This window comes from Molothrus ater, chromosome 1 (genome assembly GCF_012460135.2).
Source record: "Molothrus ater isolate BHLD 08-10-18 breed brown headed cowbird chromosome 1, BPBGC_Mater_1.1, whole genome shotgun sequence".
In the NCBI taxonomy this organism is placed as follows: Eukaryota; Metazoa; Chordata; class Aves; order Passeriformes; family Icteridae; genus Molothrus; species Molothrus ater.
In genome coordinates this window covers 13,606,311-13,894,668 of record NC_050478.2, presented here as the reverse complement: position 1 = coordinate 13,894,668, position 288,358 = coordinate 13,606,311, and the positions used below count along the sequence as shown (strand labels likewise).

At 39.4% G+C, this 288,358-nt stretch overlaps 4 protein-coding genes and 1 long non-coding RNA gene across 16 annotated transcripts; 3 read left to right on the top strand and 2 right to left on the bottom strand.

The window, feature by feature from the left end:
• Positions 1-20,571: 20,571 nt before the first annotated feature.
• Positions 20,572-62,209, bottom strand: CUL2 (cullin 2). Of its 3 annotated transcripts, none has more exons than XM_036406355.2 (21): positions 62,194-62,209; positions 58,833-58,971; positions 52,816-52,918; positions 50,872-50,966; positions 48,068-48,173; positions 45,110-45,192; positions 39,402-39,498; positions 39,199-39,309; positions 37,795-37,957; positions 36,481-36,605; positions 34,831-34,938; positions 32,757-32,816; positions 32,251-32,379; positions 32,056-32,142; positions 31,406-31,558; positions 30,940-31,017; positions 29,115-29,181; positions 27,847-28,049; positions 25,288-25,389; positions 24,460-24,576; positions 20,572-21,368 (listed from the first exon to the last, which is right to left on the bottom strand). In XM_036406355.2, the coding sequence occupies exons 2-21, from the start codon at positions 58,949-58,951 to the stop codon at positions 21,237-21,239; spliced, it is 2,238 nt and encodes a 745-aa protein (XP_036262248.1). In that variant the 5' UTR covers positions 58,952-58,971; positions 62,194-62,209; the 3' UTR covers positions 20,572-21,236. The 3 variants fall into 3 exon arrangements, with proteins under 3 accessions (XP_036262248.1, XP_036262247.1, XP_036262246.1); XM_036406354.2 differs by lacking the exon at positions 62,194-62,209 and adding an exon at positions 61,851-61,962; XM_036406353.2 differs by lacking the exon at positions 62,194-62,209 and adding an exon at positions 61,642-61,739.
• A 10,806-nt stretch (positions 62,210-73,015) lies between these two features.
• CREM (cAMP responsive element modulator) lies at positions 73,016-108,337 on the top strand. 8 transcript variants are annotated; one of them, XM_036399607.2, is made up of 8 exons: positions 73,016-73,156; positions 78,345-78,462; positions 85,750-85,896; positions 90,919-91,010; positions 91,153-91,298; positions 96,905-97,048; positions 104,933-105,089; positions 106,764-107,384. In XM_036399607.2, exons 2-8 carry the CDS (start codon positions 78,349-78,351, stop codon positions 106,906-106,908), a joined length of 945 nt encoding a protein of 314 aa, XP_036255500.1. In that variant the 5' UTR covers positions 73,016-73,156; positions 78,345-78,348; the 3' UTR covers positions 106,909-107,384. The 8 variants fall into 8 exon arrangements, with proteins under 8 accessions (XP_036255500.1, XP_036255509.1, XP_036255527.1 ...); XM_036399616.2 differs by having other exon boundaries at positions 73,017-73,156; positions 107,165-108,337; XM_036399625.2 differs by having other exon boundaries at positions 73,037-73,156; positions 91,153-91,241.
• Positions 108,338-126,915: 18,578 nt separating this feature from the next.
• Positions 126,916-132,571, bottom strand: LOC118694274 (uncharacterized). The gene is made up of 4 exons (XR_004981401.1): positions 132,272-132,571; positions 130,915-131,010; positions 128,981-129,552; positions 126,916-128,735 (listed from the first exon to the last, which is right to left on the bottom strand). It is a non-coding gene; the product is annotated as an uncharacterized LOC118694274 (long non-coding RNA).
• Positions 132,572-133,409: 838 nt separating this feature from the next.
• CCNY (cyclin Y) lies at positions 133,410-254,412 on the top strand. Of its 3 annotated transcripts, none has more exons than XM_036401002.2 (10): positions 133,410-133,944; positions 207,143-207,217; positions 212,877-212,911; positions 223,427-223,527; positions 226,537-226,572; positions 230,828-230,885; positions 230,989-231,108; positions 242,108-242,274; positions 245,542-245,704; positions 251,413-254,412. In XM_036401002.2, the coding sequence occupies exons 1-10, from the start codon at positions 133,791-133,793 to the stop codon at positions 251,527-251,529; spliced, it is 1,026 nt and encodes a 341-aa protein (XP_036256895.1). In that variant the 5' UTR covers positions 133,410-133,790; the 3' UTR covers positions 251,530-254,412. The 3 variants fall into 3 exon arrangements, with proteins under 3 accessions (XP_036256895.1, XP_054370359.1, XP_036256902.2); XM_054514384.1 differs by lacking the exon at positions 133,410-133,944 and adding an exon at positions 212,014-212,101 and having other exon boundaries at positions 207,200-207,217; XM_036401009.2 differs by lacking the exons at positions 133,410-133,944; positions 207,143-207,217 and adding an exon at positions 207,231-211,722.
• Positions 254,413-268,829: 14,417 nt separating this feature from the next.
• GJD4 (gap junction protein delta 4) lies at positions 268,830-272,803 on the top strand. The gene is made up of 2 exons (XM_036378892.1): positions 268,830-268,893; positions 271,617-272,803. Exons 1-2 carry the CDS (start codon positions 268,830-268,832, stop codon positions 272,801-272,803), a joined length of 1,251 nt encoding a protein of 416 aa, XP_036234785.1.
• Positions 272,804-288,358: the final 15,555 nt, after the last annotated feature.

Genomic DNA, 288,358 nt, shown 5'->3' with positions numbered 1-288,358 from the left:
TAAATAATCATTACTCTCCTTACCCATCTAAACCATAAAAAGTAGCTTAATTCATTTGTCCTACATTATGGTTATTAATTATTTTCATACAAATATGCATATTTTGGGGGGAGGGTTTTCATCTTGCTGATGAGTTGGGGAAGGGATCTTTGCACATACAGGCAAAAATGAAACAAATGTGTGTGCATATACATGCATACAAATGTCTCTGTATTAAAAAAAAAAGGCAAGGGTGGACCATGAAGGTATCGTTGATAAAATGAAGGTTATGGGGTAGGGCAGGAGAAGATAACAGAGAGGAGCAGAACTCTGAAGGCATTTGAGGAGAAGACAAATAGCTTAAACTTTGTATGCTGAAACGAGAAAGAAACATTGAGAAGGAACGTGCCCAAAGTGACAGGCAAGGAGACAACCTTGGAAACCACACACCATGAGGACTGTGCAGGGCCTCCATCAGGCGGTGGAGGCTGAAGGTAAAGCCCAAAGCAGAGCTCTGGCTGGGCTCGTAATCCTCAGCCTGAAAACATTCTTCCTCTTTGCACATTCTCATTCCTTGCTGCTGCCCCTGCTTTGCCTTGGCTCCAGGGCTTGCTGGACCCCATGGTCAGAATATTCAACTCCCTAAAGAGGCAGAAAGCCAATCCAGCAACAAGCAGTAAAGAGCTTTCTGCCAGGCTGAACCCAGGCTCTGGCAGGGGGCAGAATGGGTCAAGGAAAGGGAAGGAATCAGGGTGGGAGCAGGCAGGAGGAAAACTTCCCCATTTTGGTACTGGAGAGATGTACTTAGCAGTCAGACATAAACCCCATCCTGGGGGGAGAAAGGTTACAGGACTTTAGACAAGTGCTCAGATAAAGATTTTGGTAGTTTAGGCACAAAGAACAGAAGGAAATTTGTAGATATCCACCAAATTAATTGATGATTGATTGATTGATGTGTACCTTCAAGAACAGCAAGAAAACAAAGATCACACCTAGTTTTAGACTCCTGAAACAAAGTTGACAGCAGAGATACCAACAGCAGCAGCTTAGTTTTGACTCTCAAATTTCAGTAATAGTAAGAGATTATGAAGAGAAGCCAGAGGGACAACTTGGGGTGACTGATAAAAGGATGATTAGTGAAAGTCTGATTAGCATAGGGAAAAGAAAGATGATAATGAGGCAATCAGGAACTGGTTTTTCTGACTGCTTTTACATTGTCTGTTGTTCCAACACCTCAGCTGGAAACCAGAGGAGAGCTGAAACCACTACGGACAAGATTCCTACTTCCATGGGTTGCAGCACCACACTGAAGTGGGTGGATTTTAAAAATATGAACCATGTATATATCAGCTGAAGGTATTGCAATAACTGTAGGTAATTTGGAGCAAAGGAGGTGTGCACCTGGATATTTGTTCACTACTGGTTCTGAGGTGTGAGTGCCCCAGTGTATTATTACCAGAATTATTAACTCTGTTACCCTTGATCAACCAGAGCAGGCTGTGCTGAGCTCAAGCCCCCAGCCACCTGCAGCAACACCTTGCTGCTGTTTGCTCTTGTCCTGCCAGGCAGCACCAAGCACCCAATGCTGGGTGGCCCTTGGATTTAAACAGAAAACTTCAGCTACCAAGTGTAGCTCCAAGAGTCTCCCTAGAGAAGTCCAGTTCCAAAAGCCTTCCCTTGATTTATACCCTGCACACAGCAACTGGTGAACCCCAGGTCTCAGGTACCCTCACACAGGCAGACCTGGAACAAATGACAGTCTAGAGAGAGAATGATACAAAGTACATGAAAATAAATGATCTGGCTGACAAAATGCTTACCTCCAAACTAATCACATATCTATATTTGAATATTTGGAATGAATGTTTTCAGCATATCAGGATCATCAGATGAGCTGAATAGCAGCTTCAGGGTCTCTGCTGAGGAATCCCAGACTATCTGATGGAGCATGACTGCAGGGGGCAGCAGGTGAATTACAGCACCCTCTGCTTTCCATTTGTATTTGATAGATCTTTTTATGACTTCTGAACTGACACTGAGACTTCAGTGTTGCATAAGCAAAATGACACCAGCAGAGAGAATTCAAAAACCAAATATTTTTGAGTAATCACTGAACCTGTACTGCCTAACTGCAGACAGGTTTTATGGTTTATTTGTTTGTGTGACTCTATCCAAAAGGTCTCATCTCCCACTAGAAGGTTGCCCTACTACACCTTATCTGCTGTAATTTTTTCTTGTTTGCTTACTGTAGTGCTTTCAGGGGTTGTTTTGGCGGTTTTTTTTTGTTTTTCGAACACAGAGAACATCTTGATTTGCCTTTGAATACAGTTCACTTTCCTTTGCACAAAACCAGACAACATTGACCTTTCCCAAGGAATGGACTATCACACACTGCTAATCTGAATTCCCTCTGAAGGGTCAGTCCCAGATGCTCCTGGTGCCAACCTTGTGCTGGTGAGGAGTCTGTGCTTCCCTGGCAGTGAGCAGGATGCACTCCAGATAGAAATACTTCTGACAGCAAGATATGGATCTGAGAGCCAATGTTCTCCACCAGATTGCATCACTTCAGCCTTAAGTAAAACCCCATAGCTCAGTGACAATCCTACTGAGATTGTGGGGGCCTGCTTAAGCAGGTTTGTGAGCACTTTTAGCAATGTCCAACCCATTTGGTTTTTTGGTTTTTTTTGTTTTTTCTTCTTAATTATTTGGACTAAGCATGAGCCTCAGCCTGTGGCTGTGCAGCAAAACAAGAAAATAAGGCAAAGAGTAGCAGGTGGATGGTGAGGAGGAATTAAAGCAATGGTTCAGTGGACTGAGCAATCTCATTTCTTGGCCTTAAATCTGTTTTTGTTATGTCAACTTGTCTGATGTAATTGTATGAAGAATAACAAAGTCTGTGAGAAAGTAAGAGCTCTGCAGGGTACACAAAAGTCTCACAAGGTGATTGATCATGGCATCTGTTCAATCTCTGGCAGCAAGTCCATGTGCTTTCCATGAGCCTCAGAGGAGAAGAGTATGGAGTGGAGACTGTACTATACATGGCATCCACAACAGTCTCACTGATTGCTACTTCAAAACCAGGAAAAACAGCAGTCCAAAAACTATGAAGATGAATAGAAATTTTTACCATATTGATTCAAACTGCTGTTACTAGAGAATCAATTTGAAAAAAAAGGGTAATTTTCTTACTCATCTTCAAAAATTTGGAATAATTCTAATCCTTTCAGTAATACATTCAGCTGACTTGAAAACTATGCATCATGTCTATTTTTGACAGCCAAAAAGACAAGCCAGACCTTTTCAAAAGTTATTTTCAGGAATTTATAGTTAACTGGCCCAGTACTCCCAAACTAAATAAAGTGCAAGGGCAAATAACACAAATGGGAGCCTCGAACACAGAGATTTGAAGTTCAATCTGCATGAATGTCTCACCCTGCAGCACCTGGGGGTTTGCATTCCTGCAGGGAGGACACAGGAGGAGCAGCAGTGCTGGGAGCAGCTCCTGCATCTCACACCAGCACAGCACTGCAGGGACCAACCTCGATTTTCACCCTGGCTTTCTGCTCTCACACCAAAGGCATTTCCCTCTGGAGATTGGTCAGCTCACCCTACACATTCCCTGCTCATTTTGGCATCCACTGACCAGGCAGAAAGAGCTCTCCACCAGGAAAAGGAGAAATGAACATTTGCTTTCCAGGACAGTAGTTGGTCTTTACTTCTCCTTGTCTGATTTCCAGAGTGAGTAAAGTAACACTGCCCGTGGGAGGGAGTGCTGAGGAGTGCCAGCAGCTTGTGACAACAGCTCAGGGCACACACTGTGCTGGAGCCTTCCTCACACAGCTCAGGGCACACACTCTGCTGGAGCCTTCCTCACACAGCTCAGGGCACACACTGTGCTGGAGCCTTCCTCACACAGCTCAGGGCACACACTCTGCTGGAGCCTTCCTCACACAGCTCAGGGCACACACTGTGCTGGAGCCTTCCTCACACAGCTCAGGGCATGCACTGTGCCAGAGCCTTCCTCACACAGCTCAGGGCACCCACTCTGCTGGAGCCTTCCTCACACAGCTCAGGGCACACACTGTGCCAAAGCCTTCCTCACACAGCTCAGGGCACACACTGTGCCAGAGCCTTCCTCACACAGCACAGGGCACACACTCTGCTGGAGCCTTCCTCACACAGCTCAGGGCACGCACTGTGCCAGAGCCTTCCTCAGGGCACACACTGTGCTGGAGCCTTCCTCACACAGCTCAGGGCACACACTGTGCCAGAGCCTTCCTCAGGGCACACACTGTGCCGGGGCCTTCCTCACACAGCTCAGGGCACACACTGTGCCAGAGCCTTCCTCACACAGCTCAGGGCACACACTGTGCCAAAGCCTTCCTCACACAGCTCAGGGCACACACTGTGCTGGGGCCTTCCTCACACAGCACAGGGCACACACTGTGCTGGAGCCTTCCTCAGGGCACACACTGTGCCAGAGCCTTCCTCACACAGCTCAGGGCACACACTGTGCTGGGGCCTTCCTCACACAGCACAGGGCACACACTGTGCCAGAGCCTTCCTCACACAGCTCAGGGCACACACTGTGCCAGAGCCTTCCTCACACAGCTCAGGGCACGCACTGTGCCAGAGCCTTCCTCACACAGGGCCATTTTTCCAGGTATCAGTCACCACTGGTATGTTATTACCTGCTGCCACCAAGGACAAAAGCTCACTGCACTCTTTGAGGATAGCTTTTAATTCATGGCAAGTCTAGGTTTGGTTTGGCTTCTTGTGGTTTATTTCTTTCTGGCTTGGGTGTACTCACACTGCCTGTGCATTTATCCAGCTCCCCTTACTGCTAAAATCAATTCCTTTCCATTTCAGCAGTATGAGCACCATCACTCCCATAAGAGTGTCATTTTCAATCCCTGAAGGCCTCACTGAGAAAAGCCCTCTGTGTCTCCTTGCCCATGGGAAGGACAGTGCCTTTCTCAAGACACCATGTCCAAATGCCTGTACAATGTTCCTTACTGAAAGGCGGCAGAGGGAATAAAATGTAACTGTGCTGTCACAAAAAAAGGACAAATGCAGGTAGAACTGAGACTGACAACCACATGGTGATCATGTCACAGGACTCCTGAGGCAGCAAATCCTGATTATCTCACTCAAGAGACATTCACTGCAGAGTCCCAAGCCCTCCATACACTGCATTAGGTGCCTTTGCATCAGGCATGGTATTAGCCAATCATTTATAAAAACTTAGTGAATATTGGCTTTTCTTCTCAATCACCCTGAGCTGAGCAGATAACATTTCCCATTTCTCAGTGAGTCTGTGAAGCAGAGGATGACAAAGGCCAAAACTGCTGAGAATATGCTGATTCTTGGATTCCCAACCAGAAATTCAAAGAGCTCAATGCCAGTGAATTTTGCACTTTGTAGAGGATTTGCCCATCCAAAACAGACATCCCAGGGACTGTAGTGCTTTGTGTGAGTACCCAGCATCTCTTTTACAAGGTTTCAAACCGGAACATTCAGAAACAGCCTCATTTTGAGACAATTGCCTGGGATTTTACAATTGTAGTTGCATAACAACAATTACACACCATATTCAAAATATTAAAAACAGATCTTCCAACTCAGCTCTTCCCACCATGCAAACAGATTAATGATACAGATTTGACAGATTCTCCCCTCATCCTGGGCACTGTGCTGTAGCCATGCTATCAGCCCTCCCTTCCCATGAATTTATGTCCATCTCTGCACTCTCCCACCCTGTTTTCCCCATGGAGATGGCAGTAGGAGCCCCAGCAGGCAGGGCAGAAAGCTGAAGGCTGTCAATGCACACATTGCTTTGTAACAATAATGTAAACAGCTCTTTGTAGCTTATTTTGGAAAACAAGATGAAAGTCTGACCTCAGCGAGTTAAATTTACTTTTGCATCTTCTAAAGTACAAAAACAGATCTCCCAGAAGTGCTTTGGCATGAATAAGTTTTTTTTAATGAGTTTTGTTCCCCTGAGATGAATATCTCATTTTAAAAATAAATATAAGTAAAGCCAGCAAAACAAATAATTATTATAACATGACAGGAAAAGAAAACATGGCTCTATGGGATAAAGCACATGCAAAGTTGCTCTGGAAAAAAAGTTACCAACTTAAATGATTTTCTGAAGGTGAGAGAACACTTAAGGGTGGTTGCACAAGCCAGCACCAAGGTCTCTCTATAACCCAGTACCTTCACTCCTTAAGCACCAGCCCAGATGGGAGTGTGAGAATTTGTACTTCTGCCAGTATTGGCCCTGTCTCCAGGCCTTTTCAGGGATTTCTTGGCTAGATGTGCTTCTTGGGTATTAGTAGCCCTTCACAGAGTTCCATAAATTGTCCAGTCTCCTCCTGAGCCACAAGAACTTTCAGCAGTCCCAACATTCTTTAGGCAAAGTGTCTAACCACTCAATTACCCATCCTATGAAAATCCACTTTATTATCTATTGCTTTTAGCCTGGCTCCTGCTAGCTTCATTTGGTGTCCCATAGCTTTTGTTGAAAAGACCTTAATCCCTGCCCATCATTCCACACCATTCACAGCCATGACCTTTGTGAAGGTCTCCTCTGCTCCCACCTCTTCCCTGATTCCTGTCCCCAGATCTGTCCTTGCCAGCCCAGCTGCACCATGGTGTCCCTCTGGCACAGCAAGGCCTGGTCAGGCAGGTTCTGTACCTGGCATGGCAGGGGCTTCTCTTGGGCTTCTTTTCATTACCAACCAGCCCTTTAAAGGATAAGAGTTTATGAGCAGTGCCTTGTCCTAATTGCATTATTCCATTAGCTCAAAGAGCAGAGCTTTATCTCCCAGTAATGGAGGAGCAGCAGCAGCCTGAGCTTCATGAGGGATTACTGCCTTGAGCCCTGGGAGGAGCAGGCTCAGTCTGTCAGCTCAGTCCTCTTCTCCATGTCCAACCCCCACAACCAAAGCCAATCACAATAAGCCCCCTCTTCTAACAGCATCCTGATAATTGATTTCCCACAGCTGCTCGTGGGTCTTGTTCCGTCCTTAAACATTCCCAAATGCTCAGAGAAATTGCAAGGTCCTTTCCAGGTTTTGGGCCCAGCCTTGTTTTTGCCCTCACAGCATTCCCATGGCCAAGCTTCCAGCACATAAATGTAGGTGTCTGTGAGTAACCCATTCATCCAGCACTACTCTCACCATGGGAGAGATCCACTCAGGAGCATCTCCAGAGCATTTATGCTCTGAAAGGAGCCAGAACAGCTCAGAGGAAACCACAAAGTACCTAGTTTTTCCTATTGACTATACAAGAATAGAGGATGAGTAACTCAGGTGCAAACCTTTACACTCCAGACATCTGAAGTTAGACACCTCTTGACATCAAAAAAAGGATTATACATGCTGCTAAAATAATGGATTCTTTTTTCTAGATAAAAGGTTATATTAATTCAACAAACACAAATTTTAACAATTCCTACACATTGAGTTTCAAAGTTTGTTGTTAAATGCAAAACTGCTTATGATTATAAACTGTCTACTCAATAAAACAGAACTTAAATAATTAAAGGAGAGGCTTTTGCTTTCAATAGAGATTTAGAAAATAATTGAATTCTCTAAATAGCTGCAACTATTCTGCAGCCCATTTAGAAAGACACAAACAAGGGTAATTTTATTTAAGACAATGAATTTAATTTCTTTTTGATCTTGCATGTAATATCTGCAAAGGACAAAGAATAAAGCTTCTCAGAGCTCTGTGGATGTTCTCCAGCAGCATCTCAGTCAAAATATATTAGAAATGGTAGAGATCTAGTTCAGTGAACTCTGCTAAATGCCTCTCTTGAGTTGTCTTCTTACTGTTTGTTACATTCTAGGTCTAAGCATCCAAAATGCTGGAGTGCTCTTGCACAGTTAGAAATCATGGTAAGGAAGGTTTTCCTCATGTTCAGCTTGAAATTTTTTTTCAGTTCACCCAACCATCCCTTATTGTAGCTTTTTTATGTCCCCAGATTGTTTATATGTTGTTTATGCTCCACCCCTCCTCCTTCTTCATATTTATCCCTCAAATATTTTTAAATCAAAGTACATCCCTCAAAACCCTGAGGTGCTCTACAGTCCTACAGCCCTTCTGCCAAGCAGGTCAGAGCTCAGGACCAGCCTCTCATGTTCTTGTGGCTGACAGTCACAGCAGCAGAGCCACAAGGAGCTCCTCCTGGCAAGGCTGCACCAAAGGAGAAATCCAACACCCAGCTAAGGCAGGGAGAGAGCTTTGGCTCACATTAATGGCATGTTAGCAGTGGTTCCAAAGCCAGGATAGGCTCAGGGATCACCATGGACTCTTCATCCACAGGAAGAATCAACAGACTCATTGCCTGGGCTTTGTGCAGGCTGGCAGCAGATCCAAGAGGCCCAGCCTGAGTCATTGCCACCTTCTCCAGCTGGGCAGCCACCATGGCTTCCTTCTGCTCCTGGAAACATCCAGAGGAGTAAAGACACTTGGGGATTGCCACCATGCTCCAAGCAACCAGCAGGTATGTGGCAGAGCAAGGTCATTCATTATTGCAGCACCTGATAGATGTTTCTTATCAAATCTTCATGATTTGCCTAACAAGTTTCTGATTAAAGCCTGGAGGCCAAATTCTCTCCTCTACCTATCCATTTCCCTTTGGGAAAGGGAATGCATATGAACCTGGCCTAGCAAACCTAATGGTATTCATTCTGCCATACAGCTTCATCCTCTCTATTTTCCCTTTAGCTCCTCTCACCTAGGATTTCATATTCTCATGCAATTTTGCATGCTCATTACATTACATTGTATTTCATCTTCTGAGTATAATCACTGGCCTCAGCCCCATAAACTAGATGCAATTTCCACAAAATTAAAGTAATTCCTCACCTGTAAGGTTCCATACAGCACAGTGGAGAGCAGCATTGATGGGAACAGCCCAAAATGTAAACTGTGCAGTCCCATCCCACCATGTGTTCTCAGACAGCTTCACACAACTCCAGCAACCCAGTCTCCCACTGTGGAACCTACTGTTATTAATCCCACCATTCTTGTTGAAAAGGGATGCAGGTGCCTTTGAACAGCTGCTAAAGAAAGGAGCCAGAAAATAAGGTTGTACTCCTTATTTTTTAATCTATTTCTAAAAGTCTGCAGTAATGCCAGCTGGACTCTGGTGAAGATGCACATACTGATGTCTCTTGGTAGTGCTAAAAGGGCGTGTGCACAGAAGGCCAGTGCAAGCAAGCAAGATGCCCCAGAGAGAATGTTGATCCTGTGGAATCCACAGATATGGGTGCAGCTGGAGATGACAATGGATATTTGTGTGGAAAGGCTGAGAAATTCACCTCATGAGGGTTAGGAACCTGAAGGGAAAGAAGAGGGAAGGTGTGACTAGAGAGGGGTAGTGCTGAGAGCTGGAAGGTAGCTGGGATCAACCATGGAAGGAGAAAGGGGCCAATGGACTCATGGTCAGCTCCTCCACAGAGAGCTGCAAGCAGCCCTGGGATATTTGCTTTGTTTCAGCTTCCATCTAATATCAAACAAAGCATCCAACTAGAACAGGCTGTTCTCTTGCCACTTCCCTGTGGCACCCCAGTCTAAGACTTTGCTAGTTTCATGTGTGTGTGTGTGTTTTTGTTTTAATAATCATATAAGAGGATTTCAGATATTTTTCCCCTGGTGCTTTCACTCCATTTAGCATTGTGAAAATCTCCTCTGCTTTGTAGTTTAGCTCTGCCTAGGGTTTGTGTTTTGCACGCTCTGATTGAATGAGGGCACTAATCCAACAATGGGGTTGCCCATTAAAATATGTTCAACCTTTGCTTCAAGTTATAAAAGAAAAAAAAAATCCCTGCTTCTCACAGAGATGGAGATTGACTTTATTAGGTCAAGGTTTATTCAAAATTAAAATACTGAACCATATTATCAAGCTAAACCCAGTAGTGACAAAAACTGTGACCCTGAAATTTCACACAGAGACGCATCTCACTTTTGATTTCCAGACGTTCTGGATAGCTGATGTCTCACTCTGTGCATGCCCAGAGCTGCCTCAGCCTCAGCAGGGCCCAACAGCTCAGCACTGCAGCCTGAGCAGGCTCCAGAGCCCAATGTCCCCTAAGGGGCTCTGTCTGAAGGGTGTTTTCAGAACACACAACAAGATTAGGCGCCCCATGAAGTGCACTGATGGCAGATACTTCCTTCTAAAACAGAGCCAAGGGAAGCCAGCAACCTTCTCACCTATCCCTTCTATTTAATAGCCTGGGGGTGAGAGCACACACCCAGGAAGAAGACCCAGGCTCAGTTCCCTACACTGAGCCCAAAGTAATCCAAAGCAGCCTCTTAGGGGCACCTTGCTAAGGTTCATCTGAGACCAAGCCCTCTCCAACCCTGCTACTGAAACTGCCAAACACAAGGGAACTGAGGACCCACCAGGACAGACTGAAAGCACACACTCATGTCCTGGATGCCTGGGGCAAATTTTGGCTTCTGCTCCCAGATGAGTCCTCACATTTCCTCAGACCCATAGCACCACCTACCACGGTGATGAATCAACAAAGACAAGTATTCCGTAATATAAAAGGTTAAAATATCTAAATCTTATTACTATGGGGTTGCCCTGTCTATTCCAACCAGATTACTATATCCAAGCATCTAAAAATCCTTTCTTAATATTTGTTTCTGCCACAAAAAAATAGGAAAAAACCACAAACCCATAAAGACTTTGAGGAGAAAAAAAAAAAAAAAGCAAACAGCTTTCAGACAGAAAATCTCAAAACAAGTAAGAAGGCATTAAGTGGTGCAGGACCAGCCTTCAAATAACAGGATTTATTATACCCATTTTCACACCTCCCCCTTCCCCAATTAGCTGCAGCCTGTTTCAAATGCTAAGACAAGTATAGATTTCTGGCTCCATTCCAAATCCATTTCTCTGCTTCAGGGCTTCTCCCATTCTCTCCTGCTCACTTGGAACTCACATAACAACATTGCTCAGCCATTTCAAAAGGCTAGGAAAGAAAGTTGGGTATCTGCACCTGTAACTCTCATTGCTTTCACTATTTCCAACTTCTTCCTTAAGCCAAGTTTAGATCCCCCATTTAACTGACACGCAACATCCTCAGAGGAGGAGCCCTTTATTTTCAACAAGGCTTCAGAGAGTCACACCATCAGATAACCCACATAGAACTCAAAGAAAGAAGGTTTGGGATTGAGATTGCAGCTAACAGGAACACGAGGAATGAGGATATTAAGAGAGGAGTAAATGATGGAGAATCAGACATGAAGCTTCTAATTGGTTACTACTTGTGCTTAGAAACTACCCAGCTGATGAACTGTAGGTTTGGGATTTTTCCTGCCTGAGAAAAAATTATGCACCACACATCAAAGCACACAACATATTCCTGCACTGCTATCTCTGCATCTGCCTATTCCTCCATTCCATACACCCTTAAACCCCAAAACTATATATTTCCCCACCTTTCTAGGGCCCTTCTACTCTGATTTGTCTGTGAACAGCTTCACACCTATCTTGTTTCTTAGCCCTTCTCTCTCTCTCAGGTCTTGGCAAGAGGATGGTCAGTACCTTTCAAAACCTGCAGTACTCCCTCTTCCTACAACAACAAATGGTTACCTCCAGCCAGGATTCCAGTGGAAAAGCAAAGTACATTTTTCTTCGAGATGTGTTGTCCTTGCATAGAGAAGACACTTGATTAAGATGCAAAGCTCCTTCCCCTTTTTCCTCTCCTACCCAAATTTGCTAAAAGGTTGCAGCTGTCTCAGCAGAAATACACCACAGCCAGTCCTAATACTCATTAGGAACACTGAAATCCCAGAATATCCTGAGCTGGAAGGGCCTCACAAGCATTACTGAAGTCCAGTTCCCGGCCCTGCACAGGACAGTCCATGAATACCAACCCCATTACCCAAAATCTTAAAGCATGGCAGCAGCAGGAGTTTGTCTTTTCAGCTTCCAAGCGTGTGTGCACAAGTTTCACTCTGTTCGTGCCCTGAACCCTCCAAGATCTCCTTGCTGGGTCCCGGGCAGCTCCCCTTGCTGCAGCAGCTGCTAAATCCGGGGTCCACGATGGAGAGGGTTCCCTCTCCTGGAGCACAGTCGGGAAGAGCCGCCTGGGACCCAGCTCAGCAGCCGCAGCAACCTCTGCTGGCAGGAGGCTGCAGCGGGGCCCCTGCTCCAGCGACAGCCTCGGGCACCTCGAACCTCTCAACCTGACCAGGGAGGAGCAATTCAATTCCATTTCTGCATATCTGTCTTCCCAGCATTCGACCTTTCCAGCAGAATGTATGGCCACACTGGTCCCCCACCCTGGTCGCTAGGGGTGGGAAGTCCTTAAACCAGCAGAGATCCTGCGGTAACACTTCGAGGAAAGCACCCACGTTTCCCACAGCCACAATGAATCCTGCTGCTCGCAGCCAGCAGGGGAATCACACTGCAGTCGTGGCTCCAGGGAAGATGAGCACTGTAAAAGCAGGTTTGATAGCTTTCTGCCACCTTCCCCAAATTTTCGCAATCAGCCAATGTCCCTGTTGGGTAAAGAACAATCTCATTGTGCAAAACCAGAACACTGGAAGGATATTTCCCCCTCCATGCTGCAACATAACCTAAAAATATTGATTTTAGAGCAGTTGTCACCAAATGTAACTGCTCTAAAATTTCTGAAAGCCTTTGTAGCCTCCAGCAGAGTCTGAATACAGAGATGTTCTGTCACAGTTGTTTCCTCCATTATCACAGGTGATAGCTTGAAAAGGAGCTTGCATTTATGCTGTTTGTACTTTAACTAGCACTTAGCTAAGTGGAAGTTTTCACAAGCATTTTATACACTCAAAAATGAACAATATATCCCACAAAGGATTTCTAAAGACAACAAAAACTTTATTCAAAATACTACTCTCTAGCACATAAAGCACTAAATGCTGGTTTTCAGTGCTCTGTACCAAAACTTTGGTCTTTATGGACAGGGTTTAATGGGATTTTTAGTTTCATAATTAAAAAACCAGACACAACCATAGCAAACTCCTGAAGAAAACCTGGTTTAAGTATCCAAGAGCTCACTTGAGCACAACAGTAATAAAACCACATTCTAAGGAAGGCCAGGCCAAACCACTTGCTACAGAAGGAGACAGAGGAGTAGAAGCTTGTGACATACCTTTATGGGCACAGATTTTAAAGAAGTGTTAAGGTGCTAAGTACAATTCACATGTACAAAATGTGCTATGCAGGCGCTAGAGCCTAGAAGGTATGGCATGAAAGGAGCTGGTCACAGTGAGGAGGTGGATGCAGCAAGAACAGCCCCTGCAAAGAGAAACAACTTTCCCTTGTCTGGAGCTCAGGCAGCCAAGCACTGCTGCAGAGGTCATTGCACAATGGCCATTTCAGGCAGTGTGGACGGGAATTCTGAAGGATGCAAAGCCCAGAGTGCACATCAACAGGAATGTGGGTTAAATATTCCACAAAAACCTTTCAAAACAAACTTCTTGAAGATCTTTTCAAAAGCCTGTATTTATTTTACAAAAGGATTTATAAACCAACAACCAAAAAAAAAAAAAGTAAAAAAGTGAAAGGCAAATCCGAGCATAAACCAGCTATTTTACCTGTCATATTTTCATCTTTGTCATTGCAGATGCCCCACATAACCTACAGTTTCCTGAGCCACCTCAGTTAATACACGATTAAGAAGTTTATCCCATGCTTCCTGGCGTTTTTATGCACAGTTTCTGATCTTTGTCCCTATATTAAAATGAAGTCCACACAGATCACAGCCTCCTCTGCCACCTGCGAATACCCAGGGCTGTGTCCCTGCACCTTCCCCCTGCCCAAAGGGTGACAGCGCTCCCGCTCTCCCTAGGCTCTGCTGCCAAAGCCAGGCTTGTCCCTGTGCCTTCCCCTGCCCAAAGGGTGACAGCGCTCCCGCTCTCCCTAGGCTCTGCTGCCAAAGCCAGGCTTGTCCTGACACGCAGCCCTTAGCGCACAGGAACCCTACCAGGAAGGCAAGGAGCAGATATTCCAGCTCTGCCTGTCAAGTCTGCTTTTCAAAGGTTGTGCCTGGGTGTGGGAAAGAATAAAGAGGGTCTGCCAGTCCACATGCAAAACTCCATGCTCTGCTGCCCCAGCTGCCACTCAGGGCTAGAGCACGTCCCCACCCGTCCCTCCCCACTACGCTAATACCAGGCGTGCTCAGTGGCACAAGCTCTGCTTCTTTCCCATCTTATCTGCCAAACTACACATGTCCTTTAAAACACATATTGTAAAAAGCTGAATGCCCAGTTCTCTGAAAGAGAGAGGGCATCCAAAACAGCCAAGGCTACTGCCTTGAGGAAAGAGGGTTGAGGAGCAGCTAGTGGAGTTTCTCAATTATGTCACTCAAAAATAACAGAATGGTTTTGGTTGGAGAAGACCTTAAAGATCACCTAGTTCCAATCCCACTGCCACGGGCAGGGACACCTTCCACTATACCAGGCTGCTCAGAGCCCCATCCAGTATATCCTTGAACCCTTCCAGGATGGATGACAGGTATTAATTTGTGGGGTCTTCTCCATGGATAGAGGTTTTTTAATGCTAGAGCCTATTTTCATGCAGATGGACTGTTTCCTTAGCTCAAAATGAGACTACTGCTGTTCCCAAGAGGAATGTTACATCTTCCCAAATCTCTCTCACCAGCTGCAACGGGCACATCTCTGAATCAGCCATGACTCAGATTTTAAGCAGGGAATGTTTTGTGGGTGTACATCTATTCTCCTCAATTTGTGGCTGCAGTAAGGCTTAGATACACCATTACCAGCACACTAAAACATGTGCTAGCAGACACCCACATGGGGGAAGGGAGAATTTCACTTGGAATCACTGAGACAAGGCTACAGCTGAGGTTCACGTGACTCCTTTTCATGGCTTCAGATGGCAGTCAGGCAGAACGTACGGGCAAACCCGTAAGCATCATTTTGAAAGCCCAATTTCCAAGTCTTTTTGAGTTGCCAGATGGTGAGATGACCCCTAAATGTAAATGTTCAAATATTCATTACTGCTATCTAGATCACTAGCTATCACTTAAGTCTATTATGAACATCAACCAGCACAGAGGATGCAGATTGCATACAGAATTCTGGCCACTGCCACTTTCCTACTGCACTGAGAAGCAGATGGCTCTTCAGTTAGCAATCCACTGATGGAAACCCACACCCACAGCCCCAGCTCCCACAGGAACATATTAATGACTAAATTACACGTCCCTTGTCTAAATTATTGTTTTCTAGCCCCTTGAATATTGCAATGAAAAATACACAAAAAGCCATGGGAAAGAGGTAAGAGCTCACCCTTTTGGATTTACGTTCAAGCCAGTTTAAGTTTGTACACACCCAGGAGAGGTGACAGGCCTTGCTTGCCTTATTAAGACTGGGCACTCTTCTGGTCAAGGGAAGAATGAGAACAGACTCAAAAAGGCCAAGTGTCATGTTTCTTAAATGCCCACAAGCATGACCACTTGTGCTTCTCTTTAAAAGAGACCAAACCCTGAGGAGAGCATGTGATGTGCTGGATTCTGTCTACTACATCAGCTTCCAAAGCACAAGGATCAGAGGATCATGCATATCCTCCCACTGACAGGCTCCTCTTGATCAGCTTCAGGCAGCACCTCACTCCATGTATCTCACCACTCTGAAGGAGCCAAATGCCTGGCATTTCTTCAAACAAATCTCATAAAACATCCTGAACTGGCTTCAAATATACAGATGAGTACACAGTATCATGAGTTTCAGGTTTTTTTCTTTTATTCTCTCAAACTCAGGTTTTGAAGATCACAAATTCTATTAAGCTGGTGACTGGAAAGAAGAAATGAAAATGGACTCATGAATAGTTTTTTAAAAACAGACCACGTACATCTTATGAAACTCAACTGCAACTGTTCAATATAATGTGAAATACTACCAGAGAGGTACTGCACTTTTAATCATATATACCAAGTAGGTTATAGATTATATAACCAACATTAAAAGACAGGCAACAGCAATCTGCCAAGTTTCAAGACTGCCCTCAAATCACTCCTCTTTACTGACTGTTGACAGCAACAGTGCTACTGTTCTCAGCTGCTGGAAAAGCTAGTTTGACACACATCAGAATTACCAGCTTCCACCAAAAGGTGATAATTACAGTGTTTGCCATTCAGTGATTATGGTAAGAACAAGGCCTCTTTCAGATGAGAACATGCCAAACAATCTCCATTGCTCCTGTAAACACCAATATATCGAATGTTTGGTTGGTAAGAGTCAGATTGAAAGAACTGATGCTTTGGCTGTACAGACATTGGCAAGTATTTTGTCCTAGATTACTTTCTGTAGTCCTAAAATATCTAATTTTCTCTTCATGGTATACAACTGCATCAAAGTTTTGGAGAGCAAATTTTACAGAACACCAGCGTGTGGTTTTATTTATCTCAGTGGAAGAGTGGAGGGAAGGACACACCAAGCTAGTATAGCCCTTCTCTGTAAAATATCAGAGATTTGCAGCTAGTCCAGAAGCTCTGGAAAAGGGTTTACACACACCAAGTTTTTCAGTGCTTCAAGTGTACTTTGTACCTGATACTGTAATAGAACACATGCACCCAGCACTGCACCCCAGCTGAGGAGGAGGAACTTAGGATGGTGTTAATGCCAGCTGCTTGTTACTCCAGCCAAAACAACCAAACAAGTGAGTATTTCAGTTTTGCTTAAATCACCACTCAGCTTTCAGTCACAGGGATCCTAAAGAGTGTAGAAATGAATGGTGGAAGTAATTCCCTAAATTACTAGACTCTTTTAGATGTGACCAACAATAGCTTTAGGCTTGCGCTGTACCACTGAGGCTTAGTCCTTCACTTCCCAGATGCAAATGCAAGGCTGGGCTTACTGGGGAGACTAAGGGAGCTTTCATGGCTTGTGCTGTACTCCTGGGAGAGCTGATGGGAGCAGCACCAACACAACTGCCAGATGCCAACCAGCCAGCTTCTTATCTCCCTCTCTGCTGCCTGTTATGTTCTTCCTTATTGATGCAATTGTGAATGCCACAGAATGGAGATAAGAACAAACGGACATCCGAGCATCTACACGGATAGGGATTTGTTTGGTTACTTTTCATTTTATTCACCCCCCTGTTGGAAAATCCCAGTTCTACAGAGATGGGGCACCTGAGAGGCCTTTTAAAGATTTTATTCTGTTATCAGTCTCATAGAAGGGTGAGACATAGGAGATGTAAAACTCATTGCCATTCTATTAGAAGACAACTTATTTCCTGGTTACAATACCTTATAAATGTTTTGCAGCCTATTAGCTTTTGCCACACAGTGCTGCTAATACTTTTAACACCAATCACCTATTATTTTACCTCATGTAGACTTGCTACAATGCATCTTTCACAGCTCTAATACACCAAAATATCCAATTTTTGCAAAGCCATCGTTTGAAACTTGTTTCTAGTTCAAACTCCCTCTCAACAATGTAATTTCTATTCCACAGCCTTTCCAAGTCAGCACATCTTATCTCAGTTTACATACAGATGTACAAGACTGTGTGAGCTTTCAGTCAGGTTCTAAGAATCCTTTACAAATCTATTTCTCATATCCCTCCTTTTTAAAACCATGCACACATATTTATCAAAGTCTTGCATTGTTTTAAACTTATTATACTCAAACACTTTTTTGACCCTTCCTCTTCTTTTCCCTGACAAAATTGAAAAATGTCATTTTCTTATCAGCTCAGAAGCACAGTACAACTTACCATAAACAAGTAAAGACAAATTCAGATTTTTAATAAGAGAAAATAATCAGTGTAGTAACAAGTGTTTCTGGAGAATATGCTTTCATACATCATGATATCTTATATTAATTAACTCTAAGTACTTACCATATTTGTAAAGCATGGACAGTCCTAAAATATCTGTCCTAGGGTACAAAGAATTTATATTTATTATTGCAATTTGCTTGATATCAATACTATGTTGCAGTGATTGTTTGAAAATTATCTCTTTTAAGGATAAGAAATGTCTTTCTAAGCATAACTGAAAGAAATCAGTTCATAAAATTTATTTCTCCACTGACCAATTTCTGTACTCTGCTTATTTGGAAAGATGATGTACTCATTGAAAGTAATGATACTAACTACTTTGCAAACAGTTTATGTTATGGTGATTAAATATCTTTCATAGCTCTGGTTGCCTTGTGTGTATGAACACACTAAAATGCAGGTACACTTTTCTTTCTAGAACCAGACAATCAGTCTCAAGACAAATTAGAACATCAGGGAAACACCTTTTCAGTTAGTGTAGTAATGATCAGTAATACTCAATACCAGAGGTAAAATGCACTTTGATATTAGGCATATATGGGATGTATGAAACCATTGTGTTTCCACTCAGCTGTATGGCTTCCTATACACTAGCAGGTCATACATGTCAATAGGCATACAACAAACCAACAGAAAAAGCAGTACAGTTATACCAGTTTCTTCTAGTAAATAATTAAAACTGTATGGCATTTTTGGCTATCTTCTCTTTCTTACAATTTGCCCCTCCTGTTAATACCCATTAGCACTTAATATTTTGAACCTACACTTGCCAAAGGTATTGGTTGCCAGGCTGAAGCTCCAACTATAAACTGCATCCCTGTGTGCCAGCAATGATTTCAGTGACATAACCCAGCTACAGGGGTCTGAATTTTGCACTACTTTTTTCCTGAGGGGGAAGGTGTGATTTATAAAGTAGAATTCAAAATGTTTCCCAGCTATAACAACATTTCCTAAGAGCCACTGAAAAGACTGAGTTTGTGTGCAATTATGAAACACATCATCTGGGGATGCCAACTGTACTGAAATAGATGAATGTTTTTAACTCACTAAACATGTCTCAACTCAGCAGCATGCTTACCTAAAACCCAAAATGATGGTTTAGGTATGCAAAAATCGAGAGATAAGGTAATGTTAAAACCTTGCACGTTTGGGCTAGAGCAGTGAAGTTCTTGTGCTGCCTATGAAATTATTCTGAAAATAAATTGGTCAAGCCTTCTTCAAACTCAGCCTTAAAAATTTGCTACTGGAATCTATATTTAAATAAAGCTTTTATTAACCCTTTAATGAACAAGCTTAAAATGTGTTGACTCAAATACAAGTTACAAGATAAACCACATTTGTTTCCAGAAACTTTGGTGTCAGTGTTAGTTTGTTTTCTGGAAAAAGCATGTGCTAATTCAGCATTCAGGAAATATTTTTTTTTCTTTTTTTTGTGTTATGTAATAGAATATTGCCCCTATTTTTTGTCCTTACATGTAATGAATAATTTTTTTTATAAAGCACAGAAATGCTTCACACTGAAATAGATTAGAAGTCATTCCAGTCAAAATCTATGCTGCTTTTGTATCTCCTGTTTACTACAGCTGGTGACAGAATAAGCACCTGTGCTGCCTCCCACCACACAGAGACAACTCTAAACTAACACTTTAGACAATGATCTACAGCACCATATAACAGTTGGTTAAAAAACCTCACTTCTTGAAGACATAAATCCACGTAAAAAATTTAGATCTTAGCATAGTGGGATAAAACACCATCAATATGGAAGGAATGTTTATTGCACTTGATTGTTTATTGCCCTTTATTCATCCTTAGCAAAATCCACACCAGAAAAACATAGCACCACTTCTTGATGCATTTCCTAGTTAACCATAGAAAGTTTCCTGTACCCTCTAGATAGTATGTGAATGCAATACTGTTTAAGAAATAAGAGACAGCAACAATCTAAGAGTTGAAGAGAAGCCTTTCATACAGTGAAGAACTAGAAAAAGAAAAAAAAGAGTAAAAAGCTCCCTCTAAAGGTTTGCTTTCTTTAAAATTAGTTCTTGATGTGTGGATTTTTAGTAGGTGATACTACACAATCTAAAAAAATACTGCAAATAGTTTATATCTACATATGTATTTTATATGCAGGCAAATAAATCTGGCAAAAATAGAACATTTAAACTTAATATTTATCCTGTCAATCATAATTGCAGGCATAGCCATGAGAAAACTCTTCTGCAGCAGGCATTCAGTGTGCTCAAACTCTCAGTGCTCTTAAATTCCATTCATTTCCAGTGGTAGAGTTGGTACCTTTTAAAATTATAGTTTGTTTGTTTAAGAGTGAACAGTCACCATGCCAACCCTGATGAACAACACAGGACATGAAATAGCCTGTGGATTTGTCTCACCCTAACAGCTGGAAATCTAACTGGGGCAGAGGAAAACAAAACATGATAAAAACAACCATAGGAGTCAGGAGGGAAAACAAGAAACAAGCAGTATGAGTTTATATGGAAACAAACATAGACACCTATCCATGTAGTGTTTCAACCCAATACATTAGAAGAAAAACCATTTTTCAGTTACCAGCCTGCTATATGCTTTCCCAAGCCACTGAACTCTATCTTTGATGTTCATGATAATTATTCCTAAGTGTTTGTGAACTACACCATTTAAATCCCCTCAAAAATCAGTTTATTTTCCCTTGTAACATATTCCTACAGTGTGGGATTATCAGACACAGCAGAGGCCTTCAGGCACCGAGAATATAAATGAGCCTAATCTCAAGAAAACAAGATGTGCACTTAACCATAAATATTTTTTATAATCACATTAAACATGACATACCTGGTATTCAGTTTTACATAAATTAGTTGTTATGTCAGACCTACTTCTGAGGTTATCCAAAACCCAAACACGTAACATTATTTCTACTCTTCAGGCCTGAATAATATTTACAGACATTAATGCTATATCCAGCTCTACAATCATTCGAGACACATTATATAACTTTATTTTTTTATTTGACAAGCAGCAGTATCATGTTCGTCATTTTTTTTACATTTTAATGTAGATACAATTATTAGGTTATCTGTCATATTACAATATTTAGGTTTTTTGTGTGATTTTTTTTTACTTTGTCTTAAGATACATTAAAAAACATCAACTGCAAACGTGAAAGGGGAGGGGAAAAAAAAAGCATGGTACCCAACCAATTCTCCACATTTCAGCAATACTTCACTCATTCTTTTAGTAAAGTTTTAAGAAATGTCATAATGACATGAGCTTGAAATATCTATAGGCATTTTCATTGACGCTCATGACATGGCACTGGTGATGTTGTAAACAGCAGAAAAACAGGGGCTGCCAAGTGACCAAGAGGCACAGGCCTGCCTCTTCCCACAGGAACACACCAAACAGTGACAGCAATGATCTCCTTACAATCATACCTGCAGGACAGCACATCATGCTACATAACTGTACTCGTCTGCAGAGGCCTGGCTTCGCTCTATGTACTGTTTGTCTATCAGGACTTCAATACACTTCTTAATCATGCTGATACTTGGGTTAAACCTAGCTCTTGATTGGCTAATTACCTGCAAAAGAAAGACACAATTTTGGTGTTATTTTTATTTTTCACAATTAAAAATGTCATCTAAATATTTGCTAAAGGCTTTAAGGCAAATTCATTTCTTTTAAAGACAGGATTAAATAACCCTGGAATAGTTAATTTATAACAAACAAGAAAGTATCTCTACGTATAAGTGTCAGGACACTGAAACTGACTGGTCAGCTCACTGGTTACTTTGGCCACATGTTCCCCAGATCTCCTCATTCCTCTTGCTTACTTCATTTATCACAGTACAAATGAAGACAAATATCCATGTTAAAAATTAATCTAATATTAACACATTTCTTCACTACTATCACAGTGGAGTTCCCCTACCATTACCCTCCTTTCCTACACAATTGGAGAAAATCAGAATCAACTTCTCTTTCCTTAGTCACTGAAGACAGACCTACAATTTAGTGAGTTCCATCTGGCTATGCTGGAACTTTTTAATACATGCAGTAAGAAGTTATTTATTGTAAAAACAAATCTTTATTTACATTGTGGAAGAAATTGCCACTCAGGCAAAAACTTTAGATGTCTCTTAGAAGTTCTCAGTCTTGCCCATTCTCTTGTAGAGAAAGGGAAGAAATGGTCTGCACCAACAGAATGTGCAAATTGCTAAGTAAAATTATTCAGATAGAAAATCAAACAGAAGATCTTACTACTCAAGTATCACAATATATTTTGCCTGTAGTTTCTTATTTCGTCTGTAAAGAAAATTATTTTTATTTCAGCTGAATTTTCAGTTTTCTTTACAACTTCTCATGGCTGGCTTTGTCCCAGCTCTAGAGTTTGCTGGGGCTCTCTGTTAGCCAACAGAACTCACCAGGTGGAACTCACCCAGCAAAGCAAACAAAAGCCTCAAAAGAGTGAGTTTTGTTGGGCTAACAGCCAAGGGTCTGGTATGTTCCACAGCAGCACAAGTGAGGAGAAACTGGGTGCTAACAAGCTGATAGATCTGCTCAGATTTCACCAAACTTAGCCCTCCAGTGAAGCTGATTGTCATCACCACATTTCACGTATTTACTTCAGACAGAGAAAGCAAAAAAGAGAATTTTGTATTGGTGTGGATTTTCTTATTGTTGTTGGTTTTTTTAATCAAAGATAGTACAAGTAAGAAGGATAGACAGAAATACCTGATGGTCAGAATAAAAATTTTCTGGGAATGATTGTTCTGACATCTCCCTCCACTACTCTTCCAGTCTTACTCATTTTATAGGAAAAGCTACCTTGCCCTGCAGGGGGCTGCAACACTGAGGTAGAATTGAAATTATCAGGGTGCATCTAACAATTAACAATTCCACAAAGACCACATGCTGACATATACAGGTCTACCATGGGCCTGGATTATTTTCTTGGACACCTCAACCTAAATGAAATGTGTGGTGCTGTAGTGCTAGAATCAGAGCTAACTACATTAGGGTTAGGAGTCTCTCAAGTACCTTTCTAACAGTATAATCCTGCCCTTATAGCTAAGAAAAAATACTAATGGGGTGAGAAAATATTAACTATTCATAGTAAACAGACTTCTTGCAGAAATATTAGTTCTTACTCAAGAAGTCAAACAGCACATTTTAACTCATACATTATATATAAGAATATTAACAGCATGATAAAAATAACAGTGGCACCAGAATTAGTAACAATATCACAACTATACTCTCTACCTAGTTTTTAACTGAGTAACCATGAAAATATCCACCTTCTTTGCAAAGCTGATGAAAAAGGTTGGAATGTTACTATTCTGCAAGAGCCCTGCAAGAGCAAAAAACAGCAGGGGTATGTAAGTGGCCCTTCCATTACACAATGGAAGAAGCACCCGGAAAGGATTTGTGTCCAAAACACAGCAATTTGTAATCTATTTCATGATTATAAACTGGTGTCAGGCCAAGTACATTTCAAGAATTTTTTCTAATAATTTGACAATGGGCAGAAAAATGTATTCTCAAAGATTAAAGGGCTTGCCTATCATTTTCTAGTTTTAATTGCAAATTCTTATACAATTTCATCATAATTGCACAGATGTTTTAAATAATGGGAAACCAAAAAAACAAAGATTCTGAGAAAAATCAGGACCTATACTGCCTCATCTTCTAGATATTCAAAATCAGATTTCTCAAATTAAGCTTGCTTTCAGACCTGTGTAAAAACACTTCTTCAATATCCAAAATCTTTAAGAGGTCTCACACTGCATCATCTGGGCTTACAAACTCCCTGCTGCTGCTAGGTTTTTTTTCAGAAATAAAAATTAAGGAGTGGGTGTGGTAAACTGTTTCCTCCATCACCACAAATTACTCCATGTTTCTACACCTCTATGCTCAAAATCGTTGAATAAAACAGGAATCTCAGTTCCCCCTCCCACCAGTCTTCTCTGAGGCCATCCAGCAAGGCTCAGAGATGCAAGAATGAATTATACTGAAGAAAGAGCTTTGGAAGGCTGAGAAAAGTAAAACTGGCAATTGGTTGGAAGGAGCAAATGTTAGGCTGGAATGAGAAATACTATTAGGCAGGCAACGAGCAGATGGGAAAGTGGGAAAAAAACTAATGAAATAGCACTTCCTTCCAAGCCAGGCTGTGACAGTTCACAGGTCATTAATCTGGAATCTAAAACATCTAGAGAACTGGACCGCTTTGTGGAGAAGGGAGATTAAAAAGTGCATGTCTCCATACTCAGACAACTTTTAAAATTTAAACCATGAGTTATAATAAAATAATGATTAGAGCACAGAATTGGCTAAGTGCTTCTGTGGAAATTCCATACTAGAATATCCCTATTCAGGTTTTCAACTGAACTCATAGCTCTGGCAATGATTTTTATAGGATACAACATCTCTTGGCACAGAACCAGCTAACAGGAAAGAGCAAGAACTTAATGCTTTGGTGCTAAGACACATTTATGAGATTGAGGGATCCCAGCTTGTGCTCCAGTACTGCAGTTCAAAATAGACTCCAGGGAAATTCTCACTAATTTCACTGGAGTACTGGTTTCCACACAGGTTGAGTTTTGTAGTCTGATGTTGTACCCTACTATCCTGAAGATTTTAACAAAATCAAGCTCAAGGACTTTCTCTCACCTCCTGAATAAGAGCATTATGTCGCAGCACTTTACGTGCCTTCATGATACGGACTATAGCAGCTTGAAGATACATTTTCCTGTCTTCATCCACAGCACTTCGGGTCTGCTCCATCTCCTGCCACACAGGAACAACAGTCATGCTCAAAACACAGTAAGACCAATAAAGACTGCATAAAAGTATCTTGAATCTCTTTTTACTTTACTAAAAGTGGTGAACTAATACAAAAAAGAATGCAGGTGTAGTTCTATTCCAGTAAAAGTATGTCCATAAATTAAGGATATCAGGTTTCATGAAAGTCAGTAGGAAGGTAGGAGACAGGCATCTAAACCAATGTTTTTGCTAGAGAGAAAAGCAATCATAACTGACTATAATGTATTGAGTTTGGCAGCACATACCTATCTTGTACAAAATCCTGTGTCATAGGAGATACACTGAGAACATGGATTAACAACACAGGAGTTGATTTTAGTTGCCAAAGGACACAAAACTATAGGAAAATAGTTGTTGATTCTGCTGTTCTTGCAGTAAGTTCCTTTATAAACATCAGCAACCAAAAAGTCTCATAACATAGACTAAACATCAATACCATTTGGTATTACCATTTTGTTTATCTTTTTCTTCTACTTCTTGTTCCCTATTCCACCTTCTCTTGCCTATATTTCAAGTACAAAAGAATTGCATCGCTTAAGCTTTAAACCTACAAAATTTCTTTTGCAAATCTTATGGAATCTGATATCTGCTTCCACCAAACTAACACAGTAAAATCCATTTTAGAAAAATAAGCTTTCTAAGCTATTCAGGCTAGAAACACCGAAGAATACTTGCCTGTGGTGTGTCTTTCTGCATTGATGTGGTAATTTTAAACTTTGTTCGTTTACTGCTGAAGTTCATATTTAATGAAAACATAGACTCTGTCTCTATGTCTTCCTGCAACACAGAATCAGTTTTAAAAATCAGGAATGGAACCAGAAAATAGTAACAATTTACTTTGAAAAGTCACAGTTAGAGTCTTACATACACAGAAAAAAAATCAGATTTGTAGCTGGAAATTCTAAAATGCTGCTTGAACTGGGGCAATTTTTAAAGCTAGTTTAACTGACGCAGAAATCAAATCTATTTCAGAAAGCACTATTGAAGCACTCTGCCATACAAGAATTTCGTTAGGAAGCAATTTCTCTTTTAATATTTTGATAGCTTATCTTAGTTGTAAGCACTTCATTTAAAATCATTTTTTCCCTGCAATGAAAGTAGGATTTGCATTTATCTATGACAGGACCTCAAAAGGGAGCTGATGCTTTCATAATTTTTACAAAAGTTGTCTTCCAGAATTTAAGGAAAAGCGTCTAAACATTTTGATATGTTATAGCAGAAACAGCTGACAGACTGCAACTTCTACAGTGCACATCTACCTGCAGATTTCAAATTTTTTTTTCCTGTCAGAATCTCGATTCTTTTCCACATATATATGTGCATATCTTTATTATTATCATTATTTCAATTTTTTTCCTACAATAAAAAACACCTTTACATTCAACACAGCATGACTGGACAGAGCTCTGCAGTTTCCAGGCAAAAGTCTGTACAAGTATCACCAATTTCCAGTAGAATAAAGTTACTGGGATTCTGAGACCTTGGAATCTGGCCAAACTGTCTAAAGCACTAATATTTTAGTAAACACAGAAAATATTTATCTAAATATACATTCAAACCAATATTAATTCTAATTTCGTATCTTGCAACAAATAGCCTTTGTTACAGTATACATAAAAATCAGGATACCAGGCATAGTATAGAAAATACAACATGAAATGGGAAAGACCTTGAAAAATAATAAGCTAACAGAAAAATAGGCTAACATTATCTTCAAGCATTATTCTGCTGACATGGTTGAATATAAACAAAAATCAATTGTGTATTGAGCATGAACTCAAAAAGCATGATTCGAATGAACCAATGAAGATTTTGAGATGAAGCTGCACATGCTCTTTCCCCCACACCCGTTCACAAAATGAACAAACAAGCAAAAGCAAACTACAACATTTACTGCACTGTACTTTTCTGTTTGGCTCAGATACAGGTAAAGAGAAGTTTGTGTATTGAATTCCACTGCTTAAACCACTAAAGCTCACTTGTTTATTTAATAAGTAAGCTGATAGACTGTCTACAGATCTGCTATCACATTGCTGGATGGAGTGCAAAGAAAACAGAAATAGTAAAGACACTTGAATACAGTAGTCTGGAAGGCAAAGAAGTGGAAAATGCAGCAGTAAACATTAAAAAGTAAAAGGGTTGGAAAGCTGTATTATTCCTTCTTCTATGACATAAGCTTTAAGAAACTGGGTGAACCTCATACAATGGACATAAATAAATGTAAATCCTTTAAATAACAGGCAACGTTTTAAGATTGTTAAAGGTCTCACTGCTTCCTGTAATAGCTCCCAGTGTTTTATTTGACCCACGGTTTAACAGACATCTTCTCAGCAATTGTTCCAACCTGAGCTCATTTCTAGATATTAGAAGCATGTCCTATGCTTCAGCCAAGCACCAGATCTTCCTTGTGATCTCACTTTCCATTTTCTAAAATTTTCCTGGTTAAAAACAAAAGCAGCTGTCAGAGCAGCTTTGGATTTCTTCCTCTAAGTGAATTGAACAGCTTATCTCAGTTCCTTCTGTCTGATTCTGTCTGCATAGTGGGCTTTCTGGGTGAGCTGGAAGCACATGCTCTGTCTGTATGGGATGCACAGGCTCTTCTGCAGTAATTCTTACTTAACAGAGTAAAGTCTGTGCCCCTTGCTGTACTGGAAAAAAGATTTCACAGAGGCTATACAGAAGGATGAGAGGGTCAGAAAAAGAAGTATCAACCATTGCCTGAATCACAAACAAAGCTCAGATATTACTGGAATTTCAAGAAACTCATGGAATGATAAGTCTGGCAAACTGCAGCAAAAATCCTCTCACAGAAGTCCTCCTTGCTCTCTTTGTGGCTCCTGTAATCTGTCCACAAGGAAGAACATGGTTGCTCTTTTTTTCAGTCTCTTAATCCCACAAATATTCTTTTAGGATCACTGTAAATTCTGGTTTACTACTCAGGCTCCTTCCAGTGATTCAGTACAACGTTGAAAGCAAGGCAACAGAAACAATAAAGAATCCCTGCATTATTACCTTTCATGCTGCTATAGACATAGAAAGCCTGAATGACAGGCACTCTACCTCCTCCTCCTCCTGTCTCCTTCCTTAAAAGTAGAGATTTACAATTTTTCACAAGGGTCAAAAATAAAGCTTAGAAAAATAAAAGTAAACAATGGATATTTTAAAAAAGTCCTCAACAAATATCAGAATGACAAGACTGAAAACATTAAACTTTTTAATATCATAATGGCATACCTTTTCTGAGTCATGGTTGATCATTTTGACATCAAGCAAAGATTTGATGGTTTTTGTCAGCTCCTTCTCATTCATTTGTGTACTGTCCTGAAGCTCCTTGTAAGTGACAGTCTCACTGTTGTTGAAGGCAAGCAACACTGCCATTTGGTATGTTGTGACCATGGCTACGTAAGGTTTGCACAAATAATTCATTTTTACTTCACCTGTAATGATACAAGTGGCATTTATAAACAGATGAAAGGTGCTGAAAAGTCATCTGAAGCCTAACTATCAGAGCTCCTCATACATTTCCAGACATTCAACCCAAGTCTGTATTTAACACTTGAAATGGAACAATGACAACTGATGCTGTGAATTTACACATATACAGTGGGGCCTGCAACAACTGCCCCACCCTGATTAACTATGCATACTAGACAAATAGTGTAATATATAATAATAATAAAAAAATAAATTCCAAGTAGCCTCAACACATCGCAATGCATAAACTTCAATTAACAGCTTACACAGAATCTCAGAATACTGATTAATGAGGAAGTAGATTAAAGGAAAAATTTAAAAACAAAGCAAAATACTTATCCATCAAAAATTTTTCATATTCTTACATTTTTCAAATTCCCATGAAAAACAAAAAGCACTGAAGAAATCTACTTGAAAGCAGATTTAGATTTTCTGTGTGAAGGTGAGTGTGAGTTAAGAGCAACCTCCTGTTACCAGAACTAGATTTTCATTATATTACATTGTTGTGGGCTATGGTTTTCATCTCCATGTGGTATGTGGCAGTCCTCAGTTGTTAAAGCCTGAGACTGAAAGCACTTAAAATAAAACATGATTAACTGACACTTACTAAAATAAACACTTGACAATAATAAATAATAAATACTTAAAATTAAGTACTTATGTAGATACTCACATACCTGAGTAAAATAGTATAATATGCATTCTTAAAATTATTTAGTATTTATGTAGGGAACATCTATACTACAGAAACAATTCCAGGGCAATTGTCATTAGCTCAGCAGTTCTGCAGTGCTTTTCTGCAGTTAAGAACATACAACTCTAGTTTTACTTGGATTTAGTAAATCACAAGTTTACGAGACATGGATTTTGGAAATTCTAAGTACTAAATATTAATTTATAACACAAAATACATCCATTGACTTTATATGCAAAATAATGCTCCAACTCCCCATGTTTTTGTCATTTGAAAAGAACTTTTAGCAAGTAACTGTTAGATCATAAGTTTGTAGCAAAGCACTTATTTTTACCTGTACAAAGATAATGTAACCAAGTAAGCTTCCTTCCACTAAAATGCTGACTGTAAAATAATTCAAACTGCAAAACAAAATGAACATCAGTTAGTCACACATATAACTACTCATGAAAGTTTATCATCACCCTACCACCCTAATGAAGAAATACTGGTTTTATGTCCATCACACTGGATGAAAACATTGCAGATCCATTTGTGACAGCATTTTCCTTTAGAAGATGAGTGATGACTGAATCTTAATTTAAGGTCTACCTCTGGTAATGAGAAGAACTTCAGCAGATTCAAAAAATCTTTCCCTAAAATGAGATCAAACTCCCTAAACCCCACAATGCCAACCCTGTGTACACACACCTGTGTGTGTCTTATTCTGTTTTGGTCTGGAAACTGATTAACACTGAAGGAGAACATAAAATCAGCGAATTTTGATCTTTTTAGGAATTAGGTGTTTCTCCACCCACAAGCTTGCACAGTATGAAAACCAGTATTTGTACACCACTCAGATAAATATATATTCACAGGAAGCTTCCTCAGTCTCAGAAAAAGCTGCTGAAGAGGTTGGCCAGCTACACACGTACTCTCATACTTTGGAGTGCAACTGCAATACTTTTTTTTTCTTTCTAAATCCTTGCCAGAATCCTAAGAGAACTCTCTCCATGGGTCAAATCATCAAATTGGACAGTAAATAAAGACATTGTCAGACAATTTTCAAAGACTCCCTCCTCAGGGTCATGTTCTGATTCTTTAGGGAATTCTAATCCAAAGCACTGATCTCTACCTAGGTCACACATGAATAAGTTTGCTCCTTTAAAATGGCAAAATGGTGAAATGAGGCAAGCAACCCAGACTCTGAGCTGCTTCTGACACACAATTCTGCACCAATTTTCCAACTGAGGCACAACTGACAATACTCCTACTTTAACCCACAGACAGCAAAATCTCGTCACACCTGGTGATCCTGTAGTCTGGGTCAGAAGCTATTATACTGCCAAAACCAAGTGCCACTTAAGTGAAAATTAAAGCTGAATAAGTAGTCCTAATATTCAGCAGTAATACAAGAAAAAGACCCTTCACCACAGAAAAAAGACATTTGCCATTGTAACTTACATCAAATAGCAAGGTAAGGTGTAAAAATAGCTATAAAAATCTGTTATGTCCAATAATACAAAATGTGTATTACCTAAATTGTACTTCACCATCAAATACACCTTAGCAAAGATCAACACAAATATTTTGTTTTTCAACAAGCATGGTATAGGTAACATTTAGAATACAATAATATAATCAAAAGCAACACAATACCTCTACAAAGCAGAAATAATCACATAAGAAGAAAATATTTGGCTAAAGCAAAACCTTAACTGCTTTGAGAAATCATAAAATGAGCTTTAGAGAAGTTTGCATGAAGTCTGACTTTGAACAGTTTCTATGAAACAGGGAACAAGAAACCTGTATTTGCATCTTAATCTGCTATTAAGACCGTTCAGATTTAATATTAGAAACAGAATCTTCTTTTATCTAAATATTAAGAGTTGGTTTTGAAGCAAAGAACCAACATAGTTCATTTGATTGCATTTATTAGCATACCTTTTGGCAATCACAAACTATAGAAGAGAGATGTGAAAAAGCTACACAAATACATACAGAAATTTAGTAACGTATTTGGCTGACCCTTCAACATTGCATATGGACTGGAAACATGATAGACATAATTTACAATCAAGGTAAAGCAGCTCAAGTTTTTCTCTGTTAGACTGATGATTTTTCATTTGGAGTTATTTTACATTTTCCACATGTTTACAGGAAGCCTCCTACTAACCTACCATCTGTACACTTTTTTCCAGTTCCTGAGGAATTGCAAATGTAGAAGAAGGAGCCTGAGTTAGAGGCCATGCACCAGCCTGAAAGTATTGGGAAAAACAGAAGCATTAACATTTTCACACAACATATATATTAAGAAAAAATAGCACTCTTAAGTGGATGTATAGTGTGCATTATGTCATAAGAAAATCAATTAACTCAGGAAGTTTTACTGATCATTTTTTAGAGCACCTTCTGCACACCCCACTGAGGTATTAATTAAGACTGAAATTTTATATCACTACTGTTTAGGGACCTGGTGGGTTGATTTTACAAAGAAACACTAGGAAAATAAGTAATTCTACAATGATCACAGGCCATCAGTTCCCATATAAAGTAGTATTCATAATTAGAAAAAATTGTATGTTTGTTATCAGAACATAGAAAATAAATACAAATAACTCAGCAGCAATAAACATACATTAGTACCTGTAGAACATATATCTGAAAACTAATTCCCAAATCAATGATTGTGTCCTGGTTTTTGATAAAGTTGTTGAATTTGTTGTTGAGATCAGCACTAACACTCATGTCTGTATACATTCGATGGAGCTTGCTGGTAAATTCATAACCACAGGCTTGCTGTGAAGAAATATTGTAACAGGTTTCAAAGTGAAAACAGTACTCATCATATTTATTAGTGAGGGAACATAATTTATATGAAAATCTAGTCAGCAGAAGTGTTATATTTACAGAAAACACTAGTTATGATAAAAATCAAACACTGTAAAATAAAATTATATTTATCTTAGTTTCACCTTACATACACTAACCTATTTGAAAAATATTGTTTTATAAAACCAAAAGATAGACATGTTTATGGAAGTCCTTGGTATTTTTTTAATGTTAACATGAATGACTTGAACACAGCTAAAAAAATTATCCAAAACCTCATTAGAATCTCAAATGCCTAGGTGATACTCAGCCTTTTATCTTTCACAGACTACCAAAACACTAGCTTTTGCTGTCAGCTATTGGAAACAGATTTACCAATTGCTAAGTTACCTCTGGCACCCTCTGCTGCTCCCTCTCAACACGACACACTCCTATTATTCTGTGTTAGAAGAATATTACCTTACCTTTAGTTTGTTTATCATCGCTTCTTCAGAATCCATAGACATAGACAAACCATGAATTAATCTTTTTGCCAACATTCTGGCATAGAACTGCATTAAAAAAAAAACAGAGACAAGGATTTTAAGAAGCATAACCACATTCTTCAAGTAGACTTTAAATGTGACATTTAAACCATTATTGAATAGGAAAAAAGTTACCTTTTGGAATACATCTTTGTCATCAATGTATTTGAAAACAGTAATGAAACTCGTAAGCTTGTCTTCTACTTCATTCTCTGTCATTCCTTTTGCTGATTTCTTTAACAAGTTGTCACAGTATTTGGCCAGCTCAAATTAAAAAAAGAAAAATCAAACCTAAAACTACTTGTCAAGCTTGAGAACAAATGTATGCCAAGGTATTTCCAAATTTATACAATAGTTCAAACATGAAGTAAGTCACACTCTACAGTCTCACATTGAATACAAGGGCTGCATTCATGGGTAAATGATACATTCTACAGCCATAAAAAACACAGTCTATACCAAAAATTAGAACCATAGCAACTTTGCCCACTCACAAAAGGTGTGTGCAGTTGAAGCTGTTACTATTAAAACACACACCTGAGTGTGACCCAGTGTGAGAGCTGGGTATGCATGTGAAGGACCCTATGGCAACTCCTTTGATGGTTTTATACAAGAATTATTACTTTGTGTGCATCACTTACCAACTCAGGTGCTTTGCAGATCGACTTGGGCTCCCGATAGTTAACTACTGATGTCAAAGCCTACATAAAACATGGAGCAAAGAGCAAAATTGTCAATGACTTAAACCTTTTCCTTTTATGAAATTTGAAGAAATCAAAAAAATCCTCAGGGCAAAGACCATCCGAGATCCTATAAAGCTGAACTACACAAAAGGGGATAAAAGTGAAACAACTCATAAAAAGGCTAAATTACTGCTCTATGAGAATTTGGTTGTTAAACATTTTCAAGTTGAGAATTAAGTAAAAGTAGAAAGAGTAGAAGAAGAAAAATAATTACAGAAAACCAAAGAACAAATTAAGTTCTGATAAGAAACTTCACAAAAGTATTATGATTGGTATACAGCAATAATATAGTCCAAAAGAATGGATGGAAAGAAACTAAGGAATAAGTGCAGATAGAGTAGATTTGAGCAGCAGCACATCAACAGCATGTATGTTGAGCTGAAAAACTTATATGAAGTGTTCACAACAGTAAGAAACAAAAGTACTTTTGGTTGTTGGATTTGTTCACACACTAAAAAGGAGAAAAACACATTGTTGAAAGTGGAAATTTGGAGTAGTAGAGTACAAACAACATGATGGCTGAAGAAAACCTGAATATGACAAAAAAGGAAAGAGATAATGGCAGTTCAGAAATGAAAAATAGATTATCAGAATAACAGAGTTTCTGAACTACATGTCACATTTAAATTAGTGTTGTAAACTAACAGTGAATCAAAAATACTGCATGACCATAGTTCCCAGGAATTATAGTTCCTCTGTAGAAGGTAAATATTGTTGTTATTATTATAAAGACAAACTGACAAGGAATTCTTCTGTACAATACCTCAAGATTGCAAAATTTGCTAATAGGTCCCTAGAATTCCTCTGAGAAAAGAATGCATGACTTGACAAGAAATAGGAAACTCTTTAAAGCTTGGAGCAATCTTTTGCAATAATACTGGAGGCAGCAATAGTGATTTTGATAGTCACCATCAAAAATTAACAGCAAATTAATATTTTAAGTATTTACTGTAAGAAAGATCAATTAAATCAAGAACTGATGTATTTAGAAAAGCCTATGTGCCAGCAAATGAAGTTCTCAGTCTTGTGTTACTCCACCTTCTGGTACATGACATTAATTGCAATGGAGAGAGAAATGTATTTGGAATTGAAATATTTGTTTTAAAATGCCAAATAATTATTTTATCAATGTCACAAATACAGATGGGTAACTACTATTGGTGCCATCACTGGTACCTTCTCCATTATGTCTCTTCAGGTTAACCTTGACTGATAATTGTCAAAGCTTAGACTCTGACATTGCACAAACTGCAACTACTGCACACACCACAAAAGAGCAATGAACTGTATGTTTGCATCCTGTGAGAGGAAATTAAAGAAAGAAAATATATTTATTCATTATAATTAATAATGATTAATATTAAAATTCATGATAATTAGAAGTGTTATCTTGAATACATGCATGGCTATGCATTTCAAATAAAAGAGCAGCAAGCCTCTTTCCCTTTATTTGTTATTTAAATTCAAGTGCAGCTCTCTCCTGGAAAAAGTTACCTATTGTGGCAGTGATTGAAGTAATGTAAGTTTCCAGATATCCTTGGCAATCAACTTGAAAAATCTAAGCAAAGATTCTGTGGGAGTAATACCAAGAGCATTCAGAGATAAAGATTATCTCAGCAAGCAAATTCAAGTTCAAATGCATGCAAGAATTACCAAACCTCCCAAACCTCACCAGTTGCCTATTTATCATCTGCACTTATATTTGCACTGAATGGATCAGCACTATTTTTGTGTTTTGAAATATGATGAAAAGAAAGGTCTTTCTTTCAGAAAACGAGTATTAAAATGGTCTCCTTTAATTTATCTTTTCCTTTACACTGTATTGTCTTCTGCTCCATTGCATTTCTAAACTAGAAAGACTGCATATGAACTATAATTGACCATGTGTTGATGCTATGAAGAGTTTTGGTGAGCCTGAATCAGGGTCTTGGATTTTGTTTTCCAATGCTTTGTTTACTTAAGTAAAAATTACCTTGTCAAGGGCACTCATAAAGTGTTGATCACCATTCAAAACAGTGTTGATCAGTTGAACAAATTTACTATGTACTTCCAAAACTGACTCCACAAACTGAGTTGGCATCTAAAGAGGGCAGATAAAACAGAAGGTAAGTTAGTGAGGAAAGTAGTAGTATCTAACAAACATATCTACATTAGTTGTAGATTGTTTACTGATTACTCTTTTTTGAGAAAGTTAATACTACAGTGAATTTTGAGAGGATGGATTCTGCTGTACTGTCACACTATGATGCTAGAGCATGTTTTGGAAATAAAAAGTCTAGGCTACATTTACAGTCCTGCTATCCAATCTAGATTTGAGTCTATACTGTTCTCATGCCATCTATTTTTTTCCCTAAAATCCATTATTAGCTCAAAAACTATTAATGTACAGCTATCAAGCAACTGATATAATAAAGTGCTGCTTCTCCTACACAGCAACCTTAGAGAGAAAATCTGGATGATCCCTTTAGATTTTCCTACATAGGGCAGTTACCAATTGAATTTCATGCACCACATTCCAGCATCATATTCTGCATAGAAATGACTGACAGGAGCTGGAGGAGTCCCTACACAGACAAGCTGGCAGGCACAAGAACAACAGAGAGAAAGGCACTGGCTCTGTAGCATAACTCCCCAAGTACATTCTCAGGTCACACATTTAAAATGTTTCCAAGTACGTAATTTATACAATAGGACGAGTATTTCACACTGAAATTATCTACATAAGGCTGTGACTTGTCACCACCCTCATGGGTCTGTATTTATTTCTGTGAGTAGACACTACTAGTTTGAAAGAGTAAGTTCAACAAACCTAAAAATAACTGGACAGCAAACTATACTACTAAAGACTGCAGTATGCACACTGAAGTTACAGTGGAGGCACAGAATAGCAAGCATTCCTGTGCAGTCAGTAACAGAGTGAATGTACAACAGCTTCTGTTTATGCATTATTATAGACAGAAACACAGGATAGCTGAAGTCACCATCCCAAAGTGAGCACAGATCTAGACAGCAAGATGCACACATGCACAAACACAATGTCAAACAAAAGCTTGTAGTTTGTCTCTGAACAGCAATGCTGGAGAAACAAAAATGGAATTGAGTAATTTAAATAGACATAAATGGAAAAAAAGTTTAACACATTTTAGTAAAATATGTAAGATAATAATATTTTCAGAAATTACATGACAATATAAAGCAAAATTACTACAAAGCTATAGTGAAAACCAGCAGATTGAAATCAGGACAGGATGTCAAGTCTTTACAAAATGGAATCACTGGCTTCTAACATACCAGAACAGCAAATGCCACTGACTTAAGAGAAATTCAGGAGAAAAAAAAAAAAAACCATACATGGAACAAAAGGACCTACTTGCCCTGGTAGTATTAAGCAAACAACAATGAGAAATATCTAGCTGCAGTTGTTTCTGGTTAGATCACAACAATTACAACAATCAGCTCTCAGGTTAGATAATGGGGCACAGCTAACCATGCTGATGAGAAGTTACAACTTATCCATCACGTTCCAAACCAATTTTATGCAGGCAAAATTAAAAAAAAAAAACAACAAAGAGGATCAAGAATATTAATCAAACAGTCAGTTCAGTTGCCTGAGGAAACTCACATTTTCCTGAGAAAGATTGCTGGTTGCTCTAAGGCCCTCATCATGGATATGGTTTTGTAGTTCCTGAATCATATGAGGTAAACCACTTGACACCGCACGAAGCAGAGTATACATATTTGCCATGTCTGTAACAGAGATACATTTTTATAGAGTACACACTTAGAAACACCAAAAATTAACACTTAATATAGTACCATAATTTCAAACAGAACTTTCTAAAGACTGAAACAAGACCAACTGTTTTGAAAGAAAAAAAAATTAACATACACTAGATCACTGAGAAAAGAAAAAAGGAAAGAGTAGGCCTATTATCAGTGTTTTCTGAGTCCTGCCATTGTGACTACCTCACCCTCCCAATACAGCTTCTTTAGGAGAGACTCTAAGAAGAGAGAGGTGGGCTAGTGTGGAGCAAGAGTGCGCCAGTTTATTTTAAACCCTGGCCTTTCTTAATACCCCTTGGCAGCAGCTGACTAAAATCAGTTTAGGTATTTTCTTGACTTTTTATTTGCCTCCAGTGGTAGCTTGAAATTTTTCTCAGGTGAAAAAGGCTCTAAACAAGCAACTGCTATTTTTATTATATTTTGCCTCTCTGCACCCCCAAAAAAGAAACCAAACAAAATAGATGGAAACTCTGATCAAGCTTGAAAAATTCCCTGGAAATTGAACCATTATTAGATACAATTTGAGTTTGACTGTGAAAAATAATTTGTTTCACATAAGAGATACCATCTCTCATGCAAGAATAAGCATTCTTTCAAAGGTAAGAGGCATGTAGTCATGGGGAAGCATGTTGTTTTAGTCAGGCAGGGAATACAACTACAAGAGCATCTCCTTCTGTAAAAAAGATTTGGGATGAGAGGTCACAAAAGATTCAGGACAATAAAAAGTGGCTACGAAAAGATGCCAAAATATTTTATAAGCCTGACCTGTTAAGTGATGATGAAGAAATCTGTTAAGACAGAGCCATTGGTTTACAAAGGAAAACACAAGCATAAAATATTATCATTTATACAGGACACAGGACTTCAGTGTGTTTTTAAGATGACTAAGACAAGGAAAGAGAAAGAGCATTAGCTGAAAGAAGGATTGTTAACAGTAAAAAAAAAGGTTTTGATTATATACTTGGAGGAATAAAAATTAGTTGCATGCTAAAAGAAAAATGTTATTCAGGGTTTAATGGGGATTTCTAAATAAGTAACATTAGTTGAAAATGCTTATATGCACAGAAGGTCATTGGAAAAAGATAGGAAATTGCAATGCTAAGTGAATAAAACAAAAAACCATTTCAGCCTTTTTGTGACAAGTGAGACTTACCACTTCTTTTCTCTTGTCTGATAATATTGTGACATTCTGCATGTAGAAACTGCAAGTGATCAGCTACCATCCTCTGCTGGCATTCATGAGTCACTTTGCCATATGAGCTGGGATTCAAGTACTTCCGACACCGCATTTCTTCATCTTTTAATCTACCTAAAACCTACACAGAAGATTTAAACTGCAAGCTGAAGAAATGCTGACAACCTACGTAGCACCAGAATATACAAGAGTGTATGTATGTAGAATGGGAAACAACAGTAAGTAATAAGAGCTACAAAAGAACTTGTGTGGGATGAAAAATTTAATTTGTTCTTCTGAATCAACAATTACTGAATGAACATAATCTAGTCTGAGTACTAAGTAGGCTTGGTCACTACTAGATGTCTACCAGCATTCCATAGTTTTCATCTTGAAATTTCTTGCTCCCTTTAACTTTGTGACTAGTCTTCCCCAATTTCTCTTACCATACTTCTTATTCCTTCCAAGAAAATTTTACCACTATACCTAACAAAAAGAGAACTCCAAGAATCACTTTACTGTTCCAAGTCCATCTGCTTGTATGTAAACATCTGCTCAATAGGTACAGGAGTACATCTGAGCTATTAATAAAAGCTCTTTTTATAACTCAGTGAAGGAAATAGGCTTAATCATAAGATAAGTCATATGAATACTGCCATAAAAGCACTTACACTGTGAATATTAGGGGGTTCTAGGAAGAGGAGTGCAGCTGCAGACTGCCAGTGATATGCAAAACTGCTTTTGGTTTAGTTAAAGTCTTAGCCTGTCCCTGAATTTCAACACAGGTGTGTAACCATTAGCTTAAAAGCAATTCCATAGCCCTTTTCTCAACTCTTCTATCTTGGTAGTGCAGACAGTATAGGACCAAGAACTGACTCCTAGTGTTGTATTAATCTTTGTTTTCTCAAAATAGGTATAAGAATTACAAGTAATTTAACCACAACATAACTTCATACACCACAAAGCAAAATGAAAGTAAATCCACCTCAGAGTATGTAATTTTTAACAGTGTTTTATAACAACTAAGTTAAGAGTCTTTTTTAACCACATATTGCTAAAACTCTAATGTTACCCTACTCCAAACTGAAAGAAAATAAGGAAGTGAGGAAGTAATACTAATCAACCTGATGTGTTTTATTTTTCTGACTTTTTTTTCCACTTTTCATGCCATTGAGTCATCATTTATTTTGAAATATTTTGATACTGACTGTCCACTCATAGCAAGGTTTGTAGTCTATGTTCAGATTAACCATGTCACTAAAAAGTACCATTTCAATTACATGAAAGCATAACATGAAGAACAACTATGAGAACTGTAGAGGACCACAAGTATCATCAGTAAAATGATTTTAATTATTGCATGTGTATTCAAGAATCTCTTACCTTCTCCATGTACTGTGAGCAATTTGACTCTTGCAATAAGTTCGAAGCTTCTTGTTTATAATACTCCCCTGTTTCATTCAGAAAAGGACACTCAAAAATTTCCTGATAAAACTAGAAGAGAGAATTTTTTTTAAAGGACAAATAATGTATATACTAGACTGACATTCTAAATTAAAAATACATAATCAGAAATGTGTATCTACCTTTAGGGGGAATTTTTTCTTATACTGTTCAACATGAACAAAGGAGTTAATAACCCCATGGATTACTTTCTGGTTTGGGTCTTCTCCACAGCGATCACTGAAATAGACAAAGAAGTATTTATAAGAATGCAGGTATCTGGTGTAACTCATCTACAGGCAAATGAAATAAAACTGGATGAAAACATGTTCCAGTAAACTCCCCTGCTCAAATTGGCAAAATTTAAGAAGATTCATCTTAAAATAAAAAATGGACTTTTTTCTCTCATATACATTTAAATTGTTGAGATAGTTATTCATAAACATCCAAAAGCATTTAAAGGTCATGAAATCTCCAAGTATTTGCTAAGGATCTTAAGTATTCCAAATTATATACTCTATGTAAGTAGTTTAAAAGCTACAGTAATTTCCATCTCTTATTTGTAGCCTTTATTACATAGACTACCTTCACACTCTTGCCCCTTCCAAAAAATCCATCCTTTTTACCAGCACCACAGCAAGGAGCGTGCTGTTTTCTTTTCTGAATATTTACTAATCAACATATAGATTTCAAGTAGAATAAATAACACACCTAGCCCATTATGTCACAATATTTAATCATACATCATACAGAAAAGGAAAACTTTACATCTTCCAGTCAAGTTCTAAGCTTCAAATGAAGGAACTGAAGTGCAGAAAATGTTGTCTTTAGTTCCATTCAGGTGAAAATAGAAGTAATTAAAATGAGTGTTTTGCATGCTAAAAAGACTAGTGCTCAGTCCTTTGCAAAGACTGGGAAATAACCAGCATTCAAAACAGCACAGACTTCCTCTTAAAACACACGAAAAGTTCTTTAAAAATTCCACTGTTCATATGTACTTTACAACTAAGTAAAAAATATTCTCTAACTCCTAAGGTGTTAAATAGGACTAAAATATGATTGACAAAAGTGTATTTACGATTAAGCATCGAAGACAAACATTACCATATACCCATATAGGTAGAGATGAAATGGGAGAGAAGTAATTTTGCTAATGTCATTTATTTTGGTTTGTAATCAGGAAAAACTCCAGAGGATGCCTGTGAGCTGTGGAGGTTTACCAGGACAGCCACACCAGCAGTCATTGTATTATGCACACCAGACCATCCTCATGTATTCACAACTGTTAATCACTGATATTGCTTTCAAACACTACTGCTTTCTCTGTTCTGAAAACCTAAGCTTAGGATAGGTGTAAAGAATTAGCTCTCTTAACAGATAATGAACAGTCACTGTATGGCTTTTGCAGCTTTATCATCCATTACAGATGAACTGAACTGATGAGTTCCAGCAGGGATGGTCTGATTTTTATTATCCATTACAAATGAACAGAACTGATGGGTTCCAGCAGGGATGGTCTGATTTTTTCACACAGGGAACAGGAAGATTTCCTCTGGTTGTGGGAGCCAAACAATGGCATAAAACTGGGTTTGGGTACACGTAATGGCATCCTTGCCAACATCTCTCTGCAGGGTCTGGTTTATGATGGCAGAGGCAGCAGCACAGAATCACAGAAGGGAGAAGTCCCACATACCCTGGGCCTGCACCTCCAGCCCAGAGGGGCCCAGGAGCACAGAGAGCTGCAGGGTGCATGCAGCCCGAACACAGGGCTAGGCCATGGAGCCCAGGAAGGCACAGAACTAAAAGCTGAGGATATTATACAAATATACAAATGGGGCTCTGGCAAGAGACAGCCCAGCCCAGCTGTCACATGCAGGGCTCTAGACCTGGTACACAAACACAAGCAGCATCACTGGAGGAACAGCTCAAGCCCCAGCTTCCCTCTGCTCAGTTCACAGGCCAGTTCAGACCTTAGCCCATACCTGTGTGGGAGGGGAGGGGGAAGTCATGGCCAGACCCAAAGGGAGACTCAAAGGAACATTAGGAAAGAGCTGTATGAGTACAGGAGACATGCTCCATGGAAAAGATGGATGGAAGGAAACAAGCTTTTGAAGCAGAGGTCAGATGGCTCAAAGGTAATAAATGAAAACAAACCCAGCACAGAACAGGCCTTGCCTGCTCTGGCAGCCATTTCAGGTTTTTATTTACACCAATGGCACTCTGCTCCCAGGAATGTGTAGGGCAAATGTCAAAAAAATTTGACAGAAGTTTTAAGGATGACTTTCACAAAAGCTGTAGTAGTAAGAACAACTGCCACACTAAAATGGAATTGGTGACCCTGCAAAGGTAGAAGTCTATGAAACATTTATTTTCCTTCTTGGCAGCACTCAGCAAGCAATACAGATGCATAAAGCTACAGAGCAACTGCAACACAGGTTGAAGCAGGGATTTCATAGGATATCTTGGGTACAGGAAAGGAATTTGGATAAAAAGATTAAGTGCTAGAAACACAAATTCCACTAATTCAGGTGGTGACAAGTTATTTTTTTCTGAAAGAAATGGAGAAAGCTACAAAACACATACACAAGAAAGTTGTGCTGGTTTATATTAACTCCATCTTGTTCCTATCTTCAGGCTCAAGCTAACATGGATGTTCAACATGCATTGTACAGTGTATTACTACAGCCCCAAAGAAGAACATTTTTAAAGTTTCAGGTACAATAATTAGATATCAAATTCATTAAAACAAGATTCCATCACTCAAAAGTGCTCTGCTGTGTCAGACCAAGGGTCTTTCAAGGCCTATTACCTACAGAATTCATTGTCAACTAGATGAGACTGTTCCAAACATTTTAAAAAAGAACTTCCAATAGCTTTAATTTCAATCAAATGGTACAGATAATGTATCAGCTTAGACAGGAATAGGTCCAGTTAGTCAGAAAGAGTTAGTTATTGTTAGTAGAGAAGTTAGTTAGTCTCTCAGTTAGTCTGTACTAATCACACTGTCATTTAAGATAGCACTTGAGACATTTCCAAATTATTTCTGTTTAAGAATTTCATAGATTAATTTTCTCACAATTCAAGACCTTGTCAGCTTCCTGTTGTGTTGAAATAAGATGCTTAAGTTAATATTCAGCTCACCTTGTAGGAGGAGTGCTTGGGCTAGAGGAAGGGGGATGAAGTCTTACACTCAGAACTCTGTATTAGGAGTGCAGTCAGACAAGACAGGCTTAAGTGACTTAAGAATTCTCTGCTGTTCAAGGGGGCTAATCCTGTTCCCTTTTGCTCAGTCACAGCCCTCCATCTCTCTTCCTTTGCTTTGGCACTCATCTAATGCTTGCTGAATTGATTTGTGCCAGCCTGGTGAAACATTAGCCAAGATGGTTTTCTGTCACATTAGCAGTTCAGCTGGGTCACTAATGAACTAGGTGAGCACCAAATTCAGCACATGAAAAGTAGAAGAGCACACAGCCTGCTCCTTTTTGGTGTCAGTAAACTCTTAGATCAGTTAAGCCATCTTGTTCTGCTGAGCCAGAAGCCACTACTTGTATTTCTTTATTTTCATGTATAAAAAAAAGTTTATTGTCAGTTTTAATGCATAATGTATTGCACAAGCTCATAGCTTCTAAAAAGTTGGTGTGCTCAAGGCTGTAGTCAGAAATCTTCTTAAAAATCCAGTTAAATACACTGATAAAGTAACATTTGAAAGAAGAATTTGTGGCTCTGCTTCCAGATCTTTTCCACTACAGTAAGAAAGCTACTTTTATATGCAATAATTGACTATAGTCTTGGTTATCAACTCCATATACTGTTCTATGCTACACAAACTTCCTGCCTAGAAGTAGTTCAGCTACATTAATTTAATTTTTTTAAGCATTGAACCATGCACAAACAACTACTATGAGGAAGGTGTAGATAGAGGAGTTTTTAAGCATATCCATGTATTATCAATTTTATTAAAACTTTTAAGTTATATTATTCCCATGCATATTCTTACATGTCTGACAGATATAACTTATGATATGCACCTTGTTTAATCCCTGAATTACTGAACTCAATACTAAAAGACATTTAGATCACTTGCAGCAGCATCTTTAAAACTGCCTCTTAAAAACTGTACTGACCACAGAAATTACAGCAAAGAAAAGCAACAAGCCTATTGTTACATGCAAAGGCCATCCTCAGAATCCCCACAGGAAGCACTGCATTTCATGACAGCAGGAACAAAAAACAGCTACAAGAAATAGTTCTCTCATATGTAATTAATTAAATGATATGCAGATCACAAAGTGGCTAGAAGAAACTTAATATCAATTACTGGATGTATATTTTGAGAAGCAGAACTAAATTAACTTCTCTGAGATCACACAAAAGACTCCCTAATAAAGAATGGAGAAAAATCCGAATCCAACCATTAGAGACAAGGACCAAAGCTTTATTTCAAAGTTTCCAAATAGTTTAGTAACAAATTATTTCAAGTTGTTACAGTCTCAAGATCTAACACCTCCAAAAGCCAGTGAGAGCCTTGATCTAAATGCCCTGGGGAGGGCTGCAATCAGCTTCAAGCCAAATACAGACCATTATTTTAAGGGGCATCAGATATCTGTTGAAAAAGGTTTTCACACACATTTCCACTCCCACCCACCAGTGAAGTACATACATTAAGTAAGACAAGTCTCCAGCATCATTGTGCTTGATGTAACAAAGGAGAATGTTCTTCACCATGAATTAGGGAATCTCCATTTAGTAAAAATAGTTGAAGTAAAAATGGATAAAGCACTATTAATCCTGGTTACAAAGGAACCATGATTCAACAAGTGAAAGCAAAGAAATACTTCCTGGCTTCAGAAATGCCATCCAAAAGAGACATCATATCCATTTCTTTGTTGTCAAATATTTTATTCAGGATGAAAAATACAAATTTTTTTTTAAACTATTAAAATTAGGGTTTTCAGTGCCTTATAGATTTTTTTCTGACCCAAGTGCATGTTCAAGGAACCTCAATCTGTCAAAATACCTGTCCCCCTCAGTTTACCTACATCAGTCTGATCACCTGAGTAATCACCTTAGAAACCCCAATCATTAGACAACTCCAGAGTATTGTATCCTAAACAGTGGTAGGAGAGCAGAAACTGATGAAACTTGCAACTATGCACAAGATCTGCAATAGATCCAGAATTTCTGTTTATTCATAAATTAGCTTCTTTAGAAGTTAAATAAAAATTTTAAATCAAAGCTTTATGAGTCCCAAGCTCTTTGGCTTTGTTTAGTAGTATTAAAACAAAAAAGATATTCAGAAAGAAAATAATAACGTTCCTTCAAACTACAAAAATTAATTATCTTCATTTTAGTGAAACACCAAAAATGTTAAGTGAAGGTACTGATCTGAAAAACAGAAACCCAGAAGCTTTGTCACTTGCAAGAATTGTTCTGGGTTCCATGCAAACACAGCTTCACTGGCTTTGGCAAATCTTTGCCCAAGGCCTGGTCCTTAACTTGACTGACAGCACAAAAGCTAAAGGCAGATAGCATCAGGTGGAGAAAAAGGCAAAAGGCATCCTATGGGAGCTGGACATTTATTCCAACTCCTCTCCTATCCCATTGATAAGAAGGGTTGCTGAAACAGAAGGATCACTGCTCTGTGGTTACAGGGAATTCACTGCCTTTTTCTACACATGAAAGCCACAAATACACAGCTACAACAAGAAAAGCTGATAGACCATCACCATCAGAAAAGAAGTTACCTTAGAAGAACCAAAACAGTTCTGTCAAAGTCCACAGATTTTCCAAGTAAATCAAAAAGTGCAATAGCCCCACATTATGTTAAAGCAAGAAACAATCAAACACTCACTTTTTTATTTCTCGGAGGAGCATCCGAATAAGGATGGCCTGCAGTGGCTCAATCATTAATTTTCTCCACATATCAAGAGCTAGCTGTCAGGACACAACACAAGTTTACATCAATAAAAAGTACATTTAAAAAAAACCCTAAAAACCACCACATCAAACTCACAACAGTACCAAAGATGACACAATTCCCATTCAGGATTTTAAAATTTTCAGGATTTTAAAAATCCAGTTGTTATGTAAGCTCTTCTTTCCCTAGTCAGGCAGTATGTGAATGTTGGCTTCCCAGCCTGCATTCTTCCTACACATCTCATAGACCTGATTCATTCCTTGGTTCTACTCCAAGTATTCTCAAATGCATGTAAGGACTCCAAACAAGGAGTTGGTTACAAGGGCAGATTTTGAGACTACACATAAACAAAACACCTGCACAGTAATAGGTAAGTAACATACCTTTCTAACCAAAGGGTCTGAATGTGTACAAACACCAGTATTTCTAGCAATGATTGCAAAATAAGCCTCAGCCAACAAAAGGGAATTTCTCTTGGCCATTCTGTCAGAGGTCACAGTCAAAGATACAGAATCCCTTCATCCAACACACAAAGAACACCTCCAAACTAAGATACTTACATCTTAAGCAAAGTCACTGGCAAGCTAACATTTGGCTTCAAATGGAATTCAAATCAATTCCAGAATTCATCAGTTCTTATGGGTGAAGCCATTGCTCCCAAGATATACCATTTTAAAAAACACAGTTGCAATAGTTCAAATGAGCTTTTGCACTTGAATCAAAGTCAGATTTAAAGCCCAAAAGGGATAATGTGATCCATCATATACAGAGAATAACTGCACATAGGAGACCTCCAAAAACACCTGCCAGGAAGTAGCAGACTGGGAAAAAATAAAACTGCACAGTTCAGGAAGGACAGAGGGAATACTGCTTCTAAGAAAGCTTTGATACAACTAACAGGTCATTAGATTTAAAAATTAAACTATCCATCAGGTATGTCTTAACTGAAAGCAGGCACATAGCTATCAACTGCCAATTTGACTCTGTGAAATAAATTTCCTTTTTAAAATGCAGACAAATCAACTTGTTCCAACTGTCACAGCTATTCAGCACCCACGCTGCAATACAGAAAGTAAACCTGACACAACTGCACCATAAGAGGCTACAGGAGAGGTAAAGGTTTGCTTATAAATCCAAACACAGATCATGTTTTGAAACCAAAGTTGTCTTAGGAGTGATTTGCACTGTCTTATCTTGTGGAGAGTAGCTGGAGAACATTTAAGACAACAGGAACTCATCCAGTACAGAATGAAAGAAGCCAGCTGAAAGAAGCCAGCTCTGCAGAGACAGAAGAAAGGAGGGAAAAAAAATGGAAAAGAACTGACACATTTTGTGACTATGAGGTGAAGAGAAACAACCTCAGGTAGATCAATTCTGCAATGTGGTGTCTAGCATGGTCCTTCTGACATATGAGCTACCAGTGGGAAGCAAAGTAAATCACCTATTGGAATTCTCTTGTCAAATAAACTATAGACAGATCAATCCAGCAACTTGATGTATTAGTTCAAGACAGTTTCTCCCACTTCAGAATAGGGACTCATCTTACTTCTCCATCTAGACTGGCAATACTGAACGTGGCAGTTTTCTCCATTTTCCAGAACCTATTTCTGGAGGGAAAAAGCCCAGAAAGCACATCTTAAATATCTTCTAGCTCAGGGCTCCCACAGAGCCATTGAAAACTCAGGAGTTTGAAATCAGTGATAGGAACTCAACTCAGAAAAGCAGTGTCCTTCATCATGCATTCATAACATACAGAGAAGAAAAAAGCAAGCACTTGCAAGCACTGGCATACTATTTTCATTAACTTATCTCATCCTGTATATTTCCTAGTACAATTACTGAACGTCTGGAACACTTGGGGGAAGAAGAACTGTTTGAAGCTGTGCCCACACCTCACACACACAGCTCTGCTCCCATGTACAGACCTACTGTTACACCCCTCAGAAGAACTGAGCAAGAATGGACTTGTTTAAGATTACTGAAAAGCTCCCAAAGTTTTGTTACCACACAAGAGTTGTGTTGAGACCGAAACTTCAGAACAGAGAGTGCAGTTCTGCTTCTAAAAATACTGGGCATTATTTCTGTAACTTCATGCTGAGACTGAAGAGAACTATACATAAAATAAACATGTTTGCCCTTGGGTAGATAAAGGCCAGATCATTTCAGTCATCTAAAATGGCATAAACAGTAATTTCCATCTAAAGTGATGAACAACAAATAATTTGACTTCTGCTAGAGCCCTTGTACAATCCAAAGAATAAAAGATAGAATCCTACAGGAACCATAATGAAAGAGTGAATGCTTTCCAAACAAAGACTTGACAATCTTGCCAAGTGCCTTGTAGGTCAAGAAATGGAGCAATGAATTCACCAAAATAGTGCTGTAATTTAATACATGAATGTAGGACTTAAGTCTCCACTACTTTTCAGGACAAAGGAGTGACTGCTATAAACCTAATCCTATACCAGTTGTGAACAGATATTAACTTTACTGCCTTAAGATTCTCAAGAAAAGCTTTTATATTTTATCACATCAAGAAATAGAAGCCTAAAAACTAACATTTCAAGGGCTTCCAAAACCAGAAGTATACTGTTGCTTCAATATGTTTTCTAGATAGCAGTATCACTTAAGAATCTAAAGTTTCTTTGCAAAGTGTTTCTATTATCACATTTTAAACCCAAGTTTTCCAACAGTTTTTGTATTTGCTTCTTTTCCCTGCCAGGTCACTCTTATTTTTCTGCACCAAAACTGTAATCTCATTTTACAAGTGGAACAGTGCTCACATCTACAATATTTCTGTGACATAAAAAAGTGAAAATTTTCAAGGACAAAGCTGATCTCATAGCATTCTGAATACTGTTTATAGCTAACTCCACTTTCAGAGATACCTACCTCTCCAATTTCCATCAAAGGTTCATTCATATCCACCCCTCCATAACCATACTGAAGATCAGCTTCAGTCAATTTGTTCTTCTTAATAAACTGTGTGTTGAGGTACCTATAGAAATAAGGATATCCTCATCAAAACAGGCAAAAATAAAAGGCTTTTTAAATTAAGTTCAGAATTATGGAATGTCTTTCACATCACAAAATATATCATCTCCTTAAACCAATGCCATTGCTATTTGTAGAAAAATGTTACAATCCAAATGACATTGAAAGAATTTCCATCACATTAGAACAGTAGTGTTGGTAACAGATCAAACAGGAACCTGAAATATCGCTGTCAGCATTTTCTTGGTGAGCAATATATTTGTGTAAGAATCCAACCTTTCAACATGCACTGCTTATACATACATACATACATACATGTGTTACTCATACATACATATATGTGCAAAATAACTCCTAAACTCATTGATTAGTATTAGAGTGCTAATAGTTTATTTTAATGATAGAAAAATATGCCTACTATTGTATATATTTAAGTTAAAAGTATTTCCTTCTACCTGTACTGTTTATTCTTCTATGTTTCTCCCAGACTGAAATGCAGAAGTACTGCTCATTTTAACAGGGCAAACTTTTGTCTGTTACGATATCTTGCTCAGGTCATGGTAACTAGCTAACAGTCAGATTACAAATTTTAAAGAGAAGAATTTTCAGAAATTATTTTAAGTAACAGCTATAAAGAAGAAATGCTATAAATGCTATTTTGAAATTTAGTATTCACTACTGTATGCATAGTTTTTATACAGAACACGAAATGGATTCTGTGCAAGACCTGCTAAAACATCCCTCTTGACTCTCAGTATTCCCACATAACAAATATTGTAACATTTTTAAATGGAACCATTCTTTCCTTTCCCAGATAACTGGGAAAAAATTAGAATATATTTCCCAACGACACTTACAATATTTCTTGTATTAGAAATGTTTAAATGATGCAACTGAGACAGTTTTTTAAATTTCTGATCTAACCAGGAGTTTTGAGATGCTCAGTTTCAGACAGTGAGAAGAGCAAAATTACTGAAGCACTTTTAAGAGATTCAGGCTTCAGAGGCTGCACCAGATCAGAAATGTCTGAACACTCTTGACATGAAGGCAAAAGCCAAGCAAAGGAGAAAAGGATGAACACACTGTGAAATCCTGTGAACTTGAAAGAATTTAGGACACCACAGGGTCCAAAGAAGGAAGACTTGTCAAAGTGCAGTGCTGACAAACTGGAGTTCAGCAGCCACTTTCAGAGCTACTTTCAGACTCTTACAGAGTCCTGTAACCTGTGCTACCATGGACACCAACCAGGAACTGTAAATGCAGGGCTCTCTAGAAGGCTCCAGGCCTCCATGTCATATAAAACCTGGGAGGACATTAGGAACACCTCAAACACCAGCCTTAAGCAGGCTCCTTGCTGGCATTTTCCCATCTTCCCCCATGTGAACAGAGCCAACAGCTGCCAATCTGCTTTTTCTTGTTAAACTTGCTAAGAAGGAAAGTCCTGCACTCCCCTCACTTACTCTGTCTTCCATCAGCACGTACAAAGTAGCATGTACAACTAAAAATTGCTATACCATGATACGCTGGTATTATTATAAATATTTTAAAGACAAAATGGAACAAAGCAAAAGCTGCACCATGTGTGTTTAGTTTTCAGGATTTTATTATGAAAAATTATAACACTTGGGGTTTGTTGTGGGGTTTTTTTTTTGGTTTTTTTTTGTTTTTTTTTGTTTTTTTTTAATGACTTAATTTCAATTTACTGGATAAGGAAACTTTCCCAATCACTTGAAATTAAAGTACACAGACTGGATTCTTTTAAAGTACCTGTGAAACCAGTTACAGCACCAAGACACTGGTAAGGCCTGTCCAGCAATGGTTTTATCTATTATTTATTTATTTATTATTATTTATTTATCTGAAGAAGTTTCTTTCAGTGTTCCTTATTCCATCAGTTTTATCACCTTGGTTTAGTCAAGCACATGTGAGATTTTCATTTTCAAACTGAATCCAGATTTGTTTTCCTAGCAAAATGCACCAAGGAGGATAGGTAAAATAAACCAAAATCAACACTGAAGAAAAGATTCAACTGATTTTCCAATTACATGACTGATCTCACATTTTAGGAATTTTGCTCAAAAGTGTCTCACATCTGAGTAGTGTTTCAAATATTGACTATCAGGTTAGAAGCAGAGATGCAAGCCTAATTAAATTTTAAGGGAATCTATTTGAAAATAATTTTCAGATTACCACCTGTAGATATTAATCAGTTTTCATTGCTGGAAGAATTATACAAACTAGAAGCTGGGATACAACAGAGTCAACTAAATTATGGTACTTGTTTCAGAGCAGGCATGCAATAAGAAAAGAACTCCAACTGATTCATAAAAAGTAGAATATCCCAAAGCTTTGACTCAAACCATGCTGGTTCAACTGCAAACTGCAGTACAGTGTCATCCCTGTAGAACTCATAGGATTATGAGCTTATACACTGCAGGGTTGATTAGCACCAACATAATTGGCACTGCAACATCAAGCAGAATATATTAGTAATGAAAGAATTTTAGGAACTGTCTTGGATACTTACCTGTTGAGGCATTATTCCTTTTTGCTCATGTTCTGCTACCATAACTATATTCTCTCCAAAATTAACCTGAGGCATATTCATCTATTTCTCTCTCAACACTCTTCAACTTAACCTGCAGATCATGTTAAATTTCATGTTAATTTCAAAGGTTTAACAATTCTTTTGCAAAGCTTACCTGTATAAACAGTCCATATAGTCTGCCCCTTTGCTATACTCTTCCCAGTATCTGTGATACATAACCAGTACTTGTTCTTCAGCTTCCAGAACTCTCTGTGAAGGCACACACACCCCACAAACCAGAATTAGTATGAAAATAGCACACATACTTAGGAAGTTATCATGGGATTACAATTTTGGAATAGTATTTGCATATTCAGAATTGTGGCAATGACCAAAAAGCTAACACACCTTAATACTACCAAGTTTTGGTAAGCCAGCTAGAACACCTGGACTTGCTTTATTTTGCATTTAAAAATAGCTATCTCTCTACCGAATTATTTTCTATTGATCTTTTCAGAAATACTTGCTTGAATAAGCCTGGTTCATATTCTCACATCAAACTGGTGAGATAACTCACAGAACCATTCTCTCACTGACACAGATCAGTTTTATATTCACCCAGCCACATGCACTGCACACTGGAAGAATTGCCCAACTATAACCATTTAAAACCACTATGTCTTACTGGAGAGACAAGTCCTCACACTTACCAAGAATCACAGAATAAAACAAGATTAACAAAGCACAGATACATGTAAATGAAAAAAAAAAGCATTAAACTTTTTCAAATCTAGGCCCAAATCTTTTGAAATTTAAGCAAATCATCATCTAAAAAGCTAGTGAACTTATCAAAATAGATTCATACTTCAGGGAAGTTCAACAATTTAAACTAATTAGTATGACTGGTGATGGGGGACAAGATCCTAGGAATTCAACTTGAATTCTCTCTAGAATTTATAATTTTAAAATCTGGCTCAAGCAGCAAAGGAGCCCATGCAAAAAATGCAAAAAAGGGTAAAAAAATTATGAAATATGAAAGCTGGTAGATAAAACAGAATTGAGAATGCTTTACTCTGCTGCATGCATTTTGCAAAGGTTTTCCAACGTTATCTCAGAGACAAGTAGTGGATAGTCAATTTAAAAACCTGATGTATGCTTTCTGCTACTTCCCAAAGCTTCCACTATGCTGGCACCTGCCTGATTATCCTAAGTGAGCTCATTCAGCTCACTAAATAAATGAGGAAGAAATTATTTGGCAGAGTTCTCTGCTAGTTTAGTGAATTGATTTAGTCTATAGAGTGCCAGAATTATCCTCTCTGTAACCAGTGGAACTGCCCATTAAGACACCCAGTCTATCTTGTCAAATACTTGGTACCTAAGCATGAGGCCATTTAGCAGCACTCTGCAGAATTTGCAATGCTTTGCTCCCTATAAAGACACTAAAGATACCTATAAGCATCTTAGTTAAATCTACTTCTCTTTTTACTGATATAGATGGAGGCACCATTCATCTGTCCTATCTACTAAACATGATGAATCATAATTCTAATGAAATTTGCTGTCTTAGCTGATGAAACAGAAGTTAACTCACAGTTATACAGACATACAAATATTGTTGTCATAATAAATGATTTGCCATTATTTCCTCTCCTCCCAAGTGTTTGTGTTATCTCTCACATCTTTCAGAAGGTTTTGTTTATTTTTTAAGAGTATATACAATCAGTTTCCAAGACACTAGAGCAGATACATTTCTGTTGAAACAGAAGGCTAATGACAAACTACAGAACATTTGCAAAATGAAGATGTTTCTCTAACTTGTTTGATTATAATCATTCAATGTAAAAGAAAGAACTTGCTTTTCAAGCCAATGAATATATTGCATAAACCATAACTGTTGGCTTAGAAAGAAAATTATTTCTTTTGTGTTGCATATCAATAGGTATCTATAATACCTGCCTACATTTGTGTACATGTTGTGACATGTGTTACATATTTCATATACACAAGTATTGTGTCTCTGCAACTCTGTCATCTGTGATTTAGTCTCATATAAGGCCTACAAAAAGTCAAAAAAAGGATGAAGAACACCTACACGGACATCAGGAACTGTACAGGTTACCTTGTGCAAATGGCGTACATGATTCTCCAAAAAAATTTTAGTCTCAGTATAAAGTCTCTCTCCAAGAGGTTCAGGATAAGCCACACACAAAGCATAAATGTCTCTGGGCTCAAAGTCAAGGTTTGTAATAAAGTGTGAGAATATATCAACAAAGTTTATGATTTAAAGAACCCTTTCTTCTCCACACATGCAGTTTAGGTTTTGGAGATTTTTTTACATCAAGCAAAAAAGATAAAATGGATAATTTTCTGAAATTAATATAACTATTGGCTTGTGCAAAATCCAAGTTTACAGCATTGATAATAAATTTTAAATAGTGAATGCTGAGGCAATGTTAGAGCTAAGATCTTGAAACTTCTGATAGCCCCATACTGATGTGGCTCCTACCCTTTATTTGCCATGTATAATATACAATAATCTCAAGGTGAAAAGCAGCTTTCATGTACCATTCTTCTGCATTTGCAGCCAACATGAACTGAAACTCTTCTCATATAATGGAAAGAAGCACTAATTAGATTAAGAACATGATTAGTCAAGTACAGAGCAGAGCAAACACGTGGTGAAGCTGACTTCAAGTTTTCCTTCCTGGAGTCCAAAATAACTTACTGTCCCTGCATTTTGCCCTCACCTCCACAGGTAAAACAATTTCAGGGGACACTGAAAATTAAATAATCACAATGGTCGTGTGGATAAAACGAAGTATGTATTCTTTTTAACCATTATTATAATTTTGGTAATCCTGTTTGGATCACAGCCACAAAAAACAGTTGTACTTGATAATTTAAACAGGCAGCAGTAACCTGTTAAGCCATCCTGAAGGTGGTTTTGTCCCTAAACTACCTTGCAGAGCTACACTTTTGGTTTTATCAAGTTTTAAGAGTAATTTGAGGAAGATAAGTTATGACTGAGATCTTTGCTTTCAGAAAAGTCAAGCAAAGATTAGGTCAAGTTTCACATGAACAACTGTGAGAAATAAAGAGATTGTGCAAGAATTACTTTCAAACATGGCTTAAGCACTAAGCCTAGGCACTTTATAAAGCAAGCCATGGTAGAAATCAATAATTTAGTATATCACTTCAATCAAGGGAAGACACAAGATCTTTCCTCTAGTCTACCCTAAAAAAGCACATGCCTGTGTGAAAGGAGGTAGAAGACAGACAGTTGAAGAGTCACCTGCTAATCTACAGAACAGTGTCAAGCTCTCCTCACACAGCTTGTCCAAATGCATGTTTCATTTTTTATATAGAATTACTACTCAAAACAAAGAAGATTCTGATGCAGGAGAACTAATTAGGAAAAAACCCTTTATCTGGCAACTGGAATCTGAGACCCCAACCAGAATCTAAATTAGAGTACATTATTTCACTCGTATAGATCATCTTTGCTAGAATTCTCCTCAGAACAGCAAAAAGTGTTAAATGGAAACACTGTGAAACATAATGGGCAACATCCACTGCTTTGTAACAGCAGCTACCATTGCACTACACCAGCTTGCAAAGTAATGACCAGTAAAATATCAAAAACTTAAATAGTGAAGAATGAAATATTCTATTAAAGAGATTGAAAAGAATAATTGGTTTTTACACTTTCCCCTCTCCAACAAATTTTCTCAGTCTAAGGATGGTGCGTAGCCAAATGCATCCTCAATATAATTCGAGCCACAAGCCTCTTCATTATGCAAAGATTATTTTTGAGAAATTAATCTCAGAATTAGAAATCTTAATAATTTGCTCACAAGCAAAGGGGATGACTTTTTTCTCTTTTGATCCACAACTACACTACCTGAATCACCACAAACTACAGATCTCTACAACAAGAACAACTTACAAATTCAGAGGAAAGAGCCAGTCTTCACCACACCAGCACAAGAATATAGCAAAGGCAGTTTATTTGATGAAAGCACCAAACAAATATCTCTGATTTTATCTTGTGAACAAGTTTCTCAGTTTTAATAATCCTAATTAAGAATGAAAATGGTATCTCTACTCCTTCATGAAAATGCACATCGTCCAAACATGCCTTTCCTAGTTCTAGAGAACAAACTTTCTTACAAATGAAGAAAGCTGAATCTAGTACTCTTTCTTGACATTTGCCACTGTGTTTAATATCAGCAGATAGACAAACTAAGAGCTTAATCACAGAAGCACTTGAACAGGCACCTAATCCTCCTGTATAAACCAAATACTACTTGCTGGATATCAAGTTTCTCTGGAATTATACAAAAGAAAAGTTATCATGAGACTGGAATATATCTGACTGAAGCAAAACTGTTCTTTCTTGCTCAATTTGTACTTGTTTCTTTATGCATTTTATCTCTGAGTCCTGAATCCAAATTTAAGTGTCATCTTCAAAGTGTTCTGACTCTCTTAACAAAAAAAAAATCTCTGAAAAAAATCTCACTAATCATCACTGTTATTTTACTCCATAAACTTAAAGCATATTTTTCCTGTACTGTTGTCCCATAGAACAACAGGAAGAAGACTTTACTGTTCAATAATTTATCTTTAATGGTGAAAGCCATCTGTTCTTCCAGTTCAGCATGCAGTTTTGCAGGGTGAGAAAGGCCAGAGGAAGCTGCAGCCAAACTGCTGCCTAGGGGCCTTCACTCAGTATTGAGAACAAGAACATCAAAACCTTTCTGTGACCCTTAAGTGCTTTGGTAGTTGCTATTTGAGGGGTATTACCCAGCAATGGGAAACTGAAGCACTTCCAAACTAAGAAGGAACAACAACAAAATTACTATCAACAAGAAAATACTATATCCAAGGCTATAAAAACTCACAAATATTGTCATTGGAGTTAAAAAAAGCACCTAGTTAAGACTTCTCTGGGCAACCAGTGTAGAGCTTTGCAAAAATTTCTATTTATCAATCTTCTGTAACAGAACCAAAATTTGTAGAGATTTTCAGGACTTAGTCGGAAAGAATCACGACCATACGAACTTCATTTACTCTTCCTTCTCGGCCAGTTTTTTTTAAAGATAAATGTTTAAGTTTCTGGTTCATCATAGGGTCCTTGCAAAACAGTTCATCAGAGGAGGGAGAACAAATTTGGAGAAAAAATGGTGAAAAAAAGCAGATGGCCATGCTGCATACTTTTAAAATAATTCTGTTTGAAGAACAGCTGTCTCTGGGAAACTGTTGATTTTATGTTAACTTATTGGGGTAGAAATCCCAAGACAAAAATAGGAAGAGCTTGATGTTCTACCTGTTCAAAAAAGTTCTAGTTAAAAGGCAGTTACCAAAGTACAGAGGAACTATCTACCACTCCAACTAAGCCTTAACTTAAAAAGCACTCCTATGCCCACTGAGCACTCTTGAAAGTGATACCATGTATTCACAATAACACCTCAAACAGAGACATAACTGTCACTCATTTACCAGACAATGAAACAAGTTCATACACATTTCTTTCTGCAGAGAATCTTAAAAGGAAATCTGAAGGTCAAAGGTGGATCAGGATGACTCACATTTTAAATAAAGTGACATATGGTCTTTCAGGTGATCTTTTCCAGAAGATTTTAACTCTTACAACATTGTGGTTCCCAGCTCATTGCCATTCTAGCATTTCAAATATGAGGTAAAATGTTTATTTAAAGATAAGCCACGTTTAACAATAAAATTACCATAAGTTACAAAGGAAACACTATGTTAAGACAAACAAGTTCTGGGGAACTAGTGGGGCAAAAATTAGTTCTAGAAGTGGAATATGTGCAGTACAAGCCTGTCATCCCTAAAATACTGTCAGCTTCCATACTCCACTGGATCTCAGCTGCCCCAAACAGCACAAGGAAAAGCTAACACTTCTTAGAATACACTGATGCAGATTGAAACAGTGATTGCTTGCTGTATCTTATCCTTTGTTTCCACATCACTGTGTTGACTATCCAGTACAAAGATCAACTGATACTATAATCAATGAAATAACCTGTATGGGTTTTACTGAAAAAAATAATGGGTTTTATTGAAATAATTTGCCATCTTTCTATTGTGCTGATTAAGCAATAAGAAAGAGTTAATAGAACATTTCCTTTAGAATTGCTGTAGATGTTTAGAAACACTACTCCAATTAAATTTAAGAGAGAATAAAAAGTTAACAAGGAACAAGATGACGTATTTTCTAAATACCAATTTTAAAAAAAATATCCTTAAAGTCTTCTTTATGTATAAAACCTAGAAAAAGCTTTTATTCCAGCTGCATAGAACTACCAGTTCCACCAAGTTGTTAAGCACGCATTGAGCAGCTTGTGTTAAAACACCAAGTTTGGTTATAGGAAGCAGAAATACTAAACAACCAACACTCAAGCTGGAAGTTACACAAACTCCTTGGGCCATTCAGCCACAGACAATAAGCCAAAAGGCTCATGCCTGTGCCAAATCAGGCACTAATAGTGCCACTTTCCAAGGAAAGTAATTAAGAGATGATACTAAGTAAGGTCTTAAGAGTTACATGCCAAATGATTATTCCAAGACTGCTCCTGAGTCTGCTATTCATAAGCAATCCTTTTCTGATGTTCAATCAACTGGACTAAATCCCAAAAGAGGATCAACAGCAAACTCGTGTGCAAGGTCTCCACATAAGAAGTTGTAAGCAAAACAGTGTGATGAGGAATCAATACAACATCTCCTGCAACAATTCTTATTTTATATTCAAATCTGTTTTAGATACCCTTGTTTAAATGTTTAAAGTTTTAAGCTGCAGAATTTAACCACCTATAAAGACTGAATTATGCAATCCTCAAAAACTGCTTGGAAAGAATGACTGCAGAACAACTTCTCAGCATGTAAGTACCCACCTAATTAGTTCAATTTTTTTTTTTAATTCTGGAGTCACTTGAAGTTGACTTTGGTACAAGGTGGCACATCATGCTCCCAGAAATTAATTACAAAATTTTTAAATGAAAGAGCTCTTTAAGATTATTACACCACAAAACATCACAAGAACTAGGAGCTATGTACATATACACATACACATGCTCAAAACACAGGCACATGGGAAAGCAATTCTGAGAAACAGTTAACATGTTCAGAATGAGATGAGACTTTGGAGTCAAGCCTCCATCCACAGAATAAGCTTATCTGGTAAAAACTTATGTCTGAGGATCTTCTCAGGTGCTTCTGTTTTCACCCACAAGAATTAACATATCAATAAATATATCTAAACTATTCTTCCCCCTTGCAATTAAACCCAACTGTGACCAATCCCTGCAGAAGAGGTGCAAAGCCTCCTAAAATTCTCCAATTACTCACCACGATGTAATGGCTAATGAATATAAAGACACAAGGCACAGTATAACTGGTTAGAAACATTATACTTCTTTTAAAAGAAGTTCACTGAAACTTAAATATTGCAAAATATTACAGGTCCATTTTACATGTAAAACACAAACCTTTCCTCTGCAACAATGTATGTACAGCTGTGACTTGAACAGCAGTATCATACAAATGCAGAAAGAGTAGTTATTCTTAAATATAGCTTAACTTTCATGAGTAATAAGGCAGTAATAGTGGAGGGAAAGGAAGAAAGGTTTTTAATAAATCCTTGCTGTGGAAATGTCTAGTATGGTAGTTATCAGTACAGTTAGAAATGCAAAGAAGAGGGAGAAATCTTTACACAGAACAACCTCATCATCCCCCACATCCCAATTTTAAAGATGTGCTCTCTGTCTTGGGTATTTCCTCGGCTACACACAAACACTTAAACATACAAGAAAACCTCATTGTCAGAATAGGGGACCTTCAATACCTGTAAGAACAGCTTTAGCATAAGCTAAGTATTAGAGCTTCCAAAAGTGACTAAAACTGAGACCAGTTTACTTTTTATCAGCATGGTGATTTGCACATAGATTACTTCCCAAATATGCAGAATTTCCCATCCCTTTCAACTTATTCACAGTCCTAATAACAGGTGCAGCCTAACAACAAGCTGCTCAAGATCACTGTTACATAACACAGGTTTACTCTGTGCTAAACACATCACACAAACACATTAAGTCAGATTTTTCACTTAAAGGATACGAGAAGCGATCGTTCCACGTTGCTCTTTCAACATAATCCAACATCACAACAGCTTTAATCGTTGTTAGAAGTTTGTTCCATGTTTCATCAAAGTCTACTACTCGTGGTTTCAAGGACATTGTGGGGCTTTAGTGTTAATCTGTAGAAGAATTAAACATGTCAGAAAACATTGCACAACCATTAAAAAAAAATACACTTCCTTTGAATTTTCAATTTAAACTTTGTACACCATTGCACCACTATGAGTGAGTGACACAAAGAACACCCACCCCCTCCAAAATGAAGCTCACAATCCCTCATTTTTAATGCTTTGGAATGGAACATTATTGTTCCATAGGCATGAGTAGCCTATAACAAAACACCAACTAATCTAACAGCATCATGCTTTGTAAAGTTCATTATCTCACCAAACTATTCATTTAAGAGTGTCACATGAAGAAAACAACTTTCCTGTAAATTTTGATTTGTTCACTTTTATCACTTTTATTCAAAGACTGTTTCAACTGCATGTAAGAAAATTTGGGGTAAGAACAAACTAAACTATTACCAGAGTATCTGAAATTCCTACTGTCAGTTTGTAGCCTATGTTCACCTCAGGCTTTCATGAGACATTTTTGGTGTTACATTTGAAAAGCCACAAAACCCAAAAGAGCTTTGATTGGGATGAAAAAAAGAAAAACACAGGGCAATATGCAGAGCTTGTGCAGCTTACTGCACTGTGCAGTAGGACAGTGACATCTTTCAAGTAAAACATGGCTTGAAGATACAGAAGCTCTGCTAGTAATATCCTAGCAAAAACAGCAGAAGAGATTTATTGCAAAAAAAAAAAAAACAAACACACTCAACATCAAATTATCTAAATAAAACTAGGGGAAAAATATGGCGATTTTAAAAAGATACAACTGTGAAGGCCTCATTTCCACTAATCTAGAAAGGACCTGATGTGTGACATTCCATGCACAAAGCAAGTCTAGCTCCTGCTCAGAAACACGACATTGTAAGACTACAATAAAAAGTGGAAAGAATACTTCTATTTCCATTTCAAACAGATGAACGAGTGACTCGTCTTTCCAAAATTTCAAGGTCAGAAGGGAAAGTAGAAAGCTAGTGACAGACTTTGAGCCCAAGAGGCAGACCTCATTAAGGGAAAGAATCAAATGTCATGCTAAAAAACTGCTTAGCAACCAGCTTACTACCTTAACCACTACCATCTCTCACAGGATATATCACTTCTCAATTTAAGAAAAAAGCAATAAAATCCGATGCAACTTTTAGCATGCATACAACCCACCCCTCTAACTAAGCTCCTCAACTGCAGTATATGTTGTGATATTTGTAACATGGTTATTAATTCAATCCATATATGTCAGCAGGAGCTTACACAGAAAAATGAGTGAGAAGTGACAAAGCAAAGATCCACCAAAGAAAGTAAGCTGAAAAACACACTGATGTATGTCTCATAGAAATGTGAACCTCAGCAAAGGCAGACCACGTTCACTTCCAGGACGGGAGAGGGGGAAGTGGTAATCTTGAAAAAGGCCTAATACCCCTCTTATGGAAAACTCGAGAGCATTTCCAGCTGGCCCCAAGAAAAAATAATCATGGTCCACAAAAGACATTAAAAATCTTAATAAGTGCTTGTGGTAACGAAGCTGTACTTGAGCTACATTAGAAGTTGCTGTCTTGGAAACACACGTGGTACATCCAAGGTAAAAGAGCCCTTTTTTCAAAGACAAGCAAAACCAAGGGGAAGAAGGAGGGGAGAAGAAAACGTTCTCCCTACAGTATATCCCAGTGTGATACCAACATGGTGATCCCAATCAGTATCACCATGTTCAGGATGATTAAAACCTAATGCTGTGTAAAGCATCCACATGGTCATCCAAGTATTCTGGAGTTAAATAGTTTAAGACAACTGTTACTTGGCATTCTCCTACAACTTTCATGGAAATATAAACTTAAATGTGTTTTACAGACATTTTAACAAGTAGGGTGTAACTTTTACTGTAAGACACTGGGTTTTTTGGGATATGCTGTGTTCCAGTGTCAGCAATGCACAAGCCCACCAACTTCAATTATTAAATGTCTTGTATTGATCATGGTAAGAACTGTAGTATGGCAGAATATCTACCCTAGGGTTTAGACTATTAGAGCATGGGAAGCCATACCTGTTTGATAAGCCCTAAGGTAAACAGATGTTATTGAAACATATTTACTCGGCACGATAATGAAAGGATGCTGCTTCCATCGCCTCATTCTTTAAAACACAACACTGTCATACTGTACATATTTGTTTACACAAATAAACATAGCATTCTATTCAGCATCAAAGAACGCCCCAAATTTCCAAGCTGTTTAACCACCTCGATAAGCAGCATCGCAAGCCCGTGGCGGATACGCAGCCACAGGCAGGAGCACTGGCGTCAAACAGGTGACCAGTGCTGCCCGCCCCCGCCCTGTGCCCCGCTCCCACCTTCTCCTCCACCAAAACAAAAGCGAAACTGGCGGAGGGGGCAGCCAGCGGATAATGAGCGGCCCCGCCGGAGAGGCCGCACCGCGCCCTCGCCGCGGGGCAAGGGCAGGACCCGGGGCAGGACGCGGCGGGCGGGCGCTGCCGCACAGGCATGGCCGGGGGATGGGGGCCCGGGGCGGGGGCCAGCGGCGGCTCCGGGGCCGGACGGGGGCAGGGCCCGATGGCCCCCGCGCACACCCGGCGGGGTCGGGACCGCCACCTCCCCGCGAGCGCCGCGCTCCCTCCCCCCAGCGCTGCGGGCGGGCCGGGCCGGGCCGGGCCGGGCGAGGGCGTTACCTGGCGGCCCGGGGCCCGAGTCAGTGACCCCCGCCCGGCCTCCCTCGCTCCTGCCCTCGGCCGCGGTCGCTGCCCCGTTCCGTCCTCACAGCGCTGCCATTACCCAAAGCCGCTCGCACCCCGCCCCTCCGCCGGCGCCGCCACTGCCGGGGTCGGGCCGCGGCCCCGCGGCCCCGCTCGGTGCTGTCGCCGCCGCGCCGCCGCCTCACCCGCGGCGCCGCCGCCCCCGGGTTCTCTCCGCCGGGCTCTCCCCGCCGGCCGCAGGATGAGCTGGGGCCGACGGGTCCCGGCGCTCCGTGACTTTCCGATCGCAGCCTCCCCCGCCGGAGCAGCGGGGTTTGGTACAGCCTGCACTGTACGGCGAGCGCGGGCGGTCGCATTTCCCAGCGGCGGGGCGGTCGCCGCGCACGCGTCACTCCGCCTCCATGGCGGGACCGTTCTCGTCCCGCGCCTTCCCGACATGGAGTCGCGGGGCACGGGGGCTGGAACGGGCACGGGGCCTCTCCCGCGGGCGCGGCGTTCCCGGGCTTCGTGTCAGCAGGTCGCCGTTACCTCAGAAGGAGGAAGTGTCCCCGTCCCACCGCCGGCCCCAGCAGGGAATTTCTCCAGCTTCCAGCGCCCTGCTCCGGTGCGGGACGCCCCGGGCAGCGGCCGGCCCCGGCTGCGTCGGCAGAGCGCCCGCCGTCCCCGTGGGCGCCCCGGCGGAAAGAAAGGGGCAACACAAAGTTGTTGGGTGGGAGTAACAAAGTAGAGTCGCTGTGGAGACCAAGTAGCCGGGCGTGCTCACGTGCCCCGGGCGCACGTGCGCGCTGTGGGAGCCGCGGGCATCGCGGACACCGCGCCGGGCCCGGGAGATCGCAACTGAGCGGAGCAGCTCTGAAAGGGATTCATTTAGAGCACTCAGTGCAGCCCTCCGTAGGAGACAACAGTCCTCTGGAAACCAGACATTTATTTCTGAAAATTCTCTATTGTTCAAACGACTCAAAACTCACGTCAAAATAATTGCCTTCCCTGTTTTCAAATCAAGCCCTTGCCCATTTAATTTCCAGTACTTGCATCTTTAAGCCTTAATGCTTTCCTTTGTGTTCTCTTTTAAGTGTGTTTTTATTATCTCCTTCTAGACATTTTAAAGAGCACTTCAACTTCCTCTGTTTTCACCCTAAACCCCTTTATTTTTCTATTCTGCTACTTTAACAGAAACTAGCAGAGTTTAAAGCTCTCCTATTTGCTGGTGGGGAGGTAGGTTGTAACTTTAAGCTTTTGGGTGCTTGTTATTTTCTGCAAGTGTTGGATTGTATCTGCCGCACTTTCTCATTTTTTAAGGACTGAAGGCTCTTTTTTAGTGGTAGTGTTAGTCACAAGCTTGTGAGTTAAACTCTTAGAAGTTCAAATAGATGCTGGCACAATTTAGTAATGCTATTTAACCATGCTGTGTGAATGTATTAATTGTACAAGTTCAGATATCACAAGTTAGATGGCCATTAATGAAAAACATCCTTATCTCTACACTACCCAAACATTACACTGTACATATTTTATAAATTTCTGTTATATGAGGAAGTTTAGTCCTGAGTTAACTGTTATAAACTGGAAACAGATACAGGAAAGGAGGTATTTTTCAAAACTAATAATTTGGGTTGTTCAGCGTGGAAGAATCATGGGACAATTTCCTGAAATTATGAATATTCACAATAAGCACAGACTTTAATTAGGTACCAAATCCGCAACTATTCTGCACACTCTGTTCTACAAGGCTGCAGTTGAGGAAGCACAATTAGGGAGTCACAATTCAGAGGAAGAACATGAACATTCATTACTGCTTTTATGTAAGGTATTTAAAAACTTGGATTTAAATGTATTTAGGAAATAACAGAGAATTATTTAGGAATTCCAGAGAATTACCACCTGAAAACACAGAACGGGGTATTGCAGGAGTCAGATGAGCAAGCTGAGAGCATTACTCTGTGTGTTGCTAAGGTCATCTCTTAGTGCTGCCTGTGCTTCCAAAAGAACAAAGGTTCTCATACAGTCTATTAAGAAATAATGATAATGTATCTGCCAAGAGCAAGACTAAAACTTGTGTGTATGCACCGATGCTTTATGTGAGTGGATACATGATTTATGAATCAGTGAGTTCAGTTCAGTGCTAGCTCTGTGGTGGGGCTGTTCCTACCTGCTGAAGCCCAGATGTTGGTAATCTGAATTAACCTGCTGTGCAGATGTGCCCCAAACAGCCAGCAATGAAAGTTGCCATTTGGCAAAGCATGACCAAGTAACAGTGGCACCCTCAGCTACCTCAGTCATGTCTTGATGCATTTCTTGATGACAGCAGATGTACAGACTACTCTATTATCCTGTTTGACCAAGGCTTAGTGTTGTCTTTCAGCAGTTGTAGATAGAAAAGACACAGATAGGGGAGAGATGGAAATTCTGGAAGTTTTTGCAGGATAGTCCTATGGAGAAGTCAACTTCTTCCCAGTAAATTCTTACCAGTTCTTTATATATTGTTGATAACAGTAGTGAGTGACATAGGTTATTTTCTACTACATGCATATGCCATCTTACATCTTTGCCACCAAATATAAAATTTATGTTTATTTGATTACATCTGCTATCAAGTCTGCTCCCTGTCCTAACCAGCATTGCAGTATGTCCTGAGTTCCCCTGTTGTTTATATGCATTTGTTTTCTCTTATCTGATACTTCTGCATCTCTGTCTGTTTGCATTAACTTGTTTTCTTTTTTCTTATGTAATTATTTCCTTTGGAAGGAGCTCTCAATTTTGTTTATGTTGATGCTACATCTAACACTGTATTATTCTGGTACAGAACTAGGAATCCCACAGTCCTATGGTAATACAAACAGTGTATTAAATGTGCCACTATACCACCTACTGCTTTATTTAAAAGCTGGTTTAGACTGCAGTCTGAACTGATACTGAGTATCCACATTCCCCACCACCACCATGTCATTTTCAAATGCCTTTCATGTTACTATCTGCTCTTCTTGTCTTTGATTTAAAATCCTATTTTTAGAGTAACATATTCATTAGCCTTTTTCAAGTAGAAAATGAGAATATTGACTGGATTATTTATGTTATATTCATGTTCAATTTTTATTAGATGAGTTAGTCTGCATTATTGATGCAGATAATAATACAAAATTTGTTAAAAATAATATTTTCCTTCTGAAAACAAGATAAATGAAAGCAAGAATGGACCTTTATTTCATTATAGCAATTTTAATCTAGGCTTTTATTGTGGATATTTGTTTTTCATGTGGTAACGTACAAAATATATGTATAAACTGAACAAATATTTTGTGATTATAAAAATATGCAGTAATTAAGTATTATTCTTGTATATTTTTTAAAGTTTATGAAGAATTTAAAATGAATGATTATTTAATCTGCTTTAACCCCTGTAATTTTCATTAAGAAGCAGACGCTCGCTGCCACAAGATGGCAGCACGGAATAGATACAAAATAGCAGTTCGAGAGTTTGAGCTTGCTCAACCTACAACAAAACTAACAAAACCCACACCTTTTTGTCCATGAAATAGGAAAATTAACAAAAGTTGAACTCTCCCAAAGAAAATTTATTAGTTAGCCATCAAGTGTTTAGTTCAACTCCCAGATTTATTCTATCCTTCCCCAGGATTGCTTGGAAAAAATTTGCAAATGTAATTTTTTTCCATCTATTATTAAAAAGGGGCCCCAATTTATTTTCATGTCATTGTACCTAAGAAGTTAAATTATCTGTCGGAGCAAATCTAGTTAGTTTTTCTTTTCTTTTTTTTTTTCCAAAAAAAATTGCTGAAAAAATATTCTGCAACATTATTGACAAGCAAAATTGTGTATTTAGAACTTGCATTTAGAGATCAATGAGCTGCCAAGACTTTATGATACAGTTACTGGGCCTAAATGATTCTACTTAGGGGAATTTTCAGACATTAAACTGCTTTAAATATGAGGTATCAAAAGACTAAAAGATTTTGGAGCTTTTGTGTGTTCAGTTACAAGGTTGTAAATCCTTTCTGTTCAGTAAGTGCATCAGATGCCAATGGCTCAGGTACTTGCTATGGGCTGGGTGAACCAGATACAACAATTTCCCAACAAACAAGCAACCTGGCATATAAGAGGTTTCAGTGTTCCTATTTATCATATTGTTTATCTAAGCATTTGGGGAAAGAATGCAAAAAGCTTCTAAAGAAGCTGTTAGGTGGCTTTATTTTCTGAATTGTTAAAAATGAAGGAGTCCTGGCTGAGACATCATCTGACTGGGTTTGAGTTAATTACTGGGATTGTGCTTTCAGGTTTAATTTGAATATGAAACTACCCCTGAAATCTACTCTAGTAAATAAGCTGCTTTGTAGTTTTCATGCTTTAGGTTATATGCACAAAATTCCAAAGCTAGCACAAGTTAGGGAAACGTGGTGACACAGCTGAGGACATGGAACTGTTCAAACATCATCACTTACCCCTGCTGGTGGAAATGAGAGAGAGAGAGAGAGAGGGACAGAGCCATGAGAGGATGCTGCACACAAGGGAAGGGAAGCTGCAGGTTCCAAGGAAGTTCTGTTACATCTACCAGGTCATGAGCTGGGAATATATTTGCTTATAGTACCGGCAGTGAACCAAACAATCTTATTCTAAATGTCTCTCCTTCCCTTTTGATTCAGAAATTATGCAATTGTTTTCAGAAAGTTGTTCAAGTCCCTTTTTAGCAGTGCCTTTTTATAAAAGGCTCATAGACCATGTGCACCACTGTACAATCATTTTTTAAAATCATAGTGAAATAATTCTTTCGTGGAGATGCCACAACACAGTGAAAAGACACTGCTCAATACCTTGAGTCCTTTGTCCAGTTCTGGGCCTGCCACTTCAAGAAAGACATTGAGGTGCTGGACCGTGTCTGGAGAAGGGGAATGAAGCTGGTGAAGTGTACAGAAAATGTCATATGAGGATGCAGCTGGGGCAGCTGGGGTGTTTGGCTTTGAGGAGTCTCAGGGGAGACCTTATTTCTCTCTACAACTCCTTGAAAGGAGATTGTAGCCAGGTGGGGGTCAACCTCTTTCCCAGGCAACCAGACAGGAGGAGAGGAAGTGGCCTCGAGCTGTGATTGGAGATGTTCAGGCTGGACATTTGGAAGAATTTCTTCACTGGAAGGGTTGTCAGCCATTGGAATGGGCTGCCCAGGGAGGTGGTGCAATCAAGAAACAACTGGATGTGGCCCTTAGTGCTGCGGTTTATTTGACAAGGGGGTGTTCAGCCATAGGTTGGACTCCATCACCTTGGAGGACTTCTCCAACCTCAATGATTTTATAATCCTATGATTTAATGAGCAGATACTGTGAAAAGAAGGCAGCTGCTAGGCACAATGTTTTGAAGAAAATAGTCATATAAATCTTGAGTGGTTCTATCACCATACTAAAAATGGTAGCATACAGCTCTATGGCATCCGTGTGCAGTACATATATATATATATACACACAGATGGAAGAAAAACACCTGAACTTGGCGACTGCAGAACCCCTAGTGATGATGACTCTTAGGCAACATAACTTAATGTTGAGACAAGGTTGAATTTGCAGAGCTGTTATTTCCAGAAAAAGAAAAAAAGGAAAAAGAACAAATGTATCTGTCTCTACTAAAATGTGATAAATGGGACATGTCTAGTGTCCATTTCTAACATGTCATTTTCCAAATTAAACTTGGCATCATTCCATTTCCTTGGGTTTTCTTGAGAAATTATTTTATAAAAGTATTTGTCTTTCAAATGATCCAGTAAAAAGCATATTTCATACTTAATGGAGATGGAAACCTCCTGTAATGTGCAAAAGTACTAGACAGATAGAATGACAAAAAAAAGCTCATAAATAAACCAGCTGGCAAAATAGCATCATCAAAGAGATAAATTAGTTGAGCTAGCATTTGATAAAAGATATATCCTTTTCAGAAAAATATGGTTTTTTAGCCATTTATCTGCATCACTGGTAGATTAAGAACTAACAATTCTTGACATGAAAGAAATACAGAAGCTCTCTCACATAAACACATTGCAAATAGCCTGACAATCTTCTGTTATACAGAATACTCTTCCATTTAGTTATTTTTCACTTGTACCTCTTCCCTTTATAGCTCCCAGACACCTTTACCTTGCTCCATTTATTCAGCAGCTTTTGCTTTTTATTTTATATTCTTCATTCTTGCTCTTCACTGTCATTTACAACCATTTACCACCACCAAAACAATCTGCTCCCCCATCAAAAACAACCTACAGTTGCTAGAAAATCTAGTCTACAGCCATTGTGTTAACTAAATGCAAATGCTTTTTTAATATATATTTTCATTGAATATATTTAATTAATATGAACTCTTTGTATGTGTTTAGCTTTTACTGCATTATCTGAATGTTTGATGTCATTCACCTTTGTGTGAGGTAGTTCCTCAATGTCCTATTAGTGCTGGCCACATTCCTGCACTGCCTTACTGTGCCTTTCAGGATACATCTTTTCCAAGGTACAAGTGTATGCCAACTGTTTGGGATATCCATATTCCTGTGGCACAGTGTATTCACATTCAACTGCAAACTGTGCTTCTTTGAACACAGCCTGTTCAGAAAACTTTTAATAGTAAAGTTTTATGTATTGCAGCTATGTAAGCAGTTATTTGGAAATTTAATATGCTATAAGTACAAAACAATGCTTTATACAAATCTGGTGCTTTTTCTGGTACTACACCTGAAAAGTCAAAGATCTCTACAAACAGCAATAAATTGTAAATGGTTATGAATACTGTGAACTACATGTTATATTCATGTTATGAGGAAGGTGTTATATAAGTAAAGTTCATTGTTCAGCACAGGAAATGAAAATTTCATGTAGTAGATCTAAGTTACCTTTTTTTTTTTTCTGCTGCAACAGAAATATCGTTATGTGTATGTCTTGAAGTCACCAGTCAATTCTTTTAACATTTCAGATGCCTTACATTGTTTCCTAGTCAGAATATTATTTTCCCATTATAATAATTTCTCTCATGAAATGAATGTACAACAAATCAGTATGCAGAAATTTATACAATGCCAAGTTATTTGTCAGCCTATAGGTTTCTCCATTGTTTTGTTTGTTCTGGCTCTAGCACTGGGGAGACAACAGTGCTGGAGACCTGACCTAGGACCAGTAGATTAGGAAACAGTCTGAATCCTGTCAGTTCTCCTCATGACTTACAAACACCATGCCAGGTATCTAACTACACATTCACAAATCATTTTAGCCATTTGTGTGGTTGTTCAAGCAGTGATTAATAAAGTGATCACAGTTTAGCTGCTAGTGTACTCTGATTTGCTTTGCTATGTTTTGGTGCTTCAGTAAGGAACTCCTTTCAAACTGCAGTTCATACCAGACAGTAGCATATGACTTGGGATACCTGTTTTGTGTTTATAAATTTCAATTTCTTATTACAAATCCTAAAAAAGTAAAAAAAAAAAAAAAAATCAAACAAAATGAACCAAACAAACCACATTACAACATTGTATTTCATCTTTGGAGTGTAAAATATTGTAACATTACTGCAACTTATTATCCAAAATCAAATCATTACAAACCCAAGAAAATGAAAGTAATAATAATTTTAAAAATGGACCTAGAATAGAACTTGATACCCTCTTCACCAATAATAACATCCAACCCTTCCAAATAAAGAAAGCCTATTGTTTACATGACACAAGGCCAAGTAGAGCTAGCTGAGGTACTGCAAAGCCTCACAGCTGTTAGGCCAGGCTGCTCACTAAGCCAGACCTGGGACTCCTCAAGGCTATTCCTTCCTGTGCTTCTGGCTTATGCAACCCACAAAAGTCAAGGTGGTGCCGTAGCACAGCACTAATTTAGACAGTATTGATTTTCAGATGTTTCAGTGATGGCAGTAGAAAATAATAAGAATAAAAAGGATCATCAATTTGCTCCTGTACTACTCATACTACTCAGTTTTATTTCCAACTTGACACAGTTTAGAGAAGGAGAGATCACAAAATATTAATAATATTTCAAATGTGTAACTATTAAAAAAAAACTATCTACATTAAAAAATATTTACAAAGATTTTACCTTTTACAATATTCTTCAATGTTTGCCTTTCTAAGGGTGTGCCATTTCTGTTTCTATTTGTGAGCCAATGGAAATTCATATTTTTCTTGCATTGCTAGGAATTTAGAAAAGAATAGGTAAAAAAAATATTAGTCTTATATTTTATATTCATTAAAGTGTACCTCTTGCCTAATCTGTTCTCTGTTTCAGACTGATCAGGATTCTGTTGCAGCATGCAGATATTGGCTATTTCTGACTTTCATCAAATTCACAAAACAAATTGTGAAAACAGTGGCTGTGTGTTGACTGCACGTTCCTGTGACCACGCTGCAAGTTCTGCACTTGTCCCTCTATTTCCTTGCAGGCAATGAAAGAGCAGAGGTAGGGTTATTCAACAATCAGCTGAAATTGGAGTGGTCCATGAGGAGGCCTATAGTGAAATTATTAATCAGTAAGTATCACTATTATTTCCAATAGGATACCAGTCTATTTTCCTGTCAGTTATACATGTATTATCTTCAGATGTCTGGATTCTAATTAAAGAGAAATTGACAACTAAGCTAGGTAGCATATCCATTTTGCTGTCATTGCTTATGCCAAGACAAACCATGAATTTTTACAAGAAAACTAAATAGGTGTTTCATAAGACTAGAACTGAAATGCTCAAAATTCTTTCAATCCCCTTAAAAAGTTGATTTAAAAGATAGCTGTGAGATCCATATGTAGAATCAGTTGTCTGAAAATTGCACAGATAGCACTCCTACTGATGTAATGTGCATTGGTGAAATATTTAAGTTCTCTGCAAAGAGCACTGTGTTTCTTTTTGGTGCCAAATCAAGTTTCTCCAACTCCCTTTTCATCTATTACCCTCCCTGGTTAAGGTTGTATTTCTCTCTGTGTGATGGTGCAGTGGATCAGACTTAAGAATTGATCCAGGTTGAAAGAAACTTAAAAAAAAACAATGGACATTTTGAGATAGAAAGAAAAGGTGACTCAGGCAGTCATTCTGACAGCAGCAAAGAGCCTGGATTTCAAGTTTACGTTCTTCCATAAATGATGAAAATCACAACAAATCCTGGCTTGTGTGGCTTTCTTATGGATTGCTTTTGGTCTCAGCATTTGAAATTAAATGGGTTCACATCAGGCATTGATCCCAATTTAAAGAGAATGTTTTTAGCCAAAGTGAGCACTGTTGTGGCACAGGTTGGTCTGGCCTTAGGTACCCCAGCCCTGCTGCAGTAAGAACACAACACAAGGCCCTTGTCATTCCCTTCCCCTTCTAGCCCCCCAGCTTCAGACAGCTGCATCAAGAGCCAAATTTGGTTAGTCATCTTTGTATCACCAAGGTCTAAGGCCCTCTGGCTCTTATGCCTCTGATACACTTCATTACAAGAGAAGTGGTATAAATACTAATAAATTCTTAGCTAAACATTTCAAAGCATTTATGGCTTACTTGAAAACTAATAAAAAATAACTGTTTGTCCAAATCCAGGCCCTAAGAGTTCATGGAAATTGTCAGTTTGTTTACAGGTAACTCACTCCAGTGGTTTCCATTATTTAACACTCTCATTTGAAATTTCTTCCTGTTTGTACTAAGACTTCTACCTTCAAAAATATTTTTGAGGTGCTGCTAATATCCTAAGAGCCATTTTTGTCTTTTTGAGTATACAAGGCAAAACTGGAATTTCTTCCAAAGGTTTCAGCAGAGTAATTCTCAGTAGTTTAACACTTGCCTGTTCATTTGATTATGTCACTATTCCAACAAATATTTTTAATTGACAAGAGAAACATATCTTTAATGAATGAGCATAACAACAGTGTACGTAATGGGTGAGATCTTAAAGCAGAATTAATTAAGGGAAGAGAAACTCCTATTTAAAAATCCAGAACAGACACATTATATATATGCAACAAACAAAGGGAGGGAAACAGAACTCAAAACAGGAAGTGGGTGTTCGATATTTCAACAAATGAAATGTAGAATGAAAACAGAAAACTTGCACAAGCAATAGTGATAATTGAAGATTCTGTATTTTTTTCCACTAGATTGCTATTTAGATAGCTGTGTGAAGTAAGTCTTGTGAAGCAAATTAAAGAACTAAACGCTTAAAGGCAAAACCTTTGCAAATAAATATGAGTCATCTCTTATGAAGTCAGAGATAAGAGTTATTTGTTTTTTTAAAAAACACAGGAAATCAATACGCAGGTTTTCTCCATGCCATGAATAAGACTGAGTGTTTGACCTGTGTGGACCTATCACCAATCCTGACACACACATCCTCCAATTCTTCAATCACAATGAGTTATGTGAAATTAACTTAGGTTTTTCATGTTTATTTAGCACACTGAGTAGATTCTCACAAGAAGAAAAAAAAAATCCTAAACCATAAAAATGGGTAAATACATTACGTAACTTGAGAATGTATGTGTAGTGATGTATACACATCCATTTTAAAATTTACTGCAGTATAATCCCTTATAACATTACTTTGTAAAATACTGAGCAGTAATAAGACACACGATGTTCAAACACCCATAGTAACAAAGTTTATGGCTTACGCGTTTATTGTATTTTAACATTATTAACCCTGAGCCGACGGGCCCTGCGCTTCCGGCAAAGGACGCGCTCACACCTAGAGCACAAACCCAGCATGACTCAGGATATCTGCACGTAATCCCGTGGAAGCCAGCGGGGAAACAAGCACGTCGCTCCCGCTTGTCACCTCCTGGCAATTTCTGATTTACTTAGCCGAATAAATGTAAAATACTATGTCATACCATGAGTGACTGATGTAAGGAACGTGCTTTTACTAAGCAGAATTACACAACAACCTGCGGGCAGCACCACAGCGGGGCGGCCTCTGGGCAGGTTTCCGCGTCCCTCAGGGCTCCGGCACCGCCCAGGGGACAACCAGGGGTTGTGCCGCGTCCCTTGCCTAGGTCAGTGCGGAGACAGCCGGGGCTGGACCCTGCGGGAGAGCCCAGCCAACCGCCCTTATCGGCGGGGTCCGGCCGGCGCGGCGAGCGGCCGGCACCGCCCCGCTATCGCACGCCCGGAGCGCGGCGTAGGGAGCGCGGCGGCCCCGCGGCCGCCCCGGCTGTTACCGGCCGCGCCCGCCCCCGGCAGCGCGGGGCCGCCCCGCCCGCACCGCGGCGCGTCCCGCCCCGGCCAATGGGCGGCGCCGGCGGGGGCCCGCGGCGGCGGTTGGTCAGCGCCGCGGCCGTTGCGCCCCGCGGCCGCCCGGTACCGCCGCCCGCGCGCGGCTCCGCCTCCCGCCGCGGCCGCTGGCGCTGGGAGGCCCCACAGACGCCATTTCCTCGGCGCCCCCGCGGCGGCGCGGCTGCATCAGCGCTGACGTGAGGACGACGTGCGGCTCCGCCCGACCCGGTCCCCCCCACCCCCTGTGACGGGGGCAGCACGTACAGGGCGGCGGGTGAGTGCGGGAGGGGGCGGGGACACGTGTGCGCGCAGCCCGACCCCCCGCGGGCCGGGAGCGGGGCAGCGCGGAGGGCAGCGGGCGGCGCGGCGGGCACGGCAGGCACGGGCAGGGCAGGCGGGGGGCGCTGTGCTGCGCTTGGCTCAGCCGCGCCGCGGGAGCGCGCGGGAGGCGGCGGGGGCGCGCCCCCGCCGGCGGCCGGGAGCGCGCCGCGCTCAGGGACGGCCGCGCAGAGCCCGCACGGTGCTGTGGGGCGGCCCCGAGGCGGCTGCGCATCCCGGGAATTCCGGAGGGGCTGCGCGGAGCGCCGGCTCCGCTGCCGCCCGGGAGCCACGGCGTTCGCCGGGCTCCGGCAGGCGGTGGCTTCAGCGTTTGCTCGGGCCACCGGCTCGGCTCGCCCGGCGTTGCGGCTCGGAGCGGGGCAGCGCCTGCCCGCTGCGGCAGAGCGCCCCGGACGGCCCGTCCTGGGGTCTCCGCATGGCTGCCCCGGCCAAGGGGAGCGGGGGTGCCCGGTGGCGTTTGCCCCTCAGTCCGTTACTCCCGGTTATAACCTTGCCCACAGGGCTTTCGGAGCTGGGTCAGAACAAGTGGGGAGGGATCACAGTGCGCTTCGTGGGTGTTCGGGGAAGAAAATAGGGAAATAAGAGCGTAGGAGACACGAGAACCTTAGTGATGAAACTTCTGGTGATAATGAAAACTGAAAGTTTACACTTCAAAATTGGGTCTGTTTTACTGTTGCACATTTTACTTTACTTCTGTGATCACCTTATCAGCTGGTGGCCTTCATGCCACCAGGGTGGTAAAACAGTTATTACAGAGCTGATACAAAACACGGTGTCTGAAACAAGTGTATTCTGAGAGTTTCCACATTCACTGTGGGGGTCACATCAATAAATGCAAAACAGTGTTTGTAAATTCACATTCTTGCTTTCTAGTAACTCCCCTGTGAATAAAGGCCTTCAAAGAGATTTGGAGCAAGGGCTGAAACATAATTTTAGCTCCTTACAATTTATTTCCTTTGTATCAAACCACATTTGTAAGCGGTCCCTAATGTATAAAGGATGGTTGAAATAAAATGTTGTTTTTAAAAATGCCTCTGGGTATTTATTTGGACAGTCACACACTTCCAGTTATGCAAAATACTGTAGCAGTCTGCTTTTGCAGTATAATTTCACCAATAGACATTAAATATTATGTTGATATGCAGACAAACAGCAGTACTGGAGGAGTTAAAGGATTTCTTGTGCTCTTTATTGCAAAAGAATGTGTCTTCCAGGGATGCTATCCTTCATCTCTTATCTATGAGCAAAAATATAAAGAATTCACACCTTTAGCTGTAAATTGCTTCAAATTTTCTAGGAAAAACTTTCTGTTTTCCTCTACCTGCTTCCATCTGTCAGATTTCTCCTGTCAGGGGTTATTAATCTGATCGCAGTTGAAGAAGCTTTTGATGTACACTGTATCCATCATCCTAATCAGTGTTTATCTGATTAGTAATCAGTATTCTTAATCAGTATCTATCAGTACTACTGACCACTCACCTGCTGTCCATTAGTCTCAGTGACTACAGTAAACATGTGCTTATATATATTGAAATGTTGCTAGTTTGGTAAGAGTTAAACTTCCTGCCAGATCCTGAAGATGTCTTTGTAATGTTGTAGAAAGAAGCAGGTATCTTTGCTTCATTATGGAAAACCATTTTTGTCCCGTTTTTATGTATGTGCAGAGGTGTAACTTGTTTATTAATTTAAAAATCCAGAGTAGTATTTAAAATTATTGTTCAGTCTTTGTAAGTAACTAAGATAAAAAATATAAGAAAAAGATGTATTAATAATGAGTATAAGAGTAAAACTTGCATATAGTCATACAATGAAGAAAAACATAATGTAATTTTAAACAGGACCCAAGACCACTTACTTTGAACTATTTGCTCACTTCTCCTTTAAAAACAGAAGGAAGGTTATGTAAACTTTTAAGTGTGATGTGTACTCCTACTGATAGACTTTTATAAAGTATTTTAAGGGCTTGGCGGAAAATTCTGTTTTTCTTTCTTGGAAACGTAATAACAATGAATATGTTGGAATTTGCTTGCAATGCAGACTGATTGAGTGTGATATGTGTGGAAACTGTTTTCTGAATTGGATTAGTAACAGTTTGCCACAGTCTGCATTGCTGATGTTTTAGAAAAGCATAATTTATCGTATTGCCCAGTATTTTTTCTTTGTATGTATTAAAAAGTTTGATGTATTCATGTAGTACAGGAAATAAAAACCCATTACAATTCAGGTTATAAGAGTGCTCTGAAGACAGTGACATCCTGAAGTCCAGGAGTTCCTTGGCGTGCCGGGTCTCGAGCTGTGTACAAGCGCACGTGAAGTGGCAGAGCTCAGTGTGACTGTGCCACCGCTGACCCTGTGGGCTCAAATGACTGCAGCTGACCTGCTCCTGCCAGCTCAGTGACCCCATGGTTGTGTCTCTCACTCCTCATCTTGTAACATGTCTGAATTGTGATACTAATGTGCTAGTTTGTCTAAAGTCATTGTTCTCACTGAAGTTTTATGCCGAGATAGCTCGTGTATCTTTTAAAATTACTCATATACTTCATTCTTTTTGTTTTGTTTTGTTTTTTTTTTTTTTTTTTTAGGCTGTGAGTGGATCTTTATATTTGGAGGTTGTTTTAAATCAAGTCACTATTTGGTCACAGAGATTGTCAAAAGCAGGTTTGAGCTTATCTAGGAAAAGTATTTTACTGTGTTTCAGAGTAGTGATTGCGTTTTATGGCAGTCAAATTTTCAGACTTTGCTCCACCCTACTAAATATTTCAATTAAGCAATCATTTATATTGAGAGTCAGAATATACACAATTATAGATGGAAAATCTATATAAATTCTAGAGTTTTCCAAGTAAATAAAAATAGTAAATAAATCTTAATTATGTTTGTCACTCCACTGACACGTATCTTTTTTGCTGTTGTTTTTCTAATTAAAGATAAATAATCAAAAAATACACCCATTTCTCTGTACTGCATTTTGCAAAATATAAGGAATAACTTTGTTAGATTTCCTGCTGCACTGATGCTCTTTTTGCTAACATAGTGCAGCACTGCAAATGAAAGGTCCTGGGGAGAAAAATCCTGATAAAGTAGTAGAAGTAAATACATTTTTATACTGTTCTGCAATCAGTGAGAAGTTAAGCTAAAAATCAGGAAGTAAATTTTTTCCAAGATGAAAAATTACACTTTCTGGGTAAAATTTCTATGAAATGCATTCAGTGGGAATAAAAGTACTTGGATTTTTTGTTGTTTGGTTTTGGTTTTTTGTGGTTTTTTTCAACAATAGTTTTTCTGTGACAGATGGCTCTGGATACAAAAATACTTCAGGGCCTTCATAAAGTGAATTAATTCTGACTATATTCCCATCTTTAGGAAGGGATTACAATGAGTATGTTGCCAGTACCTAGGCATTATCTATTCTTCCTTGGTGTGTGAGCTATTCTGAAGCTTATTCTTACATGAACCACGTAAACCTTTCATATTTGAGACTTTATGGGTGGCCCTAGTTTACAAAGGAAGAACTTCTTTCCCTGCTTTATTATTATTATTATTATATTGCACATATATAAAACCATAATATTTTAATTCGGTAACATCTTCTTATAGAAAATTATGGTGACAAGTTTGGTGAAAATATTTTCCCCAGAGTTGTTAGACTTTGGTAAATTTCAGTAGGTATTTAATTAGATTGTATCTAAACAAAAAGATAATTAGTTGTAACTAGCAAGAGAAAAATGTAGAAATATTTTAGTTGTAAAATAGCTTCCTATGATTCTAATCTGAATTGATACTGGCATAGGATATGTAACTTCTCTGAGCAAAAATACTCATATTAACCCATAAAATGTTAAATTGTTTTGCAGCTTCACTACCATTAGCTGTAGTACTGTTAAATCTGGTCAGTAGAGTACCATTTGAGGCATATGAGCAAGAAATATGCTTCTCTGCGTCATTTGACTGGGTATCTTTTCATATTTTCATGCCTTTATTTTGGGCAAAATTTTGATATTTAAAAAGCTAATAAAAATTCTCTTCAAAGATGGTGGAATGTTCTGTAAAATAGTGCCACAAAAGGAGTTTGGTTTACATTTAATTTGATTTAATGTAACAGGGACTAAATTCCAGAGTCTCAGAGTCAGGTGGGTAGCAGTCCTTGCCTGCCTCTTGCATCTCTCAGTCTAAGTCCTGAGAAGAAACCAAAGTAACTATCAGAAATAATTGAACTTTGGCCTCAGGCTTGTCATCCCCTAGTCACAGAAACTGAACCTGGGGAACCGAGATTTGCTGCCTCTTAAATCTCTCACCTAATATCATGTCTTCCTTTTGAGGCTGTCCGTGGTTGTGTAAGTAGGGTGTAGGTGGGAGCGTGCCTGCAGGGCGCCCTGCCTGCCTCTGCCTGACCCTATCCTGTCTCTGTTCTGTTTGTAAACTGACCTGTTGCCATGGCAATGTTTGACATCACCTGTTCAATGTTGCACCTTCAGTGCAGGGTTTGGTAGGAGAGAAAGGGAGCCGAAGAGATCCAAGCTCTTGTTTTAAAACTCACACCTTCCGTTATGACTAAGTGTGCCAAGAAATATCGAAAAGGAGCTGTCAGGTAATTGCATTTTTATATAGCAGATATGTAGCAGACTTGGAGGTTTTCTCTACAAAGTTTAAACTTAGTTTAAATTGAGGGTCAGCAAGTTCTTAGTTTTCAATAAAATCTATCCTACTTTTAAGTCTGAAAAGTGAGAAGAATTGTTGTGGCTCCTGAGCCATGAGTAGTTTACAGACAATTCAAGTGTAGATGCCAGCAGGGAATAGGTTCAAGAGGGCTGTAGCAGCCCATGAGGCTGAAGGGACCTTCTGTGGGCAGCACTGCCAGTCCTGCATGGGACCCTGGCACTCTGCTTGTCCCTCCATCTCCAGAACTGCCTCTCCCTGCAACTTTCCAAAACACTTGTTTTAGAGCTCCTGGCTATATGAGTGAATATTTTAATATGGGGGAATGAAGAAAGGATTTCATTTTGACAGAAATATATTTATTTTCTGTCTGCTCCACATATAAAATAGTTTGGAATTATTCTCCCTAGCTGCCTGATATACCTCCCTGTATTGAGTTATTTAAATATGTATGTACTTACTTTTAGACTGATGACCATGGAAATGGTTGAACAGGATGACAATGCAGTGGATTCTCTGACAGAGAGAAGTGCTGGTCACCTTCAGAATCAGCCAGGCCAGAATCAGATTTCCTCAGGATCTGAGGTAAGTTGAAGTGTGGAAAGATGAGAAGAATCAATGAGGTGATATTCAGAGCTGCTACGATTTTTAAACAATCAATTTTTATGGTATTCTCATGTTTTATGTGTCTTGGTATTAGATAGGAAAAATATAGCAAAGATATACTGGAAAATATGCCTTCAGTAGTTAACAAAGGATTAATATAACATCAGGTCTGTTAAAAGGTGGCATTTTTGGAAGCCCTTTCAGACAAGAGTGATCAGTAGACAAAGAAGTTTTTTTCTTTCACAAGGTGATTGTCATAGAGATGGGATACAGTCTTAAGGAATTGAGGTGGCTACAAGATCAAACATATCTAAACCATTGGTGTATCTTGAAGATGTGTTGTATAACAAAAATGGAAACATGAACAAAAATAGCCATGGTTCTCTCCTAGTTCCAGTTTTTGTACAGAATGTATTTAATCTAATTACAAGTACATTTTTAATGTGTGCTTGTTTTGTTTCATCCCTGTCTATCCAATGACAGTGTCTGGACTTTTAAAGCATACATTACATGTTTTCTATGGATTATTGTTTGGTTGTTAATGGATAGAAGATTATATAGTAACAATTCTCAAACATTAAAAATCTGTACTGTAATATTCAATACTTGAGAGAAATAGTGTTCCTGACAGTACTAAGATTTATAGCTTCAGAAAAGTGTATAGATCACTTAAAAGGATTTTAAAAAGCCCTTTGTTAAATAAAAGAACTGATTTTTAAAAAAGTCTTACCGAATTTTTTCATCATTGGAAGTTTGAAGTTATTTGCTAAGATTTGATGCCATGTGTTTGTTATGTTAGATACTTGATTTATATTATAGATACATTTTTAAAACTGAAAGCAGCTGCTTTTTTTGTCAGATCTCCAGGCACAAACTAGACTGCAAAATATTTATCAACCTTTTTTTGTTGGTTTTGATGCATGCAGCATTGGGAATATTGCTTGTTCAGTTTTTTCTTTTTTTTCTTTAAGAATTTTATTTGGTTTGCTCTGTTGATGTCATCCCCTCATTTCTTCTTTAGTAGTTCTGTTCAAATTTTCATAGGATGGTTGATATGTAAAATTAATTGGCTGATGCAGTAGTCTCTGGAGAAGACAGCTGTGAATTCTGTCACTTGGGATTTTTAGTGTTGATCCAAAGGTATCACTAATGCTGTAGGAGAGAGGAGAATCTTTGCACTCCTATATTGTGCAACATATAACACTTTTTGTATTTGTCTGCACTTAATGCTTGAATACTGTATGTGAAGGTTCACCTGTATGGGGTATGTGTCTCATACCTTCCAGTTAAAATGAGTAACTCTGAAATATTGATGAATCTCCTTCAATTAACACTGAACCAAAATTTATACCTCAGTTTGAAGGCTGGGTGTAACAGTCTGGAGTGGAGTCCCTGGTTTTGGTCGGATGGCTCAGAGGGCTGTCCTGGAGCTGGCAGAGCTGCTTGGCACAGGTGGCTGGAGCTGCTGTCCCTCTGCTGGGTTTGGGCTCCCAGACAAGCGGGGTTGGTGCTGCTGCTGTCCCTCTCAGGCTCCCAGACAAGCAGGGTTGGTGCTGCTGTCCCTCTGCTGGGTTTGGGCTCCCAGACAGGCAGGGTTGGTGCTGCTGCTGTCCCTCTCAGGCTCCCAGACAAGCAGGGTTGGTGCTGCCATCCCTCTCCGAGGGCCCTGGGCCTGTGCCCATCTCCTCAGCCGCTGGCTCCTGGGGCCTGCAGCCCTCACACGCCCTCAGTGCCTTCAGGCTGCTGTGCCCCAGCATTTGTTGTGGTGAAGCTGCCCAGACAGAGCACTTATTGCTGCCAGGCCTTTTGAGGCACTCCTTTGGTTTAAGATGAGTAGGATTTTCTTAACCTGTGTTCCTACCTGGCTGGCTTGGAAGGTGAGGCGCTTTGCCATGGAGAGCTGGGCCTGGGTGTTGAGGGGTAAAAGCCCACTGGAGGCCCCTGTATGAGACTGGTTTTGTGCTGGTCCAGGTGGGAAATTTGTGTGTTTCTGAGGAATTCATAGCTGTGCCTGTGTATTTTGACTATTACAGAGGAGCACAGACCTCTTCTCCCTCTTTGGCCTGTGTAGGAATGTTGTTAAGAGATGTCAGCTACTGCAGGTGACTGAAGCATCTTGTGGCCAACTTCAGTCATCCCTCCTACTAATTTTTGTTGCAAATATGCAGAAATAGTAGAAAAGAATTACTTGATTTTTACTGAGAGTGAAAATGCCTGGTCACTGAAACTGAGGGCTCCTTTTCAAATATCTCGAAGACAGTAGGGAGATGGCAGCTTTGTTTGTGTTTTTTCTTACAAAATATTTGTTCAACCTTGGTTTTGGTCAGTCAGAAGTAAAACATTTTAATACACTGTCTTTTAATTTGTGATTTTCTGTGTATTATCAAAGAATTAATTGTAGAAGGGTCAAGCTTGGGAGGAACCTTTTAAGATTATCTAGTCTGACCTGCCTGTGCAAGTAGTGTCAGCTAGAACTGTGTCTGCCTGGGATGTAAATGTCTCCAAGGATGGAGTCTCTAGAACCCCTCTGGGCAGCTGTCCCAGCAGGTGACTGCCCTTCCAGTAAAACAGGTGGAGTTTTTATGTACAGATGGAATGTAATGGTTTTTAATGTGCTTGATATTTAATTGAATTATGGCTTTGGCCAGGGAGTGACTTGTAAAGTGCTGAGGGATACAACTACATAGGAGGTGAACACCTTTTTTTTTCTTCTTCTTGGGGGGGCAGCTGACTTATTTTCCCCTCCTCTATAGGCTTTTTAAAGAAATACCTGCCATTTAGTTTTAAAAGGATGGACCACGTACTTCAGAAGATGATAATCTTTAGAGGACAGAGATTGTTTTGTGCTGAAGCATTTTTAATGTCTTCCCTGTTGGGAGAGAGAGGAGACTTTAAGAATGAGGGGGCTGGAGCACTATGGTGTGATGGGATGGCCTCCAATGCTACAAAGGACCTACTATACATTATTTGTAGAGGAAAAAATAGTGTTTGCATTTTTTTTTCACTTGTGTCATAGTTACTGCTGTATTCTCCTGCGATTTTTTGCTGCTGGAAGTAAAGTTACTTTTTCTACTAAAGCAAAAATGAATAAATTTGAAACTAACAAAGATGAGATACACTTTTTGTCCATTAAATGATTGTTTTCAAAATAAAATGTTGTACTGTAGAATCAGTTTATAGTTGCATTTTTTGCATCTGTCACTTTTAGCCAGTTGATTAATTGACATGGTAATATTTTTCTGATCCAGCTACCAGAATTAATAGGTAAGAAAGTAAAATTATTGGTGGCTGTCTTTAGAAGCTGTTGACGATGTGCCGCACACCTGTACAAAAGCTTGATGTCTTTGAGGGAAGAGCAGAGGTGTGAGATGGAAAATTTCTCAACCTGTTTTGAGATGAGCTCCATGGGTGTCTCACATGCACAGATCATCTGTTGCTATATATAGAGCTGTACTTACAAGGAAGTAAACTTGTATTGGAATATTCTGATAGTGTTGATGGTAGTCAAAATTACTTCTTGGAAGATTTAAATCTGCAATGGTGTTCAAAGAGAAATTAGATGTTCCCTTTGCAGGATTTCTAGAAGCCATTCTGTGTTGCTGTGTGCTCAGCTACACTAAATATAACTATAACAATGTAAGGTCAATGTACTTTAGCCCTTTTCAGGTTTGATAAAAACACTTTCAGTTGTGGGGTTTTTTTTTCTTTAATCCTACATCTTGATGGGTTCCTCTTTGATTCACTTTTTGTTAACCTTGTCATGTTGTCTATCAGTAGAGCTGTCTTCTGACCTTGTCTGAGATACCATCTGTTGACCTCTTGGTGCTGGCCCTGAATTAGACATATGTCAGGATTTACAATGTGAGAGCTGCTGTCAGTGAGCATAGGGAGAGTTTCAGGGAGGTTTTCAGAGCCTGGACTGAGTAACTATTGCAGGCTGGGACCGTTCAAGTTCAGCACTTTGGGAGGTTGTCCTCGTGGGCTCTTTACACATCAAACAGTGTTAAATCTTACTCCCTAGAGATTGAGACCTATGGGAGTTTGCTAGGCTGTTGTAAGTAAGGCTATAAAACCAGCCTGCCAAATGCAAATGCGGGCCATTTAGCAAAGCTGATGTTAGAGGATTATAAACATGCAGCTATTTCACCATTTTGTGCTTCCTTGAAGCATATGGTGACCAAATGTCTGGAGTCACCCTAACCTTATTTTCCTTAAAAGTAGGTGCTGCTATTTTGGCAGTAGTTTTGGAATTGATCAAAACATCTGTCTCCAGCTTTTCCTCATAGACGGTACTTGGTGCCCAAATGTGGCAGGTCCTTTGTTCTTTTGTTAAATCCAGTGTGGATTTGCCTTGGCTTTTCCTTTTCCAGAATTGCTTTTCACTTGACTTCTAAAGTCCTTGTAGTACTTGGAGTCTGCAGCAGGGGCAGAAATCAGATGGGCCTGTGTCCTGAGTTCTACATTTGGCAGTGTTGAAGGTATGAGGGGTTGAATGTGAAGGTAACCTCTCCAGTACTTAGCAGGGAAAGGATATCTGACATTCACAGGATATCCAGGATAACTGTTCAGATGGACCATGTATCTTGAAGTGAGATAAATGATGGGCAGCCTCTTTGTCTGCAAGAGTGTGTGCCTCAGTAGGCAGGTAGTACCTGGTCATTCTTGCTGGCTACTTTTCTCTCCTCACGTAGAAGAGGGAGCACTTACATTTCCAAATACATGAAATATGGGACCATACTGCTATTATGGGTTGCATGGTTGATGTTTATTGAAGCTATTGGACATGAGTATTTCATGCCTGGGAGCACAGAACCCATAGAATGTGTTAAGCTGCCCCTCAGCCTCTGTGTCCCTGACTTGCCTCTGTGGATTGTTTTCAGTTGCTGTGCCAGACAGTCCTTGAAGTAATGATGTTAAAGGTAGCATTGCTCATCACTGATGTCAGAAAGAAATTTCTTTGCCAAGTCTGTTTCAGTCAGGATTTACGCATGACAGCATGAAAATGTTCTAGTATGTCAGTGGACGCAGGAATATTCAGCTTGAAAACTGTAAAGGGAAATCTGAATCAAAATTCTAATAATAATTTCCAATATCTATAAAAGAGATGCAGAATATGAACCTTGAAAATTTTATAATACTACCATCTCCTCTTCCCTTAGCACTTAAACACTTTCATTTAATCTCTTATCTGAATTAATGGAAACAAAACAATTTCTCCTTTAAACTTTAGTCCAAAAGAGTATTAGCTGAATGAAGTTGTCTTTTTTTTTTCCCCTGTGGGGTTATACTGAATAAGGAGCTTTAAAATGAATGTAGTTTCTTAATCTCAAGTACTGGATTATTTCCTGATTATGTGTGACAGACCCATTGTGTACCAAAAAGAAACTTTTAAACTGTTCACCTTTTACTGTTTTATGGCTGTACTCAGAAAGTTCTTTCTGATCCACTGAGCATTGTATCAAATGACAATTCTCACAAAGAGAACAGTAAATGGAAAGGTTTGGTGAAATAGCTTTTATAATGGTTTGAAAAGTTAGCATGCTGTGTAAACATTCAGACTGCTCTGTGATGGCTGCTTGAAGCTTGGCTTTAGGATGTAAGCTTTGCCACAAAATAGATCATAGTTTTCAGATCTTTGAGACTTTCTGGAGCTTAATCTCAGATATCCATTTCTGATAAATTTCTCGTAATATTAATATTCGTTGAATAGGTTGGGAAGACGGTTTGTATGTCCTATTTCCCTGTTACTATTTCATGCCATTTAAGGAATGATTTAAGGAACCCATTTCAGGGTTAAAAATGCCCTCAATTGTTCTGTTTTCTGAAAAGTGCTTCAGTTTCCTACAACATTGAACAATTGCATAGTGAATGTTGACAAAATCCTGTCTTTGTTTCCTAGAAACATTATTTCTTCAAGGTAATTTGAACCAACATCAGGACTTTTTGATAGCAGTGCATCTTAATAGCAGTTAATTTTTTTTACTTTATTCAAGAAGGGGATTATTTCCTAGACAAGCAGTATCTTATGGATCAGAAATGAAAACTGCTTTTATATTTGGATTAAAAAAACACCTCAGTGTAAATATGTAAAAATTACAAAAGTTTCTTTAACTGTTTTTTTTTAATATTCAGCATTCTTCATATTTTTCTTCTTACTCTCATCTCATTTTATGTTTACTGCTCATAGCAGATACCTTTGGAGCTGTGAACAAAGCTAGGAAGGGAATAATAACAGTTTTATATTTGAGTCTGATTTTATTGTTGAATATACAGAATATAGAAATAAGACTTTTCAGTGCAGTTTAATTGAAAAACACAGCATTTCTTTTTCTTATATAGTTTATGTTTGGCATTGTTTTCCTTTTCCGAGTTTAGAGATGTTTCATTACATAAAATAGAGATCAATCACAGTATTTTCCCTTTGCATCACTGCTTGTTTCTTTAATAGATTTAACAGTAACAGCACAAATATTGAACTATTTCTTAGTTCATAGGTGTTAAGCTGTTTCTCAGCCCATTAGTCCTCAGCACTGAGGGCTGAGAGTCACAGGCTGGGGAAAGCTGTTCTATGGCTGTGCTAGGCCTAGAAAAGATTCAGCTGTTCTTTATTTTTGCTGTTGTTTGAAGCACTGATGCACTCCAGCTCTCTTTTTCTTGATACATAAAATTTTATATATAACAGGAGTCTGTTAAACTAAATGAGTTTACAAATCCTTGTATGGCTTTATTTAACAGGGTGGTTTTTCACTATCTGAAGAATTCTCATGTCTCCTGAGACATCCATCCAAAAAGCACAACTTCTTACCTAATAAGCAAAGCAAAACTAAAGCAGTTCTAAATAGTTTTTTTCCTAAGTCTGCCCTTTATGTTATTGCAGTGACATTCCACTCCAGTGAATATGCGTGGGTTTTGTTACATTTCTGGAGGTTCTTCCTAACCTTCATGCTGGCAACAGCAGATCTGGTGTGTGATGGCTGAGGATTGGGGTTTTTTGATTGAAAGGAAAATACAAAGTCTCTGGAGAAAAAAACCCAAATAATTGCAGTTTCTTAGAGTACAGTTTTAAGCTTTCCAGACCATTTGGAAAGATACATGCCTTTGGTACTTTTACTAGTAAAATAATTTATTTTTGTGTGTGATAATTATATACATCTGAGATTTTTTAGATGTGGCAACAAAATCAGTCTGTTTTAGCTATCACTGCTAAAAGCATTTACTGAAGTCTTAAGGCATCTTACTTAAACATGATGATTGTAATTTTTGCAGGTTTCTGTAGCTGCTTCCAGTGCTGGAAGAGGATCTCCAGCTGTAACTCTAGTGCAGTTGCCTTCTGGTCAAACTGTTCATGTCCAGGGTGTCATTCAAGCCACACAGCCCTCAGTCATTCAGTCACCACACATGCAAGCTGTTCAGGTTAGCTTTTTTATTGTTACATTTTCATGAATATTTGGTACCTCATAATTCTTTTCCCAGCCCATCTTCAGTTTCTCTTCATTCCAACCAGTGCTGCAAGATTTACTCAGATGGCACAGGAAACAGCAGGGGAAAAGGTGGCAAACATCCAACCAGGAGCAGCTCTACAAGCATTGTGTAGCAATTCCTTAATGCTTCCTGTTTATCTTATAAGAAATTGTCTTGGAACTTGGGTCTGAACTTACGCAATAGCAAATTTGTGTCATAACACGGCCTTACTTCAGCGTACCCTGCAGTTTTTAATTTCTGTTAAATTCTATGAACATAGTGTTTCTAATGAGACTATGAACTCATAAATATTGAAGTATCTCCTATTTTATTATTGGAAAGGGTCTGGGCATATTGTATCAAGTGGTTCCTTGTTTGGAGCCCCTATCAGACCCTCATAGAGCATCTTGTATTGCTTTTTGTGGATGTGGATACCAAAAATACCAGCAGCCTCAAAACACACATTTATGTGGCAAATGTTCACGTGTTGAAAGTTGCAGGAACTAGAAAACAGGAATTGGTGCAAAACGTGTAAGACTTTTCAGAGTTTTTAAAAAGTAGAAAAGGCAAGAGTGAATGAATTTGCAGTGTTTTGAAAGTTTCTTGGCCTCCCATTGGTGGTTTTTTTGTAGCTGGGAAGGCTTCTGCTCTAGTTTTATTAAAATCTGTTAGAGAAATGTCAGCTGAATTGCTTTTTGCAGATACAATTGCTATTTCTGGTAAGAGAGGTGATACACCTCTCCCTATTAGGAGGGAAGGGTTTTGCCTGTGGCCATAGCAACTTTTTTTAAGGAAAAGCCATGTGTTGTCGATCTTGAGAAGCCATCTTTAATGTTAGAGGCTTCTTAATAAATTTCCAGTATAATAAACAAAAAGACATGTATAAGTAGGATTTATATTTGAGAAAAATAATAAAACTGTGATCAGATAATGAATATTTTATTGTTTAGCAGTAGGTGTAGATGATGGGACCTCAAGGTTTTGAAATCCTAGATCACTATGGAAAGAGGTGTGGTAGGTGCCAATATTTGATCAAACTTGAAGTCAGAACAGAGTATTCAAAGTAAATACTTTTTTTCCATTGGAATTCTTTCTAACCGTAATTTTACTGAGTAACCTTTATTCAATAAGCACATTTGTAATTCCCAGTTTCTGTTCCTTTAGTCAGTGTAGTCAGGACATGCATGCAAAGATAGATGACTTTTTTCAAAGCTCAGAAGGAGAAATTTCTCAGGAATCTCTTCCAGCTGCTGCTGTGTCATTTTAGGGGAGTGGAAGTCAACTATTTGTTGTAGTGAACTCTGGCTGTCCGCTCTTTCCCAAAGGAGTAGAAACAAGAAAGTTTTGTCCCAATTAATGCTGACTAGTTAGTTCCAGGATTTTGCTTTGGTTTCATCTGGATAAGAAAGGGCCTTGAAGATGCTGTAGAAGAATCCATTATAGAGGGTGTTCAGCCCTTCTGTGATCTTTTCCAGTACACTATCCTGCCACCTGGAATTTCCTCCAGATCATTTGGCTTTAACTTCTACCTTGTCTCTGCCAGACAGTGGGGAACTTGGGAAATTATATCAGTTTAAAAAAGAAAGAAGTATGCTGAAGGTTGGTGTTGAAGCTTGCATGACCTCTCCCTCAAACATCTGCCTTTTCAACTGAAAGTGCTCAGAAGTTTTTCTCATAATGCTGTTGTTTTTTAGATGAAAAAATATGTTTATAGCATTCCTTATTGTTTTGTTAAATGTTGTTTTATTTATAGGAAGATTTAAATTGTTATTTGACTTATTGCTTGCTCCCTCTTGTAGTGTATCAGGTCTTGGAAAGACTTAACATGAGTTTGAAGTTAAATTTGTTCAAATGCAGATGAAGCTGAAGTAGGTGAAGTCGAAATCTGAACAATGTCCAGGAAAAAATTACAATGGTTTGTTTATTAACAGTATGCACATGGTTGTTTGCCGTTAGAGTGATTCTGAAGTGTTCATTTCTCTCTTTGTCATGATGAAAATTAAAGCTTTTGAAATTTCTTCTAGAAAATGTCCTCTTCTACATTGTGGTGGTTTGACACTGGCCAAAATTCCAGGCCCTCATTAAAGTTGTTCACTCACCTCCCCTGCTACAGCTGGGCAGAGGAGAGAAAATTTAACAAAGGGTTTCATGAGTTGAGATAAGGACCAGGAGAGAACATTCCAATGGCAAAACAGGCTCAACTTAAAGATACAAAGTGAAGTTATAACTAACAAAATCAGAGCAGGATAATGAGAAGTAAAAGAAGCGCTTTTTCCTTCCTTCCTAAAATAAGACACCTTTTTTCTTCCAGCCCCTGCCTCCTTCCCACTGACAGTGCAGGGAGACAAAGTGTGGGGGTTTTGGCCAGTTTGTCACCCAAGGTTTTCCGCTGCTGCACAGGGAGAGAAGTTGTTCCCCAGTGAAACAGTCTGGTCTCTCCCATGGGAGACAATTCTCCATTCACTTCTCCAGCATGGCTCCAATCTCTTGAGCAGCAGTCCTCCCAAAACTGCTGCAATGTGAGCCCCTCCCACGGGCAGACCATGCTCCCAGAACTGCTGTGGCATGGGTCTCTCTTCCATGGGGTGCAGTCCTCCAAGGACAGGCTGGTCCAACTTGGGAGCAAGACCTGTCTCTCCATGGGTTTACTGCTGGACCACAACCTCCTCCAGGCATCCACCTGCTCTGGTGTGGGCACCTCCCCCACGGGCTTTGGGGGATCTCTGCATCCCCCATGGATCCCCGTGGGCTGTGGAGGGATCTCTGCATCTCCCATGGATCCCCATGGGCTGTGGAGGGATCTCTGCATCTCCCACGGATCCCCATGGGCTGTGGAGGGATCTCTGCATCCCCCATGGATCCCCGTGGGCTGTGGAGGGATCTCTGCATCTCCCATGGATCCCCATGGGCTGTGGAGGGATCTCTGCATCTCCCATGGATCCCCATGGGCTGTGGGTGAAGAACAGCTGCTTCACCATGGTCTCACCACAGCCTGCAGAGGAATCCCAGCTCCAGCATCTAGAGGACCTCCTCCTCCACTGACCTTGGTGTCTCCATGTTGTTTCCCTCACATATTCTTACCTCCTCCTCTTTTCTGGCTAGAATTGAAACTGTGCCCCCAACCTTTGTTTTCATTTCTTCCTAGATGTGTTAACACAGAGGTGTTATCACCATCCCTAACTGGCCCGGGCTTGGTCAGTGGTACATCCATCTGCAGAGCCGTCAGGGATTGGCTCTGCTGGACATCATGGAAGCTTCTAGCAGCTTCTCACAGAAGCCACCTCTGCATCCCCTCTGGTACCAAACACTATGCTCTGCAAAACCAATACACACATTAAAATGCTTAAATCATCTTGTAATTATCCTTACTTTCTTCCTAAAGTATGACTGCTCCCAACTTCTTCAGCCATCTTCACAAACTAGGGGGCCTAGTTGGTAGCTGTTAGGGCAATGTGGCAATTTAAAGACAATTGAGGTCTTGTTTTGACCTATTTGTCCTGGGACAAATAGATAATTTATTAACCCCCAGGCCCCAGCAGAATGAAAATTCTGTTTTGAGTTAGAATGCCCAGGCTCTTTCTTGGCTGGGCAATAGAATCTTACTTCTGACAGATTATGCCAGAGGCTTGAAGGTCGATCCTTGAGGAGATTGCTGAAGGCACATTGGGAGAGAAGTGTCTTTCAGGATCTCTCTCTGCTGCTCAGCATTGGTCTCTCCTGCAGAAGGAGGAATACAGATTTCTTGAAGCACCTGTATCTCTGCAGTCAGCTCTGATGTCTGGTTTGGAGCTGTGCATCTGTACACATGCAGAAGTAACTCGCACTGCCTAGGTGGCAGACATAGAGTTCTAATGATGTTTGTTACATATTACCCAGCCAAATGAGGCTACATTAAATATTTTTACACGGAAATGTAATGTAATAAAATTAACAAGTGAAGAGATAATTTTGTTCTGCAATTACCTGCAGTTCCTTCAAGGGGGAGTTCTAAAGGTTTGAGTTGAGGTGACCCAGGCCTATAAATTTCCAGAACCTTCCAGACAGTCGTTTTCTATTGAGGTCAGGCTTTGTTTCAAGTGCCAAACATTGAGGACTGGCAGATGCATTAATTCCAGAGCTCTTCCTTGTATTCCCTGAGCTTCCACTGCAGCTGGTTCAAACACTTGACGTCTTCTAGTCCCTTACATCATGTTTGTTCAGTGTTAGTTTAACAAAGTGCTTAATCTGAAACTGTGGTCTGGTCTGTCTTCATGTGAAAAGATTTTCACACTATTTTAATTTGGAGATCTCAGCACAGCAATAGTTCTGAGTAGTTAAAAGAATCCAAGAAAATAAAGCCTTTTCCTTGTTCAATAATGACTTTCCGTTCTGTGAGGTAAGATAGATGCTGGTCAAGAGTGTGATTCAGCCCAAGGCCTTAATGTTGTCTGGAGTAATTTTAAGAGAAAAAGAATATATGAAAATACTAAAGGTCTGAGAAAGTGAGATATTGTGAATTTCTCAGGCACTTCCAAAACTCATACAGCATTGCTAAACAATGCTTTTGCATTTATGAATATGTTAGTATGTCTAATGAAGATACTTTTAATATTGTGTACTATCATTTAAGGCACATTAGTGCAGGATTCTGTATTTTAGGTATTTGATTTCACTTTAAGAGCTAATGAAATTGTATAATATTTTTATATTTAAAGAAATCTGTTTCCAGTATGTTTTCTAAGTGTCATTCACAAAAAAGTAACCTGGACTTTATTGACTTTTTCCTTTTTCAAATGGAAGATGTTATCTGAGTGGCTGTCTGGGTAACTTCAGAATTTGCAATTTGCATTGGAAAAAGTAGTCCAAAATCACATGATTAGTGATAAATAAGTCAACAAACTTCCCATATGTAAACATGGAAGGAATTTAAAAAAAATTACTCTGCTGCTAATTTTTTTAATGAAGTTATGAATTTCAGGAACTTTGCTATTACAGGTAGCATCGATTGCAGATGAAGCTGCACAATCAGAAGTGATAATTGATTCTCAAAAACGTAGGGAAATACTTTCAAGAAGGCCTTCATACCGGTAAGGACTTTTAATTTTGGTTTTGCTGGTTTTAAAGGCAGCTTATTCATTACAGCAAAACTGTCTGATAAAAGTCAGTTCTTTGATTTTCTTATGGGTATGGTTCTTCAAGTACATAAAATTACTTACATTCTCTTTTTAGAAAAATTTTGAATGAGCTCTCCTCAGATGCACCTGCAATAGCGAAGATTGAAGAAGAAGAGAAGTCAGAAGATGAAGGAACGCCTTCTGGTATTTCTGCAGTGGCCATGCCAACCAGCCTGTATCATACTAACACAGGGCAATACCGTATGTGTGCAATGTACTATGTGATGATGCAGAGCATAGCATAGCTTTGTCTCTAGGAGTTAACTAATGCAGTAGGCATGTTTGATTTTCATGAAGAAGAATAAGAGATTCTGTATTTTTAAGTAATTATTATTAATTTTTTCTAACATGGGGATTATAGACTTTTAGTCTTGTAGTATTTGTTGGCTGCTAAATTTAATCATTCTAGAGCTTCTGTGCATTAAAATGTGGAAGTGAGGCTCAGCTGAAAGGAAAAACTTGACACTTTTATGTGAATGTTTAATGATACAAATCATTGCAGTTTCAAATTCTTGTGATTTGTTATGTATTAGTGCTATTCATTGTATGAAATGGCAAGTAGAGTTTTTTGAAATGTAAGTTTGGACTATGAAATTACTTGATAAGTTCCAATTTCCTTTCTTAAAAGAATTATGTCTTTTTGTCACCAGTTTTTAAGTATCTACACTTTCACCACAGAACTAATGTAAATCATGGTTTCCAGCATTTGATACATCATCCAAATGCAAGTTAAAAGTTATGTTCACAGTTCTCTATAGATTTGCTTTTGGATATTTTTATTCCTGTATTTATCGTAGCAGTGTTGCATAACTTGCACTCTGTGGCTTCTTTGGACATAATCAGTTATCAGTTTGGATAACTTTGTAATAACAACTCTTTTTAAAATCATGTATTTTATAAAGCTACACTCCTACAGTTTGTAGGGGTTTTTCATGTCTTTTCATAAGTAGACACGCTAAAGTGCAGGTGTTTTTCCTGTGATATAATGACAGGAAGATTGCATAAGAAATGTTGTGGAGTTTATTTCCTGAAATGAGAAAACAGAGGAAGTCTATTAAAACACTGCAGTGGCATATAAAAGAGGATAGAATGGCTCTAGTAGTGTTCTACTCACCCATAGAATTCTTCAGTTATTTTTAATTTAGGCAACTAACTAATTATTAATGATGTGAATACAGAATTTGCCTATGCGATCTGTCTTTTCAGCATAGAAAGTAATTTTGCTTGTGCCCCTAGGCTGCTTTTCTTACCCTTTCTGTAAGCTTTAGACATAAATAAATGTTTGCTGTGTGATGTCCAGCATCTGATGTGTTCTTTTCTGTGGAAAAGAATACCATCATCCTAAATTACAACTATTCAGTGCAGAATCCAGCATGTATTAATGTATTCTTGTATTCTAAGAAAAATTAAATATTTTTCTTCCATTTTTGAATTGTATTTTTGATTTTGCTTAGATTTGATTAAGATTATATATATTTGCCATTTCAAGGCTTAAAAAAAAAGTGTAATAATGTCTGTGTATTACTTAGTGAGCCTGTAGACCTGTAGGATTTCTAAGAAATTTTAGAGCTTAGGTTTAATCGTGCCTTTCTCTGGGAAGCCAAAGTTGTACTTTGACCATAATGTCTTGCAGGAGGTGATTCTTAGGGGAATATATTTTCATTTAAACACACCTATAAACAATAGTGACAGGGAAGTGTTTCACTGAATAACAAAATTCACAGGTTTTTGTTTCTTGTCCAATCAGACATTTACTTCTGAAAATTAAGCAACAGGGAGCATCACTGACAATGTGAGAACAGAATCCACAAAAATTTAATTAAATCTCATGTGTTTTAATTTAAACTTGGCTATAAGCCAAGCTTGGGAGATTTCTCTTCTTTGCTGCTTTTTCTTTGACTAAGTTATAGTTGTAGCATAAAACATGTGCTGTATAATTAAGGTTCTCATTATAATGGAGCATTGCTTCAAAATGCAATGTCAGCCTTCATGGACTCTCTTGGTTTTGGCTCAAAAACTTTGTTTTGAGAGCTTTTTCTTTTTGGAAATAGTTTTTTTTTTTGCTGAATTTAAGAGTTCATTAATTAGATTTTTTTTTAAGTTCACTTTTGTAAGTTAAAATACACTTTTGTAAGTTAAAATACTTTGCCTCAGCAAAGTCTGTGTATTTTAATTAGGCCAGGTGGTAGCAGGGATGGTCATTGCCCTGTAATAAAAGGGGTCTTAATTTGGAACCTGCTGAAGAGAGCTTGACTGTTGATCCCTAGTATTTACATATATGAAGCATGGATCTGAAGCATCTCTGAGCCATCCTGTTGGTTGCCTGTAATCCTCAGGAACTAAAACCAGGAACACTGGGTGGGAAGGTAGCAAATCTGGATCTGATGCAGAGGGTCACTCCATGTACCTCCCTCATCTTTGTGCCTCCTGTCAGTAGCTCTGTGCTTCTGCCTGTTGTTCCTGTGCCTGAGGACTCCTCTGTCCCTGGCCAGCATGGGCTGCCCAGGTTCTGCTGTGCAGGCACCCAGGAGTTTGTGCATTAATTTTGTGCAGTGTCCGTGGCGGTGAAGAGCTGGCCTTGTGGTGTCATCATCTGTACTGTGCCCTGCTTTAAAAGAGGTGTTATGTTATTACATTTGCTGGTTCCTTTTCTCTCTGCTGTTCTCTCTATTCCTGTAAAGGAAGGGCAATTTGAAAAGATCATTTTGACTGTGTGTTTATGTCTGGATGTCTGGGATGACTCTTTTTGGAAGAACTTTATAAGTAAATAGTTCTGGAAAACAAATGTATTTTTGTCTAATAACAGCATTGGTGGCTGTTCTCTACTTACTTTTCACCAGGCAAAATGATATGTTGCCATGGTTTCCCAATACCTTTTTCCTTGGAGCTTCTTGGCTTTGGCTTTGGAAGCAGACAGACTGACATGACAGGATAAAATGTAATCTTTACCAGCTACCTCCATCAACATACATGTGATCTTTTTGCCAGGCAAATGGGTAGTTTTGCACAAGGTGCTCTCTTGTGTAGGAGCCTTGTATTCTTATCTGACTACACACCTACTCTGTTGGCTGTAGTTCTGTCATGTTGGTTATTTAATACTGAAAAAAATTACTTCCCTCACCTGTGGTAGTGGTCTAATGTGTAAGAGTTGTTCGTTCAGTTGGAGTGTGTGAATCAGTCTCCCCATCCCCCTGCCTGCTTGTGAATATCATGATCTGCATGAAAAAATGCAGGGGGAATGAAAATTATTAAATCTTAATCTGTTTGAGTTACTTGCTGTCTTAGAACAAACTTTTAACAATTGGAGAATTAAGAAATCTTTTGGGAAAGACTTAACTTCAGTTCCATTTCCAGTTTTGGAAGGGAAAAAGATCTGGGTTTTTTTTCTGGATTAGAGCTGATGATCATACTCAGAGGGTGGTATTAGTACTGTCCTCACTCCTAGTTGGAAGAGAAGATGCCGGTTGCATCCATCCACCTGCATGACATTCAGCTATAGGGACTGTCCAGGAAAGTCCTGTACTCACCATAAAAGTCTCAGTTTTCAGTAGAGCTCCAGCACAACAAATGTGTGCAGTGGTTGAGATCAGGACAGTGGATGGGGGACAGGCAGTATGTTGTTCTGGGAATATGGCAGGAATCAGTCCTGTAAGGGAGGCAGCTACTGGAGTTAATTCACTTTTGTTTATAAAGTACTGGGTTGGGATCTGAATGAATAATTGCTGGACAGCTGCGATATAATTGCTTACCCAGGTTCACTGTGGAGCTAAGAGCTTTTTATCAATCTGTGCTGATGTTTTACTGCTTAGGAAGCCAGACTGTCTGGGTTTTATGTGGTAGGGTTCTGTGGGGGTGTAGATGCACCACCATTCCTGGTGCTAACTCTGAGAGGCAGAATTTGGCTCTTTTTAACTTGTCTGGAAGGTAGTGTTGAAACAAAACAAAAATCTTGTTGCTATTGTCCTGGACTTTGTGAAGAGTAGGGGATACAATGCTTTACTTTTGTTGCTTCTCTCTGTTTTGTCTTGCCTTAAAATGGGGCACTTTCTGCTTTGGATGCCAGACTGAAACATCTTGCACTCTACCCCTTGCCACACTCTTCCCCTTCTCCTCAATGCCTTATGGAGCCTGCGTGCAGCACCCAACCTACTGTTGCCAAAACAGAACATTTGAACTCAGCAATCTCTAAAATTCATATAGATATCTAACAAATCCTGTATTGAGATAAGCAGAGCTGAACCTTCAAGAATGGCATCAAATACTGTAATCTGACAGTGAATTCAGAGAAGTTGGCAAGTCTCTATCTTTTTTTACGTCTGACTTTTATAGCATAGTTTAAATATCTTCTAGGGGAGAAAAGATTTTTTACTCTTTGGGCATTGGGTTCTCAGCTGAAAGTTTCAGGATTGCTTTAATTAACACAGGACATGTGGATTTGGCTGGTGAATCACTTGGTAGATAAGGAGTTGGCTCCAAGAGCTCCAGTCAATAGCTTGATGCTCAGGTGGAGGCCAGCGATGAGTGGTGTCCTTCAGAGATCTGGGACCAGTATTATTTTGTATCTTTGGTTGGAGATGTAGAATCTTTGTGGAGATGCACCTTCAGAAAGTTTGCAGGTGACAGCAGGCTGAATGATGCAGTTGATACTCAAAGCTCAGTAGAGAGAAGGGATCCCATCCAAAGGGACTGTGACAGAGTAGAGAGGTGGACCCATGCAAACTTCATGATAAGGCCAATGCCCATCATCAATACACAGCATCCTGTGTACGGGTTTTGGGAATCCTAAATGTGGATATAGGCTGGGCAATGAGTGGATTGAGGACCTGGATGTGCTGGTGGCTGAAACACTGACTATGAGCTGGCAATGTGTGCTTGCAGCCTAGAAAGCCCAGCCAGATCTTAGGCTGCATCCAAAGCAGGGTGGGCAGCAGATCAAGGGATGCAATTCTGCCCCTCCACTCTGGTGAGACCCCACCTGGAGTGCTGCATCCAGCTCTGAGTTTCCAGCACGAGACAGACATGGACGTGCTTGAACAGATCCAGAGTTAGAGTTAGATGATCTTGAAGGTCCTTTCCAACTCAAGCCATTCTGTGCTTCAATGATATTTCTGTGTTTAACAAAGGCAATGCTAATTTCAAAAGGAATATACAATTAATGATGTCTCTAGGGAATTGCATTTTGATAAATACTTGATTATGGCAAGAAGGCAGTATGATTTTTATTAATGGGGAAAGTATATTTGTTTTTTTTTATATTGCTATTACATTGAGGGAAGAACCCTACTTTGTTCTGTTTCATTTTTTACATGAGTATTGGGCTCTGTACAACTGTGTACAACCTGGTTAAAAGTTTGCTAAACTTTTTCTTACACTAAGGAAAAGATTATTAGTCTTTTCCTTTGTCTTGATGTCCTGGATTTTGTTTTCTGAGAGTCAATAAATGGCTTTTTTAAGATTTTTTTTTTAAATAACTCCTATGTTAGTATTTAAAACATCACTTTTATATGGCTAGGAGCTATGATTTTTCCCCACATATTTAAACTATTTTAGTAGAGTTACTATTTCTGGAAACATAGACATAAAATGTGTCGAACACGGCTTTTTATCTGTTATATGTATGGTATATACTACACAACAGACTTTATATTTGTGGAAATCAGTATTAATATTATCTAAGTTTTGTCATACAATTGATCCTTAAGCAAGGAGAGGACCAGGAGTCCGTAAGACAGTGTTTATTGCATGTTTTTTAGCATGTGTTATGTCTTTCTGTTGCCTAACTTCTCTTTTTTTTTTTTCCTGTTTAGTTACCATATCTCAAGGTGGTACAATTCAGACTGTGACAAATTCGGGAGCTCCTCAGCCAGGTGCTACCATTGTGCAATATGCAGCGCAGTCATCTGATGGCACACAACAGTTTTTTCTTCCTGGAAGCCAAGTTGTTGTTCAAGGTATATTTTAATAGTCTAGTTTGTTTTCATTTTTCATATTAAACAATTTTTCTTAAAGCTTTTCTTATTTTGTGTTGACATTATTGCACCATTAAGTAAAATACTCATAGCAAGATAGAAGAGTCTTAGGAAGGGATTCAGGTTCTCTGCTTAGTAAGGCTGCTACCGTGTTTGGTTAAAAAGAGTGAAATAGCAGTATAACATCACTTTCTGCTTTGGATTGTCCTTTGCAGATTTTGAGACATGTTTAATTGGAATAAAGGTACTCCTACAGATTGAAGTGAGATGCTGAAGGTGCACATCATTTAATATATGAAACTAATTTGTTTTTTTCAGCAGTTAATGTTAATAAAACACAAATTCTGAAGATTCTGGGATATGTTTAGGGCAGAATTTCCTTTCAACTTATGGCTCTTGCAGTTACTAGAAAGCAGATCCTTTAATGAAGCTAGTTTTCTCATAGAGGAATGCTTTGAAGGTCCTATAAAGTGCACACATGACGTGATGAAAACCTTTGAAAATGGGAGATAGATTTCTCTATGGAGACACTAAATTAATAGCTATGGAGAAAATACAGATTTAAAAAAAATATTTTATTGACAGAGAGAAGTAGCGGGGAGGGCTGTATGAATACTTTCTTAAGCCAAAACAGCTATCTCAAATAAGCCATGAGAAGAGCTAGGAAGGATTTAGGTATGTATTCATGGAGTGGATGAGGATCATCAAATAAATGTCAAAATACATTGTTGTCCCAAGACTTTTCCAGAAGCATTTCAAGTGCTTTAAGACTATAAAATGAAAACACCTTAGCCAAATGTTAAGTTTTTTTTGTTCAGAGAGTATTGTTACAACTTCCTAAAATGTTATTATGAATACATACTTAACAAAGCCTTAAGACCCAAATTTGGCTGTCCCCCAAACCAATTTCCCACTCTAGTACTGCATGTTGTTCTGAGTATGAGTCTAATATGTTTTCTGTGTGTGTGCCTATACATCCCTTAAATAATCAGAGGCCACCTCCATCTCTCCAGGTTCACTGTAGTATTTTATAGGTACTGCTTTGATTCTTCAGAGCTTTGGTGTCAGGGCAGAAAGAATAACTCCTCAGCTGCTTCTTAAACTTCCCATCTGTGAAGAAGCACAGCATTTGAGGATTTTGTCTGGCAGCATTTCAGTCCTTGGGAATTCCATTTGACTGACTTTTCCTTTACAGACTCTCCATTACAGAGCTGTTCTCTGACAGGGCTGCTCAGTCTCAGCAAAGGGCTCCACAAGATGGAATTGCCCTTTAAGTGTTTTGCCTGTGATGGAAACTTTCAAAATGGATTCAGAGACAGTAACTGAATACCTTCTACATCATGTTTCTGGAAACATCTTGATACTTTTAACTAAATTGATTTGTTCTCTGTCCATGCTCAGAGAACTTTATTTCCTGGAATTCTCTATTCCTTTGATTCAAAGTCCAGTGCTTTACTGAGCCTCATAGCTCGGTAAAAAATGTGACATAACATACAGGGAAAAGTACAAAGCAAACAGTAAATGAGCATGAACTTGGAGATGATGAGAAGATAAAAGGCTTCAACTTATTCTACATGCTATTGATATTGGAAAATCTTTAGGAAAAAACAAAACATCTACAGTAAAATAAAAAGATGTATAAAAACATTGTGAAAATGTTTACAGTAATACAATTGTATGAAGGCAGCAAACCTGAGTTAATTACAATGGAGTGAGACAATGGAATAAGTTGAATATACAAGTGTCTGAAATGTCCTTATTACAGCTCGTCTTGCCTATGCCAGAAAGTCTGTTGGCATACAGGTTATGAACATTTGTCATTTATGTACACTTTGTAGTTGACTGTTCACCTAATATTGTGATAACATAGATTATAATAGAAAAATTATTCTGCTTAATAATCCTACCACTTACATATGTATTTTTATAATAATTTTGGGTAGGCAGCATATAATATATTTTCTTTATCATAGTAGAAGAAAAGACTATAACAAATAGCTGGAAACAGAAAAGATCTGTTTCAGATTCTGTTTCAGAATCTTTCAGATAGCATATGTATTGATTTTTTTTCTAAAGTACTTGTTAATGAATCTCATGTAATAATGGATAAGATCACATAAACCCTGTGTTTGGTATTTTCTGATAACCTGTGGTGTGGAAAAATACTAGGATAAAAGTGCCAAATATATTGATCCGATTGAGTGACATGGTATTTGCTACAAGTTTACATTTGTAGGCAAAAGAAGAGGGAGTTCTAGTGTCTGGGCAGTTTCCTAACACATTAAGGGTTAAGGATTTTTTTGCTAGCTGAAGAAGGAAGTGTTTTGATTATTAGTGAAAGTGAGTGTAGAAAAATTATATAAAAATAATTCTGTTGGGATCTATTTGTATTTACGTTACATTGTTAGTGATATTTGAAATCTGTGGCTTGAACTTCTTGTGCTTTAGTTCTGATCTTCTGTACATATGATCCTGAAGTGCTCCTGTAATCACAGAACACTCCTGTAAACACAGGATGTAAAACACAGAACATCAATGCAAACACTGCTGCCATCCAGCACATTTTCACAGTTGATAAATTACCACTCTGAATTAGTTTAGTACAAAGACCTTAGAAGTTTGCTGTGCACTACATACAAACCAGTGCTTGGACTCTTTGTCTGAAACTATTTCATTTGTGTTGAACTGAATGTATTTCATTTGTATTGAAATGTATTTGTAAATAAGGAGTAACTCTCTTACAGCTGAGTTGTTGTTCTTTTTAATTTATATTTTAAAGCAGAGTCAAACAGATCTCTTGGACATATTTTGAAAAAGGAGGGAAGGGGGAAGAGGTAGCCTTTACCCAGAGTTACTGTTCTGCTTGTTACAGCATCTGAAACCACTGGCTTTAGGTTGACTTACTTCGTTGGAGTGTTCCTTAATAATTTCTGAAGCTTTTAACTGAAATTAAATGAGTGGGTTGTGGGTTTTCCTGCAAAGCAAGGAGCTCTAGCCTTTCATTTACCTATTTGTTACAGCTTATTAAGCTTTCCTGTCTTGCATGCCTGTCCAACAGAGTTCTCTGCCTTTTAGTGGAACTGTTCCAATGAAAACAACTGCATGTCTGTTTTAAATTTCCTTATTTTCTATCCAGTCATGACTTTATCATTTGGATTCATTCATGAATGCTAGAGCCACGTTTTCATTTCTGTCAGTCAGTGCTGTGAATTTTCAGGTCTTTCTTAACAGCCTGCTTTGTGGTGAGTGCTTTCTGTAGCTTTATGAATAATTCAGGGGAAAAGAACAAAGCTAGGATTATAGCAATATGGAAGAGGAAAAAAAAAACAGGTTTACTGGAAAAGGAATTCTTTGGGCTGCAGTTTCAGTGAGCTGTTCCAGTGATGGAGCACGTTAATGACAGCGGTAAGCAAGTGAGGTCATTGTGATGTCAGTGCTCTTGCTTGTAATCCTGCACATGCTTGGTAGTTTGGAACAGTTCATGCTGAGCTCTGGTAGAGGAGCAGCAGAATCGTGTGTGCAGAAGTTGATCATGGCTGTAACAGGAGATGAAACAGGTAAAAATTTTGTTAGCCTTTGACATGGTATTTTTGTATGTCTGTGCAGTGTTTAGTTAATATTTGTGGCATTTTCTTTTGAACCTGTTGCTGTAATTCTTTCATCTCTCTAAAGTCATGCAAATAGCTTCTAATTCTCTCTACTTAGTGTAGGACTCCAGGGCAATTTTAACAGTTTTGTTTGTGGGGGAAAAACTAAAAATCACTGTTAGTGCATGAGTTTTTGCACAGATTGATTCAGTAACTGTTCTTTATTACTTGATGCAAGATTTTGCTGAAAACAATCCACCAGTCTACTTTTGCATTTTTCTTTATTGTGGTGATAGTCATATGTGTTGCTGTGTTTATAATTGCTTTTGGTTTTGTAAAAATGACAACTGCCTTTTTTATTGAGCAATAGACGCTACAAATTTGATAGCCATGGGCTTCAACCTAGCGTGTAAATCAACCCTATGCTCCGAGTATTAAAAAACACTGAATGGAAACAGATTTGAGGGCAATAATTGAAGTACTGTAACGCCTGCTTGTTTTCTCCTCCACTGTTAAAATGGTCTGTTCCTCAGCTAATTGAGTTCAAAAGGCTGACGTCATTAGATTTCCTGGAATCGTGTTGCAGTAGGGAACTGGAAAAGTTAAACTCCAAACAAGATACACATTGACGTCAGCTCCAAGTCATGCTGCGATTTAGTCAGTTCCTTTCTGCCTCGTCAATTGCCTCCGGCAGCTCGGTAACATTAACTGCTTCCCTGCCGGCTCCTACGTGCTGCTGCTCACTGCTGCCGCACGTTGTTTCATTAATCCAAAGATAAATATCTTCTCAGGGTCGATGTATTTAATGCTCAAAGGGATAATGATTCATGCCTTGTGTAGCCAGTTTAGTGGTGAAGTTAAAAACCCCTTGATAATCAAGTCCCACCATTATGACTCACAGAGGGGGAGAATAGGCATCCAAATACATGGGGCGTTTTTTCTCCTGGATAGTCACTGAAAGAACTGAGTGCAGGGATGCTCTCTAGTGTTCAGCAAGTTACTTTTTCCAAGAGGTGATTGCTTTTTTATTTTAATTTTTTTTTTAATGCATGTTTGGTTTTTTTTCACTAGTTGTCTTTTGGCTTTCTTAATTTCCTTTATGTAAGTCTCAACTAAAAGCTTCAGGTTTTCAGTGACTTTTAATCCCTTGCATTTTAAGGGGTAAAAAAAAAAAAATTACCCAGGGCAATGCATTAGGGAAATGCACCAACTCGAGGTTTGTTGCTTTGTTAACACTCTCAGTTCTGTTTCTGGTACCTTAGGAATTACATTAGACCTTGGTGAAGTGTCATTAGAAACAGCCAAAGAAGTTTGGCAGTCTGGATGAAGTGTGTGAGACATTTGTCTCAGATGCTGAAATGGAAGGTATTCTTCACTGTAATATAGATACATAATTAGGCTTAAAATAACTTTGAAAAAAATTAAATTTATCCCACTATGTTTAGAACCTGTTTCATCTTTCCAAAGGTCTTTTTCTAGGGAAGTCAGTTACATTGTAATTTCTTGAGCTAATACACAAAACATTTTTCAATCTTCAAAATATATTTTTGCAATGATATATCAGAAAATATATATTATTGCACAGCTAAAAGATACTTTGTCAGGGCTATGCTATGCTTTTTTCTTGTTTCTAAACAGTGGTGTCTGGATTGGCAAGGTCAGTACCACCAGAATAACTATTTATCTGTGTTCCTGTGCTGGCAGGTTTCTAATTGAGACAACTGTCAGGCAGAGACTGCCACTACTGGGACCTGCTCAGACTAGAACATTTACCAGTGGTGTTTGCTGATCCCAGCTGAGATAGGGACTTGCTTTTGTTAAGTCTTGCTGAAGGTACATGATCACTCTGAGTCCTCTGCACAAAAGCTGCAGTAAGTTCTGTTTGCTGCCATCTGAGCTTAAGTCAAACACAGACAACAAATTAGTTGGTCTTGCCAGGCTGAGGTGGTCTGGGTTGTGGAGCTTTCCCACCATGACTTCATCTACAGAATGGTTTGCTTGGATTTCTAATTCATTGTAGCTAAGGCAAATTAAGGTAACATCTCTTTAATAATACCTAGTGATGAGATAGGAAAAGATAGTTCTTACCATAGAGTCTGTAAGATGTATGTAATGTGGGCAGCATAAAGGTGAGCCTGAAGAGTTGCTAAAATTCCACTTTTATAGTTAGTGAGCTGAGGTACCATTCCATTGACATGACTGGGACTGCTAGGAAATGTGGAGGATTTGAAGGGTTAAGCAATTCCCCTGTAGATGTACAAGATGACCAAGCCCTGTGCTCAGGGCAGCTGCCTGTCATTGCTCACAGGGCTGTTCTGAGCTGATTTCCCCCTCCCTCTCTCCCTCCCACATCCCCGGGGGATTATCCAGGTCAGTTCACTGGTCCAGTTCATCTTGTAATTCCACAAACACTTTTACCCACAGGACTGAGGAGGGGGGGAGGTGCATGGGGTTTAAGCTGATAATGATTTCAGGACATGGCTGTGGAATTGTAATCTAAGCACAACTTGATTCTATTTTTTTGTTTGTTTTGAACTAGTGAAGCACTTACATTAATATAGTAAGAATAATAGTATATTTTTATTAGATTTATTTTTCCCCCCTATAGTTAACTGCTCAATCTGTCAGCCTCCCCAAGATGTTTTTGTCTACCTTTTATTTTTCCAAGTTGACCTGGTGTCAGTTGGGATAGAGTAAATTTTCTTCCAATTAGCTGGTACAGTGCTGTTTTTTGGTTTTAGGATGAGAGAGGTGTTGATAGCTCACTCATGGTTTGGTTGTTGCTCAGCAGTAGTTGCACTAAGTCAGGGACTTTCCAGCCTCTCATAGTCTGTCAGTGAGTAGGCTGGGGGTGCACTCAGAGCTGTGGGGGATCACATCCAGAGCAGCTGACCCCAGATAGCCAGAGGGATATTCCATACCTAAGGCATCATGCTCAGCATATAAACTGGAGGGAAAGCTGGCCTGGGGCCTGCTGCTCAGCAACAGGCTGGCCATCAGTTGGTGAGTGGTAAACAATTGCTTCTAATTTGCATTAATTATTTTTCTTGGGTTTATTTCTCTTTCTTTTTGTTATTTTCCTTTTCATTTTATTTTATTTCCATCAAACTGTTCCCTTCTCAACCTATGAGTTTGCTCTACCTCATCCAGCTGGGGAGCTGTGTGGGTGGAGTGAACAAGTGACTGACTGTGTGGTGCTTAGTTGCAGGCTGGGGTTAAACTGTGAGACACGTTTTTCCATTAGTTGAATAATGCTTTGGAGAATTAAAGTATAAAATAAGTGTAACAATAGCCTCTGAAACATCAACTATATACAGTTGCTTTAATGACAAAATTTGAATTTTTGTTCTATCATAATATAAAATATTTATGGAAGGAAATAGGTAAATACTTGCTCAGAATGTAAAGTGGAGTATGTTTTTTGTTTGGTTTTGTTTTCTGTCAGACAAGACACAAGTACTTAGGACTTCCCCAGTGTTTTTAAGTTGAGGTACATCACGTAGGGACAAGTACATCTGAAACAAAGAAATGACGTGAGACTGTAAGAAAGGTGTTGGTTTCCAGTCATATCAGATCAGCATTTGGCTTGGGGAGGGCACAAAACTGCTAAGCTGGAGCTGAATCTGAACTTTTGCCCTCTGATTTACTGTGCAGCTACACTCCTTTCTGTGCAACTGCCACTGCTTCCTGTTGCTGCTAATGCTGCAGCATCCCATGTGTGGTCCTCTTGCCCAGGGAACAAATGCCTGAATATCCTGAGCACTTGTCTGTTTCTTTTCATTGTAGCAACAGCAGCTCTCACTCCTTATCCAAGGGTTGCCAAACTATTTTGTAAGAAGAGGAGAGGCTGTAAAGCTGGTACTGTTGCTATCACAAGGAAGGACGAGAAAGTTGTCTTCTGAAGCAAATTGAATCCTGTGCAGGGAGAACAGGGTAGCATATAAACCTCAGTTTAGATGCAGGGCCTTCTTTTTGTGGGATTGTGCAAACAGAAGTGTCACTGCCAGAACTGTTTCTCAGACTGCTTTCCCCTTGTTGTAGGAAGAGAGCCATGTGGAAGCATGTCCAGCTGGCTACTGGGGCCACGTGCTAGAGCAATTCAGACACTTGACAGTATGGAAATAAATGCTATTAAGATAAAAAATACAGTTGTGTCATGACAGACGTGTGAAATAATTTATGTATCTGGGATCCTGGATAAATCATGTCAGAAATCTGTTATTTTCAGATATACTTCTTTTTTTTGCCATAGATTTTAAAATATGTTTCTTTTATACAGCTGCCACTGGAGACATGCCAGCTTACCAGATCCGAACTCCCACTACTACCTTACCTCAGGGAGTGGTTATGGCAGCCTCGCCAGGGACTCTGCACAGCCCTCAGCAAATGGCAGAAGAGGCCACACGCAAGAGAGAGCTGAGACTTTTGAAAAATAGGTAAGACTATACAATAATTCATGGTCAGTGTTGGAAACTACCTCCCCCACCCCCCCAAACATTATAACAAAGTGTTCTTCTTAAGGTCATAAGCACTGCCTGTAATTGATGAAGGGAAGGCAGGAAATTCTTTTCAGTCATCCCATGTCCTTCTAGCATAGAGTATTGGTTGTTAACTCTGTCCTTATAGCCATGGATTTTTAGTTTGAAAATATTAGGTGATTCAGAAATCAATATCAGATAATTTTTGTGATGATCCAGAGTTACACTTTTTGTTGCATTTTACTTCCTGTCCTCTCCCACTACTGACAGTAAAATGACCAGTAGGGCCTCTTTCATTTTAAAGCATCCCCACAAAGAATTGTTTAGGAAAATAGCTGAGGATCTCATTAGCAGCTGTCCATTAATGATGCTGTGAAGAGGACTTATTCAAAGATGGAATGATAATTATAGACTTTGCCAAATACTTGGCTGCTGGGATAAGATACTTGGCAGTGCCCCTGTCATTTTGTGAGGCCCATTGTGTGAAGTTGCTGTATATTTTTTAATTAGTTGTCATGGACTTGACTGAGTGTTGTAAATGTCAGTCTTTCTCTGTGCAGTCTTCTTGCTATTCCTTGGGGAGTCTGTCTTTTTAAAATGTGTAGCCACCTCTGTCATTGGCAGATTAATAGTAGAAATAGTCTGCAGATCTCTAATACACTGCTTAGCCACTTGTCTTATAATTGAATTAATGGTATTGCTTTGCTCTCATGCCTGTCCTTTATTTTAAATTACTTACAAGAATCACTGCATTGTTGTGCCTCCTTTTTGTTTCTTCTTCCTTCAGTTTTAAAACTAATGCCTATGCTATAGCTCGTAACTTGCTGGAATGTTAGCCTCTCACAATTTGGTAGTTTGTCATGTTCCAAGGTAGTAAAGGAGGACTCCCAGTACTTCTAATATTTCTTCTGGAATTGAATGCTTGTTTAGTCACTTGCTTCTGAGCACACTAGCCAAAGCGTTTAGCTCAAATATTAGAGACTTTTGAGCAGAACTACAAAAATGGCTTCAGGCTATCATTTGCCAGCAACAAAAACTACAGACTCGTGTGGCTGTAATGTGCTCAGGCAGCCAGTTCTGAAATGCTAATAAATTGTATTTGTTTGGATTAAATTGTATTGTACATTGTTACAACATGCTGTGAGTTTTTATCTACATGTAAGCTTGGCATCTAGTTTTTATCTGAAGAGAGTAGTGTTATGTTTGTGTTTTTCTGAAAGTATATTCTCTGGGTTTGGTTTTAAGATTTTGATGGCAGAAGACAATGCTCCCGATAAACAGACAAAGTAGAATGTGGCTGGAAGAAGAAATGCTGCTTTCCATCCTAATGTTTAGTGCAACTCAAGTCAATACATGATCAATTACTCCCTGTTTTTCTCGATTCTTCTGTGTATTGGTTCCATCTTTGTATTTGGTGATGCTGGATGCGTTTCAAGTTCTAGATGCTTTGGATTATATTTTAACTATGTTACTGCTTTTGGATGTTATCCGATGTTCTGTTTGTGCAATCCAGCAGTTGGTGGTGGTGGTTGTTGTTATTGTGGAACCACAGGGTTTGCAGGTAATTGCATTTATCCAGTCTTTGCCATATTGTGGCTGTTCCTGTAGTCATTTGCCTTGTATTGGTTCCAGGGAAGCTGCCAGAGAATGTCGCAGAAAGAAGAAAGAATATGTCAAATGTCTTGAAAATCGTGTGGCTGTGCTTGAAAACCAAAACAAGACTCTCATTGAGGAACTCAAGGCCCTCAAAGATCTTTATTGTCATAAAGCAGAATAACTGTCTTTCATTTGGACCTCCTTTATTATGAACTTTAATCAAGGCATGAGAGGAAGCAATTCTACAGATTGCCATATGAACTTGAGAAAGAGACACTTGAGGCCCTTGTGGAACCCAGTTTTGCTTAGTGTTTTCAGACTGATTTGGGAGATATTCCAAAATTTGGAATTCTGTCATAGTCTCCATACTCTGCTGAGCTTTCTAATGGCATGCAAATGGCTTTTTTGTTTGCACTTTTTACTTCTGCTTTTTGCAGGGAAGCTGCTAAAGAATGTCGACGTCGGAAGAAAGAATACATAAAATGTCTGGAGAGTCGTGTTGCAGTGCTAGAAGTTCAGAACAAGAAACTTATACAGGAGCTTGAAACCCTAAAAGACATTTGCTCTTCCAAAACAGATTAGTAAAAATATTTATTATACTGTGAACTAAGATATGTCCAGTTGCTTTGTAAGACAATACATAGCCAACATGACTTACGGCTTTCTCTTTGTGTCATTTATAATATATTCCAACTCCTAACATTCCTGAATGCTTTCCTGCTTTTTATCAATTCATAGCTCTAATTTCAGGTTTTTCATGCACCATCCTTCTGTCTCCCAAGGAGCCAAATGTTAAAAAATATAACAAAGTAAAAAAGTGCATAATTTCTAAGAGCTGTTTCTTTGCCATGTATTTACAAATTACTTTTACATGTTACTGAGTGTCCTGCACATTCAAAATATTTTGCAATTGTTTTAGATGAATCATAAAGATAATGCATCCAGTAATACAAGAAAATCAAACAACCCAAGGTATCTCAGGAAAGAGTTTATAAAAGAATGTTATGATTATATGTATGTACTAGCATACTAGTCTACAGATGATTTTATGGCATATTTTTATATTAGTTGCTTTGTGGAAAAAAGTATTGTATTGCTGTCACTGAGTGCCATGGTTAAAGATAGTTTTTAATAGAACCATGTTGTTTAACCTGTGTAGTGTCTGATTTCCTTTAAAAACCTGGTTGAGATGCTTTAAAATCCATGAGTATTTGAAAGAAGACAAAGGGAAAAAAGCACACCTAAGCTCATGACGTGATGCTAAATATATTGTAAATACCTGTAAGATGCTCTCTGTTATATGGCTGCTATTTACTTAAATTTTCTGTATTCTGCAGAATATTTGATTCAATGGAGGTCTATATATTAAAATTTAAATGTTCATCCTGAATACTTCACATTCTAGATCCTGAACACCTGTAGATAGTTGCCTGTAGTGAAGATTGATGGTGCAGTTCTTTTCACAATTTCAGCAAACTACTGAATGGTGGTCAAGGTGTCCTAAGGAAGAGAGCTTTCCAATAAGTAACTATTTGCTGATTCACTGAGTTCTGGAGTAGCCTACAGATGAGAGCTGAAGATTTTTAAAATAAACCCATGTTTAAACCAGATTACAGCTCTCGTAAATGCAGTATGTGCCAACTTTCCATTGTGCTTTGAAAAAACTAGTGTATATGCAAAGCTGCTTCTGGGTACTTTTTAAATTCAGGAGTGATCTAATTGCTTGGCCAGTACAGTCTATGAGCAGAGTATTTGGGAACTTTGCTGGAACTAATGGCCTTACTGATGTGGTAGGAGGAGAGGCCTGTTTCCTACTTAATTGGCTTTACTGAGGGTGTGTGTGAGAGAGTGTGAGTGTATGGAAGGGGAGGAGGGGTGGAATCATACTGAAGTCATTGAGACTTCCTAATTTAATTTAAACTCAATTTGCATTTAACCCTCTTCACTCTGACCCTGTTGGGGTGGGTTGGTTTATGTATATGATTTTTTTATTCTTTCCTAAATTACTTGAAATACACAGGATAATTTGCTTGACTATTTTGAAAATCCCGCTAGGTACCTAAGTTGACACCATTTGTAAGAGGTATTCTCTCTCACTTCCTGCAGCCACATCAGTTGGTTTAAGGAGGTAACAAGATACCTCTGACCTCTAAGGCTCTGATGCAGGTTTGGAACAAAAGTAAAGTAAACTTTGAAATATCTTCTTTGCTGTGAAAATACATCCGAAGTGCTAAGGTCAGCAAAAGTCAAAGGTTCTGTTCAGGTTGGACAGGATGAATGCAACCTGCAGATCCATTTTGCAGCCTCTGTAGTGCAACAAGTGAGTTGTTTGTTGTGGCTCTGTCTGTTTTCTCTTACAGGTAGGCATTGCTCCTGACTCACAAGGGATTTGGAAACTTAAATAGAGAAAAACTTGTGTGTGTGGTAGATATGTCTCCAGTAAAAATTCCCCTTTATCTTCACGATAGTGTCTGGTTCTAACTACAGTCTGGTACTAAACTACAGTTAGAAATTTGATGGGAGGAATCCTTGTCTATTCCACATCTGTGTACTTGGTACTCATTTCTTTACTAGTAGAATCATAGAATGGTTTGGGTTGGAAGGAACCTTAAAGATCATTTAGTTCTAAACCCCCATGCCATGGGCAGGGATGCCACTCACTGCTAAATCACGTTGCTTAGAGCTCCATCCAGCCTGGCCTTGAACACTTCCAGAGATGGGGCAACCACATCTTTACTGAGACTCTTGTTGAGTGCTAATCTCTGAGTAAAGAATTCATTCCTAATATCTAATGTGAATCTCTCCTCTTTTCTTTATAACCACTGCCCCTTGTCCTGTCATTGTCTCCCTGTGTAAAAAATTCTCTTGCTCTCTCCTGTAAGCCTCCTGTAAGTACTGAAAGGCTCAGTGAGGTCTCTCTGGAGCTTTCTTTCTCCAGGATGAAATAGCCCAGTCATCTCAGGCAGTTTCCATTGGAGAGCTGCTCCTACCCTGTGATTGTTTGTGGTGCTCCCCCAAACTGGCTCTAACAGGTCCATGGCTTTCCTGTGCTGGGGCCCCCAGAGCTGGAGCAGAGTGAAGGGGCAGAATCCTCTCCCTCCTGCTGCCCACCCTGCTTTGGGAGCAGCCAGGATGGGCTCAGCCTTTGGGACAGCAGGCACACACTGAAGCACCGATGGATGTGGTGCAGGAAAAAGGCCTTTTCAATACAATAGTATTCTTTATATAGAAACATCAAGTGAATCTGAGTTGGTTTATTAAAAGAGAATTTGAGCACTGCCCAAGCTTTGATTTGGCAGAACCAAGAATTTTGTTTTTTCATTATCATGAAAAAAGGCCAAACAAATTGTGGTTTTTTCCTTCCTGTTAGAAAACTGCATTTCTATGGTCTGAAACTCCTTTCTTGCTGAAACCACACACAACTGCAAATTTCTTTAAGAGAGACAGCTAGAGGATTGGCCTTTGACGGAATGTGTGTGTACACAAGCCTGCATGGATTTTCATTTTTTTTTTCAAAATAGATTTTCATGTAGCTCAGGTAACATAATCTCTTGTAAAATGTCTTGAGCTTCCTAGACTTGTGGGTGATGAGGAATGTAATAGTCAGCTTACTCTTAAGGTACAGATTTGAGTCATAACTGTTTCCCTCTTTAAGCAGATGTGCAAAGAGAAATCTCTATAGACTATCCAGACAGATCTCTCTTGACTCTCTAAAACAGCCTCAGCTGTTTTGGCCAGTGAAGAAAGGGATTAAAATAAGTATATTATGTGAGTACGTGTGGATTTTGTTTCTTTGGGAGGACTTTTTGATTGTTATTCCCACAGATTTTGCTGTTTGCAAGAATAATTGCAGATATTTTTTTTGGCTGTACTGATACAGTCCTGAGGAGTGCAAGTTGTCTGCTGCTTGGTTTTCCTTCTGTTCTTGTCACATGTAATTGCTGATCTGTACTGCTACCCTGCAGACATCAGTGTAATAGCTAAATTCAGTGTGATCTTTTTCTGAATTAAATATCACTTCAAAGAAAACTAAGGGGTCTGCTCAGATTCTGGTTTGGATTGACTCATTTTGCCCACAGTTTTTTCCTGTTTCATCCCTTGGTATTTAGTGTGTGGGTGTGTACAAGGCAAGACTGTATTGAGTGCTGAGCTGTTAAGCAGCTGACAGAAGTAACTGCCTTTTGCTTGTCAGCCTTTCTGTAGAAAATATTGTCATGTGGGGAGGGGGTCTAGTTTTTTTGGAGACTTTTTTAAGGCACTATGAGGCCCTTGTGGATGAGAATAACAGTGATCTCATTATTCCAGCAAAAGTGTTCTAGTATTTGCTTGATTTAATAACTGAGGAAAATAATTTAGGTAAATTCTAGAGCAATTTGATAGTCTGTCATGCCAACTGGAAATGGTGGGTAGCAAAAATCAATTTATTCTTCTTTGTCTAATTAATTTTTAGTCTATTTTCACAGGTTTCTCTTTTTTTTTAATTCTGAGTTAGAACTTCCTTCTTGCAACAGGCTTGTTCAATAGAGTATGGAGCAAAAGCTGTGTATTTGCACAAAGTCTGAGAATGAGTAAGGTGTGAGTTGAGTGTGCTGCATGTAGACTAAGGAAAAAAAACTTCATTGTATTCTGTGTGACTTGAATGGAAAAAACTGTGAAGGAAGTGTCTTTGTTATGGTAACTGCTGAGCTTTTTCCTCTCTTTTAAGAGCCTTTGTCAGTGAAATCAGGTGTGATTAATCCATCTTGTGAATGGAATTATGGCTATAAAAATGTCACAATTCAGAAATCTGGTTATCTAGCCAAGTCATTGTTTTTGTTTTGCGGCTTCAAAAATACGATTTCCAAACAACCTTGAATGAGGCTGTTAATATTCTCACTTTTCATGCTTCTCCCCTCCAGCCCTTCCCAATGTAGTTCTACTCACCCCAGGTAAAAGCTGCTGCGGAGTTCTTTAACAAGCTCAGTCTGGACCAAGGATGTTGTTTTTTCTAAAATAGTTCTCTTAAGGATTTTTTCCCCCTAAGCAAAGTATTTATCCCATTTCTAGCTTCCATTAATTCTTACAGAACTGCAAAACCTGCAAACACATTTTTAAGTTTAATGCATACTGAGGTGTTTTGCTTGATGAAGTTGATTCTGAAGAAGTAGGTTCTCCAAGATCCTGGTTGTGTGACCTAAAAGCTTTCTGAAGTTTGTCAGCTGGCAAACAAACAAAAGAATACTGAAATCCTTGACACCCCTGCATTTTTACCAGTGAAGTTGTCAGTTACTTCAAAGATCCAGACATGGGCCTGGAGCTGCAGCTTTCATGACAACTGAGTGGCCCAGATCTGTTGAGATCTTCAAAGCAGACATTGTTCCTTTTCTCTCATTTGAGGCCTGATCTAATTAGCTTTTCTGAAGTGTACCTATTGGAAATGGTCCTAAATAAAATACAGCCACAGAAAACCAGGAAAAGTTAGGTAGATTGAACACAGTGTTTGAAAACAGTGCTGTTACAGGGTATAACACAAGCAGGTAAGTTTGGATGTGAGACTGTTTATTTTTTAATTTCTGTATTTTTTGTGCAAAAGCCCCATTGGTCTCTGTAGGGATCAGAACTCTGCAGTATTGAGCACAGCATGGAAAGTGTCAACGTTTCAAAATCTGTTCCACTTTCTTTTGTTGTATCTTATGTAAATTTTTACCTTCAGCTCCTTCCCTCACATTATCAGACCTGTTCCATACATTCTTTGTTCTTTTTCATTGATGATTTTAATTTTCCTGAAATACTAATGTTGTTTCCTGTGAAATGACAGTTGCTCATGTTTGTATTGCATCTCTTCTAGTGTGTTTTGAACCTGGTGGTCTACAGCAATTAAAGTTCATAGATGTGTCAAAGATCTCTCAAAAGTTCATGGAAAGAGGTAGTTAGCAATGAAGGAATGGACTTACTACAGGAGAAGTTGGAATGTAGGTTTTTTTAGATTCAAGAAAACTTTCTGGGAATTCTCTCTATTAGATTCCAGAGGATTCATTCACTGATTGCCCACAAACCATAGAAAGTGAGGTTTTGTTGCTGACAAGTATTTGTATTTTTTTGGAGGATATTTGAATGTCTATAGATCATAATATATTTGTTTAAAACGATAATTTGTTTATAGACAAAATGTATTTTATTAAAAAGCTTGGATACCTTGCAGACCTAAGCTGTTGGGTCTGATGTTGTTTTCTGTGTCTTCAACGAGCCAGTGGTAGTTGAATAAAGGACAGTGCAATGTATCCTGATAAAATACTTGCTGGATGCTCCCCCAAACTGAAACAGTTACTGATACTGACACACTTTCTTTTTTTCTTTTCTTTTTCCCACACTTCAACTAGGCAAATATGTTTAAAAGAGACTAGTTTTGAAATACACTATTTACCAGAAAAATACCCACTGCCTATACTCTTACATTGTAGTAGCTCTGAGTAGAATCTCATAATTCAGGCTTAAATTTGAAATGCTGTTAATTTCTGACCTTCTGGGTAAAGTTCAGAGCAAAAAAGACACCTTTTTTTTCCAGCTGTTTTAGAGTGACACCTTGTGGAGTATAAATGTCTGCACTTTATTTTCAAACTGGTAAAGCAGCCAAAAGACGTTCCAAAAGTAGGCAATTTCTTGTATCCTATGGGGGAGATTTGGGGGGTGGGGTGTTCTGTGGGTGTTGAGGACAGAAACTCATTTTTCCTGCTGTTCTTGTGTTAATATGTATTTAGAAATAAATTATTTTAAATTTTATAGCCTTTCAAGAGGAAAAAATTATATTGACAGTGTTTCAATTTATAGTCTTTCTTACCAATAGTTCCATTTAATGAAAGACAAAATGGGAATTATTTAATTTTGATTTATAATAATAATATTTATCTAAATGCTATTTTAAATACTGCTATTGAAGCACAGCCATTGTTAGTTCTAGATCACTGAAATTAAATACAATGAAAAACTTAAGTATCTTCTGAGATCTAAGGATGTGAAGGGAAAATGAAATAATGTGGCTTTAATCCTGGCAAATGGAAATACCATTCTGGAAATGGAAGGGGGAGGTAAAAAGGGGGAATGCAGAACAAAGGAAAAGGTAAAGACAAAATCATGAAGAAAAGCATTCTTCAGGATAGGTAGATTCCACTTTTCTAATAAATTGCACAGTTCTGCATTACAGCCATGACTATATAGCGTTCTGTCCCCCACAGATGCTCTGCAAGTGACCATGTGGATAGTTCATACGTGTGTTTTTCCACAGCACCTGTGAAGTGGGTGAACTGAGCACCTAAACAGAATTTTTTTTACTCTTTCTCAGAGAATTAGCCAAATACATGAGATGTGATGTCAAGATCTAGAGCAACAAATGCATTTGCATATGGTAAGTTTATAGGCCTATTCTATGAAAAATGAAATATATGTGGTTTGGGAACTGTTGTTATTAAGAGATTAAATTAAGTATTTATATAATTTGACAATTAAACCAGTTACAAATGCCATGCAAAATTTTTCCCAGTCCAGAATATTAACTTGGTCACAGTTAAGCTTGTGTTGTAACAGAGACAGTCTGAAGAGGGTCAGTATCCACTTTCATTGTAGTGTATGACTGCAAAGCTGATTTGCTGTCCCAGCTGGTTCAGTATAGCTGTTTTGGCCAGTGTTAGATCTGGTTGTGTGTCTCTTCCCCAGACTAGAGCATCCCTGAGGTGACAAACATTATGCTCAAACAACATGTAATATTAGCTCATGCTGTTGGAGTAGATCAGTTGGTTTCACAAAGTCCTTCTGCTTCCAGTTTATACACACCCTCACACCACCCCACTTTCAAGAATGAGACCAATAAATGTTACATTTCTTTAGCCAGTATTTTAGCCCTGGAAATCCTTAGGTGTTCTGTTTGGTCTCCCACTTTGCCATTAGCTCCCTAAGGATCAGAAATGGATTTGCTCTCATAACCCAGCTGCACATCTGTATGAACAGCAGAGGTCTCGTTGAGCATTGGAAAGGTGTGAGATGAGAACAGAAACAACTCATGCAAGTGTGCACAGCAGCAAACATGCACTCATGCAGATGTGCACACCTGCAGGCCTCAGGTCAGGAGGCATCTCTGGAGATACATTTCTACCAGATCTCCTTTGTAAATGACTGACAACAGAACTCTGCTTTCTGCTGCTCATTTGCCCAAAGCCCAAAAGAGAACTTGCCCAAGTTATTAATATTTCTGGAAGTATTACTTTTTATTGGCTCCTTTTAGTTTGTTTTTCAAAGTTTTTTTTTCTCAGACTGATGACTCTTCTAGCAGAGCCTAGCTGCCTCTGGGTAACAAAATTCAAGTTTGAATTTTTCTCTAGCAAGATGGTCAGCTTCCACCTGTGGCAAGGGAACTTGTTATTCTTTTTAATGCAACTTAACATGAAGGGAACAGCTACAGCAATGTCCAAGAGCTTTTTCAAGTGTACCAAGGAAAAATAAAGGCATATGCTCAAACTTGAAGGAAGGAAAAGCTTCCTTCAAGCATGAAGAGGGCACTCGCACAATAAAATTATCAAAGCTCTACTCTGAAGTTTCATAACAAATTTTAGGCATTTCCTCACATACTCCTCTGCCCCCTGCAAAGGTATTGAAAATACAAAGTATAGCTGTCCAGCCAGTCTAAAGAATCTGAAAGAATCAGTTTACAGCAGATTATGTAACAAATCTGATTCTGATGTCTGCCTCTGCTGAAATTGTAAGTAAATAAACCTAGTGCTTTCATGGCTTCATTGTGCACTGCAGAAAGACTATATTTAGGACAAAGGAAACCATGATTAACAATGTCCACATAAACTTAAATTTTGATTAGGATATGGGGTAGTCTTGTCTGTCTGAATTACTCTTGGAAAAATCCTCATAAATAAAAAAATTACTAAAGTACAAGGATTTATGCAATTGCATGAGAGAAATTGTGTATAGATCAAACAGAAAATATGAGTCAATTAGTGTCACTTATGAACGGGACAATGGTTAAGTATGTAGGTCACTTTTTAGAGATTAGTTATCTGGGATCTTGGACAGATGCCCAGCAAAATGAAACACACAAAATGGAATTCCTGATATAAAATAATCCTATTAAAATATAACATTAACTTTGCAATAATGTCGAGAAGTGGTGTCAGGACAGCAGCTTTGTTTTAAAATACAGACTTGATAAGGAAATGAGCCTGTCAAATGAATAGAATCATAAGCACAGTGGCTAAATAGATGATAAATGTAGTTAAAGATTTTATTCCTAATGAATTCATCTGCTTTGTTGCTTTAGCAACATAAAGTAGGATGCAAGATATCAAAAATACAGAGAATGTAGCTGATATGCCATCAGGTATGAACTTTAGGCCAAATCAGCAGGTTTTGTTTGCTCAAGTCAGTCAATAATTGTAGCAGAAAGCATAGCTAGACCTTGTAGCATATAAGCTGAAAAAAAAAACCAACAAACCACCAAAAAACAAAACAAAACAAAAAAACAACACCCAAAACCGAAAACCCAAAAAAAACCCAACCATCCCAGCAGAAAACAGGCAAAATTAAGAAAATTAAGGAATATACTGCCAGAAGGGGGCTGGAAAAAATAGTTGTGCCTACTGTCTTAGCTCAGTACTCAGTAGGAGTGGTACAAAATGAGTTGGTTCTCCTTCAGCATTTGTGAAGCTGAGTATGTCCAGTGATGAGAGAGGCAGACCTGCCTGAAGGGCAGAGCTGGTGCACAGCCAGAACTTGGCCTGCAGATTTACTTGTGCCTCATCACTGCAGAAGTGGTGAAAGGGTGAAAACCTTGAAGAGCATCCCACACTGATGGTACCCAGGAGAACTGCAATGGCATTTGTGAACCTGCTATGGGAAATAGCCCTATCTTAAGGTCCAGATACTAAATGGTCCAGTAAATTGTTGCATGTCTAAACTTCAGATATCTGGTCCCAAATCTGGTAATTGGATCTCTCAGTGTGTACAAACTCTCTACATAATACATGACTGCTTACATTAAAGTTCAGAGAAGTTCATAGGAGTAGGTATAGAAAGTCCATTTCCTTTCTTCTGATTCCTGGATAAATTAACTCTTAATTGCTTGAAGTGATACTTGTCTTACCTAACAGTGAAAATCTAAACTCTAGGTATTTCTCTGTAGACTAGTTCTGTATTTCAGTGAGATGGCAGGCAGTGTTTCTGTAGTGCAGTCCATAACTCTGAGGGTGGAGTTATTTGCTCTTGCTGAAGTCCCTCTCCTTCTACTAAACAAACAAACGGTTCAGAGGGGAGCTAGGAACAGACAGCTGGCTCTTTTGATTGCAGTTAAGCAAGATACACCCAACCCCAATGTTACAAATTCCTGATCCTTCCCAAGACAGATTAACTTTAATCTTGAAGAAAAAGTCCTCCGATAAGCAGCTGTGGTAAGGAAGGGGAGATGGCATTATCAGAATAATGGTGTACAGGCAGCAGACCCTGACCAGCATGGTAGCTGAAGACTTGCCAAGAGAGGTGAGATAGAAAGTTCTTTGGCAAGGGAGGAATTGGATACATCCTACACATCTGGGACAGTGATCCTGATTCTGTGCCATAGAAGATGTGCCATGAACATCCCAGGCATGGATTATGTAATTTTAAAGGGTAGTAATAGTTTTGTTGGCTTCATATGTCAAGCTTGATCTGAAGGTATGAAGTAGGTTTTGCAACTTTGAGGCTAAGTGAAAACCCTGATGGTATCAGGTTGTGTTAGACATTCAGGTTGGGTTGAGTGTAAGCAGCAGCCCTGTCAGCACTGAAAAAATTGTAGCTGTTAACAGTAGCAAAATTGTAGCCATTGTAGTCAGGAGCTCTTAAGACCAAGATATCCAAGTTCATTCACATCCCATTTTAAACAGCAAAACCTTGACTTTGGCAAAATCTGGCCTTGTTGCAGTATGCTTAGGCAAATATCATGTTCTCCTTAATATTTCTGTTTTGGTGAATTTGGATATAATTAAGCTTGAAGTACAGAGATATCCATGACCATGAAATACTAGATAAGGATTTTTTAGTTTCTCTTTACTCTTCCTTATCAGCTAGCATATTTTAACTTATTTAGCATTAAGTAAAAAATTATTTCTGAATAGTTCCTAACCTTTTGAATGTATTGTAGAAATATTTTATGGATATTTACAGAGCTGAACAATTGCATAAGAATACAAGAAGGGCTTAAGCTAATATGTGCCTCTGCATCTCTTGGGAATGAGTCAGCTATTCATTTGGAATTGAAAATACACAATCCCAGGAGGACATTATAAAGTGTTGTGGAGCTATTTCGTTAAAATTTGTTGGATTTTTGTCAATAGCTAATTTTCAGCATTGTTATGTAAATGAGAATTCACTGTTACCTGTGAAACAGTCTCAGATTAAAAACTCGAAATTCTTCACAAGACTTGTTTTTCTCTTTTCTTTGTTAGGGAGGTTTAAATTTGAACATTGTACAAATTGTATATTGCAATAAAGTTCCCTGACCCAAATTTCTAGTCTAACCTAGATAGTTATTTAGTTTATGTGGGTTCCCGATGTCAACTTCAAAAGTTGTGTTATTCAGATGAACAACATAAATTAATAATCAGTGCATATCTGAAAATGTTTGAAGATATTTTTGTCTTCAATTGCAGCTCCATGTGTCACTGGTGCTGACAGCTTTAGGACATGTGTGATTAGTTCTCTGTGCAGACAGAAACCTATTTTTTGTCCTGTATTTATGCTTTCAGTCTTACCAGCACTTCACCAAAAAATCCTGATTTACAGAATTGTTATGGATCTTGCTTCTCTAGTTCTCTCTACCTGACCCATTCAATCCCATCTGGAAACCAGTGTTTGCCTTAAGCTCTTGCAGTTTCTGTGCACCTCACCTTCTCTTTATGTAATTTGATTTGCATTATGAGGTAGGATAGCAAAGGCTTTTAATTTTAATTCAACAGCTCAGTTTGTTGAAATAGGACTGTTAAAATAGTTATCCCTAAAAATGTGTGGGTTTTTTGGTCCATATAGTTAAATTGCATATGTAATAGGGTTCCAACGCATATGTGCAGTAACTATAGACTTCAGGATACTCAGATCAATGGTGAATATAACATGGCATAAAGAGTTGCAAAACTGAGATCCTTATTTGCCAAAAAAGAGATGGAGATGTATATTCCTTTCTCAGAAAATCTCACAGATACTGAGTTAGTCTCTTCTGGCAACCCATCAGGACCTCAATACTTTCTTTAGCAGTGTTTTTCCCTTTATTATATAAAGGAAATTGATTAGTGATGAAGGCACTTGCCTCCTGCTATGGCTGGCTAAAAAGACTTGGTTTGCACTGGAGTAATGTTTCATATCTTTTCTCATAGTAAAAAAAACCAAAACAACCCTAAACTCAAATCAAACATAAAAGGTCAGTGAAGGCTTCTTTCTTCACAGCCCAGGAGTGTGAAACCCCAGAAGGAGAGAAAAACATTGAAGTTCCCTGTGATATGTTCCACTGTGGGATCTCAGCACATCGTTCCTGATGTCCAGAGTTGCCAGGAGAACCCTTGGGGGTCTCGGAAATCCTGGAATGTTGCCAAGAGTGTTTGGTGGCTTGATTTTGATCCATCCACAGAAGTAACAAGAGTTTGAGGACATGAGAATCACTTTAGAGTGAAGGGTGTAAAAGGGACACATTTAGAGGGTGAAATATAAACTTTAAGGTTTTTGGTACAGGGGGGTTATGGAGACAAGATGGAGGGATCAGGGCGTGTCTCGTCCTTCTTCTTTCTTCTTCTTGTCCTCCATCTCCTTTGGTGATGTTGGCACTTGGGGATTGGTTTATGGTGAAGGTGCACTTGCCAACATGGGTGAAAAGTATTGGAAAATAAAGGTAAATATCATGTACGTAAATTTTAGTATAAAAAGACATGACCGCCTCGTGGGTGGTCAGAGTGCCTTTGGCTGCCTTGCAGGTCAGACCTCTGTTGGGCAGACAGAAAATTTTGTAGATAAGAAACAATAAACAATCTGAAGACCGAAAAGCTGAAGAGTCCAGACTCGTGCTTTGAAACGCGTGCCACCCAAGAACCACCCTACCCGTGTCGGGGCAGAGACAGACAGCCGGACCCGACATTCCACTGATCTCTTCTGATCTGAACAGACCAGTGGGTGTGATGAAAATGCCATCTGTTTATGGCTTTTCATAAAATGAGCTCTGGAAAGTAGGAAATGAGGTGAGCATGATACCCTTTTGTTGGAACCTGCTCTGATACCACAAATATCATTTAACTTATATCCACGATGCCCATAATGCAAGAGAAGGTGCTCCTGTGTGGTAATTCCTATACTCCCCATGGATATGTGATGAAGGAACAGGACTTAGCAATTAAAATGGATTTCAAAATAAGAGAATGAGCAGAACAGAATATCTCATGTGCACTTCTCTGTGCAACATACATTAAATGCTGGGAGCTTAGAGTAAATGTGTATTTGGTAATGCTTAGTTAATGGCATAATGCATCTCTCATTGTGATGTTTACTTCTGTGACTTCAGAATCTCAAATCTTTGAACCTGTGACCTAATTCCTATTTCTACTACAGCCAACAAGGAATAAGGATAAGGAAGAAGGTCTAACTACTACACCAGTAATAAAATCCTGATACTTCAGTCTGTTGCCTAAGCTTCCTGTCCAGTGCTTGGGGATGATAGTCTTGCAAAGGAAACTCTGTAAATCACATTGGAGTTCTGCTGAGTTGGGTGGTTATTGAAGATAGCACAGCTTTATTGTGCAGATGTTCGAGCTGAAAACAGCATTAGTTCCAGATCTTGTGTAGAGATACAATCTGAAAAAATGGAATCCCAGTTGTGCAACGTTTCTGTTTCAAGCCTCATTGGAGAACTGGGTTTTGTGTTTATTCAGGCTTAGTGTTTTAATCCACTTGTTCTACAGTCAGATAAGGTCTTGTACCACTGGGGCCTGAAGGTTTGCATTCTATTTGTTATTTGTAAAAAATGCATTTTTACTTTGTAGGAGTGACTTACTTTCTTTGACTTTGTGCTGGTTTTGGCTGGGGTAGAGTTAATTTTCTTCACAGTAACTGGTATGTGGCTGTGCCTCAGGCTTGTGCTGAGAGCAGTGCTGATAACACAGAGATGTCTGGGCTATTGCTGAGCAGTGCTGATACAGCATTGAGGCCTTTTCTGCTTCTTGTGAGGAGGCTGGGGTGGCACAAGAGGCTGACCCCAGCTGACTGAAGGCATTTCCACATGCTGATACCATGACTCCACAGGGTGCCATTCTCTGCATATAAAGCTGGGGGAAGAAGGAGGGGGTTCAGAGCAATGGTGTTTGTCTTTCCAAGTCACCATCACGTGTGATGGAGCCCTGCTGTCCTGGGGATGGCTGAAAAGCTGCCTCCCCATGGGAAGTGATGAATGAATTCCTTGGCTGCTTTGCTTGCATGCACAGCTTTGGCTTTACCTGTTAAACTGTATTTATCTCAACCCATGAGGTTTTTTCACTTTTACTCTTCCAATTTGTCCTGTATCCCAACATGAGGAGAGTGAGGCTGCATGGAGCTGAGCTGCTGGTTGGGCTGAAACCATGACAGGCTTGTTAGCTAAGTACAGAAATGAGGCAAAGTTCACTTTAAGTGTGTATTCCCCAGAGAGCTGCCCTAAAAACGGGATGAAGACTGGAGATACTGGACTCCCATGCATACAGGAAAGGATTGGGATATGCCTGAGTTGGGATTTATGCCCCAGGATTTATGCCAAACCTTTGCCTTATGCAGATTCCAAGTTCTGCAGCAGAAGCTTGACAGTGGAGGTAGGAATTGTTTCTCTATTAAGTTACATTTATAGACACTCCAAAATTACACTTGCAAATGAACAATTTTTTTTCTTGAGTATACAGGGTACAATAACCAAGACAGCCACTACTCATCACCGTATGTATTGCTTCAAAGATGTAAATGATGCTCAAATGCATAAAATAGAGGTACTAAAAAGGACCTGTGACCCTCCTTTGAATGAAAAGAGTCCCTGAAATGCCTTGACAGAGAAAAGAAAGTAGGATTTCCTAGATTTCAGGGGCAAGAAAAAGCAAGAATACTTGGTATACACAGCTGTGAATATACAATGCTGTAAACTTTTCAGGAAATGTGAAAAATCAATGTACATAGGTGACAGCCAGATGACATGGCCAATGCATTAGTCCAATAAGAACATATCTGGGTCTAGAAATCGCGGACACAATCTGAAAAACTTTGGCCTCTGCCTATAAAAATATTTCTAGCTCAAGTCCCAGATGTGTACAGTAAAAGGTAAAAGAAATATTTTTGTAAATAAAAGTATTAATGAGATACGTGGAACAATACACAAGTACCTTTATCTCAAGAATGCTCAGAACTAAAGCTGTCCATTCTTAACCTAGACTTCAAGAATGAAGGAATAATTTTTCTCTTATTTCAGGTAGAATTCAGTAAACTTTGAGAGAGTCACAGGGAAGCTAAGATTTAATTCTTCCAGGCTATGCTTGTTCTCCAAACGTGTGAAAATAAGTTTTCTAGGAGTCTCATGCCAGTGCTTCACATACAAATAGTACTCTATAATCACAAAGGAAGTTAGGAACAACTGAGAGAGCCTTGCATTTGTAGGTCCCTCCTCAAAGGGTAAATCACCCAAATTTATTATAATTTGCTAGATTCTGATGTAACATACTTTTGTTGGTTTTGTGAAGGTAACAGCCAGATAAAATCCTTCTCAATCTTCTCTATTAGCTCCTCTTATGTTAAAGTAAATTGCTAGAAGTTAAGATTAGCATGACATTACAACTTTGGAAGTAGAATCAGGTAGCTTGCAATTTTCACATGTCTAACTAATAGTAAGTTGGAATGGGTGAGTGTTTGTGCAATAGCTGTTAATATTTTTTTTTGAGAAGTGACATGAAGAGAGATTAAATTTCACTTGGCTATATAGCATCTTATTTCCATGAACATTGCAATTCTAATTTTCCTTTGGTATAGCAGAAAACTTTGCATCAAGTTCAAGTATTGCACCAGCAGAGATCCAGCAACTTGTGCTTGTGAAATGACGTAATTCAAAATTATTATTTCCAACATGATAGATAAATATGACAGAGTAATAAAAAGCCAGTGCTGGTTTTAGCATCTGTATTACATATTTCTGGTTCTTGGTCTGTGCTCAGCAATGCTGTCTGATGTTCTAGGCTCTTGAAGTGGAAGCAAATGATATAACCAAAACAAAGAGCTCAGCACAGTGGAAGATTTCAGATAAACTGCTGAAGCTACAGTTGTCTGGCACTAGTCAAATTCACATGATTAAAAATCCTCTCCTGCTTTTATTTCAGCATCGTAGAAAAAACATTGACATGTCCTGCAAAAGCAACTGGCAATATAGGAGTAGTGATAGGGAGGATTCATGAGAATACATTTGCTCTTGGAGCTGATTCCCAAATTTAGGCTGCTGTCTCAGTCACTTAAGCCCCTTGAGTGAGACTGTGACCCAGAAAAACAGCCCTATCTTTCCCCAGTCACGTATTGCCACTGCTTCTCCTGAGCCAGTAATAATGTTAGCACAATTCCATGGTAAGCTGGGTTAGAGACTAGCTGAAAACTTAGCCTAATTTACCTTCAAGCAGAACAGACTGATTGAGCTTCCTGTATGGCCAGACAAATAATAATGTGGGCAAGGGAGAACAGACATGATCCTGCATGTGGGAGATCAGGACAGCTGGTTTTATAAGAGTGAACACATGATTTAGAGTGAGTGTCAGTATATCTTGTGTTTTTGAGGAGATGAATATAAAAATTGGGAAACTATCATCAGGGGCAGCAAAAGTTCCCAACTCATGTGCATAGAGAAGGAATTGCAGACAAGGATTTTCCTTTCTCTGGTTATGTCCTGGTCCCATGGAAAGGAAAGGGGGACAGTTTTGTGTCTTTCAGTGTTGGCCGTTTTGAAATACTTTGTGTACCATTAGTAGGATCTGGAAGACATTCTGCATATTGGATGCATCTGTAGTAAACTGAGATTTTCAGTGGTGTAAGTGAAAATTAGGCTGCTGGATCTTGTTTACTTTCACTGGAAAGGAGACCTTTACCTCCAAAACTCAGAGTTGCAAGAATCCCTTCTGAAATGATCCTCATACATTTGTTCAAGTGTTGCAGCCATTGGGCCAGGGTGATTTGACTCTTCTAGGGACAGACTCTACTATGCAGTTTTTAGTGATGCACTATTCTACAAGGGCCCCTTGACACATTGACTTCTTTGATGGCACCTGTAAAATTGTACATTAAGTTTAAGCACATCTAAAAGCAGGATGGATATCTTGGAGAGTGAACACTTGCAGTGAGACAGTTAACTCAGTGGTTGTATTTCTGCTTCTCCCAGTCAATGTTCTGGGAAGTTTTGCTCTGCAAAGCTGGTTTAGGTTTTTTGTTTTGTTTTTGGAACTTTTAAAAATTCTTATCAATGGGATTATGCATGATTAAGGGTATAGATCTTACTCAAAGGGTCTGTCAGTCCTAATGCTCTAGATGAATGATAAAAAAATTATTTTGCATGACATAATGTATAATTTTTTCTCCTTTTGTTTGCTGCACTGTGGCCAGCAGCATGATTTATCCTGAACCTAAACGCTTTGCCAACACATATTTGATTAGAAATATTAGCCATTACCAAGACACATATTTTAGCTATGTGGGCAATCCCATACCAGCTGTGAATTCTTAAAATAACTCAGTCTGAACAACTGGGAAAATCATGAAACCAATTAACAAACTCAGACAAAATACCGTTTTATGCTTATGAATAATCCACCATATTAAACAGTGAAATGTATCTTTGGCAACTTTATTTTAGACAAAGACAACTAAGGTTGAGGTTAGAGACTTTGTAAGCTTGAATATATAATTTAGAGTCCAAAGATTTGGATTCTAAATTTCACTGGTCTCCAGACTTTAAGGGACAGCTGCAAATATCTGACCTGAATTGCCTAAGAACTCCAAAGAAGGGAGTTTGCTTTGCAATCTTGTACCAAATTTTATAGTTCATGTAACTCACCCAGTATTTGAAATTATTTTAACTGAGCGATTACAGAAACAAACAAGTATTTTTTGATGTGTTTTTGCTATTTATTGGAAAGGTCGTTCTGCAATTTTAGGAGTTTTACTACAAAATTTGAAGAAAATGGGCATACGCTTATAGACAGATATTCTGTCCTGTGTTACACAAGATATTTTTCTGGTTTTCAAAATGAATTTGAGGAGGCCTTTCTTTTCTGTTTGGAGCTAAGCTTATCTAGAGGGCTACAACTTATAGTCATATCTTGTTATATGCTTTTATATATTCTTTAGACCTTAATTGTCAAATTATGTGACAGTTCAAAGTTCCTGGAATGTAAAAATCTGGTGTCTCTAAATCATTTCTAGTTAAGTAGCTTTAAAGTAAAGAGACACTCATCACTGAATTAATTGGTGTTACAGAAGCGTCACATGCATGAGCACAACAGAAGTATGGTGCAATAAACCTGGGGATGCACTGAGCTGGACCTAAGAAAATCCCTGTTTCAATGCACTCATTTTATTTCCTGAATAAATTTCCTTAGCACTCCCTAAGGGGCATTTTTTGAGTGACAGCAGAGGACACTTGGGTGAAGTGTTAGCTGAAGAGTTCCAGCAGTGAAGGGTAGCATTAACTTTGAATGAAAAACAGCAAGCTAGTTCCTCACTTGAGATAAAAATGTCTTCATTAATTATGTTCTCTTTAATTTGCAGTATAATTCAAATTGACTAGATTCTTCCCAATGTTAGTCAGCAGTTTCCTACAGAAATGGCTGTGCTGAGTTCCCTGTTTAACCACACATTGCCAGATGCAACTGCAGGTCATGGGGCCTGCTGGCTGGTCAGCTGCTGAAATTCCAGAGCTGCCACAAGGACTGCAGGACACTGAAACATATTATAATTATTTCCTCATTAAGAGTTTAAACAGTATGGCTCATTTTACCTTTTGACTATTTACAATACTTGCACAATAGTATAATTGTATTTTTATTAGTTGCACTTGGTTTTATTTTCATGTTTGTTAGGACACTTTATTTCACCATAAAGTCCTGCTTCTTAGCTACTTTAATTCTTGTCACTTTTAACTGTGTGAAATGGATTCCCAGACAGCCAACAGGAAGTGTTTTTGGGTCAGCAGCTAATTTTCCCAGGCCCATTTTGCAGACTCTTGTGATTTATACCAACTCTATTTATGGAGGAAAGACTTTTTTTAACCTATGAACTTGCTATCCTCATGTTGGCATTTTTTCTATGACATTGTGTGACAGTGCTCTTGTTGATGTGATGATGTGTTAATAATAAGTATAATAGATTAGTTGAAATTATAATTTATATAAATTGATAATATTATAGTAGATGTTAGGTTCACTGCATTGATCTAGAGTAATTGTATTGTGTTGTATGTCAGAAGCTACCATGGGAGTGAAGACTTTGTAGTAATTGTTTATTATGATTGTTGTCATTTTTATTTTACATGTGATTGTTTTGTATAAAATATTATTGTTTTAATAATTTATAAATAAGTTTATGATAGTATTATATGAATGATTATTATTTGATGATATTTCTGAGTATATGTGAAGTTAAAGTGTTTATGTTGAGTAAGAAAATTAAATAATGAATTGTGATGTGTAAGAGATTGGTATTATTATAAAATTATAAAAAATTTATATGTCTGTAGTAAATTGAAGTTTGAATTATGTTAAAAATATGATTTGATTAATTTGGTGAATTATTTAAATTTCTGTAAGTTAATTATCCTGTTTTATAGATGTTTAATTGGTGTTTGCTGTGGTTCTTCTTCACATGGACATTTTTTTCAAATTCTTGCATCTGCAATAGAGCATGAATTTGGCCGACTGTCAAATCTCATTTCATCATTAGTCCTGTCTTGAAGTAGTTGTGATAACAAATGTTTCACTGACAGGAAAAAATTTCTTCTTTCCCCAACAGAAACTTAATCTAAGGATCATGCCAGGTTTTGCTGTACTTGAGGGGAAATTTTTAAATGTTGACATGGAAGCCTCAATTTCATTTCTGTAGGCTTGCTTATGTCCTGGACACTTTTTCATTGAGAGGGAAAGAACTCTGGAATACAAAGAAATAATGTTTTTATTACTTTTATTGATTTTGTAGCCTTTCTACTCAAAGAACATTGATATCAATGACCACTGATGGTGGACAGAATTCACAAGAAAAGCTTTTGGCCTTTTTTCATGTATCATTTTCAGTCTTATATTGTTTTTCAAAGGAAAATGTCCTGCCTAATCCCACATAGGACCTGAGGAAGTGGAACAAAATCTGTAAGAAATACACACTCAAAATTACATATCTGTTGATCATTCATTAAGTACATGAATTAATTTTTGGTTCTTTACCTTTAAGATACATATTTCCATTTTCTGTATTTTCTAGACATATACATGGAGGTTTTTGGCCTCTCTACAGTTCCAATTGAGTTCCTACAGATATTCACTCACAATTGTAGTACCCTGCTAAAAATCAAAAAGGCTCATGCCTGGACACTTTTCTGTTGAAAACTTGGATGCTTCAATTTAATTTTCATACTGAGAATTTTCTCACTTTTTAATTTCACCTCTTGATTTGAAAATTAACTGATGAAAGTCTCTTTTCACTCAAGACAGATGTTAATACTTAGGGGAACTTAGCTTGAGAATGTGTTTCACAGGAATAATTCTTGAGATTCATCTGTACAGCTCACCATATTTAGCTTGATTCCCTGTCTTTGAAACCTATAACTTTTCTTCAGATCTATCCTTCAAACAAGACACTTTTTTTATTCTACTTTAAAAGGATGGTCTTCTGGGGAGCTGTAAGATAAAGCAATAAATTTCCCTCATATTCTTCATACAGAGAGTTCAGCCTGACACATGATAGACACATGATCTTCTGGTGAGCCATATTTCAAAAGACTTCAATCATTTGCATATTACCCTTTATTAGCTCATATTACAGGACTTTTAAGCTCATACTACACAAAAATGTTTTTAACTGTGAGCTGCCATAACTGATACTCAAAATTACGAGGTATTGACAGTTGGTAAAAGTAGGGGATGTTATTTTCTCAAGATGAATCTGACAGAAGATGGCTTTGTATGAACATGCTGTCCCAAATTGCTGGGCCTGGTTCAGTTCTCATTCTTGGTGGAGATTAGGCACAGCTTCATTGAAACGAAAGATGTATTTGCCTAGACTTGTATGAAATAAGAGACTAACACATACCCCTTTATAGAATGGGATCATTCACAGGCAAGACAGACTAAAACACAGTAGGCTCTTATTCATACTCCATGTAGACTCTCTAGCTAGCAAAGTGCTTTGTGGCAGCACTGCCTGGTTTTACACATTTTGTTTTGTTTAGTTAGGCTTTTCTCTACAAGGGGTTTTATTGTTCAAGAAGGGGCACTCCCACCCTTGCTCATAGTCAAGTCATGGAGTAATTACTGCTCTTTACATGCCAAGATCTCAGACCAAGAAAAGGCAGCCAATCCTGATACAGGAAGACACACACTGGCACAAAAAAACTAACTAGGGAGACAATGAAGAGAGGAAAACACAGAGTGAGCCTGTATGGGATTGTGCTCTATCGGCCTGTGACAGTAGCATCAGGGGCAATGTTGTTTTTCCCCAGTAGCTTTCCAATATAGTCACTCCATTCACTGATGAATTGAGAGTATGTGAAACTGTGCCAAAGCTAATCAAATCAAATTCCACCCAGCTGGTTAAATCCAATTGCCTGTGCCTTCCTCCACAATGCAAGGGCATCCATGGTACACTGTGCTGACCTGCCTCCTCCCTCCCAAAGCTCACTGCACGTCTGTGCACTGTGGGTGATCTTCCCCCATAAGCGTAACGCGTGGGTTTCTGGCTTCTTCTGAGTGCAGATCTTATCTTGTTCAATCCCTGGAGAAACAATAAAATAAAAAAGAACAGTTACATATATATATGTGTGTGTGTGTGTGTGTGTGTGTGTATACATATATATATATAAAATAATTTAGCCCAGTTGCTCTTCAAGTGTTTCCCCTAAAACAATGAACAGTCATCCCTGACTTGTGGGGAAACTGCCTCTTTCTGCATTGATTTCAAGCTGGTGAGAAACATGGCATTAATAAAGAAGATTGTAATATAAGATAATGTGCACTTACCTGGGCTATGTATGTTTCAGGCAGTACTCCAACACTCGCTCTCTGGTGTATCACCTTCCTTCTTGAAGCAATTGTTTCCTCCTGTACAGTAAGTGGCAATAGGCAGAGTCCTCTGGTTGCCACACTTCAGAGTAGGAGTGTGACTTAGGGCTTTGCATTGTTGCCTAGAACAGTACCCCTTCATGGGCTAGCATGAGACTAATAGCCCAATATATGCACTCAAGTTGAATACATTAATCAAATAGCCCCAGTTTCTGCCTTGATCTTCAAAAGAAATCTTTATTTACTCTTTCTCCATTTCTCACTGATTCCAGTAGGGCACTTGATTCCTGAGAAACAAATGTGCTATTGACCAGAGGAATAACTCCACTGATAACATTTGTGTGTTTTTAAACCAGGTCCCATCTCTTACATACTCCTTGTTAGGTCTGGGTGTCTTTCCTGTGGACAGTAGCTGCAGCTATCTGCCATGTATAGAACCCTCCACCTCTCTCTGGTGATGGCTCAGGGGTTGGGGCTGGCAGATAACTTGTGTCAGGCTGATAGGATGTCTTTGGGCAGGCACTGGATTTCTACCTCCAAGAAAGAGAATACTGTCTTAGCCCTGGAAGAATCAACACCTTCAGCAAAGGGGAAATCTGCCATAGGAACAGTCTATGCAAATACTTGTGGGAGGGAATCTAAGACATGATCCATGAATGCATTCCCTTGAGGAGCAGCACAGTAAAAGGCTTTGCCAGACAGCCTGGGTCAGAATCAAGAGTCATGCATTCTGAACTTGCCTTCAGGAAGGAAGTCTGCTAATACTACTGAATTCAGACTTGTAACAATAAATGCAAATATTAACAATAACAAAAATTAACAATTGTCAGAGGGATAATAACATTCCTCAGGTGTGTTCATAACTGGTTTTAACTGATTTGGAATTTATTACTATCGTCAAAAAAATCTAGCTATTATAATCAACAAAGTCTAGGGTATGATTCAGTTGACCAGGCTGAACATTTGGACACGGGAATGTTAATTTTAAGCTTTTGCTTAAACTCCAGACAATGATTAGCTCTGTGAGAAAACTGACACAATGGCATTTGAGAGTGGTTGTACACCCAGCCTGCGAGTACAACTCCAACTAAACATCAGATGGCAGTGTGGGGAAGGCATTGTGTGACATGAATTTCTCAGGCTCTATTTGAAAGATGAGCAGAACCAAAAGATCTGGTTATCACCACTCATCTATCTTAAGGTTTTGGGTTTGTTTGTTGGTTTGTTTTTTTTTTTTTTTAACTGTGCTTCACAAGTCATTTGGTTTGTGAGCAGGAAATACTTTTGGATTAAATAATACTTCTAATTTTAATCTGCTCAAAATAGATAAAAAGCTTATATAAGCAAAACACTGACCTATATCTGCTGGTTTGAAACACACTTTTGGGCAACATTCCAGGAAGATTTCAAGCACAAAATTTAATGGGTCACATAATTAATTTTAGCCTATTAAAATCCATTGTCTTTTCTACACTGGAGTGTCTTCTGTGCAGTGGAGATGCTACAGATTTAAAATATTTTTTGTGCAGGAATAGGCACTTTTTAAACAAAGGTATGTCAGCACTGACCAATCGTGAAAGCCTTGGCCTTAATTTAGGGAGCTTTATGGTGTTCCTCAGCTGATGCAGTTGCTCCAGAGGGCAAACTCATTAAAATACATAAATCATCAATCTCAAGAACAGAATAATCTCTAATCAAAGAAGGACATACACTGATTTCTAAGCATGTCAGTAAGGTACAGTGAGCTGTTCCTGCTTTACTGGATGAATATTTATCAAATAATGCAGTTATATTTGCATCATGCACTTCAGATAGCTGAAATAAATAATCATAATCAAACCCCAAATATATTTTCATGGTATATATTTCACCTTTTCTCAGCTCTTACATACCAGCAGGAGACCATTACCCTAGAGCAGCATCCCTTTTCTTTGATTTGAAATATGTATTGTAGCACCTTTGTCATTATAATGTACTTCAGCAAGCTCCTAGAGTGAAAAGAGGAGGAATAAAGGTAAAAATTTAGAATGAAAGACTGTGAGTAAGAAAATAGGTAGCTATACAGAATAATAGAACTATGGATAGAATATAGAATGGTTTGGGTTGGAAGGGACCTTAAAGGGCATCCACCTAGTGACCACATAGTCACATCTAGTGATTACATCTAGTGACTACATGGTCACAGCCAGTGATCACAAATTTTAAATACATTAAATGACAATGTTTAGTTTTATAATATTAGTTTTAAATAAAACACAAAGTTTAAATCAATCCTTTCTAATAAAGAAAACATGTCTTTTTAAGCTCTACTTAAACATTTAGAGAAGCAAACTTCATAACCCATCTCCATCATTATGTGGCCTGTTTTGTTTCAAAGCTTGTGAAAATTGCAGAATAAGTATAAACTGCAAGTTTTGTCTAAGATTTTACTACAATAGATTTACAATTGTTACAAGTTTCTAAATAAGTAGGGGTTATGAAATGTTTATGAAAAAATGTGGTGGGATTGATAGTGCAAGGCAACAGTTGCCCAGTTAGCATTACCCAAAAAGTACTTCAAAGACAATGGCACTGGTGGCCTAGGAGCAGTCACACAGGTTGAAAAGGCCACAAATGAGCACATGTCCCTGATTGCTACAGGAAGGTGGAATTTAACAGGGCAGCTCAGGCAAGTCTTCTGCAGAGATCTCACTAGCTTGAGGTCCTTTTGTAAGATGTGGGAAGCCAAGTGCTTCAGTAACATCTGACTGTTCTGTTGTGTATATACTGAGATGATTGGATTCTTTAAAAATTGTGTTGAGATTTTCTGATTGTTGCTTATGCGCGTTTCACATTTAACCTCCCCTGCTGCCAGGTTAAGGTCAGGCCTGCTCTGAGCAGGCTCAGGCTCAGCTGGAGAGCAGGTGAGCTCCAGAGGAGGGGCTGAGGTGCCCTCAGCAAGTGATGACACGGTGCTGGAAGGCACTAGTTAGCATGACATCCTCCTAGACAGCATTTCTAAACCAGAGCTCAGCTAAGACTTTCCTTTTGTCTGGATGCAAACTACTGAATACACTAATACAAAAAGATGCTAAACCTATCCTTAATTTATCTTGACTTACTCAAACACATAGGGACGATGCAACTCCAAACACATCTACTGATGTAACTCCAAATCTACTGCCCATCCATGTTTGGAGAGGGGGGGAGTGTCCCAAAACTAGTTACAGAAGACATCCCCAAAACAGTTTGATTTTGAAAAAAACTCACATTATTTTTCTTTCTCCTTAATTCTTTATATCCCACTGGAGTACATTTGCATCAATAAACATTCAAAAGGCTGTTGAAAATTAAAAATTTGATTTTCTTTGCAATGTGTGATCTGAAAAAAAAAATAGGATAAGAACTTAGAAGTCTTTCATGTAATCATCTGACTTGAGCAGATCTTGTGAAAACATCAGATATCATGGGATGCCTGATAGATTAAGTCATGGCTCCCTGGACACCGGGCTGTAAGTCAAAGCATCTTTTATAAACATAGAAAAGTGCTTTTCTCTTGTCAAATTATCAGTGTATCCATTCAACTACCATGACTCAGACCTCCAGCAGTCAAAAGATTTGCTTAGATTACAACGATTTAAAGAAGAAAAAAAAAAAAAAAAACACAACAAAAAAGACTAATGAAAGCCATGCACCATCCCCATCTTTTACATTACTTTGAATAGGGCAAAAGTGGATTTTTGACTGGGAAAGCCCTAAACACAGGGAAGGTGGTACAAAGGGGCACTTAACACCCTCTCATTTCTCTGTGGCCTGTTATCCTTGGAACAGTCAGTACACAGGAGAGTTTAACAAGTTCTCAAAGAATTCGTGCAGTCCCTACAAATCTCTGGGACAACCAGTGACTCTGGTTGGATGCGGGTCCTCACGGCCGGGCAGGCTCGGGGCCAGCCGGGCTCAGGCTCCGGCCTGGATCCGGGCAGCCGCGGGGTCCCCGCTGTGGACAGGAGCTCGGGGGGTTCCCTCGGAGCCCTCGGGCCAGCGGGGCGGCCTCGGCCCGGCCGGGCCCCTGAGGGGAGGGGAGGGGAGCGAGGGGCACCTGCGGGCAGCGCCTGCCGCGCCCGCTCCCTCCGGCAGCAGCGCGCGGAGCCCCGGGCTGTGGGAGAGCGTCCGCGCCCGCGTGCGGGACGCTCGAGTGAGGAGGGCCGGGGACCCAAGAGCCAGCGCGCCGGGAGCCCCGCGGCCGCGGCTCGGGGGGGCTCCATCGGTGGCTGCCGGGGCGGCCCTTCGGCCGAGCCGGGCTCCGCCGCCGCCTCTCCCGCAGCCCGCCCGGCGGGAGGCGTCTCCGCCCGCTTGAACCGGAACCGGTTCGCGGGGGCCGCCCGGGGCGGCTGCTGCTGCTGCCGCCGCCGCTGCTGCTGCGGTGTCGCTGCCGCGGAGGCTGCGACGCTGCCGCGTGGGTGCGTGCGCGGAGCGGGCCCGGCGGCTGCGCGGGGGCGGGGGAGGATGGGGCTGTGCCCCGGCGGGCCCCGCGCTGCCCGCCCGCGGAGGAGGGCGGCTTAGCTGCCGCAGCCCACGCCGGCGGGCCGCGCTGCGGGGCCGCCTCCGCGGATGAGCCGCCGGGGGGAACCGCCGGCGAGTGCAGCCGCAGGGCACCGCAGCCGCCGCCTCCTCCCCCGCCGCCGCTCCCTCTTGTCGCCGCTGCCGCCCATGGCTTCCCGCCACCCCCGCTGACCGGCCGCCCCTCGCCTCCTCCCGAGCCGGGCCGGGCCGGGGCCGGGTAGAGAAGATGGGGAACACCACGTCCTGCTGCGTCTCCTCCAGCCCCAAGCTGCGGCGGAATGCCCACTCTCGGCTGGAGTCCTACCGCCCCGAGGCCGAGCTGAGCCGGGAGGACACGGGCTGCAACCTGCAGCACATCAGCGACCGGGAGAACATCGACGGTGAGCGCGGGCGGGCGCCCGGGGAGCCCCCGCAGCCCTTCCCCTCCCCTCCGCTCCCTGCGGCGGGCTCGGCTCTGCCCCGGCCGCTCCCCCGCGGGTGGGGCCGGGCCGGGCGGTCCCGCTGTCCCGGCACCGTGTCCCTCCGGTGCTGGTCCCCGCGCCCGCCGGGCTCACGGGGATGCCGCGGTGCATTCCGCCTCCAGAGCTGCTCCTGTCCCCGGGGAGAGCTGTGCGGGACCCTTCCAGCGGGGGCTGGGAGCATCCTCGCACCGCGCCGCATCCTCTGGCAGGGTGCAGTTCTGCAGCCCCGGGTCTGCGCTGCCGAGACCCTTCGCCCTTCAGAGGATCGTGAGGTGACATTACGGGCAATCCCGGCGGGCTCGGGCACCGGGGCTCGGCTGTGGCCAAGGGGAGCGTCCCTCGCCCTTGGCAGGGCTGGCTGTGCCGAGCTCACGTCACCTGCCGGGATGTCACCTGCCAGGCCTCTGCAGGGGTGAGCGTTTAAAGGACAAACCCTGCCAGAGATAAAAGTGGGAGAAATGTTTCCCATGACAACCTTCTCTTCCAGTGACTTTTTCTTCCGTTGCTGTCATGATGAGGCGCAGTGCTCATCATGAATACTGCCTTGCCCTCTCTTTCTCTGCAGAGATATTAAAAAAGCCATGTTCCTGTTGGTTTAGTCGTGACTGAATGTGGTGCCATTCGTGCTGGCCAGAATACAGCTTTATTTTAAAGATGTGGGCTGAGTTAATATATACATGTAATTTAGTTTTTGATTAGCTGAAGTATTTAGTACTAAAACTTTACTTGCTAAAAGGTCAGCTATCTCATGGGTTTGTTCACTGAACAAACCCATGAGGCTTTTGGTAGAAAGCCAGAAAGAAGGACTTTGGTGCCCTTCAGTTTGCCGTCCACATTTTTTTCACAGCTTATTACATTGTGATTTTAGTGCAGAATTCAATGTTCTGTCACTTCTTGGTCCTGGTAAAGTTGTGAATCCCGTGGAAGCATATAGGTACCCTCACTGGTTTCTTTCAGTGAGGTACATTCTAGAAATAGGAATGAGGAATGTTTTTCAGATGTCTTTGCTACATGCAGCTGAAAATGGAGTGTAACAGGATCAGTAGGTGGAAAAAAATACATAATGGTCTGATCTGAGAAAGCCAGGGAGATGAAAGAACCAATTGTTGATCTGTGAATGATTAATTCTTCCAGCATCAGTGGTGTGCAGTGTAGCAGGATGCAGCTCTCTCTGATGGTACGGATTTCTCCATCTATAACAACACAGGCTGCAGTAAACTTTTTGGTCAGAGATGTGTGGGTTTTATGCCTTGTTCTCAGTGTGCTTTTTTTTTTTTAATGGATGGGAAGAAAGACTTTGATGGAAATAGTAAGTGCATGTGTACTTGTTAAAATGCGCATACAATGCAGATAAGTTCCTGCATCTGAGCAGATATTTGCAAAAAACCCCAGGAGATCTTTATTGGTTGGTGCTTTCATTTCTTGCGTCAAGGTGCATATGTGTTGTCTTTCTCTTCTCCTTTAAAGTGTGGCATGTGTCAAGTGTAGAGTTGTAACCTGTTGTTAGAACACAGAAAACACCTCATGCATTATTTATATTTACATTTTGTTGGTTTTCATCTGGGGCCATTGTCAGTGCAACGCGACAGTTTCAAATGGGCACGCTGTCTTCAAATTTGTGAACAGTTATGGGTTTTCTTTTTATGCTTTACTCTGCTCTTGGCCCTTTTTATGGGTAGAGCCTGAGAAGTAAGTTTTCACTGGGGAGGCTGATGGGTAATAGATGTCTATGCATTCAAAACAACTGGACAGACTGGGATAAAACAACTTTCTGAAGTGTGCTTTGTTGCAGATCTGTTACACTGGAGTCATGCTCATTGACGGTCTCTTGGTTAAAGATGATGACTGAGTATTAAATGTATTAGGGTGATTCTTTGTTTCTGAAATTTTATTTTGTATTAGACTAGCTATTATGTTTTTGTTGTTAGATTGTTTGAAGTTGTATGGCATAGAGACATTTATGGACGTGACATTGGGGTGAGAAAAACCCTTCACAACAGAGACCTCTGATGATATTTTTGCCATTTTAGAATGAAAGAACAATAGTCTGGTTATCTGTGTTGTGAAGAGAGAATGCTGGATGTTTATTCCTTAGTGTTCCTGCAAGTCATAAGGGTTCTCAAATTACTAGTGTTGCCAAATGTGCGTTTTTTTAATTAAATGAATGATGACAAAGACTAATGCACTGAAAGGAAACTTTTTTGACACTTTCCAGTAGGAATTAGTTTTATAACAAAATACTTTTACATCACTGGTACTTGGCCAGAAAAATCTCAATTTCTGTAATATTTTACAACTGTTTGTAAATTGGTATCTGAAGGAGAAGGGGAATTTGGAAATAGTTTTGATGAGGAGGAATTTATCAAGAGACTTATTCTGGAGAATAGCAAAGTTGAATTTACCTCTCTTCCTCTTTTTTCTTCCCCTCAAATTTCTAAGAAGGTAGTGGGCTTCTACAAAAATCCACACATGCAAAATTGCCTCTCTGAATATTGTAGAGTACCCAGAATGCTTTGGTTTTGTTTGTTTCTGAATGCTTTTTTGTTTATTTTATTGTTAGTTTCTACAGGCCCATGATCATGAAGGACACTTAACAGAATTTTAATGTTTTTCTCTTTTGAGGAAGGGCAAGAAGGTAACTGTAACATACAGAGATGACCTTCTGTTTTTGATGATTTATTGCTTAGGGTGAGCTTCCACATTTTTCAGCGCTTCACTTTTAGAAGTTTACTTTAAAAAAAATTGTGGCAGTGGATTCAAACTCGTAGATTCCTACATCTGTTTGCCATCAAGACCTTTTTTTGCAGCAGTTAATGGCAGCCATAAGTAAAAATGGTTGAGACCTTTGTGTGCCAGATTCTGTATCTCTTAGGATGCAAACTCTGGCCTGTGCAAGCAGCTTGGTGTGTGCACGGTGTCAGTCCTCGCTGCCTGGGCTGGCCAGAGCCCAGACTCCACCTGCTCTGTGCATCATCAAGGCACAATGGGAGCCAGTGGTGCTTTAACTTGGGAAAAGGCAGCATGTGCTCAGGTGTGATTGCTCTGTTTGGAGCATGATTTCTACAGTCAGCTTGTCAAGTATGGAGCTGTAGTGAGGGAGTGAAAGGAAATGTCTTACTACAAATACAATGGTGTGAAGCAAAGCTGATACCGTACAATGAAACTGGCCAAAAGGCTGTTCTTGAAACAGAGACTAGATGGAGAATTCATAGGCTATTTCAGGAAAAAATGGTTCTTAATGTTCAGCTTCTCCCCTTTTTCTCCCTTCACCCCACAAAATCAGATTTATTTTTTTCCCTTCTTGGTAAACTTCTGCTAATGTCAGTAGGTCATGCATTGCTAGTTCACATAATGCCTTGTGCAACTGTGCATCCCTGATAAACCTTTGCAGCCCTTTTCATGATGGGTCAATCATGTTATTTTTTTTGCTGCATAATGTACAGGCTCCTAAGAATGGACTGCTTTTTAAAAAAATATTTATTTGTTCATTTATGTTTTTTTTCCTTCCTCCAGCTTCTTGGAACTGGCATAAGAGAGTCTCTGACATGGGATTAGTTACTATTTGTGTATTTCTTATCTGCTGCGTTTTATAAGAGTTACAAGATTTTAGCAAAATAGAAGGAAGTTTTAAAATGTCTGCCCCATATACCTAATGGAATTTTGCTGAAAGGAGTACTGGTGTTTTCAAGAGCTAGGGCATGATGGGTTGCACATTGTGAAGGAACTGACCTACTTCACAAAAGTCAAGACATAAGCATTTCAGAAGCAAATTAAACATCCAGTGTGCTGCACACAGACATTCCTGCTAAAACATGGATTGTAAAAGGATAGCTCTTCTTTAAAAACAAAGCCTATTTGGTTTACAGAAAATTCTCTTTCAAAAAATGTTCATGTTTAGCCAGAACTCCAGCACAGAGGTGATCTGTGTGTTTTTCAGTACTACTGTTTAGGTATTTGGTGTTATCTACCTAAGCATTTGTCAGAAGTCATGTATCAAGGTACCCCTGTATTCTGATGCATGAAAAAATTAAAAATGCAGCCTGCTGTGGCCAACATTGGTGAACCTAGGCCTAAACTGCATCTTGCTAATGATGCCTCCTGCACAGCTTTCTTTTTTCTTTTGTTACCAGTCTCATCTGGTTGTTCTGTCTGTGCCCTGCTTCTCCTCAGAGACACCATCGTGTCGTACAGGGCCTTCCTAAAACCTCATTTTTGCACTGTTCACATCAAAACAATAAATTTACACCCTGTATTTTCATATTTAGCTGCAGAAGCTTTCAGAGGTACACATACTAAGGCTAGTCATATCTGAACTTACTTCTAAGAAATTTTTTTAGTGCACTGCCATCTGATTAGTATTTTCTTGGAAAGTGAGTTATACAGTCTTGGCTGGGTAAATTGGTACTTGAAACAGAAGGAAAAAACTTAAAATTATAGGTGTCTGAAAATGGAAGGACTACTGTATTTTGAGATGTTTTGGACCAGTCCTGGTGGGACACCATACTTAAAGGCAGCTTACTGATATTGTGAATGCCTTTTTCTAGCTGCTCTTGTATCCTGGGGCTGGAAGGGGAATAAGGGAGCAGTGTCTGGCACTACCTGATGGCTGTCCTTGGCCTTGTCCTGCCAGACAGCTGCACATCAGACACAGTCTAAATATCTTCCTTGCTTAACATCTTAGCAAGAATATGAAATACACTTTGCAAACTGAAAGCATATATACAGCCTATCTCTGAGCTTTCCATGTAGAAATGAATCAACATTACTTTTGCTTCTTTCCATTCCTTTGGGCTTGGATAAATAGAACTTCTAGAATTTATTAATTTTCTATGTGCATTCTGACATATGGAGCGATCTTTTTCACTTCATCCTGCAGAATATTTAATATATGTGCCATACCTCTCTGAAATGTATGTGAAGAGCTGGTAAGCATTAATAAATCTTTTAAATCTAGAACTATGGATGGACTGTTCCAAGCAGTGTGCATAGGTGGTGCCTTCACTGAAGTAGTTACTACTTCCTGTATCTTCTGTAAGGAGAACAAGCAGTTTGTAAGGAGTTTTATTCCTTACAAATCAACTTTAAAAGCAAACATTCCAGAATTGCTGAAATGGACTGTTGGGATGTTAATTTCCTTAGCTGAAACTTTTTGCAAAATTGACCAAAGTTCAGAGATGGTTTTACTGAGCTCAACTTAAACTAGCTTTTGTTGCTGATTTTGTAGGCCCCTGTAGGAGCATCACCAACTCTTGTGCTGCTTCTGGGAGGACTGGTTTTAAATTTGGAGGGCTCAGTAGCCTGAACTGGGTTGAGAAAGAGCTTAGTCTTCAGGCCAAAGCTCCTGCTTCCAATCCTTAACTAGTATAGAAGCTGGCTAAAGAGCCATGGTTGGAATTAATGGAGAATTACTAATGAAAACTGGTTGGAGAATTTGCACAGAATTCTGGTTTCCCCCCCTTTTGTTTTAATTTGTTTGTTTCCTTTCTCTTCATGCTTATAACATTTTGGGCCTGCAAATTGGAAAGGATTTTTTAGATCATTCAGCTAAGACTAGATTCTCAGATAATCAAGATTCACATTTTCCATGAACTGGTGTTAGAATCATAGAACATTCTGAGTTGGAAGGGACCCACAAGGATCATTCAAGTCCAGCTCCTATTTATTTACTTCTCTCTCTTTATTTCTTTGGAAATGAATGCTGTTTCTTTTAAGTCAGGGTAATGCTGTGACCATGTTGCTGAAATACCTTTGATATGCCATCAATAGGTGCAGTTTGCACTGCAAAACTGTGTCCTTCCTGTAGCTTATGGTGGTTTGAACAAAATGTATCAATAAAGTCAACGTTTTTGGTGCTGTGAGTGGCACTTTATTACTGTCTTTGTTTGCATGAAAATGTTGCAGAAGACTGAAAATGTTGAATGCTCAGACAAGGTTATGGAATAGAGCTAATCCCAAGATTAAAAGCGAATTTTCATCCACCTTGTGTGACATTTCCCATGCTCTTTTCTACTGTGATTCTTAGAGGGAGAATCTGCGCTGTAATATCCTTCTCTCTGCAATCAGAAGAGTCAGCCTTCAACTACTGACTCCTAATTTTCTTTTCAATAAAAATCCACCCAGCCTTAGTTAAAAAATTTGTATCTCAAACTTTTGGCTTGCTTATCTTTTTTGTCTGCAAAATGATTCTTAGCTGGGGTTGAGATCCAGAAGATGTCAGATGGGAAGTGAAAGTATTTACTTTCAACAGTATTGAAACCAATATGAGAATGTGTTGAAATTTTAAGAGATTGTTTTCTTTGCTGTGTTGGTATTTCATTAAGAGTGGGAATTGATGAGTTGTTCCTTCATCTGAATGTTGGATTGTAAGGAGACAAAACTTACCGAAGATACAGAGTACTCCAGGGCTTTGTAAAGTCAGGCTGCACAAAGTGATATGATAAAGATGCAGTTTTACTAAGTGAAGATGCAAGACTTAATGATATAAGGGTTCTTTTCTAGATTCAGAATTGCATCCAGAATTTAGAATTACTGGCATGCTTAAAATTGTTTCTGTTCTGCATTTTATCCCTGCACATTGGTATTCTGGGAAGCGGTACCTTTTTGTTGCCATGTTGTTATTTGGTTTATGACATCTTAAGGGACACTTCCAACTGAAAAAGACACTTATTACCATCTTTGTTCCTGGAAAAAATACATTCATTTCAGATATTGAAGGTAGTACTGCATGGGAAAGAAGCCGTGCTTGGTCAGCAAAGATATTTCACATTGCTATCCTACACTTTTTCACCACTGTGCAAGCTCTCTGTGGAGGGGGTAATTTAGGAATTGTCAGTAGATGAGGCTGTGTATGTGAAATGACTGGCAGCAGTTACACCTTTGTGCTATTTATCAATAGTTTCATTTTACAGCTAAATATATGGTTTCTTTATCCTCCTTCCTGACCTTCCCATGGAAGAACACTGCATTTAATTAGAAGATCCAAAGTTTGGGGCTTGTAGCTGATCCTGAACACAACAGACCATGCTTCCCTGCTTTGACTAAAAGAAGCTTTCAGGCTGTGGTCAGTGAACTTTACAAGCAGTAATTATATCTGTGAAATACTTGGTGAGCTGTGTTGTGGTGTAAAGTAATGCAAGTGATCTAAAGACCTTGAAGAAGGTCTTTCAACATTTGAAATTAATTAGATCTGTTCATTCCTAGGCTCATCTTAGGAGTTTTAGATCTCATCTGTTTTTATCTAGCTTGAAAAAAGTTGCCTCTGTAGTATACATGCAGTTTTCATTCAGTAAACTGTAGTCTCTCCTAATTTGGTGTGGGTCACCCCACACTTGCTCCTCTTCAAAGAATGCTGTTAGAATAACCAGTGTGAAATACAGGTTGGGAAAAGAAGAGGTTACAATTAACCCTAAAAGAAATTTTGATTTCCAGACAGTTGGGTTGCTTATTATAGAACGGCAGTTTTGCATGTGTTTGGGAGGTAGAACCACAGCTATTAGGAATTGGGATCTTTAAAATCTCTTTTTATTTCTGTTTGCTTTGTTTTCTCTTTATTTTGGAGAACTTTGAAAGACTCATTTTGTTTTTATTAATTAAGTTTATGAAGTACAGAACTAAAATCAACAGAGTTAAAATTAATACGTCCAGTGGCAAAATATTTTGCCTAACAATTCATAGCATCATTCTGCTTTGTTTGTAATTAGGGAAAAAAACAGTTTCAGATTTTATTAGAAAGAATTTTATTTCTAGTTGCTGGCAAAGTTTCAACTGCTGCTATAGGCAGAATCTTAAATCTGTTGGATCTCCAAACGCAGTAAAATCTGTTGAGGATGACCTTTAATGTGAAATTCTCTGCCCTCTTCACTATTACTTTTAAAATTAGCATTGTAATTAACCACTTGACACAGTTGTTTATACATGTGGTTCAAAATCCTAGTATTTCCATTTTAAAATGGTAATCAGTGATTGATTTATTTGCATCTGGAGTGAACAGTTCCTGAAAAGGGATTCTGAAATTAAGATACATGAGCTTTTTTCCGGTTAGTATCATGATATTTCTTGTTAAAATCATACACAGAAGATTTCAAAGTTCAGATAGTACAAAAAACATCGAGGTAAAATGCAGTTTCACAAGTGAACAGCAAGATCCTTTGCATGTGCCTGTGCTGTGAGCTGTGTGTCAGTCCCACCTGATGCTCCCTGTGAACGCTCAGCTCTCAGTGGCACCTCCTTGGAGCTGGTTGTTGTGACTGTTCCTGGCTGGCAGAAATCCACGTGCATTTATTCAGTCAGCCAGTGGAGGCTGAAAGTGTGTGAAGAGTTTGGAAGTGCAATTGTGTTTTAAGCTTTCAAATCACACTTCTGCAGCTAAATGTCCTCCTTTCTTCTAGGATAATTCACTTGGGGTAAGTGTCTAGAATGCTGCATTCATAATATTCAGTTACTGCCTCTTTGTCAGACGTAGAAATTTGAATTGTAATTGTATGGAGGATTTTCTGTACTTTTTCATGGGATTAGGGACAGGAAGGATTCCTGTAACTGAGATGGTTTTAGAGATCAAGCCTGTGATAAAAAGAATAAGAAGTAGGAGAGATTTAACTGTTTGTTTCATGGAGAAAAAGAAAACAATGCCACCTTTGAAAGCTAAAGGAAACAAAGAAATAATTCAAAATTCCACATATAAGCAGTGATGCAAATTCTGAATCTAGAAAGTTGTTTCCCCTGGGCAAAAATGGATACTAAAGTGAAGGGGACAGTGCCAAGTTAAATTGGACTGGAAATTAATGTTTTGTGAAAAGTAAGCTCTCGACATTAAATCACATTTCTTTAAAAATATTATGGTAAAGAATTATTTTTGTAACAAGTATTTGAGTCACAGCTCATGCAATCCAAACGATAATGTTTTATATTACTGCATGAGAACCTGAACTCATATTATACAACTGCTCTCATACTTTCACATATTTTGTTGTATGGGGGGGAATAGACTGTAAGAAAATAAAGATAGTGCAGAAAGTAATCTCACCCCTGAGGAGTTGCAGCTGTACTAATTACCAGAGATTAGGAACAGGCCTGCCCTTAACAGGCCACAGCTGTGTCCACTAAGGGTGAGTGCTATAAAAGAGGGGGTTAGCTGGGTGGGGAGAGTTGGAGTTTGTTGGCTGTGCTGTGAAGAAGAAGAAGCAGTCAGTGCTGTGAGGAGTTGCCCATGAGAAATCATCAAGAAGGTATGGGGACTTTGGCAATAAGATGGCAACAGTTGTGTTTTGTTTTTTTTTTTTTTTTTTTTTTTTTTTTTTTGTTTTGTTTTTTTCTCCTCTTTTGGTTTTGTTCTCCTTACTGCATGTTTTGATTTTGAATATAAATTTGCAGTTCAACAGCAGTGAAATTAGGTATGATTGTGGGTAGAAAAGGAGAAGAGAACTTAAGGAACCACTTCTGTAGTTCTTTTGTCTCTGATTTTGTGTTGGTTATCTCAGAATGGGTTCCCATGGATGTACCAATGTCTTTGTTAATGTAGGGGAAAAACAAGTGTACTCATGCTGACTGTACAGGGTGGTTATTCGAGTGAGGAATGGTGCTGGTGGCTGCTGCCAGGCCCTGGTGCTGCAGAGCAGGAGCTGGCAGTGGGATCCCTGCACCAAGGAAGGGTTTGTGCAGCATGGCCTGGCCATGGCCCCTGTGTCCTCCTGTCCCTGGTGGCTGGGGTCAGCTCAGGGCCTGCTCTGGTGCTGGGTAACTGATGCAAACCCAGTGTGCTGTTTGTCCTTGGGGTATCTGTGAGCCCCAGGAAGCTCTGGGCTTTGGCAGAAGAGCAGGCTACGGTTAAGTAGCAGTTTCTGCCCCCAGTTATTTTATTGTTGTGTGTGTGGTCTTGAATGGAAATTTGTTCTTAAGGTCTTATGTTTAACAAATGTCTTGGAATATCATCTTTTGAAAGTAGGAAGTTAGCTTGTGTCTTTTTGGTGTGTTTCTAGTAAAATGGTAAAAGCAGCTTTGAGCTGAAAGATCAATATATTTCTTTTTGATCATTCTTCCAATGATTTTTGATGATTCCTCCATCCTTATTGCTTTACCAAGACTTTCTGATTTTTATCTCCTTTTCCCTCTTCCCCTTTGTTTTGTGTCACCCTGTCATAATCTGCCTTACTTGCCTCCTGCCTGTGCTGAGCCCAGCCTTCTTCTACCCACACCACACAGACGTCTTGTCCCTGGTCTCATCTCCTCCTACTTGACCCTGTCTGTTTTGCAGTTCTTTTTGAGTGATGAGGAGTGCACAACAATTACAGTTTGTTCTAGAGCAGGGTCAGTGAATATTCCAGGCTGGCAGCATAGCTGTCAACACTGAATTCAGAGCCCTGTATTATCTTGCATCATGATTTCATTTCAACATTTGCTGCACATTCCTACTTTCCTCCCTCTCCTACATGTTTTGCAGACAAGCAAATAGTCCTTGTTCTCTTGGATCTGTGTGATGGTTATCCACAAATTGGTAAGATTTCCGTGTTTCTGCATTGTGTCTTTGTACTTCCAAGTGCATTTTAATATCTATAGTTTTCTTAATATTTTTTGGAGATTTGTGGTTTTTTTTATACTGAATGTATGCCCTGAAATACAGTTTGGGATAACAAATAAGCCATGGTGCATGAGCTGCAATTCTTAAACAGGCTGTGAAACTGTGTAGGTTTTTTTCTTTTTAAGGAGTATGGAATGCAGATACACTGCTTTCTCTGAATAACAAGCTGAAAAGAGAATTAGTCGGTAGGAGTCTAAGATCTGCATTTCATGGAAGAAATTTCCTGGTAATTACCATCTTTGTAATTGATACTCTGCCCATTATTCAATGTGTCCAGCTGTATGTAAATCTTCTCTAACCATGTGTTTTTGCATTTCTTTCCTCATGCAAATGAAGAACCTTCTTGGTTTCTATCAGGGGACTCAAATCTGACTGATTTGGTGTGCCCTAAGTGAAAGACAGGGTCTCTTGCTGGAAGAGGTTTTCTTTCTATTGAAGGAATGGCAATGTGCTCGAGCTCACCATTGTCCAAACCAGTGGGATTGGTGGCTCTTGGTGGCCTCTTCTGGCCAGGGATACCTGGCAGACCAGGTGGCACCCTGAGGGGCTGGAAGGGCAGAAGGGCAGTTGTGCTGTCACTGTGCCTTCCTGGGGTCCAGCCGAGTCCTGTCCTGCCAGGTAGTGGTGGGACCATGACTGGTGCTCCTCCTTCCCTTGGTTTTGTTAGTCTGGGCTTGGCCATATGAAGGTTTTTGTTTGTAGGTCAGAAGAGATCTCTATCCTCTGTTTACTTCTAGGAAGTGTTTTGCAGAAGGCTGCTGACATGGTCGTGTGTGCTTGCCGTGCTCCCCTTGCTGGCTGTGCCGTCACCTCCACCAGCAGTTCCTTCACTCTGGTGATGCTGTGCTAATCAAAGCTGGGGGGAATGTCACATGCTGAGTCAGCACACTGTCAAATGTGGCTGTAGCTGTATAACTGGTCTTATTTATGCCGTAGGAATTATATTTTATTGCAGCTAGATTTCATGAGAGTGTGCTGACTTACTTGAGCCATTGCCAGTTCTTACACAGAGGTTTTAATCCTGGCTTTCATTGAGGTAAAATAGCTTTGATGCAGGTATACCAGAAATAAGCTGTTACAGGTAACTATCAAATGGAGGGTGGTATAATTAATGATGAAAATGCTTTGGCAGGGGTGCAGCAGTATATAATTAAGTGTCAAGTGTCAGTTCAGCTGTGCATATAAACTGTATACTCAAGTGCATTGCTGGCTGTAAAACACATTTGCAATGGTACTAAAGCATCCAAGCTTGTTGCTATCAAACAGTTAACTCCTATGATAAATTTTCTAACCAGGCCCCATGTGAGAATGTCCTGTTGAAGTAATTCAGAACATGGAGCTTGCTCTTGCAAGACTCTTAGTATTCAGCAAGGCACTTGTTGAAAGAGGATATTGCATCTAATTTCTAAATAGTCCTATGAGCTTCCTATTGCTTGCTGCAGATCGCTTTCCTCAAGTAACTAAGGTACTTTTTTCTTTGTATCTGATAAAAGTAATAGGGCAAGTATGCACTGCGATAACTTAATTATTGATGTCTTCTAGAGAGTTGATAATCTCTACTTGGAACCTGGAAAATAAATTTAACCCAGGAGTCTGACTGATATCTGGAAAGATATCTGTGGAATCTTTCAAGTAAGATTTGACAATATTTACTTATTGTTTGGGGAGAAACCCAAGACTTGGTTCAAAAAAACCAGTTTTATGCCACTGTGAAGTGGCATTACTTCCTGCCTTGCTGTTTGGGTCTGGTGGTTTTTTTTCATGCTCTAAATTTTTCTTGTATCTTTTTCTTTTGTCTTCTGTTTATCCCTTTTTGGCAGGGTTTATTGTTTTGCCACAAGTAAGCTTTCTTACCTATTCTTATCTTATAGCAAACTGAAGGTATTATCCAGGACTCGGCCATGATAGCGTTTTTCGGTGCCATAACTAAACTTGGGGTGTATTTTCTCAATGGAATTTCAAATAGATGGGGGGAAAAAGGCTGAGTTTCCTTCTGATAATATACAGCAGCTATGTCCAGGCACATGCCTTTGTGTTTTAAATAAATAGCTAGTATATTGGTAGTTAGCATTAATTATTTCCATTAGCTTTATTCCTTTGATTAAAAGGGGTCATTGTCATCTCTGTGGTGGTACACTGACCTAGTAAACAATGGAGAATCAAGGATTACTTGCAAATGGAGGTTGTTGTTGTGATGAAAAACACTTTATGTGCTCATGCTTGTGCTTATTAGTATAATATATTAATAATGGGTAACTTATGTGTTTTCAAGCTGAGACAACAGTAAGAAATGTTCTTGGCTCTCTATTTATCAGAAATATGAAATTAACAAAAACCCAAAAGGATTTGAGTTATGAACAAAGAAAGCTGAAAACTACTTGAACATTAAATAGTTGGCAAATACTATGCCTGACTCTTGGGAACAGAATTTATTTTTAAGTTAATATATGTCCTCTTCCCCTTAATGGAATTTGTTTTTCCCTGGTACTAAATATTTTTAGAGACAATATCTTGATGCTGCAAACTAGAATTAAAAATATCAGTTGGCATCTTTCAAGCAAAGGAATTTCCATGTCCACAAGTAATATTTGTGAGAGAATGAAAAGCCCTTAAAGCATGTAGAAGACTTACAGTAGGTGGGGAAATAATTGTTTTATTCACTGGAACTGCAGACTGTAGTACAAGTTGCAGCGTCCCTAATTTGCTTGTTCCAATACCCTTCTCAGGGAATTTAGTAGAATTACATTTAGGAAAATCTGTCTCTCTATTTTCCAAGGTGATGTATCTTGAAGTGAGATCTGAGGTTTGGCAGTTTGTTCAGGGTGTGGAATTTTTCAGAAGCCTGCAAGAAAAGAAATGGAGATGTTTTCTGCCAGTTTAGACCAAAGAAAAAGTTAATCTAGTCCTTGTGGTAAAAAGAATTTAATTCTTTGCTTCCTTAAAATAAAATAATGCTGGAAGATTTGAAATAGATTTTGTTTTAGTTATGGGGTTATTTGTTTTTTTTGTGTACATGTACATATGTATACATGTGTTTATGTAAATTTATTTAAAACCCCTCACAACTACAACACTTTGGTAAAGAAAATTCAGGGTTCTGGGTGACTGTAGAAAGTCTTGGGACATGGATTCCTACCAGCAACGTGTAAATTAAATAAAACTGGTAACAGCCAAAGACTGATATTGCTAATTCCTTTACAACTCCATACACTGTACAATTGCTCTTCTTGACTTCTATTGCTAATTCTCAAAAAAAAAAAAAAAGGGAAAGAGAGGGGGAAAAAAGATGAGAAACCACCTTCTTGTTTGCAGTCAAAACCAAGGTATCCTTTTGGGGTTTGGTGCTTGGTTCCTGGCTCATATAGGAGTCCTTCATTCTCACCAGTCCTGGCTGAAAATACTTTATTCTGTGCTGACTGCTGAGATGGGAAGGACACACACTGGGAGGTGCGAGGTGAACAGCATGTGGTGGGCTCGCTTGGCTGGGATGTATCCAAGACAAGGCCAGCAACTTTGGTCTTCCTTTGAAGATTAAGTTGGCATTGAATTATACATTTGACTTGCTGTTTTCTTTTACAGTGAAGTTCAGCAGAGTCTCTACTTGGAGTTTAATTTATAGCTGTTTTGATATTAGCTACAACCTTGAGCTGTGGAAAAAATCCTTTCTACCTTTTCAACCACCTGGGTTTTTGCAAAGGACAATTTTTTTTACTGTCTCAAATATTCTCTGTGAAAGTGTATTTAAAAGGTAGCTGACCAACTGGTCTCCTGTCTCCCTCCCTGCCTTCAGACTAAGGTCCATTCCTGCCTCTGTCCTTTTCAGATGAGTATTTGCAATGTGTATATTATGCTAAGAGACTCACTAAATGAGACTGACTTTTAGAAAGCCAAACCTCTTGATTACTCAATGAAGTTAAAAAGCAAATGCAGAATAAGCCTTCACTAAGTTTTATTTCCTTCCATGAAGTGCCTTACATACTTGTCTTCAAGTGTTGTGTTTGCATATAGCAGAGAATTTGAGAAATCCCAGTTGGCCCAGGCAATGTCTCTGGCCAGCAGCAGCTGCTCAGATAAAGTGCACAGGACCATCTGCACTGTGCTGTGCTAGAAGAGCTTTACAGAACTGGAGAATACCTGTAAACAAGTATGTGAGAGGCAAGAATTACAACTGTTTTTAGATATGATTGCTTTTTAAAGGGAAGATAGCAATAGTCTTAAAAAAAAAATTCCTTGTTTATAAACCTCTGTATTAGGTTTGGGTTGCTTCTGGTACAGGAAAGTAAGTTTGTCTGTGGGATTGTTTTGGAGTGCCTGTATTCCCAGGCAGAAGGGCATGTGCTGGAGTCCTACAGAGCTGTGCTGGTGTGTGAGCAGCAGGCATCCTTATATATTTGATACTTTAATTTTGTAAGGCCTAGGCTACATTGATGGTCTAGGAGCACACAGTGACAAGTTTTCAGAGTTGACTAGAATGCTAAAACATACTAATTATTTTTTGGTTACTTAATTTTGTTCTTAAAAAAATTATGTGTTTTTGAAGGACATCCAAATCCAGTGGAGTTTTCAGTGTGAAATATGATTTTAGTGCTTGTACTGCACAGTTGCACGCCCATAAAGGCTCATGTTTGATTTGGACTTCAAGGGAGGAGCAAGGGGGCATCTTTTTCAGTCAGCTATAGGAATAGGATAGGCTTTCTAAAACTCAGTAATTAGTATAGTTTAGCCTTGGCCTCCTGATTTCTGAAGGAGCTGTATAGAGTCTTATAGTTTCTTTAGGTCTCTTTTTTTTTTTTTTTTTTGCATAGAATACTGGGAGTGATTTGAGTTTTGCATGTCCTATAGTTACACTTTGGTAGGAATGCTCTGGGGTCATCAGCTGTGCTTTGTGGTCTGGGCTTTCCTTGCCTAAGCAGTGTGTGAAGGGGAAAAGAAACTGGAAACTTGAAACTCCTGTTAACAGTTACAGTTTTGCTGCCCTGTGTATTGGGGAGCATTGTTAGCATATACTGAAAAGAAAACTCGATTTATATTGAGAAATACATTGCTAGTGGATAAAAGGAAGTGTTTTCTTCTAGAAAAGGTGCTTTCCAGAATATACTGCACTTGATTTTATGGGCATCTCTAGTAATTGCAAGAGTTGGGTACTGGAAAGGTAAGTAAAAGTCATAGGTTAAACTAAAGTTGAGGACTAGCCACCAAGTTGTGTATATCAAGTCTGATGTTGCCTTAACAACAGATTAAGGGGAAAAAAATTCTACCCCCCCCCCCCCCCAAATTCCATACTGCACTTTTTCATAGGACAGATATTCAAGGAGGAAGCAATATTGCAATTTGAAACCACAGTCAAGTGCTCATGCATTTGTGGTGTTACTGTTTCAGTTCCCCTTCATTTCCAATGAATAGAAAAAACTCCTGAAAGATTGCATTTCACAGAAGATTAGTGTTCAGAATATTCACTTTACAATAGTCAACAGGTGACGTTCTACACCATAATTTTTATGGATTTTATCTAAAGCTTATCCAGAACACTGATTAAGAAAATAATTTTACCTTGGCAATTTTGGTTCAGTTAAATAGAAAATATTTAGTTTTTGTACATGTCTGTTTGTATATCTTGATTTGAAGCCCAATGAGAAACCCATCAGATAAAACCTGTAAAATGTAGGTATCAGTGTTTCTGAACTGCCCCATACCCAGCTCATTTTCTGAGGTTTGAAGTCTTGTCCACTTTTAATCTGTTCTTTCATCGTTTTCAAGCTGTTTCCAGTCATTACTGGAATTCCAAGAAAGTCTCTACATTGTCTGATGCTTGAAGAGTCTGTCTATAAAAGTAAATAGACAGAAGGTGATATTATTCTGTGATCTCTATTATTGCCTGCTGTTATCTATTTGTAGTCACTGCCTGTGACTTCACTGATGTCTCAGATGCTCACTTCTGTTTGTTTCCTAAATGTGAATGTTTTTAAACATGTAATCATCAACTGTTTGGCTTTTTACCATTTCTTGTATCTAAAGAGAGAACCAGCTGATCAGTACCTCCAGTGCAGGTGTACTGTGTGACATGGGGTTTTATTTGGAAAATGGGCATTTTAGCAGTGTCCCTGCCCAGGGCTATTCTCTGGGGTGGATTCTCTATCTTGCTTTCATTAGATGTGTGCAGCACTGGCAGCTGTGTCAGGGACAAGGTACAGCAGCACATGTTGTGTTTCTGCCTGGAAGTGGCTATATTTAATTGATGGATGAACAGCCAGAGTCCACTATTGGCAGTAGTCCTGTTATTGTTTTTTTAACTAGAAATTGTTCAGTGATGGGCATTGAAATTCCAATGAGGCAGATGGAAAGGCAGCAGAAGGCTTTTAGTTTTAACAAAATTGAAGTCTGCTTTGGCAAGAATCTCAGTTCTTCTTTCTGTTTAAGTTTGTCATTAGGGAGGGGAAGAAGGTTGCTCTAGTTAAAGAAATAAAGTGCAAGCAGGTGCTAGTATTGTTAATTCTGGTTTGTGTTGATCCTTTCAGCTGTATCTGCTAACAAAGCATTTTGTCTGTGAGGCTGCTCTTCTGTCATTTTGATGAGATAACTTCATCTCTTTGACTATTAGTATGTAATGCCGGTTTTATTTGCGTTGCCCTTGAAATACTATTGATGTTTTCATCATGGATTTTCATGCTTAAAAGAAAAAGTTCTGTTACTCATGAACAGTGCTTGTTTTCTTGTTTAGCTGGACTGCCTTACCAGTTCTGACTGCTGTGTAGAAAGCCCTATAGACTACTAAAGAATTGTCAGCTTTCTGGATGACTGTTCTTATTTCTACCTTGCTCTGAATAGTTAAAATATTCTGGTTTTGAAATGAATATATTATCAGAAGCTGCTTGTTGCAATTGAAATACTATTAATTTACTTCCAGTATTTTCCATGTCAAGTCATCTTTTATAGTCCTCTTGATTATGTATTTCAGTTTGTCTTTTCCCTGTTGTGAGCAAAATGCCCTTATGCATAGGGTAATTACACTGTGATGCTGTGCTCATTCTTACTTGTTTTTAAAAATTGCATAATCCTTCTAGTAACAATGACAACCCCTACATATTCCTACTTGTGTATTAATGTGAATTTTCTTAAACTAATGGAGAAGGGTTTGGGAGTTTTGGTCACTTATACACTGCAGGATTTTGAGAACTAAAGGATACATGTAAATACAGCAAGAGGCCAGAGCTATTCTTATTTGTAGGGATTGTAAGCAGATGCAGTGTCTCTGTCCCTCCCTCTCTGTCTGTATTACCATTGCTTGATGTAGGAAGTTAACATGGATTAATATTTAGAAAATGGATGCATCACCTTGAAATGTAAATGTGCTAGGAAGTGAGACCAACAATGTTTAATTAATGTTTTAATGTTTCTTTAACTGATCCAAACCAAGAAATAGATATTTTATTGTAATTTGGATTTAGGATTTGATGCTTACTCAATTGATGCCTCATCATGCAAATTAACTTTTTTCACAAATATGCATCTGCTGGTTTTCTTTACTATAAATGCGATGTGATAAATTATTTATAGATGTTTTAGTTTCAGATAATTATGTTTCCAAAATCTCCCTGGAAGGAGTGCAACTCAGTTTGCCAGCAAGAGCAATGACAGTCAGAATTGTGTACCAAAGTTAGAGAGGACCTGCTCTGCTTATTATTCTGTTTAAGTAACTTGCTGGGACAGCACTGTGAAATCAAGATACAGGAACCCCATCTTTAAAACCCTGTTTACAGTGTTTAAGTGTGTGAAAGATTTGACTGGGTTATGATCTTGTCCCCTTTGAAGAAGGCAAATGATTCAGTAGACTTCAAGCATATGATTGAATGGCCTTTTTTTCCCCAGGGATTTTGAGATACTTTATTTTTAGGGAAATGCCAAATCACATCTGTATGCCTCAGTATTTAAATTTTTAAAATACCACTTTTGTATTGGTTAACAAAATTGCTGGAAACTGCTTTTTTATCACAAAGGAGTGGAGCTTCTCTTTTTAAGGTTGCTGTAGCCTGTTGCTGGATGCTGTAAGGCAGAGGTTGTTCCTTTTCTAGCTAAACTGAAGTCAGAGCAGAATTGCAGTATGCTGAGAGCAAAACAGCTTCAGGGTTAACCCTGGTCTCTGTGGGCACATTGATCCCTTGGAAGGAGTGTCTGTGTGTGCTTTGTCTAGTTCTAATTTTTTCTTCAGAGAACTTAGAATGTTTTAAATCTGTAAATAAATTAATCCAGAGAAGGAAAACAATCTGTCAAAAAATAATTACCTGGCAGTTATATTTCTCCACTGAAGTCCCAAATTCTGATGCTAATTCCAGCTAAATGTGTGACACCTGTGCTCATTTATCTCAACCATGCAATCCCTTTTAAGGGCTTGAATTTTCCTTTCTAATCTGCCAGCTCAGATCACAGTGTCTCCTTTCAAAGCTACTCATGTCTGCTCTGAAGTTGAACACTGATATCACCTAGGGCTGTGGCAGGCTGGAGCCCCATGGGTTTTATCTCTGTCTGCCATTATGTGCCTATAGTAGGCAAAACTTCCGGTATGATCATATTTTGTTTGCATTCTGAAAAGACTGTGTCAGTTGGTTTTTTTTCTGTAACCCAGTTAACCAACAGGTAACCAATACAAAACTACAATTTTAAAATGTTTCTTGAGTAGTTAGTACAAAGCTGCTATGTAAATACTGGACTTCAGAAATGTGTGAAGGACTTCAAATTTTATAACATTTGGGAAATGACTGTGCTGTTTATCAAGCAGTGGTACTCTGGGACATAAAATATACTGCATGCTTTGGTTTTATCTTGGGGGAGTGCTTGCAAATTGTATATTTGTTTCCAAAGTTTTATGGTATGAATGAGGCAGTGGGCTTGAAGTCTGCAGCTCCATAAAGAATTCCATGCCCCAAAGCAGAAATGCAGCAAATTTGCATCCTCTGTGTTAGTCCTGCTTGTTGGGGATTTAATTTTTAAGTCCCTAGAAATATTAATTATCAGAGCTGGCTTTGAGATCTTGGTATAATTATATGGGGATTCTGGCATGCTTCAAGAGAGAAATTGGTTAGTCTTTGCTTACTTTGCAGTTGAAAGCTCCTTTATGTTTTGTCTGTGAAGTCACTGTGTCACTGTTGCAGGAAAGGGCAATTAGGCTGGGTTTTCTAACACTACAAATGGAGTTATTGCTTCTTCCCAGTGGGAATCAGTTTGGGATGAGCTTGAAATGAAGGTACTGTAAAGCTCCAACTTTAGGGCTTCCCGTATCTGAGTCTTTATCATAAGAGGATTGGGTAGGTTCTCAAGTTCCTGTAAAGCAAGAACAAATCCTAACCCAGTTATGTCTCTTCAGAAAGGTGAATGGATAACTACTAGAGGCTGTATTTAATTTTGTATAACAACAGTCTTGACAGGCAGAGGGTGAATAAGTTGTTTGAAACAGGCCTACAGCTTTCAGATAGCAAGGAATTGCAGTATTCTGTCTAGAGGCAAAAGTAGATATTAACCATTAAAATATACAGCAGATAGCATACCCAATGTATTAAAAACTCTTAAAACATTATGTTGGGTTTGAGTCTCTTAACCTTTTTTTGTTTGTTTGTGGTTTTTTGTTGTGGGAGTTGTGAAAACAGAAGAATTCCAAAACTTTATGTATGTGCCCCTGAATCAGCAGCAGCTTATGCCTTTTCTGAAGAGGAGATTTGGTTTGCATTTCTTTATATAGTTTTGTCTTGAATGTGTTAGAAATATTTTCAGAGGCCTTTCCCAAAGCTATATAACACCTGCAATTTTTTTACCCAGAACAATCAATACATTGTTAAACGTAAGCAGCCAGCTGAGTTTGTCCTTCCTGTGATCTCCCATTTGATTTGTGGGGCTAGCTTGTTTCATACATACTTGTTCAGTTCTGAGATATTTCAGGAACAGATCCCCATTAGTGTTTCAGTCTCAACATCAATCAAATTTTTAATGGTTTGATTGACCACTCATATAACGTTGTCACACGCTGAGAGGACTGAAGTATTAAGTATTAATAATAGTAATTAAGTATTTTCCCTCATTCTGTCTTCTGAAAACAGGAGTGCTCTGTAATTGGACTTCAGGAGTCATCTGGTGGAGGACTCTGCATAGCTTATTCTTTAAGTTTGACAAGGTTGTTGTACTTTTTAAGAATGAGAATTTGCATCTAGGAACTGTTTCCCAGTGGATGGGAGGAAATGGATCCAAATTTGGACTTTCTGTTGAATTTGTTTTCTACGTGTTTTAATGACTGGGGAAGAATAATTTTAACTACTTACTTTCTCTTTGCAGAAATGCTTATCTTCTTTCTGTAAACTAGTTTAGCATTTTACTAGGTGACTTTGAATAGGCTTCCTCCTTCTCTTCCTGTCCTCAAATAACCTCTCTTTCAAGTTTGGTGCATTTTAGCTTCATTTTTGCTATCAACACTTGTAAATAATATTATTAATTTCAGTGCTAAAGGGACAGTGCTGTTATATTTTGACTTACTAGTCATGCTTCCCCTTGGCTGAACACTGTGATGGGCAAGAAAACTGTCTGTGCCTGGCTGATGCAATGTAGAGCCATGGCCTGAGCAAATCAATATTCTCCTTTTTCTTAGAGATGTAACTTGTTTTTTTACAAGTTACAAGTTTTCATTTTCATTGCTTGCTGCTCAGTGCTGATGCAAACCTTGGAGGCTTCTATTATGGGCTAACATTTGGTGACATCATAAGGATGTATGGCTGGCCAGTGGCATGTTACAGACACGTGGGAGGTTGTCAATTAATTGTGTGTTTGTTGGGGAAAGTGTCTTGTAAGAGAGAAGATACTTTCTGAAGAAGTGTTTGTCTGGAGAGCTCCCTTGCTCCTGCAGATTTATTCAGATGTCTAACCATTTTTGCAAATGGTCACCCTTCCCAGTGTTTGCTCTTCCATGCGTAGAAGTTTGTTTTTCTTTTGGGTTGAAATAAACCAAATGTTGATTTGGTTCTGGCTGTCTTTTCATTACAAGTTTTTTTGAGTTTGTTCTCTCCTCCATTTTCTGTATAAGATTTCAGCAATAGTGTGATGTTGGAGGAAAAAGACAAAAATATAACATTGCTTGTATTTTTTGTCTCTTGTCATTTAGTTCTCTGGTTGAATTCACTGTTGATGGTGGACCAAGAACTTTTTCCTTCTTTGTCAGGGTAACGTGACAAAACAGAGGAAGAGAAATGAGTGAACTAAGATTTACCAATTTCTAGTATGGTTAAGTTGAAAACAAAGGAGGAATACATTTGTACTAGGAGGTGGAAGTGAAGGACTTAACCTTACATCATCTCTAAGGATGTATTTTACTGATAAGCAATGAGGTATGCCTGTAGCTTGAGGGCTGTATATAATATGATTCAACATGCATACATATTTCAGTGGATTCCAACTAGTGGAAACCTCTGTCAGACAAGATCAGATGTAGAATGCTGAATGCACTGTGTAATACATTAAACAGAAACTTTTGTTTCTTCTTGGTCATAGCTAAACCAGTCTTAGGTATAGTTTGGTTCAAGCCTGGCTCCCACTGCATACAGACATTCTCCCATGAGCCAACTACCTTTTATTTTCTGTGGTTAAACCTCAAAGTGTGTGGTCAACTGAACTATTTATCTTGGTTTCCTTCATACTTATGGAAATGTACCATGAGGATTTTACTACGTAAAAAGGAGATTGCAAATTAAGAGGTGTGTGATTCCCCAAACCTTTCCTGTTCCCCTCAAATGGGAAGTATTTTGTTAGGGTTATGTTTAAATCCTGTCTGAAAAGTAAAGATTTCTATTAATCCGTGCAAATGTCAATGTCTCCTGCCCTATCTTGAGTGGGAAAACAGAACAAATTTGAAGTCTTGTGGTTTATCATCTGTCTGAGATTGAGTGAAGGACTGTTAAGAGGGAGTCACAGCCCGGTAAATACAGTCACAGAGATAATTACAAGTTTTCATAGCTAGTTGAAAATAATTTTCCATTTGACAGGAATTTTGGTATTTACTCTTAATTCCTGCTGCTTTCCCATATGCAGTTTAACTGAAGTGGTGTTAATTATGATGCTGGATAATGAACATCCTGCAGGCAATGGGGTGGTTGTTCTGTTCCTTAAACTAGCACAAATGGAGACGGCTCCAGCTTTCAGCTGTGCTGTGAAGTTGTCAGTGCTTTGATTTTCCTACTGCCAGTCTTGTTCAGAGAAACACAGTTTCTTCTCCCATGTCCTACTGGGAAGTCAGCTGGTCCAGATTAAATGAGATGAGTTTTGGTCGTATGTGGACTTGGGCTTTTGACTTGCACTGAGACCACACTCAGTTTATTTTACACTTCAAAGTAAACTCTCAAATATCTTCCAACCCACACAGCTCCCACCATATGGATCAATACCATTGTGGTTTTTGATTATCAGGTTAATTCAGAGAAGCTACTTCCAATAATTTTTCTCTTTCGAATGACTGAGCCACTGTATTTCTGTATTTAGGGTTGCAAACTGAGTACTCACATACTTTAATATCACAAACTGTTCTTCAAGCTTGAAGGTACTTTCCTAACATTTACTTCAGTAAACTTAGTATTTGGGGTTAATAACTTGAGGTTATATCAGGGGTAGATGCTCCTTAGTGACATCTTTCTTTTTATTCCTCAGTGGCAAATACAGTGTGTTAGTACCCTAGAAGAAAGTAGAAAACATGTTACATATATATGATTAATAGTTTGATTTTGTTTTTTCCACCAGTTTTCCATCTCTTCCTCCTGGTTTCATTCCTTCTTTTCTGCAGCTTCTGTTGTTGTCAGATCCTATATTTGCTTTTAGTAGTGCTTTTGCTTGTGTATGAGGGAAGCCAGTTTGGTATTTTTTTATAAAAACAGAGATTCATGCTTTCAAGGCCAGGTGCTTGAAATTAATTGTTTAAATTAAAGGAGCCCAATTCTTAATGTCTGTGTTGAGTGCATATAATTTCTGTGAAAATTGTACATGACCAGTATTCTATCCCTCTTTGTTTTAGGATACTCATCTTAGGGAAATGTTAGACTTTGAAGCAACTTGTTATGTTTATGTTTTAATAATATCGAGTGGCAAACACATTTTTGTTCTTATTTTTAAAAGGCATAAATATGACAAAAGCTAAGCTTTTTCACTCTGTGATGAGGCTTTCAGTCACTTTGCTCACTTTACCTAGATTTGATAACTAATCTCTGGGTTGTTTGGTAGAATTTGCTTAAATGTTAGTGTGCAGCAGGAGCAATATGCGTAAATTGTTAAAAATGATAATTTGCAGGCTAAGTCAGGAAAGCACAGACCAGCTTCTGCTGAATGGGACCAGGATGTCACCTTCTGTTCCAAGTCTGCCCTTTTTGTGTGTCAGGCAGGTGGCTGGCAATGTCTTTGGTAAGTGGTCTGCCCTCAAGATTGCAACATAAATAACTCCATTAAGACAAAAGGAGGAATAGAATTACAGCATCTTCCGTCTATTCACAGTAACGTAATTTGGCTGTTACAGTTCTCTCTTAATGTACAGTCAGCTAGGAAAGTCTGCTAATGCCCTCTGCAGCCTGGGAATTTTATCTCCTGTCCTTTCTCATAGATTAATGGAAATGGGCTTTCCAAGAGCTGTAAAACAGATGTCAAAATTGCAGCAGAGAGCGGTGACAAACTCTGCCTTCTGTGTCGCTTGTTATTGTTGGATCTCAGCGTGGTTTCAAACCAGGATGAAAGGAGCCACATCAATATAGCAATTCCTTTTGCTTGTGGTAGATGTTTATTTTAAGTGTTGGCTTCAGAATATTTTTGCTACATTCAGAAATCTGTCTGTTAGAACAAGAGGAGAGAATTGGTTTGGGTGTGTAGCTGCAGTGTGTTAGGGCGTCTTGTGCCTTACAATGGCTAACGTGGATGGTGGTGTCTAGGAAATCAAAATGCTGCCTGCAGTTCCCCAGCTTTCTGTTCTCCTTGGCTCTGGATATTAAAAAAAAAAGTTTTGGAGATGTTTAAAAAGAACTTAGTTCTTAATTAGCTTTCATTTTTAACATTCATTAAAAGCTGTCATATAATTCCTCCCCTCAAAGATGTAGAGCTCAGATCTTAAGGAATTTGTTAGTCTGGGAGTTTGCAGTTTGGAAAATGTGCGGAGGTGAAGTATGGTGCCAGTTTTCTTCATGTTAGAGAGTGTTTTTTCCCTAGAATTTCTGCAGTCTAGTCTATTCTTCACATATTATTCTGAAGCTGATGTTTTTAGGGCTTGGCTAAGAGGAAGATACCACCATAGAAAGATGGTGAAATAAAAACAGGCTTAGAAAGTCTTCATAAGGAGTGTTCTGTTGTGAGTAGCCTGAATGTGAGTGCCTTGGTTCATAGGACATCTACGCATATGGGGCAGTTAGGGACTAGGTTAATAAGAGGTATTTTTATCCTCAGTGCCAATATTCAGTGTCTTGTTTCTCTTAACAGTATCAGAAAGAGTGAGTTGTTACACCGAAGGTGTACCTAAATCGAGCATTCCTGCAGCTGCTCAGTTGTTTCATTATGTTCTACCTAAAGGCAATTCCATTGCAATTTCATTTCCATGCAAAGTCATTTCCATTACTTTGTCCATACTTAAAATTTTTCCCTTCTTTTAAATTAAGATGCAAGGTTTTCTGAGCCTATATGGCTTATTTTTATTGCTATTTGTATCAGTCTGAGCAGGCAAGGGCTCTTAAGGAGTGTTATGTTCCATGGAGATTAGATTGACGTTAATTTACCAGGAAGAAAGAAAAAATACTGAGAAGAATTTACCACCCATGCTTGCTCTTTTGGCCTTTAACTGAAACAGAACCATGCTACTAATATGTTTGCAAAAGTTTTCAGCCAGCCTGCAGATAAATACTGGATGATTAAACAGGTTGTTACTTGTGTCAGGGATCTCGGTGGCTGTGCCCCTTTATTGGCAGTGAGGCATGTGCCCTGTTTCTACAAATAAAATGAAACATCAATTTGAATTTACAGTATCAAGGATTGTTTATACCCATTACTTGATTTTTTTAAAAATTAGTTTCTAAATTGCTGCCTTAAGAAATACCCATGTGGAACATTGAACTAGGTCAGTGGCAAATGCATGGGAAGAAAACTAAAAATGTCCCATGCTGTCTTGCTGTTGTATTTCTGAAATTTTGAAGCCACCCTTGCATAGTCTTTCCTCCAAGGGGATTGACATGGAGATGCTTCAATGATTCACCAATGCTGTGGAAATGGCTCAAGTATTTTGAGGCAGTTTTCCTTCAGGCATCCCATGCTGTGCAGCAGGTTCAGATGTTTTGAGACTGTAGGAAGTCTCCCCATCAGTTGAGAGGTCAAAAAAAGAATCTCTGTTGTCCCCAGGTATACTTCTCCAGTCTGTAGTTCAAATTATGGTACAGGAAAGTATTTCTAAATTCACACTATTGGATGGAGGAAGATTTTGTGGAAACACTGTTTCAAGTGAGTCCAGAGAATTTTATATCGTTCAGATAAAATGATTTATTTCAGTACTGAGCAAATCCAAGCATGTATTCTCATATATTATTATTTTTTTTTTGTTCTTATAGCCAACTTAATTTGATGAAAGTTTACTCTTAAAGTATAAAGGCATTCAACTTCAATTTGAAGAGTGTAGTGAGTTGACCCTGGCTGGATGCCAGACACCCACCAAAGCCTCTCTGTCACTCCCCTCTGCAGCTGGACTGGGGGGAGAAAATATAACAAAGGGTTCATTGGTTGAGATAAGGACAGAGAGGGGTCACTCACTAAGTACTGTCATGGGCAAAACAGGCTAGAATTAGAGATATTAATTGAATTTACTATTAACAAAATCATAGCAGGATAATGAGAAGTAAAGACAGACCTTAAGAACACTTTCCCCCTTCCCCTCCCTCCTTCCCAGCTCTGCTGTCTCCCCAGTGGCACAGGGAGATGGGAATGGGGGCTGTGGTAGGCTCATCACACATTTCTCAGGGTGCTCAGGGAGAGGAGCCCTTCCCCTGCTCCAGCCTGGGCTCCCTCCCAGAGGAGAGAGCTCCTCATGAACTTTTCCAGCGTGAGTCCAGCGCAGGGGCAGCAGTTCTCACCGAACCGCAGCAATGCAGGTCGCTCTTGCGCAGGGTGCAGTCCTTCAAGGACAGGCTGGGGACACAAGTCCCACCAGGACACCTGCTCCAGTGTGGCTGTGCTCTCCATGTTCTGCAGGTCCCTGCCAGGAGCCTCCCCTGCCCTGGCCTGGGTCTCCTCTGTGGGCTGCAGGTGGATCCCTGTGGCCTTGTCCAGCACCACATCCATATTGGAGCCAACTGGGATTTGCTCTCTTGGACATGAGGAAGCTTCTAGCAACTTGTCACAGAATCCACCCTTGTTGCCACTCCTGCTGCCAAAACCCAGCCATACAGACCCAATACGAACACTTAGAGGAATTACCACAATAAATAAAATGTTGAAGATCCTCACAGGTAAATGTAAGTTTTATCTAAATGTATTCATTGCTGTTTCCAACTATTAGGTTTTATTATGGCTTTAATAATACCTTCTATTGTATCTACTACGTAATAATGCATCTGTGCAATTTTCACCTAAATTTATGTTCTTAAGAATTTAATGCTCATCAAAATACTGCTGTTAGTGGTTCTTGGGCTCTGAGCTTTCTCACATACTCCTCTGACTGGTTAACTTAATGATTGCCAGAGTGGTAAATTATGTTTTTATTTATTGTCTTTTATTCCACTACATAATCAATGATCAATTTGGAACCTAAGCAGTAGTCTTCTCCATCTAGCCCTTTTATTCAATCACTGTTTTTCCCCACTTTTCCAGAGGAGCTGGCTGTGTTCTGCTCTTTTTCTGTCCTGTTTGTTGCTGCTCTGATGACAATAGATGGGAAGTTGTGCATCATACAGCCTCTGGGACATAATTTAGCCATAGTAGGGCTTGTCTGTACTATAGCTTGTGACAGCCTGCCCTTGGTGTTGGTGCATTATGTCTGCCAGGTGTGCCATCAACCAGCAGAACCTGGGAGAGCTGTGACACCAAGAAACCCCTCTGTTACTTTCCAGTTTGTAAACTAAAGTGAGCTGAAGACAGTTTTCTAGAAGGTGGCTTGCAAATGGGTTTGGAGGCATTCTGGATGTTGTGTGTGGCACAGATGTGGGCAGGCAGCTGGAGTGAGCAGCCTGTGGGCTGCCTGCTGGGCATGGCTCCTGCCCAGCCTGGCTGGGAGGGCTGGCACTGTGCTTTGGGCTCCTGTTGGTCACCTGCAGAGCTCTGATCTCCCAGGAGATGCCTGGTCATGGGCAGCACTGCACACCTGGTGAGCCCTCAGCAGCAGGGCCCTGCCTGGGGCACCGCGGGGAAGGGAGGAGTTGTGCCTCTGCCCTTGGGGAGCCGTCAGCTCCGTTCAAGCCATAAACGCCAACCTTTGAGGTGACTTGGCAGGGCGAGCTGCCAAAGACAAGCCAGGCTGGTTCCACCCCTCAAGGGCCTGCAGGCATCCCCGAAGTGTCCCTTTGTCCCCTTGCAGCAGCACTCAGGCTGTGCAGTGGGTGGGTGGGGATGCTGCCCAGCACGTCCCACCTGCCCTGTGTGCGTGCTGCCGTCTGTCACTGACTGTTACATGAAAATCCTGTTGCTAGGATTTGTTCTCCTAAGAAGCCGAGAGGCTTCAGAAAGGAAATGTAAACAATAACTATCTGATGGCTGTGGAATGTGGTCTGGAGATGGTTTACCAACCATCAAGGTTGCATCATTGATTGGTCTCATGTGGTTTTTTTAATTAATGACCAATCACAGGTGCAGCTGTTTTGAGGCTGTGAGCAGTCACAAGATTTTATTATTCATTCCTTTCTTTGCTAGCTTCATGATGTTTCCTTTCTCTTTCTTTTAGTTTTAGTCGATAATTTTCATTTAATATAATATAGATCATAAAATAATAAATCAGCTTTCTGAAACATGGAGTCAAGATTCTCATCTCTTCCCTCATCCTGGAGACCCACAAACAACGCTCCAGCCGTCCTGTGGGGCAGTCACAGGCAGCGGCTCTTCCTCTGGGGTTAGGCATCCACACAGTCAGGAGGAAATCCAAGCACTTGGATCGGTTTACTGGCAAGCTGCCCTGCAGGGAAGTTTGGTATTTTAATGGTGTTTCTGCCTTAATTTGGAGGGAGGTTATATTTTTATCTACTTTACTGATCAGGTGGGAATTGTTGTACAGTTAAATGCAGCAATATTGAGATGACATGGCTTTTTTAAAATAAAGTTAAAAAAACTAGAAGACATGCAGTGCTAATGTAACTTCTATTTTCTTGGGTGTGAGGCTTTTTCCTTGTTAGCCTTTCATTCCATTTTTTTTCCTAATGAACTTTGGTATATGAAGAGCATGCAGCATAGGCAAGCTCAAAGCTTCTTGCTTTTCCTAACCCTGTACAGGCTTCTACTATGCCTTGATAGACCTTTGGGATTAATTAGTTTTCTTCAAAGAAAATTAGCTATGCTTATTACACTAGGTTTGAATTTTGCACTGAGGTTTAATTTTAATGAGGTGACTGAGGTGTAGGAAGAAAACATCTGTGACGTCTGACCTAGCTATGTTTTCTGTAAATATAGTTTTTATAGGACTAAGCTGTAGATCAATGCAATATGCAAGTTGAATCTGCTGTATTAGCTGTATTGTTTTTAAAAAAATAATTTAAACAAAAGCTATGTTTTTCTTAAAATTTGAAGCAAACTTCTGCATTCTGAACATGCTTTTATTTTTCTGTTTAATTTTGATGTTTTTATAATGTCTTCCTTGGTTGTGGATTGATTTTGGAAGATTATGATATATAAACAAATGATACTTTACTGTTATGTGATTATGTGATCTCTTTAATATGGTGCTAGTTTGGGCCTGTGATGTTCATGTTTTTAAGATGTACATTAACTGTGAATGGTGGTTGGTAATTGTGGTTTCGCTTACTTGCCTTGGAAATGTCTCCTGAATTGGAATTTTTCCTTGTGATTTCTTAGTGTCACTGCTGTTGCACTGCAGGTGACAAGAGTGAGGAGTGCTATTCTCTAGCACAGCAAATTTCTGTCCTACTTTATTGACAGCATGCCTGAGACTAAGGAAGTACTGAAATTTTGAAAAAGGTTTGCTCTTCTGAAAATATTAAGACTCTAGTACGTAATGTTCTCTCAGCAGTTGCCTTTCTGATAAATAAAAATAAGCAGTGATTCCTGAGGAGGACAAAAGCTATCATAAATTCCATTAAGATCTGAACAAATGCTTCTAAGTGTTCTTGGAAGTAATAATGCAAAAGCAAGTCCCCTGTTACTTACCATATGGCACTGCTTTAGATCTTGCTGGGAGGTCTTGACTGGTTTGTTGTAATGATTGCATAACCTCTCACTTCAGAAGCTTGTTCACATTAATAGCTGGCTGAGGGAAGCCTGGACCTTTATCTTCTTTAGGACTTCAGTTTTTAGCTTTAAGGGGATTCACTGCAGGAACTCAAACTAGCTTTCCTTCTCAGCTTTGTTGTTGGAAGCAGGAGGACTCTTCATCTGACTGAGCAATAATTGATTTGGTTTCTTTCTCCTCCTTAATCAATGGTGGATATATTTTTAAGAAAAATTTAGGGTCTGAGACTGCAATTTGGGTTTTTTTCTTAAAAGGTGGCATGGTTTGCATGGGGAACAGCTGGTATAAGGAATGGTTGACTGCCTCTGAGGGCTGAATTTTATTGATTAGGATGAGAGATCAGAATGACATTTTTAGCAAATATTACCTGCTAGTTTTCTACCTTGCATGTTTTTGGATTATATGATATACAGCCTAATTACTACTGTTTTGACAAGAACTGCTAATAAAGGGGGGTTTTGGTGTTGGGTTTTTCTTCCCAAACTTCTCCTCCAGTTCAGGTTTTTAAACCTCTCAGGCAGTGGTATACTCCCTTTTCCTTGGGGGTTTGTTGTAATTTTTAAGCATAATCAGTATTGTTTCTTTAAAGATTCCCCCCAACATCTTTTCTCCAGCTTTTCCTTTACATACGTCTTCTCTAATTTAAACAGTGTTAGGAGTTGCCTTCAAGATTTTTTTGTGTGCAGTGTAGGAGGAAGTGGACTCCAGCAAATTATTGCATCTCTATGTGCTCTTAATTGTACTGGAAGGACTGTGAGATGTGATTTCAAAGTCTGACAAGACACCACACTCATTGTGTTTTTTGCTTTCAGACTGATTGGTGCAGTCAAATGCAGACAAGGCGATTGGGAGTGGGGCATTATGGGCTGCTGTCTGTGTGCTTTGTTCTTGGGTGACATTTAGGATCCTTTCTTTTTGTTCAAGGATGAATCCTTTGCTTCCATAACACAGATGCACATCAAAGCAGTGTCATCAGAAGTACCCTTACTTTATCTTAATTTTTTGTTGAATTTTTTTTGTGTTAAAATATATAGCAGAGTAGGTATGTAATACATTTTTACTTGGCGAGGGTGGTAAATCTGCCTCTCTGACTCTTGTTGAATAATTAACTTTCTCACTAAGGGTAACTTTATTTGTCTTAGACAGTTTATTTGATAGAAATACTTGCACTTTAAAAGACTTTCTGACATAATTAAACTTGCAGAAAATAAATCAAATAAACTATTAGATGCACTTTTTCTTATATGGGGAACATACTTCCTGCAGTTCCTTTCCTACTGTCACACCTGCTTTTATTATTGTAATTTATCCATTTCTGTAATGCAGTTTCATGATTGAATTTGTTGTGGAATTACACATTATGTCAGTAGGGATCTCCACCTCAATTACTGCCAGCTACTACAAGCCTTTTCCCAGATGAAAAGCACTAGCCATGGCACAAACACCATTAACCAAGCAGTTTAAAGATTTGGGTGGATGTACCATGGGCTTCTAAGGTTGTGTGACTGGAGTTTTTAGCCCAGTACTAAATCTATGCTTCCTTTCATGTCCAGTAACAAAATTTTATCTAGTAACAAATTACATAATAGTCTTCTTTGGCCACCACCTTAGACCTAGATTTAATGCAGGAGCATGTGTAGATGGAAGATCGATTTTTGAAATTAATCAATTGAGCTTCTCCACTACAAAGTGAGACCAAGTAAACATTGTAGTACTTGCTCATTGCTGGTTTTTAGCCCTGGGACTAAAATCTGCTTCCCCAGGAAGCTTCATGTTTCCTGCGTCTTCAGGCATGAGTTATTTGAGCTTCTGGTGTACATACTATTAATGTGCTGTTTTTTGTGTCTTATGTCTCCAGAAACTATTTGCCCTGCCTGCTGTGTGTGGAGGAGTTGTAGCCTTGTACAGCAGCTTTGTGCTGGACCTTACTATCTGCTGACAAAGTCTCACTGTGAATATGGCCATTGTATTTGTCCTAGGCCTCCAAGTATATAGAGTCACCTAAGTACTCCTGGTGTGGAGATCCATCTATTTTAGCTGAATTACACAACATCTCCAGTAAGTCTTCAGTGTAAGTAGGATGGTTTTATTTTAAAATGCTGGATTGTGAAGAAAAATCAACATGATGCAACCAGTGTGCCAGCATCCCATCTTGTAGATCAGGGGGATTCTTCAAAACATTTGGTGTTCTTCTTTGAATTTTCAAATACCTTTAATGATACTTTGTGGCTTCCTGTGCTTCAGCATGAAGTGCAGTTAGGTATATAAACATTATATTTGTTTTGTATATAAACATGATATTTGTTCTTGTAAGACAAACCTTAATTCTGTGTTTTGCGATCCAATTCTTTTCCCCTTCTGTAAGGGTTATTCAGGTAACTAATCCTTCTTTCTTCCTCTGTGTTCAAAAATGAGTTTATGCTGGGTGAAATAGGCTGTGTAATGGGCTGCCTGTGCATCCTGAGGCTTACTTGAACTCACTCTTCTCATAAAGTATTTATTATTATTATTATTTTAAAGAAAGAACAAGGATTGGGGAAATATATACCATATTTGGGTATGGAATCTACTACTCTAAAGAAAATGGACTTAATAGCAAGATAATGATATTAAATTCTTGATATTTAGAAATAGTAAATTACAGTGAAAACAATCAAAATAATCATTTTTTTTTTCTCATATCTTTTTGGATAGTTAAAAATAGCTAGAAATAAATGAATAGCTTTGAACTTATGTTTAGTTTAGTTTTCCCTGACTAAATCACTTTGTCAAGTACTGCTTTCCCCAAAAGAAATGTTTTTTTCCTGATATCTATAAATAAATATTTTATATATTAAATAAGTAGATAGTCCCATTGGCTTTTGTGCATTAGTGGTAATTGGGCTGTAGAGATGTCTGGGTAGTGTCAGTGCACTGCCGAAAGTGCACCTGGGGAGGTTCTGAACTTGTGTAAGTTTTCCTGTGAATTGTTGTTTTCTGTCCTTTAATACAAGTATTTATATTGCATAGAATGTATAGCAAAAGAAACAAGTGTGAGGACTCACCAGGCTTCCCAGATGTTTATTTCTGTCACTCTTTTCAAAAAAAGCTCACCTTGTTAATGGTGAAGGAGTGAGCTGCAGCAAATGCGTCCGTGTGCGCCCGGGTCACGGCTGTGTCAGAGCCAGTGGGGGCTGGCACAAACTGCTTTCTGCATCTGCCTTGGCAGCAGTGAGCAAGGAGCAGTGTTCAGTCTCCAGTAATGCACTTTGGGGTTTTGGGTGTGGGGTTTTGGTTTTTTAATAGACTCCAGCTCCTTCCTGGATACAGGTGTGCCTGTTGTACGTTTCTAGCAATTGTTTCCTATAAATACTTATAAAATGTTGTGTGCTAACAGTGCCCTTTTGATACCTACTCTTCATTCTTTGTCTGTGGCAAAAACCTGCTAATCTGTTTTGCCTCTGGTTTGTTATTTGTCCCCATATCTTCTGAGTCATCTTGAGAAATGAATTAAGTGGTGTTGATAGAATTGGGTAGGCTGTGCCTTGGGGCTATGAATTTGGGGTGCTAGAGATGCTATTTATATTTCTCTTTGCGTGGATTCCTTGCCGAAGTGTTTCTGGGGAGTTTTCCCCCAGAGGGGCTGTGTTTGGGCACTGCTGCAGGAGGCACTCACCTTCAGGGAGAGGTGAATATATACCAATATAATATCAATATACAATTTGATAACTGACCATGCTGCTGGAATGAGCACAAAGCACTCAGGTTCCTTATTGTGGCCGGTTATTTGAAAATTTTTAAACAAACAAACAAACCCCAGACTAACTACACCACCCACAGTGTTTTTGCCGTTGTTTTGAAATCTTTGAGTGTATTCGTGGTCATTTCCAGCAGCAGAAGACCCCATATGGAAGTGTTCCTTCAGGGCAGCAAAAAGCCTCTGGAACATCAGGCTCCAGTTGACCATCTGTGCAGGCACCCCCCAGCAGCTTCAGAAGGGGCTTCCATGTTCCAGTCTTTATTTTTATTTTTCTGACTGCTTTTTCCTTATATCTGTATGGCTGGGCAGTTCTTTTTGTCTCCCATTCTCTATTTTTCCATGGGTGCTCCCTGTTCTGTGGAGGGGAGGGCTCAGCAGAGCCTGCTGGGGAGAGCAGTGTGGGTGTTGGCTCTCTGCAGTTTATTGCCACGAACACTTTTTGAAACGTTTGCTTTCCTCTGCATTCTGGGTTTGATTCCCTTGGGCATTTTTCCATTATTAGAATGGTAATGGAAAATAGTTTCTGTCCTCTCCTGGTGAAATTGGTCTATCTTGAAGCAGCTATTAATGTCTTTGCTTCTTTAGGGTTTAGTAATTAAAGGTTTAAAGTCTTACATTGTGCTGCTCAATAAAATTTTTTGTGCTGCCTTTCTCTGATTTTCTTTAGATTTCCCTTGGTACCATTCACTCCTTTGTTTTGGTAAGGTACCTCCATTTTATGTGGAAAATGATCTCTCCTACCTATAGCCCCAGATGTTTTAATCTACATTTATTGTTGTGAGAAAGGAGCCTTGATTCTTGTGTGAAGGTTATGTGTAAAAAACACCATTTCTTTGGATGGATTTGTTTGAGTTCTTGCTTTTGGCAGTTAATTCTACTTGAATAAAATGAGGAACATTTTATGTTTTAGTGGTGTTCTCTTTTGTTATAATTTCAGTTGTGCAAGGCTCAATATTTTACTCCGAAAACCTATCCAACAAACATTGCATATTTTTTCTGTCCTATATTTATATTCAAGGATGCTTCTTATTCTGAGTCTTTTAGCTAGAGAAAAATTACCTTACTTATATATTTGTGACAAAGATCTGTTTGGTTTATGCCAGGTGTGGTGTCCTATGGAATGGGCCATGGTGCTTGTCAGGTGGCAGAGATGCCTAGAGGTTAGTGGTTCTTAAGATGGAAAATATGTAAAGAATATTGAAATACCTAATTTTAAAAAATAAATGCTTCTGCTCCTAGAAGGGAAAATGATAGAACTAGAACAAGAGGGATTGCTGGTGGGGATAATAGGTCTTTTCCCTTATCCTGCCTTATTTAAACAAGGGCTACTCCCTGGAGTTTGTCTGGTGTATAAAGTGCCTGGAATGTCTTGATTTGATTTTTGCCTTTTCTTTGGGCAGTATAGGTCTCATTTAAGTTATGGCATCCTTCTGAAGTACTGCAGAGGGACAAGTGGGTTGATTTTAGGTTTTCAGAATTTGTCATCCCCTTTTTTGTGTGTGGTATGAAATGTTTCTTTCCTGTCTTTTAAATTTAACATAATTTAATTATATTAAATAAATATAATAAGTAAAATAAATTATAAGAAATTAATAATACTAATAATTATTATTATGATTAATTATTATAATTATTATAATTAATTATTATAATTAATTATTATAATTAATTATAATAATGTAATTTCTGTGTAAATGTATTCCATTTTCATCTGGAAAAATTTCACAGTCCTTTTGGGCATCATGAAACAACTGAGCTCAATAAATTTCATTCAACTTTAGAGGCACTCTTAGCTCATCAGGGATGTTTTTCAGGGGTTTCACATAAGTGGTTAATTTTGTTGCCTTGCTCTGTTTTAAGCAGCCAGTATATGGAGCTTGCATTTAGAGTAACATTAGTTCTTACCTTTTAGAATATAATGTTTTGTGGTTCAATAGTTCATCTCCACAGATGGGCAAATTTGCCATTTCTAAGCTAAGTGAAGCTTAGTATAAGGACAAAGTTAAAGGAGTAGATTAAAAGAGAGAAAACCAGGTTGTTTTCTCTTGTTCAATGATGCAATAGAAGTGATTTTGAAAAAATGCTTCAGGAAGGACTTGGCTGAACTTCAGTGCACTGAAAGCTCAAGTCTCTAAAGATAGCTCTCTGAAGCAGTAAATTTGTCCTCTGTCCATGCATTTCACTACTTGGTCAGCCCTGAGAGCAGGCAGCCTGGCTTTTGTAAGGAAAACTAAAGATTAAAGATTGGTGACGTGCAAAGTAGTAACAGATGATGGAAAGAATTAAGTCAGAACAGTTCAAACAAGATATTAATAGAAACTTTTTTTTTTCAAAATATGGTCTGCAAAATGCCTGCTTTTAAGGCTTCTGTTTTTCTGTGTTTATTTTAACTGTCTTCTTGAAGTTGGTTTTGTGAGATGAAGTTTTTAGCTCAGTTTATGGGGCACAGCTGTCACTAAAGTCTTCTGCCACCCCCAGCAGAGAGGTAACATTGTTTAATCTTAGCATGTTGAATTGCTGCTCTGAAAGGTAAAAAATTGCATTGAAATTGTTGAAAAATGTATTTGATGCTAGAAGGTAGTATTCTGTGTCAGGTGGAAGTCCTTGCACAACCAGATAACAATTGAGCAATTTATTAAAATGTCATTGGCTGCTGTTCAAGGCAAGCTACAACAATAACTGAGCTTATTACAGTAGTGATACTGGCTTACAGCACTGCATTTTTGTTTTCTTAAGGTACACTGCTGCATTTATCTAGCATTTCCTCTCATATTATGACCTTCATTTGCCCTGTGGAAGGTTTTCCTTGCTTTTTTCCCCCCTTAATTTGTTTTTTGTGGCAATTCCCAGCTGTGGATAGGCACCCCTGCTTGCCCATCTGCAGTGTGTGGGGTGGTGAAGAGTCCTTGGTCAGTCTGTGGGATGTTTTTATGTGTTTGTAGGGGCGCCAGTTTCTGGTTTATAGACCTTGCTAAACAGGCACGTTCTGACCCTAACCATTGTGTGTTTCTGTGAAATGTCTGGTTTGATTTCACTGCACAGGCCCTGGGTGTTGTCCTGTAGCTGGCAGGAGTTGGTCATGGTGCCATCACTGCCATCAGGACCAGCCCTCATGGCTGGGGGGCAGAGCTGTGTCTGAACTTGCCTGTGTGCCTTCAGTCTTCTGCTAAACTTCCTCACTGTTGTGGGGAGTATATGCTGCAGGCCAAGTCTGCATGTATACTGACCCCTATTTAAGGGAAAGTGAAATTTGGAATTTCCTTGAGTCTTTTTTGCTGGATTGTGACTACCTCCAGAAGCAGAGACTGAGTGTCTCATGGAAGGGTCTCCTGGTGCTCTTGAAGGTAACAATTAAAACCACATTGTTAAATGTGAAGAGAAGGACAGGGACATTGTCTTTTTCCTTATGATAACCTGTTAATGCATTTACTTTATTTGCCAACAAGCTGTTACGTGACACTTCCATTTTCTTAATTTCTTGAGCAATGTGTTATGCATAAACCTGGTCCAGGTTTACTGTGCCTTGAACTACTTTGGGTCATTTGGGTCTGAGGTTTCCAACTAATGTTTTCTTTTTACAGTTTTCCAGCAGTGCTGCTGTCCAGGTGAGGTCAAGTGGTGAAGGCTGTTTTGGGAAGGCATTGTGTGTCCTGATGCACTGTTCATGTGCCTGTCAAGGGCAGTTATATAAAACCCCTAAATAAGCAGGCATGGCTTCTGACACAGCCTTTTGCAGCCCAGGAGGAAGAATGTAGAATAAGGCTGATCTTAGGCTTCTGGAAGTATGTTATAAACTGCAGAAATATACCTCTAGCAAAAAAACAGCAGAGGGACTCTGGAGCTGTCAGCTCTTCATCACAGCCTCAGGGTCACTTGGGGCTTGCTCTGCGTTTTTCCCACTGACCCATGGTGGGTTCTGCTTCTCAGTGTGGGAGAATACCTGTGGGACAGCCCTGTCTCTCACTTGCCACCTCTGTCAGTAAACTGCTAACAGAGAAGCCACCTGGAGATTTTCAGTTGGTGATTTTTCCCTAGGGATACTTTATTCTTGAAATTCCTTGGATTGCTTCATTTTAACCCACTGGCTGAATAAACAGCCTCCTTTGCAGTATATATGGCATAACATGGAAGTGGTCCTGCTGCTGTGGATGCTTTAGTTTCATCAGGACTGCTGACCAGCTGCTGCACAGTTGATAATTGGGATTGAATGGGAATAAAAGCCATAAAAGTATTTATTTCCCTCATAATTGGGTAAAACAAGAAAAAATTTTATTTTAGAAGAATATCTGTGAAGGCTGGATTTTTTTGGGTGTTTGGTTTGTTTTCCTTGTAGCTGAAGTTGTGCCCTGTTTAGTGGAAAAATGCAGTTGACACTTAGGTGCTTGTAAATATGTTTTTTAAACATATTATTTTGAAATGAATGGCAGGTAAATTTTCAGCTTTTATGTCTTTATCTACCCTGCATAATGTGCAACATTTCTGTTCTGTGGTCAGCAACTTTTGTCATAGGCTAAAAATGGTATAAAACAGTAATTCCTTTTGCAGGTCTTAAGCATGCCTCTGTTATTACAGAGTTAAACGTTGTAAGAAAGCTCTTATTATATTGCATTGAGATAAAAGTTCATTACTGTCTGCTTAAAATAAATTGTGGAAAATATCCTTGCAGAGATAAGTCCTGAATTCATCCACCCTGATGAGGTTGCACAAGGGCCTCCATCATCCACAGCATTATTTATTTTTAAATACACATCTGTCTTATTCAGAGTCTTTCTCACCTCTCTTCATTATGGCAAGCAGCTGTTTCAGTCTGCAGAACCTTTGCTGTTTTTATAAATAGCAAACAATTACGTAGCTTCTACACACATCTCTTAAAAATTTAACTACTGGTTTAATAATGAATATTGCCTTAGGAAGATATGTACCTTTTCTGATAAAGGTGTTGTGACCCATTTTAGTCATTTGGAAGAGTGTCAGTGTAGTATTAAAGAGAAAATAAAATTTGAACTTATTTCTTACGTATTACATTACAATTTCTACGTATTACATAAGTTATTTCCTTAGGGATAGTAGGGTCAGTCCCAGTAGAGCTTTAAAGCTCACTCAGGTGCTTGTTTTCCTGTCTTTCAAGTGGTGTTTAATAAACTCCTGTAAATGCTTCATTTTTTTTGCCCACTAGCCAACACATTACAGAGTGGTTCATAGGTGGCACATGTGATGCTTAATCCCTCATGTAAAGCCTGGTTAATACATGTGTAGCATACAGAAGTGATAGCAAAGGCTTCTCCTCAACACTTGGGTTTCTTAATTTGTTCTTCTGATTAAAGCTTTTGGCCTGAAGTCTTCTGCCCAAGCTTAAGATTTCATTCTGTATGTGTTCTGTGGTAGAGAACAGGAGAGTTTCTGGAGCTTTGTAATAAACCTAGGCCTGTTGTAAATCAGGGCTGAGGGTTGCTTGCTCTACAATTAGCTTAGAACCCTTTTAGGTGTAAACCTCTGTACTGTTTTCTTTCCCAAAGCAATTAGTTGTTGAGTGCATGCCTTTTGGTTGTGCCCCTGATGAGTTCACAGGCTGTATGCATGTGATTCTGTCTTGTTTGTACCAGTCGTTTGTGCCCAGGGCAAAGAAGACATCAGTAGCTTCATGTGGGACTTGAAGGATTTTTCTATGCCTACATGTATGTGGCAATTTATTTTTTTGCACCTTCTGTTCAGTTTGTTCCAGCACTGAAAATGGAAGTCTTTGGGGACTGAAATAGAATGAAGCTTTTTTGTCAGAACATCCTACAGTGATAAATGCCTTAGAAATGTTGATAGGTATTCTGAAAAACTGCCTATCACTCAAAAAACCATTTAGTTCTGCTCATTCAGGGGTGTGTAAACACCCCTAATTTAGCCTGATATTTACACACATGCCTTGAATATAGGATGCTGGGAAATACTATTGCTCCAACTTAGTGCTAAGAAAATTGGGGAGGTAGTTCTAATAAGATGACCAAGTTGCAGTGAGTTGAAAATGGACAGAATTTTTGACAGGAATATTGTTTTGCTGTGTGACATAATTTTCAACTTGAGTGATGTCTGTGGAGGTGAGAACCTACATGAGCCTAGTCTTTTATTTATTTTTTCTCTCTTTTGTCTGCCTCTTTTCAGCTTCTCTGAAATTTTTAGTACTAGTGTCTCCAAGATCCAAGTCTTGGTGGAAGTGGGAGTGTATCTGATGGTATAAAGCAGCTACCATCCTTAGGCTCAGATGCATAGGGGGGAACAAGCACCTGAAGTGTTTCCAAAACCATCTGTGTAAAGTGCTTGCCAAGACAAGAGACAGATAATACAATTTATATCATCAGTTCATAGTAATTTTGATACCTCCATTAATGTGAGATGTATGAATTATATAAAGAATACATGCATAACAGATGCACTGTTGAATCAGATTTGCAGTGTGCCATCCTAATGAAATAGCCTTCTGTCTCTTTTTTACATGTGCTTCTGTTTGAGGTGCTCTGCAGAACATGTGAAGGAGATGCACACGTTTGGTGGGTGTGTTCTGGCTTGCCAGGTATCCATGGTAGGAGTGCAGGCAGTGTGGGAAGACTGGGAGCTTGCTAGAGAAATCAGAGATGTCTGGAGGAGGCAAGGATCAGTCAGATCTGCTGGGAATAAAAATGCAAGTGCTGCCAGCTGTCCAGGGGGAATTCAGCCATGTGAAGGGCAGTGAGCATGGGGAGGTCAGAGAAGCTGCAGATCATGTGTGAGAGAGAAAGACTGGAGAGCAAATCCCATGTACAGCCTGTAGCTGGAATTTTTTTTCCTCACCAAAAATTCAATTAAGGCAAACCCAGGGCACAGCCACATCCTATCAGAGTTTTCCATGTGCTTTTGCAAATCTACTCACCATCTTTCTGCTGTTTTTTTTTATGAGGACATCAAAATAATGTAGTTGTTAATTCCCTGTTAGTGATTTTTTTTTTTGGTGTTAGCTTGGGTTTTTTGAGGTACTCTTCTCCAAATTGAGTAGATTTCCCTATTTCATGTTGAAATATCCCCAGAATAATACATAGGCAATAAATTAATCTCTGTTAATTGTGACAGGAGCCTGAGGTGACTGGCCCATAATTTAAGCTTTATTTAGCAAGATGGGTTGACTGTGAGCCTAGAAAAATGATCTTGTTCTTTTTTTGGGGGGGAAATCACTATTTATAAACTATTTATATACTATAAATTTAGTATTATAGTCTGTTCTCTGGTCTTGTGTAAGTTCTTACTGTTCTCATGCAAACCCCTTGAATCCTAGGCCATATCCCTCCTTTAAGCTGCTTTATTCTACAGCACACTTACCCTACATAGCAGTTTTCTGTTTTAGCAACTGAATTTCTTGTATTGAAAACATCAACCTAGTGTGTCCTTTCCATGTGGGGAAATTGCTGACTCTTCCCTTGTCCCAGCTGCAGCATCTCTGTGGCTCTCCAAAGTTCCAAATGCTGCTGGTTTTCAGTAACTCATGGATCCTGGGTCGTCTCCTTTGCTTCACACTGAACCCTTCTGGCTGCCTGAAGCCACGTGGGCGCTGCACTGGAGCATTGCCTTGGGCTGAGTGAGCACATGGGTGCCTCAGCAGTCATTGCCACCCCTCCTCTTCATACTGCAACTGTTTGTCTGTTTTCCTCAGTGCTGGAGCCCTTGAGTGAGCCCTGCCAGTTGATTTCAGACTCTGATTTTGGTACTGGAGATCCAGGTAGCTCGGCTGCTATAGAGTGGGCAGCCACTGGTGTAGCTGCTTTGACTTTGTTTGGTGCTGCATGTGTTTCTGGATGGGTGGAAGTGGGTAAAGAAAATATAGGAAGTAAGTGAACCTAGTGAAGAAATAGCTGAGTGCTCAGTATTGATGTCAGGGGAGTAGAGAGAAGTAAAGTTGTCTTCATTTCTCTTCTGCTAAGGAAGAGAAAAGGAAATGTAGTAAACATAAAAACCAAAGCCCAAGGGGAAGAGAAGTAAATCCAAAAGAGGGAGAAGATAAATTATATAACTTTGAAAAATATATACCTTGGGAAGAAAAAATTGAGCTCTGGGGCCATGGAGTGGAAAAACCTAGGTTCAGAAAAAGAGATGTACAAATAGATAATGCTGTTTTTTACTGTAGCATTGCAATTGTTTCTGAAAAAGAACATCTGCCAAGTGTAGGCAAATTCACTTTTCTAATTGGTAGCACCAAGAACAGGTTAATGGGCATGGGGTGGTGTGATATCCTGTCCTGGTTGGTGATACAAAAGTGATTTATCTTGTGTACCAGCAGTAGGGCACTGACACAGAGGAAAACCAGATGCTATTAGTTATGATCTCCCATGTCTTTGCTTCTCATTGCATTGCAGGTTTTGTTAAACACAGATCACCTTTATGTCCTTGTTCCTACAGGATATGAGAATAACCATGAAATTGCTGTTCAGAAGGAACATTTGTATGAAATAGCCTAATGCAATTTGCCTCAATTTTTCTAATTTGATTGGAACATAATTTAGCTTTCATCATAAAATTATTAGTGCCAGGGGACATATTTTAAAGATTGTGGGGAGCACTTAGGATCATTTTAATCAGATATGGATAAGTCCCATTAAACAATTGAGCTAATCTTCCTGCCAAGACAGAGCATAGTATGCTATATGCAGATGTATGTAGTGTTTTATGAGCAGCAAGTCCAATGAAGTTTCTTTGTTAAATTTAATTTCTTTTTTTCTTAATAGTTGCTTTTAACTTGTGTGCTGTACTGCTCTGCCCCACTTCCCCCCATTTTCCTGTCTTTGAATGCACACAAGTGCTGGAAATGGCAAGTTGCTGGCCAGCCACCACCATGTCTTGGGATGAACCATCCCTACCTCCTTCCTTTTAACAAGGTCTTTGGTGCACTGCCTTCCCTACCCCAGCCTGCCAGCTTTCCCCAAAGGCAGGCAGGTTGTTCCTTTGAGGTACTGAGCCTTTTACAAAATTTGTCAAAGTAGGTTTTGTGCTCAGAAAATTTCAGGGCAGAGGGCTGAGTGCTAGCACAGTTAGATATGCCTGATTTCCTTAGGAAGTTAGCTAAAAATAGTGTTATGCTTGGATATTTATCTACAAGCCAAAACACTGACATCATCTATTGTCTGCGAGCCCTGTTTGTGAACAACAGAAATAAGCCAGTGTGGCACTTCTGTAGGTGTCACTTTAGAAGAGAGCTGAAATTTCCTAACCTAGGTAGCAAGATTCTCAGTACTTTACTACTTAATTTTTTAGCAACATGTATCCTATATTTTCATTTTTTCTTTTTTTTTTTTTTTTACTTTTTACCTTTTTCCTCTTCTTTTTCCCCCTTTAATTTTCTTTTTTTTTTTGAAATACATGACAACTGTTTTGATTCAGTCAAATACATAGGCAAATTGTTGCATCTATAAATACCCTGTAATCACTATTTCATTTTTTGGTAGACTTCTTGAGCCTTTGGGCAAGGTAGTGTGTTCTGTGTGCCAAGAAATACTTTGCTAAGTGACCTGAGTTCCACTGAGTTTTGATCAAAGTGTCTGTTTGGAAGCCAGTTTTAGAATGATGATAATAACAATAACAATAGTGCTTAACAATAATAATGATGATGAAAACTGTCTGCAGACAGTTCAACCCTCTCCCTGTTTGCTTTGCCCAAATCCAGAGCCCCTTTGTCTATGCACCTACTCTATTGCCAAGATGGATGAAGACAGTTGCTGTTTGAGCAACCATACTTGTACAAATGCTTAGATTTCCATGTAATTAGACTTTTTATCCAATATCTTCTTTGAAATACCTGCTGGTTAACAAACAATTGAAAAAAATTTCTCTTCAAGGGCATTTGTGTGAAATGTAGCACTTAGTGGAATAAGCACTAATGAAATACTGTGTCAGACAGATGATTTGGGTGGTTATTTTTATGCCCTGAATATTAACTTCATTTGTTGTTCCAATTTTCTTGGTTTTTTGTCTTTCTATTTCTATGTGGATAAGCATGATTTTCAGTGGAAAAAAACTCACAGGGAAATGAGTACTGATTGCTATTTAATGAAGAACTGGAGATTAACTTGACTAACAGCTAAGCTACTTTATTTACTTGGTAAATGCACCATGGTGTAAGAGAGCACACATTAATGAATTTGAAGAGGCAGCATAAAAACTGTACTGGCAGCATCATGTGTTTTGTTCTTAATGCAGACCAAATGACACTGGTCAAACACTTCCCAATCTCAATGGATGCTGACTTGACTTAAGTGGTGTTTATTCAGAATTGGAGTCTGTGCAGTTATGTACTAGCATAGTATGTTTTCCTATTTACAAGCAATTTGCAACTGTTTTAAAGGACTGTGTATTTTATTTTATTTTTGGGAAGCTGTCAACCAAGTAACTTTTGCTGTGATGTGTTCTACACTTGAATTGTAAAGCAGAACCACTCATTCTCTTGAACATCTTACTGCCCCTGACAGTAAAAATGTATATTTATTAGTTCTTGCCTTCTGGAGACAATGAATAGATTATCTAGAAAGAAATTAGGTTTTAGAAGTTCTTACTTACAGGGCTGCACTTGTAGTGAAGAATTTCAAATTCAGAGTAGTTATTTAAAAAGCTATTTAATTCGTTAATAGTACATGCTACATTTTTCCTTGTAGTGCAGTGGGGATTTATTTATTTATTTGTTTGTTTGTTTCCATTTTTGGCGAAGAATCTTTTACTTCAGGTTACTACTTCAACAGAAGAAGTTTGTTAAACTGGAAAACCAAAAGAGAAGAATCTAATTTTAAAATTATATAGTGGTCAGCTGTGAAGCACAGTTCCTGTTCCTTTAATTTTTTTCTGTAAAGGAAGTTCAATATAACATTTCTTGAACATGTTGTGAAGCTGATGGGCAGTTGACATCCCATGTATGAAGTGTATTATAAAGAATGCGTTCAAAAAGTATGAAGAGCCAATAATTGAACACTTGAAAAATAGTGAATATCAAAAGTTCAAGTTGCCTTTCAAGTTTAATTCATCTTGTTATTCCCCTCTTGTTATGCACAATCCCCAATTGTGGACACTTTCTTGCCTTATTCAGTAGCATTGGTCACCTAATGGACTGTTTTTCAGCATCTTTCTCATTTGTTTGTCACAGACCCAGGTCTCCTACTAATCAAATCTTGTTCCAAGGAAAGTTACACAGTAGTGCTTGTGGACACAAACATTTTTACTTGTCTTCCAGGAGTTTTATCAGATTTATCCTTATACTGCAGATGGAGAGCTGAAATACAGAGTAATTTTGGAAAGGCCTGCTAATTCAGTGTTGTTTCTAAATGCCCAGGAACTCATTTACAGCTTCTGTGCATTATGTTGCAGTTCACGCTCTTAGCAAACATGCTGTTGTTGCTGGTTGAGAGTTTTTACTTAGAGTTGGAATCCTTTTAATCCTTTCCTTCTTAATGGAACTGAGGAATCCTTTAGGTTGTACTAGACCTCTAAGATCATCGATTCCAACTGTTAACCTGACTTTGCTAAGTCCAGGCATGCAGCACATGAGAAAATTGCAGCTGTGGATTGCCTCTGTAAAGTTTGAGGTTTGACTGGCAGCAACAAGCTCTGTCTGGAGGCAGAGGAACCTTTATTTCTGTCATCACTAGAGACTGCTTTCTTTTTACACAGTCCACTGCACACCTTGTTTTCTGTGATGAGAGGAAGAGATGCTTCAGCTCACTGCTGTCTTCATTTGGTGCTGCAGGTTTGTTCCTACAGCTGCCTCTTGTGTGTGTAGTGCTCTAGGGGCATAGAATATAAGAAAATAAAGATAGTGTAGAAAGAAATCTTAACCCTAAGGACTTGCAGCTGGCCCAATTAGCCAAGGTTAGGAACAGGCCTGACTTTAACAGGCCACAGCTGTAAGCAATGAGAAGAGTGCTGTAAAAGAGTGGGGTGGCTGGTTGAGAAGGGAACTGGAGTCAGTTGGCTGTTTTGTGAAGGAGTCAGTGCTCTGAGGAGCTGCCCACAAGAAACACCAAGAGGGTGTGAAACTTTTATGATAAGGAGACAACAGTGTGGAACTCCTGCAATAAGATGATAACATAGTGCCTCTGTAACCATGGGGGAAGTGTGCACCTGGGGTAAGTGAAGGAAGCCTGCAAAGGCTGCCCTCAGACCAGACTCCTTTGGCTGAACTTCCCAAAGTCTTGGAACTATGCTGAAAGGTTTCTGGTCACTTTTCCCAAAGTTTTCCAAAGTTGTAAGTAATAGGGCAAAATCTGCATATTGGAAACAAGCTTATCAGCTGAAGTGCTGAAGACTATTAGCCTTGCCAAGTACAACCCTTTTTTGGAATACAGTTCAATGAAATATATGTTAGCATTGCCTTGTGTATTTGTTTCAGTTGTGGATTGGCACCTTGAACAAGTGATAAGACTTTGCTTATTCTGGCAAATAGGAGATAGGATATCTCAGGATATTTACAGGAATAATTAGGTAATGATTCAGGTTATTTCAGAGTAATAGAAAGTGGCTGCACTTAGAGTCCTCTGTCCAGTTCTGGGCCCCTCAGTTCAGGAAGGACATGGACATACAGGAGCAAATCCAGAGAAAGGTGACAGAGCTGGTGAAGGGCATGGAGAATAAGTGATATGAGAGGCAGCTGAGGGGGCTGGGAGTGTTTATCCTGGAGAAGAGAAGGCTCATGGATGAGCTTATCACTCTCTATCACTCCCTGCAAGGAGGTTGTAGCCTGCAGTTGTGGGTCAGCCTCTTCTCCCAGGCAATCAGTGACAGCATGAGAGGATAGTTTTAAGCTGCACTGGGGCAGGTTTAGATTGGAAATTAGGAGGAATTTATTTGCAGGAGGGTTGATTAGATGGACTGTCTGGAGAGGTGGTTGAGTCATCATCCATGGAGGTGTTTGGGGAAAGACTGGATGTGGCACTCAGTGATACTGTCTGGATGATATGTGGTGTTCAGACAAAGGTTGGACTCAGTCTCAGAGCTCTATCCCAGCCTGTTTGATTCTGTGATTCTTTGGTGTGTATTTAACACCTTTCAGTGTAAATTGCATGAAAATTGTATTTTCACATGGAAGTTATTTCTAATGGCATTGCTTTAGGTTTTCTTGGCTGCTTTCAGAGAGAGGAGACTGGTGTGCCATGTGTTCTGATAGGCAAGCACAGAAGAACCACATGAGGAAAGTCTCAAATAGGTAATTGATGTGCAAGGGGCAGGCACCGATCTCTGCTCTGTGGGGAGCAGTGACAGGGCCCAAGGGAATGGCATGCAGCTGTGCCAGGGAAGGTTTAAGACTGTCATTAGGAAAAGGTTCTTCACCCTTTTGAAGAGGGTGGTTGGGCACTGGAACAGGCTCCCCAGGGAAGTGATCACAGCTGAGCCAGCTGGAGTTCAAGAAGCGTTTGGACAGCATTCTCAGACACATAGTTTGATTCTTGGGATTGACTTGTGACTTCATTAAGTCTATCACTGGCACTCTGATGGCCACATCTGTGAGCAAAATTTTCTGTACTCCATCATATCATCATTCTGCCAGCTTGGGAACTCTTCTTTTGCAGTGTCCACTTGGTGCTTTGGGGTTCAGAGCAGAATAATGACATGGTCTCCGTGGTAGAATATCTGACAAGTCAAGGGAAGTGCTCTCCTGGATTCATATCCTGTACTGAGGTGCTGACATTTCCAGCATAACATTCCTAACCATAAATGTTACTAGCCTTCAAGGTATTATATCTACCTGAGTTGTGTGTTGAATTTTTAAGTAGAAAATATGACCATGTAGTGACTATGTCATACATTAGGATAAATGGTGTTACAAGTTTTGTTACAGAAGCAAGTATTAAATGTGATTGTAAAATGACCCTGATGGGCTGAATAAAATGACAGACAAGCTTGCTTTTTTGGTTTTTACAAGGGAAATTGAAATTGGTTTAATATACTTAGAAACATCACAAAATATATCTGGGGAACTCTCAGATAATACTGTAGGTATTTCTGCTTCTAAAGGACAAAAAGGATACAGGTTCTCTCTATATAAAAGTGGAGAAAAAATGGAATAATTTCCTTCAACATATCAACTGTATCTCTCATTTCAGAACAGAATTTTATTTTCAATTACAGATATAATGCAAAATAGAACAGGTGTAATCTGGGAGAAATGCAGATGGTTTGATTGAGTCTGGTGTGCTCTACCAGTAACATTTGTTTTACTATGGAGTACAAAAACATGCAGTTTGCCCTGCTTCATGCTAAGCATCTCAAGGTATTAAAATTATTATTAATAAATAATTTATATTGCCTTACAACATTTTAGGGATAAGGAAAACAAAAAAAATTAAAATTGTGAGTTGATATTCAAAATATTCTTAGGTTAAGCTGTTAAACTTTTATGTCTCTTATGGAGTTCAGAATTATTTAGACAATAGTAATGTACTGTATCTCTGTGTAATCTAGAAAGTTGTTTTAGCCTGTGTATTTAAGAACTATTTTCCTGGTTTGGCAGGAAGGAAAAAGTGTTGCTGTCTGCCTTACAGTTGAAAGTAGGAGGGTAGCAGCTAAAAGAAACAAAAGAACCAAGCTGCTTTTCAAGGAGCCAAGCCAGCTGACTGTTTATTAATTATTCATGACTAATATGTTCATGTGAAGTCCTTCATTGTCTGAAGTGTCAGGCTTCCTGATGAAATATAATAAACCTCTTGGTGAAAGGTTTCTGTTTGTACACCTTCAAGCTCCAGAAGGGGTGATTGTGGTAAATAAGGCCTTGCATATTTTTGAATGCCTGATTTGTTTTTGGTTTTTTTTTCTGAAATCTGTTTTGTAACTGTTTTCCTTGATGTTTTTTTAGGCTTTTGATCTTGCAGCTAATCAACCAAATCTGTATAAATGTAGAATGACTGATAGATAAAATTCTTTAGTGTAATGTTTTTTCCTAATGGCTGAAAGTTTTTTCTTCTTTTTCTTAAAAACAATCAACCCCACTCTAAGAGTGTGAAATAATATTTCAGGTTTTTAGTGCAATGTCCATTAGAGTGTTCATTTTTTAGTATTTTTTTCTCTCACTTTTGTCATATTTTATTTACTAGCATCTTCAACACTTTGTTTCTTTTAACATTAAAAATAATTAGGTCAAATCAGTTCTGTTATAGCTATCTATCACTGTGTCATATAAAAATAAGATCAAGGAAGAGGATTAAGAAGGATGAGAAGGGAATGATTATGGGCTTTCAAGTTGACTCCTTTCCTGAGTGGCTGACTGCCCCAATTGCTGAGTTACCTCAAAATTCTGCCTCCTTTTCCCCTTCTCCTTCATGTGCTTCAGTCAGTCTCTGCTCCCTGTTGCTTTTGTTCCTCCTGCTGTTTCTGTACATTGCAGGCATCTGTCATAATTTTCCTCTTGAGCTGTCTTTGGGGAAAGCTAGACTCCTGGGAATTCAAGCAAGATGAGAAAGAGAAGATCTACAGGAGGCCTATGTTGTTTTTAATTAAAAATCTTCTTGAATTAACTCCGAGGTCTAAGGACAATCCTGTTTAAAAAAGAAAAGGTATCTCTTTTGCAAGCACTTCAAGTGTCTGAAACATTTTGGCAAGGGAAAAAATGAAAATAGATCAAGGTATCAAAGCTGGAAATGGAGAGAGCATGAGATACATATTCACTTTCACTAATGGTTGGTGACATCTCCCTTTGAAGTAATAAGCATCAATTTGCTTGTGAAATAAGCAGCATATGTTTTTGTGGTTTAAAACTAGATCTGTTTGCCAGTCTGCTGACATAGTCATTCGTGCCATTGATCATGGTAGCTTAAAACCAACAGTTCTACTCCAGCCAGTGCTGTAGTATGGCAGGATGATGGCAGGACATCCATTTATTTCATGCACAGAGGGAATTTAACTGTGTACCAGCTGTATTGCATGATAAATTCTAAGGTGCAGTACAAGAAATACGATCCTAAATGGAAGGCCTTACTTTCTATTTTCAACTACTAGTAGAAACTTGATTTTGGAGCAGTTTGGCAGCAAGATGTCCATTCCAGCAGCAGTTGTAGAAGAGGCTGAATCTGTTTTGTGTAGTGTGGCAGTGGTCACAGGGAAGAGACGAAGATCTGACTCCGTGTTTCAGAAGGCTCGATTTATTATTTTATGATATATATTACATTAAAACTATACTAAAAGAATAGAAGGTTTCATCAGAAGGCTAGCTAAGACTAGAATAGCAAAGAATGGTAACAAATGTTTGTGGCTGGGGCTCTGTGTCTGAGCCAGCTGGGCTGTGATTGGCCATTAATTACCAACATCTAACATGGACCAATCACAGATCCACCTGTTGCATTCCACAGCAGCAGATAATCAATGTTTGCATTTTGTTCTCGAGGCCTCAGCTTCTCAGGAGGAAAAATCCTAAGGAAAGGATTTTCTGTAAAAGATGTCTGTGACAGTATAGGCATGTTTTTTATTAACCAGAGAAGAAACATCTATGGGTTAGATGAGCAACTCTATTCAATTAAAGATTAAACTGTATACAGACCCATCTTTATATTTCTGTTAGAAGATGCTAAACGGTACCTTTTATATTTACATGATGATGAGGGTCCTCAATGCATGTCACCACTAACAATATGCAAACTGTTTCAGAACAATAAGCTGTGTGATATATAACAAGGGCAGCTTCTAGTGGCATTTTGTGCTGCCTTTCAAAGGTGTCAGTAATGATAGTTGTACTTGATAAAAGTATACACTTGAAACTGTGCTAACACATAGCTCACTTTAGATGTGATATATGTCAAGCTCTCGTTGCTGGCATGTAGCTGCTAGTGTAAAGTACACTGAATTTGTTCCAAATACAGTCATCTACTGTTGTTTGGTACCCTCTGGCTGTCTGGAAAATGTTTTATACCAACTTGCTAACTGGTTTATTTTTCTCAAGGTTTTGCCCTAGACATTGATGCCTGAAGTTGAGGCCTGGGGACTTCTAAAGTGCACATGTTCCACTTTTGAGAGAGTAGTAACTTCTGGCTAAGATTTTGTAGCCTATTGTGGTCTACAGAGTATTTAGAGAGATATTATCCAAACGTTTTATTAGCCATTAGCCAAGATGTGATCAGAAGAGCATTGAAAGGCTGGCAGCATTGGAAATTGTTGTGGAAGGATGTACTAGAGCACATGCTTGGATGGAATGGGACATGCATAAGAGGGGGGAACAGTCAAATAAATGATGGACAATCATCACCTTCTACTAATTAGACAGACTTAATTATCCCTGGAGATGGGGAAATTGTCATATCTATTGTAGAAGAGGTTACTTTTGATGACCTGGCTAAGATCATTCTATTTGAATTTTTTGTTTGATTTACTGAAGACTAAGGAAGGAATGAAATCCAGTTTTAAGGGTAATTTATCCAGAACATGTTGCAAAGTTCAATTCTATGCTTCTGAGAGCAGAAGAGTTAGTTTTTCCAGCAGTGTAATAATATTTTTAGTTCCCAAAGTAATGTGTATATAGAAATGACTCAAGAGACTAATAATGTCCTCAAGAGAACAGAGCAGACCCTCAGATGGAAGATAACAGCTGGGTGGACACCAGGCTGCACCCAGGGAGGTGATGAAGGGAACAATTTTCCACTTCATTGTAGGTGTGTAGTGTTGAGAATGTAAATATTTGCAGGAGATATTGCAGTGACTAGAAGGAAGGTATTCCATAGCAAGGTATTTCTTCAACCTCTGCTTTAGGTCTGAGTAGAAATCAAATAATAATGGCACAATAGGTTCCTCTTTTAATTTAGGTTTCATCAAGGACCTTTACCAATAAACTGTATGAATCTTCATCTGCCCACAAATAACAAAGGCTTGAGATAACTGATCACAGTGGAATTCCATTCTCTGTGCACTGGTCTATTTTTTCTTAGGCCTTTTCTACTCTTCCCTTCATGAATAGAAGATGAATGAAGCTTGGGAGTTGCCAATGTAGAAATGAGAAAGTTAGCCATTGAGTGAGCTAATGAGAAATAGGGGTTAGATCCTGTGAGTACACTAGAGACTAGGGCAGCCTGGATTGCTGTGGAGTGTCATATACATAAATTGACAGTACTAACTGCCTTATGGCCTCTGCAATGCATTTGCTCATGTGTTAATTTGTAAGTTTTTAAAATTTCTGTTGAGAGTTTTGTTCAGCAGAAAAGCATATGTCATAAGGAAAATTAACACTGACTCAACCATCTGCCTGTAAATGATGAAATCTGTGATAATGCAGAGGTTATACATAGCTGGAAAAACTTGCATTCATGTGCTTTTTTTGATTTCAGGCAATATGAAGGTGGCTTTAAAAACATTCTTGGTGCTGTTAATTTTCTTTGAGAAATCCAAAAAGGAAAAAAAGATGTTGGTAGAAGAAAGGGAGGAAAATAAACATATTTTGCAAACTGTTCTAGTAATTTTATTTTTTATTGTTTATTGGTTTCAGTGAGGGATTGAAGGGAACAATTTTCTACTTGATTGTATGTATGTTACTTTATGACAGTTGCAGATGTACTAATTCCTTACAGAATGGCTATGAATTTTTTCTAGTGATGAGAAGTGGGAGAGAGGGCAGAAAGAAATATTTTTCTTATGACAGTTAAAAATAATGAGACAAATTTTCTTTTGGAAAAAGCATTTAAACAAATTTCTTGCAGTTATTTGGAGTCCAGCTTCTCTTTGGTTCAGTCATCTTGGAGTCAGGAGTGAACAAAGCTGTGTTTTTGATAGGATGTCCTCTGTAAAAATATGCTTCTTCTGACACCAGCGTGACCAACTTGGAACAAAAAGTGAGAAAACAAGCTTATGGCTTACCAGAAGAAAAAGGTGTAATCCTATCCAATTTTCTGGGAAATGCATGATAGTTTTCTGCTGTTTGCTGGTTTTTCAGGTTTAAAAAAAATGGGAGTGGGCCAACATGGATTGCCTGTGTAGTGTCCTAAAGCTCAAGAGTAGCTCTTAGCATGTTTGCTTTTTGCAGTATCAGTAAGTGGTAACTTACTCAGGAATGATGGATTCACCCAGTGGCAGAAATGCAGGAATTTTGATTTGCAGTGTGTTGTCTTTTCCAGAGTTGATTTGTTTGGTCAGATTGGTGGAACTTACACTAATGGATTTGAACACTTCTCAGTCTCGGATTTTGGCAGTGCTGGGACATCTGCTGTGGTTTCTGTATCTTAGGAAGCGTTTGTATTGTTTGTTTCTTGGCACATCTGAAAGACTTCCTGGTTTTAGGCCTGGTGTTACCCTGTCACAAAATAGACAGGGTGACACCCCAACTGCCTTCAGCTCTCAGATCTGTGCTAACTTCCAGGATATGTGGAACCTAAATGCAACAGTGTACCAGATCTCCATCCATACTGATTTTCTGAGACACCCCATGCATGTATAGGAGTGTGTTATGTGTCACCCTAAACTTTTTAACCGTTTTAAGACTTCATTGCTTTTTAGTTACTAGTATAAATTACACACAGATTAGGCAGAAATCTATACCCTCTGGTCTACTTCCACTTCTGGAACTCTGCTTTGGCTCAGGAGGAAGATCCACCATTCTTTTAAGTGCACCGATATTCTCCCCTTCCCCATCTCAAACTTGTCCACAGCCTGCCTGTGCTAGCTCTGTCCTCTTGGCTCGTTTGGTATTCTCCAGTCCCCAGACTCATTTTTCTTAGCTAAGAAAAGCTTTTCAACAATTCTCATTAGTTCTTCAAATATTTGGTTCAAGTTTGGATGTTTTAGTCAGTCCTCCTAGTTTGGTGGGTACATAATAAGGTCTGCTCTTTAAAGAGAGCAGAGCCTTTCTTTTCTAAATCAAGGATAGAGCAGACCATGCTAGGATATGGCAGCTCAGTAGCAACTTCTGAAAATCTGAGTTGTCATAAGCTCTGTGTAAGCTCTTCCTCTGAATCATTGCACGTGGCTATTGATTTGAAATTATCTTGTGTTGCTTTAGTGCAGACAGTGCTTTGCTGACTGCTGTGTGAACCTTGAGAAGCTAAATGGCATTCTTAGAACAAGAAACAGCTGTTCTTCTGAAAGGCTTGAAAGTGTCAGTCAAACCATTAGGAATCCATGACAGAGTTGAATGCTTGCCCTGAAACTCAGGACTCCCAGCCTTTTGCCTCCACTGCAGTGCCAACCTTCCTGTTGCTGTGCTGAAGAAAAGACAGCACTGGAAATGCTGGTAGCTGATGGCCTGTGGCCTGGAACACTGTATGTGCCTCAGGCATGAGGCACATGGCAGATGGATTTTGAAATGGCTGTCTCATAAATTGCTCCTGTCTCTTCAGTCATCCTGGTATTTTGAAGAACTGAAGTACTGTGAACTTTCAGAATATGTTATCATATTCAGTTGATCAGAGTAACTTATGGCATCTCTTGTCATTGTTGGTGAAAAATGACTGAGATCTCGAAAATATTTCAGAAATATCAGCTGCTTTCCACTTACTTATGTGGAAGCAAATTGGTGACCAGTTGTGGAAGTTTCATTTGCATATATTAAAGAAGAAATGTAAGGTAAAAAAAGGTCAAAATGAAAATATTCATCTAGTGTTTTTCAGTATGCAGGTATGAGGATATCCTCTTATTGAGGACAAATAGTTTTCTGCTTTTGAAGTCATACAGATTGGAGACAGCCTCAAGTTTTAAAGCCTGAGAAAGAGAACACAAAGATGATGCTAATGATTTTTCAAAGGCTGATACATTTCAGATTCAGCTTGGTAGTGCTTCTGCTGTAAAAATATGTCGAGTTGAACCTTGTCGCTTTTCTGTGCTTTTCTTCAATTCTGTGAGTCTTCAAACAGAATAATTGGAGCTTTTCTTTAGACTGCAAATTGAATGTTATAACTACTTCTATGGTATTTTTCAAAATCTTAGCCTATCAATGAAAACCTACTGATTTTATTGAGAACTGAAAAGCTGTCATTTGCCTGAAGACCAGGGCACACAGAAGAGTGATAGATAAAGGGAACAGAAGACCTGACTAACATTTGTCACTGGGACTGCTGGTATGGTACATGCCTGAGTGTTTATTGACAAAAGGCTAAGGTTCAGCTGGCCCACAGATTTCAGAAGAAGCTGCCAGCAACAGTGACGTCAATCTCAGTTCTGGTGACTGTATTTTACAGTGGCTGATCTGCTGGTATTTGGACTGAAACCACTGAAGCTATTGCATAGTATAAATTGGTGTAAATCCATTAACCTTTTCTTTGCATTGTTCTTATTCATGGCGGGACCAAGCTCAGACTGTTGTATGATGTCTTGTGTGTTGTATTTTTTTTTTGAAATCTTACCCTCCTGCCTTTTTGGCCTTTGGTTTTTTGGTAGCTTTTTTGATGATACAGGGTGAAGGAAGTCAATTGTCATTTCACCTACATGGATGTGTACTTTGGAGAAACATGCTATTGAGCTTTTGAATGCATAAGAAGTGGCAAGTTTTCAGGCAAGCCTCCAAATCCCTCCCACATAATCTGGAGATTATATAATCAAATTGTGTGTGTGTGTTTCATGTTGCTAGGACAAAGTAGAAACAGCAAATTGAAATTCTCATTTTGTATAAGGAGGCTGTGAGGTGCCAAATTTTGCAGCATTATTACAGCAAAAGTAGCAGGGAATTTTTTGAGGGGATGGCAAGGATGAAGTATAGATTGGATCCAGACTGGTCATAGGCAGTAGCCTGGTCAGTCAAGCCAGTGTTCTTCTGTGCTCAGATGTGAATGAGGGGCAGGCAGAGAAAGACAACTGTTGCCTTCTAGACAAGAGAGTTTTCTTATGTGGCTTCTCAGAGCCCAGTTGTGTCATTCAAATCATAATACAGCACTGTAAGGCAGTGAGGGAACATTTAAACATCAGGGTTTGAGGATTTTTTATTTGTTTTGTTATGTTCCATTTCTAGTTGGCAATGATCATGATTTACAAAGTCCGACACACATCTTTTTAAAAATGTGTGTCGGACTTGAAACCTTACATTGAACGTTTTTCTGTATCTAGCTTTTAGAAACGTGAACTTGTGCTATTTTGAAAAACATTGACAGAAATTATTTCACCAGGGTCTTGGGATGTTGGAAAAACATAGCAGTTTTGATCTGCATTTACTGGAGTGTTAAAAGTTTCTGTGTCTCACTGAGCAGTTTTGTTCTTTAGGTGTATCAGGCAGCCTGGTGTAGGCACCTGGTGAAGTCAGGATCCAGTCCCTCCATACAGCCAAAGCTTTGTTGAAACTTTACTTTGTTGTACAGATGCATTATAAGCTGTACATTGAATAACACGTGAAATAAATATCAGTAAAAGTGTTCACCAAGGGCTTCTAGATACTAACTTGAATTAGCCTGTGGTTTGGTACTTCCCCTGCCATTGCTGGGTAGGCTTTCACGTGATAATAATCCAGATGGAATCTGAAATCTTGTTTCTTGTGTTCTCTAATGGAAGTGCCTACAAAATGCTGTGCATTTAATCCATTTTCAAGAAGAAAAAAGAAAGCAACTCAAAATAGACAGGGTAACACCCCAAACCTAAAGCCTCCCTTCCTCTCTATCCAAAAGTAATTTTTTCTGCAGAATTTAGAAAATCTTGTCATTGTTTTACAAATGTTTAATCAATGGCTTTAGGGTAGACCTATACCAGTAGGCAAAAGAAGGTTCATTAATTCCTCTTGGGCTTGTCCAGATCCTTAGGCAATTTGCAGTGGATGAACAAGTATTTAGTGAGAAGTGGTACGTAAGCATTGTTCCAACCAGAAAATCTGCAGCATGGCAATGCACTGACCTCAGAGGTAACTGGGGCAGGAACATGGCCTGTAGCAGATCAATAATTGAGCCTTTACTGAACATTTGGTTTGGACTTGTTTCACTTCTGACTACTGTTTTGATTCCTGCAGCTCATGTACAAGACATGCAGTACTTCCTTTTTCTGCTGCTTTCCATAACTACCAGAAGGACAAATGCTTCTGAGGATGAAGAGCACAAAGGTGCTCTCTGAGGGTGGAAGTCCATATGCTGTCATAAATCTGATGCTGGCTGGACAAGCAGTCGAATTCAGTGGAGACAAGTTAATTAATGTTCAACTGCAAGGCAGTGACAGCTTTGCTCCTTACTTAAAAAGTACACGCTTGCCTAGTAAATTCCCAGCTTTGGGTTTAGGTAATTTAGATGTTCTGGTAGCTCTCAACAATCAAGGAACTATTTGGTTTAATTAGAGATGATTATTTTACTGGTTTATCAGATTGCAATGTACGAAAAATTTCATGTGACTGGTGCCTGAAGTTCTGCCTGGCCTTCTCACCTGTCTCCTCTGTGAGCCAGTGGTAGAATAATAAAACAGGAGCATAACAATATTTGCCTTAAGGCTCTGCCCTGGGAATTCCCTGAGCTGTTACTATGCATGCACTTTCCAAATAATAGTGAATTTGTCTTCTAGGAACCTCTCGAGTCCCTTTTGAACCCATTGGTACTGGAAGAACTCCCATCATGTGTAGAAAGTTGTTAGACAGCATTCATGTTGCTGAGGAGCCTCCTCCTTTTGTGTGATTTGAGTATGCCCATATCTGATTGCATTTTTTCCCAATTCCTATAGCACATTTCCTCAGAAGGAATATTCAAAGCTCATAATATTGAAGAGCAATTTTGAACGGTTTTTCCTGTCTGCCCCAATTTTTGCATTTATCTACATCTACCATTTTGTCAACCAGTAACTAAGATATTTTTCACAGTTGATGCCATTCGTGATGTTATGTCCTGTCATCTGCAGACTTTGCCATCGTATTAAAATCACTTCATGGTTTTGAATGTGTTGAAAAATGACAGAGAACAGTTGTTGAAAGTGACCATTTCATCCTGTGCTTCCTTTCCCATCATTTTTGCGGTTTGTGCCTGGCCTTTCTGAGTTTTAGAAGCAAGTGGCCTTGTTAAAGCCTTTTGGTAGTCTTAAGCTGCATCAGAGAGGTTTAGGTTGGACATTAGAAAGAGTATTTTTGCAGAAAGGATGATGAGACATTGTAATGGACTGCCCAGGGATAGGTGCAGTATTTAAGGAAAGAATGGACATGGCACTCAGGGCTGTGATCTAGACGTGGTGGTGGTCGGTCATGGCTTGGACTAGATGACCTCAGAGGTCTTTTCCAACCTAATTGGTTCTGTGATTCTGTGTATCTGCCAGATCTCCATTATGCAAGTATTTTTTATCCTGTTAAGGATAGGACTTAAGAAAGTCTGAGAGATGTAACCTTCCATTACAAAGGCCTGCTCAATTTTCCCACTTTGTATCTGGATACATTCAGTATCAGGACACCATTCTTAGAGATAGGCTCTTCAGAAGAGTAGGACCTCCAGGTAAATATCACATGTTAATTTTTCAAGTGACTCCTGAATGTATGAAATTGTATTTTTTTTTCACTTTTAAAGGGCAGTTAGAGTTGGATTTGGTACCTGCTTCTGTACATACAACACATGCCAGTACAACCTCTCCTATGATGTGAACTGACCCATTTTAATGGAAAAACCTATGATAATTTTTGAGATGAGGAATTGCTGTCCTGAGTAAAATGGCTCACTGTCTTTAATTTTCTTATTGGCAGATTAGACATAAGCCTTTGACTTGCTAAAATTTCATCTCTGCTTAGCAATTGCTTAAACATTTAATCTGTAGTGTGACTAGATGCATTCCTGGCAGCTATACAAATCACTAATGATGTGGTTTTTCTTCCCTGTCAGTAGATTCCCTCAGTAGATTGTCTTGGAGGAGACTTGATGAAATCAGTCTGATTAGCATGCTGCATTAGGTATTCTCTTTTCTGATTTACTACATTGTCTTTCTGATTCTCTTTTCTCATAGCAACTCTTAAAGCAGTGTTCTAGGCTCATGTGTAGTGGTTTGAGCTGCTCAGTGGTAGCAATTCACTGTTGCTGCTTTCAGTGTGTCCAGTGGGTTGAGCACAGGTCTGAATTTGGCAATGAACATTTGAACACATTGAGCTATTTAAGGCAAAAAAAAAAAGGCTCAGAAGAATTGAACTTGGTGAATTAGCATTTCCCTGGTAGGCAATAATAGGAAGTGTTTGTTCAAAAATGTTGCATTGCATATGGCCTGACATTTGGATGTATCTTTCCAGTAGCCTTGGTAGCTGGAACAGTTCCCCTAATCTGGGAATAAGATACTGCCTAATAAGTAAGCAACACATACTGTCAATGTGACTAGTTAGAAGCATGACTGGGTTAGTGTAGTGCATTTTTTTATATATATTAATTAATTTCCTGGTAAGTTTCTCGATAAATGTATCAGGAAAGATAAGGGAGGTCTGACTATGTCGGTCTCTGTGCCTGAAGGAGAACAGAGAGCAAATAGTTTGATGATATTACTTGACATTTTAGTCGGTCCTCTCCTGAATCTGGAAGGCTTCTTGGGGCAGCAGGTTTTCTAAAAAAATGGATCCAGATGTACAAGCAAACTTAATGTATACTCATGGCTTTGAGGAAAGGCTTAAAAGATTAATGAAGAGAAACTGATTCTGGAACTTTCAAGATTAAACAGAATCAAAGAAATTTCTTCTGTCTTTCTCAGAGTTTTTATATGTCCATATGTTGTTTTTCAACAGGATTCCTGTCCTGCTTCATCCTGTGCTGAGAATGGACTGTAAGTAATGTATCAGTCAGTGCAGAGAAGGAGAGCTTGTCTGTAGGAATCCAGTGTGATTTGTTGGTGAAATAAAGATTGTATATGGAGGACATCAAGAGAGAGTGGGATGTGAGGACAAAGAGTCCAGCTTTGTTCATAATTCATAGTGAGCTGTGAGCAGCCTGTCCTGGGTCATTCAGTCAAAGCAGAAATCTCTGGGTTTATAACCAAGAGAAGAGTAATTTATGTCAACCTTAGCTGACTGCATCTTGTTTTAGACTGAGTTTGTCACCACTGATTCCATGTTTAGACAGTGGAAAATGGTCAGTTTGTCCAGAATATGATGTGTCTGTTCTATCCCAAACATTTGTTATAGGATTTTGTGAAATAGCTGCTAAACAAATGCACTTCTAGAAGTACTTACTTTTTTATTGAGGGGCAACTGGATGACTAGCTCTGAGTTCAACATCTAAAAAACTAACTATCACGTTTGAACAAGATAGTCCCGTGATGCCCTAGGTGCTCTTCTTTTTCTGGCTGCCTAGATTGGTGCTTGGAGTCACTTCTACAGAGCTATGGGCTAAGTGCAGAATGGCACTGGGATTTTAATGGGCCATTGCCTTTATTCCTTCACCTCAGTTCCTCATCTGTAATGGAAGTAGCAGTACCCCCTTCACCTTTTTTGCCCATGCTGCACATAGTTTAACCTTGCTCTGTGGCTTTTCCTTGGAGTTCTGTTTCACAGTGCCTCTCCCCCTTCTTACCAATGGCATAGGTATCCCTGTTCTGGGTTTGGTCTGCAAGGTTTTATCTCCTGGATTTAGAATGGCTGCATGACTTGATCAGGTCAGCCTCAAGACTTGAGTACTACATGTGATGGTGCTTGACTTGGGGAGAAAAAAAAAAAAAAACAAACAGAAATTGCTTTTATCCTGTTTTCAGTGGTCCAGGGCTTTTATCAAGAGCTGAAATTCAAGGTATTGAATCTGAAACTAGTTGCTGCACTGTGACTGGGTGTTACTAGTCCTGGGCATTGAGCCAGTGTAATCTCAGAAGTAACTTCATGTTTGGGACCAGGACAGAGCATTTCTGTAGGATTTTGACTTAATTTAAGACTTTTCTGTCATTGTTCAGAGCTATTTGGATATTCAGATTAATATGTTAAATCATAATGAAGATAGATGTCACTATTTGAGATTGTTATAAATTTCCAGCAAATAACAAAATATCAATATACTGCTTTTTATCTCACTAGAAATGGTAGCTCCTACAGTGACAATTCATAACATATTCAATTGTTGTAAGGTGCTTCCTCAAGTTCAGCACTTAATGGCTCTGAGCTGACTCTTGTGAGAGCAGATGTTTATTAAAGAACTGAAAGACTTAAAATAAATGTCAATTAAAGATCTGTATCTCTTTTCTCCAGAATTCAATTATCAATTACCTTCTTTTTTTTTTTTTTGTGTGCCTGATGTATGGAATGCATGAGTGTGGAAGTTGCAGGGTTCAGGTTTTGGAGGGTGTAGTGTCTGGAGTCTGGGTAATAATGACATGGCTGCATCTGAAGTGGATGCATGTTCAGGAATGAGGGTGGTACCTGTTCTGTCATCAGCCTTCAATGGGACTGAGCCTTCTGGGCACACACAGGGCAGCATGAGAGCTGAGTAATGCACCTGTGCATGGGCTTTAACTGGGTATGTTGATGGGCTTTTGCATACATTGACAGATGTAGAGATTCACTGATAAGAGAGGTTTGTAATATCAGTTGACTTTGAGTTTTAGGTGGTAATTTGTATGTATGATTTTGACACTGTATCTTGGTAGCTTGGTGATTTGGTTGCCATGTGAATACAAATCTGCAGGGGAAAAATTGAAAGCCTGTTATTGTAGTTTGCCAAATATCCTCCTCAGAAAAGATTGCAAGTTATATTTTTGCATATTAAAAAAGCAGCTCCTGTCCTTGAGGTCAGAAATGTACCTTTGCAAATGTAGTATAATACACTTGCACTAAATTTTCTGAGAAACCAGGGTCGATATGTTTCTCTTTGTATTTCACGGATTACCAACTTACTTTAACTTTGGGTCACACAGCTCAGTAGGGAAACAAAAGAAGAGAAGAGAGCCTGGAAAGATGCTATTTCACTGGCACTTTTAAAAATGATTTCTGTAGGGGAACGAGGAAGGGTCAACTTGTCCTACCCTGCTGGGCTGGTGTGAGAGCTCCTCAGAGCTTCAATCAGTATGATGAGATGCCTTTTTCCAGATGTAGAGTTGAGCTGCAGCTCAGGCTCCTGTGCCCTGGTTTTCAGAGTATAATGACCCTTAAGTCATGCATGTTTTTACTGATTTGTATGGCAATAATGTTTTGAGGAATGGTGAAATGCATGGACCGTGGTGCAAAGCTGCTGGTAATGCTTCAATCTAAGATTCAGACTCATAATGTCAGCTGTGAATGATGATGATTATGCTGCTAACTTTGTATTGATCTGTGTCTACAAGTAAAATTGCTTCACTTTACTGTAGGTTAACCCAACACTTCTGCTGACTGGTATTGTGTGTTTGGCTCAGTGACAAACATCCCTTACCAGCTGCTAACCTCTAGGTTAAATTTGTGGCAAGAGCAGCTGGGTTTGCAGCCAGCCTCTCTTGGGGCATGGATGGCTTAATGTCTCTTGGTGGGAGAGCATGGTAATACTGTTTCAAACAAGTGAATTAATTTGGTGTGACATCAGCTGGTGTAATTTGTTTAGGTCTGTAATGATACTGTGTCAAGTAAAGTAGGTATCATAATGAATGGTAACTGAGTCATAATGTAGTTTTTTTCTGATACATTTATGTGAAAAAAAACTTTGGTTTTTTTAAATTATTTTTTTAAAAAGTCTTTCACAATGCTTTATGTTCCCTTCTGTTAGGAAGGGAACATAACAGGGCAGAATAAATTAATTTTCAAGTGGTGTATAAGTTAAGTGAAAGTGTGTTAGGGAGAAAGCATTTTATAGTGCTCGGTGTAACAGGGACACTGGAGAAATGCCTAAATTTCAGTTTGGGTTTAATAGGACAGTGGCTTAGTTCCTTTTGTTGCCACATTTGCCTGAGTGGAGCAGAAGTGATGTTGACAAAGCAGGCAATAGTTAAGGTGTTGATTAAATCCTGCTGGAAATGGGTGATGGAGCAGTTCAGGTGGTGACATTCTGCTGCTTTATGTAGAAATGCACTTGGGGACACCAGCCTCTGTTCCTGAAGGTGGGCACAGGGATAGGATCACATCCAGTGTGCTCTGGCTGGCATTTAATCAAGGAAGGTTCGTAAGAGAGAAGGTAGAACTGAGAACTTGAGTGCTGTGCTCTCAAGTGCCCACAAGTGTGGTCTAGTAACAAAATGGAAAGGTTATCAGTGAGAAAATGGGCAGTGATGGGCAATGTGCAGCAAAGCCCAGGAATGCAAAGCAAGATGCTGGTACAATGGGCACTGGAGTTTCTCTCCCCAGCCTACATTACTTGAAGGCAACTCTATCATATATCATTACTATGGGAAAAAAAGGTTTTGTGGAAGTCTTCTTAACTATATTACTTGTAATATTTAGAGTGGACCATGCTCCTGAAAAAATGAGAGCAAGCCTTACCCCGTGTTTGTATTCTAACAGCAGAACTGAAATGCCACACACATTCCTTGCCTTGTGGTGACAAGTGTTTAGAGCAGTTTTGCTTGGCTTCAGCTGTGTGTCCATGGCCATGTGCTCACCCAGATGAATTGGGGCAGGTGGCTGTGTGCAGTTCTGAGACCTTTGAGGGAGGCTGCTGCACCTGCTGGGTCTGGCTCAGGCCACCCATATCTGCTGGGCTGAAACCTGCTCTTGCTCAGTGCCAAGGAGTCAGAAGCTATGGGAGCTCTTGTGTGAGATGGACTTGCAGGACTCCACTTGCTGTCCCAGTGTAAGCTTTTCATTGCAAAAATCACGTTACACAATCTCAGAATTATGAAAGTGTTGTTTCAGAGTGAATTTTTGTCCATGAAAACCTGGAATGTCCTAGGGAATGTTTTTCCTTAGCTCTGGAGTCAGTTTGTGTGTATTTCAGCGTGTCTGCTTGATATCCCTGCACATTGTGCATATGAACAAGTTTTGGGCCCAGTTGTGATTCTTGGGCTAGGTTCTGTTGAACTCTTCTTAAAAAAAAGACAAACCCACCAAAATTTCATTATTTTTACAAGACTGGTGGGAGGCTTTCTGTGAGGACAGCTTTCAACTAAAGGGTTATCAGTGTCCTTTATCCTGTAGCATGCCTTGGGCCTGCTGTCAGGAAGGAAGGTGGACATACTCACACACGTGCTTGTCACCATTCTTACTGATTTTAACAGGAAACTGAAAATCTTCAAGGTGCCATGTTTGAGAAGTTGTTTCACTTTGCTGGCCTTAGATTTTCAGTCAGATAAGCAAAGAGAAAGTGATCTTCTTGTATGTCAAGATACTTTGATCTAAAGAAGTGCCTTTTAGAAGAGACATTGTTCTACATTCCATTATTGTATTTTATTTTTCTTACACTTCAGATGTTTTAGGGTAATGTAAAATGAATCATGCTTCATGACACTGAGGTGCTGGAGTGTGTCCAAAGGACAATGAAGCTTCTGAAAGGACTAGAATCTAAGTGTTAGGGGCTGAGGGAGCTGGAGGTGTTTGTCCTGGAGGAAAGGAGGCTCAGGGGAAGACCCTTATTGCTCCCTGCAACTGCCTGAAAGGAGGCTGTAGCCACATGGGAATTGGCCTCTTCTCCAAGGCAAACGGTGATAAGACAAGAAGAAATGGCCTCAAGTTGCATCAGGGGAGGTTTAGGTTGGGTATTAAAAACCAATTCTTTACTGAGAGGGTTGTCAGGCATTGGCACAGGCTGCCCAGGGAAGTGGTGGTGTCACTGTAGAATCACGGAGTGTTCAGAGTTGGGAAGGACCCTAAAGATCATCCAAAACCAGCCCCCTGCTATGAGCAGGGACATCTTGCACGAGAGCAGTTTCCTTAAGTCCTGACCTGGCCCGACCTTCAACACTGCCAGGGCTGGGGCATGCACACCCTCCCTGGGCAGTCGGTTGGGTGCTCCTTTGAGCTACAGACTTGAAGAAAAGGTCAACCTGTTAGCCTGACTCCAGCCTGCTTCATGTCCTCAGTTATCCTCATGTGGAGGTCCTAGAAGGCAATGACCCTCACTGGGATAGGTCTTCAATTTCTGCTGTGTGCACACCTTGAAACATGTTCCAAAGACTTGGAACAGTGCAAAAGGAAAAACTGGAAAATTTTGAACGTTTTTTTTCCCCTTTCAGTCCTTGGTTCTCTAGGGCTGCTTAAATATTTGCATTCCATTGTTCATTTAAGTTAGGTTTTAAAATAACTGAATAAATTTCAGTGGTTTTTAAGTCTGTTTTGACTATCAGTTCTTCTTTGGTACAATAAGAAGAAAAAAAGGACTGAGTAGTGCACTTAAATTTCTCTTTTGACTTTTCATCACTAATTTCTACAGTTACCCAGTCTAAATTTATCTTGACCAAATTTACTGCTAGGATATTAGTGCGGGCTGTAAGACTTTAAAAATTTAACTTCAAAAGCATACTTAGAAATCTTACAAAGCAGGAGCATATATTCTTCCAGCTGGTATTTGTGTTCACATTAGTATTAATCTCAGAATACTTTTTACTTAGGTTTTCTCTATGATTTTAACTTCAACAAGAAATAGTATTTAATGTCTCCATCTTAAGACTTTGCCATTCAAGAAGTTTTCATTCTCTTGGGTCTTTGCTATGGAACTTAGGTTGCCTGAAGGTCATGCAGCTGTATTTGAAGCCCTGTCTTTGTGAGCTTCATTGAACTGTGTAGCCTGTCAGTGACAATACTGTCCCTGGAGGGATCTTAAAGACTGTGCTTGTGGCACCTGGGGACATGGCTGGCCATCCAAGTGGTGGACTTGGTAGTGCTGGGTTGATAATCTTTCAAGTTTTTTCCAACTTAAATAATTCTATGATTCAGTGATTCTATGTTGTACTCAAAAGCCAGAGGAATAGTATTTGAGTATGATGGAAATACATGTATGCACAGTCATATGTGCTGTCTTAAGCACTTTTTTCAGTGGACAGTTGTATTTAAATAAGGGGGATGCTCCTAATTTAATAATAGCACAGAATTGTTGCTGTCTTCAGTCCATGCTGAATTCTGCATGAGATGGGGAGAAATAGTCTTTTCCTCTCTATTTTTCTGTGGGGAAGGCAATGAACAAGTGTTTGCATTAGTAGTTTTTTTTTTCCTTGTCTTCTTCTATCTTTACATATCAATAAATCTTCTAAAATTAATTTTGGTCTCAGTTAAAGCAAAAATGAATAAGTGCAGTACTGGAATGTCTGAAAAACTTCCATGAGATGAGCTTGAGAGGGAAAAGATTATTGCTGTTGTTTATGTTCTAAATGTAAGGAGACATTAAACAAGAGGCTTATGTATCATGTGATGTCAGATCATTTAATTTGCTCTTGAAATGTATCTAGTTAGTTGGGAGAGATACCTGTGTAAGGGAAAGCAAATCCTGGTAAGTGGTACAAAACTAAAACTCCTGGATACAAACCTTGTGTTTCACCCTGTGGAAAGTTATATCTGTGATTTGCTTCTAGAAGAGAAAATAAATATATCTGTGCCCAAAAGAACTGCTCTGGGTTGTCACTTGGCTGACTGGTCAGGCATAACTGTACAGAAATGAGCATTATTTGCCACAGAGGGTTTCTTTTATTGATGAACTCTCTCTGCCTCCCTCAAAAACTGAGATCAGAGCAGAGCCTGGAACAGAGTCACCATGTAATTGGAACTTGCTGAGAAATGTCATGCCCCTTGTTTGCTTGGAATGGTAGACAGAGAATGCCATAGCTCCAGGGTAGCAAAGATCACATCCAAGTTTTTCCAGCAATCTAGCCAAAGCTGAAGGAGTTTATGCTTCCAGCCAATTGGCTCTTGAAAGCCTTCCAAATTCCAACTTTCTTTTCTTTTAATAATCCATGTTAAAGTGTACTGGAACACAATCACCCACACTTATTCTTGCAAGAATACTGCATGCAGCTGAGAGGCATCTTCATTTGTGGTAGGTCAGTTGCTGCTTAGATTAAAATTCAAGTATTGTAAAAAGTTGCTGCTGGATCTTGTGGTCTGATACTGCTGAATCTTTGTGCTGTGATAGTGTCATGTGTCAATGACATGAGCTGAAACTTCTAGAAATGGATCTCACATCTTGGAAATTTTAGTGTAATAGCAGGTGCAGTTACTGTTACTGGACAGTGAAATCAGCCTATACAATTCAGTCTTGTTTTGGCTTGAATGTTTTGTAAACCTCTGAACAGAAAGCACCCCAGTACTTTATTAATCCCAGTGAATTATTTTAGTCACAGTGTTTGGTGCATCCCACATTTTGGAGACATTGATATACAGAAACTCAAATGGAAACTTTACTGCTAGATTTAGTCATAGGGCTTTCCACATGTTAAGTCATATCATACCTCTTTTGCATAAATTATGGTGCTTTAAAATAAAATCTAAGAATATGGATAATAATGGTGAGAGAGAGCCTTTTTCAGGAAAATCTTGTTTCTTTGCTCTCTGATCTATTTCAGTCTTTGTTTTTAGTTTCATTTGACTAGAGACAGATGAGGGAGATCCTCTTAGCTGAGGTGTCCTTTTACCTCTTACCAGCTCCTCAGGGAATGCTAATAACATATAATGTTTAAGGGCATATTTTCATTATTGTTCTCATGGCTAATGGCTGTTAATAGAGGAGAGCAGCCCACTAGAGTAAGAAAGTAGCAGAAAGGAAAAAGGTGTAATGAGACTTTTGGAATTTATTTCAGCATTTTTTTCTAGGTTCAGTGTTGGGGAGGCTTCTCTCCCTGTCTGTGCCTAGAGAATACAGTTTCTGTTTCTCTTCCGGAGACGGCATCAACTCATTCCTATGGGCTGGTATAGTGAGAGTAGGAGCACCAACCTCCCTCTTTCTGCCAGCTGGACCAATTTCCCCTCAGGTGCTGCTGGTGCAGAGGTGGGCCATGGGCTGGGGAGTCAGAGCTGTGCTGGTTCCCACCCACGTCAGGGCACATGGAAGGCTCTGCCTTGGACATCCCTGTGAACATTGTCCCGTTAGCACAGGTCACCTGTGCTTCCCTTTCCCTTTGCCTCTGTGGTGATTGTTTCTCTTCTGTTCTGACACACTTCCTTCCTGGAAGAGTGTAGGGCTTAGATATTACTCATGGATTGCGTTCCTGTAATGGCTCAATAAGAAACTCTGTGAAGTTTTTGTTGTTTTCCACCCACCCACTGCAGGCAGTCACTGTAGTGTCAGGCTGTGGGTGGAGAAAAGATGTCAAAGAAGTAATTTGTGTAGTGTCTGGTCAGCTCCATTTCCTCTGCAGCATGCCCTGGGCAGGTCTGTTCTTACCTTAAGTGCCTTTAAATAATTTTAAGAAACAAAGCATATGATAAGCCATTAATATGGGACACTATGTCTTTGCCAAATGGTATTGGTGGATGTGCAGGGCGGTGATAGCCTCTGGTCCCAGGGGCAAAGGGAAGGAAGGAGAGGATTTCACCAGGTTATTTCAGAATTGAGTAAGACTAAAACCAGTGATTTACTTAGCTTGGACTTTATCCTGTTATCAAACCAGCATCAGAGCTTTGGTGGTGCAAACTTACCTGACTTTCATTGTTCAAAAGGAAGGAAATAGCATCTTATTTTTCTAACAGAATAAACACATTTTCAGACCTGCTCCCTGTGCTGCAGCCCGCGTGCACTGTTAGAAAAGCAGCGCCTGTGTTGGTTTTTCCTGTTTGTGTCCCGCAGGAGCTTTGATGTGAATTGCTCAGAAGTTAGTTGCTACAGCACCCATCCTTCATTCTCTTGTCATGCCCTCTCCTATCATGGTAAGACTCATGAGGTGAAGAAGCAGTTGGGTTTTTTTGTTAAAGTTTTGCCGCAAAAGATTTAGTCTCATCCTTTACTGTTTTTTTTATCTTGTATAATATATTCTAACCACAAGTTTGAAAATGTACCTCTTTCTGAAGAACTGCAGCAGAGCTTGGTGCAGTTTTAGAGAGTTTACAGATGTGCCACTGGGATTTGCTGAGCTGTTGTGCTTAATAATTTAAATATTGCTATTTCTGAAGATTTCATAGACCTTAGGCTTGAGGCCCCTGGGATCATCTGATCTGACCTGCATATGAATCATAAGAAAGTAACTTGCATAAGTTATTCTTAAATTGAGCCCAAATACTCATGCTGGACTAAAGCCCAAAGATGTTTGGCTGAAGCAATCTTCTCAAAAAGGAAAACATCAAGATAAGTTGAGTGCATGTTCCTTGGGTGTGGAGCTTCACTGCCTAATTGTTTTTCTTTTTTATCATCCAAGGTCATAATTAAGATCTTTCTTTCTGCTTTAATTTTCCACTCTTTTGTGTTATTGTGTGCTAGATTGGAGAGAGCATTCAGTAGTTATCAAGTTTTATGTGAAAAGCAGACACCTCATAGTTTTCCTTTTTCTTCAGCTACAGTATCAAGACTTTCAATTGAAGACATTTTCAGCAGTCTGTCACTCTTGTAGCTCACCTCTACCCTCATCTAAATTTTATTCTTACTCTTTGCTCTTTAAAAAGTGGAAGCTCAGGCTGTGTTCAGTTGGTGTTTTTTGGTTTTTTTTTTGGTCTCAGTAATGTGTTTTAAGATCTTGTTTTGAGATTTAAAATCTTGCCTGGGCTTTAGCCCAAGTCTGAAGCCAAACTGTTTCACAGTTCTCTTCTTTTTATGGCCATATTTGAATGCAGCTGCTGTAGCTTTAGGAATTAAGTTGTTCATAGTGTACAGGATCAATCTTCTTGAGGTCTTCTGGTGGTTGTCTTTAACTTCAGCACAGTTATGTACTAATTAAGTTATATGCACTATCCTTTTTTTTCTCACAGTGGTTTTATTTTGATGTGATGCATCAAAATGGCCATTACAAAAATTGTCAATATGGCTGCTGCTAAGCAAATAAGAGAATGCAGTCTGAAGTATTTTTGCTGTGTTTGTAACTGGTTTTGTCCAAATCCTTCAAAATTGTGTGAATTCTGTTAGACGCGTGATCTCTTATTTGAAGTGTGCGTGAGTCTGACTTTCCCTTGGTTAACCAAAAATTAGGCTTCATTTAAATATGCAACTATCAGCCAATCTATAGATATAGATATGTGCCTGTGTACGTGTATTTAAGGACACAAACCTTTGGTTCATAATCTTCAGAAGACAAAAGCCTTGAAATTTTCATGGGGTACAAGACTGTTGAGCTGTTTACAGGATGTGCATAATTTAACAGTCCTTTAGTAATGAAAAAAAAAACAAACCAAAACCAACTTGGAAAAGATATAGAAAAACATTCCAATTCTTTTTTTCAGAAAACAAAGCTACAGTGAAAGATTTGGACTATCTGTGAGACCATGGCTTTTTGTATTTTGCAATGCTGGATAACTGTTGGAAGAAGTACCCACTGTTATTCTTTCATTTGAAGGCTGTGATGAGTTGCAGAGTAATGAAGAACATTTTTGTGCAGGTTTTGAGACTTAAAATTCTGGCTCTCATTTTCCTCTTTTCTGATTAGTAGACTATTGCTTGTCTGAGTTTAAATCTCTTTTTTATCTTTTACTGTTTCATAACAAAATGGGTAAACCTTTCCTATTATGACTGGTTTTCATGGTGCTTTTCAATTACTAAAGAAAGAACTAGTAATAACTAAATAACTAAAGAAAGAACTGGTAATAACACAAAAGCAATATGAATATCCTATTTTCTTTAGGATGGAGTTGACCTTTTTACAGATAATGCCCTTTGTGATGAGTTACTAGCTTTAGATATTTGTGTATCATTTGATCTTTCTCCTTTTGTAGTGACGAATCTGTCAGGATTTGTTGTCATATTCAGAAAGACATTTGTTTTCAAGTTGCACAATGAATTAAGTCATCTAAGAACCACCAGAGACTGAAATCTTACATGTTGTGAATCCATTCTAATGCTCCAGGGTGCCAGCAGTGGTGCTCTGGAGTGATGTGGTGCCACAAGTGGGATGCTTGGATTTGCCTAACCCTTTTTCCTGGAGGAAATGGGATTGGCCCAGTTGCAGGTGCCCACCAAGCAGTGCTTGCTTCTGCCTGCAGGACCTGTGCTGTTCATCACAGGGGTGTGGGGAGCCAGCCCCTCTCAGCAGCATCTATCCCCTTCTGCCACGTTGTGCAGGTAAATCAGGCTTTGCCTTTGCCCATACCCATGTTCTCCTCCTCTGAGTTCTGTGCAGGCAGTTTGAGAAGGACAGATGGATGTGTTTGGTCGTTGCTGTTGCTGGGGAGGATGTGAGAGAAGGGATGTGGAGAGAGGAGGCTGTGTGCTGCTCTCTGGGGTTCAGTGGTGGGAAGGAGCCACAGTTGCTCCCTGGCTGTGGACCATTGGCTCTGCCAAGATAATTAAAAATGTCTGGACTGTTCTCTGCAGCTGCTGATATGGGGTTTTGCTGGCCTTCTTTCAGCTCCTGTCAGAAGAATAACAGTTTATCTAAGAGACAGTGCTTTTTGGTAGTTCATGCTTTTTCCAGACAGACTTTTAAGTCCTCTGTTGGTTTACTGCTTCTGCAAAATAGCACCTTGTAACACAGGCATTTTTGGGAGATGCAACTTGACTGTAAGATGTGGCAATTGGTTTTTCTTTCTTTCAGCCCTGCAAACAAACTGTGAGCCTGTACCAGGTTGTTATTTTTGCTCAAGCAGATGATTTTTTAGGCTTGAAGGAAAGAGTTGCTTTTTCTGTGTTTTGCAAGCTGGATTCAGTTTTGTGTTCCTGATCCTATTTTTTTTGACTGAATTTGCACTTCTGTACTTTGAAATGGTTGCAGAGAAAAATATCTGTAGTGCTTTAAACAAGAAAGGGCTCTTTTTTTTTTCTGGTGGTGTATTGTGCCGATGAAAGATGAAGAGGTTGACAAAAGATAATATTGCATTTTTGATGTTTTGGGTTTTTAAGTGCTGATTACTCTTCATGTAAGGAAAAGCATCTTGAATTCAGCTTAACAGAAAAACCATCCTGAAATGGAAAACAGTCTATACCAGCATTGTCCATGTCAGTGGATGATTATTTTTTTCTTCTATATGTCTAAAGATGATGCATAGAGTAACATGAAAACATTCCAGTTCATAGTCCCTTGAAGTCAGAACTCCTAACATAAGATGACATTCTTAGGATTTTCTCCAAACTTGTCTGTGATTTCTGGGACAATCAAAATAGCTTTCCCTTGAAATCCCTAGATTCCCTTTCCTTTGTGGCATGGAGGATAATGATAATAGTAATGAGAAGACCATTTGCAACTGAGAAGTTGCACTTCTGCCTTCTCAGGTCTTTCTTGTAGAAAGATCAAATATTTTCCAGAAGTTGTGCTCAGGTTTCCAGCAGCATGTCAGGCTGCTCATCTCATGGGCTACAGAGTGCAGGGAGGTGAAAAGGAAACCAAGAGAGCATAAAATGGAAAAATACAAATAGAAGGTACATTTGTAAAGAGGGTGTGTGGTAAGGAGAAAAATGCAGGGAAGTGCAAGACCTAGTAAATTATTAAATAGAAGGGCAAGGAGAGCAGGGAAAAGGAAAGCTGTAGACAGAAGAACTTGACCCTGGAGCAAAATGACTTTGTTTTCTTTTCCTAAGACCTGGGGCTTAATTTCCAGTTTTACAGCTTTCACAAGGATATGAAAGGGGAATGAGAGAATTGTAGAAATGCTGGGATAATCACAGAAGATAATATCAGTGCTCCTATGTAGTCTCACATAAATGCCTGCTTAAAATGCAAGACAAGGTGCATTTGGAGATAGAGACAATCTAAGAGAGCTTGGGTTGAGAAAGCCACCCTGGGGGAGCAAGGAAATGCTAAAAAATTCTGTACTATTTTAGTAGCATGTTTTCCAGTGGATACAGGTGTGTAAGCTTTAGCAAATGTGTAGTAGAGTGGAATTTGGGGGTAAATAAATTGAATTGAGTTTAACGTTGATAAGGAAAATCATTCATAGAAGTTTGTATAATGTATTATAGATTTGAATTTGTAACTGGTAAATATCTTTCAGGACTAGTTTGGGTTTTTTGGGGGGTTTTTGAGTTCTTTATTGTAGTTGTGGGGTTTTTTTCTTTTTTTTTGTTTTTTTTTTTTTTTTTAATTGTTACAGCAAAGAGTGTTAATCTGTGCAAGTGCCATGTTTTTCTAATCTTGATCACATAAAACACTCTGGCCTAGATTTTACTTGTTTACATTCAGTATCAATAACTACTTTTTTTTAATCACGTCCAATCTTGGAAACCTGTCTATATGTAGAGGGTTGTGCATTTGTTTGTAGTACTTAATTCTTCAATAATTGCATATAACAAGCTGTGTTCCTGTGCCAAGCTGTGGCTTTGGGGCATGGTAGGAAGAAAGGGATGGTAAATGGGAAATTCCTGACTTCTTGTATACCAGCTACTTTATCTGTTTTAATCCAAAAGCAGCCCTTAGAATTGAAGTCTAATCCCAAAGCTGTATTGATGTAAATGATTTGTGTGCCAAAAAGAACCACTTGTGCAAAGAAGGATAAAAAAGTGGGCCTCAAGATGGATTCTGTTTTACAGTAGCTGCTTAAGTATGTAAACTTGGTGTTACTAAAAAGAATGAGAAGATCTGTGTCTGCCATTGAATAATCAGAAATGGTTTTTGTGCTGTTCTTTCTTTCCAGATTTGAACATGGAATTCAACCCATCAGATCATCCACGGGCCAGTACAATATTTCTCAGTAAATCACAAACAGATGGTAGGTTACTGAATTTATTACAGTAGTTATCTCTAAACCCTCTGTTAGAATGCATGTGATAGTCCTTTAATATGCAATGGCCCCCTCTCCCCCAAAAAGAGGCATTTAGAGGCATCCTGTTAGAGTTTTAAGTAGTCACACCTTTAGTTAATGGTCTTGTCAGATCAGTAGTACAAATATGGATGAAGCTTAATGTAATTATATTGTTGAAAAGTTTTCTCTAAATCCAAAATATTCTGTGTAACTTTTAAAATTTTTTTAACTCTGAACATTAGGCTTCTGAAAAATGTGTAGAAAATATTTTTTTAGCAAATACCACTTTGTATTAGCTAAGACATTCCAGGGTTTTTCTAATATAGGGTATACTGTAAATAAGTTCAGTACTAGATTTTCGTAAATAACTCCCATCCTACCCAATCATTCTGTCTTCTCCTCTTGTTATGGATTTTATATAATCATGTTTGTCTGGAGTTTTTTTTTATACATAGACAAAATGATCTCTAAAATTAATATTGGTTAAACAAGCCTCCTGACAGAGTTAGTAGAATAGAAGCCATTTACTGTGGCTCTTTTGTTCCCTGTTGGACATGTATGATATGTTGGTTTAGAAATAAATGAATAATGGATACAAAACACATTATTTTCTAGCAGGACTTTCAAAGCAGGTCCTGCATTTCAATTCTGACTGTTCAGCATGAATTCTTTGTCCTCTTTTTTGCTGCCTATAAATGCTGCTTTTCATTTACATAGTAAATTGCAGTGTCAAACACATCACTTGAAAAATAATGTAGTTTTCACTTACTGTATATTTTTTGCTAGTTTTTGAGCATGACTAGAACACAGAGGATATACATTTAGACCCTAATTGAAGAGTTGATTATGTGAGTACCTCCTTTGACCTTGAGACTCTCCTTCTGAATTCAGCCCTGGTTCTTTCAATGCCTCATTATTTGGGTTTGGATCCCATTTACCATACTAATCTGGTTTGGTAGTCTGGCAAATGAATATGGCAATATTTCCATAGTTGTATTATGAGGATTGATGTCTGTTTTATGGTGAATTTGCTGTGTTTTGAAACTGTCTAATCCCATATGGATGCTACTTGTTTCTTGTTACAGCTTGTTGAAAGAGGACGAAATAAACCCAAGTTCAACAACTAAAATTTTGACCTAACCGGATGATTATTCTTATTTGTAATAGGAGCAGTTAATTTATAGCAATATGGAGTTAATTTTAAGTATTTTATAAAAATCTTTATATCCATTTTAGAGTTGGTCTATGAAGCTTTGTTCTAGTTTAAGTAATGTCAAGAACATATTTTTGAGTAAGAGCAATGAATTTGGTGAAATGTTATAGAAGTTTTATCAATGGGAGTGTAAGATCTGTTGAGCTGTCCTTGATACATTGGAAAAAATACAAAGGCTGTTTTGTTTGTATAGAAATAAAAGGATTCTGCAAACATTTATCTACTGATGTGTTGCCAAGAACTATTGTGTTCTGGTGGGACAGCTTCCAGTACTAAGGATTTTCCTTGGCCGTGCTTTGGGCCCCTTGTTGAACCAAGTGGACCGTAGGAGTTACCACATTGTTCAAGGGTGCTGCCTAACCAAAATGCAATCAAGTGCTTGGTAAGAGGAAAATGAAGGGATTTTTCAGGACATGTAGGATTGTAATCTGACAGGTTGCTGTGGAATCTAGGGGACCCCCAAGACTTCTTCAGATGATGTAGAAGAGGAGAGCTGAGCTAGCTGTGTTGAGAACATCTAACTTGGGCAAATAACTACTCCATTACTTGAATAGTATTGGGCTGGTAAACCTTCCTGTTGACTGTAAGCTCAAATATTTCTATAGATAAGACCTGTGGACATTTAAAATGCACATTTTACAATACACAGGGAGTCAAGTGACATCTGGATTCAGGGTTTCATCCAGGATCTGGTTCTGGCTGTGAGTGTCCATCTCATGGTTTTACAAAGGGAAGTGGCCAAGTCCATCACTAGGTGCTAGAGTGACTTGCCGGGGTTAGCTTAGACAATTCCATGTTTGGCTCTCTAGTAGCCCTGTGCTCTTTGAGCCTCACTGGTAGTCTTATAGCATTCTTCTGGCAAAGCTGTGCTTGACCTGCTTGTGATCAACATGTGAGCAAAGAGCAACAAATAGAATGAGACAGGATGTGGCATCTGGGTTTATTACGTGGTCTCTAATTGTCTTTGTTCTGTGAAGCCTGGATGCTGTGCTAAGCATGTAAATTGTCCTGCCCCTCTTAGTCACTAGTCTGAATGAATCCTTAATTACCTGAACATTCAATGAATCTGCAGAAAAGTTAAAGTCACAATAAGTATTAATATGATTCCTAGCTAGATGAGCTTTTCTAAGTGTTTCCATTGCTTTTATGGATTTTCTAGGTACTCAATCATATGTGTGGAATTCTTCCTATTTAGGGAGCTGGTACAGAATATTGCCTGTTATGTTTTTAACTTCTGTGACTGCTTTATGCATGTTCTGCCTCATCTGCTAAGCTTGGCCAGTGAGCTGTGGGTGACTGCAAACCCATTATTTAGTGGGTTTTATTATTTAGTACTATTTAGTGTGTGGGTGTGATTAACCCAGGGTTTCCAAACAGCGCTCCAACAATGGAACTGCCTTTTCATGCAGGAAGACAATGTTTGCTCCTCCAGGGTGCTGGTAGTGGTGTTTCCTGTCAGTGGGCTCCAGCTGCACCCCTCTAACTAACATTGGGCTTTACACGTTCAATATACTGGCTAAATTTTGCAGTATCAGTGCAACAATGGGCTTCAGACAAAAATATTTTCAAATTGTGTTTATATAGGCAGGTAGAAGTGGAGTAAGCTGCTTTTAGTTTTTAATGTTAGCTGGGACCAGTCTTCTAAATTAAAACAGAATTGGATGAGTTGCCAACAATTATTGGGAATTCCACTTCCAAAACACAAGATGTTCCTATAATTGTAATCATCAAGAATTTTGGTTTGGATCCTGATATGATTGACATTAAAATCAGTCTATAGGAAGTCAATAAGTCTATGGCACAGTGAGAGTTCTTATTACAGCACAATGAAAAATACATATATACATGCATGTACATGCAAGATGCCTCTGTGTATATTTCCTCATTCCCTTTTAATTTCAGGGTACATTCCTCCTATTGCAAAAGCTCAACAATAACAGTTGAAAGTTTCTGCAGCAACAGGAATAGGTCATCAACTGCAGATTGAGGAAAACTGAGATAATTTGGCACAATCTCAGGCTCCACTTTGAGAGTATAACTTTGAAATTTTGTGTTGTTTAAACTGCAACTCCAAATCTGTTTGGCTTCATGTCATCAAAACCCCATGCCTGAAACCCAAAATCCTGGAGTTGCAGTTAGGAGTTTATGATGCAAAATGCTGGTTCATTCTAACATGATGGTCTGGCCTGCTGCAGACCACACTGAGTTGTGTGAGCAGCAAAGCATTTTATAACTGACTGAAGGCAAGTGATGGAATTGCCTCTTTACAGTCATCTTGCCTTGTGCAATAATTGGCTTCCCCTTGTTGAAAATGGGGATTGTGATTATAAAAGAATGGTTGGGACAGAATGGGTGTCTGCTCTGCCTGACTCCCCACTGGCATGTGTTCTGGAGAGAGTTGAGCCTTACACTATGCAGAGTGAGCCAGAAGCACAGAAAGAAGCAGCTGCCTTCCTGTAATGCCTCACCTGAGAGGCCAGGCTAACTGAATTTCTGTTATATTTCTGTTATATGGGGAGGCAGGGAAAGGAGGTCAGCAGGGTGCTTGCAAAGATGTGCACAAGAAGTGCTTGAGCAGGCAAAAGGGAAGGGTTTGTATAAATATGTTAACATATTCTTCTGGAGACTGGAAATAGCAAATGGGATTGAGCTGTGAGTTTATATTCTTGCTTTGGATAGTAGAGGGTTGTACCTTTATGGGGAATTGAATAAGGGATACAAATACAGAAGAAAAAATCTAAAGGGAATAAAAATCATTAAAATGGAATTTGGAGAATATGTGCCTGCTGTCTTTGTAGGATTTGAAGAACTTTGAATGAGGTATAATTATTTGTGATTAAAACTGTTAAATACTGAACTGTATTCAAAATTTCACTGTTAATAGGTGTTAACTTGGAGTTAAGCACTCTATTAGGTTTGCACACAGCTTATCAGAATTGTTTACTGCCTGTACATTGCAATATGTGATACTTTAGCTGTTCTTAGAAGTACCTACCATCATTTTATGTTCCCCTGTGTAGATGTCTTATGTGTTTTGCTGGTGATAAATGCAGTGTGTGGAACTTCAGTGTAGTGCAGTGTTTTAGCAGGAGTTCAAGCAGTTTAACAATTTACTAGATCATCAGAATTTTTCTGCTGTTCCTGTTTAATTCTATTTCTTATACAATGTCCGTAATTGTGGATTTGAGCATATTCTAAGTGACATGGCTAACATCTGTCATGTGTGATTCTCCTTTCTGCTCCCTGGGAGGAAAATTATGTAAGGATTTTTCAAAGTTTTTTCTTATTTTTTTTATTTTCATTTTATGTCTGCATTAAACACAATTATTTCACAGTATTCACACATACAGCCTTGTTTATGTGAGATTGCTTGCTTATAATAAATCACAGATTATGGCTTCTCATCCAGCAGGGAATGGACAGGCTATCCCGCCATTGTGAACACTCTTATTTTGCTAAGTGCATTGGTTTGCATAGCTTTCAAATCATGATGCACCAAAGTGCATTTAATCACCTAAAGCATGAAACCATTATTATTTTAATCCTGCAGCTTGATTTATGTGGTAGTTGCCTCCAGAGTTGTATCCTAAATGCTGTGGTATTTTCACTGGAACAGAGCTCCGCAGGCTCTCTATGGGGTGAGTTAATTGGGGAAGTGCTTTAAAAAAAATGAAATAGAGTATGTATAATCAGCTGTAACAAGCATTTTCCTGACAATTAAGACTTTATATATCTATCTCCTTTTTTGTTGCTATTTACTTTCTGACTGTTTTGGCTAATTGTGGCTTTGACTTGCAACCATTGCTTGTGGTGACTGGTTCATACTCACCAAGGAAATAGATTTTCATTGTTACATCCAACATGAGTAATAGTTTCAGGCTTGTGCCTGCTCATTATAGAGGGCAGTGGTGTAATCCATACGGTTTCAAGGCTTCTCTGTGGGAGTTAGTGCACAGTAAGCTGTGATGAGAATTTGCTAACTCCGTGGTGTAGCTGTTTAGGTGCTTTCATACCTGCGAAGTAGTGTAGGCCATTTTGCATCAAGGTACCTTGGATGAAGGCACTGGTGGCTCAGGAGTACCCACACAGAGAACTGGGGAAGAATGGCCAAGCCACTGCTACCTTGGACTGCAGCTTACTGCATATTAGCTTGCCCATGTGGACCAGCACCTGGTGAAGTATCCAAATGGATGAGAATTTTAACCCATCACCACGCTAGTGAGCATAAATGCCTTTATGCATACAGATATGTTTCTTCTATGTTTGCTATATAAATATACTTGGTTAGTGCAAAAGCAATTATAATGTTGCACATAGATAGCCTCCTGTTCTTTTTATTATAAATGGTGTATAAGAAGCTTAATTGGGAAAAATAGTCATGTAATATTTCTATCATATTTTGTGTTTTTGCAGTGAGAGAAAAACGCAAGAGTCTCTATATAAACCACGTAAGTGAAAATGTCTCGCTATGCAGCTTTCTCCTTGTTGTCTATATTATAAATGAGAGTTATCAACGTGATTTCCACATTGCTGAGAGGGTGCTCTGATGCTTCACATGTTTGTTCTGCATCAGGATCCTGAAGTATAGGCCTTGACTATTGAGTTAGTGGAACAAATCTGTTGGTTTCGAGACAGTATGATGCTCACAACCAGTGTACATAGGTAACTGGTATCTGGGAAAAAGAGCTGCACACATTGGTATGATTTTTTTAATTACTACAGAAGCTCTTGAAACTTTAGATTACATTTGTATCTGAGTTTGCATTGGCAGAGAACTAAAGCATTAGATTTTACACAGTTGTTCTAAGTGTTGATGCAAGGTAAATGTGAATTGACATGTGCTACATGCTGAGTACGAAGATGGGGCTTTGATATGCTTATGTACCCTGGGCATTTTTCAATTTTGTTCTCTTCTGTTTGAATCCAATTCACAGTGAAGCTGAGAGCAAATACCCTGTAGCCTGCTTTGGGTACAGGAGCAGGTTCTTCGCCTCAGTTAGCATTGTTTGTACTGCTGAAGCACCTGGAACCAGTGTGGTTCCAAGTGTGTGAAGCCTTGTGCTGAAATATGTGGAGTCATGCTTCAGTGAAATTGAGAAGGGGAAGAACTAATTTTCTACCAAATGCTGTTTGCCTTTAAGGTGAATGGGGAGAAGCTCTCAAGTTTTTCTCTATTTCATCTTTATGACACTACAGCTGCTGAAATAGATATGGTTTATACCCACTTAATCTCTTTGTGCTGAAGTTGACACTTGTCTAGCTCCAGATAAACTGGATCAGGGCACAAATGCAGGTGGACTCAGCTGAATGCTAAAGTGGAGCTCCTAATTGTGATTCACTCCAGGGCTCACACCTGCAGAAAGGGAGGGAGCCATGAGGGCAGGAATGAATTGCTGTGTGGGGTGAGAGGGCAGGACTGCTGCACTTTTTTGATAGAATTGGTTGGTGTTGAGTATTTCTGAAACTACTGCATGGTCAAAGTAAACTGAGATTTTCAGTTTCCCAAAAGTTAAGATTCGGAGAAGTCATGGGATACTGTGCGGCTTACAAGACCCTTAAAGCTGCCCTCACTAGCTTAGCAGATGTTCTTGGTCCTCATCTTCTATTCCCCTATAAAGCATTCCCATTTTTTATAGTGCATGTGAGGGTAGTTTGCAGAGCAGTTGTCTTGTTATAAAATTACTTGCAAAGCCGGTGTACTGGGTTCCTGTAAACTTTATAATGTGTACTCAGTACCAACCATTTCATATGTAAAAATTGTGTTGTGAGTTCTGATTCCTCCAGCAGAATAACAAAGATGACTATTACAGATGCTGCTGGAAGCATCCTAGTGCAAACTCTGGTTCAAGTGTTTTTAGATTAAGCTGGACATACCACAAAAAAGAGAAGGGCGATCATGTCACTGAGGAGTTGTGTTGTTGGGAGCTCAGTGTAGCAGCATATGCAGTTGATGTGCCAAGTGCTCTACCTCTTCTTAATTTGTTTTGTTTTTCCCCTCACAAGTACCATTCAAAATATTGGCTGAGGTTGCAGTTGTGTAAACTTCCCTCAGTGGTTTACTGCTACCTTAAGTCTTTGTGCTTATAAAGTACTTCTGAATTACAAAGCTAAAAATAACCTTTATGAGGCTGGAGTCCTTACCATGTCTGTGTCTTTACAGGTCAGTTAAGCTTTTTAGGCAATACTCATAGATAAAAAGTGTATTTTCAAACATGTCCTGTAATACTTGAAGTTGTACATTCAGCACATCTGTAATTATTCATTCAGCACCTCCTAAGTCTTCAGTGTGTTAAACCTGATGTACAAACTGGGTGATCATTTTTGAAGGGGTAGCTGTGACTTGTTACTGGAAACTATGTTTAGATTTTCAGACTGCAGGGAACCATCATGGTTTTTCTGGACCACCTTGTTGGAAGAAATTGAAGGAATTAGATTTAACAGTTGTGTGTGACAAATGATCGTTTCTATTTACATGGTACAATGGTTTATGATGTACTCTGTAGATTGATCAATTCTTTTCCACTGTTTCTCAGTGTGTGCTAATAGGAGTTATTGCTGCTCATCTGTTTCCCTGTTGATGTGAAGTGCTGGGTCCCCACATCTTCTCTGGAGGAAACATTTCAGAGGACAAATTCTGTAGTGTTATTGTCTTTTTTTTAAAAGGACTCCTCACCATTTTGTAGCACTTTTTTATTTTGTGGTTTTTCAATGATGTCATCTTTTTTGTTGTTGTTTTTCATGCTTATTCTCTTTTTGTGATAAATAACCAAGATGAGCAACAAAGAATTTTTATCTTTTTTGCAGTATCTGCATAACTGGTTATTTTTCAGGCAGAATTGGATTTCTCCCAAGTGATATGGGGGGCTGGTTAGAAAGAGAAGTGTCAAGAAAAGCTGGGTGGTGTTTTTTTAACTGCTTGCCAAATTCTGTGTAGTAACAGATGAGAATAGTAATTTATACAAGTGTAGTTTTGAAATACTACTTATGAAAAAAAAATAGTATTGACTCTTCCTCATTTAAAAATGGACTTTCTTAGCATCATCACACCACTGTTCTTTTCCTTTCTCACTTGCTTTTGTTTGTAGGATATTTTATTTGCCTGAATAGTTTCCTGTGATCCCCAAACACAAATGGTGGGCTCCTGCTTTGATTTGTTACACTTTGTCAAGAGCTGAGAGCTGCCATGTTTCAGATTCACCTTGTCAGTAGGTGTGATGGAAGAAGCCAGCAGCTGCTCTTTTTTTTTTTTGGGGTGGAGAAAGAATGAAAGGAGGGAGTGACAGAATGCTATGGAGGAGCTGCCATCTCTCAGTCTTTCCACAGAGCCCAGGGAGACACATGACAGGCTGGGAATGATGCTGGAAGTTCCCTACCTCCCATGTACCTGACCTGTTTGCTTTCTTCCAGCCTGTTTTAATTCCTAAGCAGTTGCAGCAGACTCTGTTTCTCTTTCCTTTCTCTTTCCTTCTCTTCCTGCCTGCACTGGCAGTCACTGTTTTTTATTATTTTATGGGGTTTTTTTATGCTGCCTTGGTGTGCACATGTCTTTTCATCTGCTTAGTCAAGCTGCTGAGAGGGATAAAGATGCAGACTGAGATTAGGGGTGTTTCCTTTGTCAGAGAAGAGAGATTGCATCAGTGTCTCTGCCTGTACAAGGAAAGCAAGCAGGAAGACAGACATGTTTTGTGTTTTTAGAGGAGGTGGTGGAGAAAGAGTGAATCTTTTATTATTGTTGCAGTAGGTAGTTCTTTTTTTACTGTGTTTTTTGTAAAGGAAAGGAGCAGGGTGAGGGGAGAAAAAAGATTTTTCACTTTCAAGTTTTTCTAGAAATGTTCCTTTTCAGACAAGGAGAAAATGCTTTGTTAGCCCAAGTAATTACTTCTCTTCTAGGTGACAGACACTCTTAAAATGAAGCTGTTTATGAGCAGTTTATATCCCTTATGAGCAAATAAGGGCTATTTTTCACATAGGTTTCTGTAGGAAGATAAAGGGTAGGAAAAGGGAAAGAAAATAAAAGGAAATCATGTCTCACTTTGGCATATTTTTTATTCTAGAGACTCCTTGCCAGCCTTGTATCTGCATCATCCTTTCATCATTGTCTTTTTTGGGGATCTGGACATGGCTTCTGCTGCTACCTGGCAACTGGATGTTAAATTCCAGCAACCTAATACTATTTTTATCATTCCAAGTAGAAAGTTAACATCTATGTATAGACCACAATTTTTTTTTGTCATCTTGGGGAAAAGTTACTGGGCAACCCTCCTGTCACAGCCCTGGTCTTTTTAAGTGACCCTGTAGTGATTCACATCAGGGGAAGCTTCTCCCCAGGCACAGTACTGGGGACTTGCAGAGAACAGTTGGGTCTTTTGCTCTACATGTTGAGGCAAGAACAATATCCATGAGCCTTTTTGCCTGCTTCCTATGTAGCTCCCAAATGTTCTTGTCAGATTGAATAAAGAGGCTGCTCTGCTTCTCTGTTGTAAAACTACTGGACATGGGACTGATAATCAAACACTCTCAACTAGTGATTAATGGGTAAATAAGATCCATGCTGAAATGGGAATATAGTCTGAAAAGTAGTTTAATCTGTGAAAGCAAAGCACAACATAAACCATGAAATGTTGTTTTCAAGTGGACTACCTGAGGCTGGCTGTTGTAAAGGCTTATAATTGCTGTCCAAATTCTTCAAGATATTTAAATTGATGTTCCTTACTTGAAGAGAAGAACAAAATAAACTGAGAGATAGATTAGAGACTTCTCAGGTGCTCTTGAAGTTCTCCTAGAGATTGCTTAATGTGGCCTTTACTCCTCTCCATTGCACAGTCACACAAAAAGCAGGTCTGGAGGGGGCCTTTATAGGCCACCTGGTCCATTTAGCAGATTTTCTACACTGATGCCATTCCTAATAGATGCAGCTTAAGATTCTTTCCAGGCATCTAGTAAGTTAAAATTAACAGGCTTTTTTTAATGGCTTACCTAAATTTACTGTTTGAAATGTGTTTTTCTAAAGTCTTCTAGTTAGCTTCTTTTCCTGTCTTCTAGGGTGAAGAATTTTACTTCTCCTGTCAGCCTCAAAGCACTAGGTTATGTGAAGTGATAAACTTTTTAATGGGGAGAAACAAAAGCTAACTTTGGAGTTAGAATGAGAACATGCAGGACAGCTCTTTTACAAGGAGCTGTGTAATACTTGCTTTGCTGGGGATGTAATAAAGTCCTTCTGAAATTGCACAACAGTAGCAATTACACGCTTTGTAAATATAAGCCTTTGAGCTGATTCTAACAGTCAAGGAAATATTTAATCTTTCATGTTTGTAAAGCAGGGTGCTTTATCAGTGGTTAAATAGGGCCTGCATGTGCTGCAGAGGAGTTTACTGGTGGTTGCTGAGCCCCTCAGGAGCTCAGTGGTCTGCTGACATCATTTTCTATAGCTGACACGAGTAAGGACGAGCTTTGAGAGCCCAGAACTTGCAAGTACAGATCTAGTCTAAGCTAGGCTGGTTTTGGACATTATAAAACATTGCTGAAACATCAGCTGAGGACACAATTGAATCATGAGGAGCAAGGGGTATTACTTAAGAGTAGTTGGACTGGATTTTTTTTTTAAATTGTACTTGTTGGCAGAGGAAGATGAACATACAATGGTGCAGTTTCCTTTTACTTTTGTTCTGGTGAATGCACCAAAAGTAGACAATTTTGCTGTATTGGCATTATGCAAGATGAAAATAAGTGCAGAGCCATGCAGAGAATTGTGTTGCATGGTTTGCTTGATTTGGGAAGTAATTTGTTGACCTGTAAAATCATGTTTCTTCTGTGAAAAATGTTGTCAAAACAAAATCATGTCCTGAAGCAACAGAAGATCCTCAAGATAGGAACCTCCCTTTTCCAAGTCAGAAGCAGTCCTGGTATTTTTGCTTACTGTTGTAATTTGGCTTTATGTGCACTTTCATGTGCCAGTTTTGCCTTTTAGCATCTTGGCCAGCCTCTACTGCCTGGAAGCTAATGGGCATGTCTGCACAGACAGGTGCAAGCAAGCCTCAGTTTTTCCAGGGGGAAAGGATTATTTAATAGGGCCTTTTAAAATCATGCACCAACTTACACCTGGTTTGCAGAAAGCAGAGAAACTACTGTCATTATGTAGTACAGAAGCTCCAAATTGTCTTGTAATGGACAAGTGCAAAAGAACACTGGAAAAGGCTGAAGCTGCTTTGGCAAACTGGAAGCTGACTGGCTGAGGGCCAGCGCTGGTACAAAAGCTGTATAACTTCATTAGGGGAGTGTTGTGCCCAAACAAATGAATCCTGCTGAGCATCAGGGCAGAGAGCCACCCTAGTGCTGCTGAAGAGGCCAGAGCTGGCCCTTCAGGTCAATTCTGAGTGTGGGTTTTGGGCCGTGTCCACCATCCATTCGATGTTTCTACACAAAACCCCTCTGAAGTGCCTATTTTAACAAAAGAAATAGTAACATTTCTTCTTTGCTCACAAACTTAGATTTAATTTCTAAGTCATGCTTCCTGAGAGAGATTAACTCCTTTGTTCATTCTCATTGTGAAAGAGTTAGGAATTCATTGTGATCCCTTTCAAAGCAGGTACCTAGAAGCAATTCTGCAGTGTTTGTATGATTTTGATGGCAAACCAAACCATTAGATTTCTGATAAAATGTTTTTATGTAAACTTCAAGTAAAAACCTATAGTTCAAATATCTTAAAACACTCAGGATCTGGAAGGTTGGAAAGTGTCAGGATGAAGCTGGAAGAAAATAAAGTGGTGATATTTGCTTAGTACTTTCTGTGCAAAGGAAAAACAACTGCTAGTCTCAAGAGCTAGGAGCACCTGCATTATTGGAAACTGAATCTTGATCTGTTAGGGCTTTTTCTGTAACACAGTCAAAGACTTAACAAGTTAAAAAGCAGAGTTTTCTGTTCTATATCTTTTCCTGTTAAGAAATTCCACAAAACACCTATTTCATATTCATTGTGAATAAGGACTGTCAGCATTTCCTAGTGGATGTCTTAGTTCAAATGAGGAAAATAGCAACTGCTTCTGGAGTAAAGAGCTACAAAGCCTCTCCACCAAATGTTAAAAGATTGGTCCAGAATTCATCTCAAGAGCTTGTTCAGTCTGGTTTCTTGTCTAGAAGCAGAAGCCTGTGTCTAAGCTATTCCTGGCCTATGTTTGTTTTATCTCTTCTTTACCACTTTCAGTGATGGAGATTCTATCACTGCTCAAGTTATTTGAAGTATCCCTGCTATTAGAAAAAGGTGATGGCTTGGGTGTTTCTACCATTGCCTCTTCTCACACTTTGATGTACAGTCTTAATTTTCCATAGTTTAACATAAAGCTACTCGTTCTTATCCCATCTACAAGGGCCATGGAGAACAACATCCTCTTCTTTGTAACTCCCTTCAACATGAATAAAGGCCATTATTTTTGCTCTGTTCCTGGAGAAAACCTTTCCAGCCTGCCAGCTGTCCCTTGTAAATCAGGTTTTTCAAATCTGACTGATGTTGCTTCTCCATCCTCCAGACTCTCTGAAATAATTTATTCTTGAAATACAATGTCAAAAACTGGACGTAAAATTCCAGAAGCAGAGTGGATGGGTGCTCTACTCTGTTGTATACATGGTAACTCTATCAATTCTATTGATGTATTGCATTTTTTAAAGAAAAAAGTCCTCTACAGGTTAATGTCAGCTGCAAATTCAATAATAAATACTTTGGTACTGTGATCCAAGTTTTTGGTCAGTATTTTATGTGGAGTTGACTGGTACCTCTGTGGAATGTCCCTTACTTCAACCTTCAAATTTCAAGTGTTCCCTAGCTGACCAGAATGTAACTTTCCAAGTAGTTTCTATCTGCCATGTTTTCCTTGGTTTGCCCTTTGGGAATTTTATGTGAGATGAAGTTGGAAGTCTTGCTGAAGTTGAGAGGCATGGCATCTAAGGAGTATCTTGGCTACAGCAATAGTACTGTAGCTACTGAAAATACATATCAAGTGAGTCCCACTTCATATCAGTGAGTGCTTTGAATTAGTAAATATTTGTAATAGCAGAGGTTGTCAAGGCTTCACACGTGTCCTATGCTCATTTTTACATATGAAGATTTGCAAAAGGAGGTGTCCCAGTCTGTCCTTTTCCCTGTGCCAGCCTTATGGTGGGATAGAACCATAGAAGGATCTCATTAGATGATTTGGCTAATTTCTCCAAAAGTTCTATAGTTGTTCTCAGCTCTTTTGTTTTTTTTTTTTCTTAATTGGAGTCTCTCTGACATGTCTAAATGGGAGTATTTTTGTGTTGAGCTGTGATGGATTTGAAATACAAAGGTGTGAAGCTCCTGTACAATTTTGGTCATGGACCTATCCCGTTGCAATGGCCACAGAAGGGAGTTTGTCTGTAGGACAGTACTGAATGCTGAGCTGATGCTCAGTAACCCCTTTTGTCCTGTGCAAGGATGGAGAAGGTTCCTGTGCAGCATTTTATGGGGGCTCTGAAAAGTCTGTTTGACTGAACTGTGGGACTTCAGATATCTCCCAGCTTAGTCAAGATGGAATATGAAACTGAGGGTGTTTTCCAGCAATTTGAAAGGGCAGAAAATCTGCTACCTGCTACATCATATGGCTGCAGCTGGACATCAGAGTAGGAGCTGGGGATGCTGATCTCCTGACAGGTCAGTTATTCACATGGCACAGGTGTGTGTATATTTACCCAAGGGTGTATAATTTATAATTGGCTTTATAATTGGCACCATTCTTCTGACTAGGAGAGGGACTTCTTCCTGCCAAGTTGTTGTGAACAGAAAGTGAGGCATGAGACACCACATATTTTCCTGAGGTGTGAAAAGTTCCAAGCCTAAACAAGTGTGATGTGGGCTGAAAATCCAAGAAGAATTCTGTGATGTGCTAGTTTCAGAAATAAGGTGCATTGCCCTAATTATTGGTGTGTGTCAAATGTTAGAGTGCTGTTTACATAGGAAAATTTAAATCTGATAGTGGTGTTGCTATGTAGTTTTCTGTTTTTTGATTGTGTTTGCCTTGAATGAATCCAGTATATTTATCTAAAATTTTATCTAAACCTTTAAAGCGTGTTGTCACTTGTTATGCAGAAAGAAAACTTTCCATGTGTTTTTTTTCTAACAATGCTGAGATGTGTGTACATCACCTTTTTTTCTCCAGCCACTAGAGTCTCTTTTTTCTTGTTTTTAAGTAGCTTTGCCTTTATCATGCTTGTGCAAGGTACTCAACAGACTAATGCAGACATTTAAACTCAACTGTGGTAGAATAAGAGCTATGAATCACCAGTCCCCTAGTAATTCTCTCTGTGTGCATCAATGCTAGATAATAAATTTTATGGTATTAATATTCACAGTACTCCTAGTTTTTCTCTTTCTTGCCTAACATACAATAGCTTGCAAGGTAGATGGATTGTCAGCTTTCAAAGTATTACAAAGTACCTTTCCAAAGTCCTGAAGGATTTTTGAAAAGGGGTGTTTTTCATTTTCTTGGTACACTTTTTTGCTTCCAAGAAAAGCAGTTCAGCCAACAATTTTATTGGTCAAGTGAAGGACCTTGATAGATTTTGTTGGTAAGCTTTCAGGTAACTTGAACATAATGTTTCTACAGTTGTGGCAGCTTCAGAAAATGTTGGGGTTTTTTTCAATTAACAGGAGACTGTGTGGTTTTTCACTCATAGCTGTGAAGTACAGAAATATGACTTAGCTGTGTGTAGGTTTTACCAGGAGTCTGTCTGGGTAGTGAATGCTGTTAAGAAGTCAGCTGCCTATGGAAAGTGGAGCACTGGTGAGCTGATGGATGCTGGCACTTGTAATAATATCTGTTTTGGAAAGTGGGCAGGGGAAGATGTACTGAGGTAGGAGTCACAGGACTGTATCCTGGATTCTCAGTTCTCTGAGCTGGGAAATACCTGTGAATTCTGCTGATGAGATTGATATTGGTCCCTCCACTGAAACACTGGAAACTACATTAATTGTAAGATGAATTAAAATTTCCATGTTGATATGCAAACTGAATTTTAAACTAATTCTGTTGTGAGTTAAGTGTGTAATTTGACTGATCTTCACTTTGCTGACATAGGTTCTTGGTCAAGTTATTTGCTAGTGTAGACGGAATAAGCAAAGAAAGAATCAAAGAGGATTAAGAACTGAGAGCACTATGAGCTGATGTGATTGAAACTGTTCTCTTTAGCCTGGTGGAGTCCTGGCTACTCTAAACAGCTGATGGAGAAGCTCTCAGCAAAAAATATTTAGAAATAGAGTTCTCAAATGCCAGTTTTTTGGCTTAATTTTCCAGTGTTTTTCTATGGTAGTGCAGGAAAAGGATTGAAATGTATTGAAAACCTTTTTTGTTAAGATATGGGGGTTTTTTCATTTGCTTATACTCTTCTGTTCTTTGATCAGTTTTCTTCTGTTCTTATAGCAATCTATTATTGATAAATTATTTTTAATGAATTCTCCTTATTAATTTTGTAGTTCTACTGTAAAGACCTCTTTCCCTTCATTTTGTTAGGAGCTTTTTTAGGGTTTTAAATTTTTTTTCTGCAAGCATGGTTTTATATCTGTTGCTAAACTAGTCTTCATTGCTAACACAATTTCTTTTTCACTCTTCCATTTACTCTTTTGGAATGAGGACAAAAATATAGGTCTTATTCATCTTTGCTTTCCAAGTGTATGTGTGTATTTGAGTAAGCCTGCATAAAAATTTTTGCATGGTTTTGGGGAAGGAGGGACACGGGATTTGGGACTTGAAAGCATTAGCAAGTCTCAGGCAGGGGTTTTTGTGACTTTTGCACTGTTAATTATTTCTCAACTTTCTGAACCACTTCCAAACGTGATCACATTACTGTGTGCATCATTGTGAGAGACAGAAATTTGTCGTTTTAAAATTCTTACATTTCCTCTAAAAAATGCTTTGCTATTACATAATTGCCATTGTTCTTTTGCATGTTTTTCATAGCATCCTCCTGGGCAGTTGAGAAGGAAGTACAGTTCCTGCTCCACTATTTTCCTGGATGACAGCACGGTCAGTCAACCAAACCTCAAGTATACCATCAAATGGTGGGTTTTACTATTTATTTGTTTTTGGAAGCACTTGCATTTTATGTGTGTATTTATGTATATATATTTCTGAACCACTACTAAGCAAGCTTCAAAGGCTTTCGTTTTTGAAGTAGTAAATTTATTTCATCAGTCATGCTTGAGAGTTACTGGGGGATGTCTCAGATGAGCATTTTAAGTTTCACTGCTGCCTTTTTACTTTTGGAGAGAAATGAAGTTGATATTTGTAGAGTATTGTTCTTTCCATTTTGTACAGTAAGGGGAAAATAGAGACCAAATGCTGGGGCATTTTGTGCTCTTTGTTAATGGTTGCTGATAGCCTCTCTTGAGTTGGCTGTAGGTTGGTTACCTTGGTGTACACAAATGCAAAAATTTATTAAGACAGTGTCTCTGCTGCAGAGGTGTTAGATGAGAGACACATCTATTTAGACTAACACATCCAAAGGAGTTTGTAATGTGGTCACTTAGACAGTCCTTAATTTTTCTGTTAAAGGAAAAAAGAGAGGAGAGGAGAAAGGTTTTGTAGTTAAACTGATGCCTGATTCCTCGTCAGCTCTTTCTGCCTGGAATATAGTCTTGCTTTTCTTCAGGTTTCTGTCACTAGTAACTTAAAAATAGTCCTGATTAACACTTGAAAGGTCTTCCGTTTCTGAGGTGTTTGGGCTTTTTTCCTCCTTGAATCTCATACTCTTCTGCTCTAAAATCCTTTGTATGCAGAATAAGTGCGGCCTTTTGGGGTTTTGGGTGTCTTCTTGCATTAGACCTGCTATGGCTCATGGGAAGAAGAGATGGGTTCAGGTGCAGCAGCCAAGAAGCATTTTCAGACACAGAAGGACGAGCTGGTAGTGAGGAAAAGGGTGGATTGTCTGGGAGAGACTCAGGTGCGTTGAGGGGAGCAGAAGGGCTGGAAGAGCCCGTGCTGGGATGGGGCAGGGGTCGTGCAGGGCTCAGGCCAGGCTGCCAGCATGGGGAGGGTTGGAAGCTGCAAGGGCTCAGAGGGCTTGAAAAGAGTCTACAGAGGGTGAGAAACTGAACTCTGGCACACAAAGTCTCTGCATCTTCTGTCCCAGCTGCACATTGGGCAGGTTGAAGGGTGAGGAGACAGTAGGATTATTGCTTTTGTAGGACAACTTCATTTTTTTCCCCCACACCTTGCATTCTCTACAGGAAAATTACTGTTGCACATAGATAAATCTAAGAGGGAGGCATTTTGCTCATCTCTTCTAGGTCATGTTAAGCACTGGTGTGTTTAAAATATTACTGTATCCACTGCAGCATCTGCAGCAGTCAGGGTGACTGGGGTAGGGTGATGGAAAGCTCCATAATCATCATTTCAGCACTCTTAGTGCCAGCTGAACCAGTGTATGAAAGGTAGAATGAAACTTGGGTGAGTTACTGTCTTGCAGCCCTGAGAGACTTTCAGATTCTGATACAGATTTCTAAGTAGTCAATATTTTCTAAACTTAGTTTAACATTTTGTTACAAAGGCAACCATATGGGCACCAAGCAGAGCTGTGCACATAGTTTCTTTCATCTGCTTTCATTAAGTGAACTGGAGCTGCAAGTGTGTTCCTAGGGGCATAATTTAAAATTAAATTTTCGGATTAATTCATTTTGCGAATATCTTTCTGTCGAATCAAATTCATTCATAAATGTGGGCTTTTCTTGTGTTGAGTAACAGCTGTGATCTTTAAATTCTGTGGTATACCCTATCTCTTGAGTCCTTAAATATGTGTTTGTAGAAAAAAGCCAAATTTAGAAAGCATGATCTAAGAACTTCTACTACAGGTAGGTAAAAGCTCATAAAAATTTAGTAAACTATATTTTCTTTTAATGATAAAAATGTTTTCTACTGTATGGCTGTTCAAAAAAAACCACAATCAAACCTGAAATAGTTTAAAATTCTGCTAGTGTTTTAGCTCAAACGTATTCTTTTCCTAACATGCAGTATCTCAGTTTTCATGTAAAGATTCTGAATAAAATCAGAGAGCATCTACTTGACTCTGAAAGGTGTTTTAAGGAAAAAAGGGGCAATTTTCCATCAGTGTAAGACATAAGTATCTTACGGTGAATCACTGATGAAACAAACTGTCCACAAAGAGAATCAGTGAATTCCCTCCTCCATCTTCTTTCCCCTTTAGCTTAGGTTGGTTTTATGCTGCTGCAGTAAGTAGGGAGAGTGCTGGCTCAGCTTCATTCTTCAATAAAAATATATTGTGAGTAAAGCATGAGCTGGGAGTTGGAAACTGTAGGATAATAAGAATCCATGTTTTAATTTTGTTCCATCTCATGAGAACAAAATGAGATCAGTTAGTTGTGTATGTAATCAAAATCTTAACTCTCCGTGAATATAAGGACACTTTTTGTCTGTGTGCAGAATATAAACAGGGGTGCTTGGGTGTGTGGTTGAGAGTAGGGGAAATGCATAATGCAGTTAGTTATTCAGGGAGTTGTCTTTCCTGAGTTAAAATAAGTAACTTGATGCCATAAAACTGTAGGAGTGGTATTTGAGTCTGCTCTTTGAGCAGCTATATAAAGACAGACACAAGCAATGGGTTTAAATATACAATCATAAGCCAATGGTGATATAAACATCTTGTGTTAACCTGGCAGCAAAACTAAAAGAGAATGTCCAATGCCTGTGGTGCTTTGTCTTCAGCCTTGGAAGTCAGTAGGGGTTTAACCATTGGGTTTAGTGGAACAGGGCATTAAATGCAAAGCATGTGCAACTTGATACATGAAGTAAGAAGATAATATAAATATGATGATAATATGAAGTAAATTACTTAATTACTAGTAAAAAGGATGTAGTTGAAATGTACAAAACAAATATTATTAAATTGTCTGTTTACAGCAATTTTCCTGATATCTAAGAGCCAACAAAAGAAAATTGGCTGTTGACCGTATACTGTTTGTCATGCTTTGTGCTAGGCTTGAAATTTGCATGCAATATGACAGAAAATATAATATGGCAGTCCTGAGATATTAACTCTGTATTTTTCTTTACAGTGTAGCTCTTGCAATATATTACCACATCAAAAACAGGTATGTGAATAGTGGAATCTTGTACTGAAAATATCTTTTTATTGAAACAAGTGAACTGCTCAAACCCTGAAAAATCCATGCTTTATTTCTTTCAAGATGTTTTTGGATACTCGTTTTCTTAACTTACAGGCTAGCAATAAGAAACACATGCATTTTATATAGGTATTATTTCACATAGAAAAATTAAAATTGGAGGATTAGGTACTGTAAAAAGTGGAACTACAGCTCAACATTGAAAAGTTGTGATGATTTAGTGTTTGATTTTATATGCATTGAGCACTTCTGCATTGTTGTATATGTTGCTTTTACATGTAGAGAAATCTGAATAATATCTTTCAGTTTTGTATTTTTAGCTGCACCTTTGTAAAGTTAACGGTGTATGTCAGAGATCAGTTAGGATTTTGAAATAAAACCCATGAATTATACAGTAAGAGTGGCATTGTGAATAGATGTCATTCAAGATGCCTCAGAAAAAGAGCAGGTCCTGGCTTATCTCTCCTGGTGTAGTATGTTTTAGATCTCTGCTCAGTCAAGTTGATTGAAATTGAATAGAAAAAAGGTTCTCTAAAAAGTGACTTGGCACATACATGAGTTTTCTTCATGTTGAATTGTGTTTTTGTATCTTAAATTCCCTGTCCTCATGATACGTCACAGTATCCTAAAATAATATTTCCTGACATTTCTAAGGAGAGGTTGTATAAATAATTCAAGTTACTTTTGTGTCCATGGTTTTTCAATTGGCCTTTTCAGAGAACTTGGCTTAGATCTTGATTTATCAAGCCACTTAGATGTTTTTTCTTCTGCACTATCAGAAGTCCAACTAGAACAAAAGGAATTACTCATGAGTTTAAAGTTCAGCTGGTACGTCATTCAGGACCATGGTTCAGGTCACTGGAACCCATCACACTTCTTGAAACAAGGCTGACATCCCAAGAGAAACCTTTACATGTGCACAAGGGCAGAAGGGCTTAGGGCTTGATTCCCTCTGAAAGCTCTTAGAAGACTTCTGAGACATCAGTGGGCCTTGGACTGAAACATGACAGTATATAAAGCAAAAGTTGGAGTGAAATCTTCTCTTGAACTTTTAATCTCATTTACCAGGAAATAAGGCATGAGTGGTCATGCTTGGATTATTTGTTTATCCATCTGTGGTTCCTTTCCCCTCTTTTTTCCATGGTCCCTGGATTAGTTTGGTTAGCTAGTCAGTTTTTGCTGTGCTTGAAAAAATTACAGAGATCTCAAAGATAATTAGACTCCAAAGTTTTGTGGAAATCAATTATTAAGTGTTCTCCTAAGTACCATGGCAGCTGAGTAAAAGGCTTGAGAGAATTGGGCACATTAGAGACTGCAAGAGGTAAGAAACCTCAGTAAGAATTCTCAAGTGAGCAGGAAGAACCCAGAGCCAGGGGCATCCAGAGCCACAGTGTGCCAGATGTGGCCATCTATGGTGATTGCCATGGAGCTGATCCCTCTCTGCAGGAAATTATGCCCATTTGTTGGCTTGCAGAGCCTGATGCAAATGTGACCTACAGCTGGTAGACAGAGAGACCAGACCTTTATAAAATAAAGAGTACTGTGTCAGCATCTTGAAAACAAATGCATTCTGACTGTTACTTTCTTGGGAAAGTTGCTATCTGTCCTTTCACTTTTGGGATGGAGAGGTGATTGATTCAGCAAACTGCTTGCTGCTGCTTTCCCTGGCATGTGCCTGGGGTGGGGAGGAGCTGTGCCTGCACTTGGGACAGTCCCAGCAGTGATGCTGGAGCCAGGCTCATGTGTGTCAGTTAGAAACTCGGGAATGAGGGATGTGAAACAACTGTTTGGTCTTGGGTTCGCTCTGATTTGGGAATGGTGGGACAATGTGATAACAGCACTCAGTTGTGCTTGCTGCTGAAACAGCAAGAGCAAAACATATGTTCTGTTTCCTGCTGTTATAGGAGAAAAGGAAGTTGTTGACGTATATGGGAGATTGTGGTTCATTAAGGGGGATGGGGAGTATGAAACCACTGTGACTCTTTGACTCAAGGTTCATTTTGACAGAAAATGAGTCAAGCATCTCCTTTTCCAGAGAATAATTCATTTTAGACAGTATTTAGTTGGTCCTGTTCTCCTGTATAGGAGACTTAAGCCAAAATTACTTCCTAATGTTTCAAACCCTCACCAGTCTAATTTTTTTGAGAAGCTATGCATGAAATATAATATTTCTTCACATGTTTCTCACATTTCATTTGATTGTAGCATTCTAGTTATCATTCCTCCCTTTCCCAGTGTCTTCTATCATGGTTATACTGATCAGTTTTCTTAATGTTTTTTTGTCTTAGCTACTCAACAGGTAATTAAAAAACTATGCCCATCTTGTTTTTGAAGGAATGCACAAGCATTGGTGAATTTGCTAAAGAAATAAAATAAACCCCAGCAAATTGACCATAAAGAATGCTTGAGTAATCACTAGATGGTCCATTTTTGAAAGAGTGCAATGTGAGTTGCAATGAAGACAAAAACCTCTCAAGTTTTTTTAAATAGATTTTTGAGGACAGTCAGGTGTGACTTCATAGCATACAGCAGCTACAACCTGAAGAAATAAAACCGGAAATTATTTACATTGTGAAGTGCCATAGTTTACTGTAGCACGCCAATCATTTCAGGGAGACTACTTCTGCATTAACATACTGGTTTTTTAGGTAGGGTTAAGAGTCTGGCCTAGACTCCTTGCTGATGGGAATTTTCTAGTAATTACCCCAGTCACCTCAGTCCAGGATTTGGTTTTATTTAATTTTTCATTTTGTTGTTTTGTTTTGTTGGTTGTTGGTTTTAATTTAGATGTTCTGTTTTATATTAAAAGTGTGTTTCTTTCCAGTGTTAGCCTCCATTTTAGTAGAAAAAATGTCACCTTCAAATGTTGAGTTAATAAATGTATTTTCCAGACATAAGTCCACTGTAAAACTTGTGGTTTGTATGCTCTGAGAGACACGTGCTGCTAAGTAAAGATAGAAAATGTATTCAGTGGTTTGTTTGTTAAGAACTGTATGATCAGAGTACCAGGGATGCTAAAAATAAAGATGGGACTGTAATAAGTAGGTCACAGGGATGCATTTGTCCAGAAAGTGCCAGTTCTGGTACAGTGTTACTTCTTGGTTTTGTTTGTTAGTGTCCTTGCCGAAGTTACATACAGCAAAAATCTTATATTGCATACTGGATGTTAGGCTTGTGAAGTTGCATCAATGTGCATGCTGATATTGAGCTGCAGGCATTTCAGAGAAACATCTTATAAAACAATGAATAGGAATATTATTTTGTCTGAATTTTTGTTTGTATGTTCTGCTTTTGGCTTTTAGAATTCATTAGTACAATAGGGTTTTTCAGATAAATGAAAAGTGAACTATGTATGTATTAACTAAAAGATTACTGTAAAAATAGCATTGCATATTAGTGAGCTATTGTAAATGCAGGTCCACAGATGAGGGGAGAGAATGATGCATCTGACTCCATCTTATCAGAAGGCTAACTTATTACTTTATTATACTATGTTATAGTAAAGAATACTATACTATACTAAAGAATACAGGAAGGATACTTACTGAATGCTGCAAAGATAATAATGAAAACTTGTGACTCTTCCCAGAGTTCCGACACAGTTTGGCCAAAGAGTCAAAACAACTCACACTGGAGTCCAATCAAGCAGTCACCTGTGGGTAAACAATCTCCAAACACATTCCACATGAGCACAACACAGGAGAAGCAAATGAGATAAGAATTGTTTTCTTTTTCTCTGAGGCCTCTCTTGCTGCCTTTCAGCTTTCCTGGAGAAAAACCCTGGGTTGAAGGAATTTTTTCAGAGAATGTGAATGCCACAGTAAACATTTACAATGTTGGTAATGAAGGAGGAAGAGGAATTGAGAGATTGCAGGGGTGGACATGAATAAGTTAAAAAAAGGAGAAAAGGAGAGTAAGCTGGCCTGATTTTATCAAGTTTGTAGTAGTGCTTTTTAAGCCTCATAGTAAAGAGCACAGCAGTTTTGTATCTTGGGCACTGAAAGCTGAGTGTTTTAGTGTGTTTTGTAATATGAATTTCATGTTACACGAGGGCCTTATGGCAGAGTAGGTCTAACCTGTATTTGAAAATCATGTTTCATCCGTGTTTCTAAGCACCCCACAGCATGGGGAGTGTTGGAGTTTGAATGGTGCACTTGTGTCTGTGAGGGTTGTGTGCTGTTGTGTTCAGATAATGACAGTGCTTTGGTTTTAATACTTTTAGGGACACAGACGGAAGAATGCTCTTAGATATTTTTGATGAAAACCTTCATCCCCTTTCGGTAAGTTCATCTGCCTCTCCTTCCCTTTCATGTGAACTGTCTTTTTTTTTTCTGTCTGCTTCGTTTTGTTTCAGTCACCTATTTGGAAGTATTTCTTCCTTAGAAATCCGAAGTGCCACCAGACTATGACAAACATGACCCGGAGCAGAAACAGATTTACCGCTTTGTCCGGACGTTGTTCAGTGCTGCTCAACTGACTGCTGAATGTGCCATTGTCACCCTGGTGAGTGTCTGAAGGATGACATCAGCCATCTGACAGACCCAGTTTTGTTCTCAAAAGTTGTGTTTGCATGATTTCATACATCTAGGTGCTGCCAGGGAATTTTTTCTCACTATGGAGACTGAGGAAGTTTCTTGATGGGAGGAGATGGCACAGTTCATTTCATGGGTAGAGTAAGTGAGGAAGAAGAGATTGGGTAATGTGACACAAAACCTGGGGTCCTGCCTTCACAGAGTGTTACAGGCCACCAAGGTGACTTATAGAAAGTGTAGGTGGCACAGGTGGTCTGAACATGAGGGAATGTTAAAAGCAGAAAGTCTTCAACTTTCAGGGAGTTTGCTGTGCCTCACTGTAGCTCCCAGGAGAGACTTGGGAACAGCTGTGGGTGATTTGATAGCACTAATAGGAGTTGACTGGCACATGAAGGATTCAGTGAGTGACTGGGACACGTTGGCTCTCTTCTGCTTCCACTATGCTTGTCGTGGGATTGAACAATTGTACTCAAGTCTGAAGTTTAGCTGCTTAAAAATAGCACTACACAAAAGAAGGGTCGAATTTTCAGCTGGTGTGGATCAGCATAGCAATGTGGATTAAAAGAGCTAAAGTGATCTCTACCAGCTGGGAGTTTCTTAATTTTCTTGAAATTTTTATCCTGCCAATTCTGACAAGTCTGTTCAGCTTTCAGTCACAATTTTGGCCATGTTCTTCTCACAGGGATTTTAAAATAACAAAATGGTTTTTTACTACTACAACATGTGGTTTCATGACAGCTTAGTTGTGCATTTTAGATGGAGGAAGGAGAAATTGGAGAAGGTGAATTTTGAAGTCCAGGCCTACTCATTTCCTCTGTTAATCTATTTCCCTTGGCTTCTAAGATTAGTTGGCAGGCTTTTCTCCTTCAGACAGTCAGAATGAGTTGTACTAGCCAGTAAAGAGCAGGAATACAAGAGAAATAGGGCAAGAAACACCCCCCAGTGCTCCACCCTTCTATTTTGTGGTTTTACTCTACCTAGTCGCTTGACAGCCAATATTTGTTTTCTGAAATGACATTTTGCCTGTCTCTTGTACATAATTGTACTAAGTGCTTGTCCTTTTTCCTTCATAAGTGTTTTCTGCTGGAGACAAGATATGTTGTATGAATCAGTATGTTGTTCTGTAATTTAATTAACCCACTGTCAAATACCTTGTATTTGTCTGTTATTCAATCTTAAGTTATTTGATCAGTGAGGGCACTGTTTAGTAGAAGACAGGGGGCTTTTTTCCCCCCCTTTTTTACAGCATTAGCTTTCTGTTACTGCAATGCATGGGATGTTCTTTGCCACAAGTCTTATATAACTACTTCCTTGCCTCTTCTGCTTCTTGTGTGGCTCCCTTGCAAGTAACTCTTCTGAAGTATAAATGTTTTTAGTTAATTTGTTATATTGCAGAAGCTGTTTCCATAGTTGTTAGTGCTTGAAAACTTAGGTGACTTGGGTTTTTTTTTTTTTACCCAGTGCAATGGTAACAGGAAAATGTATTATAGCCTAGTTCTCAGAACAGCCATGCAGATGCCTATGGGTAGATTTGGTGCAGGTGATCAGTGTTTACCATTCTGCTATTCTTGCCTGTGTTGTCAGGATAATAGCACCTGCCTGACTCCCCTTTCCAGAAACCTTCAGAGGGTTATACATAGTGTTTTACAAGTGTGAAATTCTGCTGCTGCTGTTCTCAGTTTGCTCTGTACTTCTAGATCCCATTTCTTTATTCGTTTGTGTCATCAGGAGGGGCCCCAGACACAGATTGTGTTGTTGTTGAAATACTCATGTGTGGAAACTAATCTGTGAAAAAGCAAGCGGCCCTTTCCCCCTTCCCACACTCCTGAAATCTTAATAATGTTGATCCTGCTGTTTATGAACCTTGCAAGTGCTTTCAGTTTTGATATCCTGTCTGGAGAAGGAGAGATCAGCATTCCCTGCTGTGTTTTGCCATAGTCTGGCTGTCCATCAGAGAGCAATCTGATAGCCCTGTCTGCCACTTGTTCCTCCTGGGAGGGCTGCCAGAAGGCAAGAGGTGTGGGGATCAAGGACATTTTGAATAAGATGCTACAGCTTTCTTTCTTTCACTCACTGTATTTATTTTTAAACAGTTCTAAGGACCCTTTTTTACTGCTCACATTATTAACGTGGTCTGATGTGCGTGCTTGAATGCACCCACTGTTTGTCTTGGTATGTGCATTAACCAGGTAAAAGCAGCAGCAGTAACAATTAGTTCTGCAGCAGCCTGTGTTCAGTGCAGGAGCTGAGTAAATGTGAAACTCCAGACTCTGAGATAAGCTACTCTGCAGCAGAAATCCTGCATTGTGTGGCTTCAAGCACTTAATTAAAATATTTCAATTAAAGCCTCCTTTATTACAGCAAAACCGATTTATAATTAAACTAAAAATTTAATTTTCACATAGCCTCCAGAGCTGCCAAGAGATTTTCCATACTGATAGGTGGAAAATTAAAACCTCAGGTTGAAACAATTAAATACTAATTCACATTATTTATTTATAAAATAATACCATAAGAATAAAATTCGTTCTAAGAATTGTTTTGCTAATTTAAAGCTTGTGACTAGTGGTTCTAACCCCAGTGATCAGCATAACTGTATTCTGTGACCTGACTTATTGAAAAAAGTCTCTCACCCCAGAGTATTCCCACCTTTGCTAAAACTGAGGAATGCCTGTCTCCTCTTTAACATCTCCCTCAGTGCAGAGGTGGGAAGTTGTACTTGTGTTAATGTACTAATTGGATGGCAAATAAAAATGTGAACAGGAGTGTTACTCATACGAACATGAAAACAATGCAGTGTTTGCATGTCAGGAGAATTAAATATTTATACTTTGTTCTTTTGTTCTGTGAAAACAATCCTATGAACTAGACCTGAAGAGCAGAATGGTCCAAGTTTTCTGCTTTGCCTTGGCACGACTTCCTGAGTTTTTTGCAAATAGGCCAAATTTAAGGCACTTTTAATATACATCTGTGTCCCTAGTGGTTTCATTTTGCATTTGCAAGTGTGCTGGGTCTGCATGCTGTAGACAGATCAGATACAGTGATATGTAAATACATACAGTACACAAGCTGAATTATTCTGAGAAGTTCAGAGGAGCATGCTTTTGGAATACCTTAAAGAGTTCATACTGTGACTGAGGGGATTTGATATTAGCAAATTTGAAATTTGAAGTATGTAGGAATAAATTCTCCTTATGAAAAATAGAGATTTAATTAATCCAGCCAGATGTTCCTGAGTTCTTACTGTACTCTTCGGTCACATTTTCAGCACTTAGGTAAAGAGAGAATACTGCTGAGCTGTATTGTGAAAATTATTGTATTTGCAGAGAATTTATTTTGTTTTCTGTGTATTTGGAGGAATTGTGCAAGTTTACTGGTTTCCTTTTACTAGGATGTTTTTACTGGTTTTGAATGTTGATAAAACTTTTTTATCAACATTCAACAACTTTTGAATGTTGATAAAATACTTTATTTAAAAAGTATATTTCAATTGAGGTATAAAAAAATTTGATACTCATTTAAAAGGAAAGGAAAACACAAAAGGGTGTCCAGAGTCCATAGAGGCACTTGATCTGCAGAAGTCGTTTTCTGCTGGAGTGTAACCTCCAGCCTTTCTGCAGCTGATGGAAGATGCAGGTTTCCCTGAAGACCTTGGAGTGCCATCCAAAGCAGTGCTTGTTGCAGTGCTGTGAGGCAGCCTGAGTGTGGCTGGGTGTGAGCCAGGCCAGGCAGTGAACCTGGGCTCTGTCTTGCCGTAGGAGGGGAGTTGTGTGCATCCACTGGTGTTGGTGATCTTCAAGCATTCCTGGTGAGGTGCCAAAGCCCAGCACTTGGTCACATCAGAAGAAGGTCTTCAAGGTGTAGAGAGAAGTCCTTTGACCTGTGCTGTTGATCCTGAGCTCCCTGGCAGCTGGATGTGGCTCAGGATACCTCTGGAGGAGGGCAGGAGGAACCTGTGCTCTGGATACTGGTGGGATAAGAGATTCTGGCCCCTGGCTTTAGGGCTGTTCTTATCTTTTCATTATGGTCCAATGTACAGCACATGAGTGATTACCAGTTAATACTTACACGTCTACTTAGTCAATTCTTGCCTTAGTGTTGCTGGGATATGCACTTAATGCAAAGAGGACAATTGAGGTGGGCATTGAGGGAGAGTTCTTTTTAAATCGCAAGGGAAGAGGACATTCAAAGAGTTGATGCCTCTTGGGCCTCTGTGTGGGCAAAGAATGAATGCTGATTCCAGTTTTAGATGGGAAAGTCAATGTTGCCTAACACTTGGAGTGCATTTGACATGGATTATAGGTATTTGTCTTAAAAAGAGTAATTTTGGGGGCAAACCTGGAGATGTGTGACTTTTCTCTCAGTTCCATTCGTGCTTTCTATAAATATCTGTAATGGTACTTTGCAGTTCACCTTTTTTCATAGTTTTGTGACTGCTCTTGTTACTTCTTTTCACCATTTGGTCTCAGAAATAAAAATGGGGATGAATTTGCAAGGACCACAATGAGATGATGTCCTTTTCCACCAAATAGGTGGCAGCAAACCTTTGTAGAATATTTTAAATGCCCAGCTGGGCAATTGCAAACCACGGTTATTTCTGGAGAGTCGTGGTGGGGAACTGGCTGATGGCTTAGAACAGAGCATATGGCAGTTTAGTGATTGGATTAGAGCCTGATTTGGCTGTGTGAGACCCGCTACCAATTATAATCTTTTCCATAAAGATATCATTTCAGTTTCAAGGCTTTGTGACACACTGAAGTTTTCTCATTAGAGAGAGATGAGTCTGTATTTTTCCATAATATGTTGGGATGGAAATGTCTTTATTAGTTACTCTGTGCTCCTGCAATTTACAGTGTGGGTTACCTGATAAGGGGGAATGAGGTGTTTGCAAATAAAGGTTAATTTGTAGATTCTCAATTATAGTAATTAAAATAGCAAAGCCTTTGTCTCCTTTTTGTCAATGTTAATCAAGTGAGAAATAATTTAAGCCACTGGAGTTTTATTGGCAAAATAGAGATAGAATTTTACATAAAGCCATATAAAAACCATGTGGGAGAAGATAATGTTTTGCTCTTGCTGCTGCCTCAAAATTCAGAATTATTCTAGTCATGACAGTGACATTCCTCAGAGATTGCCCATTGCTGAGTGTGCTGAGACTCCCAGTCAGTTCCTTGGGGGCAACACACAATTCCTGACCTCTTAGTGTGGCACCACAGGAAATTCTAGTAGTGCATACAAATATAATTGCATAATAATTTCAGTTGCAAGGGACTTCTAGAGGTTATGTCTGGTTTGGCCTTTTCTCAAAGCACAACCAGGCTGATCAGGGCCTGACCAGTTGAGTTCTGAGTTTCTCTGAGGATGAAAATTTCATAACTTCCACAGAAAACCTTCTCCATTGCTTTAGGGAAGCCTAAAAAAAGAACTACTGTATTTTTAGTGTTTAGACTGCAACTCCAATGTGATAAGAGGTATCAGTGCAGTATTGGAAGTTAATGTTGAACAGCTTCAAGATGAAGTTACAAAAAGAAGCAAAACTTCTATAAGAGCCCCATTGTATTTTAAAAAATGAGTGGTTTTTGTGATTGTGAAATACTGAAATGAAATTATTTGACATTTTCGTATTTGGTATATATCCTCCTGAAGAGGGGGAAAAAAGGGAAAGACATATTCTCCAGTATTTTAACTTTTCTTTTTACTTGAATGTATTATATAATGTCCAAAGCCTGCTATATTCCTCTGAAATGGGAAACATGAGATGCTGTTTCTCACTAATTAAAAATCAACTCTTCAATGCTATCTTTAGTTTTCAGTTTCTTCAAATGATTTATGTTCTGTTGATTGGGATGTTGTGTAACCAACACTCTGCTATCCAGGATCATGGGGAGCCTGACATCTTAGATAACTGGGACAACACAGGATGCTGTGGATAGCTACTGTTAAACACTTGGGGAGAGCAGGATGGATTCACCCACCTGCAAACAACCACCCTGGGGATTAGTTCAAGCTCAGCAGTGGCCCTGCTGGAGCAGCCCTGCTGGGCCTTGGATGCTGATGCTGATAGTTTGTGCCATGTTACAGTTCTGTGTTTGGATGAAAAAAGCCCCCCAGGACTAGTGGTTATAGTGGATGGCCTAATGCTGTTTAGCATGCCACTGCAAGTCCAGGTCCTGGGAGTCAAGATCAGAGGCATCCAAACTAGGTCAGCATGGAGCTGTTTCAATCTGGCAGATTTAAGAGCTGAAGATATGTGCTGAAACAAATCAGTTCTGTACTTCTGCTAGACCTGAAATGGCTTTGCAAGCCATTTAACTACATTCCTGTGGTGTTACATCTAAGCTAATGAACCTCTCCAGAGTTCATTGAACTTCCAGCCAATTTGGGATTATCTATACACATGGAGCGGTAATTTTATTTAATTAGTATAAATAAAGTCTCTTTCATTCAGATAAATGAATTTTTAAAAGAGGCAAATCACCAAATTGGTTTCACTTATGATTAAATAATAATTTGCTAATACTCCAAGTATAAAGGTCAGTCATTGTGAAAGCTTGGTGTTAGTCTGTGGGAAAAGATGGAAAGTAATGCAATATTGTTCCTTTGAAATCTGAACTCTGTGCAGTGTGCATTCTGACCTGTGCTTAGTTGTTAAAACATCCCCTGTGAGGTGCAGCTCAATTGTCCATTGAAGCTTGTTAGACTGACACATGTGAAATCATGTGATTCATTCCCAAGTGCAGGATGTAGAGTAATAATGAAGGTACCAGACTCTGAGGTATTGAGTCTGTAAATAAAAATGTATGGACAGACCAATGGCCACTGGCCTTTTCCCAATCAGAATTGTCTTTTCATTTCAGCTAGGATGTGAATTATGGTACAAGTGAGTTTTCAATATTGTAGTGTTGTTGTTACTAACACTGAGTTGTATTTGTTCTTTGCAAGCTGGAAAGAATTCAGAAGTGTGTATTGTTTGACTGAAACCACTGAAAGTTTTTGCTCATGTCACATCAGTAACTTTAATCTGTATAAGTAGTCTTGTTATAGTTATCTAAAAAATATCTCTACATACAGTCATAGAACTAAGTGGGCAATGAAAAATGTGATGAAGATGGCTCTTGGATGCCATGAAATTGCTTGACCAGAACTAGTTGTTAAATTAAAGCAGAATATACTTGAGTCTTTTGAGAATTCAGCTTTTGAATGTTTAATAGAGAAGTACGGAAAAGTTCTGCCTCAAAAGCTTACATTTGGGCACTGCAAAGGATGAAGCAAATTTGGAAAAAAGTAACAATGGTGCAACAGCTTCAATTTGTTTTAAGTTTTAGCTCCATTCTTGAGCATGGATACAGCTGCTAAAAGTTGGTGGAAGCAAATGATATTTTAACCTCTAGACACTAAAAGCTCTTTAGTTCTGTTTCCATGGAGGAACACCTGTCAAAATAATCAAAAAGACAGATAGTTCTTACACGTATGTTGTAAAAAAAAAAAGGGAGAAAGAAAAATAGCATTTCTTACATTGTTTCTTTTGTATTTTTTAATTTTTTGCCATATAAACCAATTTATTCCAGCATTCTGAGATGGAAAATGTAATATTCTTTTCTATTGTGACCTTTTAAAATTCAATTTTATTATATTACTTCATAGCAGCTAGTTCTAAAGTAGATGTTGAAAGTGTTTTGCTTTTGAAAATTAGGCCAGTGAAATTCATTACAAGAGCAAAGAGAAAAGTACACTGAACCACATAGTACACTCATAATCCTAGTCTGTTTGATAAAAAAACCCATATTTAGGAAAATGACCCTTGTGTTTAAGACACTGTTTAATGTTTAGACATAATTGCACACAAATTCCATATTTCCATATCTCACGTTTACCATTACAGGGCCAACATTTCCAGTGATTTTTTTTTTTTTTTAATGAGGTGGAGCATGCCTCCCTGTGTGTGTGGGAAGACTCACTGGCTTTTGCCAGCAGAAGCAGGTGGTATTCTCCCACCAGCAATGAGTTTGTTTGGGATGAATAGTGTAGTGATTAACCACCCCACCAGCCTTCCTCTTCAAACAGGCTGAGAGCCACCTGGCCATTCTCCAAAAGTCCCTCCTGATTCAGCACATCTTTGCAGCAGCCAGAAGCACCCCCTGCAGTAGTGAGAGCATGGCAGACTCTGCCTGTCCTACTCTGATGTCCCATCATGGGCTGGTACTGTGTCCCACTAGGGCATTGTATATTGAAATGCTCTGGAGTGAAACCAGCTCCATTTATCAGAAATAATTAACTTGGGACACATTTACATTGGAAGCTGCTCACTTGGCTCTGTGTGTGCTGCTGTTATGAGGTTGCTCTACATCAGCAGGGCAGGAGCTCAAGTATGTACCAGCCTGAATTTCCCAGTCTGCAGTCAGTGGATTCTCTCTGGGAGAGAGACACAGGGAGAGTTAGAAGAAAGACTGTGTGTGCCTGGGCGAGCTTGATTAAAAGTTGAACACCTACACTAATGTCTCCCAAAGGTACACTGATGATGTCACAAATCCTGGATTACAGCGAGTTCTCGCACTGACTGAGGACCTTATTAAACTTTAACAAGTGTTTGCTGCAAGCAGTCTTGTTCTTTTTCTGTCTTCTCTTACTTGAATCTATACTTAAAACCCAAGACTGAGTAATGGAGGCCACAGCAAGTGAACAAAATAAATGCTCATTTATGGCATTTTCAAGAAAGGAGTTGAAAGCTACACTAAGTGCCTTTCTAATGGAGAGCTGTTTATCATCCTCAGTTTTACTGGAGTATGATAAAGAGACTTGTTCCAGCAAGCAGTGTATCTGGAGTCATGCCCAAGTTATCACCAAGGAAGCAAGAGTGATTTTTCACAGCCCTCAACATGCTATTGGAAGATGCATCAATATGGTAATGAAGTAGGTGTAGGAATAGAGTCTCATCAAACTCCTATTGAGTTTTTTATTCTGATTTCTCAAGTATGTGCTGGTGGGAAAATAGTGGCAAGTTTATGCTGCCTTTTTAGTGAGGTGTAATTTCATCTGCTGTGCGGATGGACCTTGACAGGCTTGAGAGGCTGTGCAATACTCATGAAGTTCACCAAGGCCAGCTGAAAGGTCCTGCACGAGGGTCAGGGCACTCCCAAGCACAAAATGCAGGCTTGAGAGCAGCCCTGCCAAGAAGAACTTGGATGTGTTGGCTGGGAAGGAGCTGGATGTGTTCAGTGTGCTCTCGCAGCCCAGAGAGCCAAACGTGTCCTGGGCTGCATCCAAAGCACCGTGGGCAGCAGGTGGAGGGAGCCTGTCCTTCTGCTCTGTTCATCTGAGTGCTGCATCCAGCTTTGGGCTCTCTGACATTAGAGGGGCATGGATCAGCTGGAGCAAGTCCAGAGGAGGGTGATGAAGCTGATCAGAGGCTGGAGCACCTCTTCAATGACAGGCTGAGAGAGTTGGGGCTGTTCAGCCTGAAGGAAGAGAAGGCTCTGGGGATGCCTTGCAGCAGCCTTCCAGTACTTGAAGAAGGCTTACAGGACAGCTGGAGAGGAACATTTTATGAGAGTTTTTAGTGATAGAGCAAGGGCTATAAATGGCTTTAACCTGAAGGAGGTTAGATTACACATTAGGAAGAAATTCTTTATAAGAAGGTTGTGAGATATTGGAACAGGTTGCCCAGAGGAGTGGATGCCCCATCCCTGGAAATGTTCAAGGCCAGGCTGGATGGGGCTCTGAGCAACCTGTCTAGTGAAAGATGCTCCTGCCCATGACAGGAGAGTTGAAACTACATGGCTTTTCAAGGTCCTTCCAAGCCCAACTGTTCTATGATTCTATGTCTTTCCTTGCAATATAATTCTTACCTGTTTATGTTTTCTCTAAGTGCCTTTGAATTTCAGCCCCCACAAAATCCTTACTTAGTTGTTTTTCTCTCTGTCTTTCTAAGCCAGAAAGTTCTCTCTCTTTCTGAGCTAGAGCTGTACCTTAGAAAAGATATATTTTCTGATTTTTGTATGATTTATCTCATATAAATGTGGAGTATTCATTCTAAGTCTACCAAAACTGGATGTGAAAAGTTGGGATTTAAAAGGTTTGCATTAACAGTAGAGAGTCAAATTCTGCATTGATGGGAAGAAAGTTAAATTATCTGCTAATTTGAGTGGCATAATATTACAACTTCCATATGCTCTCTGCTTATGAAGCTCCCAGTGCTAGTGTATTACTTTAAAGAAGTTTTCAGCTTCCCAGGGATGACTCCAGGGAATGCTGTATTTTCATTATTTGAGGAGCAGTTTTGCTTGCAAAGTTGACAAATTGCCTTATGTGATATAGAGTGTATGGAGCTTGTTTACACAGGCTGTCTGGAAAGCAAAAGACAGTGTTTTGCACAGAACCCCCAGGTAGTGCAGACATCAGGGAGATCCATGTGCCACCTTCTTACTGAGCTTTGTTTCTGCAGTCTCACCATTAACAGATTTTGTACATGGAAGTCTTTTCACAATGATCTGTTAAGGCAAAAGTCAAACTTCCATCTTCACTAATGAGCTTGACATATAATTTGGAATTTTGTTCTTAAATAATAGTAGTTTGCTTTCCTTGAAGTAAAATAATTTTTTTAACAATTAGTGATATTTTGTTTTACAGTACTATAAGATAGAGTTAAGGTTTTCTTCAGCTTTAGCATGGCAGGCAGGGGAAAATGACAGCTAAAGAAGAAATGGTGTATTTAGGAGTCTGGTCTTTGACCTCTTGAAATGGGTAATCGGACCAGAAGGCAAAGACCAACTAAAGTGGTTTTATCACATCCAGTTTTGAGCCTGGCATTAACATGCCATGTATTGGAAACTACAACTTTTATAATAAAATAATCTTCTTGAAAGCTTTTTTAACAGCATACTGTTTTAGAATTGCTGGAATGGGAATCATTTTCTTTTTTGTTTCTATTTAGTAGCAAAATAGATCAAATCTTGATTTTGATGTTTCCACAGGTATATCTTGAAAGACTCTTAACTTATGCAGAGATAGATATTTGTCCAGCAAACTGGAAGCGAATAGTACTGGGGGCGATTCTACTGGCATCTAAAGTGTGGGATGACCAGGCAGTGTGGAACGTGGATTACTGCCAGATCCTGAAGGATATCACAGTGGAAGACATGTGAGTGAAGGTTGTTTATCTTTGTCAATGAATGCCAACATCTGTGTCTGAGAGGGGGATGGGAAGTTCTTTCATAAATTGTATGAAGTTTGTGTATTTGTGTTGTATCTAAACATGGTGAATGCTGATAGATGGCATGAGGTCAGCTTGACAGCTGCTTACATAGAAGACATGAATTATTTTTCTTTTCTGGTTGAAGTATATTTTACCACTGGATACTCAGGCATAATAATGAGAACAGATCTACAGAATATTTAAATGTATGGTTTGATAAAGTTCCCCACCTCCAGTGAGCCTGCATGTATTCACTTCAGCATCATTTACTGTCATGATAATTCTCCATGCAGAGAATGGACATATAAGGCAGGAAAGGAAGTTATCTTAATGACCTTTAGATGATCACCCAGTTATTTATTGCCATTATTTAAAATGGATGCTTTTGGGTTTTGACCTTTTTTCCCCTCGTATCCTGCTGTATTAGTTTTCAAGATGTTAAAAATCTAGACAGAATGAGATTTCCAAAATAGAAGAGGGAGAGAAGATGGACAAGAACCAAAATCAGGCCCTTCACATTTCTGTGTGTAATATTCCATGCAGAAGAATTTGCTAATGGTTCCTTAACTGATTGAGTGGAATCTGAGTGATTTTACAAATTTAGTTTTCCCCTTGATCCTTTTCTCATGCTTTTTGAGTATTTAGTAGCAGTGGGGGTCTCCTTCCACTCCCTTCTCCTCCAAAGCAAATCTGGGTGCTTTTCAAGTGTTCCTAAGCTGGGACATGAGCTGAAGTGCTGAACAGCTTGAAGCAGAGTCACAGGTTTGACTGTGCCATATGACGGTATTAATCAGGAATGGTTACAAATGTGAGGTTTGAAATGGATAATTCTCAGGGCTTTTCTTGAAGGCGGTGTGAAAGGAAACAAAAAAAGAAGTTATTGTTTCTGACAAGCACATGTGATGGTGCTACTGTTAGAAGCTGCACTTGAGCTATGTAACACCAATACTCACATGGCAGACCTGTGCTCACATCAGCCATTTTCTGCACTGCACATTCCCTAAGCCAAACTGTGATGAGTCCTTGTCCTCAAGGATTTTTAGCTTCTTACCCTTTCCTGGAAAGATTTTAGGGTTCTCACAAACTGGAAACCCAGAAGCCTCTGGGGGAGCCCAAGTTCTCTATATGTACTTGGTGATCTCCATGGGCTTTGTGTTTAGGGCTCTGTGTGAATCCCCCAGCAAAGATTCTGGTGCTTTTATTCCTGCTGTCAGTTTTTCTAAATTTTGTTTTCCTCCTATCTGCAATGGATTTTTTGGTGGATTTTTTTTCTGTTTTATTTTTCAGCTGGGACAGTACAGTATGATGATTTTGAAGTCTCTGGCTCTAAGCAAGACAGGGCCTTTCATTGTATTAGTAAGGCAGAAGATCTAGGTCAAAATCTTCAATTTGTGTGAATCATTCAGCATAAGTGGATCTTGCAAAACATCAAGCAGACCTTTCAGGGTTTTATAAGTCAGCATCAGTGCAGCGAACTGTGCCTAAAAGTGGAGAGTGGAGAACTTGGGAGTACTGAAGTGGAGTGGGTACCTGTAGTCTTGTATGTGGCATTACTTTGAATTTCTGAGGAGTGGCCCAGGAAAGCGCATGCTAAAGCAGTCTGAAGGAGATGTATGGGGAAAGAAGGGTGTGGTGGTTAGTTAAATTATGTAAGTTCAGTAAGAAATACTTGTGTGCTTTTGTCCTTTCTGATCTGTAGCTAGTCTACTGATCCAACTTGAGATCCTGGAGATAGGGCATAATAAGAAACTGAGGCTGTGTATTTGAGATTTTTGAGGGTACTCTTCAGAGAGGGTTCAGCCAATGTCTTCTGTCAGTAAAATAGGCTTTATATTATCAACTATCATAGAGCTTAGCTTGCAGAATGCACAACCTTGCCAGTATAAAAGGACATGTAAGGGTAATATTTTGTTTCTATTTATAGACATTTTTACTTGGATTTTTAAGTTGGATTCTTCAACAATGTGAATTTAAGCCCATGACTCCATATCCAGCTTTTAGTTAGTCTTGTAGTATTAATTAGTACTTATCATTATATAAACATAGAATTTTGGCACAGAGAGTGAGGATAAGGAAGGACAATTCTTATAATGTAAGAATTATATAAGGGTAAAGAGTGAGAAGGAGAAAAATAATTCAGTGTTAAAAAACTACTGCACCAGTACTTTTTATCTTCAGATCCTTCCTCTTCTACTGCCAACTGTGCAACTTCTGTTTCATATTCCTTGCACATTTTCACAGCAGTCAAAATGTAACTTAAAGACAATATAATCAGTCAATGCCCACTGGTAACACAGCAGTGCAGTCTCTGGGCTTTGCAGCAAACACTGATAGCCTTCACCACTCATTTATTTTTTTTTATTTCTCATATCTTGAAATCATTGCTTTGAATGTATCATATACCCCTGCATAAGTATTAAGTAGGATATCAAAACAATTTATGAAAATATCCAGTCTTTAATTTTGTTAGTTGGCTTATTTCTCAGTGTACTTTTTAATGTATTGGTGTAGGTAATCATGTATTTGTACACCCAAGTTTTACAGGGTGGGAGCTCAAACAGGAGCTCTGTTCCTATCAGGTGTTTTGACAAACATGTTTTGTTTAGATGCTGGAAAACACCGGTGATCACCACTGTGAATTTTGGTTGCATGTCTAAGGGAAAAATTGCTTTATTCTGTTCATAAAGAGAGTATGATGAAAAATTCAGGTTTCCCATGACTAATTCTAAATGATTGATTATGAAGAGCTGCAGGGAGTAAATATCTTCTTCAGTAATTTATGTGCTAGAGTAATTTGCGGCATTTATGAGAGGAGCCTGACAAATTTAGGACAAATTTGTGTGTGTGTGTTGTTGTGGCATAGCTGTGTGTGCAGACCCACCTAGTGGAGGTAAGGCAGAAACTACGAGAAATTTTTTTCTCTGCTAGGTTTTCTTTCCAAAACTGTGTTAGCTAAACTGAGAAAGGTGCCCTTTCCCTAGCAGAACTTTGTGTCTGGATTTGATTGGCATTGCAGTAGCAGCTGCGAGGTGCAGCATCTCTCATATTTCTCATTGGTGTGATAGAACTTGGTAGAGGAGGTCAAACCTTAGGCTGGGATAATTGCATATGGCAAGAATAAAAAATGAACTTGAACCATTTGCAATTTAAAGTAAAACTACATTCAGAATGCACAGTCTGAAGCACGTTTCCATGTTTATCTTCTTTCTGCAGGAATGAGCTGGAACGCCAGTTTCTTGAGCTGTTACAGTTCAATATCAATGTTCCCTCCAGTGTTTATGCCAAGTATTATTTTGATTTGCGTTCCCTGGCAGAAGCCAATAACCTGAGTTTTCCCTTGGAGCCCCTCAGCAGGGACAGGGCATATAAACTTGAGGTAAGACTCTTTTTAGGTTGCTCAGTGTTAAATGTATAGGGGGATTGGGAATTTCTGTGCTTTTTCTCTCTTCTCCCATCTCTTCCCAGATACTCCCATGAGGTATTAGAATGTCATGAGCCTGATTTTCAGTGTGTTTTTATTTATGTTTTGAGTATTCATGGCTGTGGGGACAGCTTTTTGACCCAGTTTGCTTCATACCTTACCTTGCCTTCCATTTCTTTTCAGTTGCAGTTGTCAATATTGGCCTTGTGAAAGTACCCCCAAGTTTTATAATTATTATATTCACAGTCTAGTGGTGTTTGTTCATTTGGTTTCTTAAAACTGATTATCCACCTTAAATGACAGAATATTAACAAACATTGCTGATAATAGCTATTCAGTGTTCTTCTGCAAGTGCTCAGTTTCATATGGATCCAAGTTTATCTCCCATTATGTTTTTCTCAGTAAAGGGAGAACAGAAATGAGCACATGCCTTCAGTGAATAAATCATGAGTGCTTATGAGATGTGGGTATACAAAATGCCAGAAGCACTGTTGGATGGTCTGTACCTGTGAAATGCTGGGCACTGTGAATACCACAGACACAGGAGGAATTTAAATTATCAGCTAATTGTGGGCCCTTTGCAAGACTGCAACATATTTTTCCTCATTTTTTGGATATGTTTTTCAAATATGGGCATTATTGCACTGGATATGCATTTTGTTACTAATTTTGACAATTTTTATTAGATGCTGGCTGCTTTTAACAGTACACATCTTTAATTACATAACAACTTTGCACTGGAGGTTGCTTGCCTGTGGGTTAGACTGAGCTTTGCATGTTCTGAAATTCCTAGTGTTCCTGTGGAACAGGCAGGCAGTTCTATGCGCGTTTTTGTGGGGGGAAATGGTGTGTGGGAAGGTTAATTGACTTGTTTGTGACTCTAATGGGAGCTAAAAGTAGTGGAGAAAGAATCAAAGAAAATTTCACTTAAGTTTTATTTCCCATTCTTTCTAAATATTCTTCCTAAATTGCACAGGTAGCTCCAATAAGAATGTCATTCTTTGTATGGAGTGTGATCTAAATTTGCATCAGATTTTGTTTCTATTAAAGAGAATATTAAAAAAAAATCATTTGGATTGTAATCTTACTTGAAAAGAGGTGTTTTACTGAGTTATGGGAGTCTTGATAATAAGTGCTATTACATATATCAAAATTAAATGAATTGCTTTTTGATTTAGCCCACAGTTTCTTGAAATGGTTTATCTCTATCACACAATGTATAACAGCGTGTTACAAATGAAAGCAACAATGATAGCTCCTAAAACCTTAGAAGAAAAGGAAAATGGGAAATGATGGTAAATAGACAGAGAATACTGGTAATTCTTCTGTACTAGCTAAAGAAAGGGCATATTTAAAAAGAACTAATGGAATATTTTTTCAATAAATCTGTATTATTAAAAACTTCCCCACTGGGCATGCTTTGAGCTGCCAACAGAAGTTGGCAGTAAATAACCCTGTTAGCCAGGGGATGTCTTCAGGGTAGAAGAGGAGTATCTGCTGTGAACCAGCTTGGTCTGCCACCTCCTTGCCTCTCTGTTCTGTGGCCAGAAGGAAGGGAACTGCCTTGTTCCCTGGCAGTATGTGGTTGTCATTAGTGTGCCCTTGAAACTACTTGACAGCATAATTTATAGCCCAGTTCCCTGAGCACAGTGAAGCATTTCGCTTGCCAAGAGTCATCAAAATGCATTTGCAGCACTTGTGTAGTCTCTCGTGTGCTGTTCAGACCAGAGTTCTCTGTTTTAAAACAGTTGCCTGGATTGTCAAGTGGAGTAGATGTAGTACCACACAGGCTGTGATATTTTTGATACTGAGAGAAGAGCTGCAGTCTGTGATGAAAGACAACAGCCTCACAGCAAATCTATTCATGCAGTGGGAAGGATTTGCCTTGTGTGATAAACTAAAGAGAACTTCCTCAGTCCTAAGATTAAGACAACTTATGGCATTTGAGATCATAAAAGGTGTTAAGTAGAGAAATAGCTATATTATAAAATATTTTTGCTATTTTTGCATTTTAAATTTATTTTTTATATCTAAAGCAGAAGCATTAGATCTGACATGGCAGAATCTGCCTTGTGATTTCTGCAAATACAATGAAGTTGAAATACCCATGATGATGAAAAAAGACCCTAAAATGACCTAAAAGTATGAGGCTAGTAAGAAATGTACCTCATCACTGGGAGATGCTGGACAAGATCCATCAGCTTAGAGGTGTTACAAGAGATTGCAGTACTTGTTAAACATTACATCACTTTCTCAAGCATCTGCAGTGGATGTTTTCTCTTATTTAAAGTTCTCAGAATTGAAACTTAGAAAGCAGATTTGTCTTTTAAATGACAAAGTGAAAGTATTTTTTTTTAACCTTTTAATTACCTGTGGACTCAAGTGTCCTGGATTTGTTAGTCTACCTACTAGCCAGAAACCATTTTTATGAATCCTCTTGGTTTTTTTTTCTCTCCTGTTCTATGGAATCAGGCAGGTTAAAAATGGTAAATAAACTTTCATTAGATCATCCACTCTGTCCACCTGCCAATGCTGTTTGTTCCAAACAGCATATGTTATAGTGTGTTTTGTTCTTCCTTTTAGTTATGTCAAATGTCAAGGCTTCCTTTGCTTTTCCTGAGACCTGTTTTCTAATATGGGAGAATTTTTTCTGCCAAGAAGGCTGTTAGGTGTCCAGCCTTAATCCACTATTTTGTCATTTCCTACTCTTGCACCTGGTTTTTCTCCCATGTCCTGAGCTAAATATGAGTCAGATTCTCCTCTTTGGGTTAAGTAGACTAAATGTCTGTCCTGTTGCTGCTTGTGATCTTAGCACTGCGCTTGTTCCAAGGTTCGATTTTCTGAGAGCATTCCTTAGTGCACTCTCAGTTTAACTGGTGTTGTCTGAGATCTTCATTGTTGGGATGGTACTTGAGCACATACTTCAAACCCTTTCAAATACCTGCTGTTTTATTGACCCTAAAGAGAGTCCCATAGATCAAATAGACAAAACCAGGAGAAAAATATCTAAGTTAGAAACAGAGAAGTGTCCTTATATCTCTTTGGCTTTCCACTGTCACAGTGACTTGATTGCAGTTCTATGTTTGTGTGTTCAGAACCCTCAGAGCCAGGAAGAAAAGGAAGAGCAAAACAGAGCAAAACTCACCTTTTTGGGTCTCAGGATAACCAGTTATGCTTTGGTCATGCTTTATAAATTAAGGAGAGCTACTTGATGTTTGTCCCTGCTCAGTTTCCTCTGGTTTGTCAGTTTTTGGAGTGTGTGCAACACTCACAGTCTGTGCCTTTGTGCATTCCTGAGAGTGAGCCCATAACCAGCTGTGCTGCTTTCCTGACCTGCACAAATGTGCATGCAGCCAAAATTTGTACTGCTGCTTCTACTATTGCTACTACTACTACTGCTGCTACTACAGCCATTCTCCAGCCTTTTTTCTCCTTACTTGTCCCTTCTTCCAGTGATGGAATCTCTAGGAGAATCATATAACTCAGCAGAGGAACTGACTTTCATTCTGTATGCATGGTATAATGGAAGAATAGATATGTGTATACATTCTAGCTGAATACATACATTACAGCCAAGTCCAAAAAAATTCACATGATGAATTAGTGTTGCTGGTTTTTAAGAATGTTTTGATTTGAGTCGAAAAATGGTTCCTTGCAACCGTCAAAAATTGGTTTCTTTTTCTAGCAATAAAAGCAACAGAATTATCAGATGATAGAAAGGTGATTATAGCTATTTTGTTTTATTTTAACTGAAGGACAATAATAAATATGTACCATTTTCTGCTTTTCTTGTTCCCCCATATGTTATACTAAAGTTGACTAACTACCTTGCCAAGTATGCTCCAAATGTTGATTTGATAACTTACTTGCAGATGAAGAGGAATCTTTAGATACTGAGCTGCTTTAAATGGAAGTGTGTTTCTTACCCATATGATTCATCAGCATAGCCTAGAGATGCCAAATATTAAGTGCCACTTCCAAGCAACATTTCATTTTGTCTGACCAAGTGCCAGAACAGAAATTTTCCTGTGTCACACAGGCAATTTTGAAGTGATTACCTTCTCTGCCTGTTTGATGTCTAAGGTAATAGTCTGATTTGGCAGCTGGAAGAAGCTGAGCTCACCTAAGTACACCCCTTTGTCATGCCATGCCTTGGCACATTATTTCATGGATAAACATTTTTAACCCATTTAATTTTAAATCTGATTGAATTGCATAAAGCCTCTTAGTCCACCAAGTTCCTGGTTAAATTAAATAAGATTTTATTAAGCTGTTTTAAGTGAATGAAGTTACGGTCTAAGAAGCAATATGAATACTTGCAGTTTTCAGCTAAAAAGTAGCAACTGTTCCCTTGGTGGTGGTAGGTTTTATGTTGTTCTGGGGTTTGAGTTTGTTTTATTTTGTTTTCTAATTTAATGATGTTTTGTGGCTGGCTTGACCAGAGCATTAGGTGAACATGCTCTCAGATGCATCAGTTGTGTACTTCTGCCATACCTGCCCCTGGTCTTTGCAGGACTATTCAAATTCAAGGACTCTTCACTGCTACAACTTGCTGTGTTATAGGAGTAAAGATCAAGAGAGAAAATGATGATCCATGGAGTCAGGAGGTTTAATTATTTGTAATGCCTTGTGTTATAATCAAACACTTCTACTGGTTTGTTTGTACAGTACTCTTTATTAAACATCTTATCTTAAGGCATAACTTGAAAGCATTCCTGAGTAAATAAAAAAATGCTGCTTCAGTTTGTCGTATTTTTGAATTTGACCTTGAGTACTCCTTGCAGTGAGCTTTCTCTGCAGCTCTGCAGTTTGATTGCCAGAGTTAACATCTCTACTGATGCCAACCACAGCCTGTCCTAGCCATATGAACTCTAATAGGCTATTTTAGGGAACAGTAAATTCATGCATGTGAGGTCCATAATAGATACTATTTTTAAACTTGGCTAATAACAGTAGAAGAAATATCAAACATTAACTCCAGTATAGCATAAAAGGAGTTGACACTTGAATAATGTTTGTCTCTCTCTTCAAAAGGTTTAAAAATGACTATGTATTTATAACATGAATTAAATTATTCTGAATAGAAGTTTCATTTCTCTATATATAAGGAATTATATAAGATAGCCTGGTCACATAAAAATGATCATCTGCTTCTGAAAGGTGAGTTAACATCAGCTCAGGAGGCAAACCAGGGTGAGTGTTCTGCAAGACCATTTCTCAGAAGAGAAAAATATAATACAAGATTTTTAGGAAATGAAAAATTTAAGAGCCACCCAGTTTTTAAATTCTCCAAATACACTTTCAGTTTCTATAGTTGTTTTATTAAGTTTTCCACGATTTTTGATGTATGAAGGATGCTACATCAGTTACTTTGTAGAAATGGATAAGCATTGTCAGCTCCCTCAGTGAGGTTTGTGATGGTTCCCCTGCAAAGACAAGGCTTGGGGTATGCTGGCTCCTTCTGAAGCTGCCATGTGCAGCAATGCAAGCCTTCCTTCCAAGATGAAATGAAAACTAGGATTTGAGGAGAATGTCTTCCTGTGTTTTGATTAATGAAGTGACTTTTTTAATTTCACCTGTATGTAGAAATTTGTATTTAGTCTTGCTTTACCTGGACAGCTGTGGGCAATGCCATTGAGGGTTTTTCATCTTGTCTCTTGCAGGCCATTTCTCGCCTGTGTGAAGATAAGTACAAGGACTTCAGGAAAGCTGCAAAGAAGCGGTCGGTCAGTGCTGACAATCTGACTGTGGTTAGATGGTCCCCTGCAATTATCTCCTAACAGAGGAGACTGGAATATTCCTACGGACCTACTGTTTCATCCATCCATTTTTTCAGAGTGGGCTGGGGGCGGGGGGATAAAGAAAAAAAGACTTTTAATTTTTTTATTTTTAAATCTGTCAAGCTGCCTTTACAGTGCCTCCCCATTGTGTAGCACACGAGTGAAATGCCTAACGGAAGGAGAAATGCAGAAATCGGTGTTCGGGAGAGAAGATCAGCAACAATTATTTTCTCACTTCCACTAACAGCTTTACACTTTTATGAGGAAACAGCAAATCAGGTGCTTGGAATAAGAAACAAAAAAAAATGAAGTAGAGGCAGAAAAATATTTAAGAACTCTGCCATTTTCTATCATATTGTACTCATGAAGGGAAATGGCAGCATGAAAAAAAACGTGTAGTCAGATGACTGTGCACTAGAGGAATGACATTGGGAGAGTTCCATCTTAAAGGTTTCTCTTAATATCTTTTTTGTTGTTGTTGTTGTTTTTTTTGCATTCCTCATTGCTGCTTCCCAGGATAAATTCTTCCCCTTGCACAGCAGGAAATGCAAAATCTGTATTTACAGTAGCACAAGCCCCTGAATAAATAGCGTTGGGTTTTTTCACTGCACTTTTCTCTGTAACCTGTCTTATTAGCATTATTCTTCTTAATTATTATGCATATGTTACATTTCTTGTATGCCTTTTATTGTATTTCAAAAGAGAGAACTTGACCATAGTGCTGAACCAAAAGTGTGTACAGGGATCAGAAGATCTTCGTAATTTCATGATGTGTTTTATTTATAGTATACTTGGGTGCGTGTGCCTTCCTGAGTTCTTGGAATCATTTATTTTTCCTTAATATAAAGATACAGTTGTTAAAGTCTTGAGATGATGATGATGATAAGACTTGGGCCAAATCTCTGAAATTTGCAACAGATCTTGTGATCCTTTTTGCAGATGTTCATAGCATTAGAAGTTTAGCAGAATTCATCCATTTTGAAGGAGATTTTTTTTTTTTGTGGCCTGACAAGTTCATTCCTTCACCTCCAGGTCCATTGTTGCAAGCAATATTCTCAATTTTTATATGTTTACTTTAAATCAAAGTGAGTCTGTTTGTATAAAATAAAAAATAATAAAAAAATTGTTCCAATGAGAAGGCCTCTAGAAGAGCAGAATGGAAATCTTAATAAGGTATCTGTCACAAGGAGATTTGATTTGGAAGCTGAAATACAAACCCTCATGTTTTTCAGTGTAGGTGCTTATAGAAATTAAAAGTAACTGAACTGTGAATATAATTTCCAACTCGGATTATTGAACTCCTCTGTTGTTATTATTTCGCTCTTACTGTGGCTGTTCCCCCTTGGCAATTGTAAGAATCTTTTATACAAAATAACTTGTCAGTATCAGCATATTTGCTTCATAACCCCACAGGGTGATTTTTTTCCCCCAGTTGTTTTTTTTTGTTTGTTTGTTTGGTTTTTTTTTGGAGTTTTTTTGCACAGTTTAGAAAGATACAGCTGAAAGCTCTCAGTTCCCTGAAATCTGTCCTTGTGACTGTCACTGAAGGGAATGGCAGCAGATGTCCCTGATTTGTGCACTACTGTTGTAACCCACGAAGATTCCATGTTTGTTTTGTTAAGCCCTATGGGCTTGTAGCTACCTGGGGGCCAGAGATGCACACCTGGCTCCCAGAGCGATGCTGATCCGGGGCCTCTGGGCCAGGAGGCACCCACAGGATCACAGCAGAGAAACCAGACAGTTTCCTGTCAGCTTTCCAATTGGATTTGTTTAGTTTGAGACATGAAGGCTTTGTCCATAAATTCTCCTGATGTTCTTTGGGCCTTTAAAATAATCTAATTCTCATCACTTCTTGTTGTGCCAATGCATCAGAACTGTGAGTATCCAAGTCCATTTTTCCCTTGAACATGGAATGTAAGGCAAGTGTTTATAACAAATTACAGCATTTGAAACCTCTTTACAGATAGTATCAAGAGGAACATTTTCAGAGCATTTGAAATTCATCCTTTATAAGCATAAATTTAGGCTTTAAAATATGTAAAATATTTTGATTTATCAACACTTTGCTAAACTATTTTCCATTTAACTTGATATCAGGAATATTGGTTTTATCCATTTCTGGGTGATAGAGATATGAACTTTGGATTATGTAAAGATATCAATGCATCTACTATAATTTTTGTGAAGTTTATTAAACTACTTTAAAGATTGTATAGTCTATTTATTGTATGTATGTACATACAGTCTGATACTTTAAAAAGTGGATTCCGTAAAACCTGGCTCAGTCTTGTTTAGACTATTGAATATCGTTTTAGCCTTGTGCACTGGACTCTACCTCTGTATAGGAGAATTTTCCATATTCTTAATTAGTACTGATTCTGTGATTAACTTGGTTATGTTTCTTGCACTAAGAATTAAAAAAAAATCTGCTGTAAGTGTGGATTTTTTCTTTAGTTTTACCATATGAATCCTCTACGTTTAGATGGATGTTTCTTTCCCTCATGGTTATAGAATAATTCTTTGCTTTTTCTTCTGGTTTGTTCCAGGGTTGCCAAAAAAATACAGTACCTGTCAGTAAATCTGAAAAGTGTCTTTTGTTTGCAAGGTATTCTATACCAGGTAATTAAAATTAATTATTATTTAGGCTTATGTTGTGTTTAGTGTAGTTTTTTCAGCATTACTGTATGGAAAATACCATTGCAAAGTTAGAGAATCACCGGAGATGTAAGAAGGGAGGAGAACCATATAGCATTTTAATTAACAGCACAAAGACATTGTGTTTTGCTGTAAATGTTTTCTGGATGAAGGTTTTCATTATTGCTTTGGTCACCGGCTCAGAACTGAAAAGGTGTAGGAGATATAATAAACCTGTCCCTTCAAGTATCATTGTCTTAATGAATTATTTTTATTTGTTGAGCCAGTGGGCCACTTGTTTGGTCGTTCATGTGTTGATAATTGGATCAATATTTGAAAAAGGCATCTTGTAGGGGTTTTAGTCATTCATCCGTATGCAGCCCAGAGTTGTTGCCATAATTCTTCTTTCCACCTGCAGACCTCTTTATATTTGATTTGCTGTTTGTATTTCATTGTTTGTCAGTGACATATATCATTCTGACAGACACTGTCATGTGGGACTGAGAGCACTGGAGTCATGGGATGAAGTGCAAAACCAAAATGGTCAAATCACCTTTTTCCACCTTCCACAAACCCAGTCAGCTCTTCAAAAGATGCATGTTTTCTATTGCTAAAAATATACAAAATCCTATCCTATAACAGGGTAATGGTTTTGTTTTGTTAAGGATTTGGGGGTTTTTCTTAAAGAGAGAAATTAGCATATATTGCATAATTGCTGTTTATATTGTGGAGTCTGAATTAAGACTTGGTGTTTTAACACCTTTCTCTCCAGCTCCCCTAATGCCAGAAAGCTTAGCTATAATATAAAGATTAGAAGTAACAAAAATCTCATCAGAACAAGGCAATGGTGTAATGGTGGCAGATGACAAAATGACATCTGGTAGTGTTGGCTATTTATAAAAATAGCAGTATGTGGGAGAGGAAAGAGGAACTGAAAGAGCAGAAAAAAAACCCCAAAATCTTAACACCTGAAGCAACAAATTATTTACAGTTGTTGTTAGCTGGTAATGAGCATTTCATTTCCCAGTGCCTGTTTGAACTCCTAATTGAAGTGCTGCATATCCACTGCAGGCTCGTGTTGCTCTCTGCTTGTTCTTGGTATTCATGTGGAATACACTCAGCCTAGCTTGTAGCACTTTCCTCACTTCTGTGTAAAACACATTTTTCTGTAATCAGAACTTTTTTTTTACTTGAATTGGCAGTTCTTGACAACATTTGCCTACTCTGCAGTGAAGTTCCCACTTAGTGTCTCTAATGGGTTCTGAGAAATCAGCTCAACTATAAACCCAAACAAACCTGTGCGAGTTCACCTAGATGTACGTGGGAATGTACTACACCCAAAGTCTAGTATGTGTATTTCTGCTGTTTTTGTCTTTCTTCTCATCAACTGAATTCCATCTTGAGGAAACCACAGAACTGGTGAGACTGAGCTGCATGAACTGAAGGTAATGATGGCAGATGTGTAGTGACCACTGCTCTGTGAAAATGCTTTAAAAAGGTAAAAAAGATTTAGAAGAAAAGCTGCTGCTTATAAGAATAACAATAGTGATATCAGATGTAGATTATGATGTTGAAAAGGATTGTTTCACAGTGTGTGAACCTGCTTTTCTGGATCTTATGAGAATCAACAAAAAGTAACTGCTGAGTTGCAGAACCACAGCTTGAAAAGGACTGAATACATTGAGGCACTGGAACAGGTTGCTGAGACAAGCTGGAGATGCCCCATCCCTGGAAGGGTTCATGGCTGGAGAATTTGAACTTCTTTTAGTTAATAATTTATCTTCAAGGTCCCTTCCTAATCAAGCTTTTCTATTATTACAGCCAGGAAAGCCAGGCTCAAGCTTATTTCTTGCCTGGCCTGGATCACTGCACTCTTCCCACTGAAGAAAGGAGCAGCAGGATGGCAAATTGAAGAAAGGCAGGTGACAGAGCAGGACAAATAGACTGTACTTCTTGTGTTCCTTTGAGAATAGTTGGCCTGATGCAATTTGATGTGAAAAAAGAGTTCTTTCATGCCCTTTACACCATATGGAATGTATTTCAGTATTATCAGCAGAGACTTTCAGCTGTTACACCTGGAGATATTGTTTGGTGAAGATATGCTAAGCAAGCTTCTTGGTGTGGTGAAATGGGGCTGTATACCAATGAGTTGTCCAGAACCTCCACTGAGAGTTTGTAAAGGTGAAGATGTCGATGGTCACTACAGATGGAGAACAGCAAATAACAAAATATCAGAAATTGTATTTTGTAAACTACAATTTCCCCAATGTACTTAGATCATTTACCTAATGTTCCTGATTTAGTTTCAGACCTTTTTTCCTTCCATCTCTGACACATACATAGACTGGGATGCTGTGGTAACTAATGCAGTAAAACTTTGAAGCTGGAAAATCTCTGGAACTAGCACTGCCCCCCCTTTGAATTCACTGGCAGTGAAGTGAATCCTCAAAAAGCAGATGAAGACTTACTCATGTGACATGAGGGCTTCTAAACAGGCATTAAGAGTAAGACATCACCTTCATGGAAGAGATTTCACAGCACACTTAAGTATAGAGCTAATTCTTCTCTTAGCTGTAGGTTTCCTTGCTTCACTGCTCTGGGTTTTCATGCCCCTGTAGTTTAGATGTTAATATAAATTATTCTCCATGGAAACAGTATCTTGGGAACTGGCAGCTGTGATAACCTTGCTGTCTTATATTTAAACAATACAGATCATCCTGTGGCCACATACTTCTCTTTGATGTATTTCAGGCAAATGAAGCATTCTGCTGTAGAAAAAGGAGAGGCCAAAAAGATGGGGATTGGTGTGCTAGAAGGGCTATGAGGCACAATTCAGTGTGTATATTTTAAAAATAATCCAGGAAATAAAGATGGAGAAAGGTATTTGTACTTTCTATGCTGTCAATACCAAAAAGCATTGATGATACTTTGAGAGGTGTGATGGTGTTAAAGCTCTTGGGCAAAGAGTTTAAGGGATTATTCAATGGGACAGGATGTTTTTCATTGATCTGGGGAGGAGGAAGACCAGGCTGTACTGAGCAAAATGGTACAGAAGAACATGTAAAATACATACACCAAATAATCTTGAACATGAAGGGTTAGAAAGGCAGAACTAGCTTGATGTTGGTACGTTATTTCAATGTTTGGAAAGTATTGGTGGTCCCCTTACTTTCACAGTAACATCTTTTTTTTTTATGGCATTTTAGTACAAGGTGGTCCTTTGTAGGCAAAAGCTTAGTACACATTGTTAATTATTAGAATATAATCAGTAATACGTGCAAGTAGACTTTACAAAAAAAGTTAAAATAAAAAAAGTAGTAAGAGTTCCTGTTAAGAACAAAAGGTGCAGAGGGTAACCTGATGTTGCTGTGGGGCTTCATCAGTATGAGCATTAAATAATGAGAGTCTCCTGCTTGTGACAACTGACAGTCCCAATTCTGAAGTCACAGGTTGGGAAGGTGAGAAGAATTGTGGAGAACAACCTCCCACACCCGTCCCCTGGTAATAACAAGTCCTTTGTACTTACAGTAGTTTTGCACAGCAGAGTTTTGAACAGAGATGGAAAATTATCTTCCAACTTGCATCATTGCTTTTTACAAAAGTAAGAATGGTTTAAATGTGTAAATCACCACCAGCATTTGTAATATTAAATATTTAACTTATTACTGCCAGCAGGTACGTACCTTACACTCTGCCATGGGAATGAGTCCACAGTCTGAATGTGTTCTCTGCCAGTGCTTTGTAGGGCACCTGTTCAAAATCTGTCCTCTGGAGGAATGATTCTTTTAACCCAGGAAAATAGTTGGGTGTATCTTGATAATTTTGAATGTCAGGTAAGGTGATCTTCCAGTTCTGCCTGATTCAAGGCTTTGGATCAATGGTTCCTTCAGCTGAACAGAAATAAATGCTTCAAAGCATAAACTGACAGTACTGACTTCGAGAGAAATTGTGGTCATGTCACCCTGACACCGAGCTCCAGTGATCGAAGGACTGGCCTGATTCTTCTGCTTGCCCATTTAATCATGAATCTCAGTGAGAACATTGTCGGTGTTTCTGACCTGGGAGAAATGTAGACTATGAAATTGTTGCTTTTCTGTGGTGGCCTGTCATTGTGGTACATCAGAAAGGCTTTTTTGTTCTGCTCTGTTTTGCTGGCATGTGGCAGAACAAAGTTGTTCTGCCCCTTAAAGTGTGCAATAGCTGAACCATGTGTTAGCTGAAATTGTTTGCTCAGACATCTGATTCCCAGCTGTGACATTTTCCCTTAACCTTTTCTAAAATAATTTTCTCTTAGAAAAAAGAACCAGGGCAAGCAATAAGTTTTCTTCAAAATATCTTAAGCATCTTAATTTTTCTATTTCAGATTTTTCTTTATAATTTCAGATTTGAGCTTTTCCTTGACAACTCAGTACATTGTATGCATGTGAACATTTATTTTTGGTTCTAATTGCATTAGATAAATAATTTCTATGGCAGTTGCTAATAGAAAAGGCAATTATTTAAAATGTTATTTGAACTTGTTGTTTTCCCCCTGAGGAATGCATTTATCTTTGACTTACTAAGAATCGGTAAATCCAGTGATACAAGATTGCAGATTTTTGCCCTGTCCACTTCATCCTATTACATGAACAATACATTATATATATTATATTAACAATATATTATATATATTAATATAATAATATAATATATAATAATGTAATAATATATAATATTATATAATATATAATATAATATATAGTATGTATTATAACATATAATATATATGTTATATATTACATATATTATATATAATACATTATATAATATAAGAATATATAATATATAATATAAGAATATATAATAATATAATAATTATATAATATATAATATATTATTATATATTAACAATATATATTATATTAACAATACATTTTTCAGTATTTGTAAGAAATTTTACAGATTTCTAATACTTTCAGTATAAACTGAGAGCTTCAGAGGACCGGAAGTACAGAGAACAAAAGAAATCTGTAGCTTTGATTTCTAACAAATTGAGAAAAAAAATAGAGCAGACTCTAGTATCTATCTCCCTCAGCTTTATTTCTTAATAAAGTGTCCCTAGAAACAGCTTCAGCATCTGTTGCCAAATGCCCTGTGTTCTCCTGATTTTCTCAGGATTTGAACAGAAAGTCACAACCCCCTCAACCCTTTAAAACCTGAGGTGCATTTCTGGGGAAATCAGGCTGAAATGCAGCATAAAATGGTGGGTGATACAGGAGGGTGGGGGAAGAGGATCTCTTGGGGCAGTGGAAAAGTGCCCTTGAGCTGAGTCAGTACCAGTCTGAGGTGCTGAGGTGAGCAGCTCAGGCTTCCCAGCTCACAGGTTCCTTATCCTCATCCATGCAGCCACAAGCCTGAGCTGCCACTCTGGGCTTTGAAATTATTGAATTCTGTGGGTCTGCACTAGTTTGTGCTGTTAAGTGTGTGTGTTTGGGACACAGGGAAGTGAAATTGGGTCAGTATGACTGGGCAGCCCCAGTGCATCTCACCTAACACAGATTTGCAGCTGTTTTTCCCTGCATGGATCTCATGCATCAGCCTCTGCATCTTCCTGGCCTCCCCCTGTGCTGTCCCTGTCACTGTGGGCTGTGCCAGTGTCTGGCACCTGCCTGCTGGCAGAGCTCCTGGCAGTGTTAAACTCACCTGGCTGGGCCTCCTCCAATATGTGATATTTACATGAGCAGCAATGCCTCTCTTAGTGTCAGCTTAGACAGATGATTGGTGGCCATCCTAGAATGATTTGGGTTAAAGGGAACCTCAAAGATCACCTCGCTCCAACCCCCTGCCACGGGCAGGGACATCTTCCACCAGCCCAGGGACATCTTCCACCAGCCCAGGGTCCCTTCCAGTCTGACCTGGTTTTGTTGGTTTATCTGCACATTCTTCAGCACTGTCTTTAGTGCCATCAGTGGCCAGGCAAGATGGAAACCTCATCATTTGTGTAACAACACCTGCCCTGAGAGCAGGGCACTCAGCTGAGTGACTTTGGGTTACTTTATCAACATTAGAAGAGCTGAAACCTCTAAACCTGAGGGATGAATCATATAATTGCTGAGGGCAGGAAGGAATGCTAGGGGACCACATTACTTGAACTGAAAATTGCTTTTGCCTATCTGAGCATCACAACCTGGGACAGGAATCCCTGCAGATTAGAAACAGGGGTCTGGGGGTTTCTGACACAAACCTCTAAAGAGAGAATTAGTCCATACACAAGTAGCTGTAATATTAAAGTGAAAAACTTTATCCTTCTGATTCTTTCTATATGAGAAACCACATTATTACTGTGGGGGAATGCATTTTAAGCATGTCCTGAAGCACTCATGATAAATTTCAAAGATGTAAGACCTTCTAAAGTCTATTTTTTGCATATAAATGAATGTTACCATTGAAAGAAAGGTCAATCATCTTATATATACATAAATACAAAATAACTTCCTTTATCATGTACATAAAATAATACAATTTATTCAGGAATGCAGATATATATATCATCTACATGATTCTGCTTGGCAATTTATTGGGTTGATTCTCCAGAAATGAAAACATAATTGGCAAATTTGTGTGGGTTAATGTACTTAACTTCTCTTTGAGATTCTTCCTATGAGCTTTTTGATGGCCTAAATATTTTTTCCTCAGGAAGGGAAGTGAAGGTAGTCAAAAGAGAAAGCAGCAAAATGTAAAAAATGCAGGGGGAAAAAAGAGGAAAAACTGAAATAGTAACAGCAGTTAGGAGGCACAATACAGCTCACAGGGGAATATATCCATAAATATCTGTGGCCAGTTGTCCTGGGTTTGCCAGTGCTCAGCCCACACCAGTGGGCTTGCAGTCTACTGTTTATTATTATTCAAAGAACTAATGCAGTTTTTAATAGTGTCAGGAACACAGTAATTGGTAGCAATTTTGTCAATTCAATTGAAATGGGAAAGTATCTGTCATAATGCAGAGGAGGCAGAAAGATTGAGCTAATGGCCCTGTTTTGTCTTCTTGTGCTGTGTTTGTGCCTTGCTGTAGTAATAAAATTTCGTTTCTGTTACTGGTACTGCAAGAATTTTCAGTGGAAGCTATTTGATATCTTGGAGTGACAAAGTCACTTTGCTCAGGTGCTCTGAAAGGTTTTGCTGAGGCAAAGGAGGTTGGCTGGAAATATTTCTCAGTTCTGAGGGGGAACCACCTTTGGAAAAAAGCTTAGGAAGAGCGAATGTAGAAATGGGAGGTGGCTTATTCTGTGTTTGTGCAGGGCACAGTAAACTGAGAGGCTGAGTTGCTGTGCAAAGGATGGGTAAGTAAATGGGGCATAAGCAGTAATCCCTGCTCCTTCATGGAAAATAGACTGTCAGACTAAAATTTAAAACAGACAGGACATAAATTGGTGTTCTTCCCTCTAGGCACACAGTTTGTGGTGGGTGGGGCTGCAGCTGAGCCCCATCCCCAATGGGCACAGCTGTGAGCAGCAGCAGGTGAGCAGCACTGACAGCAAGGAGCCATGGAGTGCCCAGGGGCACTGAGCAACCACCAAAGGAACAGGGGGCACACAGGTGCAAGGCATCAATATGGGGGGTGGAAAAGATTGGGATAAAGAACAAGAAGAGCAGACACCTGAAGCCCTCTGAAGAGGTAAGGTGTTACTGTGTGTGGGTTGGAGGTTTCTGGAGTTGTATGGTGACACTCTGTGCATTGTGGCTGCCTTGTTTGGGACATGTGCTGTGGCTTGTGCTGTGACACTTCCCCATTTCTGCTGTGTTTTACCTTCCTAGCAAAATCTTGTTGCTCTCTGCTTTGGCCCCAGCAGGATGTTTGCCAGTGCACTTATTTATCCATCATGTGAGATTTCCCTGCTTCTGGACAACACTGGGAGCTGCTCCAAGGTAGGGAGCAGTGCTGTGTGTTCCCAGCCTGCCTTGGGCATGGGTCCTGTGGGGAAATCCACTCTTGATCATTCCTGTCTGTTTTCCTTTGCTCTTTAAGACATTGGAATAAATCCTTCAGGGTCCTTGTTACCCTTTTGATGTTGTGGTAGGAATTTTCAAAGGAATGCATGACAGTTGAATATTGAACTCCTATCAATGGACTGAGCCATCGAGCTGGATTTTATGATGCTTTTCTCTTTAAAAAAAAAATCCTGGTTGATAGAATACATAGAATGTAAATACTATTGCAGTTTAATGAGGAAATTCCTTGTGTACTGCCCAGTATGTGTTGAGTACACTAGCAATGATTATTAAAATGGCCCTTGGAAGAAAACAAAGCAGAAACCATGGAAACTGTAGGCAACTGGCATGGTAGGGCTGTATTGTAAAGCAAAGGTTTGGGGCGGAGGGCAAATTCAAATCCTGAAATAAAAATTTGGGGTAATTTTTCCAAATGTTGTGGAGGTTGACCTATCTGAGTTTTGTTTAAATGAATTTTTACAAGGCCACACTAGACTTAAACTTACAGACTATTAGCAGGTCACAGTTTAAGGTCAAAACAAACCTCATAAAACCATAAGGTGATGTGCATGTCATAAAGGTGAAGTGCAAAAATTGAGTTTCTTGTTGTCCTTTAAATGGCCAGATGTACATACATAAATTGTACATCCTGATATTGATGCAAGAAATCTAATAATTCTTTTGTCTAGTAAGGTGTGAGTAGCAACTATGAGGAGTATTAGATTTTTTCCCTTCATTTTTCATTAAACACAGTTGCATATCAAAATTTCTCATTCTGAAGCAGTATGATAGATGTACACATTCTTTTTAGACAGAAGTACTCTTCTGGATAAGGATTTTATTATGCACAGGATACAGCTTTTATTATTTCAAGCCATATTTCAAGACAAAGATGAGATTTAATACAATGTACTTTTTGACTTCTGCATAAGAATGAATTTGACTTCAAAATGACATTTCTTCATGTGTTAGAAAAAATCCACAGTTGGTACTGCCTGCAGCAATTCCTGAAGTTTAAGTTGTATGTGAGTTAGAGGGGGAAAATCTCTTTTCTCCTTTCAGCTTCCTTCTTTCATTCAGCCTTTTCCCCTGTGCTTGGTTTAATGACCGCAGGGTTCCAGTGCATCTGTCCATGGTGAAAGAAAAAGCAGTGTCAGTGTTCAATAACAGACACAACAGTAAAGGGTTTGTTTCTTAAAGTGATCAGCCATGAAATACAAGAAGGTGTAAAGAACTCTTATTTTAAATGCACAGTGGCTGCCTGTATGTTAAATCTAAGATGACAGATTTATTTACTGAAATCCAGAGCCAGCACAGTAACCGCTTTTGTTGTGCATGGTGCAAACAGGGATATTTGCCCTTCACAGCTCTAGCAATATTCACACTTAGAAACCAAGTATTAAATTTAAAACATGGTGACCCAAAGATTTCTTGTAGTCTTCTGTTTATTATGAAATCTGTTTTTCAATTACCTAGGGCCTTTTCCTTATTTAAATTTCCATGGTATCAGCTCACCATGCTTTTGCCTGCCTGACCATTGCTAGGTGTGGAACTGCTTGAGGGAAGAACTCCTTAGTAGTGCTGGATGTTGGGCACTAATAAAACATGAAATCACCTGCTTCATCATAAAATACAGGATCCTTAAGCATTCCAAACCTTCAGTTCTGTATTTGGTACTGTAAAGAAAGGAAACTGTAAAACTCAGTGTTAAATGTCAGGTGCAAAACTTAAAAAGGAGCTAGAATCTCTCTTATACAAGATTTTTTTTTGTGTTACAGCAGAGCAAATTTCAGTAATAATGTCATGTGCTCATGTAGCTACCAATTTCAGTGGGAGTTAAGCAGGTACTAATAATGTGCTTTTGAAAATGCAGTGTACTCATTTTGTACTTTTACTACTTAGTAAATTAAATACTTTTGCAGAAATTGGCCCTGAGCTCCTGAATGAGAATATATTTTCCATTACTTAATTTTCCTTCATCTCTGTCTTGAAGTGTTCAAAATTCTTGGCTGAGTAGCTGCAAAGTTTCTGAAGCAAAGTCTGAAGAAGAGCTGCTTTTTCCATTTGTCATCCTCTTAGAAGCAGGTTCCCTTTAGAAATACTAATTCTGAATATTCAAGCATTTAGAATAAGGGACTCTGAGACAATGTGGGAGAATGGTCTAAATCCTCAAGAGCATGCAGTAGAACAGACTCTTCTTTTAGGTTTACTAAATTAGTAGAGGAACAGTGAGATAAAACAACACATGCAAGGAACTGAGGCACCAGGCTTAGGTGTCCAAGAGGACAGAGCTGGTGTGGAAGTCAGCAAGGTTGAACCCAATGAATATGAGCTGAACTTCACAGTTCTGGGTGTTCTTCTGGGCTGTTTTAGACACACATGCATTGGCATTTATGTACATTTGAGCATGTGTGCATGCAGCTCCTCCCTGGGAATGGAAGGCAGGAAGGGATGGGGAAGAGGGAGGAGCATTTGTTGGAAGTTTCCTTTCTTTGCACTCAACTCTGCTGCTTCTGGGGGCTGATGAGTTACAGGCTGAGCAGTGGGGAACAGGAGCACATTGTTTAAGCTCCCCATGGAATACTCAATGATGGAAAACATTGACTGCTCCCCTACCTCAGTGTGTGTAGGCTCTGTAGCCCAAAAGCTGGAGCTGTGGTTGCCTTGCCTTCTCCATGTCTGAGTAGCTATGGTGGCTGTTCTGGGCACAGGCTCCTTTCAAACAGCAGCAGCAACACCCAGGAAATGCAAAGTGTGCAGTGCTGGTTGTGCCTGTGTAAAGCAAAGGGCTCTCCCTGCTGTGCTGGCTCCTGGCTGTGTGAGTGCTGTGAAGGTTTACATACATGTGTGTACCTATGTCTTAAATAGAGCATTTGTTCAGGACAGCTTTTCCTACTAATTTGCTGTTGTTCTTCATGGCTAGCTTGTTTCTTTCTCTCCCCCTTCTGCTGTATTTCACAATTTTTAAAATGAGGCCATCAAGATAAATTGTCTTTTAATGTTTACTGTCCCTTCCAAATAGATTCCTCCTTTCCCTCCATTCACAAATCACCTTCAAAAGAGCCAGATTTACTGCAAGAATCATCACTAACACTAATTTTTGCTAACTAAAAAATTCTAAGTAATTTTTTTACTTAGACTTTAAAATAGGCAACTGTGTTTTTCCTTTGTTAAATTGTGATATACCAAAGGCCCTGGACTAAAATGCTAGATCCTTTGGCATTTACTCTATTAGGGAAGCTGCTATGCTGACCTATTTTGCCTTAACATTAATTAAATTGGTAGAAGGATGTTTCTTCATTGCCAGGTGTGGGGTAGGGTGCAGTCTCCCTTAGCAACTCTCACTTCAGTGTCATTTGTATAGGTCTTGACTGGGTAAGACAGATGGGTTTGGGATTTGCTGGGCCACAGGAAGGCCTTTATTTTCTGGGAACTTTTTTGATGTGTGATGTAGATTGTGGCACCATTTGGGTGACAGATTTGATCCTGAAGTGGCTTCAAGCTAACTCAGTTTTACCTCTGGATGTCATTCTGAGCCAAGGACCAGCTGCAGTGTTTTGCTCTGTGAAGTAACCCAGGTCTAAGCCTGGGATGTGGCACAGGTCCACACTGCAGTGAGATGCAGTTCCAGTACTTCAAAATGTTTCAGTGGGTCTCTCACAGTGATGGAATCTGTGTGGTTTTGCAGGATCAAGCCCTAGACCTATGATAAGGGGTTATAAATGTGGACAACAGTTGTAAATTTTAAAATAGATAAAGTGTGTCTTCTTATGTTTCACTGTTTGTCTCTGAAAGCTTTCCAGTGGCTTTTAGGGCCCTTCCTAAAACAAGATGTGATGAGATACTGCTTGGTTTCCAAGTTTAACTTTACCCAATATCATGTCAGTTTTTTCTACCTGCCTTTCTTTTTGACTAGAATGCAGTACTAGTGCACAGATTTGAGAGTTTTTTACGTTTAGGAAGAGTTGTTTTGGTATTCTAGAGCGGGAGTGTGTGTGGAGTCTGTGCCCATCCTCTGGTGTGGGAAATAGTGCCAAACCCACTGGTGGCACTGCAGAGCTGGGGCCCTGTCTATAATCTGCTCTCCCTACTTCTCTGTAGTCCTTACAGGCCAACAGGCAATACAGGGAACAGCTAAAGATAATGAATAAATGAGGGGGATTGTGTGGTGAATATCTCTAGCTGTGATGTGGAAAATCTTCAGGTGGGAACCCTGCCCTGAAAGATGGGCTTTAGTTTCCTCATCCCTTTGCTCAGCACTGTGGGTCTGTGGAGACCAAACATTTTATAACACCACCACAGACTGGAGCCAATGGGGATTGATGGCAGAGGCCTTGGGAAGAGAACACACCACAGAAAGGAGAAGCACTGGATTCAAGTCAGATATGAGCTGTCTAGAAAAGCTAAAATTAAAAAAACTAAAGTTGTCTGAAAAAGCTAAAATGTAATTCAAGCTTTCTGACCTAAGCTAAGCTGCACTGTGACAGGAGGGTGCCTGCTTTCTTTTAGAAAAAAATGGGCCATCCTATCTCAGTGCATCCATGCTGTGGGATCAGATGTTGTTGCCTGGTATAGTTCCTCAGGCAACAATCTGGGGGCTTAAATTCCTAGCTGTTATCCCTCTTCCACAAATGGTAGAGGTCTCACAGCAACCACAAGCAAGGATATTTTAACCAACAATATTGACAGAGACAATTTATAGCCTATTGTGTGGATGCAGCTGCTGAGCATTCATATCCTGCCACCGTCTTGGCATTCCTGACTTTATTTTTGACAAAGGGTGTTTAACCAGGAATACCTTCAGACCTCAGCATAATTCATATCTTGGCTGTTTGCATCTTTTCTCTATTGACCTTCTCCAGCTTTCCTTCCTTCCCTTACTTCTCACACACACTCATCTCTGGTTGAAAATTTGTGTGTAAGTAAATGAAGCTAAAACCATCATCACAAACCATGACTAAAACTTGATAACAGAAGTGGCAGTTTGGAAAATATTTTACCTAACTAAATTCTGGAACCAATAAAAGTTCTGTATTTACCACTGCAATTTAAAATCTTTTTGCACAGATAACAGACAAAGGGTTTTGAAGGGCCATCTTTTCAAACCTCACTTTTAGGGTTTCCTTAGGACGGTGCTTACTGGAGAGAGGAGGATGCTCGGTGTGTTCTGCCAAGGCATTGCAAAACCTGTGAGCAGAGAGCTGGGGAGAAAGTCTTTGAGCAGGTATATTTTACTTGATGAAACTATCAGTTTTACCTTTTACCGAGGTAAGATGTGCTCAGATGTGTAGCTCAGCCCCCAGGTCATGGAGTATCTCCATGCAGCTCCCTCTGAGCTCCCCCAGAGCAGTCCTGGGCTGAAGCACACAAGCAGGGCTGCAGAGCCCAGCTGTGCCTGGGCTGCTGGCACCCCACAGGTGTCAGGAAATCACTTTTCTCCCTTGCTATATCACACACAGCCTCCTCCTTCAGCTTGCAGGATTGTTACTGTTTCCTGACTAAGGTTTTACAATATGTTCATCCTTACCACAGCCCAGGTTAAAAGGGACAGAGCAACATCCCAAATCTGGTGGAAGAGTGGCTGGAATATGGTGGTAGATTATTTTCCCCAAGGTAACCAGGGTGTAAAGTGAGGCAAGGAACAAAAAGCTGAGAGTCTGATTTTCACCCCTGCTTTTTCCTGGGGTGCAGGGCAGTGTCACAATGTCCAGGACATGCTGTGCAGTTGCTTCTTGCTGAGCCCACAGGGTGTTCTGCTCCAAGTAGGAGCTCCCTCCACCACTGCTGAGGGGCTGCTGGGTGTGAGAATGATGGTCAATCACCTTTTGAGTTATCTCCAAGCAGTTTGAGTGAAGTACCAAGCTGTTTCAGCTGAAAGGACTGATATAAATTAAAAATAAGTGACTTGTGGCATCTTGAAAAGCAGCCCCACCATTAGGATTTTTATTTTTTAAAGCTTCCCCTGTTTTTCCTCTTGCCTGCAGGGAGGCTCAGCCTGCTGGCTGGCTCAGCACACAGAGGAGAGTTTGGTATGTCTGTGATTGACAGGGCCATGGTGTTCTGTCAAGGAGGTTTTGATTTAAAAACCAAGTGGTTTTGGGAAATTTCAATGGAATAGCTTCCAGTGACCTGAACTGAAGTTGCCTTTCAAACACAGAGATGCTCATCCTTTTCTATCCCCTTTCCTTCTCTAATTCATCTGCAATTCTTGTGGGGAGACAGAGGTCTCTGTTATTTCCTGGTCTATGCTATTTTTTCCTCTCTCCCCTGTCCTTCAGCACTGAAGTATCTCAGCAATGCCAGGAGGCTGGTATGCCCCGGGAGGGTAAGAATAGTCTACAATGGCAGAGATCACCGCTGTTGTTGCTTGTCCACTTGCAGTTGCCTGGACAGAGGATCCACATGGAGGTAGGAGCAATTGGATCTGACAAGCTAGAGCTTTTGTAAGACAATGTGTTAAAGCCTGAAGAACATTCAAAACTAACATTCCTGTTCAAATCATCAAAATAATCCTTTATCAACCCATTATTTTGGCTGAGTTCCTGATTTCTGTCCTTGAACCTCTGCAAAAATTCCTTCCTTTTTTATTTTTCTTCCCTTTTTTTACCCCCCTCTTCCCTGTCCAGGTCTAATCTCCTTTGGAAGTGACAAAACCGTTTGGACATCAGGAGCTGGAAGTGTTTTGAGCCTGTTCAAACATGGAGCACTGGGACTCACTGGGATTTTTGATAGTCACACTCAACTATAATGTGACTATTGTAGGTAAGTACTTTAAAAGAGCTCTCCTCTTTCTTTTGCTGCTTCATATCCTGACGCCACCCAACTGCCCTACTGACAATCAACTTTAATTTCAGCCTGTGGTTCTGTGACCTGTACAGTAAGTTGTTTCCTTGATACCTGATAGAATAGATTAATGTATTTATTTTCTTGTTAAACAGATTACTTTTTCTTTGATAGTTTTTTCCTGAACATTGCATAAAATATTCTGGCAAGGTTTTCACATTTGGGACTTGATGACAGGGCTCCTTGTCAGCTGAGAGAAGGGATCATGGTAAAAAAACACAGAAGTAATGCTGAACTTATACTGCCTAAAGTGGATGGTAGAATGTATGCAGTAGCTTTAGTAACAAATTAAAAAAGTTAAAGAAGAGGACAGAAGACCCACTCTCTTTTACAGGAGGAAGTTTGTGTTTACTACCATTGTGGTTAATTATTGCTTTTCATTCTTTATTTTTGTAAACAAATAAGGATTATATGCATTTAAAAAAAAGGCAAACCCAAACAAAATGCCATTGTCTTTTCCTTAGCTAGCTGTTTGCTGTGGTTTTTTTTCACCTATGTAATTTAAAGAAGATTCTGTTCCTCTTTCATGGGCTACTTTGAACAAAGTGTGAGCCAGAGGAAAACTTTCAGGCGCCCTTTAAAGACTCTTTGCCTGCAGCAGTTGCTGTAGTTTATGCTGTGCACTGCAGGGAGCATCCAGCTGAGCCCCAGCAGGGCTGCTGGAGAGGTTTGTTCTTGTGTGTTAAATCAAGATTGGGTCTTTAGGGACAGGGATGCATGGAGGGGTTATCTCTCAAATGTATGTCACACTAAACTACTTCCTAAGGAGCCATTGATTTTTCTTAAGCAGTACTCCCCATTGTACATGTTCAAATTAAAAATTGATAGTGAAATAGCATGTAGTATTTTGAGCCTAATTAACTAATGAGCTTCAAACACTTTGAGGTCCTCGCAGGGAAAAAAATGTTACCAAGGGATGAAACATGGTTTGCTAAAGATGACAGATTCTGTAGAGCTTGTGTTTCCTATTGACCCACTGTCAAAAAGTGAGTAACAGTACAGGCTGCCAGCAAACACAGGCAGCTGGAAACACAGCAAAACCACCACTACAACCCAGGTGATTAAAGATAAAATGGAAAGGCTTCAATTTATTTATGGTTGGATAATATATTATTTTGCCAGAAGCAGCAGTTTCTCTGATGATCTCTCATCAACCTTAGATATTCTTCACATTTTTTCACTACAGGGTGCAGTTTTACTGTTCTAGCCCATAATCAGTCTAGTGGCCACAAATGGTTTTTAGAGGGCACTTGAGCTGTATGTTCAGTACAGTAACAGGTATCACACAATGTTGTGGAATATATTTGAATATTTTAAATTCACACCAACTACTGGGAAATAGTCTTATGAGAAATATAGAAGAAAATGCTCCAAGGCAACACCCATAAATATTTTTATAGTTTATAGAAAAATGCTTTGTGACATGTTTTTTTAAAAGCCTTTATTGTGTGTATTGGTGCTATTTTACAGATTGCACACAAAACCTTATGTGCATGTGAGATGTGCATTCACTATTAATGACTTGAGCTTTTCAGTATGTTTCTCAGCCATTAAATCTGTATAATATACTTCTTTAGTCACTGAGTCTTGCTCTTTCTCTACTTGTGTTTATAATTCATGTCTTAGAAATACTTTAAAGCAGAATTAATCTTATAATTCTTTAATTCTGTTTTTTCCCCCTCTTTTTGTTTTCAAAGAGGTTTTTTCCTCTTTTTTTTGTAGGAGATTATTAAATTACTTTTTCAAAACTATATAGGGAATTGGTGATGGGATTCAAAAGGCAATGTGAGAAGTTCAAATGCTAAACTGAACTCCAGATGCTGAATATGTGTTTGTACAGAATGCATTTTCAACTTTTAACAACAGAATGGTTATATCTTTAAGCCTTCACATCCTGACCAGAAAAAGGTTTTAGAATTTCATAGAATCATAGAGTAGTTTGAGAGAAGGGAACTTTATGTTGGAGAAAACTGCTCACAGAGGCGAACAAAGGTCAGAAATCATGGCCAAGATGGGGCAACCAGAGAAGCAACAGAGAGAAATATCTGGGGTGCATAAATGTACATTTGTAGAACACTTTGCATAAATTTGCTAATAATAAAAATAATAACTAATTGATAGCTTGCTAGTAAATACCATTCTAAACACGACAAAGATTTTGTTGGCCAAAGTAAACTTTACATACAAGGTCATGGCCCAGACCAAGAACAAATACTATGTCATGGAGCAATCTTTTCTGTCTAGATGAGTCTCATATTGTGTTACCTGAACTTGAATTTTGTCCTGTTGTTGAAATAGGACAATATTCAGGTGCAGGAACTCAACAACAAGGAAAAATTGTGAGTGAGGTGGATTATTTAGTCAGTTTTGATCTCTTTTTATCAGAGTGTTTTCATTAGGTTTCTGTTGGCATTGCTTATTCTATGTTTGGCTCCTACATTGTTGAGTCTAGATGAAGATTATGGAATATGTAAGCTACATATTTTCACTGGATTTTCAGTCACAGTCAAGAAAAAAAAAAAAAAAAGGAGCTAGTAAATGGGGAGATTATTTCTTCAAATGCCTCATGTATAGAAAGAGCATCAGTGCATGACCTGCCTTCCTTCTCAGGATCTGACTCTCTGACCTTTCCTTCTCTTTAGGGAAGCTCTGGCTGGTGCTGATGATCCTGCTGCGCCTGGCAGTGGTGGTGTTAGCAGGGTACCCCCTGTACCAGGATGAGCAGGAGCGCTTTGTGTGCAACACCCTGCAGCCAGGGTGCTCCAACGTTTGCTATGACTTGTTCTCCCCCGTGTCTCACTTTAGGTTCTGGCTCATTCAGACTGTGTCTATCCTGCTGCCCTATGCTGCATTCAGCATTTACGTTTTGCACAAGGTGGCTGTGCACATTGTCAGAATGCGCTGTCTGGTGCACGGGTGCAAGAGGAACAAGGGTTTATCAAGCCCCGAAGATGTGAAGCAGCTCTGTAGAAGTGCAGTTGTCAATAGAGTAGATTGTGGTACAGACAACCTAAGTGTCCTTAATTTTTCAGGGGCATATACCATTCATCTTTTTGTTAGGACCCTACTTGAGGTTGCCTTTGCAGCTGTGCAATACTTTCTTTTTGGATTTTTTGTTCCTGACCGCTTTTCGTGCTACCACTCACCCTGCACAAGCACTGTTGACTGCTACATCTCCAGGCCCACTGAGAAATCCATCATGATGATTTTCATCTGGGGCGTCAGCAGTCTGTCCTTCCTGCTCAGCCTTGCTGATCTTGTCTGTGCTCTTCGGAGAACGACAGCAAGGAACCAAAAGAACAAGCAGCTGGCAAACCTCTGCACAGACAAGGAGTGCAGGATACACCTTCCCCCAGTCCAGCACAGTAGCTCCTCTCCACCTCAAAATGAGGATGGCCCAGCAGCCAACAGCTGTCAGATCAGTGATGGCTCCTGCTCACTGCTCCCTGGCGAGGAAGAAGAGGCTGTTCTTCATCCTGGAGGTGTCTCCCAGCAAAGTGCCAGCACTAACCTCAGCAGCAGCAGCAATAATTGCTGTGTGCCAGGAGACCTTGCTGTTAAGCAGCAGAGCACTGAAGAGCCCTGGTGTGCCAGCGACCACCAAGGAACTCCCTGCAGCCAAGTGAGACCCAGACTTCAGCAAGACTTCATTAAAGATACTGCCCTGGCTTTGAGATCTCAGATGGAGTCTCCCCTTGGAGTTTCTTCCTCTGTTGTTCAGAGCAAGCTTTTAGGGTTCTACCCTTCAGCTGAGCTAAAAAGCCCTGATGAACAATCAAATTATAGCAGCTCTAGCTGCCTGAGGTCAAAAAAGTCCGAATGGGTATAGAAGCCAGAGTGAGCACTGTATTGTGACCTTGGCAGGGCAAATCATTGCATCACTGAAGAGGCTTCAGGGAGTTTCAGCTGAATCCCTTGGCTGTGGTCATGCTGCAGAGACACTCGACTCCATTGGAGAAGAAGCAAAAACTTGGGATAAGAACTTTCAAGGTTATTACATTAAGGGACATGTTCTTTAGAAAATGTGACATCTTTATGGTTTTCTGCATGTAGATGGTTTAAAAAGGCTGTGGACTGTCACTGATGCGATCAACCTGGTTTTCCAGGAGTATGTGTGAACACTTGTTTACTCTAACCTAGTTTTATTGCACAAGATTGAGCTTAGCAAAGATAGGTTGTCTACTCTCAGAAGCCTAATTTATCTCCTCATACAAAATTCTCAAAGCCCACTCTAAGACAGGATATCCAAGAAGAAGACTAGACAGTGAATAAAATGAAAACACTTGTTTTGTAGCAAAGTGTTAATTAAAAACCCCTGGATCTCATTACTTGAAGGCAATACCCCTCTCCCAGCTAGCAGTGCCAGGGCAGTTCCTTTCTCTGACACTGATGCCAGCTGCAATCTGATCACACCTGAGATATTCAACTGTAACACCTTCCACTACCTAGAGAGGCCTAAAGGAAAGCCAGAGAGGGACTTTCTACAAGGGCATGTAGTGATAGGACAAGGAGAAATTGCTTCAAACTGAAATAGGGTAGGTTTAGACTAGATGCAAAGAAAAAATTTATTTGATAGTGGCAAGTCAGTGGAAGAGTTTGCCCAGAGAAGCTGTGGATGTCCTGGATGTCCCACAACAGGAGGTGTTCAAGGTCAGGTTGGATGCATCTTTGAGCACCCTGGTTTCATGGAAAGTGTCTCTGCATATGGCAGAGATGGTGGAACTAAATGATCTTTAATGTCCCTTCCAACCTATACCATTCTATAAACTACAACAACCTCCAAAACAGAGTGGCTGCATCCACATCAGCTGTTGGGCATGGTCCTGTGCTTGGGAATTTCCCAGGAGACAGCAAGGAGGTGTGAGCCAGAAGAGTGTCAGGGAGTGCTCCAGCAGCTTGACAGGGAGTGAGCAGCAATGCTCGTGCTCTGCTGCACTGACACCTCCACGGGGTGTTACTTCTCAGCCTCAAATAGTCACACAGGCCTCTCAGGAGTTGGGAATGAGTTTCAGGAGCTGGGAATGAGTCACCTGACCTGCTCTGGGGGTCTCTAAAGGTAAGATGAGTCACTTTCTAGATACACCTATTTCTCCCACAATATGATTATCTCAGACCTGGGTTTAGGGAAAATGGTTTCTACCCTGAAAGAAGGATATAGTGGCAATGTCTATATCAAAGTGCTCACCCTCTTTGTCTGACAGACTTATAATGCTAATAATTTGAAAACATGTCTAAATTGAGTGAATCACAGAAGCTTTTGTTACAATTACACTTTGTGCCTTCCCTCAGTGTTAATTCTGTCGCATTTGCATAAGCGTGGTCCAGCACCAGAGCACAGCAGTGCGTGAGATGAATTTTCTTTTAGCTACAAGTCAGTGGGGTTTGAAGGTTGCACATATCTGCAGATCACCAGTGGGAGTGGATGTGGAGGATCAGGTACCCAGAGAAATGTGCTGGTGGTAGTGTCTTATAAAACAAATTATCCTGGGGGTGTCAAGAACTGGTGTTTGTAGATCCTGCTTGGTGCTATGATGCAGTTTAGAGCAGGCACAGAACAAGGTTCTGGAATAACTCAAGGGCTGGCTCCCATGGGCAGGGCATGAAGGGACAACAGCTTTCACAGTTTACCTTTTCTCTCCTGTGGGTGCAGGAGTCTGCAAGACAGGCTCATCTCACCTGTGTATTATTTCTCACATGTATAAGGTAAAGATTAGCGATTATCCCTTCCCTTCTGCATTCTCCCAAAATTAGGTGGCTTAATAGGTAGACAGAACTGCTCTTTGGGTCAGGAACCAGAGTACTTTGGGATCCTGAGGTAGGCTGTGGGCATTTTTAATTACTACCTTCTAAGTAAGGTTTTCCGCTCCATTAGATCTGTTTGTTTCTTTTATTGTGCATGCTTGTTGTGTGATTTGTCATTTCCAGGGTAGAAGCAGCATTAATTATTAAACTTATCATAGGCAGAAAAACATTAAATATTTAAACTTCTCGTCCTCCAAAGCCTCTTTAATGGGGTCTGTGCTGATTACACATGCCATGACAAAACATTGCAACAATGAAACCTTTTATGATTCATCGCATCTTCTCAAATGTGAGAAGGAATGCAAGGAGCAAATGTGGATTCAGCCTATTGCACACATCCCAGAGCATGAGATATAAATAGGGTAGGAAAAATAATAAATGCCTTCTGGCTGGACACAGTTTCATTTTTTCTCTCTGGTTAGACATTTTTTAATGGCTGAAGAGTCTCGTTTGAAATTGGAAAGATCCTCTTAGTGTTTGAAATGGAAAGGGAAATTAGTGGATGTCTTCGTTCATCTGCAGAGACCGTGGCCTTTGACTTGTGCTGCATCTCTGCAAACCTGGCTGATTTTGGGACTTGTGGCTCAATTGGAGCATAATTCACAGTCAGTGTAACAAGCACTTGATGTCTTTATAAAAACTGCATATTAAAAGAGAAAAATTTGGTATGGAATTTTCCCTGGGGAGTGAATAGAAACCTCTGGCATCAACAACCTGCTCCTAGGGCAATGACTCAGAGTCCTTTACTGCTATTTCTCCAAGTCACATTTATTAATTACAAAGATGCAGCAAAGTCAGCTGATTTGTCAGCAAGAGAATACCAAGGAAAGAAGTGTAAAGGAAGTTTGAACTGCTGTGAACTTCCAGAGCTCAATGAAATTAAAAGTGATGGTTGGGAGTGGGGAAGAGAAAGTAGCAAAATCCACAGTGGGGAGGAGAAAATAGCAAAAAAAGATCTGCTTGAAAAAAAAAATCAGCTCAAATTTCTCCTTGTATTCGATATCACTGAATGTGGAGGTGCTGTAGACATGTCTAGATGTCATAGAGTAAGAGAAGACCTGATAGATGTGAAGCAAAGAAGCAGCAAGGCTTTCTACTCTTAAAACAAAAATTTAATATTTTAAACTCATGTATTGGTTTTGTAAGTCCTTACAGAAATTATTGCATATTAAGAAAAAGGTTACAAAAGGTTCTTATTATGTTTAAATAATTTCTTAACCTATCTACTTCAGAAAAGCATTTCAAAGATGGGTTGAAAGCACAATTCTCCTCAAACTGCCCTCAGGGAGCTTTGTCTTGTGCTCAAAGTGCAGGTGTCACTTGCACCCTGAGGTGGCTTTATGGAACAATACAGAAGATATATATATATATATATATATATATACACACACATATATATACATTTCTCATCCGGCCTCATGTGGAGCTGACCATGAGATTATACAGAAAGAGCTGAGCTCCCTGGAAATAAAAGAGTTGGAACAGATCACAAAATCTAGGATAAAATAGTTTTCACATAAGGAGTGAAATTTTTATTGGAAAATTATAAAATATCTTTAAAATCGTTTTTTTTCTTAGTATCTTCAATTGCAATTCAATAGGAATTCTCTTGCTAAATAAGTATCTAGTAGGCTGCTGGAGGCACAGAATTTTCATGTTTTCTATGCAGCAAAATCAAGTATCACTGGAAGTTTCTGCAGTATGAACATGATTGAAAGAAAAAAACCATCAATTTTGTTGCCTCTAACTAAAATATATTTACGTTTTTCTCTAAACAAATATTTTTCACTTTTTTGTTTTGTTTTGCAATATATTTTAAAATACCAAAGTTAAAGCCAAACTAGTTTAGAAGCCAAGTTTCAGTCAGTTATAATCACTTTATCCTCTTCTTGCACTTTTTAGGTTGGGTCACTTTGATTTACTCTCAGCAGCATAACAGAAAGCTGTGACTCTCTCTTCTCTTGTGAAAGACATTGTAGATAGGTGTCTAGGGAATGTATAATTTCCTGTCAGCAGCACTTGTTCTCCATGAATATCTCAGTTCAGCCCAGAATAAGTATTAAATCTGAAGTTAGCAGTGTAGAGACATCCTCAATGTATTCTTTCAAGTTATTATCTGCCCTTACATGATACATCATTATTTCAATTAGCTTTCTGAAATAAATCCTTAAAGAGCATATTAATTGGGCATTATATTATTGTAATGTCCTGATTACAATGGAGAACAGATAAATTCTTACTGCTTGTAGTATTTTAGGACAATAAAGAAATACATCTCAAAAAATAGGACAGTGGAATAGTTCAAAAGGCTGTTCTTTAATTTCTGTCTTTTGATCTGCTTTTAATAGCCTGATGTACTCCACTGACAGAGAAGTAATTTTACAGCATAATGTCTTACATTGTAATTGAGTTGTTAAAATGTTCTGCACGTTAGATGGTCACTGCTCACTCCTAGCATGAACTCTTGGCCTGTGGTACCCAGCAATGCCAGCTCTGAAAGATGATTTCGCCAAGGCAGAAATCTGATCAGAATGTTCAAATTATCCAGTGTCCATGTAGATAGATTGCAATCACAATCTGCTTCACTAGCTTCTGATTTCTCCCACTTTACTGTCTGTTTCCTTCCATTTGGTTTGGCAGGCAGGAGGTCCCAGGCATCTCCACAGCTGGAATTTATTCACAGGAGTGCACACCCAGTGCTAAGTCTGAGAACATTTTTATAACCCTGTGCTGGTCCCACTGCAGTGGGAATGCCAGGAGGTGGAGAGCTGTCTCCAATTCAGTGTCTGCAGGTAACACTTTATGCTGTTTGTGGCTCCCTGTTATGCTGAGTGCTGGATTAGCTCTGAAAAGCTTTCACTGATGAACAATTTACTGAGTGAGGATGATGGGGCATTTTGAGCCTGTTGTTAGAAACTGAGGTTTATATGTGGTGCTCTCAAGAACGATGGGGGATTTGGGCTCAGCAATCAGAGGTAATTTCCTTCATTTCTGGCTTTCCTATGTGAGTAACATCTATTTTGCCAGTGAGACTTTAGGCACCACAGCATTATCTGGCACTGAAAATGTTACTTTTAGAAAAGAAATAACAATAATGGAAATAAACAGGAGATTTTGACCTAGCAGAATAAAATTTTGAATTTTCCCCTGTGATGACTTGCCTTTTCCTTGCACTGAAGATAGGATTTTTTTTTTTAAGAGAAGCCAGGATAAGATGCTTTCAGAGCCCCACTTGTCCTGACAAATTAAACACCCCCTTAGACACCCACTCCTTCTGCTCATTTCTCTGAGTCAGTGTGAGTGATTCTTGCTTCTGACAGACAATATACAGTGCAATGAGCTCTTTCTTTCTTGCACAAACTTTAAAGCTCTGTGCTATCTTTGGAGGTCTAGTGGAGATATTCAAAGGTAGGCAGATGAACAACTTGTGTGCACTGGCTAACAAATCCAAGCTTTTTTCTTCTTCAGCAAGCCTCTTTCTGAAGCATTTCTCTAAAACATAAATTAGGAATATCTGTAACACAGTTTACCAGTTGTGATGCATTGACAGATACCTGTTTGTCCAGGTTCACCAGAGACTTTCACATCCAACTTGGTGACTTGATGGGACCTAATCTTGGAGTGACTGGAGAAAAGCACAGGATTTGCATTGCAGCCCCACTTTGGTCTCCCAGCAGTCACTCAGAACTGATCCATGGACTACCAACCTCTATGAAATTCACAAGGTGACCCAATATTAAGGAATGGTACAAACACAGACTTTTTGTTTTTTGTAATATAGATAGACAGATATGGTAACAATCCACGTCATGGGCTGAAGTTACATGAAACACAGAGCTACTTCAATTTAGAATAAATCAATCCTGATTTTCAGAGCTTATAGCAGTAGATTTTAGAATGTGCAGATAAATAGGAAATATTTTATTCAAATTACCCATATCTGAAAAATATATTCCATGACTTTTACATAGAAATATTGACAACCCCTTAGAACAGCAGTCTTACGTTCCCTATTTACTTAGCCCTTTGTACTTCAGCAAAAATCCTAAAAATAGTATGGTGGGGGAGAAGGAGTCAGGGGTTGATTAAAACATCCAAACAGTTGCTTTATTTATATACATGAAGTTCCTGAAATATTCCTACAAGGCTCATTTCCAGAAACAACTGGGTTCAGCACACTTTATCTCCTGAGAAGTTTTGCTACAAATTGAAAGCAAAGGCTTAAGCAAAACATTTAGGGTGTTTATTTCTGTTTACATGCTCATTGGTATCCATCGGTAATATTCTTGTTGTGTAGAACCTGGGATTCAGCCCACTAGAGCCTGGACACCAGGTCAGCTGAAACATAGTCCCACACTGCTTCTGACACCAAATTCTATACAATTCTGCCCTGATTTTGGAGTATGTGCAGATATTATAAGAATAGTCCAGCAGGGACACCAAAATACAACTTTCATGTCTCTCCAGTCCCTACAGAGCTGCCCTCTGCATCCCTCAGGCAGCCTGCAGGCCCTGCCAATACAGACTGAACACCTTGAACTCCAAGGACTTCTGCTGATAAATGAGAATTTAGTAGATCACTTGAAGCTGATCCCATCCTAGAGGGCTGCATTGAGAAACTGTGGCAAAGCTAAGGCCAGACAGGGCAGCTGTTTATTATGGTTGTGAGCACAAGTCTGTGACTGCGAAGTTAACTACAGATAAATTTATTTCGACTGGAGAATCATCAGGATCTTCCTCAAAAATGGACTGTACAAAACATATCATGAGGGTGTGGGTGCCTCAGTCAGCACCTGACAAGAGCTCACCCACCATCTCAGGGAGCACTGAGCTCTCCTGGTGGAGTGTTCCCTGGAATTTCCATGTTAGTGTCCATGTTAGTGTTGGCAGGAATTAGTTTGTAAAAAGGAAGTGCTGGTGCCAGCTACTTCCCATTTTGCCAGTGCCTTTATATTCTCTCTACCTTGATGCCAGACTGGCTCTCATGGTGCAGAAGGCTGTGTTTGTCCAATGCACCAGCTGCACCCTGTGTCAGGCTGCCCCAGCTGCCAGCACACACTTCAAAAAGCAGCAAGGTGCAGTCTCCACCATCCACCCAGGAGCACCTTTTCCATAGTTTCCAAGATCTTTGGGCAGTGTGTTTCCAAAAAATGAGGTGAGACTTGGTTGGCAGATTGCCTGCATTGCTGTATCTGACTGATCCAGCCCACCAGCAGCAGCCATGCAGCTACTGAAGAGGCAGGATCCTGGTATGAAGGGTGACACAGGAAAGGGGAAAATGGGATAAACATCATCTTCAGCTGCATGCAAAGCATTCCTTGCTGTTTCCCCCTCTTTGCCTGACTGGATCCATCTCCTTCTCCATGTTATGCTGGTATGCTGGGACAAGCTGAGCATCCTTGAGGCAAGGGAAGATGCCAACTGATGGCAAATCCACTTTGCAGAAAGGATTCCCTTGCTTCATCATGGCCTTGGCAGTCACTCTTACACTGGTGATGGTTTCTGTCTGTCCAGAATTGTCTCCTAGCATTCTTCATGTCTAACAGAGGTCAGGTGGTGACTTTGGGGAAGGTGGTTCCCATTTGTACCTGGGTACTTGGCAATTTAAAGGGAATGCCACCAGCACAGGTGGTAGTGGTGACATGTAATGCAGGTCACAGGAACTGAGGAAAAGCTGCTGTGCTTGCAGCCATGGGCTTTTTGCAGCTCTGAGGCTGGCTTAATTGACCAGACTTTTAACTGAGAGAAAAACCTTTGCAAAAGCTGCTTTAGACAGTCAATACAGACCTGTAGCCATGATATTTTGTGGAAAATCCTTTCCTTAGGATTTTTTCTCCTGAGAAGCTGAGAGGCCTCAGGAACAAAATGTAACCAATGGTTATCTGCTTCTGTGGAATGCAACAGGTGGATCTGTGATTGGTCTCATGTGGTTGTTTCTAATTAATGGCCAATCACAGTCAGCTGGCTTGGACTCTCTGTCCGAGACACAAGCCTTTGTTATTCATTCCTTTTCTATTCCTAGCTAGCCTTCTGATGAAATCCTTTCTTCTATTCTTTTAGTATAGTTTTAATATAATATATATAATAAAATAATAAATCAAGCCTTCTGAAACATGGAGTCAGATCCTCGTCTCTTCCCTCATCCTAAGACCCCTGCAAACACAGTCACACAGACCAAGAAGCTTTACTGGCAGAAAACCTTACCAGAGAGAGGTCTGTGAACATGAGCATGTTTTTGGAAGCTCTGTTATATTGGTTTCCCCATTAGAATGGGTTTGCATTGTTAGGACTGTGCCAGCTGTGTGAGCTCTGGGGCAGGCAGCTGTCAGTTGTGCTTGGAGACTGCTCTCAAAGAACAGAGGGACCTTTGTCCTTCTCTTGAGGATTTATGTAGCATTTAGGTCCAAACTCCTGGTGGCATTAGTCTGAAGAGGTCTGTAGCTAGGAAGGCTTCACATTACCTTGGCTATTTTTCTTAACAAATACAAGAATTGTGGCTCCCTGTCAGTTCCCCCAAGCCCCAGTTAGTGCACACCAGGAGCCAGAGTCCCATCTGTCAAACGCCCACTGATGGACATGAGGATGGAGAACTTGTGGGTGTTTTTCTGAGAGTGAGTGCTTCCTCTTGGCTGCCAGTGCTGTGTAAAGATGGAAGATTTACAGCCCACAGATCTGGTGTGCATCCAAGTCTGGTCCCTGGCCCAGGCTGAACCCCTGCTGCCTTCCTTCTCCCCTCTGCCATAAGATATAGGAGAGCTGGTGTTGGCTTTTGGAGAGGGTAGGAGGCTTCCACACTAAATACCAGGGCTAGGACAGTTCTCAGACAATGCCTGAAAATGCCAGGCACAGGTATAAGACCTTCATTCCTCATATTTTTTTGCTCTTTAGCAGTACTTAGCAAGCTGAGTTACCAAAGATTTTGTTTCAGGAAACATTAGGTTGAAGCCTGCTACTATTTTATTGGAACATATTTGCTGCTCTCTAGAGGAGCTCATGGAACTTGCATGATTTAAGGATATGTGGTCATGTACTTTAAGTGGTCCTAAAATTTGGATAAATGAAGAAAATTTCAAAAAAGAGGAAAACCGAAGTAAACAATAGCCTCTCTAAAATGAAGCAACAGCAAAATAAAACTTAAAGTAAAGAATAGAGACGTTAATATACCACAAAGAGATAGATGAAAGCATGTGAGGGGACTGCCAAAAGAGGTGATACTAAAATAACACCTTTTCAATAAATTTTGATGATACTGAACAAATTATTATTATACCAATCAAAGAATGTCAAGAATAACACCCCTCCCTCCAAATCCTTAGCAGACAAGGAGCAGAGTGCTTTTAAGGGGTCAAAGAGGTCAGAGCAATGAAATGGTTAAGAAGAAACCTCTCTACACAACAGTCAAAACTATACATTGTGCCAGCTTGTACAAAGACATGAGAGAGCCCAGCAAATAATGTTAAACTTGAGCAAACAGCAATTAAAGAACCCATCAGCAAGAAAATACTGAAATCTTGCAACAGAGATGATAGGAATAATCAGCAGCCTCTCTTGGGAGGGTTCAGCTCAAGGTTAAGACACCTACACTTTGTCACAGAGATGTGAGGTCGGGGTCAATAGTCCCACTACTCTTTGAGGAGATCTGGTCAAATCCAGGTCTGGGCTGCAATAAGTTGCCCACAAAAGTATCCCATGTTATTAGAGCTGCCAGAGGGTAACTGAGATAGTCACCTGTGTCTTTCAGACATGACAGAAAATTACAGGAGCCCCATGTCTCCTGTTTGGAGAGGCAGGGAGAGACTGGATAGGAATCTCCAGGATCACCTGGAGCCCCTGTCTGAGCAGCTGAGCCGAGGCCCACAAGTAACTTAGAGTCCAGATTCTGCTTCCATGACCTACTGATGACATTGCTAATGCTCTATTGACTACAGTAAGAGTTCATACAATGCCTTACCTTAAAAAAAACCCCTCTACTGAGATATCTACCTGCATTTACACGTCCTAGTCTTGAGCTGAACCTCAGCCTAAACATGGCACTTGGAAGGAGGGGTGTGGAGGGAGAAGGAGAAAAAAAATGTATGAAAATGTTGAGAAATATTTAGGCAGTGATAACAGGTAGAGGATGTTACCTTTCAACAATTATGATGCTGGTTTTTATTCAACAAAAGAGACACAGAAAGCTAAGTTGGGAGAACAGTATTGCTGCTGACCTGGAATAGCATATGATGCCAAACATTTTCACAGTATAATTATTTAGAAAGAGAGCACAAAAGGCAAAAATCACACTGAAATATATAAATGGTATGTGTGTATATATATATATAAAAAATATAAATATACCATTTATATATTTCAAAAAGACCTCTTGCAAGGCACCACCGCAACATCCCAAAATCTTCTAAAATGCAAAAAGAAAAATTGACACTAGCGTCTGACTTCCACAAGTACAGTCAATATGGCCACATGGTCACACACTGAGCTCTTTGAATTCTCATGTTTGCTGTAGCTAAAGACTTGGTTGAGAAAAGTGCATAAAAGAAGTGTTGCATTTCCAGAGGAATATGGTAGGAAATGTAAATACACAGCTGGAGCAATGCTTCTATGGAAACAAAAAAATTATCCAGTGTTGACAGAGACAGATGATCTCTTAGTATCAGAAAAACACAGTTGCATCAGAATCTGCCACTTCAGCCATTACTTCAAAAGACAAGACATTTAGAGGTAGACACATTTTATTTTAGGAGATTTTACATAAAAAATTTGTTCTGCCCAATGTTAGTGACCACTGACTGGAAACAAAAAATAGCAGGTGTTTCTTAAAAGCAGTGCTCTTACTTTTCTTGAAGACCAAATATAATATCACTTAATGTAAAACAACTTATCACTTTCCTTCCAAATTATCTATGTAACACCTTATATTCACAAACTTCCATAATTTAGTTGAGATGAAGCCAACAGACAGTCTATAAAAGTTGCTGTATGCACAATATTTTCTTTCAGCTTTCACAGATTGTTCACTGTTCATTTTGGACCTTACAGAAAATTCTATCCAGAATAATTTTCCATTAACTTCTTCTAAGACAAGCAGAAATATAGAATTTTAAAAATATTCTTGTCTACTTTATTTTCCCAGAAGGAATTATATTTAAAAGCACTGTGTAAATTCATGGGTTAAACCCTAATTCAGAAAAGCACTCTTGCTCAGGAAAACATTTATGCATATGCTTACTTTAAGTATCTTATAAAATCTCACTGAAATCAATGGGACTTTGGCATGCACTTAAATAGCCCTTACCACCCTACATGCTTATGATCCACTTCTATTCAAGAAAGCAATCAAGCACAAGTTTCTAAATCAGGATCTAAAGGTATTCTGTGAAAACCATTTCTATTCCAAGCTCTACTAATAAATTAGGTTTTTTGTGATTTTGCTTTTTTTTTTTCCATTAAGAATGTATAACGTGAATGTGCTTTGCTTCATTTTAAGCTGCAAAGGCCCATTTTATGTACTGCTTGTTAAATCAGATTCTAATGATTCTTTCCCTCATGCAAATCTTTCCTCTCATTCATGGATTGTATTTAAATTCTGCTCAGCTTGTATTCATGATGCCTTGTCAGTGATTTGCATTGCTCTGATGCATTTGCCCTGGTTGCACCCCTCACTCACTTTGGCTTGAGAACATAGAAGCCATAAATAACTCTTTAGCTGCTAAAAACAACACACACAATTCTTGAACACTAATGAGCTCGAGGATGGCAGCAATGAAGCTCCGTGTGGGTCTCCGTGGTTTCCTGATCTGGCTATTCCAAATGCCCTGCTCTGTGTCCTGGAAACTAAGATTTTACAACTTGTTATAGCAAAAATATTCCTTCCCTAGAGTTTTGCGAAAAAGTAACTTCAGTTTAAAACCCACAATGATAAATGTGCTTTCCACCCCACAGGTTTGGAGAGAGAAAGTCGTGCAGCTCCCCGCAGAGAGGCTGCAGCTCCGGATGGCAGCGATGTACAGAACACACAGTGCCCAAAGCTGCACGGTCTGCACGGGAAACATTGCCCCTTCCTTTCCTAAAATGTTTCATTCTGTTCCCTCCCTACATCTGGACAGAAAGCCAAAGCAAGTAATTTGCTTCCTAAGCCAGATGGCTACATTTTCTGATTTACATTGAAAGAGATCATTTAGATTTCAACCACTGAGAAATGATGAAGGTATCATGTCTCAAGCACATTTTGAATAAATCTCTTCATAGCACGAAAACTATTCTTTTTTTATTTCAGAAGATGTGAAAATGGGACATTCTGGTAGTAAGTTTATTTTTGGAAAAAATCAAGTAGAAAAAAAAATTTGAGACTTCAAACTGAGACTTGAGATTTAATGCTTCTTTGTGAAGAATGTCACGTATAATTATCAATGACAGAAGTCTGGAGGAAAGAACTTCTAACTAATGCATTTAAAGCATACCTGAAAGCATCTAACAAGTCACACATAAGGCAAAACTAACGGGATAAGAACCCCTTTTTAATGCAACATATTAAAGAAGTTAGATAGTGTTCAAGAGAAATAACCCAGCTTTCTCCTTTATAATATATTAGGCATCTACAGGAACGTGGCCACATTTTTTCCAGCTAAATTTCTCTTTTCTTGCAAAGCTGGATTTTAGGAAAGAGCATCTTAGTTCTGCGCTCTCCCCTGTTCGTCGCAGGATGCTGAGCCCTGGCCCGAGGGTGCCCGCGGCGATGTGCGGGGCCAGGCAGCAGCGGCGCTCCCGTTTCCCCGCCGCGCTCCGCGGACAGGAGAGGCTGCGGGAAGGGCGGCAAAGCGGGAATCCCGCGGGAGCAGGAGCGGCGGAAGGCGCTGGAATTCCCGCTGTCCCCAGCGGAAGGCGCTGGAATTCCCGCTGTCCCCAGCGGAGGGCACTGCGGGATGGCGAGCGCTGGAGCCCCGGGCCCGCTGCTGCCGCTGCGCCCGCACGCCTCTGCCACCGCAGCCCCTGCCCCGTGCAGCTCCAGAATTGCTGTAAACCTTCTTTTCCCTACCTGCCTGCCGTAGGGAGTGGGAGGAATGAGGAATTTTGCTCCAGTACGAGCCAATTCAGCCCCAGCCCTGCGGCAGCCAGGGCCCGGTGGGGTCGGGAGCGCGGCGGGCAGGGCCGGGCTCGGGGCTGCGGCCGCGGGGGCTCTGCGGGGACCCTGTGGGAGAAACTGCTCTGAAAATGGAGCTGGACTGAGCACACAGCAGAGTCAGGAAATCCAGGTTTTCCTCCTAGACCTGCATTGAGGTTTCATTAGCCTGGGTATTATTACTGCAATTTCTGCCTCGCAAGAAGAAATTTGACTGTTAATTCACGAGTGAATGTAAAGTGTTTTGAGATGACAGATAAGAGACTAGTAGGAGTGAAGAAGTGTTATCTCAGCCTTCAAAAAGCTTGGTTCAGCATTTGACCTTAGGTACTAGTTTCTGGGGTGATTTGACTATCCTTAGTCACCTCAGATTATTGCTCCACATTTTCATACCAGACACTGGTTATTTCCATACCACCACAGCATTTATTATGTGTGATCCTTTCTGCTGAACTAGTGAAACTCATATACCTGATTACAGTAATGATGGGCAGTTGTAAAATTTAAATAAATACAGGTGTCTGAAGATTTCTAATTGAGTTCTCTTAAAGGGTGCCTAGAGCTCATCCTGACCACATGCAGGGAGCCTGCCTTGTTTAATGTTTTTTCTTTGGACTGACATTTTCAGATCTCTTTATTCTTCTTAGTCTCATCCTATTGTTTCCAGGGTGACCTTTGTTGCCCAGCCTCTTTAATTCTAGGCACAGATGTGCTGTCCTTCCATACCATGCAGTTTTGGTATGCAGGACAAAAAAAGAGGGAACATGGCCAGGAAGGAGAGAGATTGCTCTTCACTTCCTTCCCTGTTGGGCCAGAAGCTGCATTGGCCATGGTGTGTGGGAGTGGAAGTGTGTGCCTGGAGAAGCACAGGCTGTGTGGCTCTGGAATGGGGTGCAGGAGCAGGGCATGCTCCAGGCAGGTTGTAACAGGCACTCTGGAGACTGGCTGGGATTCCACAAGCTGGTTTGACTGGTCCACACTGAGCTTTCCTCCAGCATGATCTTGGCTGCAGGTGAGTTTTCACTCCAGGAGCATCTTTTGTAATTTTTCAATGTACATTATCACTAGGTCTCTCTCTTCCCTCGCATTAGGTGACCTGTCTGTCCCAGGTAAAATGTCATGTTTTTATTGCTTAAGATGGTTACCTTACTGTGCAGGCTAGGTTTGGCTTTTGCACTGCATGTAGTGCTTGTGATGTAAGTGTGTTATGGGATCAAGAAGTGGTCTTGTACTGAATTTTCTATTTCAAAGTAGAGCTGGGGTTCTCCCAATGCCTTTCTTTCTCAGCTAGTGATTCCTTTTTAAATTTGGGCATTCTGCCTTATCTCCCAGTGCCAGTTTCCTCTTGTAGAAAACTGTCATTGCTTTTTTCTACAAGCCACTTTCAGGTGTCTAGAGATGTGTCCTCCTGAGGGAACCTGGAAAAAGCCCAGGCTCTGAAGCTGGGGTGAAAACACTGTGGATAGGGTGTGCACAGAGGCACCTCTGCCTCTAGATTTCCCACCCCACCTGGGACAGCTTTGAGCATTTTACAATGCTTTAAATATTGTGTAAGAAAGGAGGCTTAGACTGGCACACACGTTCCTTGTGTGCCAGTCTAAGCCTTCCCAGAAAGCCTGATCACATTTGTATTATTAAAATATACAAGAATTTCCTAATTCCTCCTTTTCTTGAAGCCCTTTTCCAACCAAAAGATTGATTACCAAAGTTTCAGGGACTTCTCCTGCACAGGGAAAGCTTTGGAGCCCACTTCCAGCTAGCTCCCAGGGACTGTGCAGCAGGGCCCAGGGGATGTACTGTGTCCCTGCTGAGGCTCTGCTGCTCACCTGCTCTGCTGTGCCTCCTTTTAAGAGGCACACCAGAAGCTAGGCCAGCTCTCTGGGAGGCTGCAGGGTTTTTTAGTTTTTGCAGCAGGATAAGAAATATCTGTAAGATTTCCTTTCTGAAACAGGAGCATGTAAAGTAAGGAGGGGTCCTGGGGAAAAAAAAAAAAGGCAGGATTGGGAATAAAAATGTAAGAGAGCTCTTCAAAGGTATCTTGCTTATTAGAAAAGAAAAAAATCCCAAACCATGTTTTTGTGCTAACATGGTCACTCACCTGAGCAGAGCAGCTTGGCCTTTCTGTGGGAGGCTCTCAGTTGCCTTTATCCAGCCCCCCAAATGCTGCCATGCAAGTTGTGCCATGGGCCATATCAGTGACAGCAAAACTTCCCCTTACCTCTCCAGAACCAGTGGGTGCTGGCCTGCCCATGGATGAGCCTCTGCCAGCAGGGATGCTGTTGGCACTCCTGCTCTGCAGGCCAGGGCGTGGGCCATGGGTCACCTTGGGCTGTTTTCAGTAGCTCTCTGGCAGATTTGCAGAGAAGGCAGTTTATCATCAGATCTTGAAAATTACTATGTCATTTCTATCACCTCACCAATACTTTTTGGATCTTCATAGAATATTTAAACTTAAAGTTTGATAAA

Coding starts and splice junctions, on each gene's coding strand:
- CUL2 (XM_036406355.2), bottom strand. CDS start 58,951: ATGTCCTTGAAACCACGAGTAGTAGACTTTGATGAAACATGGAACAAA. Junction 50,967..52,815: donor ATGTACGCCATTTGCACAAG/GTAACCTGTACA, acceptor GTGCCTTCACAG/AGAGTTCTGGAAGCTGAAGA. Junction 21,369..24,459: donor ATAATGCTCTTATTCAGGAG/GTGAGAGAAAGT, acceptor TTTCTTTTGCAG/GTAATTAGCCAATCAAGAGC.
- CREM (XM_036399616.2), top strand. CDS start 78,349: ATGACCATGGAAATGGTTGAACAGGATGACAATGCAGTGGATTCTCTG. Junction 91,011..91,152: donor TCAAGAAGGCCTTCATACCG/GTAAGGACTTTT, acceptor TTCTCTTTTTAG/AAAAATTTTGAATGAGCTCT. Junction 97,049..104,932: donor AAGCCAAGTTGTTGTTCAAG/GTATATTTTAAT, acceptor TCTTTTATACAG/CTGCCACTGGAGACATGCCA.
- CCNY (XM_036401002.2), top strand. CDS start 133,791: ATGGGGAACACCACGTCCTGCTGCGTCTCCTCCAGCCCCAAGCTGCGG. Junction 207,218..212,876: donor CAGTAAATCACAAACAGATG/GTAGGTTACTGA, acceptor GTGTTTTTGCAG/TGAGAGAAAAACGCAAGAGT. Junction 226,573..230,827: donor TATTACCACATCAAAAACAG/GTATGTGAATAG, acceptor TAATACTTTTAG/GGACACAGACGGAAGAATGC.
- GJD4 (XM_036378892.1), top strand. CDS start 268,830: ATGGAGCACTGGGACTCACTGGGATTTTTGATAGTCACACTCAACTAT. Junction 268,894..271,616: donor CTATAATGTGACTATTGTAG/GTAAGTACTTTA, acceptor CCTTCTCTTTAG/GGAAGCTCTGGCTGGTGCTG.